We start from the raw sequence: 251,273 nt of genomic DNA, 5'->3' as shown, positions 1-251,273 counted from the left end.
GGACGGGTGGGGTGCTGAGAGGAGCAGGGCACAGCTTGAGGAGCTTGGTATTCCCGGGGACACAGCCTTCCTCCCTCTCAGCTTCCCTGGTTTCTGGGGCCGCAGATGGTCTCCCTGAGACTCCCCGGGAGGTGGCTGCGGGCAGCTTTTGGTTGCCGCTACCTGTGGCCTGAGCCGGAGACATCCCGAGAGGGCCCTGGGGAGCGCCGGGGTGGCTGCAGGCGGCCTGGGGAAGGGGCTGTTCCCAGCTGTCGCTGTGGGGCCTGTGAAGGTCTCCCTGAGAGGCGGGCCGAGGTCGGGACCTGGGCGGGTGAAAAGGTTATTAGCTGCATGAAGAGCCGCCTGTTTGATCTGCAGAGCAGTCAAGGAATTTGCCAGACATGAAAGGCCCGAGGAGCCCTGGTGAGCAGCCCCTGGTGGGCTGCCAAGGAGTTTTCTGTTCCTCCGCAGATTTTCAGTCTCCCCTTCTCTTTGCTTCTGTTTCTGTCCCTTTCCATCTCCGCGTCCGCCTCTGCGGGGTCTCGTTACCCCTGTGAGCGTCTGTCGTCTCTCCATGCCCCGGTCATGCCCTGGTCGCGCCCCCGTCTTCTGGGTCTCCCTGGATGGTCCGCCCCCATCTGGCGCGCTGGGTGTTTCTCTTTCTCTTTCCTCTCTCGCTCTCTTGCTGCCCAGCCCAGAAGCCTTGGTGAGGGGACTTGGGCGAGTCAGGGGCGGCTGAAGCTGGAAGCCACCAGGAGACCAGCCCGATCCGGCTGGCCGTCTGAAAGGGGAGACTCTGCTTCCCTTCTGGGGCGCCATCTGCACGTGCTGCCTGCCCAGCCCCGGAGGCCCCTCAGGGCAACTTCCGCCCCACTTCCCTCCGGCCATCTCGGGCTGGGCCAGGCCCACCATGCACGTAAACAGCACCAGGCATGCCAGTGTCAAGAGCCGTCCAGGATTCATGGGCAACCATTTAACACATAATTATACGAGGCATTTGACTTGTTAATCTTGACCCCTGTGGATGAGCAGAGAGCAAGCTGGGAGAAGTTTTAGGGAAACCTTTTGTAATGGCAGGAGGACAGGAGCAGGAGCTCTACGATCCAAGCAGACGGGGTGAAGGAGGAGTCCTGGGGCCCTCAGTGGCTTTTCAGGCTTTTATTGGGATTTTACTGGGTACACAGCAGGCGGGGGTGCTGGGGGGGCCTCCCAGCCCCAGCGAGTCTTCACTCTTTCTGGGCTCTCCAGCCTTCTCTCTGCTTCTCTGCTCTCCTGCTTCTCGTGATCTGCTCTCATGGTTCTGCTGGCGTCCCCGTGACGCCACCCTTAGAAGCCCAGTCTCAGCCCAGGTGAATCCCATCTACCTATGCCCACGCCCTACTCCAGGTGCCGCCATCAGGCGTGCATTCAGGCCCGTAAGGATCCATCATCTATCCTGATGGCGGGAGGGCAGAAAAACCTGACACTTTTTCACTTACCCGACACCCTTATATGTGGGCGTTACTTATATTTGAAGGACCCCAAGGACAGGCTCTGTCTCCACCCCAGCTCACTCACAGCACCCACCAAGCCCCCACCTTCTCAGGCTGAGACCGCAGGTTAAACATCTGTCAGCCCAGAACACTAAGGTCTGGCCTCAGGACTCCGGGGCCAGCGTCTGCTTTGCAGCCCAGCCTCTAGGTGGTCACAAAAGCTAGTGACGGCAGAGGGAGGCCAGAGCAGGTGACAATGTGGGCAGATCACAGGCAGAGCATGGGGGCTGCGGGCGTTTGGAATGACTTGATCCAGAGGGGAGCAAACAGCCGACTGGGAGAAGGTGTGGACAGAAAGCAGGGGAGGCTCCTGGCTGAGGCTCAAGGCTGGGGGCAGGAGTGGGTGTGGAGTGTGCCCAGCTGCAGGTGGAGGGAACAGCACCGTGGCCTGTGGAGGAAGGGGGTGTGAACCCCGCTGGGGGCGTGAACCTCGCTGGAGTGGCGGACGGCACCAGCCAAAGTGAAGAGAAACCTGCCAGCCCTGGGACAGGAGGACAGTGGTGGCGGGGGCTGGGGTAGGCAGGACAGGCAGCTCGAAAACAGACTGTGAGCTGGTGTCTCTGCGAGCAGGATCTGCTCTGAGACACTCCCCGGCCACAATGACAGCCTGCAGGGTGTGCAGGTGCACGCATGGGCATGCATGCGTGGCTGTGGGTGTGTGCACACGTGTGCATGCAGCATGGATGTGTTTATGCATGTTGCCTGCATGCCTCTGTGTGTGTGCGTACACGCGTATGTGTTAGCAGATCTGTGGCTAGATCTCCAACTCTCGTTGGTTTCCTCCTATCCCTGGCCCTGCCTGCAAATCCGGCTGAGGCAGACAGGGTGGCCAATAAAACACAGCTAGATTTTGAAAATCTGGGCACTCGGCATTGCCACTGAGCTGGAATTTTTTCCAAAGGCGACTGAATTCTGGGAAAAAGTTCTTGTGTAGGCGCATCTTCCCAGAGCCGGGAGCCAACACTTCCCTCCTCCAAACCTTGTCTGTGATTTGCTGCAGCGAGCGCCCTCCTGGGGCCCCTGGATGTCCGAGCAGGCCTCACTGCTTTGTTGGTTAGGAGGACCTCCTAGATAGTGTGGGTGGCAAGTCACTTTCCTGGCACTGCACCTTCCTCTGAGTGACAGTGGTGGCTTCAAGCAGCTCTCCTGTGGGTTGAGAAAGTCCTTCAGGACATGGGGCCACTCAACCCTACACTTGATGAATGGTAACCTGGTTGCTTTTTCTTTGAGGGGCCGCCTGAAGTTTTAAACTGTAGGCCCCGAATCAATAGCTGGTCAAGCAATTGACTTAGTAGGTGGTACCCAGCCCTATTAACAAAATAAAAAATATGCAATAAAATGGTAAGAGAATCAATGACAAGACAGGGGCAGGAGGCACAGGACTGGAAGGCATTGCTTGCAGTGCCAGCAGATTTGCTCTGGGCACCTTCTCTTTCTGGTGTGTGCGTCTGGGGGGCGGACCGGCCGTCTCATCAGTGTACTCTTCCCTGGGAGGGGCTTCCAGGGGGGCCATTAGCACCTCTCCCCCCATGACTTTTCTCCCCCATGCCATGTGGTTGTAAATGACAAGGGGCTTCAGGACCAAGGTGGCACTGACCTCCGGGGGGCAGGGGGTGGCTCTGACCTTGGGTGGAGCTTCACGGTGGCTGGGAGAGACCCGCCCGCAGCTAGGAAGCCGCGCCCCCCACAGTAGCGTGCAGGAGAGAGGAACTGCTCTGGGCTCTGCACTGACCCCTGCCAGTGACGACGGCTGCCAGACCCTGCGCAGTCGCGTGAAATTCAGTCACAGGAGGCATGTTTGAAGCAAGCACTGGAGCTCATCCAAGCCCTTCTTTTTCAGGTGGAGAAAATATGGGTAAACAGGGCGAGGGGCTCCCCGAAGTGTCCTGAAAGAGCCGGAAGCAAACCTTGCCCAAGTAGGACGCATGCCACAAGGCTGGGTGGGCTTGATGCGGGGAATGGGCAGGAGCTGAGAGGGGCTGCAGGCGCCTCCCTCGGTGCTCCACCTGCGGTGCTCCTCCTGCACCTGCACCTGCACCTGCTGTCTCAGCTAGGGCCTCACCCGGGCGGGGACGGAAAGGCCAGCTCCGCCCTGCCTTGCTGACCTTGCTCTCACCGGGCTGCTGCCCAGGCTCTGTGGTTAGCGCTCCTGCGGCCCGCAGAGACGTTCCCTCACAGCGCGCGCTGCTCTGAAACTCCCAGTCGCACGATTCTGAGAAGCCAGCAGCCGTCTTGCCGCCTCCGTCAGCACGTGAGGGGGACTGCTTGCACGTACTTGTGCACACACACACACACACACACGAATACTCAGGCCCAGGAGTGGCCCCTGTGATCCCAGGGGACTCCAGGCCACCCCAATCGGGCGTTCCGCTGGGGGGCAGGCTGTGGGCAGTTGCTTGCACACACCGGCCAGCTGAGCCCAGGGCTTGTGCCTTCCACGGTTGTTGTGAGCACGAGTCAGTGCAGATGGCCGTGGACACAGGGCCTGGCCCTGACTGCGCTTGCTGCCGCCCGCAGCGACCCTGCAAGGTGGCCGTTTTGCAAACAGGCCGGGAGCCCGTCCTGCTCTAGGCCCTCTCGGGCGGCTGACAGCGGGCGGGAGCCCAGGTCACAAGGCTGAAGCAAACGGGAGGACCCAGTGGCGGCATCTTCTCCGCCGGACGCCCTCGGTGGGGCCGGGGGTCTCTGGCCTCCACAGCCCCCGAGTGGGTCAGAGCTGGCGCTGGTTCTTTCCCTAGGGGTGGGGTTTGTGGGGGAAAAGCAAAGAATGACCAAGAGGGAAAATCTGAGATGGGCGAGTTTTCAAAATCCTGAAAGAGAAGGGCCTCAGCCTGCATTTGGGGCTCTCGGGGTTACCTGCGGGTCCCCCCACATCACAGGGGTGATCATTCCTGGGCGGGGAGTCCAGCTCAGCCGCTGCAAGGGGCGTGTGGCCTGGCTGTGTTCCTGCCCCTGAGAGAGAGAACTGGGCTTCCTGAGAGTCTTGCCGCGTTGTTCCCAGCACGATCTGCTGGTTCACGAAGGCACCGGCTTGAACAGGGAGCCACCGCCTTTCTCTCCCACCGGCCTCCGAGCTTGAAGACCGGGATCCTGTCAGTTCACAGCGCATGTCCGGCCCTTAGCTCAGCGCCGAGCCACAGACTGCTCAGTAAGTGTGGCCGCATCAACAGCTAAGGCTCAGACCCTCTTTTTTTTTTTTTTTTGGTGGGACCCTCGCCGGGGCCTGGGGATCGAACCTGCGCTCAACCGCGGCGCCACCGGGGGAGGCCCTCAGACCCTCTTTTCAAGAAGGGAAATGCAAATTCTAGACAAGGAGGGCTGGAGAAGCGTCTGGTCCCAAGGCGAGGTGTTTGCAGGAGTCCTGCTCGTCGGGGCGTCCAGGAGCTATGCTGCTGCACAGCTACTCAGCCCCAACATGGTGGCTTGTAACGACAGCAACTGTTTTGTTTGTCGTGATTCTACAGTCTGGGGAGGGGGAGTATACCCCGTCTCGACACCCAGTGTAGTGTCAGCTGGGTGAAAGGACCCATTTCCAAGACGGTTGGCTCTAAATCGTATGGGCTGTTCATCTCACACGGCGCCCCCAGAGCGCTTGGGCTCTGTGCAGCGTGGGGGCCAGTCCTGACCGGACGCGAGGCCGCCAGCCTTCAGGCCTGAGTCTGGAAAATGGCATCGCCCTGCGTCCTGCGCAGTCTACGGATGAAGAAGTCATAGAACAAAGACTCAAGGGGCCTCGATGGGAGAGGGTCAGAGAGCCTCGAAGGCTTGCTTTAAAACCACCCCGGCAGGCTCTCTGGAAGATGAGCAGCTCCAAACAAAGGGCTCAGATGCAAGTCAGCTCTCCAGCATGGCTGCCCTGGGGCAGCGTCCAGTGACTGGGCGCGAAACATGGTCTCCAAAAGTGGTCGTGGCAATCAATACTGCCAGTCTCACATGTGCTTCTAGAATATTCCCCACTTGGCCAGAACTGGAATCTCCTTCCCCTCGCCTAGAAATTGGGTGGGCTTGTGACGACCGCAGCGAGGGGTGCGGGGAAGGGAGGCTGAACAACGCCCGAGGTTGGGGCAGACGAGGCGAGACGACTCCCGGCTGGCTGCTTCCCTCCTCCAGCCTTCCGGTCACTCTCAGAGCCAGGCCCCACGGACAGCCCCCAGGAGATGTTTCAGCCAAGACCCCAAGTTACCTATGAGCCGATCTGCAAAGAAATCCAGCCCCAGCTGTGTCTTCTGGGGCCTCAGACATCAGAGAGGTCATGAACACCCCCCCCCCCCCACGCTGACTGACTGTGGAGCAGCTGAAACACGTCTCCGCAGGCGGCGTCTGGTGGAAGCTGACCAGTCTGGTCGCTGAAGCCGGCACCCCCGGGTGCAAACCGGAGAGCGAGGGGAGGGTTTGGAGCTAGGAAGCAGCACGTGTGAAGCTCTGAGGCGGGGAAGGGGCCGGCAGCAGGAGGCCCAGTGCAGCCCCTGTAGGTGGGGGTGGGTGGTGCAAGGAGCCTCCTCCATCTTGAGTGCTCAGGAGTGGACCCTGGGCGTGGGTGTAAGATGGCGCATCAGGGGGACCAGGCCCTGCAAGGCTGTGGTGGGGAGTGGGCAAGAGGCACAGTAGCAACGGTGCCTTCTGGCTGGCTTGGGGGCCTGGCGGATGCAGGAGCAAGGGCGGACGCGGACAGGAAGGGAGGGGGATTCCGTGCTGCTGGAAGGGTGCTGGCTGATGGCCATCTCTTTGTGGCTTGGTCTTCGCTGGGTCTTTCCCTTGGGGTCTCCCCCCCTCCCCCGGAGGCACTAAAGCCTCAGCAACCCTCAATCCCACCTTGTCACACAGCCCTTGAGTCCTGAGTCTGAGTGACATGGGAGCTCCTGCTGCCGGGCTCCCTCCTGCACACAGCCAAGGTAATGTCAGGCCCTTGGGGGCCTGCTGGGGTTCCCCCTATGGAGACCCTTTGTTGGCTGTACCTAGAAGATGGGCCTTGGGGAGGGGCCTGCTCTCCTCACAGCGCGCACCCACGGGGGAAAACATCCTCGACCCAGATTCTGGCCTTTCAGGAGCAGGAAGTGGGCGCGCCCCTGGCTTCCCACTGGAGGGACGGCCAACTCCCTGGGCCCTGCGCCAGGAGCTCCTCCGCAGACACCTGGATGCCCCCAGGCCTCAGGGGAGATCGCCACTGGCTTCCTCAGTATTTAAAGCTTTTTTGGTGTTTCTAGTGCAGTGATATGTCTTTGTTACCCTTTCCCAGCAGGCTGAGGGGCATCTGGGTAGCCTCCTGCTCTGAGGGGTTCAGCTGAGGGTGCTGTAGGAACAAGGGGACGGATGTTGAATGAATTCTCTAGGCCTGTGGCTCCTCCCTCTGTTTCCAGGGCTCCTCGCCTTCCTGTGAGAACGGTCCTTTCTCCCCAACAGACGTACTTCCCAGCACAAGCGTCTGGTGACACGCACATACCCGCACGGGGCTAACAGCCCTCGCTGTGATAGGGGCAAATCGCAGAATGAGAATGGGGGCACCTTGCTTAGATGCCGGCCCTCGTGGCTTAGTCCCTAAGCTGCAGAGAGCCCCTCATTTTCTAGTTTGTTACTTAAGATTTGAGGTGTACTCCCTTTAGCCCCCCCCACCAGGTGGCCTCCTCACCAAACCCCATGTTACCTGGGGGTGTGACGCTATTTTCTTGGTGCTGAGGGAAGACAGTGAAGGGGGAAGACAGTGAGGCGGCTGCAGGTTGTTGGGGCTGCCCCCCACCTGGCATCTCGGACCAGCAGCTCAGGCTGAGCTGTCCAGGCGAACCCGGGGCCGCCTCAGGGGTCCTTCTGAGAGGGGCAGGCTGGCACCCCATGACCTCCAGGGGCTCTTTCAGGACTAGGCCTCTCTTTGGCAAGGCCCACGTCTACCGCGCGTCAGGCTCTGTTCTGGTTTTAAATGTTTGATCCTGTGTCATTCTCACGACAGCCTCTGAGCAGCGGACCACGGCCCCAGTTTGCAGGGGAGGAAACCAAGGCACAGAGGTTAGGCCACTTGCCCAGACCGGAGAGCAGGGGATGGCGGAGCTGCGGCACCGGGTCACGCTGCCCCGCGGCCCAGGCCACGCTGCGGGCTCCCGGCACCTCGCGCCCCGCCCCAGCCGGAACCAGTCAGCTCCGTTCTCGGTTTCACGTTAGTCTTTTATTGCAGCCACATTGAAGGGGATCACTTAAATGTCTTAAGTCAGGACGAATTAGAGCATAAAGATGAATGAGAACAAAGCAACAGGCCAGCCACGGCCCCGCCGAGCAGCCCCTCCATCAAGTGGACTGTGCCATCGTGAGGAGCCTCGTGACCACTGTGACACCAACGTGGCCCCAGGCCTGTTTACAGGAACTTTCTATCTTTTTAACACCATCAAAAGAGCTTTAGAAAGTGACACGGAGGAAGCGGTTTGGGCCTGCGAGAAGGAAGCCCGGCTCGCCAGCCGCCGTCCTCACCCGCTGCACCCGGGCCGCGGCCTCAGCAACGTCCTGCTGCAGACACGCGGGGGACAGATGGGCGTGGGCGCCCCGGGACAACCACCAGAAACGGGACCCAAGTCCCCCCCCCCCACATGCTCTCTTTGTGGGGATCCCCGGGGCAGCTTCCTGAAGAAACACAGAATGAAGACCGAAACAAGAAATCTGGGACGACTCGAAGGGGTGAGCATCGAGAGCCGCCCTCGCCGGCAGAGCTTCTAACTCTTCCCGGTCTCTGGCGACGCAGAAGGGACGTTCCCGTTCACACAGGCGGGCAGACCCCGGAGGACGGAGCGAAGGGTTCAAACTCCATCATCCGCAGAGAAGGCAAGTCACAGGCCGGGCCTGGCTGATCTTCAGTGGCCTCACTGCAGGGTTGTTGTTTCTTACCAGATGGCAGTCGGCGGGGAACACGAGCAGGAGGGCATCTCGGGAGACGGGCAGGTCTAGTGTCATGAGACGTGTGAAGTGTTCCAGGAGCCCGGGGCTGGCGCACAGGTAAGGCAAAGTCATCCCAGCTGCCTTTCTCTGCTCTCCAGCTCTCACCCAACAGAGACACATCTGGATGCACATGCCCAAGCGGATGAGAAGGAATGCATGAGACACAGGGACATGTATAAAAAAAGTAGATGACAATGAGAAATAATCTAGTCGTTACGTATATAAAATATATTTAACTGCTAATCATCAAAACATGAGCGGGCGCCACTGATTACATTTGTTAAAGGAAAGCAAAAAGGTTTCATATATTCGGAATTTTTAAAAAAGTGCAATTAAACGTTAAGTACCCAATAAAAATCATGAAAGGAATAGATATTCTGTCACGGCACTGTAACTAATAAAAATGCAAATGCTCAACTATGAAGAAAAAAAAAGTCACTTAAAAAAAAAAGGAACTAGAGTAATGCAACTCTCTAACCCCGAGAGCCTGCGGGGATTTGAGGGTGGCACTGCCCACACCCCACTCTCCCCTTGCATGTTTCTTTCCTTGAGGAGGAAGCAGCCTGCTGGGGGGCACAGAAGCAGCACCTCTGAGGGACCCCACTGGTTCTCGCGCGACGCTGACGTGGAAGCACAGCACGCAGGATGAGCCCCAGGCCCCGGCCCCAGGGGGCGGCCGCCCCAGAGCTGGTGTCCAGCTGGGCAGCCTGGGGTGTCCAGAGGCTATCGCGGGGCCCATGACCTCAGCTCTCCTGACTCTAACCCTCCGGGCGAAGGAGACGCTGGAGGTGGTGAAGACGGTGGTCCCGGCCGGTCTGTCCCGGGGCCCACCTCAGACTGAAAGTACCAACACCTGCGCGAGCCAGGCGCTTCGAGACGAGTACTGGGGGCACCTGAGAGCTCATGAGTGCGCTTGGGGAGACACAGACTTGGCAGCACCTCAGGGAGTCTCCCCAAGAGCGCTGAGTGATGCGCTGTCAGGACGGGGTGCGCTCACCAGCCCCCCGTCGCGCCATCGCGGGAGGCCCAGCAACCCTGTCCCTGGTTGAGGAGACCTCTCTGCTGGAGTTTAAGAACAAACTGCAGAGCTAATTAGAATCCTCTCTGCAGCCGCTGACTCTCCAGTCGTCACTGTTTTCTTGGAGAGCGCCAGGGAGGTCACGTCCTCCCCACACTGTCTCCAGAGAGAACACGGCTGGCAGCGGGAGAGGCAGGCAGGGGGAGAGGCTGGCAGGGGGAGAGGCTGGCAGGGGGAGGGGCAGGCAGGGGGAGAGGCAGGCAGGGGGAGAGGCTGGCAGGGGGAGGGGCAGGCAAACCCTCTCTATTTCTTCCTCCTTTGTTTGTCACCTGCTGCCATGAAAGCTCCCGTGGCCCAGAGGCCTCGCCATCCTCAGCGGAGAGGCCACGGAACCGGCACCCACTAGAATTCTTGCTCAGGCAAAGGGAAGGAAAAGGTCCTTTTCAGGACTGTCCTCCTTAAGGGAGGAAATGGGGTGTGTGGGAGCTCTCTGTGCTGCAGCCCAGGAAAGCACCACATGTCAGACTGGGACCTGCCCTGGCAGTGGTGCCTGGGCTGCAACAACGGAGCCAGGCCCTGCGGCTCCTGCTCGTAGCTCCAGCCAGGCAAGGGCTGTGTAGAAATCCTGCAGCCTCCCAACATCTGGAATGTTCTCTCAGGAGCCCAGCTCCCTGAGAAGAGACTCCAGGTTTAATTTCCTGTTACTGCCACCTTGAGGCCAAGGGTGGGGGTGGGGGGGTGGGGGGGGTGGGGGGTGGATTCTGACTCTGAATGGGAATGAACTTGGGTTTTCTCTTTCTTCCTCAGTTAATGGTAAATACAGTCCCCAAGCTACAGCAACCTTACCAGAACACCCACTGTCTGAAAGAGATTTACCCCATAAAGTGGAGGTCACACTTCCCAATTCAAGAAGTAACATTCTTACAACTTTTGAAATCAGTGCAGCAAAGATTGGCTTAGAGTGACCTTGTTTTTCTGGCTGTAAAAGATTCTAAAAGGTGAACAACAGTTGTTTTAGGAGGGACAGTGAGGAGCAGTCTGTCCGGTCTGAGGTGAGGAGATTTGTTCTTTAACAAATGAAATCTAAACTCATCACACAGAACTGTGATTCCTAGGCTTAGGCCCTGCTTCTAGAGACCGTTACAACTTTCTCAGAGGTCAGTACTGTGTTTCCACTAGTTCTGGAATCCACTAGGTCTAGTTCTTTCTAGTGCATTGGGCTCTGCGATATGGCTTCCCAAGGTTGAGATACAGATTTCCAGAAATGAAGGTTTTTCTTGATATCAATTAATTTTCCTACGCCTGATGTTCTGAGGGAGGCGAGATTTGAAACCAACTCTTCTTTCTTCTAGATGCTATTGATGGAGTTGCCACACCTTAGTTGGGGAGGCACGGACAGAGGAAAAGCGATTCTAATTGTTGTTTTTTTCTGACAGTGAGCGTGATGCTCAATATTAACCAGCTCTAACTCAGAGCAAGGGTAGGTGGGGGTCAGTAAGGGCCCAATGAACACCAGTCTGTGTGCTCAGTGGCCCCATTTGCTTCTCTCTAACGGGGTCCAATGGCTGCCCCAATGCCACATGCACGCCGGGAAAGAAGTGTTGGTTTCAGAAGGGCCTCCACTGGGGAGCCTCAGCCGGGCCTTGGGGCCTGCTGAGAGGGGTGGCAAGGCCCCTGGACGCAGGACTGGGGCACTGTGGTCAGATGTCCAGGGGGCTCACAATGGTGAAGCCGGAGTCCTTGCTGTGGTTGCTGCTGTCGTCGTCAGGACTGGAGCTGGGGTTGCTGGAGGAAGCCGAGGCTGGGCCCATCAGCGGGTCAGAAAACACCAGTGGGGAGCGGGCCAGGGCCTCGCTTTTCCTGGATGTGCTTTTGAGGGTGCGAAGAGGCTGAGCCTGCCCGGAGAACGGTGCCCCAGCAGTGCCCCCATCATCTTCTTTGGAAACCAGGATGAAGTCGTCGGAGCTCCCTCCATCTGTGTGCCCTGGCATTTCTGTGGAGGCCTGTGAAGCAGAGCACGAGAGGAGAAACCAGTGAAATTAAAGGACCGAGTGGTGGTCCTGTGGGCTGGGGACTGCCCCGTGGAAGTCGGGGCCACTTCGCCCCATGCTCCACCTTGGGAGACTCCGTATTTGGGCCTGTGGCTTTGAAGCCAGGCACTTCTCCGTGGCGCAGGGCCAGGCCCTCTGAAATGGAAGGTGCTTTCCTGGGAGAACAAGGCAACCTGCTGCTGGATGAATGTTGAGCGCAGCCAGCTCCGGAGTCAGCTGGGAGGCTGCAGACGGAATACTGGTAGGACCGGCCCTGCCAATCACAAATCTTCCCGGAAGCTGTGTTCTGATGTCCATGACCTGGGGACAAGGACAGCATCTCTTCCCTAGTGTGTGGTCGCCGTACAGAGGAGCAGAATGTACGAGGTGAGCCGCCCAAGCCCCGTGACTCCACTACTCAGAAGCTAGCTTGTTAGGAGGGCCCCCGCAGTTCATCATATCGCTACCTCACAGCCAGCTCATCTTGGGTATGTGTTTGGGGGCCCCCTGGGACATGGTGGTGACCCGAAGGTTCTATAAACACAAACCAGGAATGGTAATTGCAGAGTAGAATGGCAAAAAGCACAGAGATGGAATTGCTGTAGCTGACATTTTTCCTTTCTTCCTATGCGATTATAAGTAGCCTTTGGGTTTTTTCTTTTTAAAGATTAATTTATTTATGCATATAGGAACTGGGGTACAGGCCAGAGGTGTGGAGGATGAAAGGGTTCACCAGAGACAGAGTGGGGAACAGAACAGGCAGACTGACTGAAATACACTGCGGAGGGGGCAGCGGGCGAGACAGGAGAGGTCTGCTGCGCCATGTGAGTTGCTCCCTGGTTGGGGATTGAATCCGCTGCAGTGGCTGTGGAGAGCCTCACAGGTCACGTCTTAACCCCTTGCGCCACCAGGGAGACCCGCCTTTGGGTTTTTAACTGAAGAAGCTGACATCCATGAATAGTGGTAAGGTTCTGGGCTAAAACCAGAGAAGAAGGAAGTAGAGTCACCTTCTGACCATGGAGGACCCAACGACGGCCTGGCAGAGAGAGCTTGTCCCCAGAGCTGATGTAGGCTGAGGCCCCAATGGCATGGGGCAGGAATGGGGCAGGGAGCTGGTGTGGGGCCTGAGGTCTCCTCAGATGTACAGAGCCCCTTGGTTGGAAGTGTCCCTGGATCCACTGGTCTCTAGACTGCTATGGCCTAGGCCACTGGTGGGCTGTGGACAGGCCTGGAAAGGCAGTCGCCAGCCTTCTGAGGAAAATCTGGGCCCGACGGACAGGCCCCTTTTGAATCTCCTGTTCTCTAAATAATGGCTCAGGTACATCCCCACTCTGACAATTCATCTGCCTTTTAAAGTCATGCAGATGGAGAACAGAAATGGAATTTGCCCTTAAGATCACGCATACTATCAGCATACTACCTCCTACAAACCCAAAGAGCTACAGTACGTGGCCCCTGGCAGAAGGAGACATGAGCACAATGGCACTAAGGTGGCTGGAGGGAGAGACTGTCCTTGTCCATCCTGGTTACTGGCTCTCACAGGGTGCACCTGTCACGTTTAAGGAGGCTTAGAAAGACATCTCGGGTCTTCTCCTCCCACACAGATGCACATGGACAAGCATTTGTTCTGCATAGGAACTCAGTCTGACCTCTGACCTCCAAAGTCTGGTTCATCTGACCGTGGCTCTGTAGTGTACACTGTGACCATCTGATCTCTCACGCCACACGGTCTGCTCAGCAGAGCTTATCTGGGGTTGAAAATAAAAGGCGCATGCAGAGTGGGTGCTACTTGTAGAAACGGTGTTTCTACTACAGAATGCCAAGGTCACCTGGGGTCCTCTGGTTCAGAGTGAAGAATTAGCAAGACTTTGCAGAGAAGAAACAGGTTACAAAGTCTGTGACTAGAAGTGAGGATGGTTCCTATCATTTTCACCATCTGCCATGATTCTGGAAAAATGGTGAGGACAAGTTGGTAGGGTTTTTATTACTCATGACTGAAGAATGTAAGTGCCTGTGCCGCCCAGTGTGTTCACATGACATGGTTCATCAGAGCCCTGTACCTGAGCGGAGGCCCTGGGCACCTGGCCGCTCTGGCCCTGGCCACTGGAGCAGTAGTGGTCGTCCGCGATGGTGATCTGCTCGTTCTCCTCGGCTTCCAGCTGGCTCTGGTTGAAACGCAGGGAACCTTTTAGAATGTCTTTGATCTGTTTTCAAAGAAGAAGAAAAAAATAAAGATGAATGAGTCTATCTTTACGTGCTAGCTAACCCTCTCATACATTAAACTAGACTTGGCATTGGTCATTTTTTAATAAAATGGATATAGACATCATAACAAAGAATTAATAGAAAAAAGAGCCAGCTTTATCAGATCCAGCTTTATCAAAGTTCATGCCTTTTTAATGACCAAGGAAAACTTCTCAGTGGCCAGTTCCTCACAGGATCAGACACAGGGCGGGTTGAGTCCTTGACAGTTAACTTAGAACAGGCAGCACCATGTGCCCACACGCATGGCCCCACACACACCCCGGGCTGCTAACATGGCTGCACCCAGCTGTGAACAAGGTGGCGACATCTGAGAGCAGCGTGCCCTTTCCGTTGACATTATGTTCTGCTTCTCCCTTCCAGGGCTGAGTCAATGTGGCCTTGAGGGTCTGAGGCCCGCTGTTTGTAGTGATGACGACGTGTGCTCTAAGGACTTGTGTGTTCATGGGCAGACGGGTGAGCACACCGCTGGAGCACACCAGCCTCAGGAGAGGAATAAACGTGTCTGGGAAAAGGAAGGGCAGGGCTGGGAGCTGAGAACCCACTTGGGCTGTGAGCTTGTCTGACGTAAGCACTAGAAAGAGCGAGAGGTGTAAGGAGGCGGGGATTCAGGAGGGTTTCTGTGTGGGGGGAAATAAGGGAGCAGGGGCTCTAACTGCCTGGTTGGGGGTATTCTCCCAGGAGGGACCAAAAGATTGGCCTGTGGGACACAAAAAAACAACAAACATACCTGTTTTAATCCTGCCAGAGAAACCAGAATTTGATCTTCTTTTTCCAAATTTTCTTGTAGTATCACACCTTGAATATTTCCTAAAAACAGAAGAATGACATTTATAACTAATGGACTGAGCGTAACTTACCTGCGCTCACACCACTACTTCAGACAAGTGTGGGCATTTTCCTGCCAAATTTCATAGCCCCTCTTCTGACCAAGGATGCCCGCCAACCTGTAGGCAGGGAGCAGAGCTGGACCACACGCCTTCCTGCCACACGACACGGATGTCCTTATAATGACAGATGTGACTTCCCTTCACGCAATGACCAGGGCGCTTCTTGCTGACCTATAATGTGGTCAGCAGCCTCGAGCTTTCCTTCAGCCCCCAGGATGAAGCTTCCCACTGCCTTAGTCCTGTCATGTTAACGCACCTTTCTCGCCAAAGACCAGCTTCCCCCAGGTAACTGAAGCTTATTAGCTGTTTCTTAAGGATTCAAGCAGTAAAGCATGTCACCCATTCACTGTAACGGTAACAACGAAAGGATAAAACAATGAAAGGCCTGACAGGTTGCTGGCAGACAGCAATGCCCAGCGCGTCAGTCAGCATGACTGACTGGGCCCTCCCAGGGGCGGTTTCTCCAGGAACTGAGGAGGCTTAGCCTGCACAAGAGGAGTTCTTCCTCCAAAGCTGATTGGAGGGACCCACTGCCAGCCACAAGGTGTCCCAGTGTCTACGCAGGATGCCCCAGTCCATGCCTGGCCCCTGCCACGGCCAGAGCTACCACCTCACTGTCCCTTGTCCCTGCGGCGAGTGGGAGAGAGACCCAGCACGCTGTTCCCTTGGCCTCAGGCTCTGCCTCCAAGTCCCTGCACACTGTTCCCTTGGCCTCAGGCTCTGCCTCCAAGTCCCTGCAAATCCCTCCAAATCCTTGGCTTCTCCCGGCCCGCCCGCTGAAGAAGCCCGCCTTCCAGGCCACCTCCTTGGCTGCCAGTACAGGAAGCACTCGCTCCATCTGACATGCACACGCGTCTGCTGGCTTAGCTGCTGGGCCTCTCCCCCAATAGGATATAAACTCCAAGGTGGCCTTGCTCAGGTTTACACTCGCGCTCTTAGAATAACGCCAGGTGCACTGCAGGTGCATCAGCATTCATGCACTGAGGGAATGGAGGAAAAAAAAAAAAAAACATGACCAACACTCTTGGAATCTGCATTTCAAAACTCTGCTATTCTAAGTATTTCCAAAAAAGTATTTCCAGTTAGGGGCAAGACAAAGACTGACACCACCATGAGTCCAGCCTGACAATTCATTAGAAACTTTAAGAACAGTAACTCTATAAACCATGCTGGCAACTCCTCTGACGTGCCCCACAGAAAACAGCAAGTTATTTATTCAGCAAGCGTGACTGGCTACTAGAGGAGCCTGCTCCAAAACAAGAAGGCAAGATGAATGGGAATAGGATAATAGATATAATTAGAGAGCCAATGTTTTTGGTCTCCTTAAAAGCCTGTAACAACTTGTTCTCTCCCCCAAAAGAAACAGCAACACAAAATCTACTCAACAAGACACGAACAACCACCCACTGTAGAAAGCGGACAAGCACGGTTCTCTAGGCCTTTCAGGGGACCCAACAGGTTACTTCTGTTTTTATGACTGCTATGGCCTTTGAGACAGTCCTGAAGGGAGGAGAGGCAGAGGAAAAACTTCACTGTGGGCCTTTGCTCGGACGACACGGTTAACCCCTAAGAGACCGAGCTGCCGCTGACTGGCAGGGTGAAGCGGTGGATGGCGGCTGGCTGGGAATGGAACTTGAGAGCAAGATCTCCGCACCCCTGAGAACAGGCCTGTGGACCTCCTCTCCCAGCACACACGTAGCAGTGTCCTCTGGGACACTTGCAGAGTCATACTGGGAGTGTGGCCTGAAACTCCTGTCTTCTCTTGGGCGGCCTGTGCTGCTGTGAGTCTGCCACAGACCCGTACACCACAGTGCTGGTGGGTGATGCTTGCAGGGTATGTTGGAAAGGGGGGTGGTGGTTGAAAAGAAGGGTGGCTGAAGAGAAGGTGTGTCGGGAAGATGTCTGTTAGTACAGGCCTGCGTGGGTTTATAAAGCCCGTGTTCTTCAGCCCACGTACCCAGCAGCCACCAGGCCCAGATCCTCATCACCGCTGCACTGCTCATGGGTCTCTAGTGGCGGCAGAACTACTGGGGGCAACCCCAAGTCCACCCTCCTCTCCTCCCTCACCACCACAGCCAGATTTATTCAGGGCGGGCAGCGGGCACCCCCCTTTGCAGCCAACACTGGTGAGTGCAGCGGCTACGGCTCTGAGGTGCAAGACAAGTCCCTGGATGGCGCTTTTGGAAAGCTCCTCCTGGGGGTCTGACTCAGTTTGTGCCATTTGAGCTTCCTTTCTTCCCCCTTCTGCTGCCTGGAGAGCTGGCAGGAGCTCTAAGAGTCATCTTGCAGCAGGGGGGAGAAACAGCGCTGAGGGAACCGCGGGCAGCCAGCCAGGAGCCGGGGACCTGAGGGCGTCCTGGAGCTGCTGCGCCTGCGAGGCCTGCCCACCTCTGGGCTGTGTTATTTTGAGAAAAAAAAATTAACCTCCTGATTTTTATTCTTTTTTTTTGGGGGGGGGGTTAAGATTTATGTTAGTAGCAGCTGTGTTTGTTTCAAAGTACTAAATGTTGGGTGGCCTAGAAAAAATTATTCTCAGTTCTGGAGGCTAGAAACGCAGCCAAGGTGTTTGCAGGCTCCTGCAAACACTCCCTGAAGGTCCTAGGGAAGAATTCTTCCTGGCCCCTCGCTAGCTTCCGGTGTTCTGGAAAACTGCCACTCTGGCTTTGCCTCCATCGTCACGAGGCACTCTTCCTGTGTGTCTGTGTCCAAATGGCTCTCACTGGATTCGGACCGACCCTCATCCGGATAACCTCAGCTCAACTTGCAATTTCCACAGCAGGTCACTTTTAGAAGTTCCAGGTGGACGTGAACCAGGGGCGGGGGACATTCGACCCAGCACCATGGCTAAATGGCCTAATAGTTACACAGGATGAAAACCATCCAGTTCCTCTAGTGCAAGGGACCAAGGCAGCACCCCTACCCTCTCAGCGAGCAGAACAGGATTGCAAATTTCAGGTGGGCTCTGGCCTCCTACGCAGCGTGGGCAGGGGAGGGCCAGTGCCAAGTGGGTGCACGGGGAGGGAGAACAGCCCTTGGCACCATCAGTGATGTCTCCTCACCCACAAATCTTCAACCTCCTTGTCGTGGGCAGGCTTGCAGACCACCTGTTAGAATCTGATGAGAGCCACGACCTTCTCCCCTGAAAACCCACGTAAAATGTTTACTTAACCTTAAGGATAAACCTGTTATGATCAAATGAGCAAACTAGTTTCACTTAAAGTAATCCAGGCAGAAAAGTCCTAGAGCAAAAGGACACCTTTAGCACCTAGTAAATGTTTTGATCATAAGAATTTTTGTTTTACTGACAAAGTTGTGACCATGTGAGTTCTTCGCATAACCAGTTTCACTATATATTGATTTAAGGTAGGATTTCTGAACACTTTACTGATACAAAGCCTCTCAATAACACAACTTAAGTATATTACAACTCCATTTAAAAACAGAAAAAAACATAACGATGTCTTTTCATGCCCTAAAATATTAAAGACAGAAATATGAAATGCTTATATTTCAACGTAACACACATTTTCCCTTATAGCAAGAGGCAGAATAAAGTTTGATCTAAAGGCTTTTGTTTTGTTTCCGTGTAGAAGGAAGATTATGTTCTTTAGAATCTCCTTATAATGAAGTCTTATGTATTATAAATGTTGGAACACTGAGACTAAAGGGGAAACCGCACCTAACTCACCACTTCTGTGGAAATTACACACAAATCTCATCAACATAACAGCCCCACGGTGGCTCCACTACTGTTAATGACATGTCAGTGCCACAGAAATAGATCTCTAACTCTAAGGGTGGCGGAAATAGCACAAAATTGCCTTTTCAATTTCTTAAAAACCTTATTTTCTTCAATGCAAGAATAAAAGTACTTTGATTTAAATGAAAAGTATTTTGATTTTGATTTAAATGGTTGGCAAAAACGGTTATGCAAGCCCAGCAGAAAGGGGACAGAAGCAGAACTGACATCTATCTAGGGTGGAGGTGGAATTGGCAAGTTCTTTAACCCCTGGGGAAGGGGTAAGCATGGTACCTTCCCAGAGGGTTCCAGTGAAGAATAAATAAATCAGCATGGCACCGCACCCACCATAGTAGCTCAGGATCCGGGAGCTACGTGGCCACATCACCTCACCTGAGTACTCCAACAACCTTTCCAGAGGGAGACCAGCACCTTCCCATCAGGGAAGCGCGAGTCAGGGTCAGAAATGCCAGCTCTGCTACTAGAGGTCTCCCCACTGGAAAGAGGGGGAGCAGGATTAGATTCCAGGTCATCTGACTCCTGAGCCCGCTGCACGATCATGCCATAAGGTGCTGGTGAGGGGCTGGAGAAACAGAGAGGCACAGGACAGGGCCTGTGACTTGGCACTGACTCGACTGCCTTGAGCTGCCAGTGCCCCTTATTATTTGGAGGTGGAACTGACCTCGTGTGGTCAGCCAGCGAGTGGAGGTCATTTATATGCAATCAAACTGCCCACTCATTTCTACCAGGTCTTTCGGGGCACTGGCACCCGTATCAAGCAGTGTGGACTTTGGTGACCTTGGCCTGGGTTGTTGTCTGCGTGTCACTCAGCCTGTCAGTAAGATGGGGTGACATTTGTCTCAGAGGGTTGCTGGGGATCAGATGAGGTCTTCAAAGTGGTCCAAGTCAACCATTCTGCTTCGCGGTTACTATCAGGGCCTTGGATGTTTACTCTGCGGTACCTTATACAGCCAAGCAGATTCTGCTGTCTGAGGCTCTCTCCACTCTGTGGGAGAGTGAGTTATCCTGACCCCTGACAAGCTCATATCAGGGACTGTCCCAGAAGCTAAAGAGGAAATATGGAGGAGATTATGAAACAGAAGGGTCACAGGTGGTGTTGGGGGCTGTGTGCCCAGAATGGTGGTGGTTGAAGGGGTGCAGCAGGGCAAGGCATGTGATTTATCACTATTGGCTTTGGCGGGGCATTGGCAAGAGGATTTCTGCTCAGTGTGTGCCATTTAACACAGTGCGTCATCTCTCTGTCCTGGAAAATATCACTCCCCTTCTAGAAGGTACCCCTCCCCATTCTCCCTATAATACCTCACCCCTCCTTTTCCCCCCAAGTTCACCTTAAACTCACTGAATTCAAGCATCAGTTTCCTGTTAACAGTCTTCCCTCTGGAAGCATCCAGTTATTGGGTTATCTCCTGCTTTACCTCCTACTCCGGGGACTATACATCACAGATGAAGCTCCAAGTCTAAAAGTTCCCTGGAACTACACAGTTCCCCATGGCGGATCCCGGACTCAAGTCTCTTGGTTCTACATGTGCTATTCCCGTCACTATGTCCCTGTCACTTCAGAACCCCCGGGTTCCTGCCAGGGATCTCTGATGCCCCAGAAAGAACATGGCTCACTTCATCTGGAATCATGTGCCCCTCAGGTGATTTCCGAGGGGGTGTGTTCTCCTGTGTCTCTCTCTCATCGTCCCCTTTCCCATACACTCTGAGCTCAATCTTAGATGACCACCCCTTCAATTCACCTACTGCCAGTCTACTCCCAGAACTACAAACTCTTTTGACATCAGAAAGCAGACACTTAGGAAAAACTGGCTGAATGACCAGCATGAAGCCAGCAATAGGGCGGATTTACCTCCTGAGGAATAGAAGTAGGTGGGAGATTCCTCAGAAGGAGAATTAAGGGGGAGAAGATGGGAAATAATATTCATCCAGGGTCTATGAAGACCCAAATGTGGGGTCAGGTGCTTTCTGTTCAGTATTTAATCGTAAAGAGCAGATCACACACAAAATATAATCAAGGGCCCTATTTTGCATCCAGCTGCCAGAATGGCTGGAGATGCCAACTGAGCACTAGGAAAAAGAGTATACTACTCAGGAAAATCCCCGGAGAAGGCTGGGCAAATATGTCAGTACCCTTCAGATGAGTCTTGAGGCCAATACATAGCGTGCTCATGAGAACTGAGCGTGCTTAGGTCAGAGTCCCAAATCCTCCACTGTCTGGCCCGAGGCTCTCAGCACTCACTGCCCTGCCAGCCAGGGCATCACAGAAGCGTGACCCTTAGAGTAAAATCCATGATATTCACAATATGACCTTAGGGTCAAGCAGAAAAAGAACCTTTACATATATATATATATTTTTTTTTTTTCTTTACATAGATTTTTAAACTCAAAAGGTCTCTAAGCTGCAGGAATGGTTAGAATCTTTGGCCAGATGATGTACTTCTAAAATTAAAGTAGAAACATAGCCAGGGCCTCATTGACAGGAAGTATCTTGGGGTTTTCCCATCAGGCTCTCTCTTTGGGAGCTCTGAGGTAGAGCCCTTAGGTTCAGGAAGTTCTAAAATGACATCATTTCATCAAAGGCTACGCTGAACTAGGCTTAAGAAAGATACATGTTTTGTGAATTTCAGGCCATAATGGCTTTGCTGACTCAAGGACGGTGACAGTTACTTGCCACTCCTCAGCTGGGATCTCAATGGGCCCCAAGGCAGAGGACATTAGCCTTCTTATCTTGGGCTTCTGCTTCCCCCCAGCCCCCCTTACTCTCGCTCAGCCTGAGGTGCTGTGATGTCCACAGGTCCTTGAGCTTTCAAGCACTTGGCAGCAAGCCTGCTTCCCCACAGGGGGAGGGCATATGTCCTGGGCCTCTGGACCATGAGCCTGAGAGGGCTGGGGCTGGAGGACAAGGAGAGCCAGCCTCGGTATGACATGCTGAGAACAGGCTATGAAGTCTGACAGTTTAATAATGACAAAGGCTCAAAGGATCTGGAAATTATATTTAAGAAAAGACAGGGGAAGGGATTCCATTTGCATTCCTCATGTGGAAAATGAAGGGGGAAAAATGGGAGGGGGAGGCAGAATCTAGAAAACAAAAAGATGAAAAGTGGCTCCACTGCACCGAGGCTCATGAGGCATCTCAGCCTCGGGAAGGATGAGACGGTGTGAGGTTTGCTAAGTTTTTCTGAATAACCAGAGGGCAGGAGGACAATGCTGGCCAAGAGCCCCAAGTCTGATGATCAAACTGGTGGGGAAAAATACCTCAACGGAAACAGAACAAGTTCAGAGAGGAGGGATGGGCTGCAGCTGAGGCAGGCGACATCGGAGCGCCAGGGGGAGCCGGGAGCTCTCTGCCCAGAGTTTAGCTGCACGTGTGCCTGAGCGTGGGGCTGGGAATACACAAAGTGGGCTGTGAATACATTCACTCACTTCTGCACCGATCATTTTAAGCGAATTTGCTTCTTGCTGCTTAGAGCTTGTCATGACCAGGCACAAGCAGGTCCCCCGGGAGCTGTTTAAAACCAAGAACTTGAGGCCCCACATCAGACCTACTGAGTCAGAATCTAAATTTTTAACAAGATCTTTGGGTGCCCTTTTATTTTTTCCTTCTGTAAAGGACCCTGCTACCAGCCATTCAACGCCACATTTAAGCTTCTTAGAATAATTACAAAAAGCTTTTATCACAGCATGGTTGTCAGACAGAAAGTCGTCTGGTGATCACATTTTTCCTTCTCTTGTTTCCCAATGTCACCAGTTAATTGCCTTATCGAACATTTCCAAAGACTTCCATTCAAAGTTTTTTAAATAAACATCAGAAAATCAGATTTATGGAATTTCTGCAGAGGCAAATAAACCGATTTCCAAAACAGGTTTTCTCTTGCAACTCATTCTTGCATAAATATTATGACAAGTACAAAATCAGCTTGCAGTAAAATAGCATAAGATGAAACCCCACTTGTGATTGAAAGGTCAGTGAAACAGAACGCAGGGACGGGGCTGAGGGCTGGTCTATGCGGCCACCAGCTGTGTGTCACTCCTTCCCGGGCCTTAGCTTCCTCACCTGTGAGACACAAGAGCTGAGCTGGCTGGGAGGGTTACTATGTTGGGGACATTCTAAGGTCCTGCGAGCTACAGTACTGCCAACAAGAGCTTGGAAACCGAAAGTCCCTTAATCCACTGAATTCAACCCTCCCATTGTGTGTGTGAACTGCCACGGAAAGGGTAGGCTGCTGGAATCCAGGGTCTAAATACTACACAGATGAATGGAAACACCACCGCTGGGGGCAGGCAGGTGTGGGCCGAGGCCACAGGGCAGAGAGCTCACACTCCCTGTAAACAGCTGGCAGCTCGGCCCAGCTGCTCATGGATCAGAGAGGGCACGCTGCTCGCCCACGTGCAATTACGTGTGAAGATGGCAAATCTAAAAATAGCCTGAGCTCAGCCACAGAGGTTAATGCTGTCAATGGCTTTCCACTCAGCTGTCAGGATGACAGGGAGGGGAGTAACTATAGCAACAGAAAAGTGAACACATAAAAAAAGGTCTTGTGAAGTTGACAGGGAAAGTTGAGAATTAATAAAACATCTCTTTTCAATTCCTGTCTCTAAATCTTTGAATTCAAATAGTTCAATTATGTAGAGGCAATGAAATTAGAATTTTGGTAGACTTTTGATACAACAAATACTCTTTCAGTCTTGGGTTCCAGAACTATAATGAATTACTGCTAACGTGTCCATTTCATTGCCTCTATGATTAAAGGACCATTTGAACAAATGCCTTCCTATAACCTTTAACTGATAGGCTTTTCTCTATATTTGCTTTCCCAGTTATAAAAATAATCTTGAACTGTACCTGACATTTTAAGATATTACTAGATGAAGAAAATGTAGGGCGATATGAAATTCTCTTGAAATGAAAGGAACTTAGTGTAAATAATTAGCAAGACGAATGGCTACAGGGCAGAACTGTGTTTTCTGAGTTCTCAGTTCCTGAGACAGTTCTCAGTCACCTCGGGGGCCTGCAGCCCAGAGTGTGGTGACTGCAGCTCGGCGGTGCTCAAGTACAGGTGCATCGTTCGGTTCTGAGAAGGTTACTCTTGCTCAAAGACTTCACACATCTCAGGCCCAGCACATCAAACCTTGTCACGTCATTTGACAAAGGAATATTCAGTTGGGTGTTGGGAATGCGGTACTGGTCCCTGCTCATCCACGAACTAGCTGTGGGGCCCCAGGGGGGCCCCTTGCACCCCATGGGCACAGCTGGGTGAGTCTCAGGATATTGCTGGAGAAGGGACAGTTAAAGGGGCAAGGGAGAAGGTCCTGCTTGGGTTTGGTTTTAAAATACATTATCGTGGCAACAAACTGACATGTGAAAACACCGCCATATGCCTGGTTTCAGCCTGTGTCTGTTTGTAGCTACAGGAGGGTCTCTCCCTCAGGTACTACTCCAGCTGCTGCTACAGCTGGCCTGGCTGCAGAGCACAGGTGCTAGTTACGTGCTCTCAAGCCATCCACAGGTTTTCTGTGACCGTCTTGCATTTTCCAAACATCGATGATTATGCCTTTTGGGAAGATGCTTTATAATCTTCCTTTCACCCAGGCATCCGCCATGAATGCTTATTTTCACCTCAAATATATACTACTCTACCACCCATTTTTTTTTCACTTAATATCACTGACCTCTTAAGATAATAAATTATAAAGCAATTTTAATCTTATAAAGATTGCATTATCGTAATATAATCCATCACTTACTAATGGATACTTCCATTCCATTTTGTCCTACTTGAATTCTCAGGGGAAAAAAAAACACACACACAGGAAAAAGAAAACAACTGGGGTATAAACATTCATTTTTAAAGGGAGTATAAGTCAAAAAAGTAAATCAAGAACTTCACTTTAATTAATCTTTGTGTTTGCAAATCTTCGCTTATAGACTCAAAATTGCATACAACATGGAAACACACTTTTTAATAAGCCATTGTTATAATATGCATATAAAATGAAATGCATCTGTGGGCCCTGGGACCAGGAATTCTTCTCAGCATCCCTCAACCCCACTTAGAAAATGCAGTCCTGCTCTTTACACAGCAACCGGCAACAAGAAGTTGACAGCTAAGTGACGGCATTCTGGTTGAAAGTGAAACTTACACACAAAAACAAATCTAGTTTTGTGGTTACTTGAAAATTCACAGTTTGCATGGGCTTTTCTTTAATTAAAGTGTTTCCCCCTCCCTTGCCCTAAGAAAATAACTCTTAGTGCTGATTGAAAGACAAATCGTCAGAGCAAAAGCTGTTTGAAAATTCTGGGGCTTAAGTAAAGCTGCTTTAAAAGCTGCTATGTGGCCCAAACAACATGGAAATTTTCTTAACAACAAATTTGTTTTTGTTCTCCTACTTTGGTCAGTCCAGAATCAAGTAATGTGAAGGTCATGCCCATAGCCAGAGAAGCAAATAAACGGAAGACGAAAAAGGTACAGATGGGTACAAACATATGCACAAACTCCCTTCCAATCAAAATTGTATTTAAATAACCAGCTATAATTAGTTACATAATTTATATTAGTTACTTCCTGTAAACCACCTCTTCATACTTCCTTCTGATGAATTTTGAAGTGTGAGCCTAACAGATCCATGTAAATTTAGTCCTATATGAATTTTAGAAAACTATAAAGAAGTATACAAATAAACAGTTTTGCAGGGGGTGGAATTAGATGGGGGTGGAGTTGTAACATTTCTTGCTGTAGTAAGAGATTCTACTCTTCTTTTGATCATCTGCCAGGGTTTCTCTTGTTTCCTCCTCTTGGGCCCTCCCTCTGAAGGAGGGGTAGGGTAGAAGTAAGGCCAAGGCTACAAGAGGCCCTTGTCAGATGCCTACCAGGATATGGGGAGGCAGCCAGCCACTTGGGTCAGCGTCTCTTCAGAGAGCACTGAGTACTTGCTAGAGGCTAGTTGGTTAAGATCACAGCCAAATGCCAGTGGCTTTGGCCACATGTAGTGGACTCTGATGGTCCCTGCCAGTAGGAAGGGACCTTGCTAGATGCTCTTCGACTTCCCCTCATTTGGGACACAGCTGCATTTCACACAGCGCCGGGTATTGCCATTTCTCCACAGCCAGAAAGCAGCATGCTGGCCCTTCCCATGAGGGCACACGTTTTATTTTCCTAATTTATTCCCCAATTATAGCTGCTGGACACTGGAGAGTGGAGAAAGAAAGATGTCCATCAGTGGACAGAAGACAGTAACAATACATATCACCAAAGCTTTTGAGCATGGAGTTACTGAGCAATCCATGCACGAGCCGGTGGAATACATTTGTAAGTTAAAATACAGCATTTTCACAAAGGTAGAGAGAGTAGTGCCCAAAGACCCCTAATGTCACGCGTGTGTGACTCACATGCAAAATGAACTTCAACCCAGGACATTTCTTAGAAGATCAGCACAGACAAAAGAAAAGTCATGTGATCCTGACCATGCATTTCCGCCACGTGGCAAAAAACATGTATTTTTAAAAATGAACAATGCATGATCAAAATAACAGTCATATTAGTGATCACAGACAGGTTGGCACAATGGCAGAGCTGACTCTTACGCTGAAACTCAATACTGCATTTAGGTTTGCGGTAGATGTATTTACCAGGGCCAGCGAGCGTAGCAGTTAAGATTTGAAAACCGTAGTGAGATGATTAGATTTTGGATTTTGACTCCACTTATGAGTGAAATCATACTGAGATTGCTCAATTTTGAATTGCTGATGATATAATCCTGGGCAATTTTATTAATTTCCCCGAGTTTCTCTTTCTTCACGTGGACAGTGTACAAGTAACTGTACTTCCACTGCAGTGCTGCTGTGAGGATTGGTCTAGAGAATTCTCCATAAGCGTTTAACACAGGACCTAGAGACTACTGCTCTCAGCACTGTCATTACTCCCAGGCCAAAGCAGCTCACTCACCCAGATGTGTGTCCATCACCTTTGCGCAGTATTTGCACATGGCATCCAGGTCATTCAACTGCCCTTGAAGGAAAGAAATTTGGGCTTCTAATTCTTCTTCCTAAAATACAGGGGGTAAAGAAATGGAAATTCAAAAAAAATTCACATAAATCTCTCAAAGTTCTCCACACGATCTGGAATATTTTAAAAAGGCAACAATGTCTTTTGAGTCTTAGACAAAGCATAAGAAACAGCAAAGAAACATAAGTAGACTAACAATTGACATTTTTAACAAAACAGAGGGGAAAATGGAAGTTTTAAACATCTGAAATTTTCCTGCTGGAATGCCAGTTCTGTGCCATGTGTACATGTTTACCCACATAACCTTGTACTAAAAAATTACATAAAATATTTTCAATAAATATTGACACAAATTGGGAGGGTAAACTGGATTTCAGTGGACCACACTCTTAGTCACCCGGTACAAAACCAGTGCATTCTCTCAGACAACAGATTTGGGAAACCAAGGATTTCCATTTGTACAGACAAATCCCCTCATTTCAAGATGAGAATAAACTCATAAAATGCCAGGTTTCCCAAAGCACTTGGAGAAGTTTTGCCCTGGAAACCCACAAAGAACACTTATATTTCCTCTCTTGATATGACACCAGAGCTTTTTATTGATTTGACAGTTTCTAGGAAAAGAATACTTTGAGTTGAGTAATTAAATGGTAAAAGACAATCTAGGATAAATTCTGTTTTTTTTTTTTCCTCAAGTGAAAAACATGCAAAAAAACTTCCCAAGGAATTTAGGTCATGGAAGTTTTTCTCAGAGAAAGAGTAATCCTTATCACACAGGATATTTTAAACCCAGGTAGTTAGAATACAAATAAAGGATGTTACCAGAACTGGAACAGACTAGAAAATGACTTTCTGGTCTTAGGTGCTGGCCCTTTTAAATGAGAATCCTCTGTGCCATTAAAAGGAAGGGAAGACTTATTAAGATACAATTTATTTTTCTTAGAGACAGTATAATTTGACTTACTGATGGAAATAAAGAGCCAAAAAAGTTACCTGAAGGTGTAGTCTATTCTAAGAACACACATAGAAAGCATTGAAAAGCACTGTTTTTTTTTTTCTTTTGAAAGATTTATTGATTTTTTGCACAAGAATTGGGGTACAGGCCAGAGATGTGGGGAGTGAGAGGATTCACCAGAGACAGAGTGGGGAACAGAACAGGCAGATTGACTGAAATACACTGCTGAGGGGAGCAGCGGGCGAGTCAGGAGAGGTCTGCCGCGCCATGTGGGTAGCTCCCTGGTGGGGGCTCAAACTCGTGCTGCAGTGGCTGCGGACAGCTTCATAGGTTGCGTCTCAACCCCTTGTGTCACCAGGGAGGTCCTGAAGAGCACTATTTTTAACTGCTTGTCAGGAGAAGGAACCCTAAAGAATATGCATTTAATGGCCGACATAGAAAAGACAGAGCTGCTGCTCTAAAAACAAACTACTGTGCAGCCCCCACCGCGGGATTACACCAGCACTAACCCCCTTCTCTTGGCATCCCACAGAGCGCTCAGCCTCTCTGACACTCACACAAGGACGAGTGCACTAGAGCCCGGCAGGGAAAGGGTCCAGCAGCCTAGGGAGTATGGGCTCCGCCTTTCTGACTTTTCAGCTGGGCTTTCAGGTGGAAAAGGATGGGGAATTTTGGGTCTTTTTTTTTTTTCTTTTTTTCTTTGTTTCTGCAGACGTGAGAGCGCGCTCGCACAACACTGCAGGAATTAGAGGAAGGCCGCTGCATCTGTCGGGAACTATGGTTGTGGGGTTTCCAAAGGTGGCCACTGCAGATTCCTTCCCTCCCCACAAAGTGCGCGCTGGTTCACTCTAAGAGGCAGAATTCTCATGCCCTTCCCTTAAGCTGGGGCTGGCCTGGTGATGTCTTCATCCAGAGAATGCAGCAGGAGTCAAACTGTGTCCATGTCACGGTCCTGCCAACTTCTGTCTCTGCTTGGGGGAGACGGCTCCCGTGTGGTAAAGCAGCCCAGGCTAGGCTATGAAAGAGAAGTAGGCTGCAGCAGAAACACTGAGATTCTAAACTCGTAAGTGAAGTGTTTCTAGGCCTTTCAGTCCTACACAGCTGATGCTGGCCGAGGGACCCCGCTGACAGAACAACAACAATGTGATGTGAGCAGAAGAACAGCTCAATCAAGCCTTGTTCCAACGTCTGCCCCAGAAACCTATGGGAATAGAGTTGTTTCTAGGAGTGGAATTTTGGAGTGGTTTGTTATGCAGCCACAGATAACTGAAATGGAGGTAGGATGGAAAGGACACCGGGTTGAGATATGGCGTGAGGAAATTTAAGTTCAATGTCTGGTCCTGTCATTAACAATAAATCGTGTAACCTTAAGTAATCCTCTACCTAACATTAAGTGATCCTCCACCTAATCTGGGTCTAAATTCAGCACTCTTGGAGAAGGGAAAAGTCAGAGACTTTAGTCCCAAAGAACTTCCAAGCTGTAGTTAGAATACGAAAGGCATATGGATTACTAGTGGATGTGGTAGTCCATGCAGTCTTAGAATGAAATACGAAAACCTGGTTGGGAGTCCTGGTCCTTGTGGCCCATCCTTTCTGCTGAACAAGTCACCCGTTCCGATGTGTGACAGGCTAGCACTGGAGGGAGGCCACAGCGTGGCAGTCTTTTAAAAGAAGGGGCCCAGCTGTGGCCTGAGCTTCTGTGGCTATTAATTGGGGTGCTCGCAGTCCAGAGAGGACAGGTGCCCTGGGAGTGCACGTTCTCCTGGGCTCTCTACTCTCTGTGTTAGTTTAACTTGGATGAAGCAATAACTTCTTTAAAAATGCAAAACCTCTTGGAGGCCTTAGCCCCCAGCAGTCATTCCTACCTAAATGAATTTATTTTATTGTTTGTTTTCCTTTGAAGAGCTTGAGAACTTGGAGCAGATACTTTGGAAGAGATGGGCCCAGCCTCTTGGTGAGGTGCTGGGCCACCTGAGGGAAGTTTGAAGCTGAAAGTACATCTCTTCCTCTCAACACTTGACTGTGTCAGAGGAACGCGATTGTAACAAAAAACAAAAAAACAAAAAAACAAAAAAAACCCAAAACCCCAAAACTGATTCCCTGGGCCTCTTGATGCGGTGCAGTGCAGAGTTTGCACATGTGTATGGGAGGCCCTGACGGCATGGCAGCGTTTCCTGGGATAGAAAAATGTAGTGTTCCTAGTCTGCGATTTTGCTTAGCATGCGAAGAGCCTCTTGCTTGCCTAAATCCCAAGTAAACCTCAACCAATACATGTAGAATCTACACTGCAGAAATGGCAACGTTCATTCATTTAAACTTTTTCAATTTTTTTTTTATATTGTGTTTCAGATTAATCAAGATGAGAAATCTTCAACTAAGGTGTTCAGTGATAAGCTATCTCAGAGGTCTAAGGTGAGTAACTGTTATTCTACCTTTTTTTTTTTTAAAAAGACTTATTTATTTATTTATTTATTTATTTATTTTTTATAAATTTTATTTTTATATTCCCCATACAATTGCAACCCCCTTATTTTGACCCCAATCCCTCCCCTCCCCAGCCCCCACTCCTCATAGAGTGTCTCTGGTTTATAGTTTTTGTTGATTTTGATTTTCACTTTCTTATAGTTATTCATTTTCCTGGGACTACATCAAATTAAAGCGCTTCTGTACAGCAAAAGAGACAATAACCAAAACAAAGAGAAACCCCACCAACTGGGAGAACATTTTTGCACCCAACACTAATGATAAAGGACTGATCACAAAAATCTGCAAAGAGCTGATGAGACTCAACAACAACAAAGAAAATAATCCAGTGAAAAAATGGGCAGAAGAGCTAAAAAGAAACTTCTCTGAAGAGGAAATGCAAATGGCCAACAGGCATATGAAAAAATGTTCAACATCACTTGTCATCAGGGAAATGCAAATCAAAACTACCATGAGATACCATCTCACACCAGTGAGAATGGCACATATTAAAAAAACTAGCAACAACAAAATGTTGGCAAGGGTGTGGAGAAAAAGGAACTCTCCTGCATTGTTGGTGGGAGTGCAAACTGGTTCAATTTTTTTTTTTTAAGATTTATTTATTTATTGATACAAGCACTGGTACAGTCAGAAGCGCGGGAGGGTGAGAGAATTCACCAGAGCTAGAGCGGGAAGCAGAACAGGCAGACCGATGAAATACACTGCTGAGGGGAGCAGTGGGTGGCAGGAGAGGTCTGTTGTGCCATGTGGGACCCTCGCTGGTGGCCAGGGATCGAACTGGTGCTGCAGAGGTTGTGGGCAGCCTTGCAGCCCAGCGCTCAACCGCTGCGCCACCAGGGGAGGCCCTAAACTTTTTCAATTTTTCTAAGAAACACTCACACAAAATCTCAATGCATGAGACAAAGAGAGGCATTCTGGGTAAGACAGGTTGAGGGACCTCTTCCATTGGAAAGTCTGAAATCCAGAGTTTGCTTAATCTTAAAACATTCCTTAACCCTTCAACGATCACTCAGACTTTATAAATAGAAATGCAATCACTTGGAGGCAAAAAGGTGGCTTGTCATTTATTCTTACTATGTTATGTAATTAAAGCTGAAAAGAAAGAGCCAAGAATCAAGCTTCTAAAATTGTGGAAACTGACTTTACATTTCTATCTTAGCTTATGCGCCACACTCCTCCCAACTAACACGCTTTAAACACTGACAGCTTTTAGTCATTTGTTTTCATTAAATTGGTTCTCTGTAATAAAAAACAAATGCTTGGCTAATTGCCTTGAGGTTTTCGGAAAACAACCAGTTAGTGTCATTTTTATGTGTAAATAAGATACTGAAAAGAAATGCTTATTCTATTTAGTTTTGCACGTATGTTCTGCCTTCCATTACGGGGGAAGCGTGGTGGGCCAGGATGGAAAGCTGAAATACACACGCTGAGGTTCCAGTCCTCTTTCTGCTACTACCAGCTGTCAAATCTTGGACAATTTCCTTACCTTCGAGGCCCCCTCACCTCCACCTGGCAGGATCACTAGGAGAACAAAGTAAGAACGCAGGGAGCACATGATAGTAGGTACTTAACAAGGGCAATTACTTTTCCTTTAAACAAATGCTCATAAATGAGGTCAAAACAGTGAAGTGAATTTTAAGTACAGGGTGTTATGATTTACTGTTGGAAAGCATTGGGATAGGACCTAAAAACCTTTTTGTAGCTTAGGCCAGAATGATTAATTAGGGCATACGAGCCCTTTGGTGTCTTGCGTTCTGAATAGTAAATCGATGTGCAAGATCAGAAACGAGTGGAAGATTCTGAGGATGGGCCATGAGCAGAGAGCACTGAAAGAGGCGCATCACCACCTACTTCGGGCTGCCTGTAAGGGAGGGCCAGGGGACGAAGCTAATGGATTGGAAGAGAGTAACAGCTAGTCCCCAGCCCTTTTAAAGCCATGACACTATTCTAGACTCCAAGCTTGGTGTACATGAAGTCACTTAACCCTCACGACAAACCTAGAGATAGATTGCCTTGATATGTCCTTCATAAGACGTGATCTCCACTCGGCACACCATATTCTCTGCAAGTGTATCCAAGGTTCGGACAGATTTTTGAGAACCCAAGACTTGGGTCCACCGTTACTGCTTATACTTAAATTGCTTCACTACTATGGTCCTTACAACCAGGAACCCCATATCTCAGTTTCCTTCAAGAAGGAGTCACCAATTACAAAATTATTGCTGTAAGTCCAACTGCTAAAGTGTTTTCCTTCAAAACCTTCAGATAAGGTCGATCATGTTCAGTTTGTCTGCAGAACAATATTCATTATAACTCTATCTGAAGACAGCTTTCTTTTAATTTTGTTTTTTTAAAATGTACCATTTCCACCGCTCGTATTTATCAATTTTGTTAAATGCTTCTATGTCATTTTGCTACTTCTTGGTTAATAGCAGAACAAAATTTTGTAGTTTATTATTTATCCACTTATTCATTAATTTATTCAGCATATTCACATGTATTGTGGCAGGCTTTGGGGGAAATACAATTAAGAAGGAGATGCGATTCTGACTCTCTAAGTTCAGAGGGAATAAAGTGTGTTCCTAAAGCCAAGAGAGGCGTGAGGTAAATTCTGTAGAGAGAATGAAACAGGAAACTTCACAATTCTGAGGAGCAGAGATCACTTCCAGTTAGAGTTGGAAACAAAAGCAGATTTTGGGGGGAAGAGGCAGCATTTTTAGAGGTCTTCAAGAAGAAGGGAGACATGGCTCAGAAGAAGGGGTGAGTAAAGCTGTTTCAGGAGGGAGGGCCCCAGTATACAAAAGAACAATGTCAGAAGTGGAACCCAGACAAAAAAGCAGTCATTGCATGGAGCAGAAGCTGGGGGAACAGCAGGAGCTGAGGATCGGCAGAAAGGCTCCCCTTCCCTGCCCATTCAACATGTTACATTTTTAATCACATGATTATGTGTTGGCGGCTGGGATCTGACGTAGAGACTGCTGTGGCCACTGCCCCGTGCTGAGCAGCAAGCTCATGATGACGAGACGGGCTGCAGCAGAGTCTCTGTCTATGGCCGAATCAAAGCCCCGGGGTCCTTGGTCTGGGGGAAAAGTGGGCAGGAAGGACCCCAGGGCGGAGTTCTGCTGAGCTTTCAAGTGGGTGTCCTCAGATCACAAGAGAAGCAGACAAGAGAATCAACACCGACTGTAGGCAGCAGGAACAGGCTAAATATAGCAACCAGAAGACAGGAAAGACGCCCAGTCTTTCTCGAGCAGATGGGTGAACAAGAAGTGGGAAGTGAAGGAAATGGAAAGTCTTGACGAGAAAAAGTGAGAAGGCCACGGATGTTCTGAGGAAGCTGTGGTGTACACAAGGGCAACATACACACACATGGCGTGGATGGCATCCAAGCCAGAGCATATGGTATCAGCAGAGGAAGACACCACCAGAAAAAACGGGTAAGAAGACTTTCTAGAAGGCCAAAAATAAGCAGTCCAGGCGGGTAAGCAGGAGAGCCCCGAGGGCGAGCTGGACGAGATGACGGGTCCGAGAGCCTGCACACACTCACTGTGCCTGTCTTGTGCCATCCCTGCGGTCTGGAGCAGACAGCAAAGCTCCTAGAGTCTAGTTTCCCATCTACAAAACTGCAAGAGATTTTCCAGATGAAGAACTTTGCACAGTGCTTGGCACATGGTAAATTGCTCAAGGAAAGGTTATTTTGTTGTCTCTAGATTATTAATATAATCCTAGAAAGTTATTTCAAGGAATTATGGACACTTGCAAAAATAACTCCCAGGACAGACATTATTTAATCAATGGCAACATGTACACACACATTCCACACAAATCCTAAATGTCTAAAGATCGGTGACTTAGGTAACGTGGCAAATTCATGAACAGTGTACTAGGCAGCCCTTACACTGTTCTCATTGGAAAACATTTAACAATAACATTTCATATGCTAGTTGGAAAAACTAGTTACAAAGTGGTAGGTAAAGAACAATTCTGGTTTTTTGGGAAAAAAGTGCCATAGGAAAAAAGGGGAAAGATTCATCAAGGTGCTTATATTGATCATTGTCCAAATGGTGAGGGGATAGGCCATTCTCCCCTTCTTTTTGTTCTTCTGGGATTTTCTACAATGAAATTGGATGTTTTTGTAATAAGAAACTCAAATTATTTTTCAAACATAATAGAAAGGACATAGTAAAAAAGAGAAAAAGGTGATTACCAGAAAGAAAAAAGGAGTTAATGATTTTAAATACCAAAATAGAGTCCAAATCAAACTCTAAGCAACACTATAAACAAATCTGTCATTTGAATAACACTAAACAGTAAGAATAACCAATGAAACAACTTGTGAAAAAGTAACAAACCCTGGGTATAATTCCGGAGTAAAGGCCTTCTTTCTGTGCACTTCAAGTGGAACCATCATATAAAGAAGTTGTTCTTTATAGGTTCCCCCGAAAGAACATGAGTCTTGAGATACTTTATTTTTTATTATTATTTTTTAAGATTGATTTATTTATGCACACAAGAACTGGGGTACAGGCCAGAGGTTTGGGGGCGTGAGAGGATTCACCAGAGACAGAGTCGGGAATAGAACAGGCAGACTGACTGAAATACACTGCTGAGGGGAGCAACAGGCGAGCCAGGAGAGGTCTGCTGCGCCATGTGGGTAGCTCCCTGGCCGGGGATCGAACTCATGCTGCAGTGGCTACAGATCACTTCATAGGCTGCATCTTAATCCCTTGTGCCACCAGGGAGTCCCCCTGAGATAGTTTAAAAAAGTAAAGGTGCTTACCAAATTTCCCAGGAAATAAAATGGATCTCATTTTCAGAAAGTATGTAAACAAAGATTAAATGTGAATGGAAAAGGCCTAGACAAATTTTGAATGAAGACGTTAAATTTTAAGGTTGCTAAGCAATAGTGTTGCGTGCTGAACTTGCCTTTAGAGATACTTTATTTCAATCCCTTAATTTTACAAATAACCTTTAATACACTAGCAGGGCTTCTTGTTTCTTAGCCCCTGAGGCAGTCCCACCCCTGAGGTGTCCTCACAGGATAGGGTTTTCAGAACCGAGACCTTTCCTACCGGTCCACATTATACCATAATGGGTGTGCTCTGTCCTGCCGACCACAGCCTAGGATAAAGGAACTAAAATCTAAACTCAACAGTATTTTGCATGGCTTTTCATACTTTAGCTTCCTCCAATGAATTGGATAAAAGCTAGTGCGTGGAAGTACCAGGAATCTGACCCCACCCGGACAACAACTGTACTGACAGGAACTGTCTGAAGCAACTATTCTGAAGTCCTAGAATACTAAAGATTTCAAACTTCCAGGGTGAGGCTGGGAGGGCAAACTGATTCATTCTGGTCAATTTCTTCTCTTATTACAATAGAGGCACCCAGCCCTTCCCCTTGCCTGTGGCAGACGCTGAGCTCTGGTTCCTGGAGCAGCTACTGTTCATCTTGGAGAAGTTAGGACAGGGAAATAACCTTGACTGCCAACTATCAGGGGCCTGTGCTCTGACTGCTCTTTCTCATCAGAGAGATGCAAAGTGGGCAGTGGGGGAGTCACTGTTGCTCCCCATTGTTACAAACCCTCCCCTACCTTCAGCAGAGTTGACTTTCTGTGAATTTAAGAGGCTGCATCTGGCTGCCCTCACCCCCTTTCATTTTCTCTTCCTCTCCTTTGTAGAGTCAGGCATTAAAGACTAGGTCATTCAAAAGCAATTACATATACAAAGAAAATTAGGAAGTAATCAGCCATGTCCAGGAAAAAGCATCAGCTTAGAAAAGACCTGAGTAGGCCCGAAATAAACACCTCGGTCTGATCCTGGGCACAGAAACAGTGTACAAACATATAAATACACAAGAGCCCCACATAACTAAACCTTAGAAAGGTGGACCATCAGATTTTCAGGGTTACCAGATTATTAGATTCAAATGTCTAGTTTTCAACCAAAAATGATAAGGCACACAAAGAGGCAGAAAAGTATGGCTATTTAAAGGAAAAATAAACCAACAGATTGTCCCTGAAGATACTCTAATGGCAGATCTGCTAGACAAATATTTTAAAACAAACGTCTTAAAATGCTTAAGGAACTATAGGAAGAAGTGGAAAAAAACAAGAAAAGGATCTATGAACAAAACTGACACATTGATAAAGACACAGAATGTTTACAAAGAAACCCACCAAAAAATAATGGAGCTGAAAAGTGTAATGACTGAAATGAAAAACAGCGGAAGGATTCAAAGGCAGATTGGAACAGGCAGAAAAAGGATAAACAGACTGGAATATAGAATAATGAAAATTAATAAATCTGAAGACGAGAAAGAAAAGGATTGAAGGAAACTGAGCAGAGGTGAAAGGACCAGTGAGATACCATCAAGTGAGCCAATGTTCCAGATAAAGGGGCGAGAGAAAGGGGCAGAGAGAATATTTAAAGGAACAGCAATATAGAACTTTCCAGATTCGATGGATGACATGAATATAAACATGTAAGAAGCTTTATGAACCACAAGTAAAATGAGCTCAATATATCCACACTGAGGCATCTTATAAACAAACTTTTAAAACCCAAAGATAAAAAGAGAATCTTGAAAACTGCAAGAGAAGCAACTTGTCACCTGTGAGGGATCTTCAAAAAGATTACCAGCAGATTTCTCATCGGAAACACCGAGGTCAGAGAAGCAGTGTGGCTGACATTTTTAAAAATGTTCAAAGTTAGAAAAAAAAATACAGCCATCAACTAAGAATCCTAAATCTGACAAAACTGTCCTTCAAAAGTGAGGAAGAAATAAAGGTATTTCCAAGTGAACAAAAGCTGGAGTTCATTCCCAACAGACCTGCCCTGGAACACATTCTGGGGGATCCTGTGGGGTGAGTAAAGGTCACTGGGCAGTAGCCTGAAGTGGAATGAAGAAGTGAAGACTCAATAAAGGCAAATATGTGGGTGATTATAAAAGCTACTATGATTAACATAATGGCTTGTAGTACTACTTCCCTCCCCCCCCCCATGATTTAAGAGATTACTGTATTTTCAAAATTAGTCTAAAAGCTAGTAGTAATAGTTTAACTTTGGCATGTAATTGCACCTGTTTTCTATATAATTGAAGAAACTAATACATTTAAAAGTACTATTAGTTTATGTTTTGAGGCATATACTGTATAAAGATGTAATTTTGTGATATCAACAAGCAAAAGAAGAATGGAGCGATAAAAGAGCAGAGTTTTTGTAAGTTATTGCAGCTAAGCTGGTATAAATTCAAATTAATGTTACAACTTTAGGATTTTGATGTAATTGACATGGTAATCACAAAGAAAATGGCTGTAGAATATAGACAATGAGAATGGAATTTAAACTTCTCATATAAAAAATCAACTAAACACAAAAGGAGAGAATAATGCAGGAACTAAGACCAAAAAAAAATTTAAAAAAGCTATAGGGCATAAGAAAACAAACAGCAAATGACAGAAGTTAAGCTGTCCTTATCTGTAATTACTGTAAATGTAATGAATTAAACTCTCTAATCAAAAGATGGAGATTGGGGCCCTCCCCTGGTGGCGCAGGCAGTTGAGTGCAGCGCTGCGAAGCTGTCCACAGCCTCTGCAGCAGTGGTTTGATCCCGGCCAGCAGGCGAGGGTCCCACATGGTGCAGCAGACCTCTCCTGTCTCGCCCGCTGCTCCCCTCGGCAGTGTATTTCGTCAGTCTGCCTGTTCTGCTCCCCGCTCTGTCTCTAGTGAATCCTCTCACCCTCCCGCGCATCTGGCCTGTACCCTGGTTCTTGTATAAATAAATAAATAAATCTTAAAAAAAAAGATGGAGATTGGCAGAACAGATAAAAACAGGAAACTACCTCAACATAATAAAAGTCACATATGGAAAAAACCACAGCGGACATCATATACCATAGTGAAGGATGGAACAAAATTCCTCCATGATCAGGAACAAGACAAAAATGTCCGTTTTTATCACTTCTATTTAAGATAGAAATGGAAATTCCAGTCAAAATATTTAGACAAGAAAGAGAAATAAAAAATAATCAGATTGGAAAAAAGAAAGTTGTCTGATTGCAGATGAAATGATCTTATGTGTAGAAAACTCTAAAGATTCCACAAAACCACACTAATAAATGAATTCAGTAAAATAGCAGGATATAAAGTCCACAAGCAAAAATCAGTTGCAAGTCTGCAGTTTAATAATAAATAATCTGAAAAGAAAATTGCCAAAATAATCCTATTTACAACAGCATCAAAAAGAATAAAGTACAACACTTAGGCATTAGCTTAACCAAGTTGTTGAAAGACTTGTACAATAAAAACTATAAAACTTTGCTGAAAGGAATAAAGAAGATATAAATAAATTGAAATACATCCTATGTTCATGGATTAAATAACTTAAATTTGTTAAGATTTCAATATTCTCCAAAGCAATCTATATATTCAATGCAATATCTATGAAAATCTAGATGACTTTTTTTGAAGAAATAGAAATCCCATCTAAAATTTTTATGAATATCAGATTCAAACAGCTAAAACAATATTTAAGTATGAAACTGATATACTTTCTTATCATAAAACCTACTAAAAGATACAGTAATCAATACAGCACAATGCTGGCATAAAAAGAGACTATAGACCAAGGAACAGGGTAGAGAATCTAGAAATAAATTCTCACATACGGCCAAATAATTTTTGACAAGGGTGAACTCAATGGGTTAAGGACATTGTTTTCAATAAATGGTGCTGGGGAAAGAATTAAGCATGACCCTTACCTAACAAAATATATCAAAGTTAACTCAAAATCAACCCAACACCTAAACAGAAGATCTAAAGCTACGACAATTCTTTTTTATTTATTTATTTATTTATTTGTTTGTTTATACATGCACTGGGTACAGTCAGAAGCGCGGGAGGGTGAGAGAATTCACCAGAGCTAGAGCGGGGAGCAGAACAGGCAGAAGGACTAAAGTACACTGCTGAGGGGAGCAGCGGGCGGCAGGAGAGGTCTGCGCGCCATGCGGGACCCTCCTCCGGTGGCCGGGGAGCAGCCGGGGATCGAACCGGTGCCGCAGAGGCCGTGGGCAGCTTTGCAACCCAGCGCTAAACCGCTGCGCCACTGGGGAGGCCCAAGCTACGACAATTCTTAGAAGAAAACATAGAATAAAAACTTCCTGACAATGGATTTGGAAATTATTTCTTAGGTATGACACCAAAGGCACAGACAAGAAAAGAAAACAATAGGCAAAATGGACTTCAAGAAAATTTAAAAATTTTGTGCATCAAAAGATATTCTCAACAGAGTAAAAAGGCAACTCACAGAATGGAAGAAAATAGTTTCAAGTCATATATTTGACATGTAATAAATATTCAAAATATACGGAGAATTCCTAAAATTCAATACCAAACAAATGTTTAAAAAATGTGCAAAGGGCTTAAACTGATATTTCTTTAAAGATACTCAAGTGGCCAGTAAGCACATGAAAATATGCTGAATATCACCGGGTCATGGGATATCAAATCAAAAGTACAGTGAGATACCATCTCCCAGCCATTAGGAGGGCAACTATCAAAAACCCCAGAAAACAACAAATGATATTAAAGCTGTGAAACACACTGGAACACTTGCACACTGTTGGTGTTAATGTAAACTGGTACAGCTGTGGAAAATAGGATGGCTGCATCTCAAAAATTAAAAATACAATCATTTTGTCATTTAGCAACTCCCAAAAACAGTCTTGAGGAGATATTTGATATGCCCATGTTCATAGCAGCATTATCCACAATAATTACAATGTGGAAGCAACCTAATCATCCATCAACAGATGAATAGGCAAGTATAATATGGCAGACACATACAATGGAATATTACTCAGTCTTAAAAAAGGGAGGTAACTCTGACATGTTTCAACAGGAATGAACCTTGAGGACTTTATATTAAATGAAATAAGCCAGTCACGAAAAGACAATTACTGTGTGATTCCACTGATGTGAGATAATTATTTGTAATCTCAAAGATAGAAAGCAGAATGGTGGCCAGCAGGGGCAGGGATGCTGGGGGGATAGAGGGCTATTGTTTAATGGCTATAATGTCAGTTTTACAAGAGCAAAAGAGTTATGCTGAGGGATGCAAGTGATGGCTGCAGAGCATGAGAAAGAAGTTAATACCACTGAACTGTATGTATACTTAAAACTGTTAAGATGGTACATTTTATTTTAGGTCTATTTTATGTCTGTTTTAAATACTGCCTGATGAGATGAGAGTGGCTAGGTGAGGGATCAGGCTTTTGCCAGCGTGGCTCCAGTCGGTCCATGCTGCCTGAACTGGCTCACAAGGATTGAGACCCCTTCCCTGCAGCCACCCAAGAGGAGCTGTAGAGCAAGCAACAAGGTGAAGCACAGGGAGAAACTTTTATTTTTCCATGAAAAAATTTGCTCTACCCAACTGCAACTTGACTCCTATCCCTAGAGCTGACCAATTACATAACAAATGTACACTTGCTTCACTGGTGTACATGGGAAAGTGCCCAGATAGCTTGTTAAAGTCAGGTGTTGGCAGGTTAAAATAATTAACTCAGATGATGTGCCTGCTGTGGGTGGGACATATGGAATAGGGATTATAAATGATATTTTAAAAATAGCACATCTAAGACATAAAATAGAGAGAAAGAAATTTCCTCTTATTCAGCCACCTCTCATAATTGTAAATGAGAGAATAAAAATGATCTTAGTTTCTTATACCCATTTTATTCCTTTGCCTCTACCTGACAAGGCGGAAAATCTCCACTGTCCAGTCATGACCCTTTTTGGAAGATGGAGTTAATCAGTCTTTCTATGCCTCAGTTCTCTCATCTGCAAAATGGAAGATAATTATAGCAGGAGCCTCTGAGTCCTTTGAGGATTAGAGGAGTTACTGATGTAAACTGCTCACCACAGAGAGGCACATGGAATGTATTCCATAATCATTAGCGCTTAGGCATTAGCCATAAGAACATACTCTCAATAGGATATAACTGAAGCTGGTTTTATCTATAGAAAATCTCATTTCTGATTTCATTTTCAATTTATCTTACTTAGACTAATTCTCTTTAATCTTTACTATGCACAGCAATCACTTAGGGGGGATACTGTTAAAGGCAGAGAGTCTTATGTAGTAGGTTTGGATTGGGGCCTGGGATTCTGCATTTCCAACAAGCTCCCAGAGGATGACTATGCCTTTGAATGAAAGGAATTTAGGTGACCCAAGGCAGGCCCTCCAATTTATTTCTGAACATGGCTTCCAATCCCTCTGGGATGTGAAATACTTTACTATCTCCCTGCTCTAAGGCAGTTTTAACAGATGGCTGCACGGTTTGATACATATTTGGTAATAGTCCAAAAGACCTCTTCTCAACAGGGAGTAGGATTCAGGGAGGAGAGAATCAGGGTGACAGGATTCCAAGACAGCTTTCCAACCTCCTTTAATAAGTTCTCTACAGATTGGCTTCATTAATCTATTTATAGCTAAGTCTTAGATTATTAGGTATCAAGTTATTCTATAAACACAAGCACTTATTTTAAAGTCAACTGAAAATTAATTTTGTTGGGTTGATTATGTATATATGCTCTTCTGAAACTTGATAAAGAGGCTGTGCATAAATATCAGAGAATGAAAAATGCCTTGCAAACATGAATGCAAAAAAGGGAATGGTAGACACTTCCATAATCCAGGGTATTTAAATTTATTCCTGATTTGCTGGAGATATTTTTATAGTAATCATGATAAGCAATACTTATTAAGGACTTTTAGGTTTTAGAGATGTACTTAATTGCCATTGGCATTTCAAAGTTGCGAGCTACTATAATCTAACTTTGCCTTTCTAGTAGATATTTCATAAAAACAATGAATAGAATAAACAGGAAAGGTAAGAATGGAGCCAGAAAATAGGGTCTTGTGTTACAAATTCTAAAGTAAGCAGAATAAACTTAAGACAATACTGAAATTAATTTACTGGAATCATTAGGACAACCAGAGAAAGCCTTCCTTGCATAGTTAGAACATTATTCTTTGCAATGGTCATAAACTGCTCTTTTAAATAATGATATTTTAAAAAATTTATAGATGGCATGTCTTAGGAACATGGTATGTCTTAGGAACTTCCTCACCTTTAAAAGTTCAAAACCTATAAAAAAGTTAATCAGTGTTGTTTTTTTTTTAAAAAAAATATTTATTTATTTATTTATACAAGCACTGGGTACGGTCAGAAGTGTGGGAGGGTGAGAGAATTCACCAGAGCCAGAGCGGGGAGCAGAGCAGGCAGACTGACGAAATACACTGCTGAGAGGAGCAGCAGGCGGCAGGAGAGGTCTGTGCGCCATGTGGGACCCTAGCCCGGTGGTCAGGGATCGAACCAGCACTGCAGACTGCGGGCAGCTTCGCAACCCAGCTCTCAACCCCTGCGCCACCGGGGAGGCCCTAATCAGTGTTGTTAAGGCAGTTGCCTGACTTTTGAACATTTTTACTGGGAAAAAAAGTGGGTTTCTCCAAGATTGGGAGGTTAATTAAATGGCATTTATGGAACAAAGTCCCCATCTTTTGGACTTTTAAGTTATCACCTCCACGTTGTGTTTTTATCATTAGGCAACCTGACCAGTCTTTTGTGAACCAGAGCAGCCGCCACCACACCACCTAGCACAGATGCTACTTTACTGAGCAAGGGTTTTCCCTTCCTGCTCCCACGTGATCTGACCAACTGATGAAACCACCCAACCAGCACCAGGCCTCCAGCGGCGCTTCTCTTAGAGCTGCTGTCTGGGCCCAACTGTTTGTGTTTTCTTTTGCTGCTGCTGGCACCAAAAGTCAGTGTCTACACAATGACTGACCCAGATAGAGGGTCTCTGCCAAGGTTGTTTTTCTTTTCTTTTTTTTTTTTAAGATTTATTTATTTATGCATACAAGAGTTGGGGTGTAGGTCAGAGGTGCAGGGGGTGAGAGGAGTCACCAGAGACAGAGTGGGGAGCAGAACAGGGGATCTACTGAAACATACTGCTGAGGAGAGCAGTGGCGAGACAGGAGAGGTCTGCTGTGCCATATGGGTAGCTCCCTGGCCGATAGCTTCATAGTGCTGAGACTTAACCCCTTGTGCCACCAGGGAGGCCCCCAAGGTTGTTTTGCTTATGGCCAAGCAGCCCGACCTATACAAGGGTGAGATGCGCACCCCCACGCCACCGTCCTCTGGGCTAACTCATCTCCTTAGCAATCCATCAGAGACAGACAAACAACCGCACCCTGCAACAAATCCAAGCTGAGGCTCAAACAAGGTCTAAGAAAAGTTACAACTGGTAAAGGAAATCAAGTTTGATGAACACAAATACTGCCAATGCAGAGACTTCCAGAATGAAGGAAAAAAAAAAAACGGTGAGAAGAAAATAATCCTTTAAATTACCTGGTTTCCTCTCATGTCTCTCACACTTGTATTAATATTTCTCATAAACTAATTCATAAATTCCCCATTTTGCACCATCTACCACAATTCCTATTAGTTTGTATATGTGATCGGTAAATGCCACTGGAAAATGAGGTGATTTTTCAGGACTTAGAAAAGGCCAGAAGAAAGTCAAGTACCTCTCATCCCTCGCACAGCTCACAAGCCCTCACCAGCATTCATGCATTCCTAGACTCCGAGTGCCAGACAGAGCTACTGGCACAGAGAATAAGCTCCCAGAAGAGTCTCACAGCTGAATATGGGTAATTTTCTCACATTTAAAGAAAAGAATGCATTTGATTACAACCTAGGACATCCCTGTCTCAAGATGCTGCTTCTGCAGCTTTGTGGGGCAGGGGGGTGGTGTGGGTGTGTTCTAGAATGTGCAGCTTAACTAGGGCCATATCTAGGATGACTGACAGTGCTTAAAGCTTCCGGGGGTAACGAGGAAGGCTCCATGGGAACAAGGTGCTTGGGTTGGGACTGGAAGGAACTCTGAGTTTTGTGCCCATGTGAATACTGGACAGAACAGACAATGGAGCACAATGTAGCAGAGGTGAGGGAGAACAGGGTTCACTGAGGGAACTGGACCCGTTGTGCATTCTGGAAGAGCTGGGGAGAAACTGGAGGGACCACTGATGATAAGACTGGACAGGGCGAGATCGTCAAGAGCAACGCAGAAGTGCCCTAAAATCAGGATTTATCCTCAGGAGAAGAAGCCTCTGAGGAATTCTGATGGGGAGACAACAATCACAGTTAGCAAGCTGGTGTTACAAAATAATTCGGATGGATGGGACCATTAACAAACGGAATTTATCCTAAAATTTCTGATTAACATGGTATCATTGGTACTTACTGGATTGAGAACAAAAAAAGGACCATCTTTCTATACCTTAATCTTTCATCCCCCCGAATTCAGCAGCTATGTGGGACATCCAGAGCAGAGTCAGTTCTGTCATCTTGCTTGTTTTGAAAAGAATTTGTTCCAGTGAAATTATGGATTAGAGAACAATTGTGTATAACACAAATTCTTTCACCTTAGCTCATCACAATTTTACCCACAAAAAACACTAGGTGAACGCAGATGTAGCGACAGGATGAGCACAGCACAGGATCTGTTTTGAGCAGGGCAGGGTAAAGGAGAGTCCTCGAGCCCTCAGTGGCTTTCTCAGGCTTTTACTGAGCTTTTACATGTAGTTCAGCAACCAGATACATGGCAGGCAGGGGTGCCGGTGGGGGTGGGTGGGTAGGAGGCAGGCAGGCCTCCTAGGCCCTGGCAAGTCTTCACTCTGGCCTTCTCTGGCCTTCTTTCTCCCCTTCCCTGCCTCTCTCCTGTTTCTCTTGGAGAATATCTCAATATTGAGCCATGGCCCACAGAAGTAAACAACACAGCTCACAACAATGCAACTGCAGTTGCCCCATCAGGCAGGGCAATCCTAATGGTGGGAGGGCAGAAAAGCCTGCAAACCATTTACCCTATAGCAGAACACTGCATGTAGCTGAACCCAGACATGTGGGAATACACAGCATGCACAGGTGTACACATCTGGATACCTGCCAGTAAGGTATCACCTCATGGTGTGTCCGGGCTACAGCTGCACCCCAAATCCATCCACTACCTCATGGCAACTCAATCACAAGCCGACCCTTTCAGATGCCCACTTCCCCAACCAAGCTTCAAGTGTTTTTCAAGGTAAAGGGTCACCACAGTTACTGTAGCATTTATTTCCTTCCATAACCATTTAACATGTGTAACCCATGCTCCCACCTTCCTTAGGTTCCTGCCTTGTTTCGTGTGTCATTGATGAAGGTTTGGGGATTGTTCCCCATCCCATTTCCCCCCTGAGTCCTGTGCATGAGGTTGCACAGCCTGGGATTTGGGGGGACATACAAATCACCTTATAACAGAACTGTCGTGAAGATGAGTGTTCATTTGAAATGGCTACATTCATGACAATCAAATCTATATACGTTCCCACAAAGAGTAATTATTTGCCATAAAGCTCTTGTCTAGAGATGCTGGCAGCACTCAGGGTTGCCTGCACACTGGGTCCCTGGAGGGCGGTGAGCAACTCCCCAGCTTGGCTCCTCCTGACTTCCTTCTCCAGTGGCCCTGCAGCACTGGGCCTCCTCACAAGGGGAGGCCAACCTGATTTAGAGCTGTGAGGCTGAGGCTGGGCCTGTGGATTTACTCTAGTCCCATGACCACTGCGGTGATAGTTGTAGGGATCTGGGCCACTTAGTCTAATCAAATGCAACTTATAATGAAGTCAATCAGATACATTTGTAATGATACTCATGCTTATTAATAAGATTAACTCTGTGCAAATGACTATATTTAGTAGTATTCTTATGGTCAAAAAAAATTTGTTTTGTTCTTATTTGTTCGTCAAGTCCATCTAACAGGCCTTCCTGGTACCAGCCATGTTTCTTTTTATCATTACTGCCACAAAACAGAAAGGTCTTTAATTTTTCCAGCAATTACAGTTCCCTCTTGGAGTCTTTGTTAACCCAAAACATATTGTTAATTAGGAAAAGTAACTTCCTTTGAGTGTGAGACTTGGAGAATGAGAATTAACTTTGAGCAGAGGAAAAAAAAAAGTGGCCCCTCTCTGGACAAACAGTCTGGGAACTGGGCACGCTGCTGGGTGAACAGGGCGCTGGGGCCCTCAAGGAGGGCTCATGTGAGCAGTGCACAAGCTGTACTGCTGACCATGCTGCTATCCTGCGCCCTTCTCCCGGGCTTCAGGTGTGAGGCCCCAGGCTGTGCACCACCTGTGATACTACAGGTGTGTGAATTCCTGACACCTGGGCATTTTGGGAGCAAAAACACAGAGCTCAGGGAAATAGAGGAAGCACGGGAAAGGTGCCAACTCTCACAATGGCCCTCTGGACACAGAAGCAAAAGGGTATTCCCTTAGCGTTATGGTTTCAAGACAAGGTCAAGACTCTGATAATCTCCTGCTTTGTCCAGAAGCCCTAGAATTCTGATGGCAGAAGCAAAGCCATTCTTTCAGGAACTGAAGTCCAGTGGATTAAAAATATGGGTGATTTTCAAAATAGTAAAAACATATCACCCATATGATCCAGCAATCCTGCTCCTAAGTATCTACCTGAAAAATGCAAAAAGCACCACTTTGAAGGGATATATGCGTGCCCATGTTCACTGCAGCACTGTTTACATAGCCAAGTTAGGGAAGTTTCCTAGGGGAGAGGAGTGGATTAGGGAGATGTATTTTATATCCACATGGGATGCTAGTCAGCTATTTAAAGAAAGGATGAATTTTAGCCATTTGAGACACCATGGATGGAACTGGAGAGGGTTATGGAAATCAAATAAGTCCAAAGGAGTAAGACAAATACTATATGATTTCACTCTATATATGGAATAGAAAGAGACAAAACAAAAGAAGAGACAAAACGAAACCAAAACAAACCTTAAAAATCAGGCTGTAAAATTGAGGCTATCAGAGGAGGGAGGGCGGTGCATCAATGGGGGAGGGTGCCCAAGTGGCTTCTGGTGAAGGACTCTGGGTGATTTGGTGGTGGGTGTGGTGTGGTAACATACATCTAATGAGGTCTGAATCTGCACCTCTAAATCATAGACAGCTTTTTGTAAACCAACATTATTACCTCAACAGTATATATACAGCTTCCTGGAAAGGTAACATAGGTGTTTCGAAAGAATAAGTGATGAGACGCTAGGGGCAGAGGTTTAAAAGCAGGAAGACGCTGTGTAGACTGCAGTGATGCATTCGAGGGGACAGAAGAGATCAAGCTACTAGCCTCCACAATTTGGCCTCCAGCCTTAGCTGACCCCCATCTGCACAGGACAATTTAAAGCTCTCATTTCCTTCCTTGTTGTGCACATGTGCATTTTAGGGCACAAATTACTGTCCCCAAGGCAACGTGGCATTGAAAGACTAAATAAACATCAAGTTTCAAGAAAGGTCATTGGAAGGAGGCAAATGCTATCAAAGACACATTTAATTTAGCATGATTTCAACCCACAGGAATTTCCAGGCAGGGATTTAAAATATTTCTAATTGCTTCACTTTGAGTTCCCCAAACCATTGTCTCCACCTTCTGGGCAGCGTTCCACATGGGTACGTCTGGCATCTTTCCATTTTGCAGAGATGTTGGAGAGGAAGGTAAATGGTAGAGGACGGAGCCCCAGCACAAGGGGGTGGGAGAGTCATTTGCTCCCAAAGGGCATGGTCTTCACTGCCCTAAAAGGGGCACTGCAGTCTGGGTTCAATGCTCCTTTTCCTGCATTTCTGGTTTCAGTGACACCTCAGTTTCTTTTTGTTTAAAAAAATGTATTGAAGCATGAAGATATTAAGAAGTTGTTTTTTAAGCTGTTTTCAAGAGTTAAATTCAAATGCCATGCTACTAACTGTCAAAAACCAGCTCTCTGGGGTGCTCCCTTTGATTGTTTGTATCCCCTTGCATGGGAACTACAGGCAGAGATGAAGAAAAAACAGGGAGACAGGAGGGGGGAACACTCTGGGGAGATACAGGATCCCCCGCCCCCCTGCCCCGCAGCCTGAGTGATCCCATGGCAGAAACTCTGGGAACAGGTTCCTACAATATTAAGTGACTAACGAAATGTCATGCTTCAAACATCTGAGTCAAACATTGGTCTTATTAAACTTCCTATCATAAGGCTTAAAAGAAGCTAGATACTAACTGCTGCTGTTTAAATTCATTTTATACTTACTAATTTCAAATAAACTATATTAAATGGGGATGTATTTCAAATGAGACTGAATTTTAATCCAGGTATCATTCATATTATTGATAAAACAATGAGAACTTACAAATATGTATTAACTGAAAAAAATCCCGTAATGAGATTTTCATTTCTATCCAGGAGCCCATAAAGAATCAATACCTTCCAAATAATATGTTTTTAGGAAGTACTATACGTCATTGGCTGAAGAGAAAAATCAAATAAGTAGGAAAATTCTGGCCTACTGGGAATGCCACTGCTCAATTTTCTTTTTTCCAGCCACCAATCTAACTCAAGCTGCCTCAAACTCTACCATTAAACACATCAATACACAACAGAACTGTCTCTTTTCAAATGCAAATTCTTTAGGGAAGGATTAGATAACCATCTTGGCAATTAATACTTAAGGAATAATTTGCCTATCAAAATGGCTTGTCATATTCCTTTAACCATCTTTCTACACTGCCATGACCTTTAAACCTTCCCCCTTGTTAGCAACTGGGTTAGGAGTGTTATGGGATGTCATTCTGGCCAACCAATGAATCATTAAGCTTCCAAACAGATTTCTCTGGAAGTGTGTGTGGTGTGTGGCAGCCCTCTTGAGGACTAGATGGAAGTGGGTTGAGGAGACAGGGCAGAGAAGGCAGAATGGAAAATGAGGGCACTGTCAGTGAACAGCTGAATTATTCAGCTCTAGACGCCTCTCCTGATTCCTGTTCTTTGAAATAATAAGCCACAAAATTCCTCATTTGAGATACTATTTTCTCTTATTTTTACCATAAGCAACTTAAGATCATCCCAACTCTTTTACATTCTGCTGGGGGATATGAGGGAGAAGAAAACTCCTACAGCAGACTCTGTTGATTGCCTATGAAATACCCACCATCACTATCTGCTGGATTTACAGAAGGAAAAACAATGGTTGCATTTAATAGAAGAAGAAATGTGTTTGGTGGTTCAAGTTTGATCTCTCACATGAAGTCTGTTTAGACCAACATAGTCCAAGATTGTGTATCTTCTCAATCCATATTATTTATTGTCTTCACTGCTTATATAGCATTTTACCATACACTGCCTCTCCTAATGACAAGTTATATTTTTAATTATTACTTAACGTTCGGTGTGTTTCCTCCTCTTGTAAACTCATTGTAACACCCTCCTTGGACTGCTCTCCGATATTTTTTTACATAGCTATGTCTTAACTTCCAATTTCTAGAATGTGAAGTGAAGTAGATTAGGTAATGTTCAGGTTGTCTATACTTCTCAAAGTAAATATGAATCTGCTTTCAAATTTGTTTTCACTCCTCTGTTACTTTTTCGTTATTTTGTCTGATAAAGGATAGATCAACAAATATCATAAAAATAAATTCTTAACTAAACTAAATTCTTAAATAAACCGTATAACACGGTAGGAATATATTCAAGTTACCCAAGGGTGCTAGTGAGTGCATGCAGAGGTCAGGGAGCCATTAGGGAGCCTCCCCCAGGACCTGTGAGCTGGCAGGTGGCAAGTGTCTCCTTACATATCCTGTCTTATGCAGGGGTTCCCAGCTTAGACAACTTCATTTCCAGTGGTTTAGAGAGCTTCTGAACCATGGATTAGCTCAGATCTTTGGCCACTGGTATGTAATTATCACAGAACATAGCAAAATGTCTTACAGCTCATCAGCTACTTAAAAAAAAAAAAAAACCTTTTAATTGGTTGATGTGCTTGTTTTTATATTTAGTGTTCTCCTTATTTTTAACTTCAGCAAAGATATCGTGGGGAAAGGATTTGGCAACTATCACTGAACAAGACTAGCGGTTCTAAAACAACTAAAATAGTATTTAACAGTCTGATGAATGAAATAATTTCCAGAGAACTAAGTATTGGATGTCGTTTATATTACCATGGAAAATAAAGTATGAACAGTTAAAGTATCAAAATTTCCAATTTTCTCTTTAAAATGAAAAAAATAAGAGATTGGTCAAAACCTGGCTTTGAATTAGGTGATTCCTAAAAGCATTTTTTGGGAATCAAAGCAGAGGGAAAACTGTCTTCATGGAAAAATATCAAACCTCAAAAGAATATTACCACTGGTTATGAAGGAAGGTCAATTTTAAAGCTTCCTACTAGTTTGTTCACATTTCAGAAAAGAAGTACTATGATGTCTTTCATAAACATCAGGCACAAGGCTTAATATGTTCCCTCTTGAAAGATTTAGCTGAGTTTTGTACTCTCATCATATAGCCAAACCATGACCATTAACAGGAATATATGTGACACAACTTCATCTAAAGAAGCTGGCCTGTGGGTTACAGAAAGGCTTTATATGACACATAAAGATATTACCAAAAGGAAATGAGTTTTACAAGCTGATTGTCAGATTCTACAACATAAAGATTATGTCACACCTAGATTAATTTCAAAAGTAATGTCATAGTGATTAGATTAGATAAGAACCGTTACAAGCAGATTTCAACATGATTAGGTTACTAGCTACTACTAGATTATCTCTGTTTTGATATTTGTTTTCAACAGCTATGTTAACCTATCGTCAACTGTCATCCATGATTTCTTGAGAGCTTGTTTGGAGGTTCTAGCAGGGGAGCGCAGCTACTCGTATACCCTCGACCGAAGACCGGTCCGTCTCTATTCGGGGAAGGCCGTCCTCTTCGACCGAGCGCGCAGCTTCGAGAGGGACGCACATGGAGCGGTGAGGGAGGAAGGGGACACCCGCCTAGCCAGCCAGATCAGCCGAATCAACCCTGGCGATCAATGGGGTGACAGATGTCGCAGCCAGATCGCCCTCGCATCCTGTCATCCATGATTTCTTGACTCTGGATCATTTTTAAAAGATCAACTGAGTCTCAAAATCTGAAATCCATTACCCAATTTTAGCCACTGCAGGCCTAAAGCAAGAGGGGTCTTTGCTTCAATCTCTGGCTACCTATTTGTGAAAGAAACTGAAGATGGTATTAATGGAAAACTATCTTGAATTTTCTTGAGGACATAAAATATCTCTGTATCACACCAAACTGGGTGAGAAATGCAAGTAAAGTGGGCCCGGGCTGGTAGGTGAGCAGTCAGGCTCTGGTGCCTCTGGAGCCAGTCTTGGTGATACCATGCAGCTCCCTTGGTGAATGAGCTCCAGTTGAAGGCCTGCACATTTCCAACTGGGCACTGACAGGCTGTGATAAGCAACAGGCCCCGCTCAGCCAGTCAAGGTTTATGTCTCACTAGAAGTTCAAGTCTGTACGGGTTGGCAGGTGGGCTCTGTTCATTGCGCCAGAGGGGGAAAGAACTGTGTGTGGAGAGGCTGGGAGTGATAATCCATACATAGCCACCCACAACTCACTGGACAAAACTAGTCACAGGCTCTGACAGATCTCAGAGGTCGAGAAGGCACAATCCTATCAAGTGCTCCCCCAAGAATGGGGGAGAACCAGAATTATTTGGCAAAGAGCACTGACTATATACGTAATTTTGTAAAATATTAAGATAATCTATTACTTGAAAAACCATGGGATTTCTCTTGAAAACTTCTGCCTACTGACTTCCCACAAGTTAGGAAATATATTAAATTGTGAATAATAATTTGGCATTAGGTTTCTTGGTTCACAGCAGGTCTCTGGAGAGTTAGACTTACTCTATTTCTATTTTTGCTCAACTTCTCAGTTTTTAGTTACGGCATCACTGTAAAGAAAAGTAATTAATTGGTGTTACAGACTAATCCATATGCCACCAAAATATGATAGAATGCAAATGAAACATGTCTTCATATGTCTTCCTCATTTGTTATTCCTTATTCTGGTTCTTCATAGACATGTTTTCTGTACAGGCAGACAGTTCCTCTTCTAGTTTATTATGCCGATACATTCTATTTTTGTTGTAATTTGTAGTTATTATTTTTAATCTAAGTTATATATGTCACACGTTGAAGAGTCAAATGGTTCTACAAGGCTTGTTATGAAAAGCAGTTCTCACTGCCCCACCCTCCACTTCCTGCTCTCCAGAAGCAACTACTTTGAATTGCTTTACCTGTTTTTTTTCCATTTCTATAGCAATAATTGTTATTACTACTTCTTAATTTCTCTAGAGTATTATGCATCTTGATTTTCCAGCATGGAAGATGAAGATTTAGCTCTACTGACAACTAATACCTGGCTCCCTCCCTTCCCCCAGCAAAAAAGACAGTTCCCACACCCCATCTTCTCAACAGAATTTTATCATGATTTTGATTAAATTCATAGTTAATAGGCTTCCATGACAATGTCCAACAAAAAAATTCTAGCCATGGCACCTTTATATGGTCTGTCACCATCTTTCTTTTTGGGTACATACTTAATTGTTCTTTGGGGTTCCCAATTATCCTGTGTTTTAATGGCTTAGTTTTTATAAAGTTTCCACTAATTCAAACCCAAAATTCACCCCAAGTGTGTAAGTCTCTCAATTTGTTCGAATATATTAGTCATTCTTCCAATTTCATCTTTTTGGAGAAAACTTTCTGAAATCTTCTAATGTGGGAAGGCTACTCTCTGGACCCATTCTCTCTACACTATCATTCTGAGGAATCTTTTTTTTTTTTTTTCCTCCACACTCCATTTCTTTGTTCTCAATCCTTAGTGTGTGTTCTCATTTTGTAAGGCACAACCTCCTGTGGAATCTGAGTATGGCACATTGTCATAAATAATTGCATCTTGAATGTCTGAAAGTAGTTTTATTTTATACTCCAATTAGTCTGGCTAGGTGTTGAGTCTACGTTTGGAGATGATTTTCTCCTGAAACTGGACAGAAATAACATTCTGTCCCTGTTTTGCTTCCAGTGGTCCTGTGAGACATCTGTAGCTGTTATTCTAATTCCTCACCCTTGGTTGGAAAATCTTTCTTCTCACAAGTTTTTAGGGTCTTTTGTTTTCCAAATTCTGAACTTTTCCAGAGATGAATCTAGCTGTGGGCTTGTTTCTACTTGGGTGGGCTAATCTGTGAATCATTTCAGACTGAAAACTCAGTCTTTCATCAGTAAAAACATTTGTTGAATTGTAACTCTGGTTACTTCCTTCCTTTCATTTTCTCTGTTCTCTCGAGAACTCCTATTTTTTTTAAGATTTTTGAGTCTTCTGGGTTGGATCTTTAGTTTTCTTATATTTTTTTTCTATTGTATTTTTCTGCCTTGTATTCTAAGGTCAGTATTTATATATATTTTTTTAATTGTTGACCTTTGCAAAACTTTTCACTCTCCAGCCTGAAGGGTTATACCTACCAATATTCTGGGAAACAAGTGGGGTGAGGCCTGGGAATCTCAAAATCAGTATGTGAACATATTCATAACACCCTTTTCAGTAGGGTATTCTCATATTCGAATGCACCTGATCTCTCTTGGCCCAGAGACATTCTGTTTCACGCTTGGCAGAGAATTAAATCTCCAGTCTTCTGTGGAGTAAGGGAATCTAACGGCTTCTTGAAGATGCTTCTGACCAATTCTCATATCTTCAGTTTCACTTTCATTTTATTTCTAATTCCTGAGCTTCTGGAGGATTTACATACAGTCTAAATCCAGCAGCTTTTTTTGTTTTTATCTACTGCTGACTTGGGTTCAGCTTTCTTAGACTGCTAAGTTAGCTAACATTACCATTTTTGTTGTCAGATAACAAATTTCAGTTGTTGTCTTCTCTCCCGTTTTCTTATTCCTTGAGGGTTTACCTTTACTTACCCCAACTGTCCTTGGAATGGTGCTTTAGGGAGGAGCAGAGCTAACCGCTTACATTAAGCCACCATCTCTATTTTTGTTTTAATTAATGAAGTACCAATTTTCTACATCTTTGTTAATATTTTGACAATGTAGGATTTCTCCCCTCACGTGTGGCCCTAACAGGTTTCCCACCATCAAAACCTGACTGTCCTCCACCACAGTCCTTTTTTTTTTTAAGATTTATTTATTTATGCATAGAACTGGGGTACAGGCCAGAGATGTGGGGGGTAAGAGGATTCACCAGAGACAGAGTGGGGAGCAGAACAGGCAGATCTACTGAAATACAATGCTGAGGGAGGAGCAGGTGACAGGAGAGGTCTGCCACGCCATGTGGGTAGCTCCTTGGCCAGGGATTGAACTCATGCTGCAGAGGCTGCAGAGAGCTTCACAGTGTTGTGCTCAACCCCCTGTGCCACCAGGGAGGCCCCCACAGTCTTTTGTGCCCCCCTTTCCTCCACATTCTCATCCCCCCACCCACATCTCCTTCCTTCTTCTCCTCCCCTCTTGGATGCCTCGGATAAAGCCATCATCTTTAAATGCAAGTTCTAATCTGCTCTTTTACAAATTCTAGAATCACAACTCTTACACATTGAAAGGGACCACCACAGAGTATGTCATGAACTCTTCCCATCAGAGTTGTTTTGTTTGCAGATGAGGTGGTTGGTTCACCAAGAAGTTGAGGGTCTTGCCCAAAGTCACACACACTCATACAGAGCATACAGAGTGTGGTTCAGTGCACCATAAATAATTACCTCTCAAAGGTTTTACAGGTGTTTTTTTTTTTTTCTAATTTAGGGCTATTTCAACAAAAGTTAGATCCTTTTCTGTAACACGCAACATTTGCATCCTCTTCTGGTAGGCAGTGAACTCTTTAAACTCCAATATTAGGTGCTAAACTAGCCATGCAATGGGCTAAATGCCTTTTTTTCTTGCAGAATTGTCCCTAAAAATTTCAGACAACTATATATTTAAAGCGGTTGATATGATTTAGCTATTTCCTTTTGAGTAATGCATACAAAGAATCTTAGAGAGCAACTATCAACACATTGTTAGTTATGCAAATTGAAATGTAATTTGTAGAACTTTAAAACAAGTGATAATCATTTTTAATTTTCAAGAAATATTTAAAACTAAGACAAAGTTTGGTTTGTTTTAAGTTGCCTTACTCTACTATTTAGTATAGTGTTATTTGTTACATTATAGGGAAAAAAAAAAAAACAGGCTTTGGTGAAAGGGCATATGCAGAGGAAAAAAAAGGACTGAAGTTTGAGATTCCACACAGTTTAAATTGGTGCTTCCCATTCAGTATAACACAGACCATGGCTGAAAATATTACTAAATAATAATGAAATGAAAATATTTTGCTGAAATAATTCAATTTAGTCTGTAACAATTTTAAAAGCTTTACAAAAACAAGGAACTAACAACCCTTTAGAAAATACAGAACTGGAGCAGAAAATGAAGGATAAAAAGAAAACCAGTTGTAAATACTTACAGATTCTTTTCTGCCCATAGTTTTGCTGTGTGAGCGGGAACGGGAGATGTTGCTAAAAAAGGAATCCTTTTTAGTAGCTGATGAAGGTGGGGAGCCCGTGAATTCCCTTCCTCCAGGCAAACTTTCAATGCTTGGAGATGAGCTGATGTTTTTAGAACTCTGTCCTGTAAGAAAAATTAAGTGCAATAATGAAACACCAGACTCTTTCACTGAGAATTCATTGCTTTTAATAAATGATCGATAATGATATTTCTTTGTTCAGTCAACATAATGACATCATGGAACGTTAAAATGCATGCATTTTTATGTATCAGAAAACTGCCATTTTTTTTAAATGATGAAGTAATGTTATTGTTTTCTACATGTAATTTATATTATAATAATAGCCCAAGTGTTGCACACATATAAAAAATAAAATAATCAATTTTTAAAAATCACAGGTTAAATGACTGGACTTTACCCCACTAATGGAATCATCCTTTAAAACAGAAGCCGGAAACTACTATACTGAATGTCATACCATTATTATAAAGAAACTAAATCCTGCATCAGTTTTGCAAAAGAGCCTCTTCTCTTTTCATTAATTTCACAACAGATACTATAGATGGAACATAGGGTCACCTAGATGCAGTGGAAATGGCACCAAGTATGGCTCACTGGGCTTCTTTCTAGACATGTCCCCACATTAAAGTGGGTGCTTCTCATTTGGGGTCTCCAGCAGTGCCTGTTTCGTGGAATGGTTCTGCAGCCACAAAGCTCCCTTTGATGGTAAGTCCCGCTGAGATGGCCTGGTAGGTAGAATTGACCACTGCCAGACCTGTGCAGATCTCACTTAAACAATGGGGATAGCCTTATAAGACTGTTGTGGGCACTTCAGGACCGACCAATGAAAATACTTGATATGCATTCATTCGCTCAACTGTTAATATGAACCAGACTCTTAAGGGTGCAGGGAAATAGTGGGAATTAAAACCATCAAAAATTCCATCCTTCAAGTACTTTCTAGTGAGGGGAGACTGACAAATATATCATATATGTATATATGATGTATTAGATGTATATATGTATTAACCATATATGTATATATGATTAATCATGTAATCAAAACATGATTTTAGATGGCAGAGTTATAGAAAGCACAAAAGAGGGATTTGAATGCTGCGATTAAAATGTCAGGGAAGCTGTCACTGAGAATTCAGGTCCATGGATAACTAAGAATGAGCATTGTAGGAGGGTTCCAATATTTCCACCCCTTGTTAACACTTATTACTTTTTATTTCAGCCACCTCACTAGGTATGAAGTGGTATCTCATTGTGATTTTGATTTGCATTTTCCCAGTGCAAATGACTAATGATGTTGAGCACCTTTTCATACACTTATAAGGCATCTGAGTATCTTCTTTGGAGAAATGTCTATTCAAATCCTTTGGACAATCTGAACCCCGAGCATGGTGGGTGACACTGTGGAGCTAGGATAAAGGACAGCCGGTGCTCAGTTTTGGAATACCTGCAGAGTACTATATAGCCCAGCACTGCTCGAAGGAAATGCAGCGTGAGCTACAAAGAGGATTCTTAATTTTCTTTCTAGTAACCATATTTAAAAAGTAAAGTGAAATTAATCTTAAGTGTATTTTATTTAACCCAATATAGGCAAACTATTATCATTTTAACATGCAATCAAGCTTGTAATCAAAACAAAAAAAATTATGGAGCTACTTTACATTCATTTTTAATATAAGTAATTCTTGCAAATCCAATTCATATTTCATACTCAAAAATATATTTCAAGTGCTCAGTGGCCACATGTGGCTGGGGAGAGCATATTGGACAACACAGACATAAACGAATGAATGGTCTAATTTCTAAATGGTTTTCACAAAATGCAGGTCAGTATATTTTAGTAAGTACTATAACAAATAAAACCACAATTTATGTAGGAGAACTTTTTTAGAATACCTGCTTTAATAAATTAACTTATCAATTATTTGCTGGGTGAGAATAAGTAATCCAGAAAGAATTTGAAAGCAATTTGTTCCCTTCAGGGGAAATAGCGTCCATAGATTTCCTCTGCAGCTATTATTCTGCTTAGCACTACATTTTCAGAAATAACACTAAGGTCAGCGCTTATAAGAAGTTATCTTTGAATTACCAAATTCTAAGTGACTGGCAGTATTATTAACAGTGTTCTTGGTCTACATTTCACATAAGAACCTTGTACAAAATACATTTCCCCTTATAACAAAAACTGCTTTCTAACATTTTTATGCTGTTTGGGAATAGGAGTATTCAGACCTTAAAAAAATGGAGTCATAAGAAGGTGCCCCCAAGAGGATGAGGGTACTTCCTCTGGAGATCTGTAAGAAAGGTCCAGGCACCTGGAGCAGTCTTGCTTTGAGTCAAAAAAAGGACTCTCAGACTTCCCTGCCCTCTTCACGCCTGGAACACACAGGCCATGACAACCCTGGAGTGGCAATGTGTGTACAGATGACACGTTCCATCACCAAGGCCTCACCTGGACAGCCCCTACCTGAAGGGGCAGTACCTCAGCTTGTAGCCCAAAGCTACAGTGTTTAGGAGCTCTATAAACCTTTGAAGGCCTTTAACTAATGGACCAACATTAATCATTTCTTCTGCTGTGCTGTAGTTTCAAGACTAGTCTTAGAGGCACATGCTTAAATATATTGCTGGACCGGCCTGCCCATGTCCCCCTTCAGGACTGTGGCTTCCCTGCGGCAGGAGCCTGGCTGCTGACGGCGGGCCTGTATGACTTCCCCTCCTCCAGGAGCCTGCAGCTGAAGAGAACTGCTTTGCCCAGGCCATGCCCCTCCCCCGATGTGCCCAATACAGTGGCCAGCCCCCTTGCTGGGGCAGACAATCTGGCTCAGAGGGCATCCTGGGCTCAGAGATTCCAGCAGCAAAGGTGGTTCCACTTCACCTCAGCTCAATGCTGCTTCTGTCACTCCCAGGCTCACATCCCGAGGCTGCTCTCCAAAAAGCTTCCTACTCATAGACCTTAGTTTTACAGTTTCTCAGAACTGCTGACCCAAGACAATTATTTAAAATTATTTTATAAGGCCTTCTTAAAAATATTCTCACAGGCCCATTCTTAGTTTGGCATGCAGTCTTTCATTTATACCCAAACCTGGGGACACAGGCCCTGCACGGACTGAGCTTAAGGAAGGCCTCTGGGAGCTCCATGGAGGCCTGAGGAGGGTGGGGTGGGGAGGTGGGGGTGGGAACAAAACAGAAGCTCCCAAAATAGCAGTCCAAGCAAAATACAGATGAGTACATACTCCAACTACCTACACTTCAGGTGATAAACGTTAACACAGGTGTATATACCGCTATATTCTGGAAGCACCATGAGGGAATATTCCATTCTCTCAGGCAGTGGAATGTGTACATGAAATCTTAAAACCTGAAGAGTGGGAGGTGGTGCTGGTGCTGGTTCATTTCTGGCAGAGAACAGTCTTTACCAAGGCATGTAGACTACTGGGACCACCGAGCTCGATGAGAGGCTGATTAAAACCATTAGCACTTCCTGTCATCCATATGTAATTGAAAATGACACCAAAACCCATGTGAAATGAGGTCAGGTCCCACAGAGCGCTTCGTTTTCATTTGGCGCTGACTGCAGTGGCTTTCGGGGATAGTGGCGGGAGGAGGGAATCAAACAAACTCTTTCTAGAAGTTGCAGGCATACTAAACAGGAGCTTAGCTTCCTCTTGGTCCCCTAGCTCTGGGGGTGGGGAGAGGGAAGGAAGCGCGAGGCGAGGCTTTCAGAGCAGGGACAGCTGTTAAGAGGAGTGCCTTGTTCGGAGGCTAAGGCCTCTGGCCTTAATCTTGTTGGTAGATGACGGGACTTACCGCAGATCTGAAGCAGGGAACCAGACTGAGGGTTACAGAGCTTGCTTGGATGTGGCATCTCTTGCACTGCCCCAGGGTAGAGGTTAGATGGGCTTACACCAAGGCTGAGGCGGTAGATAGGAGAGGTATTGAAAAGCAGAATTCCCAGGGGCACCTGATGGGTCAGACACACCTAGACTGAGCTATGAGCTCAGCTGAGCTGCTACCTAGCTGTGGGCCTTGAGCAAATCATTGACTCTCCACAAGCAAGCTGTGCTTCTCATCTGTTAAGTGAAGCACCTGCTTCACACGGGCTGTGTGGTGCCCAGTATGTGAAGAACGCAGCAGGCGTAAGCCGCATCGAGCCAGGCTGAGCTGTAAATGCAGAGCAGGTAGCGTGATCCACAGCGCCCCTGTGCGAGACCAGCTGGTCCGCCGTCTTCGGGAAGGTTTGTCCATGGGCTGCACTTCTTAGTGACCTCCAGTCGTCAGCCAACGGGCTCTAGGCTCGAAGACCAGACCCCTGCACACAGATCCCCTGCTGCTTGCTAAGCTGTGCGCTGGTGTGAGCTGGGTTATACCTTTTCCTCAGTGCACAAAGGTACTGCTGGACTAGCGAGAGCGGCATGTAGGTGTAAGGAATCTTTCCTTCACTCTCCCTTTCTGGAACAGTCAGTAAAAGTTTTGAGTCCCAGTTGTCATGTGTCCATGGAGATTATCTGTCAAGAGTCTGAGTTGATGAATGAGCTTTCTAGGCGTCAGCAAGGAGCCCTGACTACAGAGTGGCTGGGAAGGAGGTGAGAGGAAGGAGAAAATAATCAGTCAGCTCCTGCCATATACCCTGAAGAACATGTTCATGATCTTTCCCTCAAACTCAATGGGAAATCAGACAGGGACTGGGTGTCTCCCTAGATAGACAGGCACAACCCCTGTAAACCCAGACCAGCTGGGGGAGTTGGCCACAGGACACCCAAAGGCAATATGTTCAGACCAGGAATTCTGGAAGGTCCCAAAAGAGTGAAAGGGAACAGCTGGGGGCCCAGGGCCTGAGTCACTTTACACAGTGACTCAGGAGAAAGAGAGTTTCCAGGCCTTACCTGGTAGTATTTTGTTAACCTCACAGACTTGAGTGACAGACAGCAAGAGGGATGAATCTATTCATGAAAACATTATATCTGGTGCCATAAGAGTGAAGCAAAGCAGGCTGTCTCCAGGGTCCCCAGCCCAGCCTGTTCTAGCCTGACTAGGGGTTGCTGGATCCAGTGCTGGCAAGCCGATGTGGATTTATAATATCAGACGGATTGTTAAGAAAAAGAAATATAGCAGTGAGTGTGCTCGTTCATAATTTGACTTTGAAAACTTAAGAGGTTGGGGCTTCCCCGGTGGTGCAGCGGGTTGAGTGCCGCACTGTGAAGCTGTCTGCAGGCTCTGCAGCACTGGTTTGATTCCAGGCCGGCCAGGGAGATACCTACATGGTGCGGCAGACCTCCCCTGTCTCACCCACTGCTCCCCTCAGCAGTGTATTTCGGTCCGTCTGCTTACTCTGTTCCCTGCTCTGTCTCTGGTGAATTCTCTCACCCTCCAGTGCCTCTAACCTGTGCCCCAGTTCTTGTATAAATAAATAGGTCTTAAAAAAAAACAAAAACAAAAAACACCTAAGCTGTTTCCAGGGAATCTCACAGAGGTGCCACCATTACCACCAGAGCAGGGGGCATGTGACGTCTTATACCACCCTCACAGTAGCTGTTTTCTCTCTCGGCAGGTGAGAGACTGAGTGACCTCCCTAGGCCGCCCAGCAAGGCTATGATGGGTCAGAATTCAAGCCCCGTCTGACTCCAGAGCCCATCTGAGCCAAGCCGCACCACTTTGCTCCCCTAAAAAGGGCTGTGCCAAGTGGGCTGGAGGAAGGGGGGCTGCAATTAGATCAAAGAGAAAAATGGAATGAGGTCTTGAAAAATAAAGGGCAAATTGATATTGTTCTCAGTCCAAAAAAGCTCATCTATTCAATGTCTCTGGGAATAGGTGTTCCGCAAAAATGTATTTTTTAGCTAACTGATGTGTCTCCATATCTGTTTTACATACTATATTTCTCTTCCTTCTTAAAGTGATTATCTAGAACACAATGAAACTGCTTGTTCTGTTTCAGGATTATCATTTCTCAACAACAACCAGAATGAGCAAGATGGGGTCACTGACAAGGGTAATTTTCTTTTTTTTCAGTGTCCCCCCGCCTCTTGTGAGCAGGCGCTGTCTCTCTTTTCTGTTGTTACTGGGTCCTGCTCTAGTTGACTTGACCTCCCTTTTCTTGGTTCTACCAGTTTGCTGCCATCTGGTGTGGGACATTCCTGGAAGTATTTTCATCTTGAAGATCCACAGGGAAAGTCGTATCTAGGCAGGAGAGCTGTTATCACATTAGTGTGATTGCATGTTACTCCCCAGTTTAAAAAATAGTTACTCTCAGGGAAATGAACAAGCAGAAAGAAGAGGGAAGAAGAAAGTTGTTTTTCATCTGTTTAATGCCCTTAGTTAACTGGGGTTATCTAATGATATTTGTGTTTTAGTTTTACCTGGAGAATTTCAAGTGGTTAATCTGGATAGGGATTCTTTGACCTTTTTCTCTATTTCTCACAACCACCGTATAAATAATTATATAATGATCATCTCTGTGCATGTGTATATTTATATTTATGTGCATAACCGAAATATAAACACTGAAGTATAAAGTTTAAAAATTCCTATGGCAATAAGTTATGAAATCTAAATTTGTTAACTAATGGTCCCTCCCTTATAGAATAAAATTCATATACTTCTGTTGTTGGGAATTTTAAGTTCCCTTTGGAAGTAATGTCTGTTTGGGTATTTGTATGTGTGTGTGCTGGTTTTTAAAGCTTTTTAGTTTGTGAATAAATTCCTAAATATCTCTTGATAAAAGTTTCAATTTCAAAAAGTACAATTTCCCAAAATAATTTTGCAGACATCTTTTGAGTTAAGTCTTAAAAATGAAAAACTCCTGTGACATGTTTTTACAGCTGCAATCTATGCTGAGATATAAAATGGAACTTCCCAACAAAGAAAAAAATATTGATTGACCTTAATCTCACTTTATGTTCAATGTTTTTCTTTAAAAAAAATGGAATCTATGTATTTGTTGAAAGGCAAAGATGAAGGTATGAAATCTCATGAGAAAAAGAGTATATATACTCAAAGAAACATGAAAAGTACTGATATTTATGTCTTGAAATTTACTCATGACTTTGAAAAAAAGCTACTTGGTAAAGCTTAACTTGTCCTATCCCTGACAAGTATCTACTCCTTGTCATACAAAAGACAAGTATCGACTCCTGCAATATTATACGGGTGCTGACTGCAGTCGGTTTGGCACCTCTGATGAAGCTCTCCAGCTCCTAATATTATTGTTCATATTGAGAACACCTTGTTAGAAACTTTTTTGTTGCCACCATTAACTACCTGGACTCCCTTCTACTTCCCCTTGCCTCTTGACACTCTGCAGAAGTGTGGGAAAACTCAAAGTGACCTCGAAATCAGGGTAGGTATCAGTTCACTGTCTCATCATCATTGTCATTATCATCGTAGATCAAAAACATTTGGGGAGGGGAATCTCATGTCAATAAAGCAGCTGTAATCTTCCCTGTGGGACCGATACACTCTTTGTCATTGCATGGCAGGCAGGGGAAATCTTGAAGAGGGTAGCCAAGAAAAGAGCTGGTACCTGTGTAGGCCTGCCTGGGTATCTAAAGCACAGGCTGATATCATCACAGCAACCTGGTAAAGCTGAAGGGAAAGCCAGGGGCCAACAGAAATTGTTTGGTACATCATAGGCCAAACTCAACAAATACTTGCAGCATCAGTGAATGAGATGATCACACCACGTAATACTTGAACAAAGCCATATAACCTTCCTCTTCAAGATTCTGTTAAGACAGCCACACTGGCCATGTGGTCCTGGTCAGTGGAGAAAGGGCCGCTTGCTTATTCTGACTTCTATGCTTCTGACAGAGGTATGGACTGGGCGTCCTGCGCCAGGCATCTACTCTGGAGCAAACTAACTTAAAAAGCTAGCAAACTAATTTGGGGATTTTTAAATCCTTGTTTAAAAGTAGTCTGGGGTGGCTCAGATTTTATTTTTAGGAAACAAATTTAAGTCCTATGAATCCTCACTTTATCATGCAATCCATTAATATGTGCTCCTATAACTGCACTAATTGACAAAACTAAAGAGAAATCATTTGGCAATTATCCGCCTATACTGCCACCTTTATTATATAGATCACTTAGTAGATACCAACAAGAATGAATAGCAGCTTGCCATGGAATCCTTGAGCTGAGAAAGCTCTTAAAGGTCAATTACCAAAATATGGCAGAAGTTTTACCTGTGAAGAACTATATATATAGAAGTAAGATCTTATTCCTCTATTGTGGCTGTGTGTGTGTGTATGTGTGTGTTTTTAAAGTTAAGCCAACACATCGTTCATCTCCTAATCACAACATCTTTTTCTATTAATTTATAAAAAAGTATGAATATTTTAAAGACTTACCACAACAATAATTTAATATTAGTATCATGACTATATTATGTGGATACTTAAGAACAACATGATATGAGTTTTAATTAATGCTGCTATCTTATTAGTCTGAATTTGAAGTTTTTTTAAAGTTAGTCTAGGCTATCATTTAATAAATCCTTTCTATAGTATATTTATTCTAAGTCTATGTCATAAAAGATTAATGTAGCAACTTTAAATATTTTTGTTTTTAAAAATCACAAAATACGATATACAACTATTTTGTACTTCTTAAATTTCTTTCTAGATTTGAACAAATGATTATGGCATCAAAAGGATATCTTTAAATTTTAAATCACTGCCAATTACTGTATACAGACAACAGACCTGAAATATTTTAATGTCATTCACACTATAAAGCCTGTATTTAAAAACTTATTTCAATAATGTAGTATATTCAAATGTTGATTTAAAATGTTGTGCACCCAAAAACCTACATAATGTTATAAGCATGTTGTTTATAACATTAAAAGGAAAAAACTTATTTCAAAATCAATTTGTAACTCTTTTAGGTAAAATCTCAGTATCTCTGATTAATTCACACAATAATGTGCATACAAACATTATATCAATCATCTGATTTCAAAGCTAATTTATCAAATACTGTCACAGAACACCTGTGCAACAAAAAGAACACTTGGCTGCAACATAAAGTGTACTGTTAGGATAATCATAAAATATAAGATGATTATGTTTTACAAGGAAAGAGACTGGTGCAGACTTAATAGAAAACTCACACTGCAGTGAGATTTGGCATCATCAATGTATGACATGAAAGGGGACTTTTGTTCTACACAACATTGCCACCCAGTGGCTGAACGATGGTAGTGAACCGATAAACAGTATGAAGGAGGGTGAGCAAAGGAAAAAATGGAGTTTTGGTGATGATAATACTGCAGGCAAAGAGAGATACTACATTGCCATGTAGCTGTACCTTGGAGGTCAGTTAGAGTCTGGACAGGAACAGAAACCTGAGCATCGCTTCCTGTAACTACATCGCCTGCATTTCATAAAAAAAAGTAATTAGATTTCATAAAAAGGAAAAAAAATCAACTTTACTTTTCTCATACTTAATACTATAATACTTTATCAAGTTAATTACTAAAAATACACAACAGAAAAGACAGAACAACATCAGAAAAATATAAAATCTGTTTAAAAGGAAATAATTTTTAAAATGTGCTCCTAAACAGTTTTTGTATGTGCTTTTCTTAAAGAAAAACGAACAAGTTTCTAAAGCATAGGAAACGTTAGCAATCAAAAGATTTTGCAGAGCAGATTTCATTATGCTACAGATATTAGTGTGATTTTATATTTTTTTGAAAAAAATCTTTATCCAAAAGTAAGTTAAATGTCATTTATTAAGAAGTCACCATTCTTTTGAAATTGATTTCCTCCTATAGCGAATAAAATTTATTTTTAACTGAACTTGAAACCAGTTTCTTCAGTGATAAATACAAGTAATTCTAATTTCATATTAAGTAGTGCAAAGATTTCATAAGTTACCACATGTACTTACAAATGTCAACATGTAAAAATAAATCTGTGAACTGCATACCCTTTAAACTTGATACACTTACTACAGGCATGATTTCATTTACAAATTGGACCTGAAGTAAATGCTTAAAATAAATTAAGTGTTCAAATTTAAAAATAGACAAAGGAAATGGGGGGTGGGCAGGGCAGGGAGGAGGGCATTTTTAAGAAGCGAGCACAGGAGGAATTGCATGGAGAATCCAAGATACACTGTAAACATCTCGAAGAGATTTTTTTGGTTCTTTGATTTCCTTCCTGGATGACAAAGTTTGACACTGAGCACAGTACTGTCAACAGAATCACTCTCTAGATAGATCACCATCTGAAGGCCTAGGCTATTTTGAGATGAACAAACCAAAAAAAAAAAAAAAAAAAAAAGTCTTCTGAAAGGCACCGTATTTCCGACTATGATAATGTATGATTGATACTTGCTTCTCCTGAAGCATTGATGTATTAGTAAAAAGCCCAGTGTTTAAATGAAATAACACCCTCAGTGCCCCAACCACTTGCTAGAATTATGATTTACAGTCCAGTCAGCTCATCTGGAAATTAGTGAGTTGTAATTATATCATTCCCTTTAAATAACAGTACATGCATTTATAATTTCCTATAAGTGAAATAAAATCTATAAATAGGTGCATACTCCAAATAAGTGATAAACAGCTTACTGTGGAATTTACCTGGTCCCATATTTTCATAACACAGCTAACGCTCAATTCATTGATAAACAGTGTGCCTATTTTCTGTATGAAGACTGACAATTTTATGCTTAGCGTGCATTTTATTCTGTTGCTTCTGTATCACCTATCAGTGCGTAGAGACCAAAACCTAATTATAATATCAAACATCACCAGGAAAATTACGGAGGCGCATCTGTGCCCACCTCCTTCCTCCGTCACCCCATCCCAACACATCCAAAACTACAGAGTGCGTTTCGAGCAGCACACACAGGAACTTGGGGTTTTCCATACAACTGTTCCCATATGTGAGCACAAATAATGGAGAGTTAAGTAACTTATGAAAACCATAAGCATTTTCATCTTTACAAACCACCATTTGTCAAAACAACTTTCAAATTTTCCAGCAGAGCACACTAAAAAGACTATTGCATTATCTTTCCTCAAAGGGACTAAGTGGATGGCTCTGTTCTGAGACAGTCAGAAGTCATATTTCAACCAAGCCTCTTGGCAGACTAAACCTCATGATCGCTCATCCCTGGGCCCAGGTGACACACTTGCAGATCTGTCAGTGTCACTGCGCAGTGCCATACTGCTGGAAAACACTAGCTTATAAGAACCAGTGCTGGAAGTATAACTCGTGAGAGTTAACAAACAGCTTTCATCAAAAGAACCATAGATTTTCAGAGCTGGGAGGTTCCCTAAGGATCAATCCGACACTCTCATTTTAGGGCAAGGATAGAAAGGGTCAGAGAGGGCGCGTGTATGTGGGGTGAGGGCTAGGCTCAGTATTCACCAGCAGTGAACCAAAGGGCAGGCCGCATCTGCCTACACCAGCTTCCACTTGAATTAACTATTCTCTTTGCCTTTTGCTCCATTTCATTCAGACTTGTGTGCAGGGAGGGGCTTTGGCAGGTATAGTTCTCTTTAATATGAAGGTAGACATGTTTTTCTGTAGACTGATATGAAAAGAATGAACCAGAAATAAAAGGAAGAGTTGCCAAACAAGGCTACTTTCTCTAGCACAGGGATCAGTTACAAAATGCCCTAGTGATATTCATGTTCCAAAATGCTTGCTTAAGTGCTCTGTCGTCTCCTTATAACTGGGGACTTCGTTATCATCAATTGTTTCATCTTCATGCACTTCCTTTCTCACTTACTGTGATATTAATACTTGACATTTCCTTAGAGACACAACTTTATATTTCTATAGTCATTTGGCTTGGTTCCTCAGAAAATTTAAGCTACAGCATTAAGAGATTCTCTGACTCATTTGCCTGCCATCAGTTAGAATTACTACTGACTACAGCTTGTTATCAAAGCAATATTGAAATCATATTTGTTTAGAACAATAAAACAGTACAATTAAGAAATATATAAAATAACATTCATTTCCATTCTGGAAAGTGGGCATGTCTCCCGGCATTAAAATACATTTACAACATGTTAATGATTTGAAAACTCCTTTTCTTTAAATCATCTGTGATAGCTCTACATTAAAAAAAAAAGTGATTTTAAATGAGATCTTATGTAAGGTAAACTGAATATTCCAATAGAAATTTAAATACTAATTATATAAAGTCTAATACTTCACCTAGGCAAAGATAGTAACATGCTGTAACTAACAGAAGAACATACAGAGAAAATATACTTATTGAATAATACTCATTATTTTGTATCGCTGGGGAATAAAGTCTATTTAACTTAACTTTACCAATTTAAATGCAATAATATAAAATTTTTAATAAGTCTGGATGCACTCTTCCTAAAAAGGGCTTATGGAACAAGAGTTAATAGTTCCTACCAACTCAGTATTACTATTGTTACTGTGGACACCAGTTACTGAACACGGCTATACCACAGGGGTCCCTTAAGACAGGAAAGCAGCATCGGTCAGGATATTTGCCCTGACTCTACATGGTCCCAGACTCTCTGCCTTGTGAGGCCTTAGAATCAATTTTTCTAGATTTTCTCGCATCATGTTAATATCTTCTGCTTCTTTATAGATAGCAGGGTCCCATTAAAAAGACATGTAACTGTTTCCACTCTGCTATATGAACAGGGGGCCTGACACATTATCTGACAGGTTCTGAGTAAGAATCTGAAGGACTCTCATATGGAGAGTGACATGATAATCATATGATGATTATTAATAACAATAATAATTAATCAATGATAATCATATGATGTCCAGGTAGGAGGGGCAGCCTCGGAAGGCTCTGGAATAGCAGTGAGCACACCTGATGCAGCAGCAGAGAGCTGCCCAGTGCCAACAGCAGAGCCCTCATGCATCAAAGGACAGACTTGCCAGATGACCTCCTGAGCTTTCCCTGCTCTAACCCTCCGTGTTCTGACTTGCAGTTGGTGGACTCAGACACTGACTGCAGGAGATGCTGCTCAGCTGATGATGCAATGGCTGGGCCCACCAGCACATCCCACTGCAATCTCTTCTGTCAGAAGGACAATTTCACAAAGTTAGCAGACATTACAGTCAACTGATGTCAAGTTCTGTGTTGTGATAGTAAGTGCCAAACCGTATGGGTACCCACAGGATTCAAATGCAAGTGGCTATAAAAAACACCCTAACAAAGAACCTCAGAAAATGTTATAATGAAAAACAATACAGTATCTGATATTCCAACTTAAAAAGGATTTAATATAACAGAGTTTTCAAAATTAAGTTTTACATTCATTTCTCTTTGTTGTTGGTTCCGCACAGGTAGGGAAGGAAATCCCTGGCTGTACTGCACGTGTTTTCTTCAGATTGACTGGAATTTTCCCCTTACCTTTGTTCAGTTGCACTGGCATGCTTTCCGATTTCATCAGCCTCTGCTGCTGTTGCTGCTGCTGTTGCAAAGGGTGCCTGGGGGCCTCTGCTGAGGTCTTGGTGGGAACCACAGCTGTGGAAGAGCTGCCATTACTGCCCCCAGGCACAGGGCCACCCGCACTGCCTGGGGCCATTGCTGGAGAAATCAACTTTCTTCCAAAATTAATCAGGCTATTAGAGACCTTATTTATATTCAGGGGAGCGCCTTTGGTATTAGTCCTGTTTTAAAAAAAATGAGATGGAGATGATGTAAATTAGAGGACAACTCTATTTCACATATTCCGTTGGTATAAAAACATGCCTTATCTCCTTTGAAAAAGGCCATTTACAAGGTCAGCACTTAAAAATGACCACAGAATAATGAAATAATAAGATTCTTAAAGATGTGACTTACAGGAAATAGTCTTTTCACTTTTTATTCATTCATTCAAGAGATAGGACCTATTACATGCCAACAACATTGTGCTAGTCTCTGAGGCTACACTTGTCCAAAACAGATGGAGCTTCCCTCCTTGAGTTTCTCTCTAGTCTAGTAGGGAAAAAATACATTAATCAAATAATTACATAAATTAATGGATGCTTAAAATTTATGATGAGGACTAGAAAGGAGAAGCTCAAGGCTGGGCAAGCCTTAAAGGGTTACTACACAAGGATCTGTGAAACGAGGCTGAGCGTGAATTTCACATAAAATCTTCGCATGTGGGGAGTAGGATAAATTCAAACTGATTCTGAAAAAATGTGTCTGAGAGGCACGACGTAAATTCACAGAAGCTACATCAAGTTCATGAGAATTACAATCCACCCTCAGCCTCGATTCCAGCACTCCATGTCTTCCTTCCCCACTGCCCTGCTTTGCTTGGCTTGACAGCATTTTTGATCATCTGACATGCTATATACATATCTTACTTGGTTATTATTTGTCCACTGTCTCCAACCCCCATTTGAAAAAGAGGTTCATGAAAGCATGTGAACTGCTGTATTACCACACCTGCAGGGATTTGATATTCATGCACTGAATGGTGGTCATGTCTACCTATGGTCTTAAAAGTCCCTTCCCCTTTCACAGTCGAGGAAGTGTCCTTTCTCAGAACCAAGGCCAGCCTCGCCTTTTGGGCTCTGGACCCCATCTCTTCTGACTTCTTGAGAGTACTGCTTCTGCATTTCCCTCTCTGACACTATTTTCTCCTTCTCTACTATATCCCTCCTGGTAGCATGGTGTGTGTGTGTGTGTGTGTGTGTGTGTCTGTGTTAACTTCTCTTCTGACTTCTCATTCCTTTCTAGTTGCCACGCCATTTCTTCACCCTCTTTCCCCCAACATTTTTTTCCCGAAAGGATGACTTAAAACATTTCTTCAGTTTTTAACCCATTAAGGCCTTCTTGTCGTTACTCTGAAACCACTCAAGGTCACTGAGACTGCTACATTGTATAGCCGAAGGCATCAATCCACGCCCTTAATGTCATCTCCTTCATCTCACAAGCTTCCATGGTTTACCCTGAGCAGTGCCACAATAGGCAAATGGAGGAAACCAAGAATACACTGGTAGGTCCATAATCACGCAATATCTCAGGGTTATTATCTGGAAGACCAGACGGGATTTTAAATTATTTTAGTTGTAGGAGGTAGTTCAAGTCCATGAAAATGCCAAAGTTTGTGTTTTTCTTGCTCAAATCATAAATAGATGCTGAATTTTACACACTTTCCTTTCATGAAAGTAAGAAACTGAAAATGAAGAATCGGGGATCCACTTATTTGACTCAGTTAACTTGAATTTTACTATCATTTCCTTCTTTCAGATCTATCCGGTAGCACTAACATAGCAATTCTCCTGCTTTTTATAGGACAGCAGTATCCTTGGCATTAGCTGTAAAACAGAAGTGATCCACAGTTCTCTAAGAATAAGGAAAGAACACTATGCTGTTTCTGCAATAAAGTTTTCTCTAATGACACAAACTAATATTATGGCTAGGTATTGGAGACTTCCATTGTTTTGGAGATAGGACAAATCAAATTCAAAACCTGGAACTCAGTTTTACAAAAGAAAGATCTATTCACTTATACTCAATGAAACGTGAAAAAAATCATTTTAAAAATGGTTCTTTTTGTACCACCTTGTATTTTCAAAGAATAGAGCTGTTTAATGTCCTTCCAAAAATGGTTGAAAACAACCTTTCCTAACAGAGATAAAGATAGTGATTTTGCACCACTTTACTTCTAGTTTTTCAGCTGCTTCCTAATGAAGTCGAGCATTCTCAATTTACAGACACTAAGGTTAGCAACAGAGAAGGCACTCAATGCATGTTTACTGAGAATAAGAATGAATAAAATGAAAAGAATTCATAAATTCTGGATTAAGAAGGCATTCACCTGTGGCTTTGTATTCCACTCGGCAGCCTGCACGCTCTCCAATTTCTTGTGAGTGGTGGTAGAAAGAAGAGCTATCACGATACAGAAGTTCTATTGCATTTTAGTGTTGCCTGCTTGCAAGTCAAGATTCATAATTCACAGATATGAAGAAGTTATAATGTTGTTACCCTTTTTTATAAACAAAAATGTACTAGTCAAATTCCCAAATTACCAGTTGTAAAATTTATATGTTGATAAAAGTACTAAGAAACTGCTAGAGCATTATCAAGAGAATATGGTTAATGCATCTTCATTACTACTAATAACCACAAAAAAAATATAGATCAAGCTCATGCCGAGCAATTTTTCATCTGAATAGCTCTTAAAAGGGGATGAACACTGTCATCCTTTTTTGAGTATTTTTTTGTTTTTAACCAATTTCCTCCTCATCCAATACCAATAGCTTCCAGAATAATATTTTCTTTCCAAGCAGCTACTGAAGATGATTTTGTGTATTTTCAGATAAGAATGACTGTAAACTATCTGCTTGTAGGGAAAGCATAATGAGCACAGTTGATTTCTTTTCCAGGCACAGGAATTCTGATGACAAAGCTCGCTAATTTCAATCTTAAGTATGAGTCCGTAACCTTCTTCACAAGAATATTCAACAGCTTGCAACGAATATTACTGCCTGTGAGGTATACTCTTAAGTCATGTGTACTAAATGAATGAAAATTAATGCAGTTGTCGGAGATCTGATGGACAGAGAGGACTGGATTAGATTGCACAAAAGATGGGCTGCAATGCTTAAATAGTGTTGAAATAATAAGAGGACTTTGGAGTTAACAAGACATTAAATATCAAATTAATGAGTAATTCTGTGTAATCAAAGTCTTTCATGACTATTGTCTACTACATAGTGTTATGAAAATAGCACCAAATACGAGGGATTATTTTTGAAATTGTGTCAAGAACTTACTTTTGGTACCAAAGAACCTGTGAAGGTTCACTTCACAAGTAAAGTCAATGTCAACAGGGGCATTTTATGAAAATTCAAGAATCCTTCAAAATACTGTACCAGAGTCCAACCTGCTTCACTGGACTCCTTTGTTCAGTTCAAAGACTGAAAATGGGTGGATTCTGATGGCCTCTTCCTCCCCACTTGATCTTTTGCAGTGTGGCTTTCAAACCCACATTCTACAGCAAGAGCTTCAAGAGTCTCCAATGTCTTCCTAATTGCTAGTCTTGAGCTGTATTCATTGAACTTGTAAAATCTTTTTAAAGCTTGTTTTTTTTTTTTTTTTTTAAAAAAAAAAAACAACCCACATTATCACCTCTTTAAAAGTTCTCCATAACCTAAGCCATCCTGGTTTATTTCCTCATTACCCATAGATTAATTTTTTAGGTCTGATGTTAAATATCTAATGTTTGTTTACTTCACTCTTTGTGATACAATTTTTGTTAGCTGCTTATTTATATTTTTGTCAAAGAATCAGTTTTCAATTCACTGAAAATTATTTTTCTCTATATTCTAATTTATATTTTTCTTATTTCTTTCATGTTGTGAAAAGTTGAATGTTTCATTCATTCATTCTCTTTTGCAATGAAAGCATTTAAAGGTATACATTTGCATTTGACTATGGTAATGCCTCAGCCCCCCACTGCCCCCCAACACACACATTTTCAAAATAGTCTGTCATCTCAATTGTTAGCTAGGTGCATTTTAAAATTTCAGATGGTTGGGTATATTTGTATTTAAATATAGTATCCATTTTGTTTTATTAACCATCAGGAGAACAGAAGTAGAGAAACGTTCTGACTTTTCGAAGGGATTACAGAAATCATGAACTGGAAAACAGACTGTCTTCTCAAGTATTTTTACTAATTACTTGGAAATAGATGCAGTTTATTACAAGTAGCCAGTTTGTTCCAAGGCAACTTTCTCTTGTCTGAAGTGTTAAACTCTATTAGATTTACCAAGGAATGTCATGACTGTGGATATGGAGAATGCATGCTCAGTTATAGTTGAATAACTGTACCTCAAGCTCAATATTCCAACACCTACAAAGGCTCTTAGTGGGTGTCTCAAATTGGTTCACAGATGTGCTCTGCAGTCTATATTTTTAGGTCAAAATCTTCTGTCAACCATCTGTGTTGCCTGTGTGGACCTATGTTTTCTTATCTTTAAAACAAAGGGGTTGGGGCCTCCCCTGGTGGTGCAGCAGTTGAGTGCTGGGCTGCGAGGCTGCCTGCTGCCTTTGCAGTGCAGGTTCGTTCCCCAGCCACTGGAGAGGGTCCCACAAACAAACAAACAAACAAACAAAACAAACAAATAAAAAACAAACAAACAAAGGGGTTGAACTAATGATAAAGGACTGATCACAAAAATCTACAAAGAGCTGACGAGACTAAAAAAAAACAAAGAAAATAATCCAGTCAAAAAATGGGCAGAAGAGCTAAAAAGAAACTTCTCCAAAGAGGAAATACAAATGGCCAACAGCCATATGAAAAAATGTTCAACATCACTTGTCATCAGGGAAATGCAAATCAAAACTACCATGAGATACCATCTCACACCAGTGAAATTGGCACATATAAAAAAAACTAGCAACAACAAATGTTGGCGAGGATGTGCAAGCCGGTCCAACCACTATGGAAAACTGTGGGGAGATTCCTCAACCCACTAAAGATAGAGCTTCCATATGATCCAGCAATTCCACTCCTAGGTATTTACGCAAAGGACACAGAAACATTAATTCCAAAGAGCACCTGCACCCCTATGTTTATAGGAGCACTGTTTACAATAGCTAAGCTTTGGAAACAACCCAAGTGCCCAAAAACAGACAACTGGATCAAGATGTGGTACATATACACAATGGACTATTACTCAGCAATCAAAAAAGATAAACTCGTGCAATTTGCAGCAACATGGATGGAGCTGAAGGGATCATGCTCAGCGAAATAAGCCAAAAAGAAAAAGAAAAATACCAGATGGTCTCACTCATAGCAGGAATCTAGAAAACCTAAATAAGGGACCAGGAAAAAGAATAGCTATAAGAAAGAAAAAATCAAAATCAACAAACAACTATGAACCAGAGACACACTATGGGGGGGGGGAAGGAGGGATTGGGGTCAAAATAAGGGGGTTGCAATTGTATGGGGAATATAAAAATAAAATTAAAAAATAGAACAAAGGGGTTGAATTATATGTTATTTGTGTCTCTTTTAGAGAGAAAATTCTATAATTCTGACTTAAAGAAAGAGAATATGTACTTACTGAATTTGAAACCAAAGGCCACAGAGGCACCTAATATATATCAGCTAAAATAACCAAAATTTAAGAAAATCTCAGTAGGTTCACAGGGAGAAATATGAATTAAACTGATAAAATTTAACAAAGATCAACAAAAGCTTATGCTTTTAGGTTATATCTTTTTATTATCATACATTACATACAGAATACAGAGGAATGAGTTAATATGAGTTCATATAAAAAAAACAAACTTCCAAAGATTAATGTCTTGACATGGTCTACAAGGCCTATGGTGAATTTGCTGAAGAAAAATAAGATTCTCAGGCTTAACTGCCAGAATCTTGAGCTGTTTTCATTGAACTTCTAGATACTATGAGTGGACTACAGAGAAAAATCAACTTTTCAGTTAAGAGTAAGGTCACAGAGCAAACTACTATTAACAATATCGGAGAGAGTGGCAAACAAATATAGAGAATCACAACTTACTTTATAAACACATAATACATAAATATAAAATAAATTAGAAATATAAATATTATATATTTGATAAAATATGTGACCTTGGTTTTGTATAGAAACAATAATTTCCTTTGTATTCCTGTATTTTTTAAAGTTTATCATTACTGACCTACCATGGGTAGATTAGTATTAAAGATGAATAAATGAATTAGATTTGATTAAATATGGTTCATATTTGTTTGATGCTTACAGGCATCGGCCTTTTATTTGGATATTTTAAAAGGTTGTTTAGAATTTAAGATAGTCTAACATGTGAGCCAATACTGATTTATGATAAACCTCTACCTGCAATTTCTATAATTTTTTTTAAAGATTTATTTATTTATTTATACAAGCACTGGGTACAGTCAGAAGCGCGGGAGGGTGAGAGAATTCACCAGAGCCAGAGCGGGGAGCAGAGCAGGCAGAAGGACCGAAGTACACTGCTGAGGGGAGCAGTGGGTGGCAGGAGAGGTCTGCGCCCCATGTGGGACCCTTGCCTGAGGCCAGGGATCGAACCGGCGCTGCAGAGGCTGCGGGCAGCTTCGCAACCCAGCGCTCAACTGCTGCGCCACTGGGGAGGCCCTGCAATTTCTATAATTTGAAGGCTTCAAATTTTATAAAATGAATAAATAAATTTGTAACATTGTTGTTTTTTTTTAAGATTTATTTATTTATACAAGCACTGGGTACAGTCAGAAGCAGAGGAGGGTGAAAGAATTCACCAGAGCCAGAGTGAAGAGGAGAAAAGCCAGACAGATAGAGGACACTGCTGAGGGGAGCAGCGGGCACAGCAGGAGAGGTCTCTCGCGCCATGTGGGACCCTTGCCGGCAGCCGGGGATCGAACCGGCGCTGTAGAGGCTGCCGGCAGCTTCGCAGAGCCAGTGCTCAACCGCTGCGCCACCAGGGAGGCCCTGTAACTTTGTTTTTAAACTTCTTAAATTCTTTAACTCTGAAGTTGAGTGTATCAAATTTGTTCCAATGAAAGAAATAATTCTGATTTGTCTGCCATATTGTGAGGTTTTTGGTATCTTAGAAAATGAACTCTAGGGCCTCCCCGATGGCGCAGCGGTTGAGCACTGGGTTGCGAAGCGGCCCGCGGCCTCTCCGGCGCAGGTTCGATCCCCGACTCCTCCCAGGCCACCGGAGGAGGGTCCCACATGGCGCGCAGACCTCTCCTGCCGCCCGCTGCTCCCCTCAGCAGTGTACTTCAGTCCTTCTGCCTGCTCTGCTCCCCACTCTGGCTCTGGTGAGTTCTCTCACCCTCCGGCGCTTCTGACTGTACCCAGTGCATGTGTAAACAAAACAAACAAACAAATAAATAAAACATGCCTCTATTTAAAAAAAAAATCTATTAAAAAATGCAACTGATTTAAAAAAAAAAGAAAATGAACTCTATATCTAAAGAAACTCTTGATTTTATAGGAGTTAAAACAAAATGAAAAGTTAGCTTGCTATTATATATTCATTAGGAGTCTGACTTTCAAGTGAAACATCTGTTTTCTTTAAGCCATAAAAACTATATTTTTGTAGGTGGCAGGTAAATTTTTGTCAATGTGATGTGAGACAAAAGGAGTAATTCTTGTTAGGAATAAAAATGCTGGCCTTAATGAGTAGGTGGGATATAAGATAGACTGCAGAGCTTACCTAATTGGGTCTGAACACACTTTATAATACTGCTTATACTGACATAACAAATAGTAAGCAATCACATTAATCATGGTATATAAAATCATTAAACTCTCCTAAGATGTGTATAGGAATAAATATTGAGTTTTCTATTTCTAGAACAGTAGTTTTCAACTAATTTATTTTTCTGACTCAGTATGTCTGAGGAATATGAATCTCTCCAGTTAGTACCCATGTCCACAACAGCAGAGTCTTTAAAGAGTCAGGGAGTCCTGGTTTAGGGGAGCACATAAGAATGGAAGCAGGTATAATTGTGAGATGTCTACCTGATGGGGAGTTTTGCCCACTTCATTTTTCTTCCCTCACTTTGAAAATCACTATACACACACACACACACACACACACACACACATATACACACACACAATAAAAAAACAAACAAACACAAGGAGTGCAGTTAATTATATGTCCTAAATAGTTAGACTTTTGAGGCAGGACGTGCAGAAGCCAAAAAGAAAGAAAGAAACGTGTGAGTCCATGGAAAAGTTCAAGGGACAGGCACATTTTAAAATATGTGGAAGGAACAGGTTTAAATGTGAAAGATTTATTCTTACTTAAAAAAATTATAAGATGGGCCTCCCTGGTGGCGCAGCGGTTAAGCGCTGGGCTGCGAAGCTGCCCACAGCCTCTGCAGTGCCGGTTTGATCCCCGGTCAACGGGCAAGAGTCCCACATGGTGCGCAGACCTCTCCTGCCGCCCGCTGCTCCCCTCAGCAGTGTACTTCCTCACTCTGCCTGTTCTACTCTCCGCTCTGGCTCTGGTGAATTCTCTCACCCTCCCGCGCCTCTGACTGTACCCAGTGCTTGTATAAATAAATAAATAAATAAATAAATAAATAAATAAATAAATAAATAAATAAATCTTTAAAAAACCAAACCAAAAAAAAAACTATAAAACTTATTGAGAGTTTGAAGACATCATGTGTATTAATGGATTAAATAATACAGTAATATTAAGATGTTAGTTCCTTCCAAATTAAAGTCACTGTAATTCCAATCAAAATCCGAATAATTTTTACAGAAATTGAGAAGTTGATTCTACTAAAATTTATATGGAAATGCAAAGAATCTACACTAGCAAAAATAATGAAACAGTATAAATATGGAAAAAATGGAGTACGTAAGATCAAGACTTGCTAAACAGTTAAGTAATTATACCAGTGTGGTTTAAAAGCCAGTGTGCAGAAAGCATATAGAACATTCAAAAGTATATATACACATATACAATCAATTGATTTTCAATCCAGTATCCAATTTGATTCAAAAGGAAAAGGGGAAAAATTAAACAAAATGGTAGTGAACTGGTGGCTGTCCATACAGAAAAAGGATCTTAATTTTTTGCCACATTCCATACACAAAAATTAATTAGAGGTGGACCATAGATTTAAATACAAAAATAGTAGAACCAAAGAAATTTTAGAGTAATATAGACTATCTCTGAGACCTTAAAGGATTAACTCTGCAGGACTGGGCTCCCCAAATCCTGCACATTCCAAACTTGTTAGCTTTGGCCTTTGACTTACTCCTGCGAAAGAACCTCCATTTCTTGAAATACCTTGCCTGATAAGAGTGTGTATGTACACTTTGGACATGAGGGCTACACTAAATAATTATACTAACAATGGGATTTATCATGAAAGTCATTTTTTGTTGTTGAACCTGCCACACTACGCCAGTTTGACTTCAAGGTTTAAGTGAGATTCCCTGGTTGGCAACACTTCACAGGTATTGTTACACACCCTTCCTGGGAGAATTATGAACTCTAATGGCCAAGAACAACAGGAAATTTGTACCTGGTTTCTCCTAGGCTCCAACCATCATCCTGTCCTGACTTTAATCTGTTTACTTTTGCTATAATATACTGTAACCCAGAGTGTAATAGCTTTTCTGAGTTCTGTGAGTTTTTCTAGCTCATTGAAGCAGATGGTGGTCTCAGGAACTCCCACAGTGGAGACTAAGGATAGGTAAAGATTTTTTAAGTAGAGGCCCTAGAAAAGGCAACATATGTAGTAAAAAATCTGAAAGTGGATGCCTTGGGAAGAAGTGTTCGAATTGACTGTAAAGGGAGACAAGGGACGCTAAGATGAAGAGCACAGTCACTCCAGATTGTTCTGGATGGTGTCTGCCTGGGTACACACCACTGTCAAAGCTCACCAGAGTTAAGATCTGTGTGTAGTGTACAAGTTATACATCAATTAAAAAAGAAAAGAAAAAGATCAATTGGCTGCGGACTCAATAAGAGATAATGTTACCATTTTACCTAAATTGGTTAGGAATTAATAATTTCTTTGAACCTTCAAAAAGAATACCTCAGGTAAAGATGAATTCATAGCACAAACTCTTAGTTACTTGAGTACAAAAATACAGCAATTGGTGTCCTTTAAAATTCTGCTGAGCTAATTACTAATACTGATGACCATGAAATTCTTAGCTTCAGGAGTATTAAGAGTATATTATTTCTTTACTGTATTTTAGCAATAAAATACTTCTGAAAACATGAACACATTATGTTAGAGAATATAATAAAGCCTAATTTAAAAAATCTTGTTGACCATATAAAATGTAAATTATCCAGGAGAAATTTATTTATTCAGTCATAAAATTAAACATTTGCTGAATACTGTGAACAGTGCCAAGTAGGCCCTGGGAATATGAAGATTTGAAGACCCAGATGCTGACATTACATGAGTTATTCGACAATTGAAGTTAAAAAGCATGCATTCATTTCACTAATATCTGAATTTGTTCTCTGTGCCAGGTACAAGGCAACAGCGATAAAAAGACAGATGTGGTCCATGCTCTTTGCAAAGCTCATATTCTTGTGTAAGATTACAATTGTTGGAAGAATCCTAGCGGTTCCTGGGACCCTGTATTTTCTCAGGATATTCGAGATAGGTGAGAACTGAGCAGAGCAATACTAAGCTAAGGCAGATCCTGACCCAAGAAGAAATAGAAAAAATTATCAGTCACCATGCAAACACAATGGATGCCCTTTGTCACATGAAGCTTAGCTGAGGAATGTGGGGTATATCTTCAGAGCCTTCTTTGCCCTAGAGTCTTCTCTCCCTGGAAGACTCTTCTTAAGTCCCATGCAGTTGTCCAGACAAGAGACCCTCAGCAGAGGGCCTACCTGCCAGAATTATACTTCTGGAATTTTTCATCATTGCTATCATTCATGCCATTTAAATTGATATGGGGCAGAGGAAAGCTGAAAATGTTAGCACAGAGAATGTTGTTGCTGATCTGATACTTGGAGAGATCAGGGAACCAAGTTTGGCTTCTTCTCTCTCTATTAAGGCCTAATTTAATCAAATACAAGATCTAATTTTGTGGATATGAACTTGATTTAGCAAGTTAGAAGACTTATAGCTGTGGGGCCTGTAAAAAGGCACCTCTAGATAAAGCGGCCTGGTCTCCTGAGGCACTGCTGACAGCTCAGGTGCCATTATTTCATCACCTCTGCAGAGCAGGAAGAATCAAACATTTTAAGAAATTATGTTGTGTCATTTTCAAAGCAGAAAATCCATGAATGTACCGGAATAAAGAAGATACATGATTCTACTCTTAACATAAAAGATTGCTGTATTTAAAAACTATGAAATTCTGTTCCAAGATCTCAGTTGGGCCTTTTTGTAGTCATAGATTCCTAAATCAACTAGATGGGCCTCTCTAAAAACTGGTCACAATCTAGATGTACTTTTATCTTTTATGGCAGCAATTTCTGGTTATTTAAGGACAAAATTGGATTTTTTTTAACACAAAATGAAGATTTGTGTTAAATTGTCATTGTGAGCTCAAAAGTTGAATGCATAAGAAATGCCAACTCCCATTTTTAAAATGAAATTTGCAAGTAAGTAAAATCAGAGCACAGTGAATATTACCCACACACGTAATAGAAAATCTACCACGAAAATACCTAGGCACTTGCTTTTAAAGACTTAATTATAGCAATCCATGGTAAAGCAGAGAAGAGAAATCAGGCTTCTTGATTTCTAGAGATATTCTTATCCACAAAATCACATGTCATCTTTGCATCCTCGTCCCTTATTTGGATAAGCAACACAAATAGAAGTGTATCGCCATAGATGTAGCACGTATTAGCCCCATCTTTCCTGGCTGCCTGGCTCCTGTCTATCCTCTACTTAGTGATCACTTCTGGGGGTTCCCTTCGAGTATATATATCCCCTCTGGATCATCCCCACTCCCTGTCTTGCTACTCAATGACAGCTTTAATGCTTTAAATCTTTGATAGTCTCCAAACAGCTAAGAAAGTCGTTGCAAGGCTTGTTGAGGCTGACAGGTCCAGCCTGGTAAACACGTCTTTGACCTTAAAGAGCTAAATGGGGACCTTATCAATGGCTATACAGTTACAATAGTTTTTGATCATGGATAAAGAATTGATATGATAAACCAACTTCCAGGGAATAACTTGGTAGTTATAAGGGTTACATGTAGACTTGGAAGAATTCTTTGGCGAGATTATCAAAGTTCTTCAAATTGGTTATTAACAGTATCTACACACATTTACCAGTGCTAGCTTGCTCATTCATTTACTCATTCATTCATTTTAGACCATTTTAATGAGGTATAGTTGACATACAAACAGCTGTACTTATTTAATATATGCAACTTGATAGTTTACCTCTCTTTGAGTAGTTACGAGCTACAATAGCCTTTTAAATATTTGCTGTTTGCACTTTCTCTATGAGTGCCTACTATATTCTAGACATTATTTAGGTACTGGGGATACAGGGTTAATAAGAGAAATGTGTAGCATATATCTGTGCTACACATGTATATATATATATACATGTGTAGCAAGAAACAAACAAATAAAAACCAAAGCAACGCACAACAGGTTTTTTAAAATATGGTAGAAATAATTCAGGTAGTAAGGATTACTACAAAACCAGACACACAAAAACAATAACAAAACAGAATAAAGGGACCCATGAGTTCAGACAGGGCAGCCAAATAAAGGTGCTCCGCAGTGATGATATCTAAACAGATTGAATAGTCAGTGTGCCATGTGGGTTCTTGGGGAAGACTCCAGCACAGGGAAAAGCAAGCTCAAGGCTCCTGAAGATGGAATGTGTTTGTTTGCTGGCTGGAGAGCAGTAAACAGGTCAGCACAGGGGACGCTGGTGCCAGTGAAGCCTGGAGAGGCAGTAGGACACCTATCATGTAGGGTCGACCTTGCCGGTTACCAGAATGGCTTTGGGTTTTCTCCTAAGTGTCTGGAAAGTCACTGAAGAGCTCTGAGCAGTGGGGTGGTATGTTCTGACTTTGATTCATCTGGCTGCTGTGTGTAAAGGGTCTGTAAGGAAGAGGAGAGGAAGTAGGGAAACTAGTTAAGCGATTATAGTACTGAGATGAGCGATGATATGTGATTCAGTATTAGCAGCACAGTATAAGAACAGTGGATTGTTGCAGGATGCATTGAGAAGAGGATTTGCTGAATGACTTGACATGTAAGAAAAAGAAGAGTCAAGGCAAACCTAAGGCTTGAGCAACTGGGTAATGCTATTTATTTGATGAAAAAACATTGGGCAATAATAGATCTGTAGAGGTAGAATCATGGGTTTAGTCTGGAAAGCATTAAATTTGAGATGAATATGGGACATCCAAGGGGAAATACTGAGTAGTACCCCATTATTACCTAGTGGAACAAATGAGTCTAGAGTTCAAGAAATGAGATCAAATTGAAGATATTAACGAAGGCCCCTGCAGTCATGAATGAGTCTTAAAAAAAAACATGAATCTGGGCTGAGATCCTCCAAGGAATGAGTATAGAGAGGAAAAATATTTGAAGGGCTCCCCAACATTTACAAGCAGAGACGGGGGGTCTAACACAGTATGGCAGGCGGTAGAATGGCCCACTGAAACAGGATTTTGTGTTTCTTATCGAGCTGCATAAGTTCTTCATACATAAAGATAGTTTATCAGTTACTGCCACTACAAATATTCCCCAATTTTCTGTTTGCCTTTTGTTTCAGTTTATTTTATTTTTGACCTATCTACTTAAAAACTGCTGTGCGGTAAAATCCATCAGTCACTTTCTGCACTTTCTTCCATTACTTTTTTTTTAAGAAAGATTTATTTATTTTTATAAGCACTGGGTACAGTCAGAAGCGTGGGAGGGTGAGAGAATTCACCAGAGCCAGAGCGGGGAGCAGAACAGGCAGACTGACGAAGTACACTGCTGAGGAGAGAAGTGGGCGTGGCAGGAGAGGTCTGTCGCGCCATGTGGGACCCTCGTTGGCAGCCAGGGATGGAACTGGTGCTGCAGAGGCTGTGCGCAGCTTTGCAGCCCAGCGCTCAACTGCTGCACCACCGGGGAGGCCCTCTTTCATTACTTTTAAGGTTAAAAAGTCTTGTAATTACTAGAGGTTAGGTTTAAAACTTGTATTTAATTTCTATATTTGCTATGGTTCTAAGTTGATACCTTCACAAAAGATCTGTCACATTTCCCAATATCATTTATCAACTCTTCCCTTGCTCCTTGGTCTGGGATGTCTTCTTCACACACTATGTTTCATTTGGTTCAATTTCAATTTTAAGCTTTGAAATTGCAAAAGAGATAATGAAAACCCTTCCGTCAAGTTATCAAAATAATGCTTTATACAAGAATCCCATATGCATAAAAGAAAATACATAAAATTGAACCAACATTTTTCAGAAGAAGAAATGCAAGAATAGAAAGCTAACTAGAAAAAGAAACACGAAAGGTAGAAAGGAAAGGGCACAGCAGAAGCTGGAAAACGTAAAATGATAATACAAGTGCAAGTATGTGTTGACGACCTTCCCAGTGCCAGACCTTAGCCCAGGTACCTGCAGGCCTTGAATAAGACAAAGTGCTTGCCTTCAGGGGGCTGATGTTTTAGTTGGGGAGAAGAAGACAGATGGTGCAGCCTTAAATGACGTATGTACTTCAGTCAATGAAAGTCATGAAGAAAATCAGAGACAGTGAGACAGAAAGCAATTAGGGGAGAAGACAGCAGAGAAATCAGGAGAAGGGTCTCTGAGGTAACATTTGGGCTGAGATCAAAATTCTGAAGAGGGAATGGAAGATGGGAGTGGGAGGAACACTGTGGGAACAGGGAAGAGCTCAGTGCTAAGGCCCCAAGCAAACATACTACTGGGAGTGAAGAGAAAGGGGGAGTAAGGCCAAAGAGAGCAGAGGGGTACAGGAAGAGACTGGATTATTGATGATATGAGGGAAGACATTAGAGGGGTTAAGGTGAGGGATGTCTGCTGTCAACTGCGAGTTCTCTGGCTGCTGTGTGAAAACTGCTTGGTGGTGGGGTGAGGGTAAGGGAGAGAAGAGGAGACTCTAACTAGAAAGATCTTATGTGGGTCTCCCCTGGTGGTGCAGTGGTTGAGCGCTGGGATGCGAGGCTGCCTGCAGCCTCTGCAGTGCTGGTTCAATCCCCGGCCGCCAGTGAGGGTCCCACAAAAAAAAAAAAAAAAAAAAAAAGAAAGATCTTATGTAAAATACCCTAAATACCTTGTTCTTTAAACATAACAACAAAAACGACTTGGCATGAAAGGAAGGAAATATAAGTGACTAGACTGTAAGATTCCTGAGGATACAGATTGTCTGGTTTGTTCACTGTGTATCTGCATGACTTAGAATAACGAGCCAGATATCCGAAATTTGTTAAATTAAGTGAACACAATTACTATAGGGACTAGCCTTTTATTTGTGAAACAAGAATCAGATGAAATGAACAAACAAAAAAGAGCTTCAGAGAAGTCTCATGGGCTATGGAGCTGGTCTCGTAATTACACAGTACATCAAACTATGAGATAGATTTCCATCAAGAATGAGTAATTTAAAAACAACATTATACTATAACAAGGTTCAAAATACAAGTTTAAATTTAGCTGCTTTTTTGTAAACTTCTCACCACTTAAACTATGCATTTCTACATGGTAGGAATTATATCTCCTTTTAGCACTCGAAGCAAGAGCAGAACACACTGTGTATATGCACCCCATAAATGTATAAGTAGGTTGCTGGAATCCTACTGAAGAAAAGCTAGCACAGAGACAAATACTTAAGGAAGAAAATTCGGACAACTTGGCAGCATTTATCATCACTAACATTTGAGTCTTCCAGAGTAAAGTTTGAAATTACGTTCTAATTTGAGCTGGTTTTGGTTTGACAAGTTAACTCTTGAGACATCTGAGTACTGTATTATGAAAGAACAAAACTGTTCATCAACCCTTTATGCCAATGTTAATTTCTTTTAAAAGTAGGATTTTAATGTTTTTTTATTCCTACAGTGACCCTTAAAATTTCTATGTATGTAATCACAAATGCACACACAAGATGCATTTATAAGCTTATTGTGTCGTTCTAAAGACAGTTGGGAAGCCCAATTTTAATTTTGTTACTGATAATTTAAAAATATATTATAGAACTGCCTCTTTTCAATCAACAGTAAGGATCTAGAAAGCGATTATACAAGTAGGCACAATTTATCCAGGTTTATTAGTGTTAGAAAAATGAAGCCGCTTAACTTCAAATTTTAACAAAGTACACTTTCATTTATTTAATTTTTTATCTTAGCACTGATATCAATGTATATCATTTTCCTAAAAAAAAAAAAACTCAGATAATTTATTTAACAAAGATTCATAACATGCACTAATATCTTCGATTGGTATGCTAAATCTGGAAAACTTTTTTCAACAAATATGCAAAATTTCCTGTTGGTCCCTGAGGAAGATATTTGATTTAGAACCTTTGCCATGAAAAAGGGACTTACCGGCTTTTGTTCATGAGATCTGCTCCCCGTGCTTTGTAATAATCTAAATTTGGATGAAATTGATACGTCACTGGTCTTGGATTTCTCTGTAGTGTAAAAAAACAAACAAAATAATAAATTAAAATGTGTAAGTCTATTTAAATTATACATGCACATATAAAAGGATAAAATGGTTGTTTTATGTTCTTTCAGAAACAGATACATAAAATAATGAAGTGTAATAATTACTATGGTTGGCTTTTGCTTTTATTGTTGAAGTTTTGCCTTAACTGATCTCAGTCCGGATTAAAGACTAGAATTGCTTTAATATGTTTTCTGTTTATTTATTTCATTGTTCACATAGATTTTATTCCTATTACTAGATTTATTTTTGATGATTTCAATCACTTTCAAAATAACTTACTAAAACATAAACAGATAGAATTATAATGAAATGCAAAATCATATGATATAGAACACTTGCACAATCTATTCTTAAGGGCTGAGAGACAAGTGTCAAGAAAAGGGCATTTTGGGGTAAGAGTTAATCAAGTCAGTTTTTGAAAACAAGAATGTTAAATATGTCCACTAGATGGCACACTGAGTCTTTCTTCTCTAAAAATGAATGAGTTATTTCAGAATTCAGCAATTCTTTTAGAATTTCTATGTCATAGCAATTTCTATGTCATCTATTCTTATATACGAGTTTAATAAGTGCCCAGGTAGTGGAAATATTAGTAGGGCATGTGACAACACAAAAGCAAACTGCACAGTGCACATTTTCATAAAAGCAGCCATCCCAGACTGTCCTTTCTGTCACTTAATATTATTTACAAACATTGCAGAAATGCCTTTTATCATTAGGTCAGTTTTATCTACTTAAATATGCTCTGTTATTCAGAGTATCCATTACTTAGATGTATCAAGGCTCTTATAGACAAATAATTAAATACACTTCTAGTTTATAAAAACATAACATGTTAATAACATACCAAATCAATACCATCATCGCTAAAATGTTAAATCATATATATTTTTCATTAAGAATCTTGAAAAAACTTATAAATGTGTTTTACTATTTAGTGGTGTGTATCATTCATGTTAACAATTAGGATTTTGAAGCAGAGTGCTCTGTGTTTTCAGAGAGCTATCTCGACACAGAATGGCTGTATTTTATCTTACTAGAAAATTACCAATATGCTTTGCTATCAATCCTCAGAGACTTAATCCCAAGGCACTGATATACTTGCACACAGGCGGGGGTATATAATTGCTAAGGTTAAATAGTTTGAAATTCATCAAGCTAACAAGCTGCGTCTTAATGGTCATGATGGACCTTTTCTTTTTCTGCTGAAAAGAGAGTATTTACACAGCTCAACCCTTTCATATCTCTTCCAAGTCAGCCCTAATCATCTGACAAAAATGACAATCCCTTGATTTAGCTCCAGCTACTACTCCTCTGGTTTGGTATTCAACACAGTTCTACAATAATCAAATGTGAATTGCCTTGATGAAGATAACTGATGCTTCCATGACTACCATACTATTAAGTCTAACAGTGCAACTTTTCTCTCTCTAGGAATGACATAGGTTTCCTCGCAGTAGCTGATGACAACCTGGACCCAAGTATAATGGGAAAATAAAATACAGGTTAAAGCATTGGCAGGTTGCCAACACATTCATGATTTATTAAAAAAAAATTAACTTTCTAGGACTATCACTCATGACTGATTTTGCTCTTTATTCCCAGTACCTGGAAATACATTTTGTTTTGCTAATAGAAAAGGTTTTTCTTCTCTGCCTTCCAATAAACTAATAAAGGATTCTGTTACTTTTTTTTTTTTTTTGCCAGAAAACAATGAAAGAAGGGACTGCATGGAGCAATTCCTTGAAACATCTTTATAAAGAAATGACAAGCAATTCAAGACACAAGTGCTGATCTATCTGAGCACTTAAAGTCATTATTAGCAATAATGATTTAACTTGAATATATGAATGAGACTCAAGTGTTGCTTTCACCAAAGCCTCTTTAAATTCTGAGGAGACTTACTAGCATCAAAGGAAGAAGAGGCAGTTTGAAATAATCACTGTGCTAGGATGGGGAAAGAAAAAAGAATCGAAAAGATAATGTTGAAAAACAGCATTTGAAATCTAAGAGAAATAAAATCAGAGGGAATAGTTCAAAGCTATTTAACAGAGGAGGGTGCCAGCACTAAAATATAAGTAAGCTGACATATAGCTGATGATCTAGAATAGCACTGTACAAGAGCAATATAATCTGGGCCACACATGCGAGCTTCATATGTCCTTTTAAATTATCTAGCAACCAGTGTAAACAAGAGTGAAATTAAATGTAATTTATTTTATTTAATTAGCTCTATCTAAAATATTGTCATTTAATATATAATATGAAAAGTACTGAGATATTTTATATTCTTTCTTTTTTGCAAAGTCTTTGAAGGCCAGTGTGTATTTTACACTTACAGCACAACTCAATTTGAACCAGCCACATTTCATGTGCTCCACAGCCACAGGCATCTGGAGGTTACTGTAATGGACAGCACAGAACTACATGTCTGACATGTACGTAAACCAATGTGTGGCTTGAAGTTCAGTATGTATAGACGGGGACAAAAAACAGGGCAGAAAAGCGCTCCGACATTAACATTCAGTGCTGACAGTTCTTCAATTTACCTATAATTCTCTTAATCTTTTTCTGAAAAAGGCCTCAAAGAATCAAGAGATTGTGGAACAATCTCTACTGACGTAACTACGTATCAAAATGATAACTATGATTTCTTTAGGGGGATGAGATTAAATGAGCAGAATTCTAATTTCATGCAACTGAAACATTTTAAAAGTAAAGAAATTCTTGCTTTTCTAATTTTAAAAGATTTTTCCAACTAAAATTTTATGGAAATGCAACAGTTCTTAATTCTAATTTTTGAAGAACTGGAATTTCCTCTAAAATAGAAGAGCCATTAGAATTCTACACACGAAAAACCCCGTATCTGAGCAAGACCAAAGACTGTGCTAGTTGTAATCTTTCCCTGTGTAGGGCAAGTGATGTTAGCAACTTCAACATTATTCTTTGTCTTTTTAAAATTATTCTAAATCTATTTTCACACAGTCATGATTTCAATGATCACAGGCTTTTCCAAACCTATATGCATTAAGGAAAGTTCTTCTGGTTTGCTAAATTTTTCTTTGGGGAAAAAAGACCACAAAATGGTAACCACATCTTAACTCATATGGGCCTGGGCATAGGAGAATACCCTTACGTTCTATGACCTGGGAGGTCTATACAAGTATCCATGAAGATGTAGAATCATGAAATTCAGTGCACCTGGGTTTACCGTGCCCTCCCTATACCAATCCAGATGGACCTGAAATGAATCCAGAAGATTGCAGCTGAATAACTTCCCAAGTGCCACTCAGTCTACCCTGTTAACAAGTTGTTGGAGCTCTTCTTAAAGCTTTCTCCTAAGCATTTTATTTTACAGCAATATAAGAAGGTTGAAAATCCCATCCATGCAAAGACAGGCTGGATTTTTGGGAGATTGCTTAAAACCTTGTGGGCAAGGTGAATAACAAAGGCAGAACCCTTAATAGAAGAAACAAAGTGTTCTAGAGGAAAACAAACTATTTAGAAAAATAAAACAAACAAAGCAAAACCCAAATACTACTTCTAAATTTCCAAAACAAGCTTTTGTTAATGGAGCCTGACTGCAAAATCAATTTACAAATAGTGCCTAAATGGTAACAGTCAATGTATGAGATAAAACAGATCGAAATCCATCTACCCATTCCATGATAGTGAACGTTTTTCATGTCTGAGGTCTGTACTATAGAATAGTAAGCTGCTCCTTCATGTAATTTCAGGGGACAAACACTCTGTCCCTTACTGAACATGACTTTTGCTGATGGGCACCCCACCCCAACTCTACTCTAATGGAAGACTGTTCTCCCTGCCACCTGATCCCCAAGGTAATATTCCAGTATTTTAGGTTCGAACTCACTTCGTTATGGTAGTGCACACATATTTAAATGCTAACCCACACTAAGTACTATCAACTAGAAGATGGTATGAGACAATTTTCCTTATTCTTAGCTTGGTAAAATAAAATTTAGCCCAAAAAAGGTCAATATAAATAGTACTTTCTGCATTGATTCCCTATCTCCTGTGATTCTCACTTGAAGATATGATTATGTCTTTCTGAATGGTTCTGCTTTTCTTGAGAAAAAGAGCCTGAAGAGCTCAGTTATCTTGCTTTGAGTAGTAGTGACAAGGGCTGGCTATTTATAAACACAAGGAGCAAAAGAAAAGCAGCTCCAGTGATCCCCAACCTAATTTATGAATGAGCCTGTAGGAGCTAGAGAAGAGTTGAAGCTATAAGGTAAAAGGGCTAAGGTAACACAAACTTCCCTCACTGCTTTGGAGGCACAGACTGAGCAGCCCTCAGGGGCTTGGGCTCAGATCCTTGCTCAGTGCACCCCCAGCTGAGACACAGTGAGGGTCAGTCACACTGTAGCTTTCTTCTCATTTGCAAACAGCGGTCAGAAGTATAGGAGACAATTAATGGCACAGCGCAGTGGCTAGCACCTGATAAAAGCTCAGTGAGATGGAAGCTATAACCACCTTTTGATACCTCTGAGCACTGACAAATTTGAGAGCAGATTTGACAGCTTGACAAATTGAAATCCATGACAACACATAGGTAGAGAAAGTGATGTTTCATACTTTTGATAATCATACATAAATTCTGGGGTAAACTTGACCAAACATAATTTTTAAAAAACAAGAACACATATTTAGTCAGAAAGATATTATACACACTCAGTCACATATATGGGGGCAAAGACTGATTTATTTCTCAGGAGTGCAAACATTCATAAATTTTAAAAATTATAAAACTATACTATGCTATTATTATAGGATTTGTTTGCTGGAGGTTCTAATAATTAAAGTGATTTCCTGCAATATGTCCAAATTATTACCATTTTTTATAGTTTATTGGTTACAATTTTTACATTAAACTGATAAAGTTTCTATAGCACTTGTTTAATAGCAAAGATTGATTTATATTTACAACATAATGAACTATGTGGCACGAAAAAAAATCTGACAAATGAAGAAATAGTTTCTATTTCCTAATATCTTGTTACCAACCCTTAGTTTTGAGCATGCAAGATTAGAAAAGGAGAAAAAATAAGGCTCAGAAGGAGAAATAGCATTGTAAAAATGTGTCGAATGTTCCTCTTTGATGAAAAATGAGACTCTTATTTTAGTGAATATGTTATTGCCTTAATGCTAGGGGAAAAGCAACCATCATTAGAAAAACGAATTGCTCAGCTGTTTGTAAGCAAAAAGCTCTGGGGGAATTTCTCAGGACCCCAAAGGCAAAGCATTATAGGGTTATGCAAACATATGTTGCAGGTGTTTTAGGGGAGACAGGTGGGCAAACCTCAGCCATGGAAGAGGAGTTAGTTTCATGCACTGTAACTGAAACGAGATAACCTAAATGCATCCAAGTACAGAGATGCCATGGCACCAGGGTATCGGAGCCGCAGAGCAAAAACTCACCCTAAAATAATTATCTCGTTAGTGCCAAGCAAACAGAATTTTTCCCTTCTTGTAGTTTTATAGAAAACAAACACTGCCAATTACTTTTTTTTTAAACTAAAGGTATTTTAAACCTGGAACAAAGAACAGCCTAAAATAGCAATAATTATCCAAAAAAGATAAGGATGAAGTATTGTTGCCTTTATTTAAACAAATATTCCTAAGGAGACAGTTTGTTGTAATATCCCCTCATTGGTTCACTAGGCAACATTAGATTTATCATAATTCTCCTAAAGCCTAAGATATTTCTATATTAAAATGCTAATTTTGTCTTTTCTTTTGCCTGTAATTAAAGCTAGGGAAACTTGTGATCTGATATTCAGTGATTGCTAGAGGGTCCACAAAGGTCTCCCCATTTCTGTTCCTTATATCCACATACTGCCCTCTTCATTAAAATCAGACACAGGAACAGTAAGGCAGACATAAACCTAAAAGCTCACAAAATTCTCATTTAAACACACACACACATCTCAAAAATAACTGGCACTGCCTGGATATTGCCATAAAACCTACACTTTATATCTTACTTCCTTGTTGGTTAAATATCCAAGAACTGATTTTCTCTTTATGTGTGATTGAGAGACTACTCATTTTACTGCATATATTTATTTATAATAGTCTTCTGAGCCATACCGTCCCTACCTAAACCTCCTTTTCCCTGTTTAACAACTCATATGATGAATTAAATGTCAAATAGTGTAAAAAATAATCTCATAAAACATCAGACTTGCAAAATAAAACAAGTTTGATTTTTTCTACAAAATAAATAGTCCAACCTGTGGCTACAATGCTCCGATCAAATCATTATAGGTCTTTATTTAAAAACGAAAATGAATATTTGTTAACAAGTTTATAAATTACAACACTACTTCAGCACCGGAATTAAAATGACCTCTGGTTTATATACTACTAATTCCTATGTATATTGATGGGAGAGACAAATTGCCAATAGCAAGTATTAAGGATGTTAGTTAGAGCCATTGATGGAAAAATTCAGGTAATTTTAATCTATGGATCTACAGATTAAAATAATTTAAGAGTCTAATTTTTTTTTTTAAAAAGAAGCAAAAAATTGGTAATTGGGTAAAGACACAGACAAAACCTCTGAACCCATGCCAGCCTCATTTTACATACTGAATAAGCCCAATTCCCGAAAGTGACATCCCCATCTCTACCCTGGCAAGCCGAGATCTCAGATGGCAGAGAAGCATTTTAAACCACCTGTGCGTTATGCTCGACTGTAGCTTCACACAAAATAGACACCGAAAGAGAAATAAAATTTTTCCTTTTTTCTAATGTATCTACATTTTTGAATTTAGCATGCAGGAGGGTACCAGACTAACGTGGCCCCCATTTGATAAGTATATTTATGACATGTATCTATATATAACATATATATGGAAAGTAGGAGTTTTGGCTTACCCATTTTGTTACTAATACTGGACCTCAAAATATTCCTTTTAGATACTTGGCTAGCTCTTTTCAGCGGCGTAACTTCTTACCCTTTTCCCTCCTTAAGTTTGAGCAGAATGAGGGAGAAGCTGTGTTACTTCAACAGTTTAAAGAAACTTAGGGAATCAATGTCTTTCCCTTACAGTGGTTCCCAACCTTCAGTGATAGAAAGGAAAAAAAAAGAGACGAGGTAATCTCAAAAAACATTCCAATTTGGGAAACAGACTTTGGAAATGAAAGTCTTGATATAAAAGTGATCTTAACCTGTTTTTGTAATTTCCAAGGCAACAAAAGCTAAGCTCCTGCCCATGAGGCCGGGTAAAAAGCAATGGCGACAGCAATTCTGAAAGCCATTTCAGTAACAAAACATGTTAGAATCGGAGATTCATTTACTATATAGCTCCACTCTGACTAAGGCCACTCAGTCACTCATGCTGACATTTTTGGTGGCATTAGCACACCAATTCGTATCAGTACTGAACTTTGAAATGCCTATGTGAAACAGATCAGAAAGGAAACGAGTAACAGGCAGACTCAAGCTATATGTTCCTGAGACCAAACTTAAGATAATATGTCAAGTTAAGATGCAAAGGAGATCAGAGAGAGCGTCTATGGAGAAGGACTCCTAACTTTCTTGATTTTTTTCTAGATTTCATGTGTCATTATAAAAAAGAACACTAATATTGTATAACTTTCTCGAAAGAGTAGAGCTAGCGTTGTGACATTTTCTTTTTAAATAACTTTAGATATGGCTCAGCCTCGAAATCAAAGCCCCCTCAAATATCAAATGACAAAACTGGCATGTCAAAGTTCACAACCTCATACTATCTTGTTAGGGTTCTTTTTGTGCTCTTACCTGCTTTCTGGTGAAGACTGACCCTCTTTTCAGAACAATGCTTTTAATTGCCCAAAACAAAATACATAGGATTATAAAAGAAATCAATGATATTGAAACAGCGATCAAAATGTTGAACAAATTTACAACATATGGTATGTGCTTTCATATTAATGTTTTAAATAAGATATAGTGGCTGGTCTAATCATTACTGTAATTTAGAAGTAGTGATGAATGTAAATAGTATTTCAAGCTATCTTCATCAACTGTAATGTGATATAAAATATCTGTGATTGCTATTAGTAAAAATGTTTCAGGTGCTGTTAATACTATTGCAATTTGTTGCCTTCATCCACATTTGAAGAAAATACTAAATTTTAGTCAGCACTTAGTGAAAATAAAGATGTAAATTTTGCTCGTTTTGCTCATCCAAGTTCTTAGTCTCTACTGAATTCTACCCACCTTCCATTTGGGGACCTCAGGTCTTTCCCCAGAAACCTAAAAGGTGGTTTGGATAACAGTTTTTCCCTCTTGAGAATGTCGAGCTTTATGGGTACCACTGTAATAGCTTATTAACCCTTTTGCTGTATAAATGTGCGCAGGAATGATAGTCAAAATATTGTAACTGCAAGCGCATAGGCAGCTACCAATCAGTGCTGATGGGGGAGCCAGGAGGAAATAGACCCTGCTGACCCCAGGCGTTAGTCTCTCAGATTTCTTTACCCACTGATATAGATATATTTTGATATTTTAACAACTAGTATAGCTATGACACCAGATTAATGACAGCACAGGACAGAAATGATATTTGGCAGGGAAGTGTGTTTAGATGTAAAGGATTTTTCCCAGTTAGTATCCAGTTCCTTATCTGAATGAGAAGTATGGCTGGTGTGTGAGGTTAGGATGATGCTGGGGGAATGCAGTTACACTGAACAAGGTGAAGTGACCATTTCTGTATTAGATACTTTTCTACGTTAACTCCTCAGCAGTCACATTTACACAGAGACCCTCCATTAATAGGATTGTCTATCCACTTTTTTAAAAAGAGGTAGCTGCAATAGCCTTCTTTCTTTCTTTCTTTTTTTTTTTTTAAAGATTTATTTATTTATTTATACAAGCACTGGGTACAGTCAGAAGTGTGGGAGGGTGAGAGAATTCACCAGAGCCAGAGCGGGGAGCAGAGCACGCAGAAGGACCGAAGTACACTGCTGAGGGGAGCAGCGGGTGGCAGGAGAGGTCTGCGCGCCATGTGGGACCCTCCTCCGGTGGCCAGGGAGCAGCCGGGGATTGAACTGGCGCCGCAGAGGCTGCGGGCAGCTTCGCAACCCAGCGCTCAACCGCTGCACCACTGGGGAGGCCCATGCAATAGCCTTATATCTCAGTCTATAATCAGAAATGCTTCCAGAATATAACACTTTTCTGAGATCATTTTTTCTAAAGAATCAAATGTGAATTGGGGGTCCAAGGTTTCCCTGTTTGGAAATTTTAAGCAGTAGGAAGAAAAGAGGTTGCATATTTTATAATGATTTAAAAGGAAAACTGAGACCATCTTAAGTTATCATCCACTGAAGTTAAAAGGATTCTTTGGAGGCCATTCTTCTAGCAATCTTCATTGTTTCCACTTTTTGGCTCCTGTGAATAACTTCACCAAGAACATTGATACACAGGTATCTCTTTGGATATAAATCAATTCTTTTGGCTGTATACCTAGAAGTACAATTTCTGGATCATGTGGTAATTCTAAATTTAAATTTTTGAGGATCTACTAAATTGTTTTTCACAATGGCTATACCATTTTTCATTTCCATCAGCAAGGTTTAAGGTTTGCAGTGTTTGCATGTTTGCCACATTTATTAATTTCATTTTTTAATAAAAGACAGTAACAGCTGTGCAATAGTATTTCATTGTTCTTTGTATATCATCTTCATTGTTAAGCATCCTTTCATGTGTTTATTGGCCATTTGTATTTCTTCTTTGGAGAAGTTTCTGTTCAAATCCTTTGGCCATTTTTGAATTGGGTTGTTTTCCTATTATCAAGCTTTGATGATAGTTTCTTTTGCTGTGCAATTTTTTTTTTTTAATATAGATCCATTTGTTTATTTTTGCTTTTACTTCCTCTGCTATGGGAGTTGAGTCCCCAAACACATATGTGTGGGTTTATTTCTAGGTTCTCAAATCTGTCCCATTATTTTGTGTGTCTGTTTTTATTCCAAATACCATGCTGTTTTAATTATTATTGCTTTGCGGTATAGTCTGAAGTCAGAGAACATAATAACTCCATTTTTGCATTTTTATTCTTTTTTGTCTCAGAACTGCTTTTGCTATTCAGGAACTTTTGTGGTTCCAAATTAAGTTTCATGATTTTTGTTGTTCTATTTCTGTGAAGAACACCATTGGGGTTTTGATAGGGATTACCTTGAATCTGATATTGCTTTAGGTAACATAGAGGTCTGCTGCATCATGTGGGATAGCTCCCTGGCAAGGGATCGAACTTGTGCTGCAGTGGCTGTGGACTGCTTCACTGCTTCATAGTGCCGAGTCTTAACCCCTTGCACCACCAGGGAGGCCCAAAATGTAACAGGTTTTTACATTTTCATTTTATTGAATTTACCTATTATTTCTAACAACTTTTTATGGAGTTTTGGGGGTTTCTATGCATGTTACCAAGTCATCTGGATACTAATTTCTTTCCAATTTGGATACCTTTTACATCTTTTACTTGTCTAAATGCTCTTGCTGGGATTTCTAACACTGTATTAAATAACAGCGGTAAGACTGGACATCCTTGTCTTATTCTTGAACTTAGAGGAAAAGCTGTTGTTTTTTTTCCATTGAATATGATGTTGGCTGTCAGGTTTGTCTTATCTCCCCTATATTATTTTGAAGTATGTTTGAGCAAATGCCCACAAGTTGTCTCCTTAATATGAGACACGCTGAGGCCAAATAGGGTGCCAGTAGGCCTATTTTAGAAAGAAACTCTGAAAGGGCTGACTGGCAATGTGTGTGATTCTATAGTGCTCTCAAACATTTTCTAGATAATCCTAACTCACGCCATCCAATTATATACTGCCATGATCACAATTCAGGTAACAAAAATGGAAAGAAGTCTAGTAAATAGGTAGTAGCATCCTTTTTGACAGGGAAAATCAGCAAGAAGAATGTACAAGATTTCAACATAACGACTGATCACCTCTGTGTGACTGAGTGTCTCAAAGGAATGGCTGGTTGAGTGGATGTGGGATGGCAGCTGGTGTTATAAAGTGTAACTCATTTTTCTTCAATAAGTTGAACTCTTTGAAAGCAGTAAGGTATCTAACTTTATTTTGTTTTTGGATTGCTTTGTTTGTCTGGGTCTTTATAAGAATTTTACTAGAAAACTGAGAAGGTGTATGCCATTTTAAAGTCATGAAGTTTCATTTAAGCTGCATGGGAAAAGAAGCTGTCTAGTTGCCAAAACAAGAGGGGTATATAGAACATCCCAAGCACAGAGAAGAGACTACAGAGCTGAGGGGAAGAGAAAATATGGAAACAATATTTGGTATCCAACCAACAGCTCAGGAATCCTTCTACGCCAAAATTTCCTGTGTCAGGCATTTTGCTACATACCAGGGTACCAGGATACAATACTCACGATTCTGCTCTCAAGGAGTTTAGGCTAAAGGATGAGACAATCAAGTAATTATACATATCAATGTAAACTCTGTCCTTCCTTCTCTTCCCCTATCCTCTCTAAATATGAAACAAATGGAATCAAACCCATTATCTTGCTTCTTTCTCTTAGAGAAGGTGCATATTGCATCAGTTATCATTTATTGGGTGACAGACTATACTAGGCCCTTTACAGACATTATCTCATATCAAAGAATTTTCATAATAGAAATCTGCAGAGTGTGCACCTAAACCTTTGAATCATATACAGCATTGTAAACCAGTTATCCCCCCCAAAAAAGAAAGAAAATCTCCCTCCTTTCTTCCCCCACCAAAATAAAAGGATTTTTCACAACAAAGGCACAGCATTTCATAGGAACCAGGTTCTGAATGGTTAATGGGTTGGCCAAAGTCATGGAAATAATATGCAAAGGAACTGCCAGCATTTTATGTTCAAACTTCTTTGGGCTAACACACCACAGCTACTCTCATTCATAAGGATTTAAGAAAGTGGGAAGAACAATGAACATTAATTCTTGGTTTTCTTTTTGGGCTAAACATTCTCAGTTCCAGGTGTATAGCCTTGACCATTTTGTTTCTAAGTTCACCTGTGCTTTCCTAAATAACCTGTTTATATGTCTTCAAGTAGTATTTCATAGTTTTCACATTTCAAAATTAAGAATGAAAACTGGACATATTTCTTTAGTAAGGACTTGGTCGGGAGATGCTACAACATTTTTGCATTTGAAAGTAAATATACCTTTTTTAAATTTATATGTATTTTACATCACTGTTCATTTTTATTTTTTTAAAGATTTATTTATGCATACAAGAACTGGGGGGTAGAACAGAGGTACAAGGGGGTGAGAGGATTCACCAGAGACAGAGTGGGCAGCAGAACTGGCAGATCTACTGCAATACACTGTTGAGGGGAGCAGTGGGAGAGATAGGAGAGGTCTGCTGCACCATGTGGGTCAGCTCCCTGGCCGAGGACCGAACTCATGCTGCAAAGGCTGGAGAGAGCTTGATAGTGCTGAGACTTTAACCTCTGTGCCACCAGAGAGGTCCTAAACCTTATTATTTTTTTTAAGAAAGGAAGGAAACAAAAAGAATAGAGGAGAGGAAGCAAACAGGATGCTCACACTATCTAGATATCATTGTTTGTGTCCCTAAACCAAAAGGCATTTTGGGTAGAAAATGGCATTAAATCTTCCAATAAAACCTTTTATGGTATCAATCTGTTATATCTCTTTGATAATAAAATCTCTCCTCCCTTGTTTAATCAGAGGTCAATTTCTTTTGAATGAGTAAGTCCTAAATATATGCTGAAATTTTAGTTCAGTGCTATTTCAAATACTGTTTCTTATCTTTATTTCAAATGCTAGAAAGTTCAACTAAGAGAGCATGAGTAAGATGTTATCAATTAAGTAAATTAAGTAGTTGATCTCAAATTAATAGCTGACATTCTTGTCAGCGGGTCCTCTCATAAGTGGAATATATAATAGATACATTCAATTAGAACCTTTATGAGAAAATCTGGCAGGATTTCTCCAGATACTGGCTGGAAAGATGAGGGAAACGGTGTATGTATTTCTAGGGTTATGAAAACAATTCCAATCATTCCTGACATCTTTCTGCCTTCTTCAAATTTTCCCACTTGGTGCTGTTCCCCAAAGACAGCTCGAACCATGTAAGCACCATACACCATTTACTTTAAGTAGAATAAATTTGAAATACTCTCTATTTGTATTGCTGTTATTATAGAAAGATAGAGAGAAGTGATGAATAAGGCACTTGTACTACAATAGGAACCTCAAGAAAAGGCCAGAAAGAATCAAATTACTAACAGCTCCAACTTCTAACAGGATGATGGTCCGACCTCGGGGCTGACAATTTTGTGAAACATCTTATTGCTCTCAACTTCATCAATTCATATCTCTTCAACACGTTTTCAGTAAACACTACAAGAGATAGTTAAATTTGAAGGGGCTGTCAAAAAAGCTAAGAATGGCAGAGTGTAGGAAAAAAATTCTGAAACTGAACTCTTGATTCACTGAAGGCAACCATGCAGTAAAAAGAAATCATAGTGGCAGTATCCCTAAAAATGCATGTGAGGGGGACAATTATTTTCCAATTTTCCTTTTCAGAAATCAAGTTTGTTAATGACGAGGAGTAATTCTGAGGTGCACCCAAGAACTGTGGGAGATACTGTAAGTTAATGTAAAGTGCCTCTGAACAGCAGTGTGCACAGCCTTCCTCAAGAAACTAGGTGGTTTCCAATTAGCAAGATTGACTATATTCCTTATACGCTTAAAGAGTATTAAAAGCAAGAAGATGTCAATCAAAAAGAACCTGCCAGAAGCAGAGAAAAGTAGTCAAAGAGGAACATATGGACAGAGCCAGTCGGGGAGAGGCTGGGTTAGAGGTTAAAGGCCTGTGTGTTCTCTAGGACCACAGTATGTCTGTCCTTACTGTGAAGTAGGTGTGCCAGCCTTTCGTAGTTGGGTTCCAGAAAATATGTGCTCCCATCTCATCCATCAAACACCAAGCACTCCAACGAGCTCTGTGATTCTGAGTTTCCACAGAGTTCTACAACATATTGGTCAGATGCAGTTCAAGAACTTGGTTTTTCCCTCACTCCAAGGGATCTGATAATGATGTGGCCTCCTGCCTAATTCTTCCCCCAGGTAGTGGCGGGGTGCTCATGGGGGTCAGAGGATGCCAGGCTTGTAGCTGTTCTAGAGTTCAGTGCAGACTGAGAAAGGGACATATGGGCTCGACACAGCAGCCTTCTGAGTTCAGTTTTGGGACTCTGAGAGATGGCAGGTTTTTGTGCAAAAATGTTGACAAAATCAGATTTCTCAGTTTGTGAGATTTAAGGTCACAAGCTTTACACTGTGATTTTAGCTTTGCCCTTAGACAGGGCCCTTTCTGTGAGCCTAAGAGGTAAAGAACCACAAACATTTTCGTTAAAAAAAAAATCACCAACCCTGCATGTTCTTTTTCCCAGGCAGACAGCTCAACTGCATATTCCAATGTTTTATGTATAATAAAGTTGACAATAGCAGAACCGACAGATGCCCAAAGAACTATCAATATATGATCTGGAGATAGTTGCCTATTCCTGCCTGAAGATGGACTGTCTTTTGTGTGAAAACTAAACATGTATGTACTGTGTTAAGCCAAGGAAACAGGGGGGGTATTTGTTATAGCAGTTGGTCAACCATCACTAACAAACTATAATAATAGACAGAAGGACTGCATTTTAATCTCAAGAAAAGTTGTCCAAGATGAATTTCTTCTTTCAGCTACTTAATTATCATTCATTCATATCCCTATATATTCTCTTTCTCTTTCCTCTGCAGTTCACACTATCATTCTTAACCCTTTGAACTAGGTCTTGCGCTACTTTTTGGTGTATGCTGAGGGTTTTAAATAATTGATACACTTAAATTATATCCTTAATATACTTAAATTTGTCAAGAACATCACAAACATTTCCAAATAACCAACTTTTTATTTTTCTTTCCATAGCATGAATTTCTTTGGAAAAAAAATCCTATTAAAATGCCACTATTACCATAGGAGACATATTGTTTCTTTTTCAAAAACATTTGTATGATATATTACTGACAGCTAACTTATCACCTCAATAGAGGTAAGCAATTTGGAGTATGTTCTCCCCCCCCCCCAAAAAATAAATGATACTTGGCAACTCTTAAGTACATCAGCAGAAGGTTCTAGTGAACCTTTTCATGGCTCCTGACAACTCTCTGGAACTACAAATACTCCATCATTTAAGATAAGATAGTCCATAAACACACTTAGCTGGGCCTATGGCAATGGCAATAAGGCACAAGGTGGTGGACGCAAAGGAAGGGACACCCACTGTCAATGTCATTGTATGTGGTAGACACCTCTTTCCTAAGGAATCCTGACATACACAGGCTGACACGTGAGCCATGTGAAGGCACCACTGTTAATCTGTACATAAAAAACCAATCTTCTTTTTCTTTTTTCTTTTTTTTTGGTAAAAAACTACTATACACTCAAGTTTCATTATTTTCTTTCTGTATTCCATTGGATTTCCTTCGTGGACTCATCATGTGTGCACACACTCCATTTGGGAAACCACTGGTAAAGAGCCAGGCTTCTGTTTTTAGAGGTTTGGCTTTCAGTTGTGTAGTAACTTATTCCTCAATCTAGCGTCTGCTTCTTAAAGCATTGTTCTTAGCCCACCAGTTTTAGGATAGTTACAAATACAGATTTCTGGAGTCTACTGCAGAACTACTTGTCTGCGGGTCTGTATTTGTAATAAGCTTCATTAGTACTTCACAGTTTAGATCCACTGCATTCGAGTGCAAGGGTTATGAGGAGGGGACTCTGTCTCCCTAGTTCATTATATCCCTAGAGCTGGCAAAGGAGACAATAAACACTTGCTTAACTAAATTGCAAATATGAGCAGCATAATTTCTTCTCTGGCAAAGAACTTGAGGTTTTGGTTTGGGTAGTCACCATTTACTTCATTCATTCATTCAAAATTATAGGTTTTTGGGCAACAAAACATAAAACAAATTGAAAGTGTGACCTACATGGAGTTGATATTGTCAAAATAATTAACAAATAATTATTATTATAGGTTATGGGAAAAATGGAGAACAGAGGAAGGGGACTTGGGGTACTGAGGTGGGGGGGCAGTAAGGGCAGTCTGAGGGAGTGATTAAGATAAGATAGGCCTCACTAGGAGGACTGGGTTGGAGTGAAAACTTAAAAGGAGATGAGAGAATCAGTCAAGTGGATAATCCTTTGACTTGTCAAAAATCCTGTTCACCCATCGTCATATGTTTCAACCAAGACTTTCGTGAGATTTTAGATGTGACTGTTACAGCTCAGGCGCTCAGTAAATTCTGTTGAATGAATAGCGGCCACTCTGCACATGGCTGGTAATGAAAAAAAAAATTATCTATTGAATTGGATTGAATTTTGCTAATAAAGTGGAAAAGAACCAGAAAGGTTCTTTGCGATTACGTGATCCAGTTTCTTCAGTCTAAGTTTGGGACGAAGAGTGACGTGTTCCATAAACCCAGCAGGCTGTGATGCGTCTGACCGAGCCTGTTGCAGCTGGCATTGGGGAAGGGCTGGAGTTCTGGGCCCTGCCCTACAGGGCCTCTCATTTTGTTGTGCGGGAGAGGCACAACACAGTGGAGTGTGATGCTGATGTAAACAAAAGAAAAGTGACCGGGATTGCCACGTATAGAAGATAGTCAAAACTCTTTTCTTTTAAAAATTATTTTAAATAAATTTTTATTCAGGGAACATTCTATTATAGTATTATATAAGTTTCAGGTATGCATCATTAGCCAAAATTGTTTTTTAAAAGTTAAAGCAATGTATATATGATAGAAAGAGTTTAGTCAGTAACCTACTGGCTAGACCCGTGTGACAGCCCAGAGGTCTGAATAAGTGAGTGGGTGGGTTTTTCCAAGTTTGGAGCTCATTTAAGAAGAGAATCATATAGTCACATAGCTTGGAAACAAAGAAAAAAACCACCTTTTGTTTTGTCACAAACACAGATGATTCTCAAAGAATGGTAGTTTTCAGAGAAATGTTCCAGCTTTTTAGAGGACGGAAAAAAAAGACGAAGAAAATATAAGCATTCCTTCTGTAACAGAAAATCCCACGGGGAACATACTAGAAAACCTGAATAGAACCTTTGACGGGAGCATCGTGAATGGCAAATAAATGGATATTGTGCATCGTCCTCAAAGAGTCGGCACATGTGGTTTTTAGGTTCATTGCTGTTCAGAGGAAAACAAGGACAACGGATCCCCGCAATGGAGCACTTCTAACACCCCAACTGAGGGAGGCTTGAATCCAGTGGCTACTTTTCTTTTTTTTTTTTTTTTAAATAATAAATTTTATTTTTATATTCCCCCATACAATTGCAAACGCCCCATTCAGTGGCTACTTTTCAATGCTGATATATCACATTTTACCAAAACCATCTGACATTTTTAAAAAGTTACACGTACAGTGGAGTTCTTTGAATTCAAAGAATAAAAACATATTACTGTATAAGATCTGATTATTCAGACTTCGTATAATTTAAAACGGCACAATTTAATATAATTCCAAACAAAAGCCAAATCAGAATTGGCCAAGCATAAGAGCAATGAACGCTATATTTTTATAGTATGTCTTTCTGTACAAGAATGACTACGAAATTAAACGGTCTTATTTCTAGCAATTTTCTCCTATAAACAATAACAGTCACCGCTAAGAGGATTGCTTACACACTTACCAGAAATATTTTTTTTGAATATTCTAGTCTCCAAAACAAACGGTAGTTGTCAAATTCTTACCGCAGAATCTAAAATGTTAATCCATGTACTGTATTTCATTGGTAATAAGTCTTTGTGATAAGGTTAACACTTCAACACACAACACAAATAAGAAAGCACCGAAAAATGAAAATTACTTTGCTTATGTTTCCGTATTAGAATTTTATTTGCTAAAGGGTAAAAACAGATTTGCAAAATTCACAGTTAACTTAAAACAATAGTTTTAAACCTTTTATTCCTAGCCCTTACTGCCTTCAGGAACGAGTGAACATCTGGTTATTTAAGGAACACAATATGTTCACATTTTCTATGACTTTTGTTTCTAATTGGGTTTTAAAATTTTTTTTTGAATTTGAACAACTAGTTAGAACAATGTTTTTTAATCACTTCATATTTTTCATACTGTCCTCCTTCTACCCCTCTACTTCATTTAGTGGATTGTTTTTGGAAATCTGCTCAGCAGTTCTAATATTGATAAAGAAAAGAAACTAACAATGAAGAGTGTGGTCCGAAGAGTTAACTAAAAAACTGTATTGATGGTGAATGGAGTACAGGATGCTATAAACAGGTTCTCTGACATCTAGTATTTTCATACAGCATACATTTTTTAAACTGTCAAATACTTCTTAGACCACTTATATTTGTGATGAGTTCATTTATTACAGATGCAAATAAATGTGTAATGCAAATAGAATTTTTTGTAATGCAAATAGAATTTTTTTATGAGAAATATCGGTAGTTAGAATTTCAATTCTTTAAATACTAATGCAGTTACAGCTCTTGTGTAGAGAGGTGCTGGAAGACATGGGTTCACTTTCTACCTCTGCCATTCACAAACTGTGTGAATGTGAATAAGTCTTAAAATTTCACCTTGATCCTCAGTTTGTCCATCTGGATTAGAGAGAACCTGGAATAGATGCTCCAGGTTGTTTGCAGTTCTGAATTTCTGACAATCTGAGTAGAGCATACTAACTAGATTCTTTGTTATGTCTTCCATGCTCAATCATATTTGAAGGTGTTTTTAAATAATTCAGACACAGTAAATTAAAGAACTAGATACTCTTTAAGTTCAAGGTGTGGGTTATTTTACCAACTTGGTGAAAATGGCAGCAGACAAATATACATATGGCTATGGCTTCTGTGGAAGTGGATATGGGTTCTAGAAATAGTAAGTTCTACTGAGATTAACAGAAGAGGCTTAGCATTTGAGTCAGATTCAATTCTACCATTATTTTCTTCATATCACCCCACTGCAAAACACAAACCTAAATGGTGAAAAATGATAGGATCATAAGAAGGAATACACGATAAGATAAATAAGCAAATAGCTAAAGTACAAGGTACTGTGATACTCAAATGGGAAAACATGTTCTATCTGCGCCTGAAATGGCTACCTGGAGAAGTGAGATGAATGCTGGGAACTCAAGGAGGGGATGAATAGATACAAGGGACATGGAGTCACTCTAGCTAGCGTGGGGTCATAAGATTTGTGGCCTTGGGAAAGCCACATAACCTCCACGTTGAAAAAGAGTGAGGAAAGGTAATCTGCTCTGTCCCCCTCAAATCTAATTGTGAGGACTGAATGAAGAACATCAAGGTGTCTGTAGAGGAATATGATCCTGTTATTACAGTTTACAGGTCCATTGTTTCAGCCTGTTCCTATGAGAAATCTTTTCATGGTAAAACACAGATCTGAAATAAAATAATTAGAAATTAGAGCTCAGTGTCCAAAGTCTACTTGAAGAGTCTATTCTCAACTGAGCAATCTCCACGAGATCTAACAATAGCAGGAAAAAGTGTTTTACTGAAGACTAACATGAACTTGGATGTGTGTGTGGTGGTGGTGGGAAGAGGGCTTAAAGTTCCTGTTTATATTTATTTACGTCTGTCAACAGCACTCAGTACTACTGTCTTATGAAGCTGGCATACAGGCAAGGTACTCTGATGCTTCAAATCTCATATTTCTACCAGTCCAATTCTTAGAGACATGTATGTCTGCTTACTTACTGTGATCTACTTGAATCACAGAATACTTGTATATCATATTAAAGCATTATTTAAAGCACTGTGATATCTGGATTTTTGGAAGATGTGGGTGAGGTAACAACATCATCTTTTCCTCCCCTTTTTGTGCCCCCTCAGTGTAAATGTCCTCCAATTGACTTTATAATAATTGACATTAATACTGAAATTCTGTTCTCTTGTGCATTTCTAGAATTTATATAAATTTGGTATATATTTTTTCACTCATATTTTGTAATATTGGATTGGATCTTGTTAGCTCATTAGAAGTCATATGGACTTCTTTATGGACAGGGGATGTTCTGGTTGGGTGGGTCATTGGAGGCAAGTTAATTCAACCACACAAGAGAAGATGCAAACACTGCAAGCACATGTTTACCAAACTCACAAATATGGCTGGCAGCAGAGGCAAGATATGATGCAGTGCTCTGATTCCTAACTTAGGCTCCTTGTAGGACACTATACTGTGCAAACACAATGAGCACATGTTCCACGTGCCATTAGTTATCACTGACATTTACTAAATAATGCTAATGGGTCAGCTACTATATACACTTAACTAAAACTATCACTGTGCTGGGTTAGTCATCTGAAAGCCCCTTAATACTACAGAGCTTTCTTTCTTTTTCTTAATGATATTATCTTTCCATGAAGTTGTTCTGAAGACTTTTAAATATGACTTTCTCTTCCTAGCCTATTTCTTGCATCTCCATATAAAGGAAGCATAAGGTCCCACATTTTGAACCATTATCTGAATCATATTTTTATACTTCATAAGGCCCTGAAAATAAAAGTGGGAATCCTTTTTTCAGATACGTTATATTTTTTTCCTCTTAGACTTCAGGGCATATATGTTTTTAATGCTTGTAAAACTGGCTTCACTATACTCTTACATTATATATACTATATGATTGAGATAAAAAATGGTATTAAAATCTCAGATTCCACTAATAGCACTGATGGATTTAGTATATAGGATTCTTCAACTAGAAGAGTGAATGATTCCTAGGAAGATCAACCATATTTAGTTAGGGAAAATTTATCAAGATCAGTAAGTTTAGAAGCATATTCATTTCCCTTCGATTAAATGTAACAAAATCATACAAGTAGAAAATTCAAACTGCTTTTTTTGCAACTTTTCTCCACTTGGTACAACTCTAAGTAAATTGCTAAGGCTGAGCTGATAGACCATATTGTAAGTTTGTAGGTCAAAACTCACCTTACTTATCAGCAACCTCGGTCTTTATTCTTTTTCTAGATATTTCATAGGCTTGGTTATTTTTACAAAAAAATTTATACAACTTACATAAACAGCTAAAAGAAAAGAATATGGAACTTTTGATTTTCATAGACTGTTGTGTTTCTTTATGTGGCAGATAAATGACAGATGATAGTTAATTTTTTAAATGAAACTGCATCATGCAAATGAAATGATATAAATTCTTATATTTATACAGAAAATGGATATAGGCACAAGGAAATAAATTCTTTTAAATAAATCAAAGAATAAATAAAGGATGTACTCAATTGTGAAGTCAACGAGCAAGGAAAGGGCAGAAATCCTTTAGAATCAAAATATATGTTGAACTTGGAGGCCCAAGTCGATCAGACAGAGCTTTGGCAAAGGAATCCACAGACAGACTGACTCAAAGACAGTTCGACAACTGCCAACACGGCGGTTGGGAGCTCGCCAAAGAGCCAAAGGCTGGGATTACCACCCCGTGCCTGGCACACTCATACTCGTGTTTGAAGCTTTCTCTCTTAAATTTCATCCAATATTTTTGTTTGGCTCAAAAGCATCAAGGATTCACAGATTTTTTTAGATCATTAAATGTTCTTATTTTCAAGAAATATAACATTAGTTGTAAAAGAGCACACTTTTTCTCTGAAGTGTAAAGAAAATTTTGGTGAATTGCTTTAAGTTCAAATAGAAAAACCAGCATTAGAGTATATTTAAATCTTTATTTTATTAGGTTACTCTTCACTATAACATAAGAAACATATTCATAATATCAAATAATTTAGTATTGCATTGTATCATAAGCTCTTATAAAACTGAAACTTTTTATGATTCCGAAGTCTTGGTCTTCATATGGCTCCCAAAACTCTACTTGGTTAAGTCGGCCACTTTGAGGAGTAGCGATGATAATGAAGTGTAGCTATAAGGATCAGTTGCTCAACTATTTCCCTGAGTTAAGAGGAAGGCAGGAGGACAGAAGTTGTGTGCCTCAGTTTCTCAAGACAGTGTCCACTTAATCTGCCTGCTGAATTGATAGCCAACGAGGTAACTGAGTTTTGGGCTACAATTCTAGGCAAATCGAGGTAATTCATATGCCATTAGACATTCCACATAAGGAACTCTTGGAGTCACACAGAGAAAACAAATTTTTAACCAACTGTGTATATCCTAATTGGAAAGCTTACCTTTGGATCTCGAAGGAAGAGAGCCTTAAGAATCAGTGAATGTACATCCCCAATGATTGGGTAATGCATCAGAAGGCCGAGACAGGTCTGATAGTTGCTAGAGATCACTAAATAAGAGAAAGAAAAATAATTCAGAAGCAATATTGTTTAAAATATTTGCATTACCAGAGTAAAAAATAAAAATACTTAGAATCAAAGAACATGAACCAGTAACCCAGCTGATTTGATAAAGGAAACAAGGAGAAGGGACTCTTACCAAATGGCCCTTGAATCAACACACTGTACTCTTAACTGCAATCCAATATACTAGCACGGATCTGCAGGGGGTGTTGGAAGGAAGAGCCTCAGATATAGATATCTGTGTGTGCATTTGTAATATAAATAAACTCTTAGAAGCCTGCATATTTATTGCCATTTATATGGTGGTGTTTAAATGTCTCAAGTTTTGCTGCTTAAAAATTAGTAACAAAAATCTTATGTGATAAAACCAGTTTAAAATTTTCATAAAATAATATTTATCCTGATTATTATGTTGCATAACTTACATGTCATATTTATATGTATATGAATATTACATATTTGAAATTAGAGAAAATAAATTTTCCCCAATTATTTTATTAAAAAGATTTATTTATTTATACAGGAACTGGGGTACAGGTCAGAGGCATGGGAGGGTGAGAGGATTCACCAGAGCAGAGTGGGGACCAGAACAGGCAGACGGCGCCATGTAGGTTTCTCCCTGGCTGGCTGGGAATTGAACCCGTGCTGCAGAGGCTTTGGACAGCTTCACAGCGTGGTACTCAACTGGGGAGGCCCCCCAATTATTTTTTTTAAAGGTAACAAGAAATCGGGGGAGAGTATCTACATAGGATTCTTAGAGGGAGGATGTCCAAATCTCTGTTTCATGGACTGCCTTTTAATTCCTTGTTTGAAATCAACCTAATTATGGGTGCCATTATTAAACACATCTTTTCAGGCAGGTCCATGTAAACCACTTCATTTCTAGGCAATCCATCTGCCACTGTTGTCACAGTTGGGCCACTCATGACACTTGTGTCTGTGAGCCACCCTGTCTGCACCGCAGCCTTTCTGAGGGAGAAACTTTACAGCCCAACTTCCTGGGCTGTCATGGAATTGTTTCCACTCATCAGAGCAGTTAGCTGAAAAACATTCAATAGGAAAGTACCTAATGCAAAAGCAACAATACAAATCACAAAATAAACAACTCTGTAATCAGAAATACCCTGGATTCTTAGAGTTGTGTTTTCTTCTGTTGGAAACTGTTTCTTGCTTTAGCTTTCCCACCCCCAACTTCTCAGGAACATTATGGGGAAAGAAGACAGGACTGGGCAAAATGAATAATTATAATCTATGTGAGGAACCACTTTATCATCTTCATTTCCGTTGCTGATCTGACAGCTTGTAATTTCATACATCTGCTTTCATTTGTAAAGCACTCACTTACCCTACCCTTTCTATATCTGTTCATACTCTTCTTTTCTTATTTGTTCATTTTGTCATGTTCACATTCAGTTACCTGTTGTCCTTTTATCTCTAGAATTCTAAAAGCTAGGACACTGTGAATAGTATAATTCTTGCATCTGCAGGATTTTTTTGAAAGTAAATAAAACCTAGATAATAAATTTATTTTGCAACTCAAAGGTTATTTTCCCAACTTCCAAAATGATTATACATTAGTAACTGACCCAGGAAGAATTCGTGTATATTTGGTAAGAGAAGTAGGAAATGGTTTCCTCTTTTTGACTTCAAAAACATTACGCGACTGCCTCATCCAATTCTACGATTATTTGTTAATTCCTAATCCATGTCAGGCCCTATGTTAGGAGATGATATAAGAGAAACAAAACACAGCCCTTACCCTGAAGAAATCTAAGTACAGGATAGATGTGTAACCTGAACAGCTCTGACGCTATGCCCACTGGGATTCATTCGATATTCAAAATGAATGAATACTGAATTCTGAGATCAACACAACACCCATGCTAAGAAATTTACCTGCATTAACTGATTTAATTTCTGTGACCATTTACTGTGGGGGTATAATTATTATCCCTGTTTTACAGATGAGAAAATAGGTAGTTGGAAAGGTTAAGTCACTTGTCCAAATCATACAGCAATTTGGTGCAGAGCAAGACTTGACAACCGGAAGTCTAGTGGCAGGGTCTTGCGCTCCAATGCAGCTTTGTCTTGTAAGGCCATTGTTTTGAAAGTCAAATGACATAATGGAGTTGAGGAGTCATTGTAAATAGTAAATTAGTATCATTACTCTTGTGCAGGAGTCTTAGCAGCTTGGAAGTTGCGCATAACCCAGTCTCTACAACTGCCTGACAGAGATAGGTATTTATTTGGAGGGACCGGAGCAACAATCCTATTTTATGACAACTTGACAGAATGTCTGAAGTTATCAGAGGTCATAAAATATATAGACAAAGTCAAATAACATTAACAGTTTACTTGCAGAATGAATGAAGGAGCTAACATTCTTTCTCCCATTTTCCCATCTATCTATCTAGTCATTGAGTGTAATAAACTTTCCCTGAGCATCTACTAAATCTGGGGTACACAGAGACTGTGCTAGGCACCAGCACTAGGAATATAACAGCTAGCAAGTATGAGCTCTGAAGGTTAGTGGAACATCACAGCCCAAAATATACTGCTTTGCTATATTGGTTGTTTTGAGTTGAATGTATCTGAAAAACAGCCAATGTAGGGAGAGATTTACTCTGAACTTCTCTTATCTAACAGAGATAAATCCTCTGAAAGGAATGCAATTGTCATAAATACCCCCAACTTTGTCACAAACTATCAGACCTCCCATCTATTCATTCATCTTTCCTAAAAATCATTTTGTCTCCCCTAAGAGCCATCCCTCTCCCCCTTTTATATTAAGATGGTATTTAATCCTGAATTCATTTCTCTGAGAGTTGCTCATTTATTCCCTAAGTATCTCCCATGTGTACATGAGGGATACATGTTAATAAACTTCTGTTTATTTTTCTCTGTTAATTTGTCTTTTTGATAAAAAGTCCCAGTTGAAAACCTAAGATAGGTGGATCTAATATTTTATTCCCCTTTAGCTCCCTGCCTTCAGAAAATGCCATCATCTAGAAGCAATAGAAATTTGTGCTTTTAGAGTATTTTTCATTTGCAACTACATAACCTAAGTATTAAGTTCTTTTGAATAACTTTGACCAATTTAGAGGAAGCAAAAGAGGACCATATAAGCTGTTTTAAAAAACAAAACAGTAAGGATGTGACAGAATAAGAATTTAGATTAGACCTTTTCAGTAATAATAAACAGCTAATAGTGCTTACTCTGTGGGCAGGGCTTCTGGGAAGGAGGCACAGATACCAGGTAGTATGTTTCCTGCTCACTTCCTGCTCAACCTAACTACTTCCAAATGATGCAGAGCTGACTTCTCTGTCTCTACTTTTCAATGGCCCACAACTGTTCTGGAGTGGTCTGAGGGAGCTGGCTTAGTTTTCCTCAGTCGTAGCAAACACGAAACAGTGAAATCAGTAAAGATAAGCAGAGGATAGAGTGTTTAGATGTGGGTCAATAACTCATGCGTAAGTCCGAGATGGCTGAAGCACAGAAGGCATTTAAGAAATGGGACAGGATCCCTCCCTGCCTTTTTGTTAGACTTTGTATGTTCCTTCATTTACAAACTAAATATTCTCTTTGTTCCATATACTAAGTTAAATCCTACAGGTAAGACATAAGGCACAATCTCAATTTTCTCTTCATGTTCCCAGTGGAATAGAAGCACAAAACTAACTGCACGCAGGAGAGAGCAGGCCACGTGGCCCACAGTGGGGACTGACAACTGGCATGGAAGATGGCGAGTCAGTGAGGGGGCGGCTGGCAACAGGGAAGCTCATGGAACAGGACGCTAGGGGCCCTGAGGTGCAGGGGCAGAGGAGATAGGGACACATGGAGGGAGCAAAGGATGTGGAGGGCTTGCTGGTATGTAGGAATTGCGTTTAGACTGCACTTTACATTGTCACATTTGCTGAAGACTGAAAAGAATGGAATCAGACTTGTGGTTCAGAAAGATAAGCTGCCCACACAGTGACCCTTGGGAGGGGAGAAAAGGACAAGAGGTAGGGGTCCAGAGAAAGTTCCAGATAACACTACAGAGGTAAGAAGAAAATTCCCAAAGGAAGGAAGGGGCAGAGGGACAGAATGGCAGAAGTTGCTGGAACAATGGACAGGTTTCTGTACGTGATGAGGTTGGGGAGTGTATACTTGTAAGAGAGCAAAGAACAGCAAAAGCTGACAAGAAATTATCTATAAAAAAATTGACGAATTTACATGTTAAGACTACTTAAAGAAGACAGTAACTTTTAATTATATCATTGTGGACATTTTAAATATAGTTTTTATTTTTATGAAAGTCACAATGTATTGTACATAAAGAGTGAAAATAGCACCCCCTCCTCAGAGACACTTCCTTTCTATGACTTGATTTCAAATTCCATATTGCAAAAAAAAAACATGCAATTAGCTTTATTTGAAACATTATCTACTGACTTCCCATTCAAGACAAAGATTTAATGCATCCTGGGTTTCCCTGGTGGCACAAGGGGTTAAGATGCAACCTATGAAGCTATCCATAGCCTCCGCAGCACGAGTTCGATCCCCACATGGTGTAGCAGACCTCTCCTGACTTGCCCGCTGCCCCTCTCAGCAGTGTACTTCGGTCAATCTGCCTGTTCTGTTTCCTACTCTGTCTCTGGCAAATCCTCTCACCCCACCCCCCCCCCACACCTCTGGCCTGTACCCCAGCTCTTGTATGCATAAATAAATAAATCTTAAAAAAAAAAAAACATTTAACTCACCCTTGCCCCTAAAACCCAAACTCCACTGACTTCCAGAGCAACATGTTTTCTTCATCTCTCCCCTTGCCCCAGGAAGTTAAATCATAACGTTGGTTAGATCAATATTTAGTTTTCATTTTTTATAACCAACCAAAAATAACAGAGAGCAACACAGCACACACCACAACTTTCCTTTCCTGCAGCGTCCTTTCTTGACGTTTTAACTGTCTTGTTTCTCAAGACAGTCTTGTAACACATCTTTGTTTTGCTTAGTTGTGTGTTTAATCCCAAATGCTCTCCAGGTCATATAAATCTTCTCTCAATATATTAAAGACCTTTCAGTACTTTTTTTTTTTTTTAAAGGAAATTTCTCATGAGGTTTCTGGCCTGCTCCCTCGTTTTAGGGAAGTCTTTTTTGCGTCTTGTTTCCTAAAGTTCTTCTATTTTGTTCTACAACTTTGTTTTGGTGGAACACATCTCCTGTTTCATACACGGGCTGTGATTTTTCTGTGTTTGAAAGATGCTTTCCCCTCAGAATGTTGGGAGCATTGTTCCAGAATTTTCTGGCTTTCAGTTGAAAAGTCTCAAACCATTCTAATTCCACCTTCTTTATGTGACCTTCTCTTCCCTACAATATTCTGTTTTCGCTTCCCTGCACTGCTCTGTAAAGTCAGCATCATTTATTTCAGTTTGCCTCTTTTCACATATAATGGGCACTTTCAATGTAGAAACTTACATTTCTCTGCTGAACTGGAAATTTCTTTTTTGAGCAGTTTTCTTGATTTTGTTTTTTGATATTTTCCCTTCCCTTCCTCTCCTCCTCCACCCTCCCCTCCCCTTCACATCCATTGTTTTAAAGACACCTTATCATCGTATATGTTTGATCTTGGGCATGGTCCTCTAATTTTCTCTTTCTATCTTATGTGCTACTTTCTGGGATTCTTTTTCAGTTTTCCAACCATCTTAGTTCAGTCATATTTCCATTTTGTGTTTTCACTTTCTCCTTTCAATCAGGTATTTTCCTAGCTCTCAGACACTGTTCCTCCTCCCTCCACAGCCCTGTCTGCTCTAGGCTCCACTTCCCAGGTTGATTGTTTAAATACTCACTTTGACTTTGATGTTTTTGTGAAATGTTCGGTGATTCTGGTTACCTGGTTGTTTAACAGTGGGACATGACAAAGAGGACTTGAAGGTAGCTGTACGTGCAGAGTTGGGTGGACTTATACACTCTGGGGTTTACATAGGTCACTTCCTGGGCAATCCCTGCACCTGGATTTTTAGGGGTTTTCTTTTGGGAATGATCTTCTGCCTGGAGGGAGACAGTCTGGCTTCAGTGTCTGGGAGCTGAGATGGTAAAACGGCTGGGCTCTATATTCACTGAAATTCCCCCAATCCCTACTCCAAGCACCCTCTATTTTATGATCTCTACAGGACAACCCCTGGAGGGAAGGGTTAGAGATCTGTGTATAATAGCTTCTTAAATAGACTTTCAGCCAGTCTCTTTTTTAGTTTTAACTCTTTCCCTCTTTCCACCAATTTTCAGCAGTACTGCGCACTGCCAATTTCTACACTTTTAGGTATTTTATGGATTATTTCTTGGCTTTCCCCATTATTGATTTTGTATTTAGCTTTCTTGGATCTGATAAGTCAGTTATCACTCATCCATCTGTTTTCCTGCTCCCAAAATTGTTGCAAGCTTCCTAATTCTCTGTGTCCTGTGGGTTTATGCTATTTTAATGGGGTTTCAGGAGCAATGGAAGTAAACACAAGAGCTCAATATAACATCTCATATCTAATATCCTTAATCACTTCTTTAATGACATTGCTACTCAGCCGCTGGGCAGGTGAACTGAAAGGGAAGAAGAAATTTAGGTAGGGAGACAACTCAGGAGAGAAAACTTGGGGAATTAATCAGTCACTGGGTCAGAGATCATCATCTCCATTTCTCTAATCATCAGGAAGAACCACCCCTGTCCACCTGCAAGACTATTTCCATTCTCCATTCACCAAATGCTGGTGAAAATGTAGAGCAACAAGAACTTTCACTCACTGTTGGTGGGGATGCAGAATGGCAGAGCCACCCTGGCAAGTGGGGATGATTTCAGGGGCCTGACCACAGGCAATTACAAAAGCATGATGGTTAATTTTATGTTTCAACTTGACTGGCCTAACACATGCCCCAATAGCTGGTGAAACATTATTTCTGGTGTATTTGTGAGGATGTTTTTGAAAGAGATTCGTGTTTGACTTGGTAGACTAAGTGAAGAGATGCCCTCTCCACTGTGGGCGGGTGCCATCGACTTGTAGGGGTCAAAGATAAACGAAGGGTAAATTCTCTCTCTGCTTTAAGCTGAGGTATTTATTTTCTTCTGTTCTTGGACAATGGAGCTCCTGGTTCTTAGGTCTTTGGACTCTGGGACTCACACCATTGGCTCCCCTAGTTCTTAGGTGTTCAGACTTGGGTTGAATTATCCCATTGGCTTCCCTGGTTCTGGACTCAGCAGAGAGCAGATTGTGGGTCTTCTTGGCCTCCGTAACCATGTGAGTCAATTCTTATAATAAAGATCCTCATTTCTACATATATCCTTTGCTTCTATTTCTTTGGAGAATACTGACTAATACAAAAGTCTTCCCTGATAGGTTACATGGAGGGAAACTGTCCACCACACACCAGACTTGGTGCACAGTCAGTGCAGCGTGGCTTTGAAAGGAGCTGCAATCAAGGTCTTAGGCCAACTTAGTCATGATCTATAACAGTCATGAAGAAGACACAACAACCATGTCAGAGCAGGTCAAGGAATGAGGAAAGGAAAATAATGTAACATAGTTGTGCTACTGAAAAAAAACAAAAACAAAAAATACAAACAAGGCTGGAAGTGGACAGAAGTGCCAAGAAGGAAACATTTCCATTTAAAGTTTCCAGAGAGAAAGTAAATTCAAAGAGACAGTAGACATTAGAGAGACTTCTGGTTAAATGAATTTGATTACAGGGTATTAGAGATTAATACAATTTACAGGACGAATAAAAGGTCTATACATTGTAAATTAGAGGTCTGGTGCTGCTACCCATTGTTTGTAGAACTTTCCACATCTACACCTGGCTTGTCTAGTCTTTAGTCAGTCATTTTTCCCATGTCTCCCTGATATTCCCGTCAAATCCCCAACGCTGCCCTGCCTCATTCACAGCACACGACTTTGCTTTCTGCCTTAGCAGACACAGAGCTCCTCCACTTTCCTTCTTCTCTGACAAAAATGGTCCATCTCTGAATCTGCCTAGTGCCTCCTGCCTCTTTCCAGGAGAAACACAAGTTTCTCACTCCTGTTCCAGTCTTCCAAGGGACTCCTGACTTGTTTTATTGCCTCAGAGCCTCCATCTCTTCAATTATTTCACTCTACCCATGTTTTTCAGGAAACAGCACAGGTCCTGTTGCACATGCTGGAATGCAGTAGGGGAACCAAGACAGACAAAATTCTCTCACTCCTAAGTGGGTGGGTGGGATTGGGTTTGAAGAACCTGCAACAAACAAGTATAAGCTTTAAAACAAACAAGATAACCTATCTCTTCATAGACCTCATCCATAGGCCAGTGGGGAAAACCAAGTGCTGATCCTTGGAGGGGAAACTTAGATTGGTCTGAGAAGTGAACAACCTCTTCATCCTTCTTCCTGGCCCCATCGTGCCCTGGTCTTATGCTACGGAGCCATGCAACCTCTGTGCAGGGCACTGACCTCTAGCTACATCCACTGCCTTCCCTTTTCTGCTGACTTACTTTAAAGGTTACTCTACACATTCTGTCTGCACATTCTTTCTTATTTAGTCAACTTTTCAGTTAACAATGTAATGCAAACATAAAACCACCACCACCACCTGTAGAAAAGATGACTGTTATGGAACTTAACTGTTTCCTCACTCTTCAACCTGCCATAACGCAGCTTCTGCTCCACCACTCCCTTAAATCCATCTGGCAAAGGTGTCTGATGACTGTCCCTCCACAGTGTCCAGCCTGAGCGAGCTTTCCCAGCCCATCTTACTGTACTTCTTCACTGCTGACCATCTTTTTCCTCCCTGGGCTCAGATAACAATTTTTATGAAGTTACAGCACAAGTCCACCTTTGGGTGTCCTCCGGTGCTCCTAAACATTGACGTTACACACAGAGTTCTGTCTTTGCCCACGCTCTTTCTATATGCACTCACCTGAGGTAGGCTGTTCATATTATTGTTATAGGAATGGGATGCCTTTGAGAATGAAAGAGGGTAGTATTAATAATTACTACTCTGAAGAGCAGGTGTAAACCAAGGTGTCCTGAACAAGTTGGCTATATGGTCACCCTATTCTGAAGAGATCACATTGTTGTTACTGCTTCAACACACACCTTTTAACAATTTTCAACCTATTGCCTTGACACTGACATTGAGCTTTATTTTTCTAAATTTTCAGGTTATCATTTCTTACAGGTATCTCAAATTTAGCATGGGCAAAGTCAATCATTTACATTCCTAAAATTTGTTAACTCTTGTTTATTCCCTAAGTGTATATATTACCCAGTTACTCAACCATCCAAGGTGGGGATGATTTTAGACTTCCAGTTCTGTCCCACCCATCATATTTAACAACTAAGACATGCTGACTTTCGCTTTGAAGATTCACCTAATCCATCATTTCCCCTCCTGGACTGTGGTCATAATCTTTTATCTGATTTCCTAGCTCTAGTTTTGTCTCCTTTAAGTCTACCTTCCCTACTGCTGCCAGAGTGATCTAAAACTGACCATACTTCTTTGAATCTTTCTTTCAATAACTCTTGATGGATTACAGGTCAATGACATTCATCACCATTTCATTCCTGCTTACTTTTTCTGTCTTATAACCTGATAACTTGAGAGCTTCCTCTACCCTTTGAACTCTAATAATAATAAAAAAACAGTTGGTAGGAACAGAAACACACACACACTCACACACTCACACTCATTAAAGCTTCTCACTTCCAAGTCTTTGTTCATGCTATTACTCTGTTACTTCTGCCTAGAATGCAGATCCCCTTACTCAATTACTGGCACAGCCACCATTTTTTCTAGTCACTCACAGCTGATTCAGAGGGGAGCTCAGTACCTCTCCTTTAATCTTTTGTACTATCTTAATATTAGCAACTAATGTGTTAGCTTGAAATTGTGTCAATCTTTCTTTACAGTTGGTAAGCTTCTTGAAGAGAGGCGCAGTATCCCTTATATATCTAATAGTCACCCTATTATTTTTTTAAAGATCTCATCCACTGTGATAGATTTAACCAAGAATATTAAGTTGGGCTAAATAGAGAAATGAGTAAACAACTTCACTTCCCCTACATTTTCCCACATGTGCCCATATGTTTTATAAAGTCATAAGTGGAGGGATTAAAATGTGTAAGGGCTTTAAAAAGTAGATTTTAGCATAGGAGACAGGATGATTAAATTAAAACAGAGCTGTGATGCACCAAAGTTAAGAACAAACAATTGTTTAAGACTACAGAAAAATCAGAATACATTTCAATAATTTGGGAAATTTCATAAAAATATTATCCATAATCTTCATTTTAATAAAAGAGGTTCTTTTTGTCTTTTATTACTTACATTAAAAAAATACACACACAACTTTACAATGGGAGATTAGTACTGAATATCCTAACATGTATTATCCATCAAATCTACCCAAACAGCCTTTCCCACTTTCCAGATGTTTCCCACGATTTCCATGTTCATATATGATTAGCTCTGACTCAGAAGAAAGAACTTTTCACTGTCTGTCAAAATCCAAACTATTTGACCTTAAAGGCACAGAAAAAAAAAAAAACAATTTTTTTTTATAAAATGTGGTGCTCTTGTCACATTCATTCAAGTAATTTGGGGGGAATTAAGAAAGTCTAGTCTAAAATTTTAAAGAATATTATTAGTGTTACTAGAGGCATAACAAGAGCATCTGGCACAACTGGTATTCAATGAACAAATAAAGAGAACTACATAACAATTTAACAGTCAAGATTATGAATGATTCCAAATAGTTTATGTTCTTCTGACAAAGTCCTATTCTTATGACAGCTTTTTATTTCCTATTTAGTCATTACTTTGTGCAATCTTTCCTAATTATATTCTGGCTTACAAATCTTGTTTTGTGAACTGTGATTATTTTTCTGAAAAGGAAAACAACTTGAGTTATGTTGAAATTTAAAACATGCTCTGATATTTTCTTTAAACTGAGGATTATTCAAAAGAGATAAACACTGGCTTTCTAGCACCTTAAGGTAGATCTGATGGGGATATGTCTACCACTTGGCACTATACTGAGAAAAAATTTTCCTATATTTGAGAAATTAAAATATCTTTAAACATAATATTCAATTTTTATTGGCAAGTTATGATTCTATAAAAGTAGTTTCAATCTCATAATAAATATCCTTGAATACTCCCTACCTGTCAGAAGGTGGAGCTCTAAACATATCTGAAATACTGGCTTTTTATATGTGTGTTTCACAAGTGAGCGTAATGAGGAGATTAAAGCAGGAGTAAAGTCTTTAGAAAAATGGTTCTGAAGAATATTCCAATTCACTCAGAATAAAATCACCCACATCTCCCAAAATGTACATGGTTCACTGACAAAAGAGATGCTAAGGGTATTCCTTTAAAACTTCAATATATTGCTTACTATAAAAGTGTAGTATGTGTAAATCAGAATTTAAAAAAAAGTATATTTGAAGATAAAACACATTAAAAAAATTAGAACCACCTCCTTGAATGTAGGCAGGGTCATTAATACTTACAAGCATCTCGGATATAGAGTAACATGGCTATGAAAATATAATCCACTAAACTCAGGCTGAGGCCATCTGCAAACAAGGCATCCCAGACCACCAGGAGATCCTGCAGGGGGAACTCTCGGCCAAACAGCAGCCGGACCCACCGTCTGGAGGGAAAAAAAAAAATGCAGAAAATGGTACTTTTGAGAGTTATATAAAGAGGAATCATTTTCTCCTGTAACGTGGAAAAAGCCGGAAATTTTAAAACTGATCACACTGAGCAAATATATTGAAAATACACAACAAAATCCAAGTTTTAAACTTTCAAATAAATTTTATAATTAGGTTAGAATTATTAAACATTTTTACATGCATAAAACACAAGTAGAATACTTGAAAAGGATGGAAATCTTTCATATTTAATAGAAATCACACATCTTAAAGAGACAAAAAAAAAAAAGAATGTATAGTGGTTTGATAGTTGCCTCATAGGTAAGATAATGTATTTTATGGAGGAAAACATGCTTTTCCAAAATTCCATAATCACTCCCTGATTTTTTGTTGTTGTTAACTGGACTTTGGTAAATGGTTACACGACAAATTATTACAGCTGAACAGAAAACTGCATTTTTATATTTCATTCCTATTTAAAATATTTAATTTAAAATTAGAATTGGGGATAAACATTTTAAAAATCAAGAACAGTTATTTCAAATGAAATATACAGTGCCACTCAATTTTTAACTTTAGAATTGATGTATACTTTTATTAGTGAGGTTATCCTTTTAAGGGCATTTTTCAAAAAACAGTTTTGCCAGGAAAATGGATACATCTATGCCACAGAGGAGACACAAGAATTCTTTGAATAAGAACATGAAAAAAGGTCTTTATATATCTATATATCATAAATAGTAATACTTCAGACTTTCATTAAGTATTGTTATTTTCATCTAATTCTTATATGAAAATTAAAATAATTTACTTTATTATGTTGCTGTCCATTTATTTTTAACTTTATGTAACGGCTACATTTCCATATACAAGCCTTCTCTAGGAACTGCATTTATAGTTCCATGTCATTCTGGCAGAGTGTAAAGAATTGAAAATTCCAAATTTCTAGCACTACTATATAGTACACTACAGATGAAATTCTTTAAAATTTAAAAGGTATTACACTTCTTTGTAAAATTAGACACTAAATAGAATCATCTGTGGGGTTAAAGTAAAACCAAAAAAACAAATTCAAATACTTTCAGTGTGTATCAGGAGGAATCAAAGCTATGGCAAAATAGTGCCTAACCACATATATGTCACAGTTTATTAGGAACCATATCATCAAATACTTAAGTATTTTTAGGCATGTTATCATAATGATCAACAGAATAATTACATTTCATTTTCAAATACATCTGTGATATTATTAAATTTTCAGGAAAAAAAGTAGCATTTAAAAATGTTAGTGTTATTTACAACTTGTATCTTTTGATTTTTACTCCACTGTTAATATGAGGGATGACTGAAACAATTTTTTTTGTTAATATGCCTATATTTATATGGTTTAGAACAAAGCCATTACTTCCCTGTATATTTCTAATTCTTACAAATTGCAAGGACTAATATTTACTGTCATAAGAAGTACAAAAATATATCTAAATTAAATAGGTTGCTCTTTTTAATTACAAAGAACTGGTTTTGCAAAGTGTACCAGGGGAACTGGAGAGTGGGCAAATCAAACAGTACCCCTAGTAGACAATTTTGGGTACCTGTTTAAAGAATTAAAAAAAATGTGGCTAGCTATCAGATCTACCTATTTCTCTCTGTATACATATGGATATATATCAGAAATACCTGCATTCTTAAAAGTCTCAAACATTTAGAATGTGGAACTGGATGAAAATCTGTCAGTTAAAAAAAATGGATGAGGATGTACAGTACAACAATGTGACTATAGCAGCTAACACTATATTGTATAATTGAAATTTATAAAAGAGCAGAATTTAAAGATTCTCATTAGAAAAATATAAATATGTGAGTTGACCAAACTGTTAATTAACTAGATGGGGAGAACCCTTCTACAATGTATACATACATGAAATCATCACAATGTACACTTCAAATATCTTATAGTTTTATTTGTCAAGTATGCCTTTAAAAACTGAAGAATAAATAACTAAAATTTAAAAAAGAATTAGCTTAGCTAATTAATGGATAGGCAAATTTTGGCAGTTTCAAAATGGAAAATTGATATTTAACTGATTCCTCCTAGTTTAAGTTTGGATGCCAGTGTAAAATTCATGCATCAAATCTGTAAAAGAGATATGAACTTGACCCTTTTACTCTTGAGGGTCACCTTAATGCTTTTCTTATTTAAAAAAGGCCACCTTGTAACTACTGCTATTGTATTCTGAAGGGTGTTGCTTCAGAACAAGATGTAGGGGGAACATTTTCTGTATATTTTCCTTGTCTTCTAATCAAAGCAAAATGACTTTTGAAAAGCTGACATTTATCTTGCTGTAGCATTAACAAAAAAAGGACAAAACTGATGAAGGTTAATCCATAGCACAGATGAGATTACAACATGACCTCTAATCTTTACAGCTCAAATTATTATTTTCTTTTGGACAATTATACCTTTGGTTTCATCACAGATAGTGCTACATGACCGAAAAAAGAAAAAAGAAAGAAATTAGACTATTATTAAGAAATAATTTATATTCTATTATTTCTATAACACAGTGCCCCATTATTGCTCAAACTACTCTTGCAACCTTTTGATTAGGCTGATTGTGTTAATTTAGCTTCAAAAATTGGTCCTGCAGATATATAACACACAGCAAACTCCACTGCAGCACCATTAGGAGACTGAAATGCAAATATCTAGTTACCTACATTGTATAAAACATTATCTTCCAAACTACACAGAATGTAAGTCTTCAGCACTTTTATATTTAACATATAATCTATTATGTGTCGCTTAATAAATGTCTTGCATTGCTTTATTTTTGAAGTTTCACCTTGCTGAGTATATTGCTAAACATTTGCAGGGTAAGGACCACATTGTGTGTGTGTGTGTGTGTGTGAGAGAGAGAGAGAGAGAGAGAGAGAGAGAGAGAGAAAGAAAGAGAGACAGAGAGAGAGAGAAAGAGAGAGAGAGGAGGGACAGAGAGAGAGAACACCAAAATGTTCTTTGTAACGAGCTCTATGCCTTTGCTAGGTCTCTATGTGTTTACCAAGATCGTGTTAATCTCACTGTAAAGCCACCTGTCATGCTAAGGAAGCAAAGGTAGAGCTAAATTGCAAGTACAGGCATTGGTCTTGTTAGAGGCAGCACAAAAATAATTCAGGAAGTGGAACAAACCCCAGAAACACATAAGGAAAAAAAATTTATTATTAGATGCCTAGCATGTTTCTTTTAAAGAAGACTTAAGTGGTACATGCAAGAATACTAAATTAAAGCAAAATGCAGTTTACCATATATTTTTTGCAATTATGAGAAAACAAGGTCAAATTTTCAAAGTAGTTTAGAGGTACCATATGACTAGTGGAACGCTTTGGGACCATCAGTGACCTTATCAACAATTTAATCATTTTAATCCCAATCGAATTTAGTTCATGCATATATTCACCACCCACGAAATTTCCTGTTCTATTTTGGTCTATTTTCATTGAGTCTAAAAGGCAAGGAAAAATTCAGTTCTTTATGGGATGAGCTAGTAATAGAAATTATTTCAGTAAGCTTTTATATTCTTAGAAAGGAAAACTTACTCTAAGAAATGAGGTCTTACAATAAGTCACTCCTAAAACTGACATCATTTTATTATAGTTAAAAATATTTTGTGAGTTTAAGTTATACTTAAGGGTAGCAATACACTTTTCTTTCCCCCTTAAAGAGAGCTTCAGTTTAATTGCTTAAATGATATTATTAATCTTGCTTTATGTATGTTACACCTGCAGACTGCAATGCTCATAACTATATATTTTATCACTTGTGATAATACAATAATTCATATTTTACCAGACCTACTTAGTAATTAAAATCTACATAAGCAAAAAAGACCATCTGATGTATTAAATTTAATAAACCACTGAAAGACAACAGGTTCTACATTTGTACTTATACCACTATTCTCAGTTTTAAATTTCTGTGTAATTAACCTGCTGTTCCCAAGGGATCAGTAACTCCTGATGGTGCTAATGTTTGGTGAATGACCCATGGAAACACTAAGAGAAATCCATTTTTTTAACTATCAGTTTATGAAAAGGACCAATTTGACTGAGGTTTAAATAAACATAGCCTTAATCCCAGAAGTCTGGTGAGTGATATCTGGTGAAAGATATTTATACATTAGAACTTCATTTCCCATTTTTTCCCCCTTTAACAACCCCTTAGTGAGCAAAGTAGAAAAGGTATATTCAGTTTAATTTAGCCAACATTTTAAGATTCTCTTAAGTGATCTGTGATCATGAAATGATAGCAATGGGTAAGCATAGTGGAGCACAAAAAAGCAACGTTAGATTTTTGCTTAATGATATTAATTTTGTCGTTTGCTTTCTCTTCAATTGCACTTTTTACAACTAACAATTAATATTTACATAGCCCATTCCTAGTAGGGAGTAAACACAGAATCCAAATTCTATATTCTCCTGTCAGAGAAAAACAAAGGCAAACCCAGAATTCTCTCATGGTTGGCATGCCATTGACTGAATTTAGGCTCTTCTTATATTGGTTCTTTTGTACTCAGTTCTTTTTATATTGGTGTAGCCCGAGTTTTCCTTTACATCAACTCTGTGAAAATGGTCTTAAAATTAGAATAAAATACTGCAGTTATTGTAATTAGGGTCACGAGGCATTCTCATCTTTAATTCTAACTTCTTCGGAGAGCACAACCACAAAAGATGGAAGTCAAAATAAATCATTTCCCCCCAATTTCACATTTCTTATTCTTTAAGGTGTTTACAGAATACAGCATTGGAAGATACTTAGTCTGTTTACTAATTATTTTTATATAGTCAATTATTTCAAATTAGGTTCTCTCAAAAGTATTTGGGGTCTGCTTATCTAACAGAAAGATTTGAAGACTTCAAGTCCATCAATTTTGCTTCAAAAATAGAAAGAACTACGGCCTCCCCTGGTGGCACAGCAGTTGAGCACTGGGCTGTGAGGCTGCCCGCAGCCTCTGTAGCGTTGGTTCGTTCCCCGCCGCCGGCGAGGGTCCCACAAAAAAAAAAAAAAAAAAAAAAAAAAAGAACTAAAACCTCAAATAAGTTATCTTTGCTAAGTGCTCCTTGTAATCCATGGGTTGAACCCAGCATGAATTTGGCTTTCGGGAAATACACGGTAGACCTAATTTAACCCTCACAGGATATGTACATAAGCTGTAAAAGTGTATTTTTCACTTTGGGGGAAAAATTCTCTCTTCCTTTCAGAGGGCAGTACATAGCCCTTTATTAAGGAAGGTTTCTTATTCCAAAAATAAGTTCCTAATAATTATCACCCATTCCTACTGTAATTTATTCTCTTTGGCAAGTGTTTGAAGCTGTTTTGTCAGAACCACTGTAACACGCCCTTTGCAAAAATAGTCTGAATGGAAAGCAGAGACTTGTGTATCTATGTTCTTCCAAGGGTATGAGATACTCATGAAAATGTCGGGCAGATGAGACGGCCATCATTAAGTTTTGAGGCTGTGCAGTCCTTGAATATTTCCACTCCTCTTTTTTTTTTTTAAAGATTTATTTATTTTTATACAAGAACTGGGTTACAGGCCAGAGATGCAGAGGCGGGGGCGGGGGGTGGTGGGTGAGAGGATTCACCAGAGACAGAGCCGGGAACAGAACAGGCAGATGGACCGAAATACACTGCTGAGGGGAGCAGCAGGCGAGACAGGAGAGGTCTGTCCCGCCTTGTGGGTTTCGCACTGGCTGGATGGGAATCGAACTCGCACTGCAGTGGCTGCAGATTGCTTCATAGGTTGCGTGTTAACCCCTGTGCCACCAGAGAGGCCCACTTTCCACTCCTCTTTTAGAGGTACACTTGCTGTTTAGAATAGAAGGATGGTACTTTAAGAACCAAGTGATTTTAGAATGTGTTGTTTATTAGCAAATTCAAAGGAAGCTACTGAAAGACGGCCATTCTCCAACAGAGATTTAGTCACATGAGGCAGGTATGTTCTCTTTGAGTTCCTATTGTACGAAATTCCAAGCATGTCCATGGAATCTCAGTCCTGACCTAAGAGGACTATGGGGGTAAAGAGAAGTAATCATTATACCCTATCACTTACTCAGGCACCATTACAAGTGAGCTACTGGACATCTTGAGGAAATTTCTTGGAAGCCACTATGGTCTAATAATGACATGAAGAATTGATGTGTCATTGGTGGTCATGTTCAGCAAATTAATTTTAGGCTCTGTGAATACAGGTCTCTATGCATATTATAGACAACTTTTACTTCTAGAGTCTGTAAATAGGATTCATTCTGTCGTTGTACCTTCAGGAAAGGGAATGATGATCAATCAGTTTTCTAAAAAAGCATACTGAAAATTGCTAAAAATAATTGCTTCTATCCTCCCTAACCTGAAAATCATTTGAAAAACAAAACTAGCATGACATTATTCTTTGAAATTGTTTTATAGAGTATGTCAAATGCCAATTGGATCTTAACCTCAACGAATAAGACGTTGCAACTTCATCTGCATAAATCCAATACATTTATATACATCTGGCAAGAACTAGCATGAGATATAGCACAAAGCTGACAAATGTCAGGATTCATGTGATCCAGCATGGAGGTAAGTCCACAAACACAGAGGCTGGTCCTCCATCATCAAAAGTGCCCACATGAATTCATTTCTACAAACTACCAAGATTATCTGACTCCTTTTGACCTTTTCTCATTTACCTACTGCTTTAAGTTAGAAGTTAGTTCACTGGCTCTGGGGTTAGTTTACACTGGCTCCATCTTCTTCCCTATCAGACCTTGCCTGGCTGCTCAGAGCCTAGGACAGTGCTTCACTGAGGGCTGATGTCTGGAGGGTCCATCTGTTAGTGTCACTGCCTCTTATTTGCATTTTCCAGAGATAAAGGGTTAGGGACTGATAGTTTGGTTTGCTTTCTCTCCCTCCGGCAGATCACGGCTTCTCAAGGATACCGAGTGTTACCCAGAGTAGAGGATGAACAAATATTTATTAAATTAAAAAGAATCTTCCCCTTCAGATAAGTTCTTCTTGACCAATGATCTTTTCTTGACCTTGAGGCTAAGCCTCTGATCTCTCTCAGGCTTCCTGGCTGCTCAACAGACATTTTCTTTTTATGGCTTCCTTACTTCTGGAGGGATCCCTGGATTGCATACTAAATAATAAGTGATTAAACCCATGTTGGAATTGATCAAGTCCTCCTACACCCTCTTAGACCTCACCCTTTTGTTTCCCGAACTCTAGCCCTTGCTACCCATACCTTGAGTGGTTCTGCAGCTGGGGCTATCGGCTACTAGGACCTTGTGACAAAGTGCCATCCTAGGACCAGTCCCCACAGCTGGGAACTAATTAGAAATGCAGACTCTCAGGCCCTCACAGTATCTTACTGGATCAGAACCCTCACTTTAGCAGGACCTCCAGGTGTCCTGCAGGCATACTGAAGTTGGAGAAGGCAAATCCCTACTTACTGCCCATTTTAGCACATGGTGTCAGGAGGCCTAAAACCCACCATGTATATATGTAAAATGTTACTCCAGGAGGAGAAAAATAACTATTGGATGCCTCTTCTAGTTGAAGTAGTGGTCGCAAACTTTAGTATGCACAGACTCGTTTGGAGGGCTTGTTACAACACAGATTGCTAGAAACCATCCTCAAAATTTTTTGATTCTGATTCTGAGATTTATGTAGCGGCTGATAATTTGCATTTTGAATTAGTTTCCCTTAAGTTGCTGATGCTACTGATCTGCAGAGCACTGATGAGAATCACTTCATAGGAAGCTGTGGATTCCTTCCACATCTCCTCTCCTCAGCCTAGTCCTGGGTGTCAATCCTCAAATCCACTTACTCAATATACAGACACTGGACTAGACTAGTGGCCAGGACGCATCTAATGGCGGGGACACAAAGCTCACTAGCCGCACCTTTCTTCACATTCTATCTCTACTGCTTCTATACTGACACCCCCTCCCCAGAAAACGCCACTAAAAACTTAACCCAATAAGAACGAGCGAAGGAGGTGGCCTCCCAAAGGTTGAGAGAAGCTGGGACACTTGGATTTTTAAAAGCTCCCAGCATATTATCATATGAAGAAATGCCAAAACAAGGCTCTAAAATTGTAACATATTTTAAATGTTAACATTTACAAGTCAATGTTTTTTAAACCCAAATTTACTGTGATGCATACATATAATCTCATTGAAGGCAGAACGAACACTATATTTCAGGCCCTTTGTGTTCAGCCCTGAGCTAATGGCTCTCCTGGGCCTCTCATGATTGGCTCTAATGAGGTAAGAGAGTTGGGACATGGCTGATTAGCTAAGTATAAAGAGACAGAGCCCATGAGTGAAGTGCCAAGTGCACACAAGGAACAGAGAGCCCAGTGCCACCAAGACCTGAAAGGCACGGTCTCCCTCCAATGCAGAAGTCCTTTGATCATGGGAGTCTTGCTGAATGGTCATCTGCTTGGTATTTATCCTACATTCCCTCTGAAGCATTCTCCTGAAGCTCTGTGCTATCAACTTGCACAGCTGGTTCTGTCTCCAAAACAGAAAACACTTCTAAATTGTTATTCCAGGAAAAATCAAGAGCTAAATTCTAAGAGATGTCTTCCTCACCTCCTCCCCGACCATGATATCCTGGTGGAAGACAGATTTCAGGAGAGGGAGTTTTCCTGAAGTTCTCAAATCTCAACACACTGTAGAAAAAAAGGAAGGCCACCCAAATGGGAATGAGCAGAAGCTATTTACTCAGTTACTATCACTTGTGTTTGGCCAAGAGTCAACAGCAGCCAGGGGAGTGAAAAAGTTTTACCGGAAGGGAAGGCTTCAGGTATGCTTGTATGGGGGTTGTAAGTGGACTGTGGCTAACTAGAAGAGGAGCTTCATACATGACTGTTTGGGGAACATTTTTATTTTTCTCTGGGTGGTTCTGAGTTGGAAGTAGGCAAAAACATTTAAGTTGACGAAGTCCTGGCTGTTCTGGGCTGATTCAGCTGCAGAGGTCTTGGTTTGACTTCTGTGGTTTATGCAGATCAGACTTTTATTATCATACACCATTATGCCAGTTTCCATTTGTACCATCAGTTTTTCAACAGACTCCTGACTTTTCAGCTTACACCTGTGCCCTGGAACTAGTTATACTTACAGAAATATGCAAAATTACTTTCTCCAATATTTCTGAAGTTTAAATGGAGACAAGTTTGAGAGGTCGTGGCAACTGGTAGGTTTTTTCCTTCTTTAGAAAGTTTATGAAAAACATAAAATAGTGAAACTTCAATTTTCTATATCACAGAGAGGGATTGTGAATTTTTTTGAGAATTTAAATAAGTTTATAAATCATCACCTCTAAAACACACACACACACACACACACACACACACACACACCCCACCTGCTCATGAGAAAACCATTTCAGGAGTTTAGTTGATCCATAGACCTTTAGTCGAGAAGTTATTGTCGTATTATTGTTTATTTTATTTTAGATGCTTGTATTACCAAGAAAAGTTGTAGTGGAAGGATTATACATCATCTCCATGCCTATTCCAAACTATGCTTATGCATTAAAAAAAATAGCTTATCTTTATTCTTTTTTTTAAAAGATTTTTTTTTTGTTTATACAATAGCTGGGGTACAGGCCAGAGGTGCGGGAGGGTGAGAGGATTCACCGGAGACAGAGTGAAGAGCAGAACAGGCAGATGGTCGAAAGCACTGCTAAGGGGAGCAGCAGGCGCAACAGGAGAGGTCTGCCATGCCATGTGGGAATCTCCCTGGCCGGCCAGGAATCAAACCCGCACTGCAGGGGCTGTGGACAGCTTCACAGCTCTGTGCTCAACCCACTGCGCCACTGGGGAGGCCCTGCTCATCTCTATTTTTAAAGAGTCCCTATATTAAGTCTCTGCTACTGACCATACAGCCTCTGAATCACCACCACATTGAGAAATTGTCCAAGACTTGACAATATTCATCTTTACTAATCTGAGTGCGAGGGGCTAGTGGGTGGTAGACAACCTTCACTGACCACCTCTTCTAGCTCATGCTAACCATGATCTGACCATAAGTTAGAATGCTATGAAAAACAGTAAGGATCTTCATCTGAAAACTATTTCCAGAACTTCAACAGTGTGGCAGGTACTATCCAAGGCCTTAGATGGGATCATAAACTGAAACTTTCAATCATTAACATGGAAATTATCCTAAGTAAAATTCTAATTCAGAGAAAGCCCTATCAGTTTGGCTTCCCACAGAAACTCTTTTTCGTGGCTCCCCTCCCCACTTTGCCCCCCAGTCAACCAGGGTATGTTCAGGGAATGTAAACTAATGGCAACATTAGCAAAATATAATTAGGAAGGTAAAAACAATTTAAAACATTACTAAATACATTTCAAAGCCAAGTATTAATTGTTTTTGGATTATCCACCATTTGGGATTATATGTGCCCTAGTTCCTATCCATTAATGTAGATAAATGAAGAACTAATGTATCTGCATGAGGCCTAGGTGACTTACAAGGGGGTAGGGAGAGACAAGGAGGAAAATGAAAACCCTGAAAATGCCAGTGAGGGCACAAGGGCAGTCATCATCATTGTCATTACTTTGGGTATACAGGTTTGGAGAGATATGCAGAAGTCCAACTCAGTTGTGACAAATTACCTTGCCCTTGCAGCGAAAGCAAAATAGAAAGAAAAGAGGGTTAAAAAGGAGTTGACTGGTCCGTTTTATCCTTAGCTCCCTAGGTAGTAGCTAAACTTAATGCCCAAACAGTTTTACAATTAACTGTGTGTGCCTGCGTGCAGAGTTTTAAAAAAATAAGATTAAACACTAAGCAAGGAAAATGTACTTTTTTATGCATACAGGATTGCATCTCAATGTTTTAAAGGAAACACAATTTCTAATAATAATGGCAAACATCCTGTATCTATATGACTTTTTTAGAAAAGTAACCATGTTTAGGAGCCAACAATAAGCCTTAACTCTCTGAAGGCTGTACTTTTTCAGGTGGTCTATGGAATATATACACACTAGAAAATCCTATGGAAAAACTCCTGCATGGATCAGAGATACAAAAGTGATCTTTTGCTCGCCCTAGTACACAAACATAAATCCAAACAGGCAGGACAGGCGCCTAAATGTCACAGATGTCTCGGCAGAGGCTCACCATGCAGCAGGAGCACACCCCATCCAAAGCAGACTGCACATTTATAACATGAGGTTCAACTTCTAGCCCAGTGTGCCTTCCACCTTTCTTTCATACTTCTCTTGAGTCCCCTCTTAGATTCCTAAAGAATATCTAATTCAGATTTACACCAAAAAAATACCTTGACTTGAATGACAGACTCAGAGCACACAGCTTCCCCTATTGCTGTCATCTGTGTAGCAAATGAATTTTTCTGAAAAGACTTTTCAGAAAGGGCTTGTTTTGATAGACCAAGATGTGTTCAATCTTATTTTATAATGAAATCAACAAGCTGATTCTAAAGTATGAATTAAAAGTAAAGGTTTAAAAAGTCAAATCAATGTTTGCAAACATTGTTTAAAAATGAACAATGATGGGGCCTTCCTGGTGGCGCAAGGGGTTAAGACACAACCTGTGAGACTGTCCACAGCCACTGCAGCACGAGTTTGATCCCTGGTCAGGGAGCTGCCCATATGGCTCAGCAGCAGACCTCTCCTGACTCGCCCACTGCTCCCCTCAGCAGTATATTTCAGTTGATCTGCCTATTCTGTTCCCCACTCTCTCTCTGGTGAATCCTCTCATGCCCTCACACCTCTGGCCTGTACCCCAGTTCTTGTATGCATAAATAAATAAATCTTTAAAAAAATGAACAATGATGTAAAAAATATATAAAGAAAAAATAAATTAATACATAAGCAAAAAAAATAGTCAAAACAATTTTAAAAAGAAAGGCAAAATTGGAGGGTTCATACTACGTGAGTTCCAGAGTTACCATGACGGTACAGAAATCATAGCAGCACAGCACTGGTAAAATACACCTAGATCAGGGGGGCAGAATGGAGACTTTGACAACAGACCTACTCACATACAGTCAACGGATTTTTGCTAAAGATGTCAAGGAAAGGATAGTCTTTTTACAAATGATGTTGGAATAATTGTATAACCACTGCTAAACACTGAATCTTGGACTTACATTTCACATTGAACACAAAAATTCACTTAAAATGGAAAACAGACTAAAAGACAGAAACTATAAAATGTCTTAAAAATAAGTAGAAGAAAATTTTTTGACAATGATATATGCAGACATTTCTGAGGAAACAAATTAACAAGGAAAAATAAAAATGGACACGAAGGACTTTATCAAAATTTACAACATCTTTTTGAAGACATTTGTTAAGAAAATGAAAACATGAGCTTTGGTATTTATCCAAGAAAATAAAAACTATGTTTACATAAACAGTTGCACATAAATATTTACAGTGATTTTATTCATAATTGTCCCCAACAGGAAAAACTCAAATGTCCCTCAAATGGCATAAGGATAAACTGAGGTAAATCCAGACAGTGGAATACTACTCAGTGATGAAAACCAGAGTGCTACTGGATAAGGGCGACACCATGAATAAATCTTAAAAATTATTATGCCAAGTGAAAAAAATACAGATTTAAAAGCTACAAACCATGTTATTCTAATTATATGATATTCAGGAAAAGCAAAACTATAGATATAAATATATCAGTGGTTTTCAGGGACTCGGGTTGTGGGAGGGAATGAATATAAAGTGCACAAGAGAAATTTCTGAGTCCAAGAACCTTCTGTGTACTCCTGTGTATTGATTGTAGCTCAAATGCATTTGCAAACTACGCTTGAAAAAACTTGACTTAAAAAAAACAGACCGGCAAATTAAGTTACAAAGATGGCAAATATGAAAAAAGCAAAAGTTTAATAAGTACATAAGTCAATCAAATAAATAATAATAATAAAATCTCAGTATTACACTAAGGTAAGTGGAAAAAAAAGGTAGAATAAATAACATCTGTGTGACTGTTATTTTACTTCTTGAGCACTAGGAATGGAATGCGTAAGGAGGAAAATCTGAAGAATATTAATAATCTTATGGAAATATAAACAGGTACTACACACACAAAAATACTTTATAGAATAATCTAAGCAAAAATTTGATCTCATATTCAGAAGACTGATGAAAAGGTGAAATAACCTATCAAAGATTGCAGAGCTGTGTTCATCCAGAGAGGGAGGGGTGAGTCCTGAAGGCAGGAAGTGGCAAAAGCACTGCCTTTTTGGAAGGACTTCAAGTTCTGGTCTTCTCCAAAGTGCCTGTAGTATTTACTTCCCAGAGTTCTCAACGGCTATTCCATTTGTTCTAATAAAGGTTTATAGCTGCATTCCGTGGAGAGCAGAGTACACAGTGCTTGCTCATCTTAACTGGAACCAAAACTCTGTTTCTACATTAGATGTTATTTCAAAATGAAAATGTCCAATGTCAGACTCCTGATTCTTGCACTACTGTTATCAAATCAGTAAATAGCAAGTCCACTTCTCAAGTTGTTCAGGGACCAGACATTGTGAACTTTTCCATGATTTTTGTTCTTTTCATGTCCCACACTTAATCCATCAGCAAACCTTGAGAGTTTGACATTCAGAATGTATTTATAATCTGACCGTTTGTCACCAGTTTTTCCACTAGCACCCTGGTTTTCTATCTTGAAACCAACTTTGCTGATACCAATTTTGTCCTCATCTTTAACCTTAATTAATAAAATATTTGAGGACCTAGTATATCCAACCACTGCTATTATAAATGGTGAGGTTAAGGCAGTATCAAAACAAAAAACCTCTGTCCGGGAGCTTATTTGGTAGCAGAAAATTACACCTAGTAGAAAAATGACTATTATTTCAATAGCTTCTTAACTGATCTTCCTGCTTCTGTCCTTGTATTCCTACTGTCTATTCTCATCTCTGATTCTCAAAAGATACTTTCAAAAGGTTTTTCAGACGATGTGATGTCTCTGCACAAATTTCTCTAGTGGCATACCATCTAAGAATTAAAGCCTTTGACCTTATAATGGTTTTCAAGATCTCATACAATCTGCCTGCACCCTTTGACTTCATTTCCTACTAGTACTTTGCTTCAAGTCTTTACTCCAATGCTACCATTTCAATTAGAAAGTCTGACTGACCCATTCAAAACTGCAACTCTGTTATGATGACTGCATTTGAGGGGGAAATTCTATACAGCCAAAACACTAACAAGGCTGTAAAACAATGGTACTGCAATAAAAAAAAAAAAGTTGCAACTCTTAATTTTGAGTCCCCAGTATTCCTAAGATCCCGATCTACTTTCCTTCATAGCACTTATTAATGCCAGGCATAATCTATATTATGTGTTTTGTGTCTCTCCCATGATAACAGAAGCTCTATAAAGGCATGGATTTGTCTTTGATTTTTTTTTTTTTCCTCTTCCACTACTATAAAGAAAGTGCTTGGCATACACTGGATTTTCAATATATCTTTGCTGAAAAAACATCCTAGCCATCTTTGTAAAATCCAGATAAGAACCATGGTAGGTTAAAGCTGGATATGACTTCAAAGATCTTCTAATCTGTCTTTGTCAGCAAACAATAGAGATAATCTGGGTGGGATATGATCACTTTTTACATCTACAAGTATGAATTGCTCTCTATTCATCTCCATGAGTATTCATAAGTGTGTTCTATTGCTTCCCTATTGACATAACTTGCCATAATTTATCCAATTGCAATCATCTTCCAGGCCTGTAGTAATTGGGCAAATGAAGAAAATAAGAGGTTAAGTGACTTGTCAGCTTATACAATGAAACAGTTGCAGAACTGAGAGTCACTTCTAAATCTTCCGATTTACAGTACAGTACTCCTCCTCCTTTGAGCCACACATCTCCACTCAAGAGTTTGCGATGCTCAGATGCTAGCTCAATTACTTTGTAAACTCTATGTTGTTTTCTATAACATGAGATGAAGTCACCACAAATAAGTCATGGAGATCAGAATAAGAAATAAGAAGAAAGTTCTATTGAGAAAACTTCCTCACTGAAAAGTTTCAAAGCACTATATACAACCAATGCAATTCTTTGGGCTTAATATGTGGATCTACAAGTCCAGCAACAACAGCTATCAGCCATTAGGTACAAATGTTTGGGATGAATTTTTTTTTTTTAAGATTTATTTATACAAGCACTGGGTACTGTCAAAAGCACGGGAGGGTGAGAGAATTCACCAGAGCCAGAGCAGGGAGCAGAACAGGCAGAAGGACTGAAGGACACTGCTGAGGGGAGCAGTGGGTGGCAGGGGAGGTCTGCGCGCCATGTGGGACCCTCGCCTGTGGCCGGGGATCAAACCGGCGCTGTAGAGGCTGCGGGCAGCTTCACACCCAGCGCTCAATCGCTGTGCCACTGGGGAGGCCCTGGGGTGAATTATTATATAATGATTAAGCTCAAGTTAAGGATGACAAAACAGCAATTTTAATATAGAAATATTCAGTGGATAACAATTTGAATAAAGAGGAAAGAAAGAGTTGGAGGCAGGCACCAATGAGGTATTTCCTGACTCCGCAGCTTTACTTTGTATCTGGGATGACAAAAACTTTTCGCAACACCAGTCCATGCCACTGATAGGCATCCCTCTTGTAGAGTCAGAGGATGGAATAAGTTTTTGCTGTCAGAATATATTAATTACAGAAGATACCTTGCTTAGGTCCTTTATGACAGCCATAGGGATAATTTCATGATCATTTCAGAATCACTGTTCTAAGTCTCTACTAGGCCATTCATCAACATAAATAGGCTTATATAACAAACATCCTTTACAAAGTATTACACTGGGCATAAATAATGGGGAGATATGTTTAGCTTTGCTGCTCAGAAAGAAACCAATCAGCTGTATGGGCACATGTTATACCTTACCAGGATGGGTGACCTAAAACTGATAATGTTTAGAGAGGAGATTGTTAATTAACTTAATTTTAAAGGAATCTGGTGTTTTTATTTTAGTGAATAATTATTTATTGTGGGAGCACAAATATGCAAACTCAAAAAGGATCCCTGACCTCATAGAAGATAAAAAAGAAAACAAACAACAACAAAAACAGAGGTGAGTGATTATATACTCAGTTTTAGAAAATGGGTCACAAAAGCAGATTGTAGTTTTATTAATATAAAATGAATGGTTAAATTCACTGAAATGGCTCCAAAAAGTAGGTCTCCAACTTCTAAGTCTGATGATCTTTCCAGCCTCCTGTCTGCACTTTTTCTGTCTCACATCCCCTAGATCACTGTTCTTACTTTCTAAACATGCAATCTGGGATCCAGGAGCAAACATTTCAATGATTAGAAGTTGCACTTTGGATTCTGTCACTCTCCACCCTCCCGCCTTACCAATTTTTGTTTTAAAGATTTATTTTCACATGCATACAAGAAGTGGGGTATAGGCCAGATATGTGGGAGAGTGAGAGATTCACAAGAGACAGAACAGGGAACAGAACAGGCAGACTGAATGAAATACACTGATGAGGGGAGCAGCAGGCAAAACAGGAGAGGTCTGTTGCACCATGTGGGTAGCTCCCTGGCTGGCCGGGATCGAACCCGTGCTGCAGAGGCTGCGGACAGCTTCACAATGCTGTGCTCAACCGCCTGCACCACAGGGAGGCCCCTTACCAATTTTTAATCTTTGATAAAACGCAGTATTTATTTTCTCTACTCTTCATCATTAGTATAAATATAAAGCACTTTATGGAAAACAGGAATTTTGGCAGAATATTTACATTACAAATTACCACTTCTCAAACTCAGTTAGGGCCTTCACTTACAGGAACAACACAGTGTACTGGGAAGGGGTTATGAACAAAACACGGCCACCCTCACAGCCTCCACTCTGTGACCAGCTCCCTCACAGGTATCCTACCATCCCTCATTACAAGCTCTAATTCCTTGATCTCCTTGACTTGATCTCTTAGGTCCCTCTTCCTGTCTCCCATTTCCTTCCGGGTTCAGTTTATTGATTTAGACTTAACAGAATTTTTTTTTTCCCCACAATCCCCAAGGTAGGAAATCTGAGATCAGGGTAGCAGTATAGTCAGGTTCTAGTGTGGTTTCTTCCTGGTGTGCCACCTGCTGCTCACATGGTAGGTGAGAAAGGACAAGGTCTTGGCCTTAGAACATCACGATTTCATCATCAATCAGGGTCCCATGTTCAAGTGCTCCTCAAAACATAACTACCTCCCAAAGGCCCCATCTCCAAATGCCATCACATTGGAGCTTGGACCTTCCACATATTAATTTTAGGAGGACACAAGTCAATTAATAGCAGAGATTTACCTTGTTTTGATTTTCCCTTGGACTCACAGCTTTGTACAGGTTCCTTGTATTTACTTAACAGATTCCAGGTTCAGTTTAGAATCCATGGTCTATTACTTGAAATTTCTTTCCTCACCACCCTCCTCCACCTGTTACAGCTGAGGCACATGGCTTGGCTCAGAGTATCCTCCAAACACAATGGCGAGTATAAAATCAGTCACTCCTTAAGCTCAGTGGTGCCCTCAGTCTCACCTGGCATTCTCTTAAGCGGATCACAGTCCGCACTGTGTCGTCACAGCACCGATTTCAAATCTTTTGCATTGTCCTTAAACCTCACAACCTGCCATTCCCCATTTTTACTCTTAACCCGTGGAAACGGCTCCTACTTGGCAGTTGTCAGGCGAAACTCTCCCAGCTTCCACCCATCAAATCTACAAAATTACCAGCACATTTTTCCTACCTTCCCTCTTGGTAAAGTTGGACATGAATCCCTCTTAACCATTTATTTGCTAAATCTTAAATCTCCTTTCCAGATTGGGTATCTCCCCTACCATTACCAGCCTACAGATACCTGGTCATTGGACTTCATCACCTGCATGTCCCACTGACACTCAGTAAGTCCAAGAGTGAACGTGTCCCTTCTCCCCCGACTTATTCCTCATATACTCTCCACTGCAGTTGCCCCAAGCAAAAACCGCAGTATTATTCAATGCCTCAGCCTCATTTCAACTGACATCCTCCTTCTCTAGATAGTCAACACCACCTTCTACTTTCCAGTTCATCCATTTTCTCCTCACTTTTATTCTGGTTCAGGCCACTAGTAACTCTGGCACATTTGACTGCACTTCCCTTTTGTTCCTTCTTTTCAATCTCCTTTCTATACCACACCCTGAATATCCTGCAATTAAAATCTGATCCCAGGACAACCCAATTTAAGATTCTTTAGCAACTTGCCTGAGGACAGAGTTTAAACTCCTCTCTGGGTTAGCAAGGTTCCTGGCTATCTCAGCCACATCTCCTTTACTACCTCCCACCTCCCATCTCCAGCCCCTCTCACCACTGTTTAGTTCCCACAAAGTGCCAGATCATCTTCACTTCCATTTTCCCTCCAAACACGAGCTCTTTAATCTCTTGCAGCTCTTTCTTACATTATTTAACATCTGCCTATATTGACAATTCCCAATATCTGGCATTTTTTTTTCCCCTGACCTCTGCGATGGTGAGTATTTTTCTACCTCTACTCTTACTTCTCCACCATTTCCCCCATTATCATAGACACTCTATATGCTGTGTATAAATTAAATACTCATTAAATGTCTCATGACTCATTGCATGGAAGAACTTAAAAAGGAAAATATAGTCTCTTAATTCACAAATATTTATCAAGCAGATATTACATATGGCAGGTTGCATTCTAGGTGCTGGGGCCCTATATTGCAGTGGGGGATCCAGAATGTAATCTATACATAGATAATAAATCCTAAGTGTTAGAAAGAAAATAAAGCAGGTAAGGGGATAATGACCCATAAATGAAGTGGGATAGAATAATGAAAGGAATGAAGCATGCTTGAAATGGAAGTTTTTGAGGTGATATAATTACTGGGGAGAAAACAGTTCCCAGATGTGACCATGAGAGCTGGGAGCTGGAGGTGAAGAGGTTGTAGAATAAATGGGTAGTCGAGGCACAGCACTATTTCATAAAGAATACTGACCCAATAAGCCACCAGGAAGTTAGAGGGATTCTTTTCTAAAACTTATTATCTAAATCAACTTAAGAAATTCAAACTGAACCTATTGTTATATAGCTTCTCTAAAACAAAACTAAGATGGCACAAAATTCAAAGATATGACTACTTATGTATTCAAAATTAGAGAAGCTACGTAACAATATACATTCTTGGAGTATGTATAGACCTTGGTGACACATAGCGGCACTGACATTTATTGACGTTTTGGACACTTCATTTAAGTCATATCCATTCACACTTATGTCAATTCTAGAGGCAATTATGTTGTCTCCATTTCACAGATAAGCAGGTGCAGCTTAAAGGTGGTGAAGGAGCTGGCCCAGTGTTAAAAGAGCTATGAAAATGGTGGGATCAGAATGAAACCCTGGATGGTTTGACCATAAAACTGAAGACACTTTCTATTTCTTAATTAGTACCTATAGAGAAAGCATAATTCTTAAATATGATCTCACTGACAAGAGGAAGCATACTTTTCTCACTCTACGGATTATGGGATCTGGTCTTTCATCTTAAGTTGTAGATAAATCCAAATACTAAGACCTTGGTAAGGTAAGTCAGTTTTTCATATAAACCTCTATAAATTACAGAATTTGTACTGAAAGGGTTCAAAGGAGAATTTTCATATTTTTTCCCTCCAAATATCAAGCTCTTCTGAGCCTGATATTAAAATGGCTAATTGGAGCTGGTAATTTTTCATTCCATCCAAAGAGATCTGTATTTATGTACTTAAAGCAAACACTGTATTCAATTTTAGGGCAATAAATTTACAGATAAAGCACAGATAAGCCAGTAAGCTTAGAAATAATATTAAAATCTTTATAAAATCAACTATCCATGTACCCTTTTAATCAAAATAAGAGAGCAATTTCAATTTGGTCTAAGCCTTAAAATCTGAGTGTATATAGCCAAAAGATAAGAAAAGCAATTATTTCTTGAAAGATCCTTTTGAAAATGGTAAATTTTAATTTGACTAATTATTTTAATGGATTGTATTACTATACATATCTCAGCAAGTTATAGTCTTATCTGAACGGGGCAGTTGAATGTCAATGAGTGAAAGTTGGAATCAAATATGGTTGTTACTTGGAAATAACAATAACCTAATAGTGATACAGGATGTTAAAGGGTCAAAGATCCTATTATGAGTATTTTATAGAGGATATCCTTGAGTTTATAATTCCATACTTTTGAGAACTTTTGCCCTGACCTATTCACCCATAATAAGATATTTTATTATATCTTTCTGGTGGTTAGGGTTGCAGTGCAATGAATGACTCAAGACTATAGCAATCCACAGAAAGGCAAAGGAAGAGGAGCAAATGAAAAAGCTCATTTAAATAAAAGTAAGCAATACATTGATTTTATATTTTGTGGAGTTCAGGGATCAGTTAACAACGATTTCTGGCTTATGTGATCCTAACATTATACTGAAATAATATCCCTAATTAGTGATTTTTATTTTGGGAATTTGGGGGATATTATAAAGACACCAGTGACTCTAAAATTTTAGAAAAATACAGTACAACTTGCCTCTAGTTAAGGAATACAATGGGTCAGAAAGCTCAAGGAAAACAAAACTAAGATGGCGCAAAATTCAAAGGTATGACTACTTATGTATTCAAAATTAGAGAAGCTATGTATAAACAACAGATACCTACAGCAGCCATTTCCCTTCATCTGTCTGCCTAATTCTTCCATACCACCAAGGTGCTGGTCATCATCAATCTTCTGTCTTTTCTGCCCAGTCACCTCCTCACAGAACACAGCAGTCCGGGAAGCCCTCTTCAATTAGAGCATTTTGCCAAACACAAATGAATTCTCATTTTACTATTAAGATGAAGGAATGGATATTAGCTTATAAATGACCGAAGTGAGTATATTTCAACATTAGCAACATGAAAATACAAGTTTCAATTGTGATATTAAAGATGGTAATATTTACTTCATCCATAATTGAAAGACATGTTCAAATAATTCATTTTGGGAGCACTACTATATAGTATTTGCCTGAAACAAATTATGCAAATACTCACATGTTGTAATTTATTCAATTGCTTTCTAATTCCTCATTTTCTTAACTAAATTAGGTAAAACAGGAAATATATGACCAAAAAAAAAATGAATGTCCATCATCCATTAGTGTACAATGAATTCATCTTTCAGGCTGTAAGATCCAAGATGGGCAGATTTCTGGTCCTGCCTTAAAGGGATACTGCCTAAATTTAAAAGATACTCAGGGGTTTCAATTCTTGGGTCACTATCAAAATGCAGAAGAAATACTCCAATGGCAAGAAATGAATTCATTAATTAACCAAAGTATTTTTGAGGAAAAGAGAGCACTAAAAAATACAGTACTGAGTGTACAATTGTGGTTGTTTAAGGTCCCTCTCTGCAAAGTGCGTGGTGGAGACAAGCAATGCCTATGCTGTTTCTAATTATTCCAATTATCATGGCACACTATGAAAACTTGATTAATAACACTGAAGATATTGTTGTGGCAATTAGCCATATGGTTGTGGGACTTTATTCTGTCACGATTTAGCCATTAGCATCTACTTATGTTTGTCAGAACAGTGCATCCGTGACAAGTTGAAGTTCCGCTCACCTTGCCGAGTCCCCTGTGAGCAACACTAGAGAACTGTTTATTCCTAGGAGCCTCTTGCCTGAGTAAATTTTTCATGTGGCATCCGGCCTGACTGGGGACAAATGTCAAATAGCTTATGTGTCGACCCATCAAGCTGAGCTTTCTCTGAAAAACCACTTAGTGACTCGTGTGTCAAAACAAACTACTTGAAGAAAGAATCTGACCAGTCATAATTGGTCATCTATATGGCTCCACACATTTCCAGGGTCAATGATTCACAGAAATTGGTCTTCCTACTTACATATACATAGAAATCTAGAAATATGGCATTATAGAGAATATATGTATACATGCAGGTTTACAAACCATGCACCAGAAAATTTATCAGCTGTATTTTGGATGACATTTGCAGTGAATTTATCCAAGAGAACTGCAGATACAATCCTTTTAATTAGATGAGATCATTTGAAGCAAAAAAGAAAAGGCAAAGATATCGGTCAGTTCCTAAAATTAATGTTAGACAGAAAAATTACCTAGAGTCTCATAGCTAAAGACTAAAAAGATCAATTAAGGAAAACAAACTTTACATTTTAAATGAAATGAATGTTAATGTGAAAAATATATTATCTAGTTAACATTTAAAAGCGAAAGCTTTGAAATAGTGCGTAGCAGTAAAAAATTTGCCAGGTTTTCTTAGAAACTGGAATGCTGAACAGTTTCTAGTGTGTGCTCTTAAGGTGATCAAGAACTCCCAGAGGGAAGTGGGGGGGCATGGGAGCATAAGGGGAGGGCAGGCTGAGCCGTGTTCCCATCTCATGAGTGGGAATGAGTCACAACAGGCAGGGACCAGGCACCACCCAGTTCTTGTCTATGAACTTGCAGAAAATTTCACATTGAAGAGCCATGAAAATGTCTATGCTCTTGTGACAAGGAACCCGTGGGGCAAAGAGGCCATCAGACAACCAAGAAGCAGTGCTCATCTAATCAGAGCTGCCACTACGAGCAGGCAGGTGGCAGCAGAGAGCTGGGGTGCACCATGATGTGAGGTCAGTGCACGGTGGCCTCTGAGTGAGAGGTGAGATTTCACTGGTACCACACTCATCCCTGAATTAGAGTAAGCAGGTGGAGAAAGTGCCAGTCTTGCAAGAAACACAGGAGGTTGTCATGTTAGGAACTTAGAGTGCTGTCCTTTGAAGTCTCCAACTTCCCAGGAGTTGAAAGAGCAGATGGATTTAGAAAGAGGACTGAACAAATGATCACAATGGAGTCTGGAGTCAGTGACTGGGAGGGATAGGGGGGCAAGTTTCCTTTCCATTACTTGAGCAATTCTGTCCAATTTACAAATATTTATAAATTAGAACAGTTGAGGAGCTATAGTGTATTTCCTCTTCTATCTACTACTTGCATCTCCAGTACTTGACTCTCTGCTGTTACTCTGCTAATTCAATCAGTGCATCAACTCCTTGTAGGCAAATACTGAAAAGTCTCTGAAAGTGGCACATGAATATTTGCAGAATTCCTTTAAATTTTGCATAGTGAATATATTGCAATAAATTTATTTTTGGAAAAATGTACCAAATTTTCTGTATTATTTTTAGATTGCATTTCGTATAAAATGTTTTATCTTAAATAATAACAAAAAACCACTAACATTTCAGTTATTATTATATTGAGAGTTTTACATGTAGCATTTCATTGAATTCTGAACTCTATTTTGCTGATGACAAACTGCCGCTTAGCAATGCAAGTTACTTTTCTAAGGTCACATAGCAAGTGAAGAAGCTGGGTTTAACACCAGGCTGACTAATATTCTTAATTACTCTTCTATAGTGTGCTCCAAAAAATGATATAGACATGTAGTAATCCTTTAAAACACCATATTTAAATAAAGTGAAGTACCTGGGAATTAACAGAATATTACAGTTATCAAATATTCATGCTAAAATAGCAGAAAATACTCACAATACTCTACTGTAATAAAGAGTTTAGAGGGCCTTCCTGGTGGTGCAAGGGGTTAGGATGCAACCGATGAAGCTATCCGCAGCCACTGCAGCATGAGTTCGAACCCCAGCCAGGGAGCTACATAGCCACATGGTGCAGCAGACCCCTCCTGACTCTCCTGCTGTTCCCCTTAGCAGTGTATTTCAGTCAGTCTGCCTGTTCTGTTCCCCACTCTGTCTGGTGAATCCTCTTACCCCCCCCCCCCGCACCTCTAGCCTGTACCCCAGTTCTTGTATGCATAAATAAATAAATCTTAAAGAAAGAGAGAGTAGAGGGCCTCCCTGGTGGCCTAGGGGTTTAAACTCAAAATGAATTTGTCTGATACAGAATTCATCACTGTACCCCCTCCCACCCCAACCTCTCTCATCTCTGTATCTGGGAGTAGAGGTAATGGCCTTGACCCTTCAAGTGCTCCCTCTCCCATCTCTGAGACTTGAAGGCCAAGACACCCTCCTTCACTGACTTAAGGTTATTCTCCCCTCTGCAACTCCACTACCAAGAACTTATCTTTCCTGCTTGATACCCCATCAACTTTTTATTGCATCTCCCTGCTGCCATCTTATTTAGGATATTCGGCTGCCAGAGATCTTTCTACATGTAAAAGTGTTCAATTCTGTCCTGCACTGGTTACCTGATGAAAGCCTATTAGTACAGCACCTAAAATTTTGACTATTTGCTGAGATTCTTCTTTGGCCACTTCTCCACATGCAGCTCTCATTCAGTCTTTTCTAATGGTAGATTAAGAGTGTGTTCTCTTCACTGCTTTTACACAAATCAGAAAAGATGTGCCTTTTTCATGGATTTGGGGAGCTTCTTCAAAACCCTTCCTGGATATCTCTTCTTGCTTGACTCACCTCCTCACCACCATGAAACACTGATCATCCTTTATGTACCTTCATTACTCACAGATTTTTCAGATCTACATACCTTTTATTAAAGGACTAACTTTTTCTACATTGCATGATGAATTCCTTTAGCCATATGACTAGCATTAGCACCAGTATACAATACATGCTGAATTAAAGGGAAACATTTGACCTACATTTATAATAATCAGTTTCATATTTTTTCTACATATTAGGTTAATGTTGGGGTTGAGTATATTAAAAGTAATTTCTCTTCATTCCAAAAGTAATCAGAATTTCACTCAGAAAAGCTTAAGTATAAAGAACAAACCCATAATCTCATAGCCCAGAAATAATCTTGGATTATAACATTTCAATTCTATTTCTATTTACATGTAAGATATAAACACATTAATTTTATAATAAAAATGTGGTCACAATTTATGTATTATAATTTTTATGTCAACAAATATTTATCTTTAAAGAGTGATTTTAAGTGGCTGAACAGGATTCAAAAGTGGAAATACTATTGTCTATTGAAGGAATCCTCTATTTCTAGGCATTTACATTAAAAAATATTAAGTTCCTGTCCCCAGATCCTGGACCCTATTTGGAGCCCTACAGCCCAGCCCGGAGGACAGCACAGCACCTGTGTGATGATCGGGTTTCCCAAGGTCCATCCTCAGGAAGATACGAGGACCCAAATATATGTTCCAGTCTAAATAAAAGATAGATTTTCATGGTCTACTATGTAGCAGCCTCTTCTTTGGCTGTCTTTCTTTTCCTAGTTTTGTTTTTCCTTTGTCTTAATGCTCAAGAGATTGCAATGATTTATTTTACAAACAGGTAATCCTGACATTCCCAAGTCAAGTTTGCATCTAGCAAATCAGCTTGTTCATTTCAGATTAAGTGACTACTGCCCAAGTCAGTGTGCCTTGCATTCCGGGTTTATGTGTAAAGGCTGTAGAGTGCATCTTTATGTGCCATTAGCAAATACCATTTTGTTTGTTTTTTTGAACAACCACAACAAAATGAATAAAAAAAATAGTTTTTCATTATGATAAATATTGCCAAAAAATCTTTTTAAAGCAAAATCTATGTATCATTATTTTCTTTCAATAAATTCCCAGTAATGAACTTGGAGGATTGAGATCATGCAAATTTTCATATATTTTGGAAACGTTTAACTGATCCTGAAATTCCCCAAAACAGGGTGTGATATTTTGGTTTCACTTTCGCTAATTCAATAGGCAAAAATGACATATTTTGCTTTAATTAGCATGCTTCAACTATTGAGTTAAATTTTTCATATGCTCATTAGTATATATATGTATATATACATAACATATTAAAATGTTTATACCATTTGTCCATTTTTCTATTCAGTTGTTAATCCTCTTCTTATATATTTATAAGAGATTTTAATATGTTGAGGATTATTACTGTTTTCTAATATAGTTGCAAATATTTTTTCAGTTTACTTGTTCTTTAGTGATGTTTTCCTCTATAGACTTAACATTTTTACTTAGCAAAACCTCTCAATCTTCTTTATGGTTTTCTTTTTTCTTTTTTTTTTAAAGATTTATTTATTTATACAAGCACTGGGTACAGTCAGAAGTGCAGGAGGGTGACAGAATTCACCAGAGCGGGGAGCAGAGCAGGCAGGACCAAAGTACACTGCTGAGGGGAGCAGCGGGTGGCAGGAAAGGTCTGCGCGCCATGTGGGACCCTCCTCCAGTGGCCGGGGAGCAGCTGGGGATCGAACCGGCGCTGCAGAGGCAGCAGGCAGCTTCGCAACCCAGCGCTCAACCACTGCGCCACCGGGGAGGCCCCTTTATGGTTTTCTTGCTTTAAAATCACACATAGAATGGCCTTCCATATCCAGGAATATATTTCATATTTAACTACTTTTTTCATACTTTTTGCAGTTTTCCTTCTCAGCTTTCAATCTTTATGAAATTAATTTCAGCATAGGGGCTGGTTTCAGAACCGGATTTTTCTCAAATAGGTAACTTTCTCAACATTACTGGATAATTTATCCTGTTCTATAAATATGAAGTCACCATTAACATATTATGTCAATATATGTAAGAATATAGAAGATACAAATACCTACTATTAGTATACACTAATTTTTATATATAATTAAATCTGTTTGTGGACTTTCTTTTATACAGAATGTTGTTTATTTCTATGCTAGGTTGACAGTGTCTAAACTTTAACCACCACTTAAAATTTATCTTTTCAATATACTTTTACATGTATGTTTTACATCCTGCAGTTGAGTCTCTGTTCTATACTTGAAACAGGACAATAGCATGATTCAGAAGATAAAAAGTTTTAGACATAGCTCCATTAAGTACCAGTTATGGGTACTTGCATCAGTAATTCAGCTTCTCTGAATGATACTTGCTTTGTCACCTCATTGAATAGTTAGAGGAAGGCATTGAGATCAAGCACCTGAAATTACTTGTTGAATGATGGTATTGTACCTATGTAAGTTTGACTTAGTTTTTTAATTCCAAGTAACCTGGCCTTTTGAAATTCTACTTATGACTCAAATTTTCATTTCTTTTACTAAATATTCATTTCTTAAACTGTTCTCACTTCCTCTTAATATGGACAATTGAGAATTATCTATTATGGAATCTTTCTCAACTCTAAATTTAAAAAACGGTGTGACAAGTTACCTGAAATTATAAATACTAATTTTTCTTCTGGTACTATGAAAAAAGACAAAGCACTAATAAACTCTTTTTTTTTTTACTTCTTCAAATGAAACAGCGAAGTTTAAAAGTATAAAAATGAAAATATTTCTTTAAAAAATCAAATTAAGAACAATTTGATATCTAAACTCGTATTTAAGAATTTAGATTTAAATTTAAATTATCCCTTGCTTTTAGCACCCTTTACACTCATATCACCTTGATTGTTAACTTCTCTTGGGGAACAGACAGGTAACATTTAAATTTAAATATCATCTATTCAAACTTTACATTTCCATATTGGATTTACTCCAAAATCACACTGGACCAATAAAATAATTCCTCCTACAATTACAATAGCATGTGTATTTGTTGAAAATTCCTTGGAACATTCACATTCTATGTAACAGTGTAGCATTGTTTTACTGTACATTTTCCACCAGCATTCTTTGATCTAATCCACTACCTGCTAATATGCTAAGAAAGTGATTTTCTATTTTTAATGTGCACGCAAATCTCCCGAGAATCTGGTTAAGATGTGAATTCTTAGTAAGCTAGCTTGGTGTGAGAACTGCAATTCTGCATTTCTACCATGATGCAAGTAACGCAGCACTGCTGGTCCATGGGCCACACTCTGTGTAGCAAGGGACACAGAAATGAATGAAACCCTCTGAAAGCAAATCGGCTATGATCATCATTGGTTTTAGTTCACCTTTAGTGAAATTCTTTCTGGCTGTCATTTTTTTTTTCCTTCTGATTTTACTTGCCACTCTCCACTTGAGACTCAATTTTATTCTGGGGGTCAATCTACACCATAGCTAACAGCAGCTACTCATTCAGGCTTCAGGTGTTAAACACCAAGTCCTAGTAATCCCCCCGTCAGTCATTTTAGGTATATGACCCATTCATTCCAAAGATACTTGCCTAACCCTCTATGGATTCACCAGGCTGCACTGAAAGAAATACTTCTCCATTATACATGGGCTGTCTATATTAATAGTTTTGAAACACATATAAAATGAAAGGTGAATAACAACAACAACAAAGAATAAAAAGAAAAGGTGGAACAAAATACTAACCAGCAAATACTAGCATCTCTAACTGTAGACTGACACAGTGGCTAATAATAATAGACAGTGGTAGCTGAGTAACTTGGTGTTTTCCTGAAAATTCTATCATTATCTTGTGAAACAGATAGAGTAAGAATGTATAGAAATGAATGTAGAGAAAGAAAAAGGGCAGGGGGCAGTAGCAGTGAAACAACCAGAGGAGCAGGAAATGAACTGAATCATTTCCTGGAACTATTTGAAGTTGAAAGCTGTCCACTTTCTTTGGGATTCTATATATACCTGTGGGATTCAGAAATGTCTCACAATGTTTATTTTTGTTTCAATTACTCTACCAATGGTTCACAAACATTAGTATACATCCGAATCCCTTGCAACTTGTTAAAATAGACTCCTAAGTCCCTCTCAATTTCTGATTCAGCAGGGACTGAAGAATACACATTTCAAACAATTTCCAAGGTGCTGCTGCTGCTGCTGGCTCAGGGACTACACTTAAGAACTACTGCGTATGTCATTCTGAAAACAGTTTCTGTACATTCTTCTGTTGAAAACAACCTGTTACTATTTTTAAAAAATCTGGGTTTTCATATGAATGGTACTTCACATTTTCAACGTGTATTTACAATTTGCATGTTCACATTACGGAGATTACAACTTTTCACCTAAGACAAAATACAAGTGAAAGAAACTTATAATGCTGTTCTGTTTAACTGATACATAGTGATGATGAGAAAGTTTCCTGAGATTGGGGTTCCTAAAAATAAATGAGGGCAGGAAGATAATCAGCAGAGTGCTGAGAGGTTCCCAAATGAAAATTATTGTTTTGTCCTTTCCAGTAAATTCTTAATGTCTTCAGCTGCAGAATAGCTCATTTCTGAGGTTCTTTTTGGCCTCATGAGTTAATCACACCAGGAGGAGTCACTTTAACTCACATGCCTTTAGGAATAATGATACATTTAAATGATTAAACAATCAGAAAAAATGCATATCTCTATAATGAAAGCAGTTAGTACACAGATCCATGGTTTATATGAGTATCACAAGTCATTTGTAAATAACATGTTCATATTAGATATGTAAAGAGTTCTGTCATGCCCTATGAAATAAATTATATTTTATTGGTGCCCGGGTGTTTCATAACTTTTATTTATTTGCTGCAAGAGTGGAGAATTAAGACAGAGTAGTTTATTTCACCAAAAGACCGACAAATGGCTCATTAGACACTTATGGAGCTGAAGCTAATTCTATAATTTTTTTGGGGGGGGGCATTAATTGTCACTGCTTGCTTAACATGCTCACCCTGGTGGTCATCAGTGCCCATTTCTTCACCGCTATCCCATGAGCTACTTTAGAAAGAACAGGAATGAGAAAAACAGAATGTAAAACAATTTGGGTTGAAGGAGTGCATGGAAGGAATGACAAGGATTAAAGTGTCACCACTGGGCCACCAAGAGTCATCAATCCCGAACAGCCGTCACCCTCATCACCTAACAGCTTGAGTCACAGAGTCAAAGAGCTGCCTTTTTGTTATTCAGACTAAATATCATTTACATTATATACTTTTTTTATTTCGCCAGAGACATAAGGTCAGAATTGATTGACTATGTACTACCTGCATATAATGATTTCTCATTTTTTACAATCATGTGCTAGCGCTGCACAGTAATGGCCTATGGATGAAGAGACAGATGTACTACCAGTCATTCGCTACACATTTGCATTAACAAATCATCATTTAATTGAAGCCCATCCAACAAGTTTATGCTACTTAAATAAAGTTCCTTTCAATAAAAGATGCCACAATGACACATGGTTGTTAACTAGGAGGAAACATTTTGTTAAAATTATATTTACTTTTGTGTCAAAGGCTTAGGTATGCATTAGACAGCCCTTTATTAATTTTAATTTTACTTGGAATAAATAAGCTGACAAACTGCATTTCAATCCAGGCAACTATGAAGCAGGATCATTCACTTTTAGATACAATCAGAAACTCGTAAGTTTCTGTCGTCAGATTTCACCTCTGATCCCAAGCTTCCTCCAAGTATGTCACAGAACACGAATTATAGAAAAGCTATAGAGGAGATGTGTCCCGAAATTTATGCCAAATTTCAAATAATAATATAAAACTAAAATTCTGCTATTAACAGGGAAGGTTATTATTTTTAAGATATCAGAGTAAGTTTCCTGAGAAAATAATTAGGAAATTACTCAATAAGCTGAAAATTCCTATGCTTAAAAAAATTAAGCAGGGGAGGGCTGTTGTGCAATACTGATTCTCACCCTTAGTTTCACAAATATAGTTGCCATTCATGCCACTTTTAAGGATATTCTAATTACATTTACTACATTATATAGTTCTTTGGTATGGAGGAAGGAAAAGGTTGATTAATTATGGTAAGGGCATTTTTTCCTAGTCCCTTCCCAAGTCATTACATGACAGTGACTTTTCTTTGTTGATGCTAAAGGTAAGGACCCTTACGAAAAATCAGTTTCTACTTATTAAATACTTAAATGGAGAGCATTATGCATCTTGTGGATAGATATGGATATGTACTTCTATTTCACGTATGTACCAGACCTATGTGTGGGAGTGAACAATGTAAGGAGGGTTTTATCAGCTGATAACTTGGTCCATGAGTGTATGTTTTATTTTCTACAAATAAAATGACTTTTAATTTTTTCCTGGGTTTGCACATATTAATAATATGTAAAATGTTTTATTTAAAAAGGCAATAGAAATCTCTGAAGTGTTAAATAAACCTTCCAATTCTTTTCAAAATTTCATTCTTTTAAAACAAGGCAGCAAGACTAGAAAAAAAAAATTTGTCTACGCCACACTAGGTTGATTTGGACTCCTTTTTACAGTCGACTATAGAGACAGGTGAAATTTCACCTCAGCAGAGGATTCAAACTAAATTATGGGAAACAGAAATATGTCATAAATCAACTTCAAATACTGAACAAAAGATAAACAACAGAAGATTTATATTCTGACATAAAGAACAGTCTCTAATGACAATACAGAGCAAAGAAGAAAAAAAACCCTACTGCACTACTCCAGCAGGTTCTTCTTGTCCTTTTTATATGCTAACGCAGAGTAGTAATTATGGATCCTGCAAGTTGACTTCTGTTTTCCAGAACTATGAGTTGTACGTAAAACATGCCTTTTCATTGAAACAATTACCATTAATCAAAACACTGAGAGCTAATACCACTCAAGTCCAACCTACCGCTGTGCCCAGCAATATATCAAACTGTCTGTTGTCAAACACACTAAACAAACTTAAACAGTCTGTTTTCACTACAAATAACAAGAAAAAAATGCTTGCTAAGTAATTTTTAAATTCAAGTTGCTATCTCGGTAATCCATTCTGTCACTGGATTTTAATTTTAAGTATTCAATCACAGTCCAATGCAGACAGATCACGATTTGGCTCTGGAAAACAAGAATCAGTGTCACTGATATATGAAGCTACTTGCAAAAGACTTGGTATTACAATGAATTTTATTAACCTCTGATAATTTAGTATAGAAGTACACTTAAACATGCAATACATGTTCACTTTTTTAGGGGTTTGTAATGCTTCATATAGTGGTAAAAGCTATTAGCATAAGAAAAGAAGGTTTAATTCTCCACAAGAGTCAGAAATAAAGTGATTTCTATACATTTGGTACATGCACAAGATCCATAACTCCATTAGTTTATATTTACATTAATTTTGAAGTCAGTCTTAGAAAAATGACGCAAGAAATTTTCTACAAAAATGGAGACCACTTAACTACTGTTCCCCTAAGTATGAGACATTTATATCACCATCACATTCCATTACCCAGCTATCTATCCATGTGCAAAGCCATCATCTAAAAACGTGAACTAAGTAGCTATCTTGAAACACATTTATTTTTCGAACTATAAATTTTCTACTTCCCACCTTACTCTAATTCTTCTCTTTCACTTATAAAACCAAAAGCTAAGATTTTCATCCAAAGAGATAATGGCAAATTATTTTATAAACCAGGGAGTTAGCTTTGTTGAACAATTTCTAATCAGTGGAGACTGTCAAAGTATTTTATAAAAGATGATGAGAAAAAGGGAACAGTGGAGTTTCACAAACAGATCAGGCATTTATTACTAGCAAGCTCCATTATGGATTTCTGAGCTTTGTAAGCCAAGCTCCCCCAAGTGTAATGAAATTTTTATTTATAATGGTTTGTGACTGTTAACTTCGCGTTGCTGATGCTTGCCCCCCACCCCACGTCCTTGTGCAGACTGATGTGAATAGCATTCCACATTTACTACAAGACGGTACGTATTGATGTGGATTCTTTTTATTTAAAGTACCAAAATATTTAAAATACATACTTAAAAAAAGACAGAGCATGCAGTGACTGAGACAAAACATGCAGATAAGCAGATCATTTTTCACAGAATCAAATTATTTTTTGCAGCTTTATGTAGTAAAGGGTATGACAAATCTAGTATAGAAGAATATAAAGATGCTATACAGTCAACTACATTTTTACTGCTAGCGATAACCAAGATAGGTATAAATATTACAAAGAAAAAGGTCTGAAGTCCACCCAAAGCTAATGTATTTTACTCATCTGAACAGTTTCTTCATCCACAAACCTTTCCTCCTGATAGAATTTATCACATTTGTTGTATCATTATTTCCTTCCCCTTCTCCTTTAGGTATAAACCCCTGTATACTTTACACCTTCTTTTAAATGCTTAATACAAGTAACCACAGGAGAATCTCTTCTCCCCTTGAAAAACTGCAAATAAAGATGTCAGCTATTGAGTATATTTGTAGCGTCTCCAGCAGCTGCTGTTAAATACCAGCTGGTCTAGCTGATTAAAATTACCTCCGAGTTGGTATTATAAAGATGCCTGGGCAGCGTTGCTGTATTAATGGATTATTGAGTGAGCGATGAAAACCTTGGCCAGCTGATGCGTTTTATTACAGATAGGCTTTATGATGTGTAATCACTGTAATTTTTACAACTAGAGGAAATATGAAAAAGGAGTAAAAAAAAAATCCCCATAGAAACTGATTTAACTAGATTATTCCTACCGTTCTGTTTCCTAGAAGGAATCAAAGTACATAATTACTGTGCACAAATATCCAGGTATGGACTAATACGCACAATTCATCCATCCATCCATCCATGTGGATATGTTGTCATCAATACAGACAAGCAGAGAATGCACAGGGACAAATGCAGAATGGTACAATTTGCGTGAATAGATATTTACTATGTTGTTGTCTGCCAAACCACCCAATTGGCTACAGTGGGATCACATGACCTAAAATAGTTTTGAACTGTTCACCAGCTGGGCAATAGCTGAAAATCCAAACCTGGCCAACTGGACTGTGGTTTGCGATCCAAAGGACAGGATCATTTCACTGCCTCTACCATTTCCCTTTAGATGTTTTCTTATAAGCCAAGGTTTTATAGGACACTACCAAATTGTCTCTCAGATCCTCTAACTTTCAGCTTATGTTCAAAAGAAGGTATGGCAGTTTATTGGCTCAGCTATTTTTATGGCTGCTGCAGGAGCCAGGACCCTACTCTATCAGTCCATGGTCCTTCAAATGCATATTCTATTTATGACACTCTCAAGGCTCCTGTATGCTCAGAATTGTTTTTAAGAATTAACACTGACTCTCAGGAGGCTGTGGCCAATTAAAATAGCTCAGGTAGAGAAAAAGAACGAAACTCAAAATTCATTCAATTATGTCACTAGGTGAATTAATATCTTGTAGAAAAGGATAACCACCTCAGAATGGATTTTCTCTATAGGTAGTCCACCATTTTACTTTAAATTAATATTTAAGAATATAATGTTCATCAGCAAGGAGTGTCAAGTGTATTGTTTTGGTTTTGCTGTATGATACTTAACATCAATTTTTTACACAGCTATAATTAAATACTTAGAGCAAGTGACTTAGAAAGTAATGAAACTATTTCTCATTTTAACGAAGACACCAAAATTTATAAATGAAGTGACTTATTCAGAGCCCACAGCCTCCAAAGAGGCCAAACGGTTAGTTTAAAAGATGAGTTTTACTCAAGAAAGTAACTAACATCTCCAATTTGAGCCAAATGTGGTGAACAAAGTGAGAAATGAGGTTCAGCAATATTTGGAGGTCTAAAACATTTTCAGATTTTTGATTACAAAGCCATGAAACAGGTTTCTAATATGGTTCTTATGCTAATAATGAAGATACTTCCAAAATGGGAATTCCAGAAGTATTTTAAGTAATAATTCATTATTAAAATAAGTATACAACTTATTAAAATGACAATACTTTTAGAAGGACCATTTTCAACATTTAAAACACAGTATGTTGATTTAAAAAAAAAAACAGTACTGACCACTGTTGGTTAAAAATTTTGGTTTGGGAGTATTTTTAAATGGAAATGCAACTAATCATTTATGCTATTTTCAAAGATGTGTAACTGTAATATTGCAAGAGATTTTATTTGCCATCTTGTACAACTTTTCATTCATAAGGTGACCCATTCATAACATTTCTGATGGCTGGGGACTGCTGGACCTGTGCTGAAATATTGGGGTACAGTCATTTAATCGTTAAACCATGTATTTTGCAAACATTTTTGATAGATGATTTTTCTACTTTTTTATTCAAAAATAACCCCACTCCCCAATTCTTTCTACTTAGCCCTTATTTAGTTTTCTAGAGGGGTGGCACCCTGTTCCAACCCAAGTGATGCCAACATGAAGCACAATGATATTAGAAGGTATTTAATAATAAATCATGAATATCAAGTGATTCATGGCTTAAAATAGTTCTATATTTTAAAAACCATAAAACTGAAAAAAACCCAATTCTCATAAAATTAAATAAAGTAAAAGGCATAAACTAAAGAAACTCAGAAAATACACAGCTTAAACAAACCTCCTTAACAAGAAAACTTATAAACCTAAGATGATCTAGATGGAGTCAAACTTCAGACCAACTAGAGCAGAGTAGGCAGCAACCAGAAGTAAACAAGACAACTCACTGGGTCAGAAGCTGGCTGGGAGCAGTCAGGCAGCTGTGGGGACCCAAGCTTTGCTTGTGAAGTATTGGCTCTGAGGTTGGTGGCTAGTCTGCAATTCTCTTGGGAGGCCAAGTGTTAAAGCTATAGCTGTAGAATTGGTACAGAGATCCTTCAATGGTTTAAAAAAAGGATGGTGGTGGTCATTTCATAAAAATGAAATTCAGACAATATAAAATGTAGATATTTTAAATGCACAGTGACCAAATACTAAAAAAAAGAAAACAACAACAACAAAAAAACCCATGTATCATTTGCCTCCCTTTCTTTTTCCTTCCTGTCTTTATGCTCTCCCAGCAGCAGAATACACTGATTGTTTGGAGGTGGGGATTTGACATGGGGCAGGCAAGGAAGGGATGCATGAAGGAGCCGTGGAAAAGAATAAAAGACAGTCCAGGCGGAAAGCCTGCGGTTGCAGAGAGGGACTAGGAGAAAGCCTGCTCCACCAAGTCTGGGCAGCTCTCAGCAGAAAGGAGGCGCCTGCTCTCTGCCACCTGTAAAATACCTTGCACAAGAGGATGGTCAGATACCGGATCATTCTCAACTCACATTTACTGCTGTTTAAAAACTGGATTTTCCACAAAAGAAAAGAGTGGGAGTGAAAAGTTGAAAATAAGAGGAAAATCACAATAGGACCAATTCAGCCTGTGTCATAAATACAAAGAGGCAGAGGTGTTTGAGCTGATCAGTGTGAGCTAATCAAACTGTACACAAAATACAGCCCTTTGCTGATGGGGCTGAAACTGAGCAAAAGGCATTTGGTGTATGGGGACTCACGACTCTGGGAAGAACCATTTCCCATTAATTTTCAATTTGAAGAAGTAATATTATTCATCATTTTTATTATTATTTAGAGGTATGAGGTTTTAACTAGAATTTTATGGTCCTTGATAAGATTTATCATTATTTTTTAATGAAATGAGCACTTAGTGTTTCCTATGTAACAGAGACGTGTTTAAGTGCTTTGCAAATATGAACTCCACGTGGCAACCTTATAAAGGAAGTACTCTCAGCCTGGCCTGAACTCCATGTTTATAAGCCTTGACTACAGAACCTGATTGGCAGGTCACGATGAGTGAAGAGCTCTGCAATTGTATGAGGGGAAAAACAGGATAGAAATATTTTTTTCTTGGAATATTTATAAGTCTTCAACTAAAACCTGGTAGTTCAGATGAGCTAAGCCTACAAAATTAATGCAGTGTCAATATAATATAAGTCCATCCATTAAAATAAATTTGTAGTAGTGGCCCCTCTTTTGTTTTCTCTCCAGGAATAGAGATTTTTTTTCATCTTCACACTTGGGGACTGGTCAGTCAGAAGAACTAGACCTCTGGGTCTTTTTAGTGTTTTTGCCTTGGCTGTTATGTCTCCCATAATAATCTACTGTGTCCAGATGTTTTGTCACCAGCATTATTTTAATATGTAGCATCTGCAACACTACATTACAGTACTCATAACCAGGATATACAATCACTGACTCAGTGACAATACAGAAATGTCCCGTTACCACAAAGATCCTTGCCATGCTTTTTTATAGACACACGTACTTCCTCCCTGACTGTCAGTCTTGCTAGCCTTTTAATTTTACCATTATTAATCACTGCAACTTTGCATCATTTTTTTGTCATAATTCTGTTTTTTAAATTATATTCATTTTAATTTCTAACATTATTCCTTGCTTCTACTTGCTTTGAGTTTATTTTGTTGTTTTCTAGGTTCCTGAGGTGGAAGCTTAGAACACTAGTTTGACTTTTCCTATTTTCTGATTTAAGCGTTTTGTACAATAAATATTCCTTTTAGCAGCACTTAAGGGCATCTCACAAATTTTGATATGTTGTGTTTTCATCTTATTTCAATAGATTTTACTTCCCTTGAAACTTCCTATTCCTCTTTAGAAATGAGGTTTAGTTTCCAAACATTTGGAAAATGTTCTGTTATCTCTTATTTCTAATTAGACTCCTAATTGGGACTCCTAATTCTCATTGGACTCAGAGAACATATTCTGTATGATTTTAACTCTTTAAAATTTGTTGAAGTTGTTTCATTGACCAAAATATAATCCATCTTGGTATTTGTTCCTTGAACACCTGGAAAAAACGTGTGTCATACTATTATGAAAGGAGTGTTTCGCGACTCTCAATTCAGCTTTTATTGTTGATAGTACTGTTGAGTTCTAGTATACACTGGAGTATTTTCTGTCCAGTGGTTCTATCAACTATTATTGATAGTCTTTAGCCATAACTGTAGATTTGCCTATTTTTCTTTTCAGTTGTATCAGTTTCTGGTTCACATACTTAACAGCTCTGTTGTTTAGTGCACACACTTCTAGGTTTTCCTGGACTTTTAGTGAATTGACTCTTATTACATAATGTCCTTTATTGTCTCATAATTCTCTGTGCTGTACAGTCTATTTAAGAACAACATAGCAACTCCTGCTTTCTTTTGATTAAATTTTGCATGGCATATCTTTACCAACCTTTAAATCTACACTTATCGTTATAATGGAGTGAGTTTCTTATAGACAATATACAGTTGAGTCTTGTTTCTGCGCCTCTTAACCTGTCTTAACTGGTGTATTTAGAGTACTTATACCAACTGCAAGAGATGGTGAGCCAATGGAAAATGGAAATCAGAGAGCACTATTATTTCTATAAGTTTGGAAAAAAAGAGAAATAGGACGGTGGGGGGCAGGAGGACCATAGGTGGGTTTTTTTGGTTGTTGTGTTGTTTTTATTTTTTCTCAGAGAAGAAACCAAAGAAGAGGTTAAAATATTGCAGATATAACACCTGATGGCTCAATATCACAAAAGAGAAATAATCAACTTCAGAGTATCCAGAAAGAGGAGGGTGAAAAGAGGTATCATTTGAAGGGCAGAACATTAGGGCTGGCAAGGGAGAACAGTGATGAGGTGATCAAATCTGCTGGTTTGTGGACTGGGCACATTGCCTGAGAACATAAATAAAATTAAATTCCAAAAGGGTGATGTGTTAGATACTTTGAATGTGTAGTGGATACAATCCACAGAGTCTCCCACTCTCCCATGCAAAATGCAGCATTTTGTGTTATTACCAAATCATAGATTTTATCCAACACAGTTCTTTCAACTGTGGTTCCTCCAATTGCTATTATCAATGACAAAGCCTTCTTAACTGGATCTGTGTTTCCGGTCTTGCTTCTCTCAAACATATAAACCACAATGATGAGTCTGAGAGTGGTAATTACCACATGAAACTTACTAACAATGAACATTTTATTGAGTATTTACAATATGTTAAGTACTGTTCTCTACATTATTTTAAAAAGTTTAATCTTATTGCATGGGCACTACTTTATAGGAATGTATAAAACAAAAAATTCTTTAGTGATTAGATATATCACTAAAAAAGAGTATATTTGATTTCCTCTGTGTGTGTTAATGAATTACGTAAACTTTTCTATTCTTCTCCACTTTGAATTATTCATTAGAATTAGACAGGTCTAAGACTGAAATAATATTTTAAATTACTCTTACTGCTTTTCAGATGATTACTTTTGACAATTGCATTTAGACGCAAACCATATCTTACTAGTTAAGATATTAACCATATCTTACTAGTTACATTGCTTTTTAGTAATCCTTTAAAAACCTGCTTTCTCCTTGCTTGAATTACTATTTTTTATTCCCCTTTCAATGAGAAGAGTATATTTTTACATAGGAGATATGTGGGTTGTACTTTTCCTAAACTGTGCATTTGTGACTGGGCACCATGGTTCCTCCTGAACTTGCGTCTATCTTGAAATTTACATTTATTGTCAATATACACTGCTTCTTCTATTTTACCAATTAACTCTTTATCTAGGTTTAGTTTAAGATCAAAGCACCAGATCCTGCCCACCAGCTACCCCAGCTTCCTTATATTTCCTTTAATAGGCTGAACTAAATAAATTAAGGCCAGGACTTGCACAAGATGATGTAAGCCTTATACTGTGGCTTATTATTTTAGCTGTACTTCTGGTGCTGGTACACTCTTCTGTGGAAGATCATAGCTCTTTCTATCCTTATTTCTGGCATGGTTGTGGGTCTTAGACTCTTACGTGCTCTTTCATATTCCATTTCCTTCTTACTGGGCTGGTTTCTGACCATTAGTAATGTAACTCCTTTGATTCCAGTGCTAACTGCCTGCTCTTAGTGACCTGTATGTAATATCTTTTGGATGGCTGAGTTTTTTACCACATTCAGTCTTAGTTGCATTAGAATGTGATGTAGGCTCAAGAGCTCAAAGCCCAGGTCAGCTTCTTGATAGTTAGTCAATCTAAATAAGTCTTTCTAAGTTTTCATTTCATCTACAAAGGGGGGATAATAACAGCATCTATTCCCAATGTGTTGTAATATTTAACACAATGCCTAGCCCATAGGAAAAAGACAATATTTCAGGAAATACACAGACATATATGATAACCAGATATAATTAATTTTTCATCCTCTAATCCATCATTTTTTTATGTTTAATGAGTAATATGGAGGTTATAGAAAAAAAATATTTCAATTACTAAATGTGTTTAGAATAGGAAGCTGTTTAACTGTTGAGAGGGTAATTTTAGGATAATTATACTACAAGTTATATTTTTTAACAAAATATCTACCAGATACAAATTTAAAAAGAACTTAGTTATACATAATTATACTTTGATATGTTTTAGAATACACTGCTAAGGAAATAAGTCAGAAAGAGAAAGCTAAATACTGGAAGGTGTCACTAACATGTGGAGTATGGAGTAACTAAACTACGAGTCAGAGAAAGACAAGCTTGAAAACTAAACCTTGAAAGCTGACTACAGAACTGTTTCCAGAAGGGGAAGGGTATGAGGGAAGGTAGAACAACCCAAGGGACTATGGGTGATTTGGTGGGAGGTGCATTAAGGTGTCAATACCTGGTAGAAGATCTAAATATAACCTCAACTAAAAATTAAAATCATATCGTGAAATTTAACAGATTATTTATCAAAAACCAAGAATCTCTCCAAATTAATTACTATAAATTCACCACAGCAAAACCATGGTAAATTCAAAATATAGGAAATAAGGGAAATGGAAAATGTGTTTAAAAAAAACATTTGGGAGATATGGAATTTACCCCACGAGTGTTGTAAAAAGCTCATAATTTTAGAATGTCAAAGTCCAAGTGTGTTATGAGGGTCTTTCCCCAAAAGTGACACTAATTGCACATCCCACTGATGCTTATTATGTGTTCTATTTATATCAAAGTTTAAAATGTAGACAGAAATACAGATTCAATATATCTAAGGGTAAAAACACAGTTACTCTGGCCTAGCAAAAATTACTTTTAAACTTCAAATTTTACAGACTAGTATTACAGTATTAAGTAAACCAGCATTGAATCTTTATATTTGAATCAGCTGTGATTAAGGATCTTCTGGACTCACAAAAAGATTTATTTGGGTAAGGAATCTTAACACAAATATTTTCGAGGCTTCTGCATAAAAATAACCTCTGAGTGATGAGATCACAGTATATCCTTATTCTCATACTTAAAGTTATCAGGAAAACCCCTTGAAAAGTTGGAAATAATTTAATCTTGCTTTGGAAATTAGTCAGCATGCATTGATAGACCCTACAGAACTTGATTTTTAAAAAGTCTTATAGGGCCTCCCCTGGTGGCGCAGCGGTTGAACGCTGGGCTGCAAAGCTGCCCACAGCCTTTGCAGTGCAGGTTCGATCCCCAGCCGCCGGGCGAGGGTCCCACATGGCGCGCAGACCTCTCCTGCCGCCCGCTGCTCCCCTCAGCAGTGTACTTTGTCAGTCTGCCTGTTCTACTCTCCTCTCTGGTTCTGGTGAATTCTCTCACCCTCCCACGCTTCTGACTGTACCCAGTGCTTGTATAAATAAATAAATAAATAAATAAATCTTTAAAAAAAAAAGTCTTATACTCATCAAAAATAGGCAAACAAAAGACAACTCAAGACATTAATTATTTGAATTAAAGCGAGAAAAACTTCATTCTAAGTGCAACAGGAGTAATTTTCCATAAAGTTAACGAAAAACACAAAGTAGCCTATTTTTAGGAAATAAATTATAATTTCATTTACAAAGTATTGAGCATATAATTGCAAGTTAACTTTGTTTAACCTAAACAAGTTGGTTTAACATTTCCCAACAGAAAAACCTGCTACAATTATCTAAGGAGAATGCACTTAAATGCATAAAATAATAGAAAATAATAAGTAAGTTTTTATATAACGTTGAAGATTTCATGGATATTTAGTCCCATGTTTCAAGAGAAATATCAATCTATTTAAAATTAAGATACATTAATTTGAATGCCTTTAGCCAATGTTAATGCAATTAATACTGTTAGGTTAATCAATTCTAATTTTAAATGAATTTATTAGCAAAATACACAAATATGTTCAAATATGTCACATCTGCCACATCAGGAGTTTTCTACATAAATTCTCTTTAAAAAGCAGGAATAAAAAGAATTCTAAAACAGATCAATTTCAAAAATTTTTCTTAATTACAAACATATCAGAAAGGAGATTTATATAAATTTTAATGTACATGCAACTGCTCAAAATGGACTAAAATTGAAAACCTGGACTCAAGATTGGTTTGATTGTGTTTTGCTAATACTTTCCCCAACATGTAAACATATATTTGTGATTTACGCCCCATTCTACACAAATTGTTGGTACTGAGACCATTGTTCCATTGGCACACTCACTGCTGACATTTTTACCATACTGATTTCCAATTCTATTTAGCATATTTTTGTAAACAATAAAGTGTTAGGATGCTTGGTTTAATAATCTGGTGGTGTCATTTTGATATCCTTACTAATTTTTTGAAGGGCAGTTCACTTTTACTTTGTACTGGGCTTGGCATATCATGGAGGTGGTTCTGCCTGGAACTGAATTATGACTTCACATTTAGATATGTACACACTTACCTTAGTTTCTTCATCTGTAACAAAGGGATAGCACCCAATTAGAAGGGCTGATGAGAGCATTAGATAAAAAATGATATGCGAAAGCAATGAGCAACAGCCTGGCATGCAGGGCACAAAAGAGAAATGGAAAACAAAATGAAGCTAAGGCAGTTCTTGCTCTACCGTCTAGGTATTTGAGACATATAGAAACCACTATACATTATAATTATACACAGCTGAAATTTAAACTTTTAATACTTACAATCCATATATCTGTGGTGCGATTTCTAGTCTGTTCAAATGCATGTAAAGCTCAATATCATGCTTTTTCAGAAGATGATCCTGGATCTGGTTGACTTTAGTAACAATAGCAATTGTTGGCCCTAAATCCTGTGGTCTAGCAAAGGGGATGGGGGGCATCAGTGTTTCTTTCCCCTGAAAATGGGAAAAACGGAACATGCATTATTTCAATACATGGCCATCATTTTCAAACGCATTTATCAATGATAATTTAAATAAGGACCAATAACTATTTTACACACCTATGACTCATGTGCTGACCCTTATACAGGTCATGGTACTCATAAAGTAATGCCACGAAATGTTTAAATGTTTAAAGTAACAGTTAATCCAGCAATTCCACTCCCAGAGATACATAAAGAAACATGGTCACACAAAAGTTTGTATGAAAATGTTTATAAGCAACATTATTTTTAATAGGCAAAAAAGTGAAAAGAACCCAAATGCCCATCAACTGATGCATGGATAACTAAAACGTGGTATATCCATACATGAATTTTATTTAGCTATGAAAAACATGAAGGACTCATGCATGCTACACTGAAGACTGAATGAAGACTGAAATCAGTGATAAATAAGTCAATCACAAAGGTCACATAGTTCACTTTATGAAATGCCATAAAAGGCAAGTCCACAGACACAGGTAGTAGATTAGTGATACCAGAGACCCTGGGATGGGGGGAAAGGGAAGTGACTGTTAACGAGTATAGGATTTCCTTTTGGGCTGATACTACGTTTTAGAATTAGTTCAGAGAAACACTTCTGCTGATCCCTGCTATATTTCCATACTGATATACACTAAAGCACTTGACTATACAAAATGCACAAAATTATTCTCATTAACAGGTAAGCTTTATGATAGTCTAATTATATAAAAATAAAAATTGTTAAAAATGAGGATGAGAGAGTAAGGTTTAAAAGATAGAGATAGGAAGTACCTAAATTCAGTAATGACTCATTAATAAAACAACCGATTTGATATAGAGTTGATCTCTATGTCAGTAAAATGTCATCAACAATCTGCCTGTCAGCTCACTGGGGTGGTGACAGAGCAAGGAGAGAAATGCACTTATTCGTAATAATTATTTAAAAAATTGTATTTTATAGATAATATATACACATAAAAGTTGTTTTTAAAAACATTGTTCTGTTACCTTTGTATATCAACCAATATATTAGAGAGATGGTTTAGTGTCAGTTCAATCTTACTGTATAAGTATTTTTAGTCTTTTCCCCTAAGCAATAATAATGGCTTTTATTCTCTGATTATATGTTGTTACTGAAACCATTTGTTTCTTCAAATACGTTAAGATCCATACTATAAGCTTTACCTTTTGACCATCATGCTCAAAAGTAGAAAACCAAGGCTCAGCAGTTTCCATAAGTTGTGAGAACATTGCACTAAAAATTAAAAAAATAATAAAATGTTAATGTCAAACTTCATTAAAGAGGGTATAAAATAAAATAAAAAAGTGTTTCTGTACTTACTAGGCATCATGTTCCAGATACTCAGGATTCAAGAGAGCTTTCATTTCCTCACTTAAAAAAAGAATACAAGCAATCAAAATGTAACATTTTAATTGAAGTAGATGCAGTTGTTGCATTATTCTATACTCATAAGTAAATTCTCATATAATGTGCAAATGATAAAAATTAGTTTTTTAAAAATTAGTTTTTAAAATAAAAAGGGCAACTCTTAACAAATGAAATCCTTTTTTTCAATCTCTTCTTTCTCTACGAATTAAAAACAAATTAGCTGCCTTGTCTATACCACAGTAAGGTAACTACCTAATTATTCCAAAAATCAAATGCAGAATGTGACAATATATTCTTTGTGCCTGATCTAGAATTCATTAGTCCACAAAGTATCACTTGTCAAAAAGAAAGCAACAAATAAAGTTACTGGTCAAATACACAATATCAAAACATTATTTTCTTTAAATGGCTTTTTTACAAATAACATTGTAACATCAACTGATCAGAGAGAGTGGCTCTCACAAATCTATTTTAGTATGTTACCATTACTTTTCCTTTTAAAGGACTGAAATAGCCAAAGTGACAATTCCAACTCATTTGAAGTATACTGTACACACATTTCTAAAGGATGAAACTGAATTAAAAACAGGATCCCAATAGTAACTCATTCCTTACCATACTTTAGAATAGCTGAAGTAAAGGCAATTAAGATATGGTTACTATAGTTAGATCAAATGAACTCAAAATTTTAAAAACAAAATAACTGGAACATTCTAAGCTGTAACATAGCAAACGAAAGTTAATTTAACAGAAACTTTAATTATATATTCAGCAAAATGGATGGCCAGGTTTGACCAATAATGTCTATAAAAACACATGAAATGTCACATTAGTTTTTTTATTTTTTGCATGAAGATGCACTAGTAGTCTGTGAAGTACTCCTGACAAAGTGTGATAATCCTGCAGCTCTCCATCCCCAAAAGACTCCTCAGCTGTCTAGGGCTATCTTAACAGAATAAATTCTAACAGCCAGCCTAAATTGAATACACAATTACTAAAGTTATTTTGCTAGTAGAAAGAACACATTAAGGTATTTGAAAAACATGAAGAAGTCTTATTTATTTGTAGATTGGAGTTCTTCGTGGTATTGAAATCTAATTTGTTAAAGGAACTGAGTCAAACCTGTTGAGGACAATGTATATCACAGATGAGGTTCTCACATGGCTTAGAGGCAAGGAATGGAGTCATTAGAGGATAGTATCTATGGATATTATCAATCACTAGCTCTTTGCCATTACAACAAAAGCTTCCCCTTCTTGATCCTTCTTTATATACCTTCATTTAGATATATGGTACAGATTTGCAAAGATATTTATGTTCCAAAATTTTGCCCCACAGTTGAACTGGGATTAGAACTCTTAAGTGGAATTAACAATCAGCCATAAAAAACAACTTATGATTACAAATGTAAACAAAAAATGTTTACAATTTATAACAGAACCTTAGATTTAAAAGATTTTGAGGTAAAAAAGAGTACAGCAGGGCTGAAAAAATAGTTGGTGCTCATATAAAACTTGCCTGGGTTGTGCAGACTCACTGGCATGAAGAAAAGCCTGGTGGTCACAGTGGAGGATGAAGATGAGAGGTGCCAAGAGCTCATGCATGCCCTGAAACATAAGGGAGAGAAATGGAAAGAGTGGATGTTGAGAGACTGCTGGTAGACAGTGTAAGTTCAGTTAAATCCTTCTACTGACTCCTGCTATCGATATTTCCATAGTATACAGAAAAGCCCAAAAAAATCAAAAGCTACAAAAAGAGATTTTATGTGCTTTTAAAACTTAATTCCAGTTCAACCATAGCACATACTCTTCCTTAAAACATGGAGAGCAGTTCTCTCTTAAATGACACAACAAACAATAAATTGGCATGGTAGACAACCTTGCACCTGTCAGTTGCTTCAAGTTCTGCACTCATAAATATGAATTTCATTTATGCAAATTATAATCATGAGCTACAGTGCAAAAATCTGCAGTAAGAAGGGCAACTAAGAACTGTAGACCTAAGGAAATTACATCCAATGTTTTCATTATATAATGGCTCAAAATTAGGATGTCTGTAGATTTAGGAAGAGCTGAAGTAAGCTAGCTGAAAATGTTGGATAATAAAAGAAACCTTTATCAGGTATGACAGAAAACAAAGATTTTAGACTATGATTTTTATCATATTTAATCAGAGGACTACCACACTAAAAAATGGTTACTTTTATGTTATTTCACCAATATGAGACCGCTCCTCTTCCCCTCCCCCCCACCACTACTGGTGTTCACCTACTGGATTACAGATTTAGGCACAGAAGCAAAAAGGTACAAAATCAATCACTAAGCTGTCTTTAAAGGTTATTATAAAATCCATTATTTATTATGGTGGGGGAAATAAGGCATTCCATGTCAGAGCCTTGCCTTGTTAGAGATTCTTTACCTCTTAAGCATCAAAAAACATATTTGAGCAAGTTAAAAATAGATTATACACTTCTGCTTCTTCAACTGAGTAAATTACCATTTTCATTTTACTTAATAATTTCAGGTGATCTTTCATAAAAAGACAAGACAAAATAGTATCTTTACAGAAATAAAAAAAAATAGGAAAGCAAAGAGAATTTTTGCTGGTGGAATGAGAGAAGACTTCCTGTTCCAGGACAGATACGTAGCCCTGTGCATCCAGTATTACGTGGCATTCTTAGGATGCCAGATGATGTCATAGAGTAACATGACAATACACTTTGTAAGTTATAACTAGCCTAGAATCCAAAGAAATTAATGACATTTTTACAAAGGAATATATGATCCAATAAAAATTAAAGATGTAGGACAAACTTTCACATATCACCGTGATCTTTTTTAGGTAAATATCTGCTTACTATCTAAACCTTGAAAAGGATATCCTGTAGAAAATCATGGAAAAGAGCCAGAAAGAATGGAATTAAATGTTGCCAAGCGTGCTTTCAATCACTGGGAGGTGGCCATTACTAGCAGGGAAGAAGTGGGCTGGAAGAGGTAGAGGGGGTCTTGTACCATTTAGCAGTAAATGGTACTGGAGCTCAGGCGGTGGAGGCAATGTGGTACAGATATTTATTGAGTGAAATAATCTTCCTGAGACATACAGAAATGCATGGGTAAAAGCTGAACTATAATATGAAATAGATAACACTAATTTGTATTTCAAATTTCACATCAATAAATGTGTTGGTTTGGAAATTAAGAGTTCTCCAGATACCAAGAAAATCTTTCACTAATTCAATGTTTATTTGCAACTAAACTATCAATAAATATTTTCTCAAGCAGGTTTGTAAGAGACTATTGTTTTACTTTCAATTCTAGCTTAGGAAAACCAATTAATAGTTATAAGTGGCAAATATGTAGACATCATTAAAGGAAATGAGGACTATCTAGAAAGAATCATCATAAATTCAGCCTGCTGTAAATTTGACACAGCATTATTAAAACATAATGTAATATCCCTAAAATGTGTGTTTTGCTCCCATTTACAAGTGCCAGCACCTCCATTTGCTTAAAGCCTTTATCCCTGCCGTACTGTTTAGTAGTCACTCTGCTCCAAACTCATGCCAGTTGAAAATAAAGGTAACAAAGTTTTCTTCATCAACAGCCTGTAGGCTCACGAAATTGAACCTGTTCTTTTATCTGCCTGTGCTCATTTAGCCCACCAAGCAGTCTTTATTAAAGCTGAGACATCAGGCAGTCAAAGTTCATTAATACCATTTATATAATCTCTGCAGTTTCAATTAACTCAGCAAGACATTCTACTACATGATAACAGTCTCATTAATTCAATAAAATCCCATAACTATTAACAATATGGTCGATGTTAAACGGGGTGTCACCTAGCACAAAATAATAGCTTTAACAGCTTGTGATGAAACTCAAGGTTTTTTCTTAAATTTGATCTGGCTAAATATTCAGTCATTCTACAGCAAGGTATTACTTCTATATAAAGAATCTATAGGATTTTTAAACATGTACAGGGAGTAATTAAGTCTTAGTAAGTGATACCCAGGAGTAAGTTAGTAATACTTTTTATTCAGTAATTGACAGGCTCTGTCTAAATTATCAAGAATCTGCTCTTCCCTACTCAGGCCTAGTCTTCCTTACAAGTACAGGGGCCAAACAGCACAAATGAAGGTATATATGGTTATTGTTTTGGTTCCTTGTCTGTGGAACTTGTTTCCATTAATACAGTATGTCTTTAATCCAGTATTTCCTGTCTTGAAAGATGTTGCAACAGGAACTTTGTTGCCACTTGGCAGTGAGAATGGGATGAGGGCCACAACAGCCTTGGAACAGGTTTGCAAGGCAAGACTCTGCTACTTGAGCAGAAGTTCTTGTGCCATTTATTGAAACATACAGGCTAGAAAAGCTGATCGTGCAACAATGGTATGAGGAATAGGGTCCGGAGGGTAGGAGAGGAATAGGGGGCAAAGTTTTACAAGGGAGAGGGAAGGGTACATAGCGACCATGTGTCAAGAGACATTTGCGTCTGCAAAGTATGATGTCTCAGGCAGAGCGATCCCGAGACCGCCAAGGAGATAGTCACGTAATCAGGTCAACAGTGGCCTAGGCATTCCCAGGCCTGTGTTGCCATGCGAGCTATACTGCGTAGGTAGGCAAGGAATGTTCTGCTGTGATTTGTAGATTGCAAATTGTTTTGGTTCCTTATCTGTGGAACTTGTTTCCATTAATACAGCAGAGGTCCTTAATCTAGTATTTACTTTCTCTAAAGAATACAAAAAAAAAAGGATAATTTTATTCTGACTTAATTAGCTATCATTAAATCTTTCACTGTGAGATATTTTCATTATTTTGAAAGATTTATTTATTTACACATACAAGAACTGGGGTACAGGCCAGATGTGCGTGAGTGTGAGAGGATTCACCAGAGACAGAGTGGGGAGCAGAACAGGCAGACGGACCGAAATACACTGCTGAGGGGAGCAGCAGGTGAGGCAGGAGAGGTCTGCTGCACCATGTGGGTAGCTTCCCGTCTGGGGGTCAAACACTCCCTGCAGAGGCTGCGGATTGCTTCATAGTGCAGTGCTTAACTTAACCCTTGCACCACCAGGGAGGCCCAGTGAGATATTTTCAAATACTTGGGACAATGAGAAGACAGGCTTGATAGCAAAAGTCAATACATGCAGAAGAGAAAAATAGAAATCAACCTGGGTCATTGCTGAAGACTGAGCTGCTGGAGTAATTAATACTGTGGCACCATTTTGCCCCAAGACTTCTTGAAAAATGTGTTAATAAAATCCTTCAGAGTTTAAACATTTTGAGAGAATTTTTTTGTTATTTGCTTCCCCCAGATTCCATGCTAACAGAGCTTTATTTCTTCCATTCCCCTTTTTGGTTGGTTAGTTTGTGTTTTGGTGTTTGGACTTTTAATCTGACCTCTGGATACTTTCTTGGAAAGGGTTTTCCTATCCTGAGATTATTGAAAAAGAGTCTTACCTTTTTTCCTAGTATTTTCATATAATTTTAGTTTTTATATATACTTGGCCCTGTTCTTAGATTGTTCTACCAATCTCCTGGCTGATTCCTTTATTACCATCACATTGGTTTGACCACAACACCTTGATGGAAGTTCTCATATGTCCCTTTACCATTCTCTCCTTCTAATAAGTTCTGTGGCAATGATGATAATAACCACAACTACAAACATCTTACGGATGACCAACCTCATCTTATAGACAGTGAAACTAAGAACTTAGTTTATTATCTTTATTTTATTTTATTTTTTTTAGATTTATTTTTTTATTTATTTATACAAGCACTGGGTACAGTCAGAAGCACGGGAGGGTAAGAGAATTCACCAGAGCCAGAGCGGGGAACAGAACAGGCAGACTGACGAAATACACTGCTGAGGGGAGCAGCAGGCGGCAGGAGAGGTCTGCGCGCCATGTGGGACCCTCGCCTGGTAGCCGGGGATTGACCCGACGCTGCAGAGGCTGCAGGCAGTTTCGCAACTCAGCGCTCAACCGCTGCGCCACAGGGGAGGCCCTAGTTTATTATCTTTAAACTGATCAAGTTTATTTCAAATCAGATAAACTCTCCTATAAAGATAATTTGCTGTTATAATCAATTAGGTGGTCATCTAATGGATATATGTCATAAGTTTTGACAGGAAATTTACTAATTTAGTTTGATTTCCCACTTAATATACATTTGGAGAAAATACAGAAAACTATGCAACTGTGTGTACTTTCATCGAAACACAAAGAGCCTAAGTAGAAATTGTGATGCTTCTGTACATATTAATAAATAAGTTACATTTCAACAGTCTTCTTTGCTTTAGTAATAGGATGAATCAAATAACAGGATCAAGAGAAACTAGATATAAATCACAAAAAATTTAATGGAAATTCAAAAGTTATGTCACTAGTAAATTTTAAAGAATAAAGGGGTACTGGATGATTTTCTCCATGGCATGTCACATATTTATAAATGTTGTGCCTGGAAACAATATTTATACATACAACCTGAAAAGTTTTATTACTAGATTGGCTTCAAAGATGCTGTTTATAAACAAACTCCCAAAGTTGAAAGAAAAGATTGAAAGCCTTCTAGAAGACAATTTGGTGGAATGTCTTATAATAAGGAAGAAGCATATGTGCTTCAATGAGCTTACTTTTCTCACCATGCAGCTGACAAGCAGCTCTTTGATTGCTTTACTATTATGATACAACTTTGGATACAATAAAGGCTACATTATTGCTCTATCATTTGTCAAGCTGTATAGAAAATTTTGAGTCAATGGATGCCACCTGTACGATATTTTCATTACCTGTTTATAAAGCAACTGCTCGTTTTCTCTAGCATAACAGAAAAGAACATCTGTAAGAATTTTTCTCACATTTTCTTGTTGGAAAAACTGCATTTCAGGAAACCTGAAAAAAAGAAAACACAGGATTGAAACTAACACAATTCTAAGTATTACCCTCCAACTCTCATCTCTTGAGAGATGCCAAAGGCTACTGTGAGTTTTAGGGCAAATCTATATCTGCCATGCAACTTATGCCATTGATGAGGTTGGTATATTTTTGGAAAAATGGGCAAGAAAAGGGAAACTATATCACAGAGAGAAATGATGCCCTTCAACATATTAAATATTTCAAGTGTCCTCACATAAAGTCATCACACAGTGAATACAACAGTTTTGATGCAAAATGAATTATAGTCTACATACTTGGTTGGGGGGGGGCTGCTTTGCTTTATCCTGTTCGGTTTTTAGAACTAGAATGTAATTTTGTAAGTAACAACTTTTTGAAAATTACTATTATCTTTTTTTTAATGTAAATATCAGGATTTAAATTTTATGACCATCCTTTCAACTTTATCTGGTTAAAATGAAGGCTTCAAGTAGAACAAGTTAGTATTACTTAAATTCTCTCTGGATCAGAATTCTACCAGGTGCCTTGAAGTAGTAATGATAGAGGAAAAGGGCATGGTATCCACTTGAAAGGTGCTTACATAGGTGTTTATCATGCAGATATATAGAACTGCAAGGACCCAAAGATGAAACACAAATATAATATACAATGAATACATATGGAATGAAAGAAAGTCTACTAGAAGTCAGCAGTCAAATGGGTTTAATCACAAATAAGAGAGGAAGAACATAGAACACCAATGGAAAGATACACAGGCATAGAAGATAATGAGTATCCTAAATGTACAGCATAGTATATTGATTAGCTGTCAAAAAGTAAAGTAATTCTATAATACTGCCATTTGGGAATGAACAGAAAAAAGGATGGGATAAAGCTGGAAAGAGCTGAATTTACAACTGAGGAACAGTAACGCAGTAACTACATTTTTAAGAGGGAAGTAACAAAGAAAATAGTATTTGAGTAACTCTAAATGTGAATAGCCTGAAAGAAGAGAGATTACAGGAAGGAGATAAGAGGGCATTATAATGAAGTGAAATGGAAAAATCACAAATCTGGAAAGAAAAGCCTGTGTTCAAGTTCATGTTGCATAATTGCTAGCTATGTAACCTTGAGTAAATGGTTGCTTAAGTGCCTCATCTATTAAGTAGGGATAATAATACTGATCTTGTGCTCAAGATGAGATAATGTGAAACCACCAAGAACAGTGCCTGGCAAGTAGTAGATGTTCAGGAATAGAGGTCATTATTAGTTTTTGAGTATTGATACTTTAGGTGATGAAGATGCAAATGAGGTGACTTTAAAACTAGAAAATAAGAGGATACGTGAGATTGAAGAGGAAGAGTAGCTAAAACATGGAGGCACTGGACATTATGGAAACACAAAAATACTCCTTAATGAATCTTTTAAAGAGCAGAAATGGTTGTTTTACTTCATATTATAGTGGTTTAGGGTCTATTCCTTCTATAGATGTCAGCTGTTTTCATCCTGTTCCTATTCCTATCCTGGCTTCCTCTGAGAGTTATAACTTTCCCTCCATTCCAGACTGGGATCTTGGGTGAACTATGCAGTTTGCGAAACATCTCCTTTCTGGTCCTAAATCTTAAAATACATTAGCATATATTTAATCTACATCTCCATTTACTTTCACTTGAAATTTTCTTTGCTGTGCAATTGTCCCCACACACAGATATTCAGCCTTTCCAGTAGCAGTAGGGCAGTCTCTTAGGAACTGGTAAAATACAGCTCATGCATCTGAGCAAATTGATCTGACATCTCTGCATAAATCTGAATGGGATGACTCTTTAGACAGTTCCTACTCAGGAATGGGAGTTCATTCAACTAGTGATCTTATCTCCTAGCAAAGAGAAAAATAAACCTGAAAATGAATTTGGAACAAGGATAATATACAGCAGAAGTCAAGAGAGAAAGATGGAAAACGCATTGATGTAGGAAAGAAAAACAAAGAAACTTTAAAATGATTTATGTAGGACAAAAGGAAGTTGTTAAAGCCCTCACAAAGTCAAATATCCCGATTAAAATAATCAGGATGAAAGACAGGTAAGCAGTTAATAGATGGTACAAGAGAAAATTCTTGGAAAACACTGCCTTTAAGGCACAAACAGAAAAATCCTTTTGAGAGGTGAAGCTGTTTCCCCAACCTCCTCAATGGATAACAAGTCTAGCCCTGTTTTTATTTTTATATTTTTTAAAGATTTACTTATGCATACAAGAACTGGGGTACAGGCCAGAGGTGAGAGGGCGTGAGAGGATTCACCAGAGACAGAGTAGGGAACAGAACAAGCAGACTGAGCAGTAGCTTCAGACAGCTTCATAGTGCTGTGTCTCAACCCTAGTGCCACTAGGGAGGCCCTAGCCCTATTTTTAAATAGGGTTGGTGCCTCATGAGTCAGATCATATGGTTGAATAACTCTGTGCCCCCTCCTTAACAACCCTTTGGAAATCTTTGAGGCACACATAATAATCAAATTTGGTGTAGCCACTGCAATCTGAATCAATATGGGAGAAAGTACTTGAAACAACATCCATTTTGTAACAAAACTAGAGACTGACTGGAATTAAGGTACAGATAATCTTAATAACATGTTATAATAATCAACTGAAAATAAGTATTACTCAGACATGGCATATCACACCATCTATGATTCTCTACAAAGCTAAAGTGCCAATTTTTGAAGATGATGAGAGATTACTCTGAACAACAATGGTAAATCCACTTTTGACATAGAATACAAATTTAAGCTGGTTCAACAATTGTTAGGATTTGAAAAGTCAATACTGACTCTACAGAGAACTGGTGGTACCTTCAATAAACACGAGGGAAAAAGTAAGAATTAAAACTTCAACTTCATGATTCATTCAAGCCAAAATAACTGATAGGAAAGTAAAAGGGAAAAATTACACTAAATAAGGACTGAAGTCAAATGTTGTTACTGTCAGAAAATAAAAGTCTAAGAGTTGTAATTTCTACATTTGGTGAGAGAATAAAATGGAGATGGTAAACAGATTAAGAGTGAAGAGTGAAACTCTGATAGAGATAAAAAAGCAAGGAGAAAGTAATATTAAAATTTCTGTGATGAAATTTAGACTAATACAGCCTAAGGTTTTTACTTGATAGGAGAAAAGTGATATTTCGCTTTTAACTTAATTAATCAATATTTGAAATACAACAGTTTTTCTCTCAGGAAGTTAGATTTATATAAATTTTACATATTGAAAAATAATACCAAGTGTTTGGTGTGGGAGTTTTGTTTTGCATGTTATATATATATTTATCCCTCAATGTCACATTTTGAAGGAAATCTGAAACATCACTACATCTTTAAAAATTGCTTGTCTATCTCTAAGAAGGCTCTTTAAATATATAACCATAACACCATTATAACATCATTAATGATTCCTTCATTTAGTTAACCATCTTATTAATGTTTAAATTTCTTTTAAAAATTTCAGTTTCTGCAAATCAACATCAAGAAATGCCCACACATTGTTAAAATCTTTTTTTTGCAAAGTATTTGTTAAAGAAACAAGGTGTTTATTCTCTAGAAACATCCCACATTCTAAATTTTACTCCGTATTTCTCCATTTTGTTATTTAACACATCCCTCTTTCCCTGTATTTCCTATGGGCTTGTAGCCAAGTCCAAGGACTTCCTTGGATTCAGGTTCAACTTTTCACAAAATTCTTCACAGGTGGTAAAATGGCTTTGGTACTTACTGACTAACACTTTAACACTGATAAAAAATTGGAGGACTCAGACAAACTAACCTGCTCAATCTTGCCAAAGTTGTAGACTGATTAAACGAAATAAATATGGTTGCACTTTAAGCTTCACAATGGTTTACAAATGCGATAGATGGTGTCATGTACTTCCATTAAGATACATGTATTGTTAGCTAATTTCTCTTGTGATACTAGCAACCATTGATGGCCATCAGCCAGACTTAATTTATTAGAGTTTATAAAATAGTATAATTATAATTCTATCATTTTCTCTTCTTTTATTACCTGAAATCAATTTTTAGTTATCTTGAAGTACAGATCAACAAAATTTTGAAAAATCTTGATTTCTGTTACATTTGTCATGGATACTTGTTCTAATATCATGGATGAAACAATGCCACTGATTCTGTCACAAAGGTCATTCACCACAACCGGACTATTCTCTTTGCCTTCTGGATATCTTCTCTTGTGATTGCAGTCATGTAGGAATAAATTAGGAAGTGAAGAGGGGTGGAGGTCAACTAAATACCAACTTCAGAGTCCCAATAACCAGGCACTCAGGTGACTGCTGGGAATTAACTGGGAAACATTCCCAGGGCAATGGTCATTCACAACACAGACAGGCAATAAAGAAAGCCAGGCAAATATCTGGGCTGTCTGTCATGAAGAATTCCTTAGACAATACAGTGACAAAAAGAATATTTCCTAAGCAAGAAAAGGGTTAAGAAAAGAGTAAAATGATAAAGGACTTCGCCACTGCATTATTGTACATAATTAGGTAATTAGAAGTATTAAAACAGACAAAGCATTGGGCCCAGATGAATTACTGAAGATGCCAGTATTCAATAAGATGCCCCAAGGGAAAAAAAAAAGACTGTGGTGAAAGTTATAATCATGAATAGGACAGAGAGAACAAAAACTGATGTCATGCCCATACTTTGAAAACAGAATCTCACAAGCTTTTATCCAAAATTTAAAATGAGCCTATGGACACTCTCTGACACACTATCAAACACCAAAATCACTTTAATACCAAATGCCAGTTGTTGTTTTATTAAAGACAAGCTGAAAAGTCAAGCAAAAAAACACACACTGAAAAATAATTGATAAAGCATGTAAGTAGACACACTATTTTTCTTCTTGCGCTCCTTGTTTTCGTTGACGAGTTTATCATTCTTCCTTTGTTGTAAATCTGCTTAGCTGTGGCCATGCGACAGAGAGCGAGCCAATGGAAAGAGAGTGAAAGTGATATGTCACCACAAAACCCAATATTCCTCTCCTCATAAGGCCCCAAACACATTTCCCTTCTGAGCTGAACAGATGGAAAAAGTAATGTGGAAGACCTGGGAAGCTATATGTGGCGCATAGTGGTTTTAAAATATATCTGCAAATTTTAAAACACACCTCTTTACGTTCTTGGATTGTTTGCAAAGAGGGAAGTATTCTCTGGAGAATGAACACAAGCAGTCGCAAGGAAAGACCCCCATGGAGAGGAACCAACACGAACTCGCCAGTCCTAGTCAAGCCTTTGGAAGACTGAAGAGCCACTTGCTACCTGACTGCCATCTCCTGAGAGACTCTCAAGTCACAGCCTCCCAGCTACGCTCCTCCCTAAGTCTTGATATGCCCAACTATGAAATTATAAATGATTATTGTTCCAAGTCACTAATTTTGGGTGGATCTATTACTAATAGGCAATTTTAATACATGAAACTAGGGGTGTTGTCAAAAAATTCCTAAAATATGTGGTAAAAGTGTCTCTGGGACGAAAGAAATCAGAAAGACTTTGCCTAGAGAATCAGTGAAAAACTAAGAGCACGGAAGAGGCGGTTAGCGAAGACAGACAGCCCATGAGCAGGTTGCCAGTGTGGGCAACGTTAAAAGAACGTTAGGAAAATATTATGAGAATGGAGAAAAGGGGATACATGTTATGTAATGGCAGCCTTGAGTTATATGGAAAATAGAAATGTATCCAATAAATTGGGTGATCTAGCTATCCAGGCAGTGTTGAAGGCGTTTGTTGGTATGGCTCAGTATTTATAGTAGAATAAGAGAAAAAAGCAAAAGGAAGAAATACTAACATAAAGGTGTTAGGACTTACTGGGTTTGAAAATAAACAGTTTTCTAATTCTCCGTTAGCAAATGATGACACTCCTTCTGGGCAAAGATCGAATCTAGGATACAAGGTCTAAAGATGAAACCAAGACTGTGAATGTAAATCCTCTGTAAAGATGTCAAAAAGCTCTCAAGCAGTGCTTCAGTGAACACTTCTGTCAGACAAGTTGTCCCAGTGCCCTATAAAGATTTTTAAAGCCAGGGCCTCCCTGGTGGCCTAGTGATTAAGTCTCAGTGCTATAACCACTATGGCCTGACTTCAATCCCCGTCCAGGAAGCTGACCAACATGGTGCAGCAGACTTCTCCTGTCTCCCCAGCTCCTCACCTCAGCAGTGTATTTCAGTAGATCCACCTGTTCTGCTCCCCACTCTGTCTCTGGTGAATCCTCTCACCCCCTGCACCTCTGGCCTATACCCCAGTTCTTCTATGCAAAAATAAATAAATAAAATTTAAATTAAAAGATTTTTAAAGCCTGCCTACAGAGACTGCAGCAGTTGGGAGGTCAAAATGCTGCTAAACATTCTACACTGGGCATGACCGTCTCTCACGACAAAGGATTAATTGGTCCAAAATGTGAATATTCCCAATACTGAGAAATTCTTGCACTAGAGCATATGACCTACTGAACAGAAACAATAACTACTTATTTAATTTCCACCTCTTTCTAACCAAGATTTGAGATAACTGACTAATGTGCTTAGCTCCTGTTTACTTCAGACTGCTTTGCATACAGAAAACATTCAATAAAATTTCCTTGAACTGAGAAATTGTTAAGTCTCGGAAAACAAAATTAACATAAAATATTATACAGTAGTGAGAAGACCTGGGTTTTCAAGTATTATTTCAATTTCAGCCATTAACAAGTTATATTTTCTCATGTCATTGTTTCTTTTGCAGCTTCAAATTTCTAGGTTTGCAAAATAAAATGACTGAAATAATGACCAGTACCACAGAAGTCTCTTATGAGCATCAGTCATTGGGGAATATGAAGATACAAACCATAAGGACTATACACTCAAGAAAATCTAGGTGTGCAAATAGACATTTCACAGGTACTTTTAAAGAAAAGATAATAAGACATCTATAATCTATAAAACAACACGAGAGTCTTTTTGTCAGATACTCAACTTCTAGAACACAAGCTGATAGTAAGTTCTTAAGCTGAATGAGTAAATATACCTATGAACCTACATATAAACAAATGAAAAATTAAAATTCAATGAACTCAAGAACTGGGGGCTAGGTAAAATATAAGAAAGGCCAGATGAGACTGCCTGCTGTGTTAATTTGTTTTTGCATTTAATAAAGGCAATAGTCATGTGTTGCTTCCTTAGGCCATAAACTGGAGGTAAACATTGATTTTGAAAAGGAAAAGAAATGAAATCAGGAATCTGTTGTGGTGACTAAGAAAAGACTCCAACCCAAAGGATTACAGAAAGTTCTCTAAGAGTCAGACATGGAACGTGGGAATTTGAAATTACCATACTTGTGAAAAAGTAAAGCACAGAGGTTAGAATGACATGAGAGTTATCAAAATATACATGGTTGGAAAAAGGCAGATAAGCTTGGCACTTCAGGAGATGACATTTGTCATCATCTAAAGAGTTTTTCATCAGAGGTTGTTTCTAGTCCTAAATGCTTTGAGTTATACACCAAGCCTTACACCTCACCACCTCCCTACCTTGACAAAACAAAACCAAAAAATTCTCTACTCATATCATAAAGGTAAAAAACTGGGGAAAATATCTAGGTAAGCAGCTATTGTACTTTAAGTGCAAGACTTTGTCACAATTAGAAATAAAGAATTTATTTTGCTATTTTTCAACAATTAAGAAAAAAATTGAAAACTATTCAAAGCATGATACCAGTACCAAAGTGACTTCCAATTCCAAACCTGCTTAAAAGTTCTGAAAAGACTGTTATACTCCTGGGTGGGTTATGTCTCCTAGAAACACTTAGGAAGGTTTACTTTGCCACCCACCAGATTTTATTTCATAAACTTCTCATAATTAATTGTGAACCCACAATCATAAACAGAGCTACAAAATATGACTTTCTTTAAAACAAAAGACCTCAAATGTGAAAACTCTGTGGGCAGCAGCTGAACGTGCTCTGACTGTGCCATCACTCCATGTACCTCTGCCCCCAATTCCCAGCACAGGAGCATCAGGAAGGTAAACATAGCCACATAAATGGATGCTCTGCACCAAACACACCTGCATTTTCACACAAATAGTGAAAAAAAATTTAAGTTTTCAAGTATCCTATGCTGGAATAAATGCATGTTAAGGATCTACATGCTTAAATGAAACAGAAATGGGGAAAATCCACGTTAAAAACAGGACCAGTACAGGAAAATGCATGTTTCCAAATATATATGCACCCGCAATAATCAAATATTTTGTTTTTACCTTAAATGTTGTCAAATGAGGAAGGACTACAGGCCATTTGACAGAGAATTATTTCTTGTGTTCCTGAAAATCTGTTTTTCCCTCTCTTTAATATTTAAGAAACACACACACAGGTTGCCGACAACTCTTACAGAGCGGCTTGTGTTGTAGTTTTCACTTTCTCGGCTGTGAACAAGTGCATATGTGAGGGCTGGTCGTGCATGCACAAGCATGTACTTCGCCTGCATTAAATAAAATCACAACACAACACCAAGTACATCCACTCATTCATGTGTGCCTGCAGTCCACCTCGAGGAGACTGAAAATATAAATACAAGCTGCTATTTTGGTGTGATCACACGAATATGGCAGCTTGTGTGTTTTTTTTTTTCCCTTTAACATTTTAACACTGGGCAGATTGTCTGCATTAACACACACCAAAATCAATTCTGCTCTGAAATTGCTTGTAAAAATCTTCCTTCCCTGAGGAATTTGGTTTTTATTTAAGTAAATAGTAGGCTTGGGAGGAAACCAGGCATAAGATACCAACACTTAGGACAGCTTCACTCTCTAAAGCTGACAGTGTCGGGCCGGAGCACTGGCAGTATTTCTCATAAAATGGGGACCATGGAAAAAATGGACTTTAAACAAGAAAAAATATCTGTTAATACATTATCTTTGTAAAATCACCTTTGTGGTTTTAGTGCAGAAAAAAATTTCCAGGTAGCATAATTTCATGCTGCCCACTACACAGTGTAAGATAACAATTAAATTTATGAAATGATTCAGATGAGATTTGCACATATGTATAAAAATTCACAGAGGTATCTTAAGGACAGAGAAAAGGAAATTAAAGCAAACATTTTGCATAGGCCATATCTAAAAGTTCATGATGAATCCAAAATTAAATGCAGACATTCACATCACATACTATGCAAAAATGTAACAATGGAATCATTTATAGAGCTCTGTCTGGTAGAACTTTTTAGAATGATGGGAATGTGCTATATCTGTGCTGTCCCATGCAGAAGTCAATAGCACTTGCAAAGTGGCTATTGTGAATGAAGTCTTAATTTTTAATCTTAATTTAAATTTAAATTGCTGCAGTGCCTAGTGGCTACCAAACTGGACACTACACAATACAGTCTTAAAAAGGAGTTTTAGCAATTATTAGTGAACCCATAAAACATCAGATGACAAGATAAAAAAAACTGAGGAGACAAAGTTCACATAAATAATGTCTAGATCTTGACCCATATAGGAAACTATAAAAAAAGGGGAAGCATTAAAGTGAAAAGGTTGCATCTTTAAAGATGTAACCACAACATGGAGACTCAAATAGGAAAAAGTGTAATTAAATGATGAATAAGCTCTCTGAAGTGCTAACTACAATAACCCGATAGTAGCCAGAAACATAAAAGATAAAAAACTGAAGGTGATGAGTAGCTTACTCAATAAGCAATCAGATAAAATTTAACAGCTTGAGTTACAATGATAAAAGTAAGTTCAAGAATTTTAATCATTAAATTCAAAAGAGGGAGAACACATCAGGAAAAAGAAGATACTATTTGGCAATAGCTTATAAATCTGTTGATTTGCCATTGATATTATAGATACTATAAATATACTTTCGGAATAGACCTTGACAGACTAAAAGAACAGACTTCTTTGGCATTTAATATGGAAGAGATTTTATTCTAACTCAATATTTCCTATCATTTAAAATAATATGAATTTCCTTTGACGTTACAGCCTTTTAAAGCATTGCAAAATTGGCTAGAAATGGACATTTCAAGCCCTGACTTAGAAATGCTATAAATTGGAAGGCCCTTGATTTACCTTTTGATTATCAGTTTTTTTCAGCAATAAAAATGAGAACAGTAACAACCTCATTAGGCTGAGATAAGGAACAATTAATTGAAATGAATATAAAGCCCTTTGAGGCAAAAAGGTTCTCAGGGTAAAAGAATATTAAAATTAGTTGAAAGAGGAGATAATATTTAATACAGTGACACATTCAGATCAAATTCAATAATCATGGCAACAATGCAGCTTAAGAAATGAAATTATCTTGTTAAACTCAGTCTAGAAGGTTGATAACAGTATTTTTAAAAGTGTGCTTATGCCACTGAAGACAATGTTAGAGCTTGTTATTACTAAAATTGAACAACACTGATCATTAATGATAAGATTCACAATCAATGATTAATTATTAAACATCACATTGACTCCGTACAGTGAGACAGAAACAAGATTAGATCCATGCCCTCCAGGAGCTTACCATAAAGTGTGAAAGATGACATTTGGGCTAACCCTAGAGCTTGTGTACTTATTGTATCTATTATGGTACCAGTTATGCTGCATTGTAACAGACTTTTTGGTTGCTTTCTGTATTGGGCTTTGGGCTTCTTAATAGTCCAAGTCATAATTATCTTGGCATCCCCAGTGTCTGGCACCCTGATGAGATTAATATAAATTACTTAATCATTGGAAGATTATTCACTCTTGCATTGGGAGGTCTAAAAAAACATAAGACCAAACAAAATTAAATAATATTATCAAAAGTTATTAAGAAAATTCTACTAGAACAAAGAGTAGGCACAAATTATTTCTAATTGTAAAAACTGGAAAATGTTTCGTGAACAGAGGGTGGTGATGAACTCAGGCCTTGAAAGATGAGTTGTCAGGAATCCAACAGGAAGTGGAGGGGAGAAACAGCATTCTAGCAGAGGAGAGGTCAGGTAACGCGGGCCATGGAAAAATGGAAATCACAAAACCTGTTCAGGGAATAAAGCCAGAGCACTGATCTAAAAGGGAACTGTGGAGAAACTGCAGGTTTCAGCTTCTGCATACATGGAGCTGGGAAGTCACCGCTTCATCCTAACAACTAATAAAAACTAAACAAAAATCAACAATTCCACTTGCATCTTTTCTCACCTAAAGGAAGGGGGTAGAGAGGGAGGGGAGCTTGAGGCAACAGTGTTGAGTGAATCATCAAAAAGTGAAAGACAGATACTGGATGGTTTCACTCATCTGAGGAATATAAATACGAACAACAACAACCAAAAAAACAAAAACAAAAACAAAAAAAAACCAATTACACACAAATAACAGAAGAAATAAAGAAGTTGAACTTGGCAAAAACGAAGTTAGTGGTTACCGGAGGACTTCTGCAGTGGACTTCTAACTGCTTTAGTTGCCTCTGTTCTTGCCTCCACCTTCACCCCACTGCACAGGAGTCAGAGTTACCTTCTTAGATACCATACTCTGCTTAATATCCTTCAATGGCTTCCCAATGCAATGAGAATAAAATCCCAGCTCTTTACTATGGCTTATAAAACTGTTTGGCACTTGCCCTACTCTGAGATTTCCCTACTTGACATCACTTGTCTCCAGCTATCCCTGTCTCCCTTTTGCTCCTCTAAATACTGAGCTCATTCGTACTGAAGAATTTTCTACCAGCTGTTTCCTCTGCTTGGAGTGTTCTTCCCTTAGATCCTCACATGGTTGGCTCTACATAATCTTTTGCATCTCAGTCAAATATCATCTTCTCAGGGACGCCTTTTCTGATCACTGGTTCTGAGGCAGCTGGCCATTTCTCTAATTATCCTATGACCCTGCTTTCTCTCTTCAGAGTAACTGTCACCCTCTACCATTATTCTCTTTATACATGTCTATTGTCTCACAATCCACCCCCACACGGAGCATTAAAATATACATCCTGTGACGGCAGGCCCTTGTCTGTCTTATTCACCACTCTGGGCACCCATTGCAAAGGATAGGATGAGAATACAGAAGACATTCAATAAATATATGTTAAAAAAATTCTTATCAAAGATGCTAGTGAATCAGAAATACTGTAACACTGAGCTGTACATCTTCCTTTCATCCCCTATCGCAGTCTGAGCTGCTTCACAGACAGGACTGAAAACCATGGATTTTATATCATATAGTGCCTTATAAAAAGAATGTATTACCTAAAGAAGTAAAATTATTCAAGCTATTCGGCTTTTATGATTAGGCAGTTTGGGAGCTTTAAAGTAAGACTGGCAGTCTTACTTTGCAAGCTGTTTCTTGCATTTATACAGAGATGGCACAGAGACTTATTCTTAGACATGGAGAGAGATACAGGAGAGTCTTCTAGGGAAGAAGGCATGCAACCAATCCCACCTAAACTGTGGGCTTCTGAGCTGCCTTCCTTGATCTTGGGTTTGCTAAATAAAAGTGTATCAGAGGAGACAAATTATAAGCAGAAAAAAAAAAGCCACGTGATATATGCTACACACACTAACATACACACACACTGCATAAGAAAAATACATAGAAAATTTAATACCAAATAGTTAAAAGAACATAGTTTTTGATACCAGAAAGAAAACTTTCCTACATAGCAAAGCAGAAATATTTGATCTAAGCAACCAAAATGATGAATAGACTACCAATGCCACTTCCTATTCAGTTTCACTATTTGAGTTTCTCCTCTTGTTATTTACTTAATATTTTGGCCCACGAGTGGCCTCTGAAAGCGTGACTCTGCCTCAGCGCCACGGTGCCTGTACTTCCGCCTGATAACAGTAGGAGACTGATTACAATCCTTAACAGTCAGATCAAACTGAAGCTGTCCATTTTTCTAAGCTAACTGCCTAGACATTTTTTTAAAGGGGATACTTTATGACTTGATTAGCAATATATACCATGTATTTTGCTTTTACGAGGTCTGCTTTACTATGATTGATTACTGATTACTTAAGTGATTGCTGAGGAAATTCAATCATTCATTTATTCAACAAGTATTTACTGAGTGCCTACTGTGTACCAATACAGTGGCATTCTATTTTCTGAAACTACATAACTAGAGAGGACCAGGAACTACCATCCAAGGCCTCTGGGAGTAGCTTCCCTACAACCATTTCTTACTCCTGGATTAACTGGAGAACTCAAGCTCATCAAAATGTTCCTGGATTTCCACCTGCCAACCTGCTACCACTGCCAGTTATCTATGGTTTTGTTGTTTTCTAAACACATGATTCTTCTGAATTATTTCCACTTTAAACTGAAAATTTCACTTATTGACAGGCAGTCTAATGTTAACAGCCATCCATCTAGTTATTCAAAGTTCAAGACCTGAAAAAAGGTAAATGTCAGAGAGCTTGAAGCCTTGACATGGTGATATTAGCTAGCAAGAAAGAGGAAGAAAGGCAGAGCTGTGAAGAACTTGGAGGAAGGCACCAGAGATACGCCCGACCTTTGATGTATCTGGTTCATTCTAGATTCCAAAGATTAAATTCAGTTATATAATTGCTTATAGCTTAAAGCATAAACACACCTAACTTCCTATTATGTACTCATAAATCTATTGTACAACAATACTGTAAGGCAGTTTCTATTAGCCCTGTTTTATAGAAAAGGAAACTGGCAGGAGAGATGTTCATTGAAAGTAATTTGACCAATATTACAAGTATGTTTTAGCTAGAAGCTAACACTAGGCTCATCTGACACAAATTCTATGTGCGTCTTATGTCCAGGAAGATGAGGCCCAGTATATAAAAGATATGGATATAAACTACATGCTAAGTATGAAATACTCTTTCATGTGCAAATACTAAATAGATTGAGATAAAAGGGTGTTTTCAAACTGGAATGTCTTGCAGAGAAATAGGAAGGTAAATATAATATTTATAATTTAAAAAGTAATATGGTTAGAAAGGATTCAAAAGTATAAAGATATAAATTTATCTTGCAATACCAGTATTATGACTACCTAATATAACCTCAATCAGAAGCATGTAACTTCAAATAATTGTTTCAAAAACTTATTACATATTATTTTAATATTATTAATGTTATTATAAATAAAATTATTTTGAAAAAGGAACACAGAAGTCTATATTTTAAAAATAGAAAATAATCATTATTTTCAAAATCTGGTCAAAGTTATAACCTTGTTATTAGCACAAACAGAATAATATATTCAATTAAGTCTCCTCTATGGTTTTTGTATTTTCCTAAATTATAAAGTGGTAACACCAATTTGAACTATTGAAAGCAACTTGTAAATAGTTCCACGTACGTTCTTCTGACATCTTGTTCAATCATCGATCGAAGTTCTTTATCTTGGAAGAATTTGTTCCAAAGACTCTGAAATAAGGAGAACACACTATTGAAAACATTCTCACACCTTTGCTTGACTTTTAAAATCTCAATGTAATAAACTGATTTAAATAATTAAATTTGTTCTTCTATGGCTTGTCATTTCACATGGCAGAAAACCTGAGGTTGGAATTTTCACTAAATCTAGTTCAATTTCAAAAAGACATCCTGTTCTAAAATCAATTTTTCCACATATTATTGTAATTATTTAAAAAATTTCTGCTATCTATATAAAGTGAATGATACTTTGCCATACACCCGCTACTACACTTATGACAATAAAAGGCCTCCTTATACCAGAGCAGGGCCAACTGGTCCCAACTTGAAGCTGACCTGAATTGCCAACACACCAAATGTAATTTTTCTACAAAGCTTTGTTTCTAATAAAATAGATTTTAATATATTTTTTAAAATGTGAATTAGTTTTACAAATTACTTAATATTTTAAGCTGTTATAGCATAGACTATAATAGTTATATTTATCAGGAAGCAGAAATGCTAGTATTATATATTAACTGGAAAAAAATTGTGGTAGTATGAATATCGGAATTATGCAGCAATTGTAGAAGATTCTATTCTACAGTTCTAAGGTAGCAATCATTCCTGGTTCTCACTGGAATATGCATGGCATTTGACCTGATCTTTTACCTGATTTTCAAAATCTTCTTTATAGACACAGTAGAAATAGTTACATTTTTCAGGGAAGTGAGGCTATCAAACCAATCCTCTTTCTAGCATAAAAGGGAACTTTCCTCTGCCTCCCTAAGGCACCCTTAATGAAAACAATTCCATCCGTGTCTATAAGCTCTTCCATATTGCTCTGAGTTCCTACAGATCCCCGGAATGAAAGGGGCATTCCACATAGATAGATCATAAAACTCCTACCACACAGGATATTCACAGCATGGAAGAATTTCCATTTGAGTTAGGTGGTATAGTATGTGGGGTAAAAAAAAAACAACAGTTGGTATGAAACCGCCTTGTGTTGGTTTTGATTGATACCAGTCCAAAGTACATTCTTGGGGGTAAAAAATGTTGAGATATGAATAAAAGTGAACTTTACCCCTTCATCCTGTGAAAGGGGATTGTTGATCATCAAATCTTGCTGGCCAACAACCTTCCTTGGGTTTGTGATGTGCTGGTAAAAGAAAGAAAGAAAATACACACACACTAAGATCAGCGGTTACTGGACTTAAAAGCATTCCTAAAAAAACAATCATCATAATTAAAGAGCAACTTACTATTTCTTTAATGTTGCTATACCAAGCTCTTAATTCTTTAATTCTACTTATCCATTGACTTTTATCTTGAGGAAGGACACAAAGAAATAGCTGTCAAGGGAAAAAAAATGGAAACTGGTGAAAAATCAGAAACAAAATGTTAAACTGTGCCAAATAGAATCACCTGAAAATTGAAGGAGAAATTAATATTTATGCTATTTTATATTCATAGCATCATTCCAATTCTCAATAAATTATATATGGGGATATTTGAGAAATACATAATTTGATAATTCAGATGCTGAACAAAGGCCCAAAAATAAGAACCCAAAAGCTATACTATAAAGTCAACCTTCCTGCCAGACTTACATTAAAAAATGAATAAGAAAAATTCACTGTTCAATTTGTTCAATGCCCATTTTATATTCTCATACAGGTAAAAAGTCAAATTGGTAATTTCAAGGTTAATATTTGTCTTAAACAGTTAAAGGACCGAGAAGAACAATCCGAGGACACAGCCTAAGAAGTGAAGTCATTCCTTTTATAACAGAAAATATAATTTACAATTGGTAATCAACTTATGAAAATAACAAGCATTCATAGAAAGACAAATTTGATTTAATTTAGTTTAATATAACATTAAAATAAATCTGGATTTGAGCTTATTTTTAGCAAATGAAGGGTACTAAAAGTTAAACAAGGAATGGGGGGGTAGGGTACACATATTTGCGTACAAATATTCTAGCAGCAGGTCTCCCGTCTTTACTGCCTGCATCTAACAAAAGAAAAATGTATTTTAATTATTAAATCTAAATTATTAAATCTGAAACTGTCTAATATATCATGTGTTTCTTACTGTCTTACTTGCACAGATTTCTTATACTCAATTGATGCAGATAAACCCTAAAAACTTTTGATAGAAGTAGTATTAAAAATGAGTCGAAACCTGAATTAATTCTTTAAGAGAACAAAAAAGGACATTATTTCCAAGCACTAAAAAGAGAACTAGATTATTGCTCCTAGTTTTGGTAACCAAAGGCCCTTCCTCTCAAAAGGCGGCTGACCCAGTTTCCTTCCATTTGTTTCTTGACATCCTTCATTTCATTTCTAGGAAAAGAAAATGAAACCTCTTTTCCATCTGCAATTTGTGAAGGAAAAAGGAAGGATGACTAAATGATGGTACTTGATATAATAAGAACCTGAAAGATAATCCCCCTCTGCTCCTTCCCAGCTTCAGGGATTTCTGCAAAAGCCTCTGGGGAATGTAAAAATGTTGCTTGATTTCTGCACCATCAAATGAGATGAAGACGGTTTTTCAAATGACTCCTTCAGCAACACTATTCAGGACTTAGATACTTCGACCTTACGAGTAAACGTCCAATGAAAGATAAACATAGATGGCCAAAAAATTGAGAGTAAAGTGTCCTGGCAAATTCAGTGATCCTTGCATGGGTAATCTTCCAGGGTATCAGGTAATGTGTTGATATACTGCAAGCACAAACTGTAAATAAATATTTTCTTCTTACCTTCCAGCAAATGCTGCGGAACCTGCTGCTTCTCAGCTGCCCATTAATCCCCTTCTGCCTTATTGTTGCCAAGTAATTGTTGTTTACAAATAGTTCTTCCCATTCTTTCCTATATGCAAGAAACCAAAGCATGGGATCCTTTTGTTAAAATTCTTCTGCTTGGAGAGGAGTGCTACAGGAAATTAATTTTAAGTAAGTCTAAGAAATGCAACTTTTAAAACGTATATATTTAGTTGTGTACTGTTTCTGAATGCATGGCTGTCTTTTTGGACAGAATTCTTCTGTAGATTTAATGAATATGTAGATCGCTATAATTCTGCCAGCTACTGAAATTCATAATGTCTATGGAGGCTATTCCATTTCCTCTAAAATGTTGGTAGTGCAGTTCAGTGAATAAACAAGAAAAAAATGAATATTAATATGAGTGAAGGACTGTTTTAGTCATTGACACAGATACACCTGCTTCAATAAATACAAAACAAAAAAGTGTACTGATGATTATATTGGCTTTGCACATTTATTATCTGTTTAAATGAACCCATTTCTCTTTAATGTCAAGTCAGGCAGTTAAATATAATAGAAGACTACTTTCTTTAACTTTTAGTGCTATTTACTATTGAAATCTCTACAACTTCTTTCTACATGATCAGTTTTAAAATTTTAACAGGTGCAGGCAAATTTGAAAAAAACATCAAAAAATTAAAAAGCCTCACTGTAAAAACTGTTAAAGGCAAGCTTGAGTACCTTGCAGTACCTATGGCTGAGCAGATAAACAACTGAAATATGCCTCCCAGGCACGCAGACACCAGGGGCCTAACACCTGTGCCTCATTAATATACAAGTAAATCTGCTCTACTGGGAAACAATTGGAAATTAATTGTCCCAAACCATTTACTGAGTTTGAATAAAGGAAATAGACCTATATTCACTGTATCTTCTACCAAACTAAATGTCAAAAATCATTTGCCAATAGTTAAAGGCTACTGAGTACAGTTTTATGAAATTTAGACTTCATCCCACAGTACTTATAATTTAAAATGTATTACCAAAGCTGATACCCCTGCAGTCTCTTCAGAGACTTCCTCAAAAGAAAGCCTCTAAACACTCCATTGTCCTGCTATACCCACACGCAGTTGCCGCGGGCCAGACCCTATGTACACGATGCTATCAGAGAGCCAGGAACGTGGCCAAGTGGACACCTAAAGCTCAAAAACCTGACTCCAGGTCAAGCCGAGCCTTTTCCAGAGTGTTCCTGAAGAGTGACCAAAGGCAATGGCATATCCCTCGTGCCCCAAACAGGGGAACAGCTTCCACCCCCTATTGATTCCCAATTAGCCAAGTCTCTGGCCAATAGGAACTTGTGGCTAAACATGCTGAAGAGGACACATCTCCAGGCCCATCCTGATAGATATATGTTCCTACCACCATTCCACAAAAATTTCTTATTCTCATCACCATTCTACTCCTAAGAGGAAATACTATTTTGTTTTTATTGAAATTTTATTTGTATTATTAGTGAAACTGAAATTTCTTCTTTTTAAAACTTCCTTCTTGGCCTTTGCCTACTTAAAGCAATCTAGGGTAGTGGTTATGAGAATGGACATCTGAGCCACACTCCTGGGATCAAAAAGGCAGCCATGCAAGCAGACACAGCGCATGGTCCACTGCTGGCTACCCACAGCGATGCAAGTGTGCGCATGTCTGTTTCTTCACCTGTTAAATGGAATTAAAATATAGCATCTCTCTGAAAATATTATTAAAATACTGGATTAGGCCTCAGGAGGGTGCCCAGCATGTTATAATATTTAAAAAAATTAATATTATTAATAATAAATGTGCCTTTTATATTAGCATGCTTAATTTTTCACAGCTTTGCCTGCCATATATTTTTTCAGCCCAATTATCTTGATTTTCAACACACTGAAATTTTTCAATTTGTGTATAATTTTAAACAAACATCATTTTCTGTGGATGTTCTTTTCATGCTGAACTAATTCTTAGTCACCCAAATTCAAAGAAATATTCACTGAAATCTTATCACTTTAGTCCATTTGTATTAACTGTAATATTTTAGATACTTTCCCCACATGCCAACAATTTCATGTACATTAAACTATATGCCATTCTTTTCAACGTCATATTTTTACAGCTTGAAGCAGTATTTAAAAGACAAGCTCAGCAATGATGTCACAGGCACACCAGACAAGTACACACCTCAGAAACTGTTAAGGGCATTGAAAGAGCTATGATCTATGAGAAAAAGTCCAAATAATTGTGCATACAAAAGGAATCATAACTTGTGAAAGACTAAGCAGCTCCATAACCTGCAAATTCCAGCACTTTCCATATAAGAAAGGGAAGCCTCTTCCCAAATCAGCTCCTATTAATAACAGGTACCAAGACACTGGGAAAACCGACACAGCTGGTGGCGCGATTCACTGCCATCCCGTCAAGTGAAGCAGCCTTTCAAGGTCAAGTTACATACTACTTAGGTAAAGAAGGATAATTGTTAGGTTAAATAAGAACCTGGGCCTTGATTACAGTGTTGGTAAAGAAAAAAGGAGACTGAGGCACGTGAAATGGAAATATTACCTTTGAAATTCACAACCAATTAAATTTATTCATGGGTACTTAAGATTTCCACTTAAGGAATAACATCTCGAACTGATGAAGAGCTCTAGCAACAGAGGGGCTTAAATGCACCAAGCTAATCTATTGTCTTTCTCTTCTATGGAATAGGGTTTCAGTAATAAACTGGCATAGAGCAAACATAATAAACATTTACTTTAGTGCCTACTATGCGTTTAGCACTCAGATTTTTTTTTTTAAGTATATAGTTAAGGGGGTAGACAGATGAATGTGTAAACCAATAATAATATGGTTAATGCAAAGCACTCTGGCAGTATAAAGGAGGAAGAAATACTTTTATATGTAAAATTTAAACTCAGTATAGAAAATAATAAATAGTAGCACCACAAACACTGAAATGTTCCACCTAAGAGCCAAGGTGTCAGAATTTCACCTAGAGGAAAAAATGGTTGAAAAGTTGAGCCTTTCAAAGGGGAACCTGACCAAAGTGAGAGCTTTTTATGATGACAGGTGGACTATTTACTCCTGAATTCAGATGAAAAAACGGGAAAGCACAGAGGGTATTGAGAAGTCAGTGGTGGCACTTGTCAATTTAATTGACAAATATAAAGGAAAAGTGATTGCTAAACTTTGTCTTATACACAAAGAGATGTACCTGTATACATCTCTAGGAAACCCTATTCCATAGAAGAGAAAGACAATGGATTAGCTTGGTGCCTTTATTATGCACCTCTGTTGCTAGAGCTCTTCATCAGTTCGAGATGTTATTCCTTAAGTGGCTACAAGTACACATGAATAAATTTAAATGAGATATCTAGTGCCTACAATAGCAAAATCTGGCAATGATGCTATTTAAATGCTCAGGGAATCAATTTATATTATGTAATATTTTGAATAAATCACTTCTAACCCTAAAGTAACCCTGTTGGCTGATTCCAATCATGAATGATGAAACCAAGATTCAGAAAAAGAAGTTGTCGGGAGAAAAAAGGAAATTGAGAATTAGGAAAAGCATCTTCCTGGAATAACATGGAAAAGCACACTATAGGGAAACATGATACTCCAGACATCAAAGGACTAAAACGGCCTTTAGCAACAAGGTGAGGTAGAAATGGCCTCCCCCTGGTGGCACAGAGGTTGAGTGCTGGGTTGCGAGGCTGCCCACAGCCTCTGCAGCGCCAGTTCGATCCACGGCAACTGGCGAGGGTCCCACCAAAAAAAAAAAGAAAAGAAATGTGGCCTTGGATTTTCTTCCTTGGATTTACATCACTCACATCCAAGAGACAGAGGTAAGTTTCCACCAGTTGGATTGAGACGGTTTATTCAACAGCTGCTGTGAGTGGTTAAAAATCTGGTACATTTAGGTGTGTAAAAGTGACTGGAACCTGGGCCTTCAGAACTCTCTTGACAAAGCACTAATGCCATCTAGTGGCAACTACTCTGTTTTGCAGGCACTGGGTCCCTAAAAACAAAACCGGCACTTAAGCAGGGAGAGGTAGACGGGGGTTGATTTCATATCTCAGGCTAGTACTAACAGAGTATTACTGGTGTTTTGGAAGCATTGAGTCAAGAAGGATTCTGAACCTACCACTGTGCGCCTCAGAGAACAATGACCAATTAAAAATGCTTGTCATAGCAATGCAATTGTTTCTAAGTAAATGGAATATGAACAGTTGCAGCAGCAATTGATGCTTTCCTTCTAAGACCTGTTCTGGTAGTTCAGCCTCCTGCAATGGGATTTTTCTGACATGGAAATCAATATAGCTGATGATCATAAACATATACCTATTTCTGACTGATAAGATATGCACATAAAATAAATACAAAACTAGTAGCTTCTAAATTTAATTTTTGTAATGTAAATAAAGAATAAATGACAGAATTATGTGGTAATTCTGGACTAGAACATTTATGAATCATTGACCCAAATGATTGATACACTAAAGAAAATATTTATTTTATATGTAACCCATTTCCATGTATTATTTGGACCTAATTTAAGAAACCCAAACAATTACAATCCCTGAAAAGAGTTCAGAAACTAAATATAGTGTAGTGCCTCAGGAGCTCCAATACCTGGTTAAACAGAGCTACTTTGACTTTACTGATAATGAAGCTGCTGAGTGAAGCAGAGAAGGGTTATCACATGTGGACGTTCAACCAGTGATAAAGAATGGGAGAGGGTGGGGGGGGGGTCATACGTTTCTATGTGGGGGAGAAGCTCTCCAAGATGAACTGTAGTTTACCAGGTTGGCCAGTTACCATGATCATCTGGCTTTTGAGATTTGACTAGAGTAACAGCAGAACTAACTAAAGGCCAGAACAGGATGAAGGTGATCTTTAAGGACAGTAAAATGGGGGTTAGCTAGGATATTTAAAGGTGAGGAAGCACAAAGTAGGAAAACTGAACTCGATGCAAAGGTTTATACAATTTTATAATCCTAAAGTATATGACAATATTTGATAAACTGTTATTTTAATCATGATATTTGCTTTACCAAATGCAAAGGAAAATTAGTAACATTTTATGTTTCTAATCAGTACAGAAATTTATTAATGAAAATTTCTATTAATGAAAGGACTGTACCATAATTCCAATATTCCACACAAGAGTGTGCACCTTTATACCATTTTAAAGGTATCCTTAAAAAATATTATTCAAATAGAACAAGGAGATGTAACTCAAAAATCAATGGAAACACGAGCAGTGTAAATTAGGTATGTCAGCATCAGACTGTAAAGTGTGGCACCAGATATGGGTAAGCTACAACATTAGGACTGCAGGTGCCAAGATCAACCAGATAAACACTGATGTTATCTATAATTACCTCATTTTTAGCTTAAATCACAGGTAATGAGGGAACTCAGAGACTCTAAAAGGCAATTAGAAACTGTACTGGCTTTTTTGCTTCCTGTATCAGGAATTTTTAAAAACTTACTTTTATTTAAAGCTTTTTTTCCTTCATAGTGAAACATCAGGGCATAGCACTTATACATATATAAATAAATATAAAAACAGAATGCACAATTATCGACAAGCTTAAAATGGCTTGCTTCATATGTGAACTATGTCCTTGCATGACGAGGCTCCTTTGAAACAAAGGTAACAAATAGTTTACCTATGGAGGTTTGTTATTTAATTTAGGATGATGTTTTGATTCAGGTTTGGACTTAATTTTGAACTGAGAAATCTTGAGCCTCCACCTCAAAATCCACAAAGGTACAAAGAACTGAGATAGCAAGACGTTTGGATTGTCAGATTTAAAAAAAAAAAAAAAAACCTGTATTATTTTCATCAAAATATAGTGTTTATTAGCTTCTAAATTCAGCAGCATATTAAAATAGGTAAACTCAACAAACACTTTCAGAGAAGGAATCAGAAAGCTGCATCAGAAGGTTATCAAAACTAACTACAAAACAAAGGTCATTATATTACTAACGAAATAAGAAGCATTTAGAAAAGAGGTGAGAAAAGATCTTAGACCAGACAAGCTCTATGTGGCTGTTTGAAATGATATTTTTATATTCCATTTATAAATATAATTAATAAATAAGGAAAAATTGCCTTTTTGAGACACTTCCCCACAGACTTCCCTCATCTTCTTCCCATCTATTTACCTTAATGTTTGTGACAACTAGCATGGGCTTGATATCTTTTTATGTGATAAAGAGTGGGCCACACCATCGATAGTGTAAGCAATACTACAATGTCTAGAGAACCGAGGACAAACTATTTTCCAGTAATGTAGAAATAGGCATTTATTAAAAGCAAATCCGATGTCCTAATTAAAAGTCAATCCTATCTTGTAAAGCATATTGACTTATAGGGCATCACACACATAGACATACATATATGCTGAAGTAAATACTTTCTCTTCAAAAAGGAGCATTTTCTCTTTTTTTTTTAATAGGGCAAAGATAACAGCTTTATTAAAGGTTAAGCAACGCAAGTGGTTAAATTATCGAGGTTAATTCCACAAAAGACGTAACACAGCAAATAATTCTAAATGAATGGGCAGTACTAATAAAAACAATTACATACAATTTTTTTTGGCCTCTATCTCACTGATTCTCCTTGCTGTATTCTATTTCTAACACCATTCTCCTGCCCCTTTGCTTCCTTTCACCTTCTACCTTTTTTCATACACACACATACATGTTAGGAAAGCAAAATTTTAGCGATAAACTAAATTTGTGATATATCAGAAAGTTAACAAAAATGATCAATGCTGGAAATGACTAGATCTAAGGTTGGGCTCACAAAAATGTAAGGAAATATCCCCAGCCCAGCCAAGGTCCACTAAAAATTGCACTATTTGAAATGAAAATTGAAAAGAAAAATTCACTAATTAAAAACTGCATGCTTGAAAGATCCAACTTATACAGCCTGAGGAAAGGCCCATAAGTGCCCTAGAAGTGATTTTCCCCCCTAAATACAAGAGTATCAAAACACAGCTAAGACTCAAAGAATTTTTTTCTCCAGATGTGGCTTGGCTACTTGCTTCTATATTAGCAACCACCATACCGCTCTGCTTTCGGTTTTCATTGTTTTTCAGGGGTATTTTTCATATGACAATCAGTGTCAGGCGATTGGTTACAATTTGTATAATGACTATATATTAGTTTTTCAAAATCCTCAATTTGCACACCTCTGTCACATACTCAGCTTAGTTATCTTTTTTTTTCCAAATAAAGGCAACAAATTAGACTTTAAACTGTCATCCATTCTAGTCAAATTCAACATCATAAACTGTCATACTCTTTTTAATTAAATAAAAAGGGAAGAGGAAACGGTATGATCTGGACCAATATACCTTAATGAACAAATTCTCTAATGATATTACAGTTTAGACCATCAGAAATTTGAACTCTGAATAATTTATATGTACTTTCATATCCAACGAAAAGGGTTAATTAAGGTAAATCCTTTGTCTTAATGTTGGTTATTGGAGGAAGAAAATGTTGGGGAGATACTAAAATGAAGGAGTCAGGAGTGAGAAGACCTGGTTTGAGTTTGCACTCTGCTTCCCACCTAGTGGCGAACATCAGCAGGACTAGTACTTTCATTGCTGATTTTTTTTTTTTTTAAATTGCTGTGCATCACAAGGGACATTGAACCATATTCTTATGATCTCCTTGCTCAAATGAAATTATCTTTCATAGAAAGTTCTGTCTTAGGCAGTATTCTTCACGGCTGGACTTTCATATCACTTGAAAGTTCATCTACTGCAAAAGATACCAGATCTTATCCTGACTTTATAAAAAGTCTTTCTTATTGTTATTTACTAGTCTATTATCCATACATTCAGTAATTCATATATTCCCAAAAGGATGTCACAAAAATTTAATTATATGACCACATGTTTCTACATGAACCAAAGAGATATTCTCATAAAGCTGTTACATAGAATACTGCTATAAAATTGAAAATTAGCATAAAAATAACATTCTCATTTTTCTAGAAACTCTTTAACTACATTATGATTAGGAATGGTATCTAGAAGTGCAGAGGCAGGAAAGTGGGTTCCTTCTCTAGTGTCCATCAGTTGCCCAGGTGGCAGTGGAAGAAACAGGGGTGAGAGAAATGCTTAAAATGCCAAATGTACCACTTCAGATTAATTTATCCCACTTCCTCCTCTTAAATCTCTCATGTGGAAAAAAAGTCCCATTTTGACCTAATAGTCAGAATATAACAAAGAGAGGCAGGCTCTGGGTGTGGTCCCGCAGCAACAATTTGAAGCAGCAAACTAAGGAATTATCTTGGAGATTGTAAATTTATTAGTATTGACAGTACAAAATCCAAATAATAAGAGATCTGTGCCTGGCTCAGTGATAATGGAGTTCTGCTGCTCAGGAAGACGAAGATCTTCAAGAACATTAAACTGGAATGAGAATTAAAAAACACTGTTTAATTATCTTCTTGTTTCAAAGGGGTGAGAGATTTAGGCACATCAAGTGAATTACTTTCCTAATCTGAACAAGTAGCTTGAAACACAATTTTTGAAACTCCTTAAGAATATGTCAACTAGACTAAATGAATTCTCTACATCAGAATGCTGCATCTATAATAATGGAATAAAAAAGCGTGTCCATATGTTCAGATGATACTAGGAGATCTTTTAAATTTCAAATAATCTCTTATTAGCAGGTTATTTTTTATATCATAGCCGCTTTATTGATTTTGCTCATATTTCTAGGCACCTAATCTTCATTCTAATGATACCACCTAATGGTATCATCAACTATTTCATAAAATTTTGTACAATTTAAATATTCACATTTTCAACTCCCAGCAAATTTTTTAATCACTGCCTCAATATCAAACATCTATGATACACGAAAATCTAAAATTTTAATACTGTCAAAATTGCAATTCATGTAAACTAACAATGTTATCACAAAGAAACAGATATATGTAAATACCCATATTGTGTGGGTCAAGTGTTAGCTCTCTTTATAAGGAAGGACATAATTTTCTAACTGACATATAAGTCCAATCAAATCCCATTCTAATAGTGCAAAAACTCCCCCAAATAATGCCATTATTAGGGAGTATACAATGAAATCTGTCTTTGTCTATAGTGCATTTCACAGAAAACTCCTGTCCCTCTCGAATGCCAGCAAACCTATCTTCCTCAACCACTAGCCCCACTATACCCATCAATTTTAACTACTCCACCTCACCTTCCCCTAGTTCTTGGTAAAATAACCCAAGTTAACACCAATCACCATTTCTGTTAGTTGCTTCCATATTTGTCTCTCCTGTGAGATCATGAGTGTACCAAAGGAAGGGTCTGGGCTTTATTCCTGTTGGGTTTGGAGGTTTAGCATACTGCTTTGTCTGCAATGAATGTACAATAAAGATTTGCAGAATGACTGAAGATATGTAAGCTCTTTGGAACCAAGCAAACAAAAAGATATAAACAAATGTCAGAGAAGCATTTGTAAAAGCTCTGGATTAAAAACAAAAAAAAAAAAAACAGAATTACCACTGCCACTTTTCCCCAAAAGGCAAGGTAATCGGATATGGAAAATAGTCAAATATTGAATATTAATCTCTATTAAAACAGTCAATGAAAATTTCACCCTTCAGTGGTATCTCTGCGACTTACAAATTGTCCATCAAAACCAGAAATTACACATTACATAGATCTAACTATAGAAATAAACAACAGACCAGTAAGTAAAATAAGCTATCTGTAAATGTTAAAAGACTTACAATCTTCTACTTTTAAATCCCAATTCTATGCATTATTTTCTCAAATTAAAGATCCAGTGAAATACATGAATAAAATGACCACATATTTAATTGATTCTGTTCATTTCTCTACTATATCTAGAAATTACAACATGCTAATATATAGCATAAATAGTGACCCATGGGGCTGATATGGGGTATATTGCAACTGGAAACACAGGGTGGGGAATCAGAAATGTGTCCGGGGGAAGGGACTCACTATGCTGAGTGACTCAGAATGGCTTAGCCTCGTATTTCAAATGTACGCCTGTCTTTTCAAAGATAAACATTTACACAGCCTTGGATGACTGGAGCTTGCAGCTGACTATGTAAATAAACAAATATGAAAATTTTTCCCCTATAGGCTGGTTTCAGATAATAAAATGGGACTGAAGGGACTTTTGAAGGAAAGGAACTCACACTGTAACACGTAAGCTCAGGTCACTTTGGGTTATGTCAATTTATGGCTGTAAATTCAACCAATCCTATTAATTATTTAAACAGAAGGTAAAGCATTTTCAGAGCCTTAAGTGATAGGTAATTAATTCAGAGAATGTGTATTATAAAGAAGCACAGATACTGACCAGTTATTTCTACTCTTATAGAAATAAAGTTACTTCAAGAAAAAATATTCATTGTTCCAATATTTTTTTTCTTTTCTCCCATTATGGAGATAAGAATTAAAGGCAACACTGATTTTGGCTTTGGGAAATTGCAATGGTTACACAATTTGTATTCTCTGAAATTATCATTCAACTATAAAGATTGTGGTGATAATGAAAAAAATACAGAAAAAAGAATTAAGAAAGTGTGATGATGCAATTGTCTAAATATTTAGGATGGTTTTATAAAAATCTTCCTATAAAATCTAAAGAGAACTGTACATATCTGTAGTTCTGATCTTTTTTAGATAACTGTAGAACTGACCCTGAATGTTCATTTATTGAGACTTTACAATTGCACCAATTTTTAAAAATACTTTTCTGTGCAAAGGACAACGTTGTTGGATAAAAAAGTTTATTAAAACAAAAGCAATTTTAGAAAAGAGAGTGAGAAAGAAAAGGTGGAGAGACTAGTAATTATTACCATGAATTAGGTGACTGGAACAAGTGTTCTTACACATTTGTAGTTATGCTTCTTACAAGTCTATGATATAGCCAAGCAGTAAACATCCCAATTTTACGAAAGAGGTAACTAGGAATCAAAGAGGTTAATTACTTTGCATAACAGCAGTCAGTAAGAGGTAGAGCTATGATGCAAATTTGAATCTGTTTTATTTTTATTTTTATTTGTGGGCTTTTCCAAATTGTTTTACTAAATTGTATTTATCTAAAGAATTTATAGTTTGTGTCATATAGTTATAGATTATAACACAAACAAAATACAACCAACATGACAGAATGAGAAAATCAATGCTCTAAGAATTAAAAAAGAAATCTTAAGTCTAGGTCCTCTTTCTCATGTACTCACTAAGTTTGGTGCCCTAGAAAAACAATTAAAATAGCAAGGCATTAGGAACTTAAAATGAATGGATAAGTGAAGGAATAGGATGGGGGTTCAGGTTGGTCACTATTATATTTGGGATATGCTATGGATTGACTGTCCCCTTCCTCCACCCCCTGCCTCAAATTTCTATGTTGAGTCCTAACATTCAAAGTTAGGTATGGTATTTGGGGGTTGGCTTTTGGGAGAGGGTCAGGTCATGTGGGCAGAGGGATTAGTGTCTTCAAAAAGAGGCCCCACAGAGATCCCTCTCTTTCCACCTTGTGAAAACACTGTAAAGACTCCCTCTGTCAAGCAGAAAGTAGACTCCAGTGGGAACACCAAGTCTATCAGCACCTTGATCTCGATTCAGCCCAGCCTCCAGAACTGTGAGAAATACATTTCTACTATTTAAAGGCTACTCAGGAGCTCGAACAGAAAAAATACAGTAGCTTGAACAGAAAAAATACAGTATAATTTTCAGCAATAAAATTGGTCTATGAGTCCATATTCTTTTTTTTTTTTAAAGATTTATTTGTTTGTTTGTTTGTTTATACAAGCACTGGGTACAGTCAGAAGCGCGGGAGGGTGAGAGAATTCAACAGAGCCAGAGCGGGGAGCAGAGCAGGCAGAAGGACCGAAGTACACTGCTGAGGGGAGGCCGGGGAGCAGCCGGGAATCGAACCAGCGCTGCAGATGTTGCAGGCAGCTTTGTAACCCAGCGCTCAACCGCTGCGCCACCAGGGAGGCCCTGAGTCCATATTCTTAAAAATAACAGGTTACCATATGTCAAATCTGTCCAGCTATGTTTTTATCTTACAATCTACTGTAACATTTTTATTCACTCTTTCTTTGTTAATTCAAGGCATATGACCCTTTTTATATACAAAATAAAAGATATGCCCAAAATGTAAGTAATATTTCCCAATTTATTGATTCCAAGTATACAGAATATACAAAAATCTTGGTGATTAAACTTGAAGCCCAATTTTAATAATCGATTAAATGAATAAAGTTCAAATTAATGTATTGTTTCTTAAATTCCTTAAGAGGGATAAAATAAACTTATGAAGGAAAATCTTTTCCTTTATATCTTCAACAAAAGTTCTTCTGAAATATGAAATATTATATTCTCAGAGGAACAAAAATAAGATGGAAAGTATGAGTCTTTCTTTAAAGAAAACTAACAGTTGATAAATATAATACCTATATTTATAAATAAATATAGCTTATACATATTAAAGATCTTTAATAACAATTTCTCAAGTCACATCACCACCCACTCTGTAGGATTTACTAGTTCAAAAGACAGGCAGAAGTATTCTGAAATCCTTTGTTGCATCCAACTACTTTTGTTTTTTAATTCAAAACCAGGGTTTCTAATGATTACAATCTTTGATTATTGGCTATGATTTGCAACTGAATAACCCTGGGCTGTTATTATTTTAAACCGTGTATCTTAGAGTCAAAATTTCATTAACAAAGTATTATTTCAAAGTTTTCCAAATGTTAAAGTACTGGAGATAGAACATTTTTTCCTAACAGAACAAATTGGGAAAATATACAGAGAAATGGTAACATGTGAAACTGTAATTGCAAAAGTAATTAAGCATAGAATAAATGATTTACTACTATTGATATATACACTCTAAAAAATCAGTTAAATATATGAATTTATTTTAAAATAATAATTTAAATTCTAGCCTATGTCATTTATATAATATCAAAAAGATGTTTAAAGATTCAGCAATATTTTGAGTTTCACAGAAAATGCCAATAACTGGCATGAGTTTTCTCTAAATTGACGTGTAAACCAGTGGATTTTAACATGAATTTGTGGCTACACAATCTAAATTTATCAATAAATGAAGCAAAAATGAAGTTACTTTCTGTATTGAGTTATGCTATAATTAAAAAAGCATTTTATTGACTCATAAACCATACAGACTTCCTATGAAGTTTTGTAGAAAGTTATAATTTGATCAATAATAATATTTAGAAACATAAGGTAAAAAGGGAAAGTTTAAAAATGTTCACCTTCAATTTATTTCATAGGTCACTGTTAAACCATCTAATAAGATAATTAAAAACATGCAAGCAGCTGGTACTACAGCTAAACAGATTAATGTAATAGTCTGTAGTCATATGTGCTGGCAAGGGGTTCGCCTCTTTGGAGAGGAGAAGGTCAGCTGCCCTTGGGAAGAGGAGGGGGTTGATGGGGAGAGAATCTTCCTCCTAGCCAGTGGCCTTGTGCTGCAGTCGCTAAGTTAAATATCTACTACAAACTGCTAACCAGCAAACTGCTTCTCTTCTTTCATACCCAGTAAGGGTCTCTAATTTTAGTCGTTAAATAAGAAATAGAGAGCTTATAAAATTTGATAGAAAACACTAATACTGGCCTTTAAAAAGTAAAAGATCTACTGTATAAGTTAATGATGGTCTTTCAATTCTTACAAATTTTCCATTTTAACACATCATCTGAAAATTAGTAGAAAATATATATTTTAATAAAAACTTCGAAAACGAGATCTGGTTTATTACTCTGGCAAAACATAATAATTCATTCTGGTGTCTTAGGAGTTAAATGCAGCTGTACTCATTCTGAATCAATGGAGCAGAGCCACAAAAGACACAAATCCAAAGTAAAACCTCCTAACCTACGAAAAACAAATCTATAAGCCTTAGATAGAGAAAGCAATGGAATTCGTAGATTTGAAATTTTAAATTTCGTCAAAATTCCATCTCTCAATTTAAACTAGTAATACATCTTTATTTTTACTATATCGACAAAGTAGTTATACAAAGGAAACAGAATAATATATCAGAAATTAACAGTTTCAAGTTTCAGTAACGATTGCTCTTTGCTCCCTTTCTGCTAACAGAAGTTACTTTCCATGAAACGCATTTAGAAACAAAATCTTCCTTTCAGTGTCTCTGTATTCGAGTATTGTAAAGGAAACGCTACAATACAAAAAGTTAAAGATGATGACAGTGAAGATGACATGGACTGGAAGATAAAAGCAGCTAGTAACTATTCAGCATTTACCAGATGATAGTATCCTCATAACAAATGTGTTTTATTACCGCACTTTAAAAGTGAGGAAATTGAGGCTAAGGTTTGTCCAAAGTATCCAAAGTATTTGGAATAAGGATTTCAGCAATTCAGTGCGTTTAAACAGAGACTATGTCCTGAAACTGACAGTCTAAGATCACAATAATACAAATAAGTATTGGAGAGAATATAGATCCAGGTGACCAATTCAAGACTGAATCTAAAAGTTAATGAAACTTCACTATATGCTATTAAAGTGCACACGTGCTGGATGGTTATATGAGGTATTAGGCCACAATTCATGAGGTGAGCACAGAATAATTAATAATATAAAGTCAGGGCTTTATGTATAGATTTTCAAATGGTTTTACCTTATACATTTTATCTTAATCTTTAAAAGAGCTGTGCTAAGGAAGCAGGTTAGACATGATAGAATCCGCTTTATGGACAACAAGGCTAATCTTTATCCTGGGCACAGTATATATATAGCTTGAGTATGTTGGCACTCGGCTAACAGCCAGAACTGGATTTCTGGGGCAGTATAAATAATACATAAGTAGAACTGTTAGGTTAAAGGGTGCTTGAGGGTTGGAATATTTACATTTTTTCAAATAATCTATTTCTAGTTAGTTTAAAAGAGCTATGATAGCAACAGAAAAATAATTTTCATTTTCAGAAGTACATTTTACTGACAATTCTGTTGTCATTTTAGTGTGATTCTGCAATAATTCCTAGGTTTGCAAGTTAACTTTAATATGAAAATATACCTCTGAGCTGTACTTCTATGAATTCAGCACTTAACCCTTGTCAAATTCACAAAATAAGCTCATTATATTATAAGAGCTATTGCCTACTGAGTAAAAAAATATTCATTTCACACCTTAAGTACTAAAATACTATTTAATAACAGCACTGGTCTGCCAACTATTAAAAGCTCATTTTTATATACTGTACTACCTGAGCTTTTTATCTTGCCTTTTTAATTATAACAATAAATTAATATCCTAACATTACAACACTGACAGACATTGATTAAAAATATATTAGTTAACAACATTAGTATTTATTGTGCAAAGTTTCATTAGGAATTCATTTTCAAAATATAATTATCATTCAGTAATACTAAGATACTTTAATCTTCAAACTATTCAAGAACAAAATAAACTATAAGATAATACTATGCCTTCACATTAACACATTTCTCTTAACTTTATATTATGTTCATTATTTACTATAATTAGCTAAACTACAAATGTAATTATCATATAAAATTCACAATAAATTTTTTCATACACGTGTGAAGGGATTTTTCTTCCTTTGAAATACATCTTTTTTTTTCCTTTTGTCTTTGTTTTTTCTTTATTGTATTTGTATCTAATACCATGTTACCACTACAGATTTCATATATATTATCATATTAACATTCCTGTTATATGCCAAACCATGAATATTTAATTAATCCTTTATATTCGTGTGTGTGTGTGCATGTGCAAGATCAGCTATAACAAGTTCAGATAGAGAATTCTACCTATTATTTAAATGTCAAATTCCAAGCTTTATACTATACTTCAGCACTAAGAGAAGAATTTGAAGAGTTCCAGCCTTCATAAGATAGAAGGAGTACAGTGAAAATATAATGACAACACATGAGCTTTACTGCTGTGATAAAGCCTATTACACCATGGGAACAAACCTTTTGTAGTCTCCATGACACATGAATGACTGATTATCTATACGGACCCCAAATCATATAAAATAAAAATGTCAAGTGTTTCAATTACCAGCTCATTTCCAGAATTCATAAACAAATTGTAAAAACTTTCACATTTACCACATTCTTATTAAGTGCTTCCTGTATACAAGGTCCTACTCTAGATGTTAAAATCTTACCTGAGATCTGAAGAAACAAATGACACAGTTCCGATTAGGAAATTAGAATATGTATTCAAATGAAAATATAAGTATTATAAGCATAAATTTATATTTCTTATATAAAGAGTTACAGTTTATATTCAAATGAATTTCTAAATGGACAGTGATTCTCACATACATTTTAGGTAAGCACCATTATGCAAGTATCAGAATTAATTAGCCATAAGAACACTGTACTCCAATTATGTATTACCTTAAGAATATGCATAGCTAGAATGCTAAAGGGTATTGAATTTGTACTAAATACTCCCTAAAAGAAATCAATCTAATTCAACAATATTTTGGTTCAGTATGTGACTTTTCAAATACCACTGAAAAGACTTTAACTGTTCATCTTATATTTCCCTGTTATGAAGGCACAAAATTCATAAACATTTACTCAAGTAAATTCAAGTAATAAGATACAAGTTTTTTGACTAGTGTACTTTTTTTAAAAGTAATTAATTGGGATATAACAGTCCTGTTTGCACAAAAGTGAAGCAGGATATGAACAAACAGTAATTAACCATGGATTATATTTTATACTGTTAGATGCTCATAAGCAGCGCACTTCATTTTAGTAGGTAACAAGTAAAAGGGGCCTTTACTACTATAACAGATTCATTGGAAAACAAAACAAATATGGATTATAATAAAGCTTAATACTAAATATGCATTAGGCTTATACGCTTTTTCCAGTATAGGATAAAAAAAAAGATACCTAAAATAAGTTCATTTATTAAGAACTATAATGTTACATTTTCTGTTAGTAATAAGCCTTCAGAACAACTGCATATCACAATACTCTTTACATTTGTTATGTACTTTTTTAAAGCAAAGGTAGCCAAGTTCCTTACTATTCTAAAATCAGAATCCAGTAATATTAGGTATCTTGTACATTACCTTGCAATATTATGTGTCTATGTATTCATCACCTACCTATAGGAATTAAAAGTCCCATCAGAATCTAAAGTAGAACTTGCTCTTCTTCCATTTTTATTTGAATCTCCTGGAAAAAAAAAATTAAAAACACTGAAATAATGGAGATTACGAAACTAGTTATTTCAGCTGCAAAAATATATGTGACACCTCTAAGCAGTATTTGGGTCAAAAAGCATCAACGCCTTTGTCCTACTCCCCACAAATATCTTTTCTAATCTGAGTCCTTTAGGCAACAAATAATTTTGATGCTAAAATATAAATGAAACTACCATCTTTAACTTGGCTAGGAACACTACCAAAGTAATTGGTAAAAGGAACAAAAGAAGTACAGTATGGACATTTCCTTCTTATGAAACACAGATGAATGCAAAATTTGTATGGCATTTAATTACACTAATTAATGTTCATGATGCTGATAAAAAAAAAAAAAGACCAACTCTTTTGTTAGTAACCACATCACCCATCCTGAATACTGGTACAATCAAAAGAGGGCAAGAGGAGAGCAAACTGAAATGCTTTCAGTCCCCTGTTCTCTACTCTTGAAGAGTTTGGGAAGCAGGGTCAAGACAGAAAACAGCTTTGGAGATGATTATCACAAATACATCCTAAGGAGCTTTTAATACACCTTATTATTATTATTCCCCAAACTTTATGTTTTAACTGTGGGCAAAAGTTCAGTGGTTTAAGAAATGAAAAACCAACATCCAAAGGTTTCTTTGCCTTGTGTAATAATATCAAACATTTACACAAAAAATTTTCACTCAAGACACTGGCATATTCATAAAGTCAGATTTAGAACAAATCCATACCTATCAGTTTGAGGATTATAGAATAAAAATAAATTTGCTTAAAGTTTCACAAAACGCTTGCCAATGCCACATATAAAATACATATTCTTTTTCAAAGAAATTTAATTTTAATAATTCAAATTTTAAAATATATACTTCATGGAAACTTTTGGTGGTGAACATAATGTAGCATTATGCAGATATCAAATTTTAATGCTGTACTCCTGAAACTTACATGTTATAAAGCAATGTTAATTCAATAAATTTTTTAAAAGGGGGAAAAATAAAATATACATTTCAAAGTATAGTTTTTATAAATCCATAGTAAACTACTATTAAAGATATCTTTATTCTTAGAAACAAATTTAAAAGACTAGAGTCTGATTACGTTTTACTCTCCTAATTCCTGTAACATAACTTTCAAACATCAGGTTAAATTCATTTTTATGATATTTAATGCTTAATAATGTAATGATTTATCCAATTTTAATTTATACTTTTAATCCACTTTGAACAATCTAAGGTGCCACTGGAGATCATCACAGTGGTCCTGGTTAAGTCAAATAGTAATTATGGAGCTTTCACTTTAAAGATGAGATTATTTTTAATTATTGAGTATAGTACTTAAGGTACCAACTTATATAATTATGCTACTCATTAAATGGTTATTGAAAGCTAAAATGTAATTTTAATGACAGCTACCTATTTTTCTTTGCACATTTTATAGTTGACAGATTAGTCAAGAATGTTGGTTCTCTTCAAAATGTTTGCAGCTGTGCCGAGAGTGTTTAGCAGGATGAGAACTGGACTGAGCTCACCTTGTGAACTTTTAACTCCATTTTTTCCAAAGTATACTTTCAGATTTTTTTCCTTTGATAAAAATAAAAATCCTAAAATGAATTACATTCAAAATGGTTGAAATAGATGAAAATAATATAGAATGAAAATAACCCAAACCACTGTATGTGATCCATCTAGTAGGGCATATTTTGTTAATTCTTTGAAAACATGGGTACAGTAAATTCCTCATACAATGCATACTTCATTGTCTTTAAAAAGAATTAATGGTTTTATAACAAAAAAACTAAAAAGATGTAAGGAAAGTTAGTATCTGTCTTGATAAATGAAAATTTCCTACAACACATGTTATTTAACAGCTTGCAGACATTTCCTGTGAAACATTCCGTAATCAGCATAGAATAAGTACTATATGATACATTTAAAATATCAGCCTTCTTTCTCCTTAAAACCAAAGATTATGATTACTTAAATACATAAAATCTCACAAGTAGAATATTGCTTTCATTTTGATGATACTTAACAGATCAAATGCAAAATCCTTCAAATAATTTAGAGACATTTTTTAAACAACTAGATTTTATCATAATATATTACAAAGGTTTTCTTCATTGTATTACTGTTTCAAAATGAACATGTCACTTAAATGTAACCTTCAAAGATGGTAATAAGGAAAAAAAGCAGTTTTTTCCTTCCCAAAAACATACCAAATAAGGAGTACAATTGTTTCACTAAACAATACTAGAGAAAATATTTCAGACTTTGCTATATGGGGAAAAGGCAATAAAGTTTTGAAGCTGAAAAACTGCTTTGTTCCTTCAATCCTCTAGTTGAAATTAATTATAGCAAATGTTTATGAAAACATCTGTTCCTTACAGTTATAAATTCTTAATTTTAGTATGGATGATTTCATACTTTTATTTTGAAAGGAAGTTATCTAACAATCGAAAGGTTTACCAAAAGCCAGATTTTCTAATTCTGGAAAATTGTGTATACAGTGGGCTATACCCTGTAGACATTTGTTTGTGTGAAACATTTGGTGGGGCTTAAAACAGAAAACTGGAAGAAATCAAAGACAAACGGAAAGGTTCATCCTCCATTGAAGATGAACATGATAAAAACATATCTGTAATATAAGAAAACACCAACAAGAATTAAAAACAAATGCTAACTTTACATTCAAACTAATTTGGAGGTAAGTGTAATAAACTAGGTATCAATTTTACTAGGGATTTGGTACCTATAATGCCAATGTAATTATGGAAAGGTATGTTGAGTGTTCCCCAAAAATAACAACAGAGGGTGCAAGAGAGTTTAATATGATGTTTTTAGTTGCTTATTCTGAATCCTGAACTAAGTTGTCAGGTAGTTGTAACTAACCAGGATGCATAGGATGTTTCCAGATCCATCCCTTCATCCCTCCCCCCCACAAATACATAAAAAGTATTACCAAGTAATCTTAAAGTCCTTTTAAATGATCAAACAGTACAGATACTTAAGTATTTTAAAATAATGGAATTCCTTCTGATTGTTTAAAAGTAATTTAACAGTAAATTTAAAAAATACAATTGTGATTTTAAAGGCATTTAAATATTCAATGTAAACTAACCAGTAAAATTATATATATTTATGATGTAAATTTTAAATAAATGCTTGTTATATGTAACATATATGCATCATAGTTATTATATATAAAATACTGTATGACATTATATATGTATAAAAATAGTTCATCAATTATTGTAAATATTAAGTTTGAAAGTTATATGACACATTCATTTCTTATTAGTTGGTATGTAACTTTGTAAGATGAGTTCATAACATTCATAATTAAAATAAAATAAGTTGACTTGAAAACAATATGCTAGCAGTTATACTGCTTTAGATAAAGAGAGTACAGTATTTTCCAGTAGTAATTTCCAACATACATGTATCTAACTTATTGCATACATATGTATACATATGTCAAACATATGTATAATTGAGACTGAAATTTCAAAACAGGATAAATAAAATTCTAGTCTCCTTTTTAGCTTTTACTGCAATCATGTTTAGCTAAGGGCACTGATATTATCTATCTGTGCACTGTTGAAATCACACTGAGGGAAGGTTTACAAGATTTCTATAGTGCCTTTTATGCATAAACATCTGCTTAAAAGAAAATCAGAGATTTTAAACTAGATTAGGTTAAAAACAACTAGAACAATGATATAAATGAGCATACCTACTGAATTGTGCCTTAGTTTACATCAAAAAACATCTAGTTTTAGAGTATCACATTATTTTGGTATGAATTCTGACAAGTATTACATAGTAAAGAAAGGATTTCTCTCTGAATTGTTAGAGAAATGTTACCAAGTGTAAGAGGGGATAACTAATTTGGTTTAAATTAAATTGAAAACAAAGCTATGGGAAGCCACATTTTAGCTGTGAAAAGATAATATGGCATTAACAAGTATAAAGACCTAAAACCTTGTGTGTTTTTTAAATGAATTAATATTACTACTAAAATGTTTTAGTCAAATATAAAGTCCCATTCAAAGTAAATGTTAAGAAAACAATAATTTATGAATTGAGAATACTGATAAACTGACACACACTAAAGATAATACCTAATGGCTCAGCACCATCTACGAAGGCAGGAGCCACCAAGGATATAAACTACAAACTCAGGACCAACAATTAAGGTCTAGGAGTCAAGGGTCAATTAAATAAAGAAATTTGTACATTTAATAATTTTCCATCTTCTCTATTATTGTTATCTACACATTTAGTTTTCTAAATGGTGGTGCAAGGGGTTGAAGCACTGCACTGTGAAGCAATCTGCAGCCTCTGCAGCATGAGTTCGATCCCCAGCCAGCCAGGGAACAACACACATGGTGCAGGAGACCTCTCCTATCTTGCTCACTGCTCCCCTCAGCAGTGTATTTCAGTCAATCTGCCTGTTCTGTTCCCTACTCTGTCTCTGGTGAATCCTCTCACCCCCCTCCCACACCTCTGTCCTGTACCCAAGCTCTTGTATGCATAAAAAAAAAATCTAAAAAAAAAAAAAGAAATCAGGATATTCAAAAGCACTCATGTAGGAGTTACAACAAGATGGCAGAAGAGTAAAGATACCAGTCTCCATTGCCCATACATATGACAAAATTATATACAGACAAAAACATCAGTCCTTTGAAGGATGACTGGAAGGCCATCATTTTCACAAGGAAAAGTGACAGCAGAGAAGACAGGAAAAACTGCACAATACTATTGCTTAGGACACTATCAGGGCAACGCAACCCAAGAGAGAGGGAGGGAAGGGTGCTAAACGGAGCCTTTTCAGGTTGGTGACTGATGGGCTCCTGCCCACAATGGCAACTTTAGAAACTGGAGAATGCAGCCAGATGTGAAAAACAGAGAGGCCTATCTCAAGAGAATGGCAGGATTCAGGAAACCAGAGATCCTAGGTTGCACACTAGAAGAAATGATAAACACCAGCATAGGCAGCTGCCACACTATTAGAAGTCAACCAAAGAAATCAGTGCTAGAGGGAGAAACAGCCCACACCAGTGCCTTTAGAGATGTTTGAGGCCACTGGATAGTCCTTGCAATTGCCCGTGTTGGGTTTATCTAAAGAGAGTGGGGCTGTCAGTTTGAGCCTCACACGACCCTAGAGATAAAGCTCAAAGCTCAAGCTGGGGGAAAGTCTGGTTATAGTAACTTCACATAAGTAAGAAGAGGTGCACTTGTGTCCCTGAACGTAATAGGTGCCTCTTTGTAACTGGCTTCTGAAATATGAAATACCCACCTCACTCCCATCTGGGCCTAATGTCAGTATAACATTCACCTAAGTGCTTGCTGCTTCTAATCAGTTCAGAGCACCTAGGCCCTGCCAGCAGGAGTTTGTGCCTCAGGCAAAGATTTAGTAAGTGAAAACCTTTGAGAACAGACTGAGCTCTACAATTGCAGCCCCCTCTCAGTGCCACAACTCCTGAGTGCCAAAACAGCTGTGATCACCATTGGGAATGCTGCCTGTCCGGCCTGAATCCTCAGGTCCTAGATCACTCTGTCCTGCCTGCATCACTGTGAAAAACTACCGGATACAGAACATGCAACTGGAGCTAGACCGTAAGGAATCCATGTTAGCCTGAGGTTACTAGAGAAGCTATAATGGAACTGGCACAGGGAAGGGTGTAGTAACAGAAAGTCTGCAGCAGTCCTTTAGGAGGATTCAACTCTTGGCATTCTCCAGCAACAATCTCCTGGCATCCTGTGACCATGACTTCTACCCTTTTTGCCACTGTAGCACCAGATATCTAAACAGGTGAAGATGCACCATATTGCTACGAAGTAACAGACACTCCAGGATCATAGGTAAACAACTACAAGTATATTCTTTTTTTTTTTTTTAACTACAAGTATATTCTGCACCTTGTAATCTTAATATAAGGTTAAAACATCAAGGTAAGAAAAAAAGCTCTTTAACCGATCAAACTAAAACTGAAGAGACAGAGGAATTTACCTTGAATGATGGAACAAAATGCCAGAAAAAAAGTTAAATCTAGCAGAATGTGGTAATTTATGTGAAGAGTAGGCGTAAGCAACCGTTCCATCCTCAATGAAAAAAAAAAGGCTTTTTTTTTTTTTGAAAAAATTGAGAATTACAGGAACTATGAGAAAGCTTTTTAATGGAAATAATGAACTTGTAGACTTCTATATCTAAACTAAAAAACAGAGGTTTCAAGAGTAGACTAGAGCAGCAACTAATAAAATAAGCAAGTATTTCCACTTGGTAGTGGAAAACACAGACCAGCAAAAAGATGAAAGAATTGAAAAGAACAAAGATACTGTAAGAGACCAAAAAGACAGTATCAAACAAAATACACATCATATGAGGTCTCTGAAGGAGAGGAAAAAGAAAAAGGAGAGGAGGAGAGAAAAGGAGAGGAGAAAGAAACTTCATTTAAAGGAATCCATAAGAATTTCCTTAATGTAGAAAATTCTGACCCAAAAAGCACAGAGAGATCCAAATAAAATAAATCTGGACACCCCAAGACATATTATAATTAAACCACTTAAAACTAATGATAAGGAAACATATTAAATCACTAAGAGAAAAAATGAGGTATATTTAAGGGGACCCTATAAGATTATGTGCAGGGCCTCCCCTGGTAGCGCAGCGGTTGAGCACTGGGCTGCAAAGCTGCCCGCAGCCTCTGCAGCGCCGGTTCGATCCCTGGCCGCTGGCGAGGGTCCCACATGGCACGCAGACCTCTTGTGCCGTGCCTGCTGCTCCGCTCAGCAGTGTATTTCGTCAGTCTGCCTGTTCTGTTCCCTGCTCTGGCTCTGCCGAATTCTCTCACCCTCTGGCACTTCTGACTGTACCCAGTGCTTGTATAAATAAATAATTCTTAAAAAAAAAAAAAAAGATTATGTGCAGATTTCTCAAAACCTTGCAGACAAAAGGGAATGGCATGATTAAAGTTCTGAATAAAAAGAATTCCCAATCAAGAATACTTTATCCTGTATGACTATCATTCAGAATGGAAGGGGGTAGGTAGAGAGCTTTACAAACAAAAAATTAAATAATCAATCACCATTAAACCAGCAGTGAAAAATATACTAAAGGTTATCATAGAAAATGAAAAGAAATTCAATGTAGAAACAGAAAGACAAAACAATGTGGAATGGGAGTGAGTAAAAACGTGGAACAAATAGAAAATCTGAATAGAGTGATCAAAATTATGAAATTTGAAATAGTAATCTAAAATATCTCCAAAAACAAAAGTCCAGCACCAGATGGTTTTACAAATGAACTGTACCTAACCTTCAAGGAAGAACTTATGGTTATTTTATTCAAACTCTTTCCAAAACAAAGGGGAATACTTCCTAACACATTCTATGAGGTCAATATTACCTTAATACCAGATCAAAATACCAGATCAATATATCACACATAAAAAGAAAATTACAGATTGATATCTCTGATGAACATACATATGAAAATTCTCAACAAAATACTAGCAAACTGAATTCAACATATTAGAGGGATCATATACCATGAACAAGTTGGATTTATTCCAGGAGCGCAAAGTTGGTTTAACATATGCAAATCATTATGTTAACAAAAGGAAAGACAAAAATCACAATCATATCAACAGATGCTAAAAAACCATTTGACAAGGTATTCATTTATTAAAAAAACAGCCCTCTTAATCTCATTATACAAAAAACATCTCTTAATAAAGGGCACGCACTATAAACCTACAGTAAATATCATACTCAATGCAAAAAGTTGAATGCTTTTCTTTTATGTTCAGGGACACAGTAAGATCAGGAACAAGGTAAGGATGTCCAGTTTCACCACTTGTATTAAATTTAGTATTAGAAGTCTTAGTCAGTGCAATTAGACAATAAGAAATAAAAGGAATCCAGAGGGAAAATAAGCAAAAAATTATCAGTATTTGCAGACATAATATATGTAGAAAATCCTAGGGAGCCCAACAAAAATTATTATAAACAATAAGTGAATACTTTAAAATGTCAGGCTACAAAATTAATACACAAAAATGTTGCATTCCTATATGCAAATAACAAGCAAGAAGAAATTAAGAATGTAATCCCATTTATAATTGTATGAAAATGAATCAAATACTTGGAAATAAGTTTAACAGAGGGGGTGAAAGATCTATATGACAAAAAATTTAAGACACTGTTAAAAGACACAAAACCAGACACAGAGAGATGGAAAGCTATCCCATGTTAATGGATGAGGAGACTTAATATAGTCAAAATGACCGTCCTACCAAAATATACAGATTCAATGAAATCCCTGTCAAAATTAACAATGATATTTTTCAAGGAAATGAAACAAAAACACTAAAACTCATATGAAAACATAACAGACTAATTCAAGGAACAAGGAAAGTTTTTCCAATAAATGTATTGAGAAAGCCGGAGAGTCAAATGTAAAAGAATGAAACTGAATTCTCACTCCATACACAAAAGTAAATTCAAAACAAACTAATGACTTGTAAGTAAGACCTGAAACATAAAATATATAGAAGAAAATACAGGTGATATGTTCCATGGCATCAGTGGCAGAGATGTCTTTGGGAACTTAACTCCAATGACAAGGGAAATGAAAACAAACAAACAAAAAAAACCGCAACAACTGGTACTAAATAAAATTTAAAAGGTTTTGTGTAACAGAAGATAGTCTCACCAGATTGAAAAGACAGCCTATGGAATGGAAGGACATATATGGATATAACATAATCAACAGGGGTTAACATTTGAGGTATATAAAGAACTCATCCAAAAAAACAACAACACAAAGATAACAACCCAATTAAAAAATGGGCAGAGATCTGAAGAAAAAAAAAAACCACTTTATTCTAAACAATATGCAGGTGGTCAACAGATATATGAAAAAATGTTCATCATTTCTTGTTAGGGAAATGAAAATTAAAAAAAACACCACACACCTGTGAGAATGGCTTACCTCAAAAAAGACTTTTAACAACACATGTTGACAAGGATGTTGGCAAGAGGAACCATTATATAATATTGGTGGGAATGTAAATGGAGGGAGTCTTTTGGAAATCAGTCTGGAACTTCCTCAAAAAACTAGAAATTGAACTACCACATAATCCAGTAATTTCATTTTTGGGTATCTATCTAAAGGATGAGAAGTCAAAACTTAAAAAGAAACATACAATGTTTACAGAGGGATTATTTAGACTAATTAAAATATGGAAGCAACTTAACTGCCCAATGATAGATGACTGATAAAGAAAAAGGAATGTATTCAGTTATAAGGAAAGGTAAGATTTTTCCATCTGTAGCAAAATGGAAGAAAATCAAGGGAATATGCAAAGCAAAATTAGTCAGAAAGATAAAGACAAATATTGGATGATTTCATCTGTATGTGTGTAATAAAATAAAATAAATAGACAAAACCAAATTTGAATGAACTGGTCGACACTGAACCCCAAACTGAGGTTACCAGAGTGAAGAGGGTGGGGGGTAGGTGGAAAGGTATTGGGGGTATGATGGATGGTGGTGGTGGGGTTTTCTATAATTTTTTTCTTTTAAAAATTAAAAGAAAGGCATCCACATATACAAGAGAATGTATAGAAGAACAACAGGGATGATCAAAAGGAACATAAAATACTGTTACACTTTCATGTAGGAAGCTTTCAATAGGAAGAGTACAAGTCTGACTACCTGAAGGACTGTTATGGCAAAAAGGCAGCATGTAAAGATAGAGGCTTTAGTGCTTTGTTTAGGCTTTTTATTGGTTTGTTTGTTTCAGCTCCTGCCATTAAGGAAATCTCTGTCAAAACTATAGCTGTACAAAGCTGAGAAATAAAGACTTCAGGAAAGATACATGTCAAGGAATAAATCTGCAAATATAATTCTGGAAAGTCACCAAACAAAAGGCTCAATACAGTCTTTTAAGAGTATAAAAACAGCAAAAGCTAGAGAAGGGACAATGTAATTTTATGAGTGATCATATTATAAGATTTAAATATCCAGTTATTAACAACAACAAAATCAGGAGATACACAAAGAAACAGTAGTCATGGTTATCAGCAGGGGGGAGGGGGGATTACAAGCTACCCCTAAAGAATGTAGAAACTAGATTAACTAGACAAAGACTTTAAATCACTGACTAAAGAGTAAAAGGAAAGCATGGAGAGAAAAGGGAAAGGAATTCAGGAAACAACGAATATACAAAAACAAAACTATCAATAAGAAGATATATTATAAAAAGGAAACAATTTCTTAAACTGAAAAATATAATAACTGAAATTTAAAATACTGACTAGAGATCTTCAACAATAGCTGTTAGTGGGCAGAAGCCAAAAATGGCACGTACTAATTGTTGGGAGTGTATACACTGGAGAACACTGTTATTGACCTTTGTAGTTCTCCTGTGGAGAACTACAAAATCACCTTCCTAGAATGATGAAAAAGATCATGTATTTCAAGTTTGTAAGAGCTCCTTCTTGCTATAAGAAAACTTAAGGGGGTAGGTAGCAAGATGGAAACTACGAAATCAGTATTTAGAACACTGGATAACCTGATAAAACTGGCAGAGACAACTGCATACCTAATTCTAAGACAGTCTCAGTAAAGGTATGAAATTTTTAAACCTTTGAATTGATTTCAAAAATTTTTTTAAAGATTTATTTATTTATTTATACAAGCACTGAGTACAGTCAGAAGCGTGGGAAGGTGAGAGAATTCACCAGAGCCAGAGTGAGGAACAGAACAGGCAAGGCAAACTGATGAAGAAATACACTGCTAGGGGAGCAGCTGGTGGCAGGAGAGGTCTGCGTGCCATGTTGGACCCTCGCCTGGCGGCCATGGATCGATCTGACACTGCAGAGGCTGCGGGCAGCTTCGCAGCCCAGTGCTCAACCGCTGGGGAGGCCACCGGGGAGGCCTTGATTTCAAATTATTTTGATGGCAGTAAATAATTATGTAAATAATTAATTTCCACGCATAATAATCTTAATTTGATTAATAATTTTATTTTTATAAACTTCTTTCTATATAGATCAGAATTTAACTGGACTTCTAAGTAAAAGTGACATCTGAACCATGAAAAATAGAAGAAATGAAAAAATAGCATGTCATAGATTCCTAGTGGAATTTCTAGTCCCAGCAGACATGAAGCACAAGTATGAGTCAATGTCACCTGCTGATGACAACTAAAAAACTGAGCAAAGTACAAAAAGCAACTTCTTCAGGATTCTGAAATAATTGCAGGCACATTGGACAAGGGAGTTAGAGGTACAGTAGAGGTGAGTTATCTTTCTGATTGCTTCCCCTCACCCCCCTTCTTTATCTCCCAGCTTAGAGGTCAGATGAGGCTGAACCTGATAGCTAAATATCAGGCACAGAGGGCAAAGACGCCAACTCCATTTACCTGGTACTTTCTCCTCCTTATTTGCAACCTCTCAACAATGTTGGGCCTAATTGCAGAACTATAATACCATAATGGGTGGCTGATAACATGGATATCAGCATGTGAAACTTTGAAAAAGTTCTGACTAATTTTGCTTTGCAAATTCCCTTGATTTTCTTCCATTTTGCAGGAAAGGGGGCCCTGCTGTGTGACTCATGAGTTAAGAATTCCTATCATTTTTTCTTTTTTCTTTCATCATTCTTTCACAAATGCATGCCATGCCTATGCCAAAAATATCTACAATACAAGCATTTGCATTTGGGGGACCAAAATTTAGTTATTATAGTATGCTACTTTATTGCCCCAAACTGGTTTTTTTCCATGTTGTTGGGCATATGAAAGCCCAGATATAGACCATGTTTCTTAGCTCCTCTGTGCCTTACATTTTTTCAATGGATGCTCTAGAGGAAAAAGTGACCAACCACTTACTTCTTTTGTTTAGGTTCTTAGGCTGCTTTCACTCTTCAATGAAAGAGTTGAGTAGTTGCAAAAGAGATCATGAAACACACAGCCTTAAATAAATTACAATGCCCTTTAAGAAAATTATTTGCTGATCCTTGCCCTAGGCTTACAGTATACATATTTAATTTGCCAGGGTCTACCTATAAATCCAAGTCATGTGTAATGTCAGAAATCTAAAAAAGTATATTCCCAATTCTTCCTTCTCATCCTCTGTGCTACTGTAGCCATGTAGTTTAATTTTACACATTATAAACATAAAACATGTTGCTACTTATTTTTGCTTTAGACCATTTTTCAGAGCAATTAAAAATAAAAAAGTAATTTTAAAAAATTACTTATTCTACTTCCAATACTCTTAACTTCTTTGTATACATTGAAATCCCTTTGTCCCATCATGTTTCTTCTATATGACAATCTTCCACTTAACATTTCTTGTGGGTAATTTCTATTGATCTATCTTCTAGTTTGCTGATTCTTTTTTTGTCTATGTCTCTTCCCTTGATGACACTGTCACAGACATTCCCTATCTGTAGTTTACAATTTTAGGATTTCCATTCGATTTACTTTCATCTCTGTTGAAATTAATCACCTGCTCTGCATGTTGTCCAGTTTTCCACTAGACCCTTTAACACATTAATTATACTTATTTAATATAATTGTGAGACAATTCCAACATCTGTGTTATAATATGGTTTTGATGACTGCTTTGTCTATTTTTCCTTGCTTTTTCATATGATCTGTAGCCTTTTGTTGAAGTTCTTATACTTACTGTCATCAGGTGTATGAGAATAGAGACTAAAGTGTTTTTTATGCTGGGAAATGAGCATGTTCCCATTGTATATTAACACAGGGGTTTGAGTTTTAATTTAATTAAGAATTGAGTTAGGTTTGAAGTTAGCTGTTGCAGTAGTTACCCTCAGTGCACAGCAGGCTGCGAATTCCTATAGTGATACCTTCTATTGGGAGTAAGAGATTTAGTTTGCCAAAGTATTTTTCATTCTCCTAACAGTCCTCCCGAGGACTGTTCTGGGCCAGTTCATTGCTCTGCAATGTCAGCACTGAATGGGTCCAGAAAAGTAGTGAACTTGCTATTTGTTCAGCTTTTTATTGTTGAAAGGTTTGGGATGATATTCTTTCCAGCTTTCTATGTTAAAACTACCCAAACTATTCGCACTTAAGTCCATGTAAAGCTTACTATCAAAACTTTATAATTAAGACATTGGGCCAGAAGCTGATAACTGCAACCTGCCAAAGCAAATATAACTAATATCTGCCCTTATCAAAATTCCTACCACAACAATTTCTAATCTAAGGATGAATACATTCAGATCAGGGGAAAAAATTACGATTACATTTGTTTGTTAAAGGTTTAAGTAAATATTGCGGTTTTATTCAAACAACTTAAAACATTTTGTGTGGCTCTGTGGAGAAAACATATAATAAGATAAAAATTTTATCTTATTCTTGTAATAGTTTCTTATTGAGAATAGTTCACACACTTGCCATTCCCAAACATTAAGCCGACTCTGGGCTCTATATTTATTTCCTTGTTCTTTTTCATCACAAACAAAATTGACTATGCTGTCCCACTCAATGAGGTACTTTCTATTTTTCGCTTTTTTGTTTATTCGTTATCTTACAAAAGCTGCCCACCTTCTGCCCCTTTTTGTAGTTCTTCAGATTCAATGTCCACTTCATAAAGTAAGTTTGTATCACCTAACCTGTCTTCTTTCACTATTTTTAACAACACATTACAGGAATAGATTACATGGAGTTGGAGATCGCCTTCATGGAAAGTATCTCATATTTGTATCTCTAGCACTTCAGTGTTAAGCACTTATAAAGAATAAATGCTGAAATTTAAAAATCCATTAGAATTTACTGAAGTAAGGTACTTCAAGCCAATTTTCTCATATAAGAAATTAAATATATTTGCCAATTAATGAAAGTGCTACGTGGCACTGAAAAAAAAAATGTGATGAGAATCCGACATTTGTGTGACTCTAACCACTATTGTCTCTATGGGTAAGAAAAACACCTGGAAAGTCAAGGTGCCAGAACATAAACTGATAAGAGAAATTCCAAAGTAAGAGGGAGTTAGAACATTCTAATTTTAATGGTTTCAACTACCTCTAACTTGATGCCATTTGTTCTTCTACATCTTTGAAGATAATTGTTCAAAACACTATTGTTTTCTAAAATAACTGCTTGTTCTATAGCTAATCAGGTGGTTATTACCAACACTTACTCTTATCCATTACCAGCCATCCCTCCCTCTCACAGATTAAGTTGTTAAGTATGTTAGTATCATTAGTTATATCACAGCCAACTTCTTGATCTGATCTCAGTGGTTTGCTTCTCTAATATGACCATTTCTACTCGTCAAATATTTTACAATGAGTTTATAATTTGACCCTCAAGTGCTGATGTTTTCCAAATTTCTCAATTCACATTAAATATGCCCTATTGCTGCTTATTTCAAAATATATTCCGAGGAAATAAAATGATGGATCAATTAAATACCACTCGAATATTAAACTCAGAGCTGTGGAAGTTTAAAAAAGAGAGATTACATACAAATATTGATAATCACACAATAATAAAAATTATCTTCAATATAACAGTGGGTCAGAGAAATTATTATAGTCGTATATGCATGATTCGATCTTTTGATTAAAAAAGCACTATACTTAGAGTTATAAAAAGATCAGAGAACTGGAAACAGAAATGCAGTCTAGGATAGATTATTCAGACTAATATAGAAGTCTTGGCATGAATAAGAAGAGAACTGTGGTTCCACAGAACAGTTGGATTATGAACCAGAATATGCAAATCAGGTAACTATGATAATTATTAAAATCTTAACTTGCAAATAAAGGCACAGAAAATAACATTCTACAGTAGGTTGTTGAAGCATAGTATGGGACACGGCAGTATAATCAAAAGTGTGTGGCGTTTACAGTATGTATTACTCTTTGGCATGTTACTACCAAAGCAACAGAGGAAGCACAATTTACCTTCATTTTTAGTTAGGACAACTGTTCGTGTGTTCTTTACACCCACGCCTGCTCTTGCTCATGCCTGTGAATTCACATATACCTGTATTGACCTGAATGTTTCCTTTCCTTACATGTCCAAAAGGCCTTTTTAATGTGTGCTTTTGTATTTCTCTAGACTTCTCTCAAATCTCAGACTTAGCTTTCTCCTTTATCTCTGCCTCAATAGTTATTAAGGTGTGCTCATTTACTGTCTACAATGCTTTAAGTTGCTTTCATTATTCTTCATTTACAAAGTCATCACGCCTTTTCTTCACAACCTAAACCACGGAGAGCTTTTTCCACAAATCCTCAATAGCTGCTTGTTTTCTACCTTAATAGTTCTAAAAACAACTTCTAGAATAACTAATCAGTTTCTTGGTAATTGTTGATTCTTGCTAATTGTCTTTCTTGAGGAAAGACACAGGTCAAGGGTTTGCAGTGTCCTTGCTTTGTTTTTCTTGATCACTAATTCAAATTTCAACTTCCAACCAAAGAACTATAGTTGTGATGAGAACCAAAGTCCCTTCCAAAATGCTAAGATTCTGGAAAGAGAGCTGGGGAAGACAGGAGAGCACTTCACAGTGTTTTAAAAGAGACCTTGGTTATCATCACAACTCATATCATACAGTCCTTTGAGGCTGTATTCCCTATCTATACTTTGATTTTCTGCTTTATGGATACTGTTCTTTACTACTTACAATAGCTATTTCATTTCAGTTACTACACTTTAAGTTCTTAAAATTTCTTCAGCTCTACCCTTATCTTTTCCTATATCCCAACCACACTTCTTTTCACTTTTTTTTTTTTAACATCTTTCATGATGAGTTTTAAAAGAACATGTATTCTTATTGGAAATAAAAAGCATACTTTAAAAAAATTTTACTTCTTTTGCTAATTTAAATCTTTCCCGCAAATGTCATTTTCTGTCTCTTAAGAACAGTACTCCCCTTATTTTATAATACTAAATTGTTTGTGTCTCTGATTGCTTACTCAGTTTTTAAGAAGCCAGTTCTGTTTTTAATAAATGGGGAGAAATAAATGATGATGGTGAATTAATTTCCTTCATTACCCACGTATTTATATTTAAATCTTTCAGATCTTAAGAAACTTAGTCACATTTCTAATATTAGTTATCAGTGGCTTACTGCGGCTTGAAACAAGAAGGTTCTTCCCGTCTATAAAGAAGAGTATAACACATCCTAGAAAAACTGAAGCATTAGTTCCCTTTAAAGATAATGCAATAAAAAATGTGTTATTCTTTCATTTCTTTACAAATTATCACTTGGTGTGCCCTATTGTTGGAATCCAGTACAGACTTGCTGCTTACTTAAAATTCTCTCTTTAAAAGATTTCAAAAGTATTATTTCTCCCTCTTACATACAGTTTTGGTTCTAAGAGATCAGACATTTCAATATATTAAAACTGTTTTACTCCAAAACTCACTTAGAAAAGGTACTTAATAACAATCACTTCTTGAATTATATGGGAAATTAAAATTTCCATTTCCAAGACAATTTTTATAGGAAAATATGCAATAAGTATTTAAACACAAGTCAGTAACTTCAACAACAAAGCATCAATCTATAACTCTCAATTCCTATCTTAGCCATTTATTTAAACAGAACATTCCTGAAGGTGGCTGCATTAACTAATATGGAATTCTGATGGCACTTGTGTAACCACATGTTCATGTTTATGCTTTGAGCCTGACAAGGTACCTGTGGAGGTCCACCTTGAATATATGTACACAAATGTGTACTCTTATCCAGAAGCCTGCACATAACCACAACAACAGTAGCATCAACTCAGAGTTTCTAGCTCATTAGGGTAGGAAATTCCCTGTGTGGTCCCAGTTGACATAATCTTCACTCTTCCAGAAAACTGCTTTTCCAAGGCATACAGGTGTCTTTTGCCTGCCTGGACTATGCTGGTGTTTAGGATCTTTGCTGCAGTGTTTCTGAGTTGTAAAGTGGGCATTTGGAGAAAGCAGCTTTTTATTATGTGGAACTATTTACTATACTGCAAAGCATTTAGCACTTGCCTACTAAATACCAGTAGAATTTCATAGTTACCATAGTAGCCCCTCCACCCCACTCTTACGCTCCCCCAAAAAAGAAATGATCTTGCCCTAAATACTTCCAAATACTTGGGGACAGGGAGCGGGAAGATGAGAGAGAAGGACGCACCACTCCCAATTGGTTATTATACCATATAGTTTGTGGGCCTTGGACCCAAATTCCTTTTTATCTTGACAACCCAAAATACTTAGCATGGCTCATTCATTTCCTTCAAATCTTAGCTAAAATTCCCTCCTACCCAAAAGATCTACTCTGATAATTCCGCAACCTCTGGACTCAACACTATCAATCCCTCTAAACTGAAGTGTTGATTTTTTCCCAAAGCAATTACCATTTTTTCAGACACTCTTAATTTGTTATTATGCGTGCTATTTACCATCTCCCACTGCTAGAATGTAAGCTCCATGAGGGCAAGGATCTTTGTTTTGTCCACTGATATATCCCAAGTACCTAAAACACAGCTGCAGGTCTCAGAAGGTCTAATGCTAATATCAAAAAAGCATGATCAGCAGAATGATGGATGCAGACTACAGAGACTTTAGACCTGTCTCACCAGGATTCCTTTGAAACCACGGACTCTTTCATGTATTAAGGTAATTTTGCTTCTTATTGACAAGTATATAAGCAGAGGGAGACAGGAGAGCTCTTCTGTTACAGACATGGACAGTAATCAGATCCCATAATGCCTTTAGTTAGCAAATCTCTGAGTCCTCCACAGCAGTGTTTTAGACTCTGCAGAAGAAATCAAAAGCCTTCCATTTACCTGCAATTATTTGAACCTGAAAGAGGGAATTAATAATTCCTGAAGTCATCTACTAGCTGAGAGGCATGGACACACAAGTGGGGACACGTCCCACCCCACAATAATTTTTAATGCAATTCCAGAGCAGTTTATGAATAGACTGAGAAGGCCAAGAATAAGTATAAAAAACAAAAAAAAAATTAGAAAGATCCATTTTAATAGAGTATCAAAGTAATAATGAAATGAGCAAAGAAATAGAAATTGCACTGCTAGGAGCTAAATATATAAAGCCGATATGAAATATATTTAGAGAGTCAAAGTTAACTGCTATGTCACATCTTTTTCTCCAAAAGAAATTTCCTATAACCATTTTACAGTGTAAAGCCAGCTATTTCCCTAAAATTCTCACCCCATTTCCAGCTCTGGATGCACAGCTACTCAGTCACATTTTCCACCATTTATTCTATGTGAGGGCCATCCAGCCTACGACAATTCAATTAATCTTACAAGTGACATAAAAAACAACAACAACAACAAAAAAAAAAAAAAACAGATGTGGCATTAAGATTTACAAAGTTATTGAAACTTTTTAACAAGTAAAACGCATCTTTACTTAGCTACACCAGAATGAGGAATAAAGGGGTTTACATATGTTCCAATTCTAAACCTATCAATCAAACCCATGTTATTCCTTTGGGAGCTTATTTACATGCATATTTATCAGCCTCACATGCTAATTCCCTGCTGTTTTATGCCTGCAAGGCATGTTTATGAGTCATAATTGTTGATCTCATTTGATGTATTTCACTGAAGGAAGACATTATTCAGTTATGTGGTCTAATGTCAATGAGTTACGATGACCTGATCTTCCAAATGCAACTTGCTCTTTAATTTTTATTAGGACATAACTTATGGTACAGGAAAAGAAATATACTAAAATAAAAGAATAAATGTTTTACATAAAGGATTTAGTTAATCATCTCATTGCATCCTGCTCATATTCAATCTGAAAAGTAGCTGAAAAATTGTGTCACTCATTCAGTCAATTTACTTCCCCACACTCTTACACTGAGACTTTGTTTCATAATCTGTCACTTCAGTATAACTTTTAGAACATTCCTCCAGTTCATATTAGCACATGTTTGTTTATTTACTGTACTATCAAATGCCTTTACTATCATTTTACTTTTGCCCCCTCAATCAAGATTCAGTGATTTTTTTTTTTTAGGCTGCACTATAAAACCTGACTAGTCAAATTTCAACTCACATAAAGTGTTACTTTAAGCAGGAAGTCTTTCAAAAACAAGTAAATTGGTTGATGAGTAACTATCTCTATCTACACTTAGTCAATCTCTTAGAAAATATTAAGTATCCATTGTTTATTTCAAAGTTGAACACTATGTTTTTTAAAAGTAAAAACACTATATGCAACCTACAGCAGAAAACAATTTACTGGTGGTATTAGGGATAGCATATGAGACATTTTGTTAGTGTGAAAGAAAAATGGAATATATTGCAATGTATCTTGACTTCTATAGCTAATACTAAATTTGTGCTATATGAAGTACTTTACAATAATGGAATGAGTGGCCTTGATGATTATAAAGCACATAATCCTATCACAAGGATCTTGAAAAAATTCCCACACAACAGAGAGAAACTGGACTAAAAAAATAATTTTTGTGACATGAATTTGTATAAAGAGCATAGTGTCTGCATTTCCCTGTCCAGCACTTTGTGGGTGTGAATATCTCCTAGTACTGCCACATCATGGAGAAGGGGCTACTGCACAGGATCAACAGTCTCTTGACTGTCATGGGAGAAGGAGAAAAGGAGGCCCACGTTCACTCTTCTACCTGTTGACCACATCACCTGAGAGATACCTTGATTGAACTGAATCCCAGAAAATTAAGCATTAAAAGATAGGCACATTTGGCACATAAATAAATGGAGCACAGTAGTCATTCTCTCTTCTCTTGAAGTATACTTATGTAAAAATTACAAATAATGCTATTCTTTAAAAGCATTCTTAAATATTTAATTGCAGGATTAAAACTTTAGAATGCAATAGGCTAAATTTTATAGGAAGAAGCATAAGTATTAAAAATCTGTGAAAGAAACTACCTGGCTTTAACCATTTCTGAGCGTTTGCAGAAAAAAGAATGAGGAAAAGTTAACAAATAGTATTACTATACAAAGAGCATTTTTTAAAACTCAGTAAGTATGTTAATATTTAATACGTGTATTCACAATACCATGGGATTTAAAATGTAATTTAGTGCATTAGAACATACATGTGTTAATAGAAATTGATCTATTTTTCTACAATGGAGCTAAAACCAACCAAATTATACATTTGCGGCAACAGCAGGTCTATATTACCAGAATTACCCCATAAAGCAAAATATTTACCTTTAAAATACTAAGTGTAAGTGTCAGCGACTCTAGCAGGACACACTAAATAAATGGTGATGCCAGTTCCAGGACTTTATTAGTTTTTCAATATTGTTTATGCAATTGGAAACATATTAAAATTCAATACTAATCTAGTATGCTATTAAAATATTCTGAGGCTTGATAAAGATATTTTTGTTTTTTCTTCAAATTTTATTTATTTGACAGTTGCTTTTATATCTCTACAACTTTGGGGAGTGTATTTTTCACACCTCCGCAAGTGCACATGCCTCATCCGCTCTCCACCAAAACTCCCAAGCCAATACTCCACCATCCCGCCTCCATCTTCCTCACTCCCTCTGGTAACCACTGTGTTTTTTCATAGACTAACAATTATTTCTGCTGTGCTTTGCAAGGACATTTTTTAATTGAAAACTTTCTTGTGTCTTCACACAAATGAAGGAGGCCTTATCTGCCCTACACCATCTAAATGAGGCCTTCCCTCCACCCTAATTAAAACTGTTACATCCTCCGAGTTTCACTTCCCACCCTTCTCCCCTGATGCATTTTACTTGTAGCACTATCACTATAGCACATAATATATATTTTATGTTAATTTTGCTTACTGTCTGTCTTTCATAGACTTGCAAACTTATTGAGAGCAGAGATTGTGTTTTTGTCATTCCTATGTTCCGAGTACTTAGAACAGACCTTGGCATAGTCAATAAATTGCTATTGAATGAAATAATCAATGAATGTTAAACCTTTCAACATCTATCTGAGAACAGATGAGGTTAAAATAATTTTGAAATCAACAACCAAACTAGAACACTTATAAGAAAGAGTACTGAATGTATGAGGACCCTATTAAACTATAACTATTAAGATTATATTAATATAATCAGAACATGTGCTTAAGTTATGAGAGCACCTCAACCACAGTAGTTCAACAAGTGAAATACAATGAAGAGAAAAATATCACCAAATGTAAAAACCCTATGAAAAGCTATAACCTTGACCTTTCTCCAAAAACAAATTATTTTAATTAAAATAATTAACATATTGGTTAATAATCTTTTAAAATAATTGATGTACAGTTATAATAGTTCCAGGTATAAACCCGATTCAGTATTTATATATATGCATAATGATCACCACAGTAAGTCTAGTTAACATCTATCACTGACAAAAAAATTTTGTTGTAAGATATTTTTCTTGTGATGAGAACGCTTAAGATCTACTTAGCAACTTTCAAATATACAGTGCAATATTATTAAATATAGTCACATGACTATTTAATATGCCCAGGATTTAACTCTGACTGAAGTTTGCACCTTTTTTTTTTTTTTAAGATTTATTTATTTTTGCATACAAGAGCTGGGGTACAGGCTAGAGGTGTGGGGGTGAGAGGATTCACCAGAGACAGAGTGGGGAACAGAACAGGCAGACTGACTGAAATACACTGCTGAGGGGAGCAGAAGGAGGGGTCTGCCTCGCCATGTGGGTTTCTCCCTGGCCGGCAGGGGATTGAATTCGTGCTGCAGAGGCTGAGGATTGCTCCATAGTGCTGTGCTTAACTGCTTGCATCACCAGGGAGGCCCCAAGTTTGTACCTTTTGATTCCCTTCACCCACTTTGCTCCTTAACTCTAATCTTGCCTCTGGCAACCACCAATCTGTTCTCTGTATCTAGAACCTCTGGTTTTTTGTTTTGTTTTTTTACATTCCACACATCAGTCAACTCATATGAATTTGTCCTTCTCTGCCTGACTAACTTCACTTAACATAATGCTCTCAAGGTCCATTAGTGTTGTCACAAATAGTAAGATTTCATCATTTCCATAGCTGAGTAATATTCTGTTGCATACATATACCAGAATTTCTTTACCCATTTATCCAATAATGGACACACAGGATGCTGCCATCTCTTGGGTATTCTAAACAATGCTGCAATGAACATGGAGATACATTACCTCTTTGAAACAGTATTTTTATATTCAATGTAGATGCCCAGAAGTGGAATTGCTGGTTCATATGCTAAATCTATTTGTGATATTTTTAGGATCCTCCATACTGTTTTCCAAGGTGACTGTATCAATTTAAATTCCATCTAAAAGGGCAGGAAGATTCCCTTTTTCTATATTCTTGCCAACACTTCCTATTTCTGGTCTTTTTTAATAGCCATTTGAGCAGGTGTGAGGTGAAATCTCCTCGGGGTTGCAAGCTGCATTTCCCTGGAGGTTACTGATGTTGAGCATATTTTCATATATCAGTTGGTTATTTATATCTTCTTCAGAAAAAAAGTCTGCTCAGATCCAACATTTTAGTTGGATTTTTTTTTTTTTTGCTATTGATTGAGTTGTATGAGTTCTTTATATATTTTGCATGTTAACCTCTTAACAGATATATGATTTGTGAGTTTATCTTCTACCATTCTGCAGGCTGCCTTTTCATGGTGATCCTACTGTTTTTACTTTCATTGTCTTTGCTTTTAGTGTCAAATCCAAAAATTCATCACTAAGACAGTGTCAAGTAACATATTGCCTAAGTATTCTTCCAGGAGCTTCATGATTTCAAGTCTTACATTCAAGTTTATAGTCCATTTTGAGTTACCTTTTAATGTATGGTGTAAGAGAGTGATCTAGATTCATTCTTGTGCCAGTTTTTCAAATGCCATTTGTTGAAGAAACTGTCTTTTTCCCATTATATATTATTGACCTCTTTGTTGGTTAACATTCTTATCAATAATTTTATGGTATAACTGAATTATCAGAGATGTATAAAAGAACAATTATTGATATTGAACAATCTCATATTCCTAACACATGAAAAATGTGATTCTAATAGAGGATTAAAAATATTAGCACATTAATATAAATATATAAATTCATATATAAATTCATAACACTAAGGATTCCTTAATATTCTCACATTCATCCTTTACATATTTAATTTTTTAAAAATATTTAACTTTTTTAAAACAAAATAAAGCTAAAGATGTAAAAGCGTCAAGTATAAAGCACTAGTTTACTTGCAAATGAACAGAGATTTTAAAATTTTTCTTGTACTGCCTCATAGAATAAAATTTGGAGGTGGCTTTGTGACTCAAAATACTTAATTTTCCTTTTCTCTCTTCCATTAAGATAACATCTGTTCTGGCCATGAGTCAGTAAATCAAATTTGATGAGAATTTAGCTGAGTAATAAGATGAAAATGCCTAATGATGGACAGATTTGTAGCTTTTTCTATTTAATAAAACTTTTTTTAAATTTAAAAAAATAATCAAAAGTACAGTTTTTATAAATAAAAGAAAATGAACGTGCCAGTTAAATCCCCAAATCTCTATCTCAAGACTCTCTTTCCAAAATTTCTGAGTCAATTACTATCTGCTCAGTGAACATCTCCATAGTAATGTCTATCACACAAGTCAGATGTCTCAATTCAGGCAAACAAAAATCTTGATTTCGCCTCCCATTATCATTCTCTCCAAGTTTAAATTTTTCTCAGTTTCTAACATTTTAGTAAATAGCATCATCTAGTCAGTTACCCAACGTTAAAAACTAGGAATCTTTCTGGATTCCTCTCTTATATTCACTACCATCAGTTTATCAATTGTCTTATCTGCTCATCTCAAAAACATATTCTCTTCATGTCCATTACCACCATCCCCATGCAAACCTATTGTCTTTCTCCTGAAGACAACATCATCTACTAACTAGATGATCTACTAACTAGATGATGTTAAAATTCCTAATATGAATTTGGCGGGACTGTTTGAACATGAAGGAAAGCTGATTCTAAATTTACATGGAAAGGCAAAGGAATTAAAATAACCAAAACAATTTTGAAAAGGAATTAAAAAGTTAGAGGAATCATAATACCTGATTTTAAGACTTACTGTATATCAGTGTTGTTCAACATTTCAAAGCATTTCTTGGCTAACATGCTTGTCCTTCCACCATTACGATGGTGGTCTTTATTACTCTAACTATATAACATGTATCTCACAAGGAATGGTGTTACCTCCAAGGAGGCAAAAATCTGCTTTTAAGGGATAAAAACAACTTAGGCATTGCAATAGTGATTAGCCTGCAAAAGTCCACAGTATCTAATAGGCAGACAAACTATTTGTGGCATTAACATTTCATAATGCTACCACTTAACTCTGGCTGCAATGTTAATTGCCTTAGCCAAAAAAAAAAAAAAAAAAAGTAGCAGGTGTGACAACTGCCAGTACAAACCTAGTTCTCATGAAACACTGCAACTTGTTTGTATTTCTGGAAAGATCACACCACAGTGCTGACAAAAAAAGCAATGGCTGAAGGATGAAAAATGTGGTTCAGTTCCTCCATAAATCACTCAAGTCAACTGCCAAATGCATGAATGAGGTATTCATAGACCAGCCGTCTTCCAATACATAAGCAAACTCAGCCCAGAACAAGAGAATGACCCACACTCGCTCAATAACAAATGTTTGTTGCTTTAAGTAACCAAGTTTAGGGATGGTTTGTTACGCAGCAAAAGCTAACTGATTATGAATAATATAAAAGATAGTTGCTTGGTATGTGCCAAGCATATAATATAGTTGGCCAACACAGATTGTTTTAGTTATTGAGTTCAGCCATATACCTTTTGAAAACATTTTCAATTTGTAAATGTAAGCTATCTCAGTGTAGTTCAAGGAATTTGTGAGAAAATATTGAAAATGCAAAGGTTTTGTGATAAATGCATTTATCACATGTGATAATGTATTTTGTGAAAATGCAAAGGTTTTTGTGATACTTTTACTGAAAAGTGTTTGTAAACAGAAAAGAAAGGTTGAACTTTAAAAATCAGGCACTAACCTTCGCATATATGTCTCAAATTATGTCTCAATGTTTTTTGAAATAACAGGACATATATATGTAAATTTTAAAATTGTCTCATTAAGAAATATTTATTTCAGAAAACGTCACATTTCAATAAGAGCAACAATGTTGAGTAAGCATGTTATGACCCTTAAAGAACTACATTAAAAAATTTCAGTATTGTTATTTTTTTGTAACTAACACTTTTTCATCTTTTAAGATACAAAGTAAACGATCCTTAACTAAATATTTTCAGAACACAACTGTCTGGTTCTTAAAAAGTGAACCTCTTCCAAAAAGTACATTCAAAACCTAAACATGAGTGATGTATCCTTAAGTTTAATTAAGTACATCAAAGGAAATGTTGAAATGTTTCATGTAACATGCTTAAGTCATCTTAACAAAAATTCTTATTTATTTTTGTTTAAAAAGTAACTTAAAGTGATTAATAATAAGGTAAACAGAAGGACGTTTATTAGCAAAGAAATATGGGAAGAGTTAAATAACCCTGCAAAAATTTGGTGTATTCAATTTATCTAGAAATGTTGTTTAAAAGAACAAAACAAATGTTGGCTCATTCTTGAGCTTCTTTGTCATCATTAATGTATTCAGGTTTTCACAGCTGAACTGCTATACTTTGAAAAGATTTTCATGAAAGGAAACTCATATTCAATGTTTAAACAAAGCTGTCAGGTTACCAAGACTAAGATTTGAGTGTCCAGAAAACTCTTTTTTAAAAAAATAAGTAATAAAAACTATGCTGGTCTTTATTTGCAAACACACCCCAAAGAGAACCTTTTGTTTAACCATGTATATTTATTTTGGGAGGAAATATGGAGAAAACAATGGTAAAGTAAAAGTGAGACTATTTTGTACAGCTATTTTGTTTCATTACTAGTCCTATTTCTCAAATTGATACAAATGATCTCCTTCTGTTTCTGTCTATCTGCTTGCCTTGTCAGTACAACTAATTGTCAGGGTTGGGGAGATCTCTTATATCTAAACAGAAGATGTGCAGTTTGTAACCTGCTTAATTCGCCTTATGTCCTACATGCCCTCAGTATGGTGTTCATTAAAGTCTCAGCTGTTTTGTTCAGAGCAGTGGCAGCCTAAACATAGGCTTATTTTTCTTTGTTAAAAGGCCAGATTGTGCATAAATACACACCTAATCTGTGTGTACGTGTGTATGAGTGCGCGTGTTTTAATGGCAAGAAATTACCAAGCATGTAAATGCTTCTTGGTGTTTTCATCACTTCCCCTCAAGCCAGGCATCTGAACCCAGTCATTTGCCTAGATGTTTATAAGATAGCACCTCTGAGTTTCTGAAGAGGAGTTTAACATAACAGCCATCTTTAAAATTAGATCAACTATTTAAAAACTGCAAGTCAATAGAAAGGAAATGTATGAACTGCCATTAAAAAACACATACTTAACAGTCCCCCACACTCCCCACAAAAATGTTCCAGTAGTTCCAAGTTCCTAATCCTAATTGTTTCCATGCATCTGACGACACAGAAGATTTAAATGAAAGCTGTATAGTTGTCTTGGCAATAATATCAAATGGCTCTGATAACAGTTTTTTTAACTTTAACAGAAATCTCAAAATGTTACATTTAGCTAGTTGAACTACAACCAGAATTTCTGATCAGTTTGGTCCTTTACTAAGTAGACTTTACTAGTGTACTATGTTTTGAAATGTACTATAAAAATAAGTTTTCTTGATGTTTATACAGTTTCTAAACTCATGTATGAATTGTATAGTTAACAAGGTTCACATGTATCAAATTAATCACATTCTGAAATCATTACAAGTGGAAGGTATAGAAATGTGTCAAATACTTAATTACTGCATTTCTGTGTGAAGTTTGATTAACAAGACAAAAGATTTATTTTTAACTTGTTACTAAGTTACTTGTGATATTAATTTTAACATATAATTAATTAAGTGTACATAAAGGACTATTAAACTATAATGCTTGACAGCTGCAAAAAATAATTTAACCTCTGAATGACTAAAATATAAATACTGTATATAGGTGATTTTTATCCAGATACATATTTTTAAAATAAAATTTCATTAGCCATTGAAATAGTTGCCTAAACCTGATTACTTTAAGAAAACATTCATAATTGTATCTTCAAAAGCTTTTCTCAAGAACAACTGATTGCAGAAGACGACCTTTCTAGGTGAAGAAACTTGAGATAACTAGTCCAGTCTCATAAGAAGTTCTCTTTTTCATTCCTAAAAGATGATTTGTGAGTCATTCATAGTTGGTCTACTTGAAAATTACTTTCAGATAGGAAGAGAACAATGATTTTTACGCTAATACACATATTTGAGTATCATCAATCCATCAAGTTTTAAGGAAAAAAGAGGCCTCTATACTAGGTAATTGAGGATTAAGGAGAAAGGAGATTCCTATACCTGGATACTGAAGATGAAGCATCATAACTGAAGAGTAGCTGAACATAAGGAAATTACAGAATGGAAAGCAAGTGCCGCAATAAAATGCTGGGCAAGGTTAAGACCACTGCCTTGAAAAGAAGTAAGGCTGTAACAATTTCATGTTTCATCCTTAAGGATATGAACAGAAGGACTTTTCAACACAATATGGTACACAATACTATTTCTCAGTATGAAACCTATCACAGTTCTGATGTCATAATTGAGAAAAATTTAATCATATGGTCATATTAAAAGATAACACAACTTAGGGTTTACTATGTTGAGGGTGGAGCTAAAACTTCAGGAACATTATTAATCAGAAACTCAAAGTTGAGGGAAGTCCAAACCCTGCTTAGGATAACCATCCCTGCTACTCAAAGCATCCCCGGATGACTTTTATAGCTGTACTAACAGGTAACACCTGGCATGTAACCAACTACATGCTAAGCCAACCTTCCACAGAGTAAAAGAAGCATTCACAGGACCCAAGACAGTGTCTCTATTCTTACAGGAAGAAAGAAGAGATAGGAATGAGGCATCCCCATTAAGCCGACTTCAATCTTCTTAACAAAATCAAAGGGAGTAATCAATTCTTTACATTTGCAAGATGACTCTGGACAATGACACTAAATTACTTAATAGAACTAAGATCAACATGAAAATTAGAAATTACATAGTGCATGTAACATCAGCACTAAGAAATTTTATTTTATTTCCCATAGAAGAACTGGGTGTAGGCCAGCGGTGCAAGGGAGTGAGAGGATTCACCAAAGTGGGGAGCAGAATAGGTAGACTCACCGAAAAACTGAGGGGCGCATGAGGGGAGGCAGGAGAGGTCTGCTGTGCCATAGATGGGCCTGACCAGTGATCAAACCCAGGCCATAGTGGTGATAGCATTCAGACTTAACTCCTAGGCCAACAGTGAAGTCCCAGCACTAAGAAATTTTAAAGGACAATACTAGCATCATTGCCATCATCTAAAAATGAAGAAAAACGAAAGAAAGTGATATTCTGGAGCAGAAATAAGAAATATCTGAAAAATATATGAGGTTTGTGACTTTTCTGTACATGTCTGAAAACACTGGCAGTTTTTATGGTGTTTCTTTATATTTATTTTGAAAGATAAGCTTCTAAACATATTGTAAAAGCCTCCGCATAGTGCATCAATAAGAGTAAGTGCAGAAAACTCAAGTATTCTACCCCTCTATAAATGCAACTAAGCTGGCAACACAAACTGTTAAGTATCAACTTTTGCAGACGTCTGAAATCTAGTCCAAAACTTCCAACAAACACAGGAAAGATTCGTTTAGAAAGTTGCCACTGCACTGTGGTGTGAGGATAGGGTAGCATTTTAAATCGCCTATGTAGCATTCTTTACCAGGTGTGTGACAGCCCACATTCCTGGGAAGCCAGCAGTGAGCTACATAGACCTTGTTCTGAAAGAAACGTAGATGAATATTTCAACCTGTCTGGCAGCTTTCTGAAAAGTGAGTGCAAGTGTCTGCCTTTTTTGTGCTGCTTCGAGTGTCCATTTCCAGCACTGGGACAGCTAACATGGTGGCATTCTCACTGCCCAAAGCAGTTAAGGTCAAAGGTACTAGCCACAGCAGCCTATGGCTGGAAATAGTTATCAACACAAGCAACAGACAACCAAACAGTCTGGGAAGGAAAAAGTGGAGAAAGGGGGTAGCTAGGAGAATGAGGACTTTAAAAGATACTGTGTAATGAAAGAACTGAGAAGGCCACAAGCATACTCAGTGCTGGATGTAGGTTCAGAAAAGGCCCGGGAAGACCTCAAACTTTCAGCTCAGATTGAACTTCACACTGGATGGGACTAGGAAGTGAAGGCTAAAGCCTCCTTCACACTGAGACAAAACGCAAAGTTTAGGAGGGTACTTCCCTTTGTTTTTTCTCCAGGTACTTAAGGTGAAAACACTAGGTGAAAACGAAGCTAACAGAAGATGTGATACATAACACAAAATACAGACTTTATGAAAAGAGTTTATAAAAGTCACTAACATGACAAATCCCAAAGAAGGAAGTAGAAAATCTAGTTTTCAATCTAAGTTAAGTAGCATGCAAAGAAACAAGAAAGTATGGGCAATTCACAGGGAAAGAAAAAAATTAACAAAATGTATACCTGAGAAAGTCCAGGGATTAGACTTACCAGAGACTTTAAATCAACTGTCATAAATATATTCCAATAGCTAAAGGAAACCATGAACACAGAACTGAAGGACGCCAGGAAAACAGTATCTCAAAAAATAAAAACAAAGCTGAAATAGACTATCAACAAAAGAGAAAACATTATATATAGGAGCTAACACCAGTCAATGAAGAAAGACTGAGTTTCCCCCCTAAAATCATGAACAAGACAGGGTGCCCCCTTTCAGCATTTCTATTATATGTTGAGATGTCTTTTTCTTTTTTTTTCCCATCACATGTAGATGTCCAGTTGCCTTGACTATAACTACATGGGTCTACTTCTGGACTTCCTATTCTGAATCAGGCAGCATCAGTCTCCTAACCTGTTCTCTTTAAATGCTGTGTGGACTATTCCAGGTGACTCTTGATTTTAATAGAGGAATCCTCTCTGGTCACAATGTAAAGTGAATATACAAATGCATAAAACCAGGCTATGGAAGCCTTCTAGAGCCACAGTATCCAAGAAAACAGAGGCTGTTCTATAGGTGTGGAAAGGTGCTTCTGAAATGCTACAACCCTGACATGCAATGAATCAATCCTTACATCTGAAATGGATTAAACACTAAGGGCTACTAAGTTATTTCAAAAAGTCTTACACAATTCTTTTTTTTTTTAATATTTATTTATTTATACAAGCACTGGGTACAGTCAGAAGCACAGAAGGGTGAGAGAATTCACCAGAGCCAGAGCAGGGAGCAGAGCAGGCAGAAAGACCGAAGAACACTGCTGAGAGGAGCAGCAGGCGGCAGGAGAGGTCTGTGCACCATATAAGATCCTTGCCTGATGGCTGGGAATCGAACCGGCACTACAGAAGCTGCGGGCGGCTTCGCAACCCAGCGCTCAACCACTGAGCCACTGGGGTGGCCCAATTTACACAATTTACACAATTCTTACAAGGCGAAAGAAAGCAAGATTTGGAAAAAAGTAAGAACATCATACATCTGGTCAATTTAGATAAATCAAGTCTCTTAAAAAATCTACTACCTTTTAAAAATCAAGCATTAAAAAATAAAATTCTGACTACTCTTTTAATATTCTGTAACACAAGCCATCAATAGACATTTTAAAAATTCAACATAGAATTTAGAAACCAGCTATAAGAATAATCAAATTAGGGCAAAATGAGAACTGTTTGTTGTAGAATATGTATCAAATAAGTAGTAGTTTTTTATGCTCAATTTACAATGCTATTTAAAGAATTAGCTAAACTAATTTTCTTCTACTGCTAAGTAGACTGTTCTTCTATTGATAGTAAATTAATCTATCTCTAACACATCTGATCTGTGAACAACCTGGTAGATTAAACTCAGAATTTGGGACACACAATGAAAGTCAATGGAGGGTCATTGTATAAACATTCACAAGTACTGAAAAAGTAAATGTACTCTAATGCCTTCTTCCTAGTAATGAGAGATTTAGTTAATTTTTAAAGTCTGGATTCTCCAAGCTTCTTGCACTTTACGTTTAAATATTTATTACCTAATTACTCTTATGCCTGCCTCTTTTTTACTTGCAATTTTACAAATTTCTGTCATTAACCAAAGGAGAAAAAAGGAAAGAAGATGAAAGCAATAGAAACTTAAATCAATCAAATTAAGTAAAAAGATTGTCAAACTAATTTTTTTTTAAATTACAGTATTGAATTATCTGGATTGCATTTATCTCCCTTCCACACAAAATCACCACTTGATTACATGATAGTAAATCTTGTTCTCATGTTTACAGAGAACAGCAGATCATATTAATTATAACTTGGTTGACAATTCATCTTCTTCCCCTTACTCTGCATATACAGAAACAGAAATGTAACTATTTATTCCTCCCATGTCTTCTGATAGAATGGGTAAAAGGACTTTTCATTAGCTAGTAAAGTGAATTCTTAAGTATGAAATATCCACGTTAAAATATAGAACAAGCAAAAGAGACAATAACCAAAACAAAGAGAAACCCCACCGACTGGGAGAAAATTTTTTTACACAACACTAATGATAAAGGGCTGATCACAAAAATCTATAAAGAACTGATGAGACTCAACAAAAACAAAGAAAATAATCCAGTCAAAAAATGGGCAGAAGAGCTAAAAAGAAACTTCTCCAAAGAGGAAATGCAAATGGCCAACAGGTATATGAAAAAACGTTCAATATCACTTGTAATCAGGGAAACGCAAATCAAAACTACCATGAGATACCATCTCATACCAGTGAGAATGGCACATATTAAAAAAGCTAGCAACAACAAATGTTGGTGAGGATGTGGAGAAAAAGGAACTCTCCTGCACTGCTGGTGGGAGTGCAAAGTGATCCAACCACTATGTAGAGTTGTGTGCAGATTCCTCAACCAAATAAAGATAGAGCTTCCATATGATCCAGCAATTCCACTCCTAGGTATTTACCCAAAGGACACAGAAACATCCATTCCAAAGAACACCTGCACCCCTATGTTTATAGCAGCACTATTTACAATAGCTAAGCTTTGGAAACAACCCAAATGCCCAAAAAAAGATGACTGGATCAAGAAAATGTGGTACATATACACCATGGACTATTACTCAGCAATCAAAAAAGATAAGCTTGTGCAATTTGCAGCAACAAGGATGGAGCTGGAAGGGATCATGCTCAGTGAAATAAGTCAAAAAGAAAAAGAAAAATACCAGATGGTCTCACTCATAGCAGGAATCTAGAAAACCTAAATAAGGTACCAGAAAAAAGAATAATTATAATAAAGAAAAAATCAAATCAACATACAACTATAAACCAGAGACACACTATGGAGGGGGCGGGGAGAGGAGGGATTGGGGTCAAAATAAGGGGGAGGGGTGCAATTGTATGGGGAATATTAAAAAAATCAAAAAATATATAGAACAAAAGTTGATTTGAGAAGCAAACTTTTCTTATACCCTACCTTTTTCATATTTCACACCATTCTATTCTCTTATGAGGGTAATTAGCTAGGAATGACACATTTTATGACACTCGAAAGTTGGGATATTAATGCAGTATTAAACAAAAATACAGATAAATATTAACACTTAATATTATCCAGGATTTGTTTCCCTCCCCAACTGTCATTAGAAGTATCCAGTGATCATTAGAAGTATCCAGTGATATTTACACAATGTTACACAGGACACATATTTGTTAAGGGCCAAGAAAAGTTAAGTCTTGTTTACATTCATGTGAACTTTGCTTTGTAACTTTGTACTTTTGCCTTCATCACTTTTTGTCTAGCAACTCTTCAACAAAATCACTCAGTCCATTAAAAGTTTCTTTCTGTTACAAGAAGCCAAGAATGCATTATTCCATTTTTCTATGTGAAGTATGCTATTTAATAATAGCTTGTACACTAATTAAAGCAAATCTAATTGTGAGAACACATTGACATTGTTAAAGTAAATTACTCAATTTGTTAATAGTTTCATTTCAAGTGACCTTAATTGTATTAATTGTGATACTAGGAAATTAAATTGAAGAGCATTAAATACATTGTTCTAATATGTCCTAGAGGAACAAATTTTCCATTACATCAGCAAAGGGAGAGTAATGATTATATGGCACCTCCCACTCCCAAGTAAGTCAGACACACACAGACACACACACAGACACACATACACACAGGATCAAATAGAAAAGCCCAACTGGACTGAATTTACTGTAACTTTTTTAATATTAGTAGCAAGACGTAAAACAGACCAGGTGGAAGTAACTGAGCTTGTATAAATGGCTTTTTAAAGGCAATCTTTGGGCCTCCCCGGTGGTGCAGCAGTTGAGCACTGGGTTGCAATGCTGCCCACAGCCTCTGCAACGCCGGTTCGATCCCCAGCAGCTCCCTGGCCACCAGAGGAGGGTCCCACATGGCGCACAGACCTCTCCTGCCGCCCGCTGCTCCCCTCAGCAGTGTACTTCCGTCCTTCTGCCTGCTCTGCTCCCCGCTCTGGCTCTGGTGAATTCTCTCACCCTCCTGTGCTTCTGACTGTACCCAGTGCTTGTATATATAAATAAATCTTTAAAAAAAATTAAGGGCATTCTTTAATCTCAGATTAAGCAGAGATATGTCACCATTTAATAGTTAAAATATTGAGAATAGAAACAAATATTCATATACAGAACTGCAACCATAAAAGAAATTTGAAACAATACTACAACTGCATAAATCTGGCATTTTAACAAGTGCCTAGAATCAAGTCATATAAATATACATTAAAAATAGTTAGGGCCATCATCTTGGAAAAAAAATCAGAGTTCAACAGACATCACAATACAGACTGTTAAATAACTCGAGTGTTTCAAATAAAATCTGTATTTTCTAACATGGCTTACAAAATACTCCTAATCTTGCCCCTCCCTGCCTACTGGGCCCAATGGGAGCCATTCCCTTGCCACCCAAGTTGTCCCAGGTTCGGTGATGGCTGATGTATCACATTCTCATACATCTTCCCAGACAATCTCAAGCACTTGCCGAGTTGTTCACTGTAAGAGTACTATATTTTAATATTTTTATTGTTTATCACTCATTTCTTAATTTTATGCTTTTTTCCATTTTTTTACTGTCTCTTTCATGGTACAATCTGAATTCCATGAGAATTGCTTGTTCAATAGTCTATCCCCAGATCCTAGAAGATCAAAAATAATTTTGAATGAATGGACATAAAGTCTATGGCCTGCAGACTGTGCCTCTATGACTTCTATTCATCTGTATCTTTTTTTTTTGTGGGATCCTCGCCAGCCACCGGGGAACAAACCGGCGCTGCAGAGGCTGCGGGCAGCCTTGCAGCCCAGCGCTCAACCGCTGCGCCACCAAGGGAGGCCCTCATCTGTATTTTTGTCACTGTAATTTCTTATCATTGTTGCAACACGTCTAATTGAAGATTATAAATATGAGAAGACAGATATTCACATGTCCAAGTAAAGATACCAATTGATAGCAGTATTTTAAGTTTGATCGAAATCAGTCATATTCTTTTAAAATTTTCATTAAATAGAAATTCTAGGAAGTAAGTTGTCATTAAGTCTATTTATATTTGGAAGAAAGGAGAAAAGAGATTATTTAAATATACATATCCCCATAATATAAACAATAATTTGGCTCACACATTGCCTTAAAAATAAGTCGAGTAAGTATAAGTGAATGCTCATAATTTATCTGTTGATAAGTCAAAGCTAGTAGAGAGTTAGCTGACTAAATCTAAATATATTTGCAAGTTCTAGAGAAACAATCAATGTAATTTATAGGAATACAATAATTCCCAAATGGTAATTAAACCATTTCTAAAGATTCAAGTAAATTGCATTTTTAATACTAGAGATGTAATAAAAGAAAATGACCACTGAAAGTAAATAACTTGAGATACTAAAATTGTTATGATTTCTTTCATTTAAAACACTCAGATTTTCCTAAAGTGGAAAATAAAATAGTTTAAAGCTAACATAACGTGTCTTCCCTCATGCTTTCCTATGTACCTCACACAGGATTTCTCTTTTCTTTTTTAAAGATTTTACTTATTTATTTTTGTGTAGAAGAGCTGGGGTGTAGACCAGAGGTCCAGGGTGTGAGAGGATTCAGCAGAGACAGAGCAGGGAGCAGAACAGGCAGATTTACGAAAATACACTGTTAAGGAGCAACGGGTGAGACAGGAGTTCTGCTGCACCATATGTGGGTCAACTCCCCGGCTGGGGATTGAACTCAGGCCACAGTAGCAGTGATAATGCTGGGACTTAAGCCCTAGGCCACCAGGGAGGCCCAAACACAGGATTTCTTCTCAGGAAATGCAAAGAGCAGAACAGTCAAATGCTAGAGTACATACAGCATAAGCACTTTATGAAAAAGATTTCGTATTTCAAAACACCTCTTTGATTAACAAGGAAGCCTTATACTAGCAAAAGCATAATGATGGCAAACTAATTTATTTTCAATTCTCAGAATACAAGTTAAGAATAAAAACTACCTGAGCTCAGAATAATCTTATCAGCAAGGTAAAGCATTCCCAAAGCTTTTGGTAAAGGCATCTTTTTAAACCAATGTCAGAGAACAACCACAGAAAAAAAAGCTACATTCACAAACTTGAAGAATCCAACAAATCATAATAAAAATACCACAACAAACAGATGTCTCTTTTTTCCACAAATTACATATATAATTTCTAAACTGCTAAAATATGCTAAAGTAGATATCAACATCTATGACTGTAGCACAGATTAAAACTTCATACAATAAATTTAATCTTCTGTTCATTTAAAAAGATTAGTAGAATACATAATAATAAGTTTCAATCCCCTAAATTTAAACACGTACAAAGTGCTACACTTAGATGTACAAGAAAAATTTATAAATATCCAAGTTTAATGGTATTAAAATATTATCTTTAAAAATCAAGTATATGCACAGATAATTTTACCAAGCTGTATCAGCGATATTTAAAAAATACTCCTGACTATTATACTGCAAAATAGGGTGATATTTTAAGACTAGAACTTGGTTTTTGGAAATTACCCCTAGCGGAGGAGCAGGAGAAATATATATGAAGGATCAAAGAGGTCTTAAATTATTTTCCTTGAATAAATAATTGTCTGCCTGCCTTTTCTTCTCCCAGAATATTCAATTTTCTCTCTCTGATTGGGTAAGATCAAAGTAAGAAAGCCTATAATCTTTAAAACTAGTAGTTTCAGTAGGTAAAGGTTTTAAAGTTGGTTTAAGCTATGAGTGGACTTAGGAGAAGGAAGGAGGAGGTGGAGGTTCATAATTGTTTATACTTGTAAAGGACTAATTATTCGTTTTACCACTAAGCCAGGTAAATGAACAAAAGGAGGCGGTGACATTGAGAAGGCCATAACGGTGGTTACTTTTGCAAACCATGCCAACTTAGTGGATGGATGTTTCACTATTTAAAGATTCCAAACTCCATCTCTATAATTCTTTAATAAGAAACCCACTGTAGGTTGATTTCACCTGAGCGGGGTTTAGTTTTGTTTTTCTAAAGTTTCAAGATGATATTGTCACTCTAAATCCCACAACTCTGTTCTAGAAATGCCTAGACCCTACCAACAAAAACTGTCACACAAATTCCCAATTTGGTTATTCAAGAATGCTGTAAAAGCTGGCTAAATGTGGTGGGAAAAATTACCTGAAGGTATGGATACTCCTGTGCATATTATCTTTGCCCATATTGGGGTAGCTTTTGCAGGCTGCTTCGAAAGGAGCCTACCTCTTCAAGCAAATAAAGGAAATTGCCACAACAGTGAAATAAAACTAAAAACCAGCAATTAATAAGGAATGGACCACTCATTGAAAAAAACTCCGAATTGATACCACAAGATTCTTTTTTTTAATTTTCAAGGGTCTGCATTTTACCAATAGTAAGCTTCACTGGCACCATTATGATGTCTAACTTACTAAAATGTTAACTCACTTTGAAAGCACAAACACATAAAGATCCACACATAATCTTTCAAATCTAGTATTAAAAAGTTGAACCTCTTCATTGAAAAGTTTATCATTGACTTTTAACCACTATCTTTTGAGTTCACTTCCAATCCACTCAAGTGAGTTAGCGGTATCTTGAAAACAGCATAACCACTAATTACAGACTGTCAGTCTATTTTCAATTACCAAACTGTGTATTTTCTCCCGAGAACTGAGGCTCACTTTGGACCTTCTGGAAGCTCTTCCATCTGTGACTTCTAAAATTTAGCACTCCTCTACCCTTTCCCTACTTTGCTTATTCTTCCCAAATGTTTTAAATAATGCTCCCTCTAGCCAATGTCTAATTAAGAGAAATTCCTACAGATCAGTCCTCAGCTCTTTTTTTCTTTCTTTGGATTTCTTATTTGTCTCAAAGTTTGAGGTGACCTCTCTCAGAATGACCCTCAGATCTCTAACTCATGCCTTTCAAACTGAAGGCTCTCACTTTCAGCTTTCTGTCACACAGATTCATTTAGAGGAACTGAGCAGGGCAGATTCGCTGCTCTCTGATTTCACTTTTACCAATTATCACACCACACTTGGCAAAATCTGTTTTTAAGAAGACACTTTTAAAACTGTCCATTTTTAACATCCTTGTTATTGTCATTTAAGAACTTCCAAGTCATTCCTGCATTTATTTAACAATCTTTATAGTTTTTATTGATTTCGAGGAAGAATTTTTGATTAAAAGTATACTCCTAACAAAACTATGCAGACAATGAAGATGATTACTGATTAAGGGGGGAGAAGGGATGAATAGGCTGAACACAGAGGGTTTCTGTGAAAATACTTTATATGTTACTATAAAGAGGATATGTTTTATCACACATTTGTCCAAACCAACAGAATGCACAGCACCAAGAGTCCTATTAGGGACTATGGAGTTCAGGTGATTATGAGAAGCTCCATGTACGTTCATCTGTTGTGACAAATGTACCACTCTGGTGAGGGGGTGTTGAAAATGGGAGAGGCTACACACCTGTGGAGGCAAGGGTTAGATGGGAAATCTCTGTGCTTCCTTTTTAATTTTGGTGTGAAACTACAATTGCACCGTCCCAAAAAACTCTTTTTTTTTTTTTTAAAGACTTTAAAACAAGACCAAGATTTGAATCTACCCAAATCAATGTAGATTCAAATTATTACACTGAACTAATGAACGGACTGAGCTGGTTTACTGACTACCATCAGTAAACTCTCTGCACTTGGTTCTTTTTTTTTTTTAAAATAATACATTTTATTTTTATATTCCCCATACAATTGCAACTCCCCCATTCTGACCCCAATCCCTCCCCTCCTGCCCCCCACCCCCCAAAAAGTGTCTCTGATTCATAGTTTTTTGTTGATTTTGATTTTCACTTTCTTATAGTTATTCATTTTCCTGGTCCCTTATTTAAGTTTTCTAGATTCCTGCTATGAGTGAGACCATCCGGTATTTTTCTTTTTCTTTCTGGCTTATTTCGCTGAGCATGATCCCTTCCAGCGCCATCCATGTTGCTGCAAATTGCATGTGTTTATCTTTTTTGAATGCTGAGTAATATTCAAATGCCCAAAAATAGATGACTAGATCAAGAAGATGTGGTACATATATATCATGGAATATTAGTCTGCACTTGGTTCTTATGGAAATTTTGATTAGGGTCATAATGAAAGAAAATGTGGAAGAAAGGAATTTTAATAAAGATTTTACAGAAAGAGAGGTAAAAGAACACCTTCTGAAGTTCCACTAACGAAAAATTCAGGTACTACAATAATCAGGGACAATAAAACAATTTTTTAAAGATTTATTTATTTATACAAAAACTGGGGTACAGGCCAGAGGTGCAGGAGGGTGAGAAAATTCACCAGAGACAGAGCGGGGAATTGAAGAGGCAGATGACAGGAAACACTGCTGAGGGCAACAGCAGGCAAGATAGAAGAGGTCTGCCGCACCATGTGGGTATCTCCCTGGCTGGCCAGGAATGGAATCCATGCTGCAAAGGCTGTGGGCAGCTTCACAGCACTGTGCTCAACCCGCTGTGCCACTAGGGAGGCCCAATAAGACAATTTCATCCATAACAACTCAGGACAGGAAGGAGTAAGGCAGATGAAAGAAAGCAATTTTTGATTAATATAAGTAAAGGAGCTGAAATAGGTAAAAGAAAAACAGTTCATTCATCTGTGGGTTATTCATTGAACTGTGTCTCTGCCAGGCAAAAGGTACACAAATGGTCCTGCCTCAGGAAGCTTACATTTTAAAGCAAGGAGACAAACACTAAACAGGAAAGAATACTTGGGGCTACATATGGATGAATGCTGTGGGGTTACATGTGGGTGAGTGCTATGAAGGAATCAAAAAGAGGCAGAAAACAGAGATATGTGGGCAGGTGCAGAGTTTAGAACTGGTTTGGCACCCCTGGGCAAGGTCAGGTTAACAAAACGACCTTGGTCATCATGATAAAGAATTTGGATTTTATTAGTTATTATCTTCAACAGAACAAATTCACCTGTCACCCAAATCTAAATTCACTTCTATGTGAGAAACAATCCTAAAGATCATAACAGGACAGCATCGTTTTATATCAACTTCAGTTAACTATTTTTAATTATTACCAATTTCTTCTCCAAAAAGTCAGGTACTGCCTTCTAGTTCGAAATCTCTATGATATGGTAATGATACCGGAATTGTCAGGCCTAGTCTCCCAGCCGGGATCGGATTTCAGGCTGCAGGGCAGCGCTGAGCCCCAGCCGCTAGACCCCCACAGGTTGGTGTCTCAGGAAGCCACAGCAGGAACTTCGCAGACGCTCAGGCAAGCAAGCGAGAAGAGGCAGGTTTGTTTAGAAGAAAAAGTTTATTGAGGAGAAAAAGAGCAGAAATAAAGTGGGACTCCCAGGCCAGGGAACCAGGCCTGGGAGGGGCAAGGAAGCCAAAGTAGAGTCGTGTCTTAGGGAATATATACCTTTTTTCCCTCATTATTCTAAAACTTCACCAGTCTCTTTGTGATTGGTTAGTTCTCGGCTGTCTTACTTAATTTGCTACTGAGTGGGGGATCTTCACATTCCTTATCTAACAGCTTTCTCTTTCCCCATTAGTTGCATCTTTAAATTTATGGCCCAGTCTTCTGGATGGGCATCCCTGCATTGAAGTTAAACAGCTGCCCTTCTAATGTGACCATAAATTAAACCACTCTCCATTTCTCCAATCTCCGCCTCCCTTTACCACCTGAAGGAAACCAGGACCAGCATTAACAATGTTGTCCTTGGTCCTGGCATGTTTGTTTTTCCTAATGGAATGGGTTACTTTCCCTTGCTTGTCCTTATCTCTGAAGCCTCCCTAAATTTTTCAGAGGTCCCCTCCTGCACTATCCCTAAAACTGCCTAATAACCCTAGCTTGCCCTGTCTCAGTAACATAAAGAAGAGAACATTTGAGACAAAAACAAAATCATAAGTGGCAAAAATGGCGTAGGCAGGATTTTCTGAATGTCTGCAATTTTTTTTAAAGTTGGTTACTAAATATTTTATACATTATGATAGAAAGAAAGCTTTGAGACAGATATTATATAAAAAGGCAAAGATACATTAAGTAATTATCTGAATACTATAAAAGCAGTAAGTAAAAAGTCATATAAAATTGAAACTAGAAACTCTGGCAATAGGTAACAAAATGCCATTTTACAAAAGATCTAATAGAGAAAAATGTTCTTTCATCATGAGCAACATTCCAATCTCTTACAAGCTTGTGAAAATAAGTAGTCATAGTGAGATTAATTTTTAACAAGTTAAATCTTGCTACATTTTGATATACAGTTGTGTTCAGCTTGAAATAAAGTAACTTCATTAAATTGATTATTAAAAGTTACAAACTCAAAGTGTAATAATCACAAACAGGTAAGCAGACATTTTTGGTTTTTTAATGAACTTACAGGTAATGTGTCAATTATTTATTAATATCCTATCTTCAAAAGATCTCTAATTTAAGGAGTAATTTCTGTATATGACCTAACATAATAGCTCAAAGAGAAAATGTCATACTTCCTATGCTGTTGTCTATTTGAAAAATATAAACAGTTAAAAGTTTTAATCATATAGAAAATATGCCTAAGATTTTGACTTTATGTATGCAAAATAGTTCCTTTTTTCTGTCCTCCCCCACTTTCTTTGACCACCCATGAAAATAAATTGAAGCAGTTTTCTTTCTAACATTCCTATTATTTGACAACTTTTGCTAATTGCTTCCAGGATTCTCAATCATCTAACTCAGTGATACACTGTTTTTTACAAATCTTAAAATTCAGATTTGAAAAATTAAAGATGTATTTGTTTACTTAGGGAATCTATAAAAGAATTTAAGAACACACACACACACACACACACACATGACTTTTACATGGGGAAACCACTGATTAAGTCCAGTGTCTGATTGCTTACAAAATGAGTCATTCAGTCACCACAAATTCCCTTGTGGGAAGAATGTGTAAAAGGCTTCAAATACATGGAGACCCCCACGAAAGACATATATTAAAATAAACAAACATATTAGAAAGGTGATGATTCTTCAAGTAAATATGACAACCCCATTAAAATGTAACACACTTTTTTTTTCCTGCAAAAAGGAAATCTAAGAAGATGAAATAGATGCTTTATATAAAATATTTACATATACAATGCACAAAACCCACTATGGTTAGTAACCTTTATGGCTTTGAAGAACTACATATTTACATATCTTTCTTTCTGCATGTGCCTGTGCGTATGTGTGTTTTGTATATATTTTTAACAGTTGACAGCTGTTTTAGAGCATACAGAGATGCCAAGCTGAATGAGGGTCTTGATTACTTCAAGATTAGCTATCTAAAGTTTCTATTCATTTTAAGTGTTGTTAGTTGGAAGAGTCATTAGTCACTTCCTTGTCTCATAGAACATCAGCATACATTTACATTGTTAATGAACATTTGGGGTAAATGAATTAATGGCACTTTTAAACATCAATTCAGTCCTAATAACTTTGTATGTCATAGAAATGTTAGGCTAGGATATAAACGAAAAGCTTTTTCAGTAAAGGTAACTACTCATTCCTCCAAACAATAAAGGATAAAATTAATTAAAAAAAAATTTTTTTAACTGGGCTTAAAAAAAAAAAAAACCTTCAAAATTTAATGAAATAGACCTGAGAAAAATGTGTACTTAAAAAAACAAAAACCCTCTGCTCAAAAATAATCATATAAACCCAGAAATATCATGAAAAATTTTGGTGAAATTAATTTATATTATATACTTACAACACAAAAACATTCACTTTTTAAAATACCTATTATAGAGAAGTGCTTGCAAAATATATTTAATTATACGTGTTTCTTTTGGCATCACATTTAAGAAAAAAAACATCACTAGGAAAGATTTCTTTCCAATGAAATCTTAAAATACTGAAATGGGACAATAATCTTTTCATATTATCAAAACCTTAAACAACAGCTTTTTGGAGAACATCAAGTTAAAAGCAAATATAAAAAAAATAAAATATCAAAAATAAGTTCAAGGGCAAGTACTATTTTCATTAAAACTAACTAATGGCATTTTATGATGAAGAAGGTATTTAAGATGCACAACATGAACACATAAACATACTCCATAAAGCAACTGAAAAAATATAAATAGCCACTTTAAGAATCAATTATTTTTTTTAAATCCCAAAACATGAGTTAATGGCAAACCTGTATAATGATATAGGGGGAAAAAAGTTATTTGAAGCACGCGAAACACATGTGAATTATTTTATGTATTTTATGAGTGAAAAATCACAAGTAGTTAGAGTCAATGAACTAACTTTTTGAAATATTTAACAAATTATTTAAAATATGGGTAATATTTCAAAAATTCTCACAAACGATTTCCTTCCAAGATATATTATTATTAATACTGTGAAAATAATACAGAGTTGTAATACATACCCATTTGACAAATTTATTTCTAGGGTAGATCCTTAATATAGTTTTTCTTTTATAATCTCTTTTAATAATTTCAATGCCCAGACTTAGTATAACACAAATTTAATTATCAAAAAAATAACAAAGAATCAGGCAAGTCTTTTTCTTGAAAGCCACCTCAACTTGGGGGTGGAGGGTGTGGAGAAAATCCCTGCAAAATCAACTCTAAAAGCTCACACTTCACTAAAAGATGCTTGACAAAGGCTGTTTTGCAATATCTTTATCGTGAAGTAACTATTTAAGCTTACAGTTTTTGTGTTTTTTTTTTAATTAAGAATGACAGTGCATTAAACATTTGCCCACTGCTTCTGTCTGTAATTGAAAGTTGATGTTTTGTGGTATTCATTAGTGTAGGGTAGCTCTACGTCCATGCAGGAAAATGTTTTTAAAACAGGCTCTGCTCCGCTTTAGTAAGAAAATCACACACATGGGGGGAGCGAAGATAATGGGGTACCTTCGGTGTGGTTACCAGCAACTGCAGAATGCATCTGTGTGTAAAACTCACCTCCAGACTTGTTTGAGTAACTGGACAAGGGGTCGATGCCCACTTCTTGTTCTTCTGATTGAAGAGGATGTCTAGCTTCAGACAAGGAATGATACATTGTTGGAACTGGACAGTTTCATCAAAAGTGACCACCTGGGAAGCAAAAAATATAAAGAAAAATGACTTTTTTTCTTTCTGCTATGACTGGGAATAAATACAAGACTAAAATAACTGACCGTTACATACATTATCCACAGGCTCCAGGGCTGTGAATACACTTGGTAGGCATACCCAATGAAGCCAGAGTAGCAAAAAGTTTCCATTTTTAATAATTTCCCCCCAAATCTTAACTTTATAGGTATACTTTACCTCAATGTTCAAGCGCATTTATTTCAATAAATTTTTGCACATGATAAACTGTAAGTTGTCACGCATAAAATCCTTTTGTTTTATCAAAATAATACTTTTGACAGTATAAACATACAAATTTAGAAAACAAAAAGCTAAAATCATACATTATATTTATACATTGTAGTTCATATATCTTTTATCTTTTTTCTGAATATTTAAAATGTTTTTAAAGTGATCCATCATGCTAAATATACTGATTATAAAGATTGCCATTATAAAGATTGCCATATTATCAATATTATGTCTAATGGATGCCTAAAATTCTATTATATAGCTACTTCAAGTTACATAACTAATTCCTTATTAGAAAACAGATGCTTTCAGTTGTTCAATACTATAAATAGCCTCATAATGAATATCTTTCATTATCATGGTATCATATCCACGATTATTTACTTAGGGTAAGTTGTATAATTACTGAGCCAAAACATGTATTAAAAATAAGATCTGGGGATAAATTTTGGCAAATTAGAAAGAACTGTACATAGTAGAACAATTCATTTCCCCTGGAACTGCATTAGCAATGGGAATAATTAATTTGATTTTTTCTTTTGAAACACAGTGATGGTAAATTTTATACTGCCTTTGCTTGATAACAAGTGAGATTACAAGGTAAGAAGACTTCATGTTTTCTCTGATATTTGCTTATTGTCTTTTGTGGAAGGAGTTTATTATTATGATTATTTTCATAATTTGTAAGTATACTTTAATATTAAAGGTATTAAACCTGTGTCATAATATACATGTATTTTTCTTAAAGTGCATCTGTCTTCAAATTATATGGCATTTTTGTGACAACAGTTTTATTTTTCCACATCCAAATATATCTCGCTTTCTAGCTCTGGTGTTACGCTTACAAAGGGGAGATTATACAAACACAAATATCACACACAGACATACATATTTTTCTTTTTAAAGGCCTTCCTGTTAAATTCTCATTTCTATAAATAATTCCAATTTCAAGAAATACTTTAAAATACAATATATTGATGTTTATATAGTCATTCAAGATGTTCAAAAATATTTAATGTCTTTGATTCCTGAAGGAAAATTAGATTCAAGAAGTCATTCAGTGATTTTAACTTTAACAATTCTTTAGAAACTGACAAGTCTAAGGTAATACATAATGAATAGAATAGAAAATTAACCAACTACACCAGTCTGCCACAATTCTATACAATCAGGCATCCTCTATAACTTATCATATTTATCAATTCAAACTGAAACACAAACATGCTTTTATAATTAAATAAAGCAAACCTGCTTAATAGGAGCAATGAGTTGTTTTCGTGAAATCTGTTGAAAAAGTTTGCATGATGTTCTTTTAATTTAATGAATTTCAATAATAATCTAGTTCAAAAGTAACTTACTAAGCAGGTGCCACTTGTTTTTTTGTTTGTTTGTTTGTTTGTTGTTTTGGTTTAAATACAAAGGGCTTTTTAGCTTTGAGGAATAAAAAAACTCTTAAGTGTGTTGGCTACTATTACTGTGATTACCTTATATTACCTTATAAAATCATAGTATGATGTTGCTTTTAAATGTGAAGTAATTTTCTTAAAAATTTTTCAATTTCTGGTCCATGAATATATGAGGAGAAAATGTTTGACTACTGTAAAGCAGAATATCCATGGACTTTAAACAACTCTATTTTAATCACTATTATGAATAAATATTTTACCCATAGGAGTATATTTAGTAAAAATTCATACAGAATTAAGGAAATTTTTTTTGGTTTACAAATTTTAATATAATCACTGTGAAATTCAGAACAGCATGAACATTTTATAACCCCTATTGAGCCATAACACCTTATATTTGTATTACAAATTCAGACATCTATACTTGTATGCCTTAATCTTCTATACACAAGGCCTATATATTTACAGTGACCAAAAATATATACCTTAGTGAAAATGACTACACAATGCCATAATTGATGGATTTCAAGATTTTTAAATAATGCCAAGCTATCTCTAAAATTTCTTTGATTGACAAAAATGCTACTCAGATTTTTAAGAAATAAAGGTAATCCTGTCTTTCTATTCAAAAAGCACAACAATGTAACTCCCAAGACCTGAGAAAGGTGACACTCCTTCTCTGTTACACTTATTTCAAATGACAGTTAAATTTTCCTACTTCATATGAACTCAAAATTCACAAACTCAAAACTAGTTTTGTAATATAGTTTTACTGCTATCCAGGTCACAGGAATTGATACATTAGGCAGAAACTGCCATTTAAAATCAAAAACTGAACTTAAGGACAAGTTGTATTGGTTTCACAAACTGATTCTTTTGGCATTAAATCTTCGGACAAAAATGATCTATCTAAAAGAAGGAATGTCTCATGAAAATAGTTAATATTTTACCAAAGGGCAAGAGTCTAGCAAGAAAGCTTAGAAGACAGTTTTAAAGATTAAATGAAATTTCAAAACAATACTTCCATGTAAACTGAAGTGATATGAGCAGTTTTAAAGTGAA

The 251,273-nt window shown here is 38.3% G+C and overlaps 1 protein-coding gene across 2 annotated transcripts; it reads right to left on the bottom strand.

The window, feature by feature from the left end:
- Positions 1-11,144: 11,144 nt before the first annotated feature.
- Positions 11,145-248,500, bottom strand: TBC1D5 (TBC1 domain family member 5; the record flags this gene model as incomplete). Of its 2 annotated transcripts, XM_084248105.1 has the most annotated exons (21): positions 11,145-11,447; positions 13,535-13,678; positions 14,467-14,546; positions 26,330-26,429; positions 55,238-55,401; positions 64,601-64,666; positions 68,666-68,925; positions 85,266-85,351; positions 107,590-107,696; positions 119,220-119,362; positions 161,898-162,070; positions 163,267-163,336; positions 163,424-163,470; positions 164,986-165,078; positions 170,264-170,366; positions 184,687-184,754; positions 185,830-185,904; positions 186,008-186,097; positions 187,513-187,621; positions 204,723-204,792; positions 248,404-248,500. In XM_084248105.1, 21 exons carry the CDS (start codon positions 248,498-248,500, stop codon positions 11,145-11,147), a joined length of 2,448 nt encoding a protein of 815 aa, XP_084104231.1. The 2 variants fall into 2 exon arrangements, with proteins under 2 accessions (XP_084104231.1, XP_084104232.1); XM_084248106.1 differs by lacking the exon at positions 64,601-64,666.
- Between the last annotated feature and the right edge of the window lie 2,773 nt (positions 248,501-251,273).

The sequence above is a fragment of the Talpa europaea genome (assembly GCF_964194135.1).
Source record: "Talpa europaea genome assembly, chromosome: 11".
Lineage (NCBI taxonomy): Eukaryota > Metazoa > Chordata > Mammalia > Eulipotyphla > Talpidae > Talpa > Talpa europaea.
This window is presented reverse-complemented; position numbering and strand designations above follow the sequence as displayed.